This window comes from Oncorhynchus nerka, linkage group LG28 (assembly GCF_034236695.1).
Source record: "Oncorhynchus nerka isolate Pitt River linkage group LG28, Oner_Uvic_2.0, whole genome shotgun sequence".
NCBI classification, from domain to species: Eukaryota; Metazoa; Chordata; class Actinopteri; order Salmoniformes; family Salmonidae; genus Oncorhynchus; species Oncorhynchus nerka.
In genome coordinates, this window is record NC_088423.1 from 27,529,340 (window position 1) to 27,817,697 (window position 288,358).

The following is a 288,358-nucleotide window of genomic DNA, read 5'->3' on the forward strand; positions in this document are numbered from 1 at the left end:
GTCATGCCACAGCAACTCAAATCAAATCAAATGTTATTGATCACATACACATGGTTAGCAGATGTTAATGCAAGTGTAGCGAAATGCTTGTGCTTCTAGTTCCGACTATGCAGTAAAATCTAAGAAGTAGTCTAACGAATTCACAACAACTACCTTATACACACAAATACACACACATGTAAAGGGATGAATAAAAATATGTACATATACAGTTGAAGTCGGAAGTTTACATATACATTTAAACTCAGTTTTTCACAATTCCTGATATTTAATTGTAATAACAATTCCCTGTTTAGGTCAGTTAGGATCACCACTTTATTTTAAGAATGTGAAATGTCAGAAAAATTGAAGATTTCAGATTTTATTCCTTTCATCACATTCCCAGTGGTTCAGAAGTTTACATACACTCAATTAGTATTTGGTAGCAATACCTTTAAATGATTTAATTCAGTCAAACGTTTCGGGTAGCCTTCCACAAGCTTCCCACAATAAGTTGGGTGAATTTTGGGCCATTCCTCCTTACAGAGTGTCAGATATCTCCCAAAGGAGATGTGGGTGTGGAGTCAGGCGCAGGAGAATGCACGTTTTGAAAAGGGCATTTAATAAACAAGTCCAAAGAACAGGAAAAAACAGGACTACAACAGTAGCCTCAAACCACACAGACACCGTCCGGGAAAAAAAACACCTGTTCAACAGAACCCCAAAAAACGCAACCCAAAACTAAATGACAGGAAACGAAACCCCCCTCATTACCCAAATAGAACACAGGTGAAACACAAGACAGACATAACCAAATGAAAAGGAAAAAGGATCGGTGGCAGCTAGTAGACCGGCGACGACGACCGCCGAGCGCCGCCTGAACAGGGAGAGGAGCCAACTTCCGTGGAAGTCGTGACACAGAGCTGGTGTAACAGAGTGAGGTTTTTAGGTCTCCTTGCTTGCACATGCTTTTTCAGTTCTGCCCACACATTTTCCATAGGATTGAGGTCAGGGCTTTGTGATGGCCACTCCAACACCTTGACATTGTTGTCTTTAAGCCATTTTGCCACAACTTTGGAAGTATGCTTGGTGTTATTGTCCATTTGGAAGACCCATTTGCGACCAAGCTTTAACTTTCTGATTGATGTCTTGAGATGTTGCTTCAATATAACTACATAATTTTCCTACCTCATGATGCCTCCTAATTTCTGAAGTGCACCAGTCTCTCCTGCAGCAAAGCACCCCCACAACATGATGCTGCCACCCCCGTGCTTCACGGTTAGGATGGTGTTCTTCGGCTTGAAAGCATCCCCTTTTTTCCTCCAAACATAATGATGGTCATTATGGCCAAACAGTTCTATTGTTGTTTCATCAGACCAGAGGACATTTCTGAAAAAGAACAATATTTGTCCCCATGTGCAGTTGCAAACCGTAGTCTGGCTTTTTTATGGTGGTTTGGAGCAGTGGCTTCTTCCTAGCTGAGCAGCCTTTCAGGTTATGTCGATATAGGACTCGTTTTCCTGTGGATATAGATAGATTTTTTTGACCTGTGTCCTCCAGCATCTTCACAAGGTCATTTGCTGTTGTTCTGGGATTGATTTGCACTTTTCGCACCAAAGTATGTTAATCTCTAGGAGACAGAACGTGTCTCCTTCCTGAGCGGTATGGTGGCTGCGTGGTCCCATGGTGTTTATACATGCGTACACAGGCATTTGGAAATTGCTCCCAAGGATAAACCAGACTTGTGTATGTTTTCTCAGGTCTTGGCTGATTTCGTTTGATTTTCCCATGATGTCAAGCAAAGAGGCACTGAGTATGTCAGTAGGCCTTGAAAAACATCCACAGGTACACCTCCAATTGATTCAAATGATGTCAATTAGCTTATCAGAAGCTTCTAAAGCCATGACATCATTTTCTGGAATACTCCAAGCTGTTTAAAGGCATAGTCATCATAGTTTATGTAAACTTCTGACCCACTGGAATTGTGATACAGTGAATTATAAGTGAAATAATCTGTCTGTAAACAATTGTTGGAAAATTAACAAGAAATTTGTGGAGCGGTTGAAAGACCATTTTTAATGACTCCAACATAACTGTATGTAAACTTCCCGACTTCAACTGTAGTTAACCTGGAGCCAGTGGGTTTGGCGACGAATATGAAGCGAGTGCCGGCCAACGAGAGCATACAGGTCGCAGTAGTGGGTAGTATATGGGGCTTTTGTGACAAAACGGTGGCACTGTGATAGACTACATCTGATTTAATGAGTAGAGTGTTGGAGGCTATTTTGTAAATGACATCGCCAAAGTCAAGGATCAGTAGGATTGTCAGTTTTACGAGAGTATGTTTGGCAGCATGAGTGATGGATGCTTTGTTGCGAAATAGGAATTGGAGATGCTTATTGTAAGTCTGGAAAGAGAGTTTACAGTCTAACCAGGCACCTAGGTATTTGTAGTTGTCCACATATTCGAAGTCAGAACCATCCAGAGTCGTGATGCTTGAAGAGCATGCATTTAGTTTTACTTGCATTTAAGAGCAGTTGGAGGCCACGGAAGGAGTATTGTATGGCATTGACGCTCATCTGGAGGTTTGTTAACACAGTTCCAAAGAAGGGCCAGATGAATACAGAATGGTGTCGTCTGCGTAGAGGTGGATCAGAGAATCACCACCAGCCAGAGCGACATCATTGATGTATACAGAGAAACGAGTCGGCCCGAGAATTGAACCCTGTGGCACCCCCATAGAGACTGCCAGAGGTCCGGACATCAGGCCCTCTGATTTGTCACACTGAACTCTATCGAAGAAGTTGTTGGTGACCAGGCGAGGCAGTCATTTGAGAAACCAAGGCTGTTGAGTCTGCCGATAAGAATGATGTGATTGACAGAGTCGAAAGCCTTGGCCAGGTTGATGAAGATGGCTGCTCAGTATCGATGGTGGTTATGATATAATTTTGGCCAGCCATAGAAAAATGCTTATTAAAATGATTGATTATCGTAGATTTATTGGTGGTGACAGTGTTTCCTAGCCTCAGCTGGCAGGAGGTTCTTGTTCTCCATTGACTTTACAGTGTCCCAGAACTTTTTGGAGTTTGTGCTACAGGGTGCAAATTTTTGTTTGAAAAAGCTAGCCTATGCTTTCCTAACTGCCTGTGTATATTGGTTCCTAACTTCCCTGAAAAGTTGCATATCGCGGGGGCTATTTGCTTCTAATGCAGTACGCCACAGGATGTTTTTGTGCTGGTCAAAGGCAGTCAAGTCTGGAGTGAAACAAGGGCTATATCTGTTCTTAGTTCTACATTTTTTGAATGGGGCATGCTTATTTAAGATGGTGAGGAAAGCACTTTTAAAGAATTACCAGGCATCCTCTACTGACGGAATGAGGTCAATATCCTTCCAGAATACCCGGGCCAGGTCGATTAGAAAGGCCTGCTCGCTGAAGTGTTTTATGGAGCATTTGACAGTGATGAGGGGTGGTCGTTTGACAGTGGACCCATTATGGATGCAGGCAATGATGCAGTGATGGCTGAGAACCTGGTTGAAGACAGCAGAGGTGTATTTAGAGGGCAGGTTGGTCAGGATGATATCTATGAGGTTGCCCGTGTTTACAGATTTAGGGTTGTACCTGGTAGGTTCCTTGATATTTTGTGTGAGACTGCGGGCATCTAGCTTAGATTGTAAGACAGCCTGGGCATTAAGCATATCCAAGTTTAGGTCACCTAACAGTACAAACTCTGAAGATAGATGGGTGGCAATTAATTCATATATGGTGTCCAGGGCACAATTGGGGTCTGAGAGGGGTCTATAACAAGCGGCAATGTTGAGAGACATTTCAGGAAAGATGGATTTTTAAATGTAGAAGCTTGAACTGTTTGTGCATATCATAGCTCTGCAGGCTGTCTCTGCAGTAGATTGAAACCCCTTTTGGCATTTCTATCTTGGAGGAAAATGTTGTATTTGGGGGATGGAAATTTCAGAAGTTTTGGTGCCTTCTTAAGCCAGGATTCAGACATGGCTAGGACATCAGGATTGGTGGAGTGTGCTAAAGCAGTGAATAAAACAAACTTAGGGAGGAGGCTTCTGATGTTAACATGCATGAAACCAAGGCTTTTACGGTTACAGAAGTCAACAAATGATAGCGCCTAGGGAATAGGTGTGGAAGTGGGTGCTACAGGTCCTGAGTTAACATTTACATCACCAGAGGAACAGAGGAGGAGTTGGATAAGGGTACGGCTAAAGGCTATAAGAAATGGTCATCTAGTGCGTTGGGGACAGAGCATCAAAGGAGTCGATGTGGTAGAATAGATTCAGGGCATAATGTACAGACAATGGTATTGTAGGATGTGAGTACAGTGGCGGTGTAACGGTTTTCTTGTGGTGAAGGAGAGGAGGACCAAAATGCAGCATTGTTACTACTCATGGTTCTTTAATAAAGCAACTAACATGAACAAACTAACAAAATAATAAACGTGAGAAAACCTAAACAGCCTATCTGGTGAAAACAAACACAGAGACAGGAACAATCACCCACAAACACACAGTGAAACCCAGGCTACCTAAGTATGATTCTCAATCAGAGACAACTAATGACACCTTCCTCTGATTGAGAACCATACTAGGCCGAAACATAGAAATACCCAAATCATAGAAAAACAAACATAGACTGCCCACCCCAACTCACGCCCTGACCATACTAAATAATGACAAAACAAAGGAAATAAAGGTCAGAACGTGACAGTACCCCCACCAAAGGTGCGGACTCCGGCCGCAAAACCTTAACCTATAGGGGAGGGTCTGGGTGGGCGTCTGTCCACGGTGGCGACTCTGGCGCGGGACGCGGACCCCACTTCACCATCGTCTTAGTCCGCCTTATTGTCCACCTCCGTGGCTTTCTAACCATGGCAACCCTTCTCAATGACCCCACTGGACAGAGGGGTAGCTCGGGACAGAGGGGCAGCTCGGGACAGAGGGGCGGAAGCTCTGGTCAGAGGGGCGGAAGCTCTGGGCAGAGGGGCGGAAGCTCTGGGCAGAGGGGCTCTGGCGGCTCTGGGCTGAGGGGCTCTGGTGGCTCTGGGCTGACTGGCGGCCCCTGGCTGACTGGCGGCACTGGCGGCCCCTGGCTGACTGGCGGCACTGGCGGCCCCTGGCAGACTGGCGGCACTGGCGGCTCCTTGCAGACTGGCGGCACTGGCGGCACCTGGCTGACTGGCGGCCCCTGGCAGACTGGCGGCACTGGCGGCTCCTTGCAGACTGGCGGCACTGGCGGATCCTTGCAGACTGGCGGCACTGGCGGCTCCTTGCAGACTGGCGGCACTGGCGGCTCCTTGCAGACTGGCGGCACTGGCGGCTCCTTGCAGACTGGCGGCACTGGCGGCTCCTTGCAGACTGGCGGCACTAGCGGTGCTGGGCAGACTGGCGGCACTGGCGGCGCTGGGCAGACTGGCGGCACTGGCGGCGCTGGGCAGACTGGCGGCTCAGATGGTGCTGGGCAGACTGGCAGCTCAGATGGCGCTGGGAAGACGGGAAGCTCCGGCAACGCTGGAGAGGAAGGCTCTGACAGCGCTGGACTGAGTAGCTCTGGCGCCTCTGGAATGAGGGGCTCTAGCGCCTCTGGACTGAGGGGCGCTGGAGGCGCTGGAGAGGAGGAAGGCTCTAGCAGCGCCGGAGAGGCGGGAGACTCCGGCAGCGCTGGAGAGGAGGAAGGCGCCGGCAGCGCTGGACAGGTGAGGCGCACTGTAGGCCTGATGCGTTGTGCTGGCACTGGTGGTACTTGGTCCTGTTGTGGTTTCACAACAACTACCTTATACACACAAGTGTAAATGAATGAATAAGAATATGTACATATAGATATATGGATGAGCGATGGCCGAACGGCAGAGGCAAGATGCAGTAGATGGTATAGTGTACAGTGTATACATATGAGATGAATAATGTAGGGTATGTAAACATTATATAATGTGGCATTGTTTAAAGTGACTAGTGATACATTTATTACATCAAATGTTTAATTATTAAAGTGGCTAGAGATTTGAATCAGTATGTTGGCAGCAGCCACTCAATGTTAGGGACGGCTGTTTAACAGTCTGATGGCCTTGAGAAGGAAGCTGTTTTTCACTCTCTCTGTCCCAGGTTTGATTCACCTGTACTGACCTTGCCTTCTGGATGATGGTGGGGTGAACAGGCAGTGGCTCGGGTGGTTGTTGTCCTTGATGATCTTTATGGCCTTCCTGTGACATCGGGTGGTGTAGGTGTCTTGGAGGGCAGGTAGTTTGCTCCCGGTGATGCATTGTGCAGACCTCACTGCCCTCTGGAGAGCCTTGCGGTTGTGGGCGGAGCAGTTGCCGTATCAGGCAGTGATACAGCCCAACAGGATGCTCTCGATTGTGCATCTGTAAAAGTTTGTGAGTGTTTGTGGTGACAAGCCAAATTTCTTCAGCCTCCTGAAGTTGAAGAGGCGCTGTTGTGCCTTCTTCACCACGCTGTCTGTGTGGGTGGACCATTTCCGTTCGTCTGTGATGTGTACGCAGAGGAACTTAATCTTTCCACCTTCTCCACTACTGTCCCGTCGATGTGGATAGGGGGGTGCTCCCTCTGCTGTTTCCTGAAGTCCATGATCCTCTCCTTTGTTTTGTTGTTGTGTGAGAGATTGTTTTCCTGACACCACACTCAAGAGGGCCCTCACATCCTCCCTGTAGGCCACCTCTTCGTTGTTGGTAATCAAGCCTACCATTGTAGTGTTGTCTGCAAACTTGATGATTGAGTTAGAGGCGTGCATGGCCATGCAGTCATGGGTGAACCGGGAGTACAGGAGAGGGCTGAGAATGCACCCTTATGGGGCCCCAGTGTTGAGGATCAGTGGGGTGGAGATGTTGTTTCCTACCCTCACCACAGAAAGTCAGGACCTAGATGCACAGGGCGGGGTCGAGGCCCAGTCTCGAGCTTAATGACGAGATTGGAGGGTACTATGGTGTTAAATGCTGAGCTGTAGTCAATGAACAGCATTCTTACAAATGTATTCCTCTTGTCCAGATGGGTTAGGTTAGTGTGCAGTGTGATTGCGTTGTCTGTGGACCTATTCGGGCGGTAAGCAAATGGGAATGGGTCTAGGGTGTCAGGTAGGGTGGAGGTGATATGATCCTTGACTAGTCTCTCAAAGCACTTCATGATGACGGAAGGGAGTGCTACGGGGCAATAGTCATTTAGCTCAGTTACCTTAGTTTTCTTGGGAATAGGTACCATGCTGGCCATCTTGAAGCATGTGGAAACAGCAGACTGGGATAGGGATTGATTGAAAATGAAAATGTAAACACACCCGCCAGCTGGTCTGCGCATGCTCTGAGGATGCGGCTAGGGATGCCATCTGGGCCGGCAGCCTTGCGAGGGTTAACACGTTTGAATGTTTTACTCAGGTTTGCTGTGGTGAAGGAGAGTCCACAGGTTTTGGTAGCGGGCCGTGTCGGTGGCACTGTGTTGTCCTCAAAGCAAGCAAAGAAGTTATTTAGTTTGTCTGGGAGCAAGACATCGGGGTCCGCGACTGGGCTGGTTTTCTTTTTGTAGTCCGTGATTGACTGTAGACCCTGCCACATTCCTCTCGTGTCTGAGCCGTTGAATTGAGACTCTACTTTGTCTCTATACTGACGCTTAGCTTGGAATAGCTACACTGTTTGTATTTGGTCATGTTTCCGGTTGCGTTGCCCTGATTAAAAGTGGTTCGCGCATTCAGTTTTGCGCGAATGCTGCCATCAATCCATGGTTTCTGGTTGGGGAAGGTTTTAATAGTCGCTGTTGGTACAGCATCACGATGCACTTGCTAATTAACTCACTCACTGAATCAGCGTATACATCAATGTTGTTGTTCAGCGCTATCCGGAACATATCCCAGTCCATGTGATCGAAGCAATCTTGAATCGTGGAATCAGATTGGTGAGACCTGCGTTGAACAGACCTGAGCACGGGCGTTTCCTGTTTTAGTTTCTTTCTATAGGCTGGGAGCAACAAAATAGAGTCGTGGTCAGATTTACTAAAAGGAGGGCGAGGGGTGGCTTTCTATGCGTCACGGAAGTTAGAGTAACAATGAGACAGAAAATTCAGAGCCCGGGTCGCGCATTCGATATGCTATAATTAAGATATATACGAAAAAGACCGGCTATTTACACGGGATAAGACAAAGACAAAATATACATGTCCCACTGCTACGCCATCTTGGAGGAACCATGATGCTTCCTCCACCGTACTTTACAGTTGGGTTGAGGTTTTGATGTTGGTGTGCTGTGCCTTTTTCTCCACACATAGTGTTGTGTGTTCCTTACTAACAACTCCACTGTTCATCTGTCCACAGAATATTTTGCCCGTAGCACTGTGGAACATCCAGGTGCTCTTTTGCAAACTTCAGATGTGCAGCAATGTTTTTTTTTGGACAGCAGTGGCTTCTTCCGTTGTATCCTCCCATGAACACCATTCTTGTTTAGTGTTTTACATTTTGTAGACTCGTCAACAGAGATGTTAGCATGTTCCAGAGATTTCTGTAAGTCTTTAGCTGACACTAGGAATCTTCTTAACCTCATTGAGCATTCTGCACTGAGCTCTATAATCACCTTTGCAGGACGGCCACTCCTATTGAGAGTAGCAACAGTGCTGAACTTTCTCCATTTATAGACAATTTGCCTTACCGTGGACTGATGAACATCAACGCTTTTATAGATACTTTTGTAACCCTTTCCAGCTTTACGCAAGTCAACAATTCTTAATCTTAGGTCTTCTGAGATCTTTTTTGTCCGAGGCATGGATCACATCAGGCAGTGATTATTGTGAATAGCAAACTATTTTTTTATAGGGCAGGACAGCTCTAACCAACATCTCCAATCTTGTCTCATTGATTGGACTCCAGGTTAGCTGACTCCTGACTCCAATTTGGAGAAGTGATTAGCCTAGGGGTTTCTATACTTTTTGTTTAAATGCGGAATTAAATATAAACAATAAAAATACAATCATTTGTGTGTTATTAGTTTAAGCACACTGTGCTTGTCTATTGCTGTGACTTAGAAGATCAGATACAATTTTATGACCAATTTATGCAGAAATACAGGTAATTCACACATACTTTTTCTTGCCACGGTATATACAGTGGGGAGAGCAAGTATTTGATACACTGCCGATTTTGCAGATTTTCCTACTTACAAAGCATGTAGAGGTCTGTCATTTGTATCATAGGTACACTTCAACTGTGAGAGATAGAATCTAAAACAAAAATCCAGAAAGTCACGTTGTATGATTTTTAAGTAATTCATTTGCATTTTATTGCATGACATAAGTATTTGATCACCTACCAACCAGTAAGAATTCCGACTCTCACAGACCTGTTAGTTTTTTTTAAGAAGACCTCCTGTTCTCCACTCATTACATGTATTAACTGCACCTGTTTGAACTCGTTAGCTGTATAAAATGAATTTATCCTCTGGGTCTTCCTTTCCTGTGGCGGTCCTCAATGAGAGCCAGTTCCATCATAGCGCTTGATTGTTTTTGTGACTGCACTTGTAGAAACTTTCAAAGTTCTTGACATTTTCCGGATTGACAGACCTTCATATCTTAAAATAATGATGGACTGTCATTCCTCTTTACTTATTTGATCTGTTCTTGCCATAATATGGACTTGGTCTTTTACCAAATGGGGCTATCATGAAAGACAAATCTGTCTCTGTCCTTAGAGCATCACATGATTCTCTTCAAATTTTTATTTTCAATGACGGCCTAAGAACAGTGGGTTAACTGCCTGGTCAGGGGCAGAACGACAGATTTGTGCCTTGTCAGCTCAGGGATTTGAACTTGCAACCTTCCGGTTACTAGTCCAAAGCTCTAACCACTAGGCTACCCTGCCGCCCCTCTGCTAATTGCCATTACACAACCTCGGTCAGATGTTTTACAGAATGAGTAATTGCGGATGGCAGTGTTGTGTAAACGCTACCAAACAGATAGCTGTGTAGCGTGTGTATGTATGTGTGTGTGTTAAATGCTACCAACAGGACATTGCTATATCAGGAATAGCTCCTAAATGTCAAGTTCCAAGTATTCTAAAGAAGTTACGTAAACCACAGGGTTGATATTTTCTTGTTGAGCCCAACCGTAAATCAGCGTTTTAAAATAGGCCCAGCCTCCTTGTCTCTATCTCCCTTAGTGTAAGGGCGGAAGTCAGAGATGGGAGTGTTGGCGGGATGGTATAGCCCCAGTGAGGTACGGGTGATACAAGTGAGGTGGATTTGTGAGGTAACTTGCCCTCACTTCACTTTGGGACTACCTGAGTGAGTCCTTAATTAACTTCCTGATAAATCAGGAACCATCTGACCTCAGATACAGGGTTTTGATGGACTTGTTTATTTTATAGAATGTAGTAGTCCTATATCACTGTACCTAAAACTATTCATGTCTTTCCTAAAGGAGACATCTCCATGCGATTGTCTTTTAGTCAATCATCATTGTAATGATTTGTTTTTATACGTTAGGGATTCTTCTATTCTTCCCCCATGAATTATATGTTTTCTACTACTAATTTGTAAATTCACTTTCTTCCTTATACTGCATACAGTATCTATGTATGGCTTATGTAATATACATTAAAGTCCATTCTGGGTTCAGTTCAGTGCTCAGTAGATTAGGGTCATGTTCATTAGGGCATGCAACAGAAAATGTTTTAAAACATTTTGCAATGGAAACTAAAATGTTGTGTTTCTTATTGGACAAATCCAATAAGAAAACCGACAGTCCCTGGCTGTTTCAGTAAATTTCCTCAAGGTGTCCATGTTCATTTTTCTGCTTGTTGTTGGGAAGCTGTACATTTATTTGACCAACTCATTTGGGGTGGGGGGGGTGGGGTTAGGTAGCGACAGAATTAGCCACCTGGAATATTTCGCCCCCGGGTGCTTTGTTGATAAAGGATATTTCAGTATAAATGCAAACCTCAAGGTCTCTATTTTGAGAAGGACAGGGTATATTCATAGACTTAATATTCCCATGTCACGCGAGAGGAGTGGTGCAGGGGGACTGAACCATCCATGATTACCATAAATTCACAGATAAACTCAGATGCCATGGCTCTGCATATTTCTAACTTATTATGAAAACAGCTATGTTTTCATGCACGGTAAATCTATTTTTATGCAGTTTTGTTTGTGTATATGACCAAGATGAAAGCTGGCAGTGGTTAGTATATGCGTGGAGGATGGATGGATGGTGTGTGTGTCACAGATGAAAGCTCATATTGGTTAGTAAGTGTGGTTGAGGATAGATACAGTAGGGAGAATGTGTAACTACTAACCAGGGGGAGAAGGATTGATGTAGATTACTGTACTATTGGATGCATGTAAAAAAAAAAATCAACTACATGCTCTAATTATAATAACGTTTAAACTAAGGGGCAAGAACTGGATCATGCCGACTACGGTAGAGTGTGTGTGTGTGTGTGTGTCTGTGACTGTGTGAATCCAGAACCAGCAATCTAGTTGTTTGTGTGCTAGCCAGGCAGGCTGGGACAGGGTGTGTGTGACTGGGTGCTAGAATGGCGGTGTAGGCTCAGCCCTAATTTATGTGCGCTATGTCACCTCCAGCCACATGGAAAATGGATGGCAAATGGATCAAGGACAATGCCCAAAGAGCAGTCGCACTTCCCCTCTGAGTGGCCAAAATGTATCTTTCTCTTTCTACAGCAGGGCTGCCCAACCCTCTTCCTGGAGATCTACTGTCCTGTAGGTTTTTAGTCCAACCCTAATTTAGCGGTTCTGATACAGCTAGTTAAGGTCTTGTTGAGCAGCTAATTAGTAGAATCTGGTGTGTTAAATTAGGGTTGGACTGAAAAACCACAGGACAGTAGATCTCCAGGAAGAGGGTTGGGCAGCCCTGCTCTGTAGTATGTTATAAATTAAATGGTATGTTGTTCTCTCTCGCTGATCCTGTATCCTGTCCATTGGAGAACTGTTTCCTAGTAATTTCCTAGTAAGTCTAGCAAAAATAAAACATTTCATGTTCTGTAATGTACATTAACCTTTGAATCTAAATGCCTTGAACTATGCTTTGTTAATGGCAGTATTGCCTTGTAACATCAGATTCATGCCTTGTAGGTGAGTCCACTCATTTTGCAAAGTTATTAAATAATACTGCTTTGATATTCGCTTCTCCTTGATCTTAGTCAGCTAAAGACATAATACTTGATTGCACATGGTTTTACTATGGAATCACGTAAACTCAAATCACGCATATCAAATAAAATTGTATTTGTCACATGTGCCGAATACAACCGGATACAATCTTACAGTGAAATGCTTACTTAGGAGCCCCTAACCGACAGTGCAGTTTTAAAAATCTGGATAAGAATAAGAGATAAAAGTAACAAGTAATGAAAGAGGAGAGTTAAAAAATAACAATATATACAGGGGGGTGCCTGTACAGTCAATGTGCGTGGACACACTTGAAGGTAGTATGTACATGTACATACTTATTTTCCACCATAATTTGCAAATAAATTCATTAAAAACCCTACAATGTGATTTTCTGGATTTTTTTTTCTAATTTTGTCTGTCATAGTTGAAGTGTACCTATGATGAAAATTACAGGCCTCTCATCTTTTTAAGTGGGAGAACTTGCACAATTGGTGGCTGACTAAATACTTTTTTGCCCCACTGTAGGTAGGGTTAATTAAAGTGACTATGCATAGATAACAACAGAGAGTGGCAGTGGTGTGGAAAGAGGAGGGGGGGCAATGTGAAAAGTCTGGGTAGCCATTTGACTAGATGTTCAGGAGTCTTATGGATTGGGGGTAGAAGCTGTTTAGAAGCCTCTTGGACCTAGACTTGGCGCTCCGGTACCGCTTGCCGTGTGGTAGGAGAGAGAACAGTCTATGACTAGGGTGGCTGGAGTCTCTGACAATTTTTATGGCCTTCCTCTGACACCACCTGGTACTCCCTGCCTGGCTGGTAAACTAACAGAGGAAGAACAGGCCCCTATTAGAGAGAGGTTTATCAGAGAAAAAGCTGCTTCCTGTGCTTGGCCCTCCTATGTTGAATATAATAAACGGCTCCCTATCCACCGGATGTGAACCAAACTCACCAAAAGCGGCAATAATAAAGCCTCACTTGGAAAAGCCAAACGTTGACCCAGAAAATATAAAAAACTAGCAGACTATATCAAATCTTCCATTCCTCTCAATTTTTTTTGAAAAAGCTGTTGCGCAGCAACTCACTGCCTTCCTGAAGACAATGTATACTTAATGCTTCAGTCTGGTTTTAGTCCCCATCATAGCACTGAGACTGCACTCGTGAAGGTGGTAAATTACCTTTTAATGGCGTCAGACCAATACTCTGCATCTGTCCTCATGCTCCTAGACCTTAGTGCTGCTTTTGATACCATCGATCACCACAATCTTTTGGAGAGATTGGAAACCCAAATTCGTCTACACGGACAAGTTCTGGCCTCGTTTAGATCTTATCTGTCGGAAAGATAGTTTCTTTCTGTGTATGGTTTGTCTTCTGACAAATCAACTGTAAATTTCAGTGTTCCTCAAGGTTCCGTTTTAGAACCAGTATTGTTTTCACTATATATTCTACCTCTGGTGACATCATTCGGAAACATAACATGTTTACTTTCACTGCTATGAGGACGATACACAGCTGTACATTTCGATAAAACATGGCGAAGCCCCAAAATTGCCCTCCCTGGAAGCCTGTGTTTCAGACATAAAGAAGTGGATGGCTGCAAATGTTTTACTTTTAAACTCGGAAAAAACAGAGATGCAAGTTCTAGGTACCAACAAACAAAGAGATCTTCTGTTGAATCCGACAATTCATCTTAATGGTTGTACAGTCATCTTAAATAAAACTGTGAAGGACCTCTGTGTTATTCTGGACCCTGATCTCTCTTTTGACGAACATATCAAGAATATTTCAAGGACTTTCTGTCCAAAAATGACGCAGAAAAATGTATCCATGCTTTTGTCACTTCTACATTAGACTACTGAATGCTCTACTTTCCGGCTACCCAGATAAAGAACTAAATAAACGTTTGTCAGTGCTAAACACGGCTTCTAGAATCTTGACTAGAACCAAAAAATCATATTACTCCAGTTAGCCTCTCTACACTGGCTTCCTGTTAAAGCTAGGGCTGATATCAAGGTTTTACTGCGAACCTACAAAGCATTACATGGCCTTGCTCCTACCTATCTCTCTGATTTGGTCCTGCCGTACATACCTACACGTATGTTTTATGGAATGGTCTGCCTACCTATGTGAGAGACGCAGACTCAGTTTCAACCTTTTAAGTCTTTATTGAAAACTAATTTCTTCAGTAGGTCTTATGATTGTGTGTAGTCTGGCCCAGGGTTGTGAAGGTGAACGGAAAGGCACTGGAGCGACGAACCACCCTTGCTGTCTCTACCTGTCTGGTTCCCCTCTCTCCACTGGGATTCTCTGCCTCTAACCCCATTACGGGTGCTGAGTCACTTGGTTACTGGTGCTCTTCCATGCCGTCCCTAGGAGGGGTGCATCACTTGAGTGGGTTGAGTCACTGACGTGATCTTCCTGTCCGGGTTGCCCCCCCCCCCCTCGGGTTCGTGCCGTGTGGGAGGTCTTCTTGGGCTATACTCGGCTTTGTCTCAGGGTAGTAGGTTGGTGGTTGAAGATATCCCCCTAGGGGTGTGGGGGCTGTGCCTTGGCAAAGTGGTTGTGGTTATATCCTGCCCGTTTGGGGGTATCATCAGACAGGGCCACAGTGTCTCCCATCCCCTCCTGTCTCAAGCCTTCAGTATCTATGCTGCAATAATTTGGGTCTGTCAGTTGGTTATATCTGGAGTATTTCTCATGTCTTATCCGGTGTCCTGTGTGAATTTAAGTGTGTGTATTTTCTCTCACTCTTTTCTCTCACTCTCCGAGCCCTAGGACCATGCCTCGTTGTCCCCAGTCCACCTGGTCATGCGGCTGCTCCAGTTTCAACTGTTTCTGCCTGTGGCTATTGACCCTGACTGGTTCACTGTAAGTGCTACCTCGTCCCGGTCCTGCTGTTTTGGACTCTCTCTACCGCACCTGCTGTCTAACTCTGAATGATTGGCTATGAAAAGCCAACTGACATTTACTCCTGAGGTGGTGACCTGTTGCACCCTGTAAAACCACTGTGATTATCTGACCCTGCTGGTCATCTTGGCCATGTTCTGTTATAATCTCCATCCGGCACAGCCAGAAGAGGACTGGGCACCCCTTAGAGCCTGGTTCCTTTTAAGGTTCTGGCCTTTAAGGAGTTTTTCCTAGCCACCGTGCTTCTCCATTGCTTGCTGTTTGGGGTGTTAGGCTGGGTTTCTGTACACCACTTTGTGACAGCGGCTGATGTAAAAAGGGCTTTATAAATACATTTGATTGAGATCCTACTTGATGGATGACACAAAAGAGAGAGAGAAATTAGGTACAGGCAGGAATGCTGGTGTGTGAAGATGCATGTATTTGCACTGAACATCTGACCTAACGATTTGCGAGGAAGCGGAGGACAGTGTGTGTGTGTAAGAATGAGAAAAAGAGACATACACACTAACAGTATAGCTAGTTGCTGTGGCGGAGCACTCACTCTCTCCCCACTTCTCGAATGATGCTGCCCTTCAGCCACACTCTGCAAAGGCAAATCAAATAAAATGTGTCACATTTCGTAAACAAAATGTGTAGACTAACAGTGAAATTCTTACTTACGGGTCCTTTTCAAACAATGCAGAGGTTAAGATAAAAAATAAAATAAAAAAATAGTGACAAGATCAATAAATACTTGGGTGGCTGGAGGCTGAATTTTTTTGGGGCCTTACTCTGACGACGCCTGGTATAGAAGTCCTGGATGGCAGGGAGCTCGACGTGGTGTCCTGGGCCCTACTCACCCCCCTCTGTAGGGACTTACAGTCGGGTGCCTTGCAGTTGCCATAAAAAGTGGTGATGCAGCCAGTCAATGTGTTCTCAATGGTGCAGCTGTTGATCTGAGGGCCCATGCCAAATATTTTCAGCCTCCTGTTGCAGAGCATACATAGATGCTCTACACAGGCAGGGGATAAATACATACGGTCTATCCAAATGACACCACCTCCTAACTCACACCTCCTTCCCAGAGCATTCGTAAGAGTTTTGTAAACACACACTGTATGGAGGGTCAGACGGGTGCTTTAAACATCTTTAGAAATAGGGTATGCAGTTGAATTTTCCCACGCATCCAATAGTACAGTAGTCTACGTCTATCATTCTCCCCTTGGTTAGAGTGGTTCTCCCTACTTCATCGATCATCCACCAAAACAAGATTTTATCTGTGACACACCATCCATCGATCCTCCATGCAAATACTAACCACCGTCAGCTTCCATCTCGCTCACATACAAGTAAGTGACTGACACACGTCAGCGTCATTGCGTGTGATGATCAAGCCCTGCAGTTACTGCTAGTGCTAGTTAAAGGAGCAAACTAAAATATCAATACCTAGCTACAAATGCCACCCTCCTTTCTATTTGGATTGAGTTTAGTTTTAATAGATGCCATTATGCCCCCTGGTGTTAAGCAAGCTAAACTACACACCACTCAAATGTATTTATAAAGCCCTTTTCACATCACCAGATGTCACAAAGTGCTATACAGAAACTCAGCCTAAAACCCCAAACAGTAAGCAATGTAGATGAAGCACGATGACCAGGTAAAACTCCCTAGAAAGGCAGGAACCTAGGAAGAAACCTAGAGGAACCAGGATCACTGTGCCCGTATACTTCTGACCCGCTATCAGTCATCTGTGTGTGTTTAACCATGAGCTGCAGTTGAAGATATCGTCGACAGCCTCCTCCGTCTCGATTCAGCTTCAGAAGCTGTTCCAATTGTTACTCTGCATCACTGTACCTCTATATACATACACACACACACACACTTCAAAGGTCTGCCTAACCATATTTGATAAAAATGGATAAATAACCACTAAAGTGCAGAATATGTAATAGAATAGGACAGTTGTTCCATGAAAACAGTGAATAGAATAGGGTGTGTGCGTGATGACACCACTGGTTTACATACACCATAACGGCAGGACGAAAACAGAAAAATAAAGACAGGCTGAATTTATTCAAATAAATGTATGACTTACAAAGGACTCTTTGGCAGTGCAGAATAGTTTAACACAATATTTGGTAGATTTAGCATAAACAGAGATTACAGTGCCTGAGTTAAACAGTTCGGTGCGTATACAGATTTTGTGGGGTAGGTCATAAAAATAAAATTAAAATAGGGGCTCGAGAAATGGACTCCTTTACTAAAACCACACCAAATAAAAAAAGTGGGCACCACACAGAAATACTTAATTGTTCATTTCTATCAAAATTATTAAACATGCATCGGCCAAAATGAGTGAATACTGTGTACTTGGTCATGAAACGAACAAACAAATACACTTCTGCAGGTCGTTTAAAAAGGTAATATTCTCGTGGTTTCTCATGTGACTTTTCCCCCAATATGAAGTTCTGTTTGCTTTGACCAATCTCTACGAGGCTGGAACCAAGGCAACCACAGAAAAGCAGAACCTCCCCTTCTGAATAATAATGTAAATAAGGTATCGGTTTCAAAGAAAAATCTAAAAACTTGTTTTCACTTTGTCATTATGCTGTATTGTGTGTAGATTGTTTCTTTTCCCTCAATCAATCAATTTTAGAATAAGGCTGTAACGTAACAAAATATCGAAAACGTCAAGGGGTCTGAATACCCTCTGAATAGTGTACATTCAGTGATTCTGTCCCTTCATAGGACAAAGAGGGTGCTTGTTCTAGAGAATAGATGGTAGATGGAAACCGCAAGAGAAATCAATTTGGTTCATTCAAGAAACAAGAGGCTTATTTCCCAGATGTTTTAAAAACTAGCTTACTAAATAACTACAATTACTCAAACCTTGACAAACACAGAAAAGTAGGTGTCAATTCTCAGTGTCAAAAATCACCCAACAGATTCAGTGTGCATTTAAGTGGTTGGCCATCGGGTACAGTAGTAAAATGAAAAATAGAAACACACATTAATACACTGAAGAACAAGTTACCTTTATGGAATTTGGTGGTACTGCTCTCTTCCTCAACCTCTCTTTAGATGTTCATTATGGGGTTTGTGCACATTGCAATGGACCACATAGCTAAGGCCAATAGCACAGATCCATAGCCCAGTGTAGATCAAGCACTGGGTCATGTTCATTAGGGCATGCCAAGGAAAATGTTTGGAAATGGAACATTTATTTTTGGAGAAATCCAGGTAGTCCTTCCCTGTGTCTGTTTTCTCAAATTTGGTGCCTAATGAACATTATACTATTATAAGGTTACTAAGCACCAAGTCAGAGTGGAAGGGAGGCACCATCCTTTTAGGGAGGAACTGAAACGTCAGGGTGAATCTTCTGCTTCTGGGTCTCCTTTGGTGTGGAGGGCCTATTCCATTCTGATGGTATTGGCACGGTAAGAGAGATGTGGTTGGGAAATGAGAGAAGGAGGACAAGGACAGCACAGGCCACAAAACCCAGACAGTAGTGGCTGTAGATTAGCATAGCATAGCCGAGCCAGGGTTGAAGGGACCGAGACTTCAGCTTGCCCTTACTAGAGAAACAGCACCCATTTTCACTTTCCCAGGATCAAGACTCAAATCAGAAAAATGATCGAACAGAGAGGTCATAGAAAATTGTTCAGTTGGTTACCTTCACCAAAGCAGAGAAAGGAGAGCTCCTCCTAGAGAATCTTGACAATGTATGACACCTTTCTTCCTCTAAGCCTTGAACTAGACTCATTTAGAGAGGCCATGGCTGGTTAGGCTAACGAATGCTAGCTGTAAGGCTAACTGATGAAGGTTTTAAGGCTTAAAGCTTTTGAGGTTGGTTCCCATGAGCCTAAACACCGAGCTGTGGTCAAGGGGAACGGCTGTTAATTGGTCCATTATTAGTCAAAATACGCTCTTATTAATTATGGTGTCCACCATTTTATTAGTCTTAACATTGTCCTCCATAACAACAGTTCTCCTGCTGTCCTTGGGGGGAGAACATGGCCCAATTTAATAGTCCTTCGGCTCAGTCAGTCAGTGTTCGTAATGGGGTTCCAGTTTCTATAAAAGCCCAGAGGTGGGGAGGAAACTGTGCTCAGGGCTGCCAGGGCTTCCTGTCTTTGCCCCTCTGTTCGGAAATGTGTTTGTAGCGACACTTGTCCCCAAAATGGCAGCCAGTGGTCCTCCAGAAGTAACACTCATCTCCATTCACTGGGCCACGACGTCTGGGACTGGAAATGGGGCAAAAGGTTGGAATGTTATGTAGAGGTGATTTTGGGATGAAATTATACCCATTTTCAAGTAGGCTCATCCACAACTGATTTCCTTTTGGTTTATAGAGTTTAAAAAAATTATAACTATTCCACCTTTACAAAGTTTTTAGCTTATTCTTGATTTACCTACGGTGTTGAAATAGGCAAAAACTTGGAAATATGAATTATCCTTTAAAGTTGCAGTGAAACAGCCACATCTGCGGTATTACAACAATGAAAGGGAAAGGGGGGTACCTAGTCAGTTGTACAACAATGCATTCAACTGAGAATCTGTCTCCCACATTTTATTTTTATTACGTTGCTGGATGCTCATCTCCTTTTCAGAAACAAAACAATAAATGCGCCTGGGGGCAACCAGTGGTACCGTTTTACCTTTTACATATCTCAGCCTTATAAGGGTGCGGTTCCTTACCAAGTAGCAGCAGCTGCCTGTTGCGATGCGGGGGGGCTACTCTTGAGGGGGATTGGCAGAACCCTCTGGGTGTTACGGTCTGGGTAGCGAACCACCAACCTTGTATTCTCTATACTGTAGCCCTGTGAGGGAATACACATACACCCATAAAATACAAATACATTAAAGATCAATAGAAAATAATTCATTGTGCATTTTTGTAAGAATCCGAAAGATAAAATGTCAAGAAAAAGTTAACAAGAACTACAATATACAAAACAGAAGAGGCCACAGCATCTTATGTCACAGAAGGCCACTCACGTTGAGTTTCTCCATGGCCCGCGATGCCATGTTGGCGTTCTTGAAGTTGACAAATGCACAGAACCGCTCGTGGATAACTCGTATGCTGTCTATCTCCCCATAGGTTTGAAAGAGGTCCAACAGGTGTTTCTCAGCAATCTCAGTGGTCACGTTCCCCACCCAGAGAGACGCACACAAGGACCTGAAGAAAAGAAAGTGAGACCGATTAGGGAAAAGACATCATTACGTCCACACAGTGGTCATGTTACACACACAGAAATCCAAAAGGTATGCATACAAACATACACCAATCCATCCATCCATATATAGTAGCAAGAAAAAGTATGTGAACCCTTTGGAATTACCTGGATTTCTACATAAATTGGTCAAATTTGATCTGATCTTCATCCAAGTCACAACAATAGACAAACCGTGTGCTTAAACTAATAACACACAAATGGTATTTTTCTTGTATATATTGAATACATTATTTCAACATTCACAGTGTAGGTTGGAAAAAGTATCAACCTCTAGGCTAATGACTACACCAAAAGCTAATTGGAGTCAGGAGTCAGCTAAACTGGAGTCCAAACAATGAGATGAGATTGGAGATGTTGGTTAGAGCTGCCTTGCCCCATAAAAAAAACTCACAAAATTTGAGTTTGCTATTCACAGGAAGCATTGCCTGATGTGAACCATGACTCAAACAAATATCTTAGAATTGTTGACTTGCAGAGTTGGAAAGGGTTACAAAAGTATATCTAAAAGCCTCGATGTTAATCAGTCGGTAAGACAAATTGTCTATAAAAATTGAGAAAGTTCAGCACTGTTGCTACTCTCCCTAGAAGTGGTCGTCCTGCAAAGATGACTACAAGAGCACTGCGCAGAATGCTCAATGAGGATAAGAAGAAACCTAGTGTCAGAAATCTCTGGAACATCTCTGTTGACGAGTCTACGATACCCAAAACACTTAAGAATGGTGTTCATGGGAGGACACGACGGAAGAAGCACCTGCTGTCCAAATAAAAAAAACATTGCTGCACGTCTGAAGTTTGAAAAAGTGCACCTGGATGTTCCACAGTGCTACGGGCAAAATATTCTGTGGACAGATGAACCTACAGTGGAGTTGTTAGTAAGGAACACACAACACTATGTGTGGAGAAAACAGAACACCAACATCAAAACCTCATCCCAACTGTAAAGTATGGTGGAGGGAGCATCATGGTTTGGGGCTGCTTTGCTGCCTCAGTGCCTGGACAGCTTGCCATCATTGATGGAAAAATGAATTCAAGTTTATCAAGACATTTTGCAGGAGAATGTTAGTGTATCTGTCCACCAATTGAAGCTCAACAGAAGTTGGGTGATGCAACAGGACAACGACCCAAAACACAGAAGTAAATCAACAGAATGGCTTCAACAGAAGAAAATACGCCTTCTGAAGTGGCCCAGTCAGAGTCTTGACCTCAATGCGATTGAGATGCTGTGGTATGAACGAGGGCAGTTCACATACTTTTCCCACCCTGAACTGAGAATGTTTACACGGTGTGCTCAATAAAGACATGAACATGTATAATTGTTTGTTTTTTATTAGTTTAAGCAGATTGTCTATTGTTGTGACCTAGATGAAGATCAGATCAAATTTTATGACCAATTTATGCAGAACTCAAGGTATTTCCAAAGGGTTCACATACTTTCTTGCCACTGTAAGCACACACACGTTTGGACACACTAACTCATTCAAGGGTTTTTATTTGTACTATTTTCAACATTGTAGAATAATAGTGAAGGCATCAAAAATATGAAATAACACATATGGAATCATGTAGTAACCAAAAAAGTTTAACGAATCAAAATAAATGGTATATTATTCAAAGTAGCCACCCTTTCCCTTGATGACAGCTTTGCACACTCCTGGCATTCTCTCAACCAGCTTCACGAGGAATGCTTTTCCAACAGTCTTGAAGGAGTTCTCACATATGCTGAGCACTTATTGGCTGCTTTTTATTCACTCTGCGGTCCAACTCATCCCAAACCATCTCAATTGGGTTGAAGTTGGGTGATTGTGGAGGCCAGGTCATCTGATGCAGCACTCCATCACATTCCTTCTTGGTCAAATATCCCCTTACACAGCCGAGGTGTGTTGGGTCATTGTCCTGTTGAAAAACAAATGGATAGTCCTACTAAACGCAAACCAGATGGGATGGCATATCGCTGCTGTGGTAGTCATGCTTGTTATGTGTGCCTTGAATTCTAAATAAATCACTGACAGTGTCACCAGCAAAGCACCCCGCCCGACACCACTACCTTCATGCTTAACAGTGGGAACCACATATGCAGAGATCATCCGTTCACCCAATCTTTGCATCTTGCGATAGAAAAATTAAATTTACCTGAATTGTTTGATATTAATAGTTAGCAATTAATGCTTAATAAACAGAAGGATATTTCTGTCCTGTTAGTGTCTCTGTTTTTATGGTCTCCACTCTAGTTCCCTGCAGCTAATCTGGGCGTATGGTCACCAGAGATGGCTTGAGCTGACAAATGAGCTAAAGACTGAATTACAAAGACAAGATGTGGTGGGTTTATCCGAGGTAGCCAGGAGGAGTTTAGAACAATTCCTCATGGTCTCTAAATCACCCTTGCATCTGGGAAACTAAGCCAGGGTGGGGTTAAGACAACAACCCACGTGTAGATAATGACAGGATGAAGCTACTATGTGGTAGTAAACTATGTGGTAGTAAACTATGTGGTAGAGCAGGGTCACGAGGTATTATATGGTAAAGTGCAACCGCCCATACAAGAGAACATATTTGGGAGATTCAAGAACAATGCAACTCAGGAAAACCCTAGGAGTTTTAATCTCGCGAGAGACTGTTTTATTTTCAAATATATTTATTGAATTGACGAAAGGGAGGAAGAGATGAGTAATTAAAGTGGCCTCCCTGAGAAGTGTTTGTTTTGACCATAATAACATAAATTATGTTTTTACCTGGTAACATAGCGTTAGACAGAAAAACAGACGTCGTGTACAGTTGAGATTGTAGAGGGCTTTCTGAGTTTAATGGACAACAAATGTAGACTAGTGAAGGTAACAAAGGAAAGTAGATCAATTGGAAAGTAAGAATTTCACATTTTAATTGTTTGGATTGATTAAGATTTGGCGGATGTATTTTCTACATTTAGCGCATTACAGGTTCATCTTAAAATAGATATTTAATGAGTGTGAAGTAAAAAAGGAATATCCAGCAGATATTGTATTCTAAAAATTATAATCTGTTTAATCTAGATTGAAATGAGTATTGAATATCCAGGCTGCATCACATCCAGCCGTGATTGGGAGGGAGTACAATGGACTTAATATCATCATGTTTTGATTGTATTTAAAACCTTTGGGTTGCTGATTATGATTAGTATAGTGAAATACAGCAGTTTTATAAAAAGTTATCTGGAGGCAAAGAGGAGTTCATTAAATAAGGCCTGACCATTTTTGTTTGTTTTTACCATAGTTTCAAGAACCCACCAACCCACACATTTGTTGGTGTTTTTTAAAATGCTATGTTTGATTTATTGTGAGTGTTCTATTTCATTTGGTTTTAGTAGGGTTTACACGGGTTAGTGCCGAGGTAGCTTAAAAGGGGCACAAGTTTTTATTTTCAGAGTTTTACTTGAACACGCAAATTATTTTGATAAAAGAATGTACTGGAGAATCTTAGTGTAAACCTGGGATATGAAATGTTTTTAGATAATTGGTCTAATTAGAGAAAGTAACACTTATTTGATGAGTTTGAATAAACTCCGACCTCTGTCCTTTCTAGTGTGGTTTAATCGCCCTCCCTGGAATGCCGACAGATATTCGATAAAGATTTAAAGTGTAATTTATAATACTGATAATTACGGAGAAGTTATATAACTAATAGAACCACGAGAAGGATAGACCTGTCTCTAGTCTATTTTTACTATGAAGTCATGGGTAGAAAAGTTTTTGGGGAGTTATTAAGGGTAGTAATTTGAATTTGTAGTATTGTTTTTAACACAGTCACTATGTGAATCGTGTCAAAGTGGGGGAATTACCAGTCTTTTGGATTGAAGTTTACACACCAAGTGATATATAGAAATGTATTGAGTGATGTATGAAGGTGTTTGTCCTGTTTGGTTTTGATAAATCTCACCAGATTGGGATAATTTCCTGGTCGGGATAATCTGGGAAACTAAGACAGGGTGGGGTTAAGACAACAACCCACGTGCAGATAACGACAGGAGTGGCTTATGATGCTCCTTGGTCTGCATGAGGGGAGGGGGGGGTGAACCAACCATGACTGAGCATTGTTAACATCAACTATATATAGTACTCTGCATTTGTGTAAAGGTTAGGTTACTTGGTCCAACACTCAAGAGTGGGGTGGGTCGACCAGCCTCATTATTGCAATAACTCATCGATATTAAATGAAGATGATTGTTTGAAGAAATTACCAAATATCGCTCAGTACTAAATTTTCACGATAGTCTAACAAAGACACGGCAGTTGGAACCAAAAATCTCAAATTTGGACTCAGACCAAAAGGACAGATTGCCACCAGTCTACTGTCCATTGCTTGTGTTTCTTGGCCAAAGCAAGTCTTCTTATTGGTGTCCTTTAGTAGTAGTTTGCAGCAATTCAACCATGAAGGCCTGATTAAACACAATCTCCTCTAAACAGTTGATGTTGAGATGTGTCTGTTACTTGAACTCTGAAGCATTTATTTAGGTTGCAATCTGAGGTGGAGTTAACTCTAATGAACTTATCCTCTGCAGCAGAGGTAACTCTGTCTTCCTTTCTTGTGGCAGTCCTCATGAGAGCCAGTTTCATCATAGTGCTTGGTGGTTTTTGAGACTGCACTTGAAGAAACATTCAAAGTTCTTTACATTTTCCGAATTTACTTAGCTTCACGTCTTAAAGTAATGCTGGACTGTCATTTCTCTTTGCTTATTTGAGCAGTTCTTGCCTTATTATGAATTTGGTCTTTTACCAAATAGGGCTATCTTCTGTATAATACCCTACCTTGTCACAACACAACTGATTGGCTCAAACGGATTAAGGGGAAAATAAATTCCACAAATTAAGTTAAGGCACACCTGTTAATTGAAATGCATTCCAGGTGACTACCTGATGAAGCTGGTTGAGAGAATGCCAAGAGTGTGCAAAGCTGTCAAAGCAAAGGGTGACTACATTGAAGAATCTCAAACATAAAATATACACTGCTCAAAAAAATAAAGGGAACACTAATATAACACATCCTAGATCTGAATTAATGAAATATTCTTATTATTTTGTTTTTCTTTACATAGTTGAATGTACTGACAACAAAATCACACAAATTATCAATGGAAATCAAATTTATCAACCCATGGACATCTGGATTTGGAGTCACACTCAAAATTAAAGTGGAAAACCACACTACAGGCTGATCCAACTTTGATGTAATGTCCTTAAAACAAGTCAAAATGAGGCTCAGTAGTGTGTGTGGCCTCCACGTGCCTGTATGACCTCCCTACAACGCCTGGGCATGCTCCTGATGAGGTGGCGGATGGTCTCCTGAGGGATCTCCTCCCAGACCTGGACTAAAGCATCCGCCAACTCCTGGACAGTCTGTGGTGCAACGTGGCGTAACATGGCGTTGGTGGATGGAGCGAGACATGATGTCCCAGATGTGCTCAATTGGATTCAGGTCTGGGGAACGGGCGGGCCAGTCCATAGCATCAATGTCTTCCTCTTGCAGGAACTGCTAACACACTCCAGCCACATGAGGTCTAGCATTGTCTTACATTAGGAGGAACCCAGGGCCAACCGCACCAGCATATGGTCTCACAAGGGGTCTGAGGATCTCATCTCGGTACCTAATGGCAGTCAGGCTACCTCTGGCGAGCACATGGGGGGCTGTGCGGCCCCCCAAAGAAATGCCACCACCAAACCGGTCTTGCTGGTGGATGATGCAGGCAGCAGAACGTTCTCCATGGAATCTCCAGACTGTCACGTGCTCAGTGTGAACCTGCTTTCATCTGTGAAGAGCACAGGGCGCCAGTGGCGAATTTGCCAATCTTTGTGTTCTCTGGCAAATGTCAAACGTCATGCACGGTGTTGGAGTGTAAGCACAGCCCCCACCTGTGGACGTCGGGCCCTCATACCACCCTCATGGAGTCTGAGAGAGTCCGTTTCTGACCTTTTGAGCAGACACATTCACATTTGTGACCTGCTGAAGGTCATTTTGCAGGGCTCTGGCAGTGCTCCTCCTTGCACAAAGGCGGAGGTAGCGGTCCTGCTGCTGGGTTGTTGCCCACCTACGGCCTCCTCCACGTCTCCTGATGTACTGGCCTGTCTCCTGGTAGTGCCTCCATGCTCTGGACACTACGCTGACAGACACAGCAAACCTTCTTGCCACATCTCGCATTGATGTGCCATCCTGGATGAGCTGCACTACCTGAGCCACTTGTGTGGGTTGTAGACTCCGTCTCATGCTACCACTAGAGTGAAAGCACCGCCAGCATTCAAAAGTGATCAAAACATCAGCCAGGAAGCATAGGAACTGAGAAGTGGTCTGTGGTCCCCACCTGCAGAACCACTCCTTTATTGGGGGTGTCTTGCTAAATGCCTATAATTTCCACCTGTTGTCTATTCCATTTGCACAACAACATGTGAAATTTATTGTCAATCAGTGTTGCTTCCTAAGTGGACAGTTTGATTTCACAGAAGTGTGATTGACTTGGAGTTGTTGAAGTGTTCCCTTCATTTTTTTGAGCAGTGTATTTAGATTTGTTTAACAATTTTTTGGTTACAACATGATCCATGTGTTATTTCATTGTTTTGATGTCTTCACTAATATTCTACAACCCTGGGTTGAGTAGGTGTCCAAACCTTTGACTGGTGCTATATATATATATATAACCGTTCAAAAGTTTGGGGTTACTTAGAAATGTCCTTGTTTTTGAAAGAAAGCACTTTTTTTGTCCATTAAAATAACATCAAATTGAACAAAAATACAGTGTAGACAGAAATACAGACATTACTATTATAGCTGGGAACGGAAGATTTTTTAAAATGGATTATCTTCATAGGCGTAGAGGCCCATTATCAGCAACCATCACTCCTGTGTTCCAATGGCATGTGTTAGCTAATCCAAGTATTTCATTTTAAAAAGGCTAACTGATTAGAACCCTTTTGCAATTATGTTAGCACAGTTAAAAACTGTTCTGATTAAAGAAGTAATAACTAGTCTAAAGAAGGCCAGTTTTGAGTATCAGCATTTGTGGGTTTGGTTACAGGCTCAAAATGGCCAGAAAAAAAAAAAAAAATCTGAAACTCTTGTTTCTTGTTCTGAGAAATTAAGGCTATTCCATGCAGGAAATTGCCAAGAAACTGAAGATCTTGTACAACGCTGTGTACTACTCCCTTCACAGAACAGCGCAAACTGGTTCTAACCAGAATAGAAAAAGGAGTAGGAGGCCCTGGTGCACAACTGAGCAAAAGGACAAGTACATTAGTGTCACGTTTGAGAAACAGATGTCTCACAAGTCCTCAACTGGCAGCTTCATTAAATAGTACCCGCAAAACACCAGTCTCAACGTCAACAGTGAAGAGGCGACTCCGGGATGCTGGCCTTCTAGGCAGAGTTGTAAAGAAAAAGCCATCTCTCAATTTCCTCCTACAACAGGACAATGACACAAAGCACAGCTCCAACCTACGCAATAACTATTTAGGGAAGTAGCAGTCAGCTGGTATTCTGTCTCTAATGGAGTGGCCAGCACAGTCACCGGATCTCAACCCTATTGAGGTAGTGGTGGAAGCAGCTTGGTACGTAAGAAGTGCCCATCAAGCCAATCCAACTTCAGATTACCTCAACAAATTGACAACTAGAAAGCCAAAGGTCTGCAAGGCTGTGATTCATCAAATTATCCTCCATTTGCAGCAAAGCAGAGTTAGGACAATTTTTATTTAAATTAAAAATCATTCTTTATAACTTTGTCAACATCTTGACTATATTTCCTACTGATTTTGGAACTTATATGTTATCATGGAAAACAAGGTATTTTCTAAGTGACCCCAAAATTTTGAACGATAGTATACATGTAATTATATTTTAAAATCAGGGGCCATGACCCCTTTAGGGTAAACATGATTGGCTAATATCCACCTACCCTGGCAGGCTCAATGAGGAGTCCTGGCTCACCACTGAGGAGAGGGAAGACAAATTAATTATTACATTAAAAAAAAAAAACATTTATGTGCAACCTTCACATTCCAGAGCAATAACCTAGAAAATGTGTTGCTTTCTTTCCCAGTCATTGAAATTAGACTAATTCCTGACATTGCTGCCCTCTAGGTTTAGATGAGAAATTGCATGTACTGGCACAGCCTAGATGGTGGGTGGGTGGTGTTTGTGCCTGGATAAGACAAAGCAGCTAGCAAGGTACTGCTCCATGTCAGGTGACATATGCAGTGTAGCTCTGTAGAACATTCTATCTATATCCGTAAGTGTCCAGATAGCCATGTACTTTGAAATGTTTGAATCCTTCTCAAATGTAAAGTAATTTGTGGATTCAAATAAAGTATTTAAAATGTGTGTGTGTGAGCGTCGTAACTAGGGCTTTTGCGGTGACCGTATTACTGCCACACCGGCAGTCATGACCGCAGTAAAATTCCACGTGACCGTTGAGTCATGGTAACCTCCTCTTATGCACTCTGGACATGTGTTGGTCTGGGATTCAAACCAGCGACCTTTCGGTTACTGGCTCTTAACTGCTAGGCTACCTGCCGCCCCAGGCTACTGGCCTGGTACTCAGGGCTCTATTGTCCCTTTAACCGCTCTGACATCAATTCAAATGGAATCGAAAATGACAAACTCATCAAAACAGTATGTGCTTTTAAAACTCACCTCACTGTGATTGATCAATTTGAAGACAGAAGTTCAACAACCGTTTGAAACGGAGTGTAAATATGGTCATTGTGGATGTTGTTTCAAAGCCTAACAACAAAATGAACAGTGCTTTCTAAGGTGATGATTCATTCAAAACATTCATACGCATATTAGAGCTTATGCATACACATACACCTATTAGCCGAAGCCAACCACCAAAACATAAAAAATAAAAAAACTATTGTGTTATACAACACGGCCTACCGCATTTCACACAAGTCAGAAAAAAAAGACACGATTTAAGATGTCTTTGGTACATAATTGGTCTTGCCTATACTTCAAAATTAAACAAATTCTAGTAATTGCCTTTGAGCGTGGACCGTATTATTATGCATACTGGATGGACCTTATGCTACACTCCAAACTTTTTATCCATGAGTCTGGGCCTAGGCGATGCTTGTATTTTCAGAATTAATAGGCCGACATTCCTTTTAGCTACAGAATCTCACCACTCTGTTTCCATCTCCATTCCTTTCTCTTTTGTTGTAAAAACATGTTACTATCGATGGTCCAGAACAGATTTCCCTTGGTTTCCCAAATGAACTGGGTAGCTGCAGGAAAAAGGTTGGAGAGCCCATGGCATACAGGGTTTGGATGGAGTATTACCTGTGGTACAGCGAGAGGCTGCATGCTCCTCCAACGGTGTTTAAGGCGCGGAGTGAAATAACCGACATGATTGAAAAACGAACCAGCTATTCGAGTGCATATGGGATGACGTCGTTATTCCCCTGCCCATTTGATAATGGGCCATTCTAAATTTAAAAAATAATTTTAAATATTAGTAAAGATAAGAATAAATTGAGAATAGCAAAAATAAGATAATTTTGTGAGAGACCATCGTGTGCAGGCTGAGACAAGGAACAGAGCAAGCTTTTTTTTTTCTCAAACCATCAATAGCCTATAGTCGCATCATGCAGCCCATATAAGTTTTGATTTCTAAGACAGTCTAAAGTTTGTATCATTTACAACTATAGTTGACAAATCTAACATATAGGACCTGTTTCAAATTATAGGCTATTTTTTGCATTCCAATGCAAGTGCCTTTCTATTTTAGTCAGCTAAGTTCAATTATATTATTTTAACTATAAAATCCTATATCATAATGCTTCTTTAGACCTACCTAAAATAAATATTTGTGATGTGTATATTAAATTGATTTAAATGTAAATGTTCGAAAGGCACGCATCAACGGCTTGTGTGCGGAGGCCAGTAAATGCTAACCGTGTTTATCCTAATTAACGACAATTACCGTGAGACCAGCAGTCTTTTGCATGACAATAACCAGCTGACAAAATGTCATGACTGCCACAGCCCCAGTCCTCACCCCTAGAAGCCTCAGGTGAAGCCAGTACAGCCTGTACACTGGTGAATCTCTCCAGCAGCAACACACTCTGCATCTCCTCAAAACCCAGCTCCTAGAAAGAGCGAGAAAAGAAGGGACAGCGAGAGAGCGAGAGAGTTAGGAGGCAAGACTACGGATCCATCCCTTCAGTCTAGCGGCTTCCTCTCCTTGTCTGCTTTGAAAGTGATTGGAGAGTTAAATGCAAACTTATGAATGCAGCACAATGTTTTCCCCTGTCCTGTGTTTTTCAGATCAGTGCAGATGTAGGAGACCACTTTAGACTATTGAGATGCACCCTAAAACTCATAAGTGCATGAACAGTAACACCCCTAGATGTTACACAAATTTGTTGCAGCCCTGAACTAACTCACCTGATCACCTATTCAATGGCTTGATTATTAGTTAACAAGTTGAATCAAATGTGATGTAGTTAAAATACATGGAACGGCTGGGGGTCCCAGGGGAGAGTTGAAAACCTCCAGTCTTCCTGTCCTTAGCTGCTTGTCATGAAGGAAAGGATATTAGCCAATTTAGTTGATCTGGAACATAACCATACGCTGCCATTTCACATACGTACTGTGTGACCATGGACAGCACATCAGCACGTGTGTACGCAGGCTTGAATTGTCTGTGTATTAATATTTGATGTAGTACTCTGAAGTTGAAGAGGCTGTGTGTGTGTGTGTGTGTGTGTGTGTGTGTGTGTGTGTGCGCACGTGCGAGCGGCTGAATCCAAAATCATTCCCTTCTCCTTCACCTCGCCCCTCCACTTAAGCGTTCAAGTGCACCTCCGCCATATGCACAAGTGTCCAAAGCTGTGGGAGTGAAAATGATCAAGGGTGGAGGTGTGCCTAATTATATGTCCCATGCATTTGTTTAGGTCTGATTTCCAGAGTTGACACATAATAGATTAAATGCCTCAAATTTAATGTTTAACGACCCTGTGCAGTAAAAAAATTGATGTTCCTGTGTTTCACATATTTCCACACGATGAGGTTGGGATAATATGTGAAAATTATGATGTCCTTTGAGTGCAAGAGCTGTTTGAAAAGACCGCCTGAGATTTCAGTGTGTAGTGGTGGGATAGAGTTTTGCCCTGCCTGGTGTAATCATCAGGAGGTGAATCAGTTAGACCGTTCCAAACCTCTCTAACCTCGCTAATAACAGCTAGTTTTCAGTTTCCTCCTCCCCACTCAGACCACTCCCAGATAGTTTTAGCAAAATTCTTGCTTGAGAAACTGCTCTTTGCTAAGAAGCTTTTTTTTTTTACCATTTTGATAGAAAACAATCACAGTACTTAATTGTTAATTGATAAAAGTCCAATGCAGGCGTTAACTGTTACTGAGGTTAACATCTTGTAAAACAACAGGGGTGATTTGTTCATTCGAATTTCATGCTTGTTTTATTATTTAAAAGTGGAACATGAATTGTATCATTCAAGCCACGAGTGAGTCCCGAAGTTGATGGGTTAACTGATCCCCTCAACACTCTCTGGAATACACCCTCCGAGTTTCGTCAGCAACACTCCAAGAGTGTTGGTAGGGGCAAGGTGGTGGCTTGGGATTCAACAGGAGTATGTGAGTGAGCGAGCGTGTGTGTACCATAAGCTGTAAGACTTTGCAGTTGAAGAGATCGATGACGGCCTCCTCACAGTCTTCATCCAGCATCAGCACCTGTTCCATGGCTTTCTCCGCCTCACTGTACCTCTACACACACACGCGTTCAGAGGTAAAGACACAAAAAGCCGGCATAAAAATGATAGAACTGATGAAAAACCAGTAAATGCAGTATATTCGTCCTATAGAATAGATTACAATACATGACAATAGAATAGGACAGGTCAGAACATGAAAGTGATGTAGTCTGTGGCCCACCTTCATGCCAATGAGTGCGCTGCCCTTGCGGAAGTGTCCTTTAGGCCAGGCAGCTGCCAGCTGGATGGACCTCTCAGCATCAGACAGGGCCTGGGGGTACTGCTCCAAACAGCTATAACAGTACGACCGGTTCCCAAAGAACCTGGAGATATAGACAAACAGACATGCATAGAGATAGAGGAGAAATGGTTATCTATCAATGTCATATACACTTCTGCCAATGTATTGATGTCGGATATATAATAAGCGTATTGGCGTTAGAAGTCAGGTTGCAAAGGGAGAATATATTACTTCAAACTTTCAAAGTTTACCAGTAAACTACCAGAATTTGGGTAAGTTTACATTTTATCAGTTGACATCTAGTGGCCTTTTTTGGTAGTTCAGCTTCTCTGGCTGTCTGTGACCTTATCACGTAAAACATACAAAATAAAATAAGATGAGTGAACACCATTGGTGTTTAATATGAGGGTTTAAGCATGAAATACCCTTAATATTTGTATTTCAAACTTATTGGTTTTACTATGTCGAATAGGTCTGTGTTGTTAATGTTTTGGCGCATAAAGTTGTAGCAGTTGTGAAAAATTCAATAGTTTGAAGCGTTGTAGAGTTAATTGAAAACGCCACTGTTTAGACACTTTTTCCATGAATTAGACTATCACTTGGACCATATGGTCTATCCACTAAACTCCACACACACACAGGGCAAAAAAGTATTTAGTCAGCCACCAATTGTGCAAGTTCTCCCACTTAAAAAGGTGAGGCCTGTAATGTTCATCATAGGTACACTTCAACTATAACAGACAAAATTAGATTTTTTTTCCCCCAGAATATCACATTGTTGGATTTTTAATGAATTTATTTGAAAATTGTGGAAAATAAGTATTTGGTCAATAACAAGTTTCTCAATACTTTGTTATATACCCTTTGTTGGCAATGAGAGGTCAAACGTTTTCAGTAAGTCAGTAAGGTTTTCACACACGGTTGCTGGTATTTTGGCCCATTCCTCCATGCAGATCTCCTCTAGATCTCCTCTAGAGCAGTGATATTTTGGGGCTGTTGCTGGGCAACACGGACTTCCAACTCCCTCCAAAGATTTTCTATGGGGTTGAGATCTGGAGACTCAAAAATCAAAATCTCACGATACATGGCCCCATTCATTCTTTCCTTTACACGGATCAGTCGTCCCGGTTCCTTTGCAGAAAAACAGCCCCAAAGCATGTTGTTTTCACCCCCATGCTTCACATTAGGTATGGTGTTCTTTGGATGCAACTCAGAATTCTTTGTCCTCCAAACACAACGAGTTGAGTTTTTACCAAAAAGTTATATTTTGGTTTCATCTGACCATATGACATTCTCCCAATCTTCTTCTGGATCATCCAAATGCTCTCTAGCAAACTTCAGACGGGCCTGGACATGTACTGGCTTAAGCAGGGGGACACATCTGGCACTGCAGGATTTGAGTCCCTGGCGGCATAGTGTGTTACTGATGGTAGGCTTTGTTACTTTGGTCCCAGCTCTCTGCAGGTCATTCACTAGGTCCCCGCGTGTGGTTCTGGGATCTTGTGATCATTTTGACCCCACGGGGTGAGATCTTGCGTGGAGCCACAGATCGAGGGAGATTATCAGTGGTCGTGTATGTCTTCCATTTCCTAATAATTGCTCCCACAGTTGATTTCTTCAAACCAAGCTGCTTACCTATTGCAGATTTAGTCTTCCCAGCCTGGTGCAGGTCTACAATTTTGTTTCTGGTGTCCTTTGACAGCTCTTTGGTCTTGGCCATAGTGGAGTTTGGAGTGTGACTGTTTGAGGTTGTGGACAGGTGTCTTTTATACTGATAACAAGTTCAAACAGGTGCCATTAATACAGGTAACAAGTGGAGGACAGAGGAGCCTCTTAAAGAAGAAGTTACAGGTCTGTGAGAGCCAGAAATCTTGCTTGTTTGTAGGTGACCAAATACTTATTTTCCAACATAATTTGCAAATAAATTCATCAAAAATCCTACAATGTGATTTTCTGGATTTTTCCCCCCTCCTTTTGTCTATAGTTGAAGTGTACCTATGATGAACATTACAGGCCTCATCTTTTTAAGTGGGAGAACTTGCACAATTGGTGGCTGACAATACTTTTTTGCCCCACTGTATCTTTTTTTAAATGCACTATGCATTGTGGGTTGAATGCTGTAACAGTATAAAACAATTAATAAAAGTCCCATGATGGTAGTGGCTGCCCATGACTGCTTATCACTTATTAACCATGATTATTTCACATTACTTTAACCTCTTCAGTCGACCCTCTACTTTTTTGAACATTCTGTTAAAAATCGCGCAACATTTCAGCGCCCTGCTACTCATGCCAGGAATATAGTATATGCATTTGCTTAGTCTGTGTGGATAGAAACCACTCAGACGTTTAAAAAACTGGTTAAATCACTGCTGTGGCTTTACCAGAACGGCATTTACATCGAAAAGCACAGGAAAAACTGATCACTGAAAATGGGAAAATATATCCATGCGCTACTTGAACCCATTGATAAAGGTGAACCACAATTAATTGACTGAGGTTGCAGTACCTACAGCTTCCACACGGTGTCTAGAGTCTTGTCATTTCCCTTCGAGTTTTTTCTTGGTCAAACACATGCAGGGCACCGTATCTCCTCAGGTCTAGGACCGGATATTTTCGTTGAGTTTCTAGCCGGACATTTTTCCAGACGGACAGCTAATGATCTTTACATCGCCTCCTGGTGAATTTTATCGCTTATTAACGTTTACTAATACCTAAAGTTGCATTACAAACGTATTTCGAAGTGTTTTGTGAAAGTTTATCGTCGACTTTTTGAATTTTAAAAAATGACGTTACGTTTTGAAACGATGTTTTTTTCGTTTATCACACAGTCTACATATAACGATATCTAGGCTTTATATGGACCGATTTAATCGAAATAAAGACCCAAATAGTGTTTATGGGACATCTAGGAGTGCCAACAAAGAAGATGGTGAAAGGTAATGAATGTTTTCTATTTTATTGTGCGGTTTGTGTAACGCCGAAATGCTAATTATTTTGTTTACGTCCCCTGTGGGTCTTTTGGGGTGTTGCATGCTATCAGATAATAGCTTCTCATGCTTTCGCCGAAAAGCATTTTAAAAATCTGACTTGTTGCCTGGATTCACAACGAGTGTAGCTTTAATTCGATACCCTGCATGTGTATTTTAATGAACTTTTGAGTTTTAACTAATACTATTAGCATTTAGCGTAGCGCATTTGCATTTCCAGAGCTCTAGTTGGGACGCAAGCGTCCCGAGTAGAAGCAAGAGGTTAATAAAATATTTCAGTTGATATACACAACTGTTTTTTTGACTACTATTATTTAATTTAAAGTCATCAACTCAACTCTATTGAGCTGCTGTCTATGCGGTCTGCCAAAATGACTATTTTAGTAGTTCTTAAAATAAGGCATACTTTTATGACTGCTGAATACCAATAGCTTGAAGCAAGTACTCTCCAATCACGTCTCGTACACAGCAGCCGTAAAGGAAACTTGACAAGTATCCGCACAATGGATTATGGTCATTGAAGTTAATTATCACGTTTTCCGCAATAAACTATGTAGAACATTGGCCTGTTGGAAGCTACAACACCATACTATGTCGCACAGCTTGGCCACGAACGGATTTCTCTCTAGAGAAACTACAGCGCAATGTGCACATTGAGCTAACAGAAAAATAAAAGTAAATAAATTCAGTGATGTCAGTGAAAAAAAAAAACGGCATTTCAGTTAATCGCTCAGCACTAACAGTGAGTGATATAATGTACAACATGTAATGGTGTGATATTACCTGTAATCCTTTGGGTTGTATCTGATGGCTTCTGTAAACATACTGACTGCCTGAGAATACTGGCCCTCCTGGACCAGCTTGATCCCTTTTTCTACAGGACAAACACAGTCAGACTCAAGTATGCAAACCAAAACTGAGCATGTTTGCACAGCAAGTTGTGTGTGCGAGTGTAACCTGGATGGACATCTAGACACTCACCTGTCAACAAGGCACTTCTCTTAGTCACAGCATCCGTTTCATTCACCTAGACCAAAACCAGAGAAATAATTTATAAATCGATCAAATTATTGATCACTTCCGACTCAGCGACACAAGTGACCGTGCTCTAGCCCGCACACTTAGGCAGCCGTGTGTGTGTGCGTGAGAGAGACTATACGAGGTAAAACTCAAACATTCCAAAGAAGTGTTTATCATGCCTTCCATGTTCAGAATTCACCTCTCCTTAGGGAGAACATTGAACCTGCACAGCCAACAACTAGCCATCAACACTAGTGGAGGCCGATGATAAATGTAACACTTTTTGTCTTTTGCTTACTTAAGAAAATATTTTTGTATAAGTATATTAATAATCTTACATTACATGCTGTAACAACGTTTCTAGGACATACCAGTCGTTTAAAGTAAACCGAGTGGCTGAAGTGAAATTGTACAAGTCACCCATAGTCAGGGTGAAATCTAACAGGCTGCAGGGCAGTGTTAATTTCATCAACAATAACAAAAATTAAGATTAGAAATTACTAAAACGTAACGAGAAGAGAATTCCACGTGAGACTAATGGACATTCAATTTGGCATGAGGCTCCTTTCCATGATTAGCATGCATGGCTTTGCAGACTAACGCAGTCCTCTTATTGGCGGATAATGTATTTCAGTTGCTCGGGCTGATTGAGCAGACCCGTGTCTCTCTCTCTCTCTCACACACACACACAGCTCCAAGGCCGTCACTTCAATCACTCTTCTCTCTTTTGAACTGATGTGCAGCAATGACACTTAAAATTGTAACTTACCACAATTAGAAATAATAATTGTGTTTGATAATCTTTGCTTTCATATAGGCCATTTTTTCTCTGATCACATCATAAGCTCTATTTTGCTGTGTGCTTTTATTCATATTTGTTGCCACTCACGCAGTCCAAATGAGAGTTGTGGTTGCTTTTAATATTGGAAAAGCTAATGCTATTATTAGGCGTACATTAATATTTCTGGCATTGTTGGAAAGCTCAGATTATCCTCTTCTCATGCCAATTTTTATGGGAATAAATTCAGAGCTGTAATTTTTTTAACCTGTAGCCAAGGCTTATAGCCATATAGTTAATTATGGCTGGCATTGGTTACAATCTGCAACAATAGCAATATTTCTGGGGGGGATAGTAGGCCGAGTTGGACAAGGTTATCTGAATGTACACGGTGGAAGCTAGAGGTAAATATTAATAATTTAATGGGAGGGGGAGGGGAGGGGGTTCACCGGCTATTGTGACTAAAACTAGTCAACAATTTTGCAGAGTTGAAGTCATCTGATAATGACTCAAATGTGACTAAGAGAAAAGGTATTTGAGGATTACAACGAAGACTAAAATGATCTAAAATAGCTGCGGCAGGGTTAAATGTAAAAGCATAAAAACGTTTTATTTTTATTTATTTATATGTCCCTCTTTTTACACTCCAAAAACAAACATTCATATAAACAACAACTTAAACATCTCATCTGCCCAGACCCGCATGCTCACAACCCAATCCCTAGTGCCTGCATTATTGTTTGCCACTTGGCAATAAATTGTAACAATTTATTTCTTAGTCACCCATGCCATTTCAAATCAAAAATGTATTAGTCACATGCGCTGAATAAAACAGGTTTCACCTTAGTGAAATTCTTACTTACGAGAACCTAACTAACACTGCAATAAATAAAAAATATGGATAAGAATAAGAGATACAAGTAACAAGTAATAAAGAGCAGCAGTAAAAAATAAAAATATATACAGGGGGGTGCCGGTACAGAGTGAATGTAAGGGGGCACCAGGTAGTATGTACATGTAGACAGATTTAATTAAAGTGACTATGCATAGATGACAAGAGTGGCAGTGGTGTGGGTAGGGGCAATGCAAATAGTCTGGGTAGCCATTTGATTAGATGTTCAGGGGTCTTATGGCTTGGGGGTAGAAGCTGTTTAGAAGCCTCCTGGACCTAGACTTTGTGCTCAGGTACCGCTTGCCATGCGGTAGCAGAGAGAACAGTCTATGACTAGGGAGTCTGACCATTTTTAAGGCCTTCCTCTGACACCGCCTGGTATAGAGGTCCCGGATGGCAGGAAGCTTTGACCCAGAGATGTACGGGGCTGTACGCACTACCCTCTGTAATGCCTTATGGTCACAGGCCGAGCAGATGCCCTACCAGGCAGTGATGCTCTCGATGGTGCAGCTGTAGAACCTTGTGAGGATCTGAGGACCCACACCAAATCTTTTCAGTCTCCTGAGGGGGAATAGGTTTTGTTGTGCCCTCTTCACAGCTGTCTTGATGTGCTTGGACCATGATAGTTTGTTGGTGATGTGGACACCAAGGAACTTGAAGCTCTAAACCTGCTCCACTACAGCCCCGTAGATGAGAATGGGGGGAGTGCTCGGTCCTCTTTTTCCTGTAGTCCACAATCATCTCCTTAGACTTGATCACGTTGAGGGAGATGTTGTCCTGGCACCACACAGACAGGTCTCTGACCTCTTGTTGTTGTCGGTGATCAGGCTTACCACTGTTGTGTCATCGGCAAACTTAATAATGGTGTTGAATGCCGAGCTGTAGTCAATGAATAGCATTCCCACATAGGTGTTCCTTTTGTCCAGGTGGGAAAGGGAAGTGTGGAGTGCAATAGAGATTGCATCATCTGTGGATCTGTTACGCAAATTGGAGTGGGTCTAGGGTTTCTGGGATAATGGTGATGTGAGCCATGACCAGCCCTTCAAAGCACTTCATGGCTACAGACGTGAGTGCTACTGATCGGTAGTCATTTAGGCAGGTTACCTTAGTGCCTGTGCACAAGAACACTATGGTGGTCTGCTTAAAACATGCTGGCATTACAGACTCGGACAGGGAGAGGTTGAAAATGTCAGTGAAGACACTTGCCAGTTGGTCAGCGCATGCTCGCAGTAAACGTCCTGGTAATCTTTGTACTACGGGAATGTTGTTTTGTTTAAAGATCTGCCTCACATAGGCTGCGGAGAGCGTGATCACAGTCATCCGGAAGAGCTGGTGCTCTCATGCATGTTTAAGTGTTATTTGCCTCGAAGCTAGCATAGAAGTAGTTTAGCTTGTCTGGTAGGCTCGTGTCACTGGGCAGCTCTCGGCTGTGCTTCTAATTGTAGTCTGGAATGGTTTGCAAGCCCTGCCACATCCGACGAGCGTCGGAGCCGGTGTAGTACGATTCGTTCTTAGTCCTGTATTGACACTTTCTGTTTGATGGTTCAACAGGAAGGCATAGCGGAATTCTTATACGCTTCCGGGTTAGAGTCCCGCTCCTTTAAAGTGGCAGCTATAGCCTTTAGCTCAGTGCGGATGTTTGCCTGTAATCCATGGCTTCTGGTTGGGGTATGTACGTATGGTCACTGTGGGGACGATCGATGCACTAATTGATGAAGCCAATGACAAAAATACATAGTCCGCTGCCCCTCGTCTTACCAGACGCAGCTGTTCTAAACTGCCGGTACAGTGTATAACCAGCCAGCTGTATGTTCAGCCACGACTCCATGCGACTCCATGAAGCATAAGATAGAGTTTTATATGTCCCGTTAGTAGTTTAATCTTCCGCGTAAGTCATAGATTTTATTCTCCAGACTGCACATTTGCTAGCAGAATGGAAGGAAGTAGGGGTTTATTCGATCTCCTACGAATTCGCTGAAGGCAGCCCGCCCTCTGGCCCCCTTCTCTCCACGCAAGTCACAGGGATCTGGGCCTGTTCCCGAGAAAGCAGTATATCATTCGCGTCGGGCTCGTTAAAGAAAAAAAAAGGATTCTGCCTGTCCATGGTGAGTAATCGCAGTCCTGATGTCTAGAAGTTATTTTCGGTCATAAGAGACGGTAGCGGCAACATTACGTACAAAATAAGTAAACTAAGTTACAAACAATGCAAATAAACACGTAAAACGTCAGCCTTCTTCTCCGGCGCCATTGCACTATCAACACATCTACCACAGAAAGTAACTAGCCAGTCATCCTTAGCCAACAACACTCCTACCATAGCAACTTAAAGCTACCAAAGTAGCTAGCGATCCTTGGCCCCAACACTTCAGACTGACAGCTATTGACAAACCATCCACCACAGCAAATCTCTAGTTAGCTAGCTATAGTGGCTATCAGCACTCTTACGATAGCAACTAGTCAGCAATGTAGATATCTCAGAACTCAGGGTCCACTTACCTCTCTGGTTCTGCCCTCATTCTCCTTATTCTCTTTGGACTTGGCGCCAGGTTTGGTCATGCCTTTTGGCCGGATGTGGCTAGCAGCGTTAGCAAAGAATGCACTGCTCACATCCCACTCCAGTTCCTAGAGCAGAGAGGGAGAAAGAGAGAGAATGGTTTACTCAGGTGCCCCATCAGCTTGTATATGAAGACTCCTCAAATACACACAGCTCCCCTAAAAACTAGCCTGGGGAAGACGGATCATAATAATGGATGGAATGGAGTAATTGGAATGGTATCAAACGCATGGAATCCATGTGTTCGATACCATTCAAGCCATTACTATGATCCCATCCTCCCCAATTAATGTGCCACAACACAAATAGATCTAGGACCAGGCACCTACGCCATTGCTTTGCCCAAATGAACGAGTCAATCTGTCCCTACCTCTTCAGATGTTCGTGCAGCGGTATTCTGGGGTCCTTTAGTTCCAGAGGGGGCTGGCGATGGGGAACAGGGTTCCTTAGAGCAGGCAATGGCTGTTTTATCTTCTTTTTCTACATCCTCTTCTACCTCCACCTCAGACTCACTCTCATCTTTATCCTCTTCCTCCTTAGATCTACCATCATCCTCCACATCCTGGAAAACAAAGAGAGCATATCATAAATGAGCTGAAATGCAAACTGTCCATTCCTTTTTATAAAGAATTTTTCTGATCATTGTAAATGAGGCTGTTAAGCATCGCATAATTTAAATTAATTCAGAATACATGTAATATTGGTATGTCGTTAACCTGGTCAGTGCCCTCAGGCTTCTTCACCTGCTCCAGCTTCTTGCGTTCCCGTCGACGCTGAGAGGAACATTGTAACAGCATCAGGATACACAGATTGGGTGCTAAATATGTGGTTCACTATGGACAGAGCAGGTCCCTCACGGTTTTTAACCAAACACTATGGCTCAGGAAGATTTGGTGTGTGTGTATATAGGAGTAAGTGTGTGCGTATGTACAGTATGTATGAATTAATGTGAGAGTGTGTTGCTCACCTTCCTCTTGGCTCTGCGTCGCGCCGCTCTGTGTTTGGCCTTCTCCTCCTCGCTCAGACAGTCCTCTCCACTGATGTCCTGTTCCTAACACACACATTCATTATTAAGTGCATTGATAATGTTGTACCCACAGTGATCGTCAGTACATTTCCCAACCAGAAGCAATGGATTAAAGGCAACATCCTAATGGTTATAAGAAATCCCGCTACGCCTTCCGACGAACCAACAAACAGGCCAAGCATCAATACAGGGAAAAAAATTGAATCCTAATACGCCAGCTCTGACACTCATCGGATGTGGCAGGGCTTGCAATCTTTTACGGATTAGAGGGGAAACCAGCCGCAAGCTACCAGACAAACTAAATACCTCCAGTTTGCTTCCAAGCTAGAAGCACTGAACCATGCAGTAGAGCACCAGCTATTCCGGATGACTGAACACGTACTCCGTAGCTGATGGGAGTAACATTTACAAGGACGCAAGGCCAGACGAATTACCAGGATGCATACTCTGAGCATGAGTTGACCAGCTGGGAAGGGTCTTCACTGACATTCAATATCTACTTGACTAAGTCTAATACCTGCATGTTTCAAGCAGACCACCATAGTCAATGTGCCCAAGAACGCCAAAGTAACCCGTCTAAATTAATTTCAACCCGTAGCACTCACATCTGTAGCCATGAAATGACTCACATCAAAACCATCATACCAGACACCTTGAACCCACTCCTTGAACCGCCCCAACAGATCCAAAAATTACAATCTCTATTGCACTTTTCCATCTGGAAAAAAAAGGACCTATTCCCCCTCAGGAGACTGAAAAGATTTGGCGTGGGTCCTCAGATCCTCAAAAGTTTCTACAGCTGCACCATCGAGAGCATGGTTGCATCACTGCTTGGTATGGCAACTGCTCAGCCTCCAACCGCAAGGCACTACAGAGGGTAGTGCATATGGCCCAGTACACCACTGGGGCAAAGCTTCCTGCCATCCAGGACCTCTATACAAGGCGGTGTCAGAGGAAGGAACAAAAAAAATTCAGACTCCAGCCACCCTAGTCATAGACTGTTCTCTACAAGTCTACAGCCCGAGCATCCTGTCGGGATGTATCACAGTCTGGTATGGCAACTGCACCACCAATCAACCCCAAGGCTTTCCAGAGGGTAGTGCGGTCTGCACAATGCATCACCGGGGGCAAACTACCTGCCCTCCAGGACACCTACAGCACCCAATGTCACAAGAAGGCCAAAAAGATCATCAAGTACAACAACCACCCGAGCCACTGCCTGTTTACCCCGCTATCATCCAGAAGGTAAGGTCAGTACAGATGCATCAAAGCTGGGACCGAGACACTGAAAAACAGCTTCTATCTCAAGGTCATCAGACTTTTAAACAGCCATCACTAACAGAGGCTGCTGTCAACATACAGACTCAAATCTCTGGCTACTTTAATAAATGGACTTAAAAGGTATCACTAGTCACCTTAAATAACGCCACTTTAATAATGTTTACATATCCTACATTATTCATCTCATATGTATATACTGCTCTATACCGCACAGCCTCCGCTCATCCATATATTTATATGTACATATTCTTACCCAGCCCTTTAAATTTGTGTGTATAATGTGGTAGTTGTGAATTTGTTAGATATTACTGCATTGATGGAACTAGAAGCACAAGTATTTCGCTACACTCACATTAACATCTGCTAACCATGTGTATGTGACCAATCAAATTTCATTTGAGGTCCAAAAGGCTTCTCACCCCCCAAGACTGCTGAACAGCTAATCAAATGGCCGACTAGACTATTTGCATTGCCCCCCCCCCTTTACGCTGCTGCTATCCTCTGTTAATTATCTATGCAGTCACTTTAACGCTACCGACATGTACATATTACCTCGACTAACCGGTGCCCCCACACATTGACTCTGTATCTTGACCCCGGTATAGCCTCGCTTTGTTATTTTACTGCTGCGCTCTAATTATTTGTTACTTTTATTTCTTATTTTTTACTTAAAACATATTTTTCTTAACTGTGTGTTGTTGGTAAGGGCTTGTAAGTAAGCATTTTACTGTAAGGTCTACACCGGTTGTATTCAGTGCATGTGACGAATACAATTTGATTTGACTTACAGTTGACTGGGGTAACACTAGCAGGGAAGAAATTTGACGAACAGACTTGTTGGAAAGGTGGCATCCTATGACGTTGCCACGTTGAAAGTCACGGAGGTCTTCAGAAAATCCATTCTACTGCCCTTGTCTACGGAGGTTGCATAGTGGTGTGCTTGATTTTATACACCTGTCAGCAACAGTTGTAGCTGAAATAGCCGAATCCACTAATTTGAGGGTTGTCCACATACTTTTAGCCAAACTTCAAGACCACAATGCACCGACCACTGTCAAACATACAGCCCCTTGTCCTTCAGTGTAACATGTCCTTACCTTGGACAGTGTAACATCATTACCTTACCTGTGTGATGTCGGTGGGCTCAGAGGTCACTGCTCCACATTCCATCTCCTCCTGGTGCTGAGCACTGGAGGTTTCTGGGTGAAAAGCACAACATACATTAAGTAGTACGTCAGGGTTCTATTTGTACATTGCATTCTCAAAGATAACCCATTCTCTACACCAGACATCGATTAGGTTAGAAACCAGGCTAACTTCAACATCTGAACTGTGAAAGGTCAGTCAGCTAAAGGTTTGTACGAGGTCACGGCTTCACCGAGGTCTGATTCATGTCAGTCAGTCACACAGAAGTCTTATGACTGAACACTTCCTTATGCAGAAGGAGAACCGTTTTTGTTTTTACTGTCGAAGCGTGCCTTAAGCAAACCAGAGTCAATCTTTTCTATTTTTACATTTCAAACAAGCTCTGAATTCTGATGGAGAACAATAGAGGACCAAAACGAGGGCATTCAAAAGAAGTGAAATGGCAGTCAAGAGGTATGTCAAGAGGTATGTGTATGCTATATGACTGGTTTAGAAACATGTCCTTGATAAGATAACCTTACACAGGGATAAACTTTGCAGGGCTTGCAGTTAGCTTTTCAGTGATAGCCTGGCTGTGACACCACGCCCCATGTTGATCTCAGTGGACTAATGAGCCGTGTGTGAAAACGACTGATATGGACTTTTTTTTTAGGGCCGATGACGATTTTTTGGGGTCAAGGAGGCCGATGGTCGATATTTTAGGCAGATATTCAATATTAACTTAGAAAATGTTGATGACAAAATTTGCCAGAGACAGACAATTATTTTTTATATCAAACAAATTTGACTTTGTTTTTAACCAAACTAATGGTAATAATTTTATTTGAACGATAAATCTCTTGATAAACTGGTTAAATTAAGATGGCAAAGTAACAACACAGGTGAATGGATATTCAGTAGGAGAGTGTGCACACATTGAGTTATTGAGCTTCTTTTGGCTAATCTGGTGCTACAGATGACAAATCGGTTTGCCTTTCATTTGGGACATATTAACATCATTTAGGGACTGCTGTTAGTTTGAAAATATTAAATCTATTCAATGCAAATGGTTCAAGGTAACATCACAATGTGATCACGGATGCTTATGAAACAAGTAACAATGTTTTAAGCTGTCAGAACACCTCTAAAAAAAAAAAAAAACAGCTGCCAGGACAATTTATTATTATTATTTTTTAAACGACTCAATTGTCTAGTTCAGCTATTTGTCAAGAAATGGGCGGGTTGTAACTTTATCCTACTGCTATGATTGGATAGAGCGAGGCTGTAATACCGCTCCCTTTCACATATCTCTTCATCAATCATATCACTTGCTGGCTGCAGTTTACTGCTACTATGATAACTAGCTCAATGGCGATGACATTTGCTACCAAGCCATAAATGTGCACAATATCTAATATTTGTCTGAATGACTCAAATCTGCACATAGTTTGAGAAGTGAGAAGGCACAGGCACTGATCTAAAGCTTTCTTGGTCCATAAACATGCAGGCAGATTCTTAGGTAGCTAAACCTATTGCCAACCTTTATGTTAGGCATTTTAAACACTTAATTCTTTCCTATTATGACAATCTAATCCGACTATAAACTGTCAATTTACAGATACGATTGTGGTGTGTTAGATGAGCACACCAGTAAATATTGTAGCGACCCGCACAGACAGCTGTGTGTTATGTGCTAGGCTAGGAGGTGGTTGTGTTGTACTGACCAGTACCCGGTGTTCGCGGGGTCCGACATGTCAATCAACCTGCTATCTGCCAATCACGGGAATGCCTGGAATGTTCTGATGCCGGGCATCCTGGTGGTTGGCGGAGTGGCGTGGAGGGGGGTTGGGCATTGGAAGTTAAGACCAGGTTCAGCCTTTGTTCTCTCTCTCTTACGTCTGGGCTTCACAAGAGAAGGTCACGATTGGCTTGTGGGTTATCTGTCATCTATTTGGCGTGTGCTACGGCCCAAACAGTAGCCTGTGTAAAGTTGGTTCAATAAACCGTCAATTCGCAAACTCAAGCCTCTGTCTGGACAATTGTTCATTTATGATCTAGTCAGGTCATTACATTGGTGTCAGAAGTAAAAACGTTGATACAAGTTAGCCAGCTAGCTAGCTGACGTATGTGGCTAGCTACCGTAGGTGAGAACGGGGATTGAAAATGCTTCGAGGGAATCCGAAAGTGAAGGTGGAGGTAGGGGACGATTATGGCCAAGGAGGTGCGTGTGAATGGACGTCGGGGGTTCTGTCTGAGGAGATCGCCAGGGCGTCGGAGCGCAGAGGCCGCTTGAGGGAGGACGTTAGAGTGATGGCGGCTGAAGCGGGCAGGAGTGCTTCGTCGAGTGTATTTCGCGCGGATTCTGGTGGGCGGACCGAAGTGGCGACGTCGACGCGGCGTGACGAGAAATCTGGGGCTCAGGATGTAAACAAACATGGCGGCGCCCAGTTCCCGGCTGCGTCCGTATCTATTAAGACCCCGAGGTATTCCGGTAAGGCGGATTGGGAAGCTTTTCATGCTCAGTTTGAACTGTTAGCTCATTTTAGGGGGTGGTCGGATGAAGAAAGGGCACTGCAGTTGGCTTTATGCCTCACGGTTGAAGCTCTGGCCTGTTTGATATTGATTAGCCCCGAGGACAGGCATGATTATGGTGCTCTAGTGGGAGCACTGAGGAGGCGCTATGGACAGTGTGTACAGCCCGGGCTACTGCGCTCCGAACTGAGGAATAGACGCAGGCAGCCTGGAGAGCCTCTACGGGTGCTAGCTAATGACATTGAGAGCCTCTCTCGGCGGGCATATGCTCACATGCCCCCCTCCGTGCAGAGCGAGCTAGCACGGGACCAGTTCATACAGGCGCTCTCCCCTACGGAGCTGCGCATACAGACCCAGCTGGCTCATCCTGAGTCATTGCAGACAGCCTTGGAGATGGCTTTGGAGAGGGAGCTGGTGTGGGCTGGGGCTTCAGCTGGGGCTTTGGTGGGGGTGCAGGGAGACACACCCTCTGTGCGAGCTGGGGGGGCAGAGCAGCCCGGAGCCGGAAAAGCCTGCTTGGGTGGCCGAAATGACAGAACTCATTCGGGCTGTGTCGCTACAGGCGGCACGAAACACAAGCCCTGGTCCCAGGGTCTGCTGGGGTTGTGGCCAGCCAGGCCATCTGCGCCGAGATTGCCCCATGTCCCCCAGAGCTCAGGGAAACGGCTCGGGGTCCGCATAGACCGGGTAGTGCGGACCCCTGGCTTTCTATCCCAACCACCATCATCTTCAGGAGGAGCCCACCGGCACAGACGGGGAAGCAAGGCTCCACTTCCCCCAGAAGCAGACGAGGGCAAGCGGATGGAGCCTGTTGTTGTGGTGGGCCGGACCTGTGTTGGGGACTTTTGTCATGTCCCTGTCACTGTGGAGGGGTGCCCTGCTCCGCCCTGGTGGACACTGGGTCCACAGTAACCCTGGTGAGGCCAGATATTGTGCCAGGTTGGACTCAGTGTGAGCCTACAACTGTGCAGCTCCGCACAGTCACAGGTGAGCTGGCACCCATGAAAGGGAAGGGAATAATGACTCTGACAGTAGGGGGCAGGACTGTGCGTCATCCTGTGTGGGTGGCGGCTGTGCAGGACCCTTGTATCCTGGGGTTGGACTTTCTTAGGAGCACAGGCTGCCAGTTAGACCTAAATAGGGGCACACTGAGCTTCCAGGGAGGGACGGAAGTCACCATGGCCCCCCTAATGTCACATTCACTCAACCCAACAAACCCTTTACTCCAACAGTTAAAGCAGCAGAGACTCATGGCTGCGCCCTCCCCACAGCTGTGTGTGACTTTTCCCCAGTCCCCCTGTCACCTACGGCGGTGTGTTACATTCCCCAGCTACCTCCATGACACAGCCCTCTGTGAGCCCGGGCCGCACCTCCCCAGCCCAGCTACCCCAGATGGGAGAGGAGAGGACACTGTCTGCAGTGAGGGAGATATGGGGGAGGAACTGTGTTGGTCTTGACCCTGAGCAGCAGGAACGGTTGTGGCAGTTGCTGTTTGAATTCAGAGACTGCTTTGCGTTGAGTGAGGAAGAGGTGGGTCAGACTCTTCTGGTGCAGCATGAGATCGACACAGGTGATGCTCGACCCATCAAGATGCGTCCCCGCCGTATCCCGCTGGCACGCCAGGAGGCGGCAGACAAGGCTGTGTTGGAGATGCAGCGGGCAGACTTCATTGAGCCCTCAGACAGCCCCTGGGCGGCGCCAGTCGTCATGGTTCCGAAGAAGGGGGCAAGCTGAGGTTCTGTGCGGACTACAGGCGGCTGAATGAGGTAACCAGGAAGGACTCATACCCCATACCACGTATCGATGAGTCGCTGGACCTGGTTAGGGGTCCTCCTGGTTCTCCTCACTAGACCTCCGCAGTGGCTACTGGCAGGTGCCCCTCTCCCCAGAGGCCAGAGCCAAAACTGCGTTCTCCACTAACAGAGGACACTGGCAGTTCAAGGTCCTGTGCTTTGGCCTGTGCAACGCTCCAGCTACTTTTGAGCGTTTGATGGACAGGGTGCTGGATGGCATCCCCCGACAGCAGTGTCTGGTATACCTCGATGACATCCTGGCCCATGGCAGCTCCTTCCAGTCAGCCCTGGGGCGCTACGGCGTGTGCTGGAGAGGGTGGCTGCCGCAGGTCTGAAGCTCCACCCCGAGAAGTGCCACTTCATGAGGAGAGAGTGTCCTTCTTGGGCCACCGAGTGGGGAAGGAGGGGATCAGCACCATGGAGGACAAGGTAGGGGCTGTCAGAGACTGGCCCACCCCCACCGACCAGCGTCAGCTGAAGAGCTTCCTGGGCCTGGCCTCGTACTACAGGAGGTTTGTACGGGGCTTCTCAAGCGTTGCTGCTCCACTGAACCGCCTGCTGCCGAAGGACAAGGCTTTCACTTGGACAGTGGAGTGTGAGGAGGCGTTCAACACCCTCAAACGTGCACTGATCGAGGCCCCGTGCTCGCCCCCTGACCTCACCTTGCCCTTTATCCTGGACACAGACGCGAGCAATGTGGGCATGGGTGGGGTGCTGGCCCAGGTGGGGCCAGAGGGGAGAGAGTGGTGGCGTACTTCAGCAAAACATTTGACAAACATGAGCGCCGCTACTGTGTCACCCGGCGGGAGCTCTTGGCTGTTGTGGCTTCCGTCAAACACTTCCAAGTACTACCTGGGTGGTCTGCCCTTTACTGTAAGGACTGACCACTCTGCTCTCCAGTGGCTCATGTCTTTCAGAGAGCCAGAGGGGCAGGTGGCACGCTGGTTGGAGGAGCTTCAGCCGTATGACTTCACGGTGGTGCACAGGGCAGGGGCACGCCACTCCAACGCCGACGCCATGTCCCGTCGGCCCTGTACTGCAGACGGCTGCCGCCACTGTGAACGGAGAGAGGGACGGGAGAGAGAGCTGCGGGCAGAGGAGGGTGTCTGTGCCACAGTGTGTCGGGCGAGCGGGCCTGTCTGCTGTGAGCTGCAGACTGTCGACGTGGCTGAATGGCGGCAGCAGCAGGGACGGGACACAGACCTACAGCCAGTGCTACAGTGGGTAGAGGCACAGGTGAGGCCACCATGGGAAGAGGTGACAGCGCTCTCACTCGCGACCAAAGGGTTGTGGTCAAAGTTTGAGAGACTGCGGCTGGCTGATGGCGTGCTACAGCGGGCATGGAAGGAGTCAGCTACGGGAGAGGAGAGGTGGCAGGTGGTGGTCCCAAAAGCATTGCGGGAGGCTGTGCTCCAGAGTACTCATGGGGGTGGGGACTGGACACTTTGGGGTCACAAAACACTGCGCCGTCTCCGTCAGGGCTTCTACTGGGGGCAGCACAAGAGGGATGTGGAGGACTTTTGTCGCCGCTGTGACAACTGCACAGCGAGAAAGGGCCCCCAGGCCGCTCTCATGCTCAGCTCCAACAGTTCCCAGTGGGGGCTCCCATGGAGAGGGTGGGAGTGGATGTAGTTGGGCCGTTCCCACCACAGACAGTGGAAACCGCTGGGTGCTCACGGCCATGGACTATTTCACAAAATGGCCCGAGGCCTATGCTCTGCCTGACCAGGAGGCAGAGACCATCGTCGACGCCCTGACAGCGGGGATGTTCAGCAGGTTTGGAGCTGCAGAGTCCATCCACAGCGACCAAGGCAGAAACTTTGAGTCCCGTGTGTTCGCCACCATGTGTGAGAGGCTGGGTATGCACAAGACCCGCACTACTCCTCTCCATCCTCAAAGTGATGGCCTTGTGGAGCGCTTCAACAAAACGCTTGGACAGCAGCTGGCCATCGTCTCTTCCAAACACCAGCGTGACTGGGACAAGCACCTGCCTATGGTCCTCATGGCATGCCGCTCCGCTGTCCAAGACTCCACCTCCTGCACGCCTGCCCTCCTCATGCTGGGGAGAGATCCGCACCCCTGCGGAGATGGCGTTTGGTCGGCCCCTGGATAGCCCTCATGTTCCTCCGGGGCCGGAGTATGCCCGGAGACTCCAGGACCGCCTGGAGACAGCCCACACCTTCGCCAGAGAGCAGCTGGTGAATGCAGGTGTGAGGCAGAAAAGGAACTATGACGTGCACACCCGGGAAGGCACTTTGTGGCTGGGGAGCTGGTCTGGGTCTACAGCCCCCTAAGGAAAAAAGGCAGATGCCCCAAGTTGGACAGTCACTGGGTGGGACCCTGCAGTGTCCTGGAGAGGGTAGGGAGGTTGTGTACCGGGTGCAGCTTCCTCCCAGGGGAGAAAGGTGGCACTGCACCGGGACAGGTTAGCCCCATACAGAGGGCCTCTTCTCCCTAAACCCCAGGAACCCCCACAATTCCCCTCTCTGGCAATGACATTCTCCAGGCACCCACCCTCAGGTGCCGCAGACAAGGCTCCAGACAGCCCACTCCCCCTGTCTCCCCCTGTGTCACCGCGTGGTTCCCCAGAACCACGGACTGTATTACCCGTTCCCGCTTCCTTGTCCCCCATATCCCTGCCTTCATCCCCTGGTTCCCAGAGGGGCACTCTGCGACCATCACGGCCACGCAGGCAAAGGAGACCTCCGGGTCGCTTCAGAGACTTTGTTTGTTCCCTCGGGGACGAGGGACTTTGTGGTGGGGGGGCTGTGTAGCGACCCGCACAGACAGCTGTGTGTTATGTGCTAGGCTAGGAGGTGGTTGTGTTGTACTGACCAGTACCCGGTGTTCGCGGGGTCCGACATGTCAATCAACCTGCTATCTGCCAATCACGGGAATGCCTGGAATGTTCTGATGCCGGGCATCCTGGTGGTTGGCGGAGTGGCGTGGAGGGGGGTTGGGCATTGGAAGTTAAGACCAGGTTCAGCCTTTGTTCTCTCTCTCTTACGTCTGGGCTTCACAAGAGAAGGTCACGATTGGCTTGTGGGTTATCTGTCATCTATTTGGCGTGTGCTACGGCCCAAACAGTAGCCTGTGTAAAGTTGGTTCAATAAACCGTCAATTCGCAAACTCAAGCCTCTGTCTGGACAATTGTTCATTTATGATCTAGTCAGGTCATTACAATATGTTACACCAAAAATATTTAGAAACTATGGTTACACAAGTCAGATGGCTCGTTGCCAAAAATGGTGCATTTTCAAAATGATAACCAGTTAATGCTAGCTATATTTGCAATTATCTCCCATCTGATAACTTAGCACCATGTTATCCTAGCCAACTAGATAGCATACAGTAGTAGCTAATAAAGCTAGCTAGTTAATACCACAGATGAAAAAGTTAATTCTCGTAATCTTTGCTAACAGGGCACATAGCCATCTGCTTATTGCATGCATGTCGGGAACGTCGACACAAGCCTCATTATTAGTGACTTAAACTCGAACTTGCAACAGAAGTTTGATTTGGGTCACTGTAATTTCATCCGTTTCTCTACACTGCACCTTTCTGTTGGAGAATGAGCTAGCTTGCTGCTGTTAATTTTCCCAGCTAAACATTCCTCTGCATTGTGCAGTGCTCTTGGTTCAGGCGGTGAGTAGCAGCTGCCATAGCAGCAGTTTTGCTATGTAGAGTGACTATCGGCAAAGTCGACCGATAGCAGATAGACTAGAAAAAGGGCCAATGTCGGCCCACTATATCAGCTCGGCCGACCATTGGTCGTTCTCTAGTGAAAACAGCATATCTGAGGAGCTTTCAGAGACACTCCTCCGCTCCCACTAGTCGGCATAGCAGAGAAGGGGAAAAAGGGATATGTTCAGCAGGCAAATGTTGTGAAATGTTTTATATAGAATTGCAATGAATAGCGCTGACAATCCCTTATTCTAAAGGTCAAATAAGCATGTTTGTGGGCCTCACGAATGGCGCAGTGAAGAACACCCTCTGTGTTCTGTTAGACAGGTCTTTTGTAACTGGTCAAAAAATGTTTTCCGAAAGTTTACTACTAAGGGTTGGTAACAGGCTGATCGGTTGGCTATTTGAACCAGTAAAGGGGCCTTTATTATTCTTAAGTAGCGGAATGAGTTTTGCTTCCCTCCAGGCCTGAGGGTACACTTTCTAGTAGGCTTAAAATGAAAATGGCAAATATCATCTGCTATCATCCTCAGTAATTTTCCATTCAAGTTGTTAGACCCTGTGGCTTGTCATTGTTAAGACTATTTTTTCACCTCTTCCACAGTCCTTTTACGGAATTCAAAATTACAATGCTCGTCTTTCATTATTTGGTCAAATATACCTGGATGTGTAGTGTCAGCATTTGTTACTGGCATGTCATGCCAAAAGAAATCATTAAAATAGTTGGTAATATCAGTCGGTTTTGTGATGAATGAGCCATCTGATTCAATGAAATCAGTTTAGTCACATGATTTCTCAATTTGCAATATGTTCGCCAATCGGTTGTACAACCAGACTTGCCATTCCTTTTGCCTCATCCCTCAACCATACAATTTCTCATCAGTCCATGGGGATTTAACCCCTTTTAGAATAATTTTCTTAAAGGGTACATGCTTATTAGTAACTGGAAAAAGCAATTTCATAAATATGTGAAGTGTCTGTTTGCTTCTTATTACACACCACAGACCAACAAATATTATTTACATCAACATAGGATTCACTCCAAAACGTATTGTATGACCTCTTATACACAATATTAGTACCAGCCTTTGGAACTGTGGTTTTCCTTGATACGGCTACTACAGTGTTATCACTACATCCGATCTGGATACTGCGGTCAAGCAAATTTCTGCAGCATTAGTAAAGATGTGATCAATACATGTTGATTTGGTTGGTTTCTCAAATGATTGCCTCGCCTGGTTCACCAACTACTTCTCTGATAGAGTTCAGTGTGTCAAATCGGAGGGTCTGTTGTCCGCACCTCTGGCAGTCTCTATGGGGGTGCCACAGGATTCAATTCTTGGACCAACTCTTCTCTGTACACATCAATGATGTCACTCTTGCTGCTGGTGAGTCTCTGATCCACCTCTACGCAGACGACACCATTCTGTATATTTCTGGCCCTTCTTTGGACACTTAACAACCCTCCAGGCAAGCTTCAATGCCATACAACTATCCTTCCGTGGCCTCCAATTGCTCTTAAATACAAGTAAAACTAAATGCATGCTCTTCAACCGATCGCTGCCCGCCTGTTCAACATCACTACTCTGTACGGCTCTGACTTAGAATACGTGGACAACTACAAATACCTAGGTGTCTGGTTAGACTGTAAACTCTCCTTCCAGACCCACATCAAACATCTCCAATCCAAAGTTAAATCTAGAATTGCCTTCCTATTTCACTCATGCTGCCAAACATACCCTTGTAAAACTGACCATCCTACCAATCCTCGACTTCGGCGATGTCATCTACAAAATAGCCTCCAATACCCTACTCAAAAATTGGATGCAATCTATCACAGTGCCATCCGTTTTGTCACCAAAGCCCCATATACCACCCACCATTGCGACCTGTACGCTCTCGTTGGCTGGCCCTTGCTTCATACTCGTCGCCAAACCCACTGGCTCCATGTCATCTACAAAACCCTGCTAGGTAAAGTCCCCCCTTATCTCAGCTCGCTGGTCACCATAGCATCACCCACCTGTAGCACGCGCTCCAGCAGGTATATCTCTCTGGTCACCCCCAAAACCAATTCTTTCTTTGGCTGCCTCTCCTTCCAGTTCTCTGCTGCCAATGACTGGAACGAACTACAAAAATCTCTGACACTGGAAACACTTATCTCCCTCACTAGCTTTAAGCACCAGCTGTCAGAGCAGCTCACAGATTACTACACCTGTACATAGCACACCTATAATTTAGCCCAAACAACTACCTCTTTCCCTACTGTATTTATTTTGCACATTCTTCCACTGCAAATCTGCCATTCCAGTGTTGTACTTGCTATATTGTATTTACTTTGCCACCATCACCTATTTTGCCTTTACCTCCCTTATCTCACCTCGTTTGCTCACATTGTATATAGACTTGTTTCTACTGTATGTTTGTTTTACTCCATGTGTAACTCCGTCGTTGTGTGTCGAACTGCTTTGCTTTATATTGGCCAGGTCGCAATTGTAAACGACAACTTGTTCTCAACTTGCCTACCTGGTTAAATAAAGGTGAAATAAAAAAATTAAAAAACAATTTAATTCCTGTGCCGTTTGTAACTACCCGGGTAGGTTGACTGATAACCTGAACCAGGTTGCAGGCACTGATTACAGTTTGAAGCTTTTTCTTGGGTGGGGAGCTTGATTAAAGCCAGTTAATATTTAAAATTACCCAGAGGATACACCTCTCTGTTGAGATCATACATTTTCAAGCAAGTCACACATTAAATCCTGATACTGACAGTGGTCTATAGCAGCTTCCCACAAGAATGGGATTTAGGTGATGCAGGTGAACCTGTAGTCATATTACTTCAACAGTATTTAACATGATATCCTCTCGAAGCTTTACAGGAGTGGTTCTGAATATAATAGCAACACCTCCATTGGCATTTCTGTAAATGTTATAAGCTTGTATTGCTACCACTGTGTCAAAGGCAATATCTGAGTGAGTTTCAGATAGTCAGAATATGAATGCCATCTGTTACTAGCAAATTATTGATTTAATGAACCTTGTTACTTAATCTACATATGTTAACATGGGCTATTTTGAGCACTTTTCTTCTGGGATGCTTACTTGTTTCCATTGATTTACTGGGAAGCTTAGCAGAAGTAGATATGCTGATGTTATTTATTTGCTGAAGCATTATGACAACTCAGCATCACTATGGTAGGGATTAACTCAGCTGGGCTTGGGTCATTGATAAGTCATTGTCTCAATTTTAACTTATAATGCTGTGAAAGGATGCAGGAAACCAAATTATTTGAGTGGATCACATCCTTATAAAATGTGTTTTGTTTCCAAAAGGCATCGACATTGTCAATATAAAGATATGCCCACTGCAATAATCAAGTAGCCAGTTGTGAAGAGAAAGAATCCTGCTAAAGCGTTCAATGCCACGATTCAGAGAAGGCACAGGGCCAGATAGGATGGATCTTTTAAATTGACATCTTCCCTTTTTAACTAACTGGGCAACAACAGACAGTGAAGCTCTTGACACAGAACTGAAACTTTCACAGTAAGTTTAGCAGTGAAATGGTTTTTATTTTATTTAACACACAACCGTTTAAAAGTTTGGGGTCACTTAGAAACTCTTGTTTTTGAAAGAAAAGCAAAATGTTTGTCCATTAAAATAACATCAAATTGTTCAGAAACACAGTGTAGACATTGATAATGTTGCAAATGACTATTGTAATTGGAAACGGCTAATTTTTCATAGAATATCAACATAGGCAGAGGCCCATTATCAGCAACCATCACTCCTGTGTTCCAATGGCACGTTGTGTTAGCTAATCCAAGTTGATCATTTTAAAAAGGCTAATAGATCATTAGAAATTACTTTTGCAATTATGTTAACCTCTTGAAGTTAGGGGGCACTATTTTTATGTTTGGAAAAATAACATTCCCAGAGCTCATAGTATGGCAACTTGGTATGAACTTTACACTTATTCACTAAAATGATACATCCTACATGTCGAGTTGTCATCAGCAGCAGCTGTAAATGTGGGCTAGGAAAGGACAGACAATCTCTTAAGACAGGGTACTACCAGAAGACATATTCTTCAAAAGGACAAGGGAGATCTCTGCTGGGCAACCCAGCCTTCCATCTACAACCAAACTATCGAAGCGCAGTAAATATTTCTTGCATTTTCCTTCTCCAAATGGCTGGTTATTTAGAATGCATAACAGTCTATTTACAAAAGCATTGCTTCATGAGGTCCGATAGAGACCCAATCCTTTTGTTCATCAGTCTTCACATGCTTTCATTCAAACCCAACCCCCTTTCTTTGTGTAACCAGCCGTCATATCTGTTTCGTTTTCTTGTATGACAATTAGTAATCAATGTATGATCCATCTTGTGTATATGTCATTCTGTGTGATTGAGGTATTTAGTAAATAAATAATTAAACCAAATGTTGTATTGCTGATTCAACTTGTTAGCCAGTGTTCGTGAAGACAGAATGAATAAGGTGACGATTAATAATTGACTGCTATTGATATAAAAAAAATACCAAGTCTTTAAGAGTTTATTCGGAAGACAACAGCTCCATAAACATTCTTCCGTGTTGCCCTGACTTCCTAGTTAATTACATTTACATAATTAGTTTAATCAGGTAATATTAGAAAATGTATTTTATGAAATAGCATATCATGTCATTTAATCCATAGTAAAGACTTTTCTCTGTCCTGTTAAATTGTTGACAGAGCGTGCACCTGAGCACGCATAGAAGTACTTGGTCTGCTTCATGCAAAATGTAGAAAAGTGCCCACACTGCAATTTAAAAAAAAATCTTACCTTGATACCACTTACCATTAAAATGCATTGACGTCTTACCAAGACAAATTATTTTGGTGCACTGGCAGAACATTTTGCTTACTTTTAACATAAAACAGGCTTGAAACAAGTCAGAAGTATCTTAAAACAATAGAAATTATCTTGATTTAGCTTACCCAGAAAATGCATCAACTCAAAACAAGTCAACTTAATTAGGTCAATACAAAAAGGTCTGCAGTGCATTTGGGGGTGTCTGTGGATAGATTTAAGATGAGAACAGAGGGGGGTCAACTCACCACCACTAATAAGCTGGACTTGCCATTAAGTTCTCTTCACCTCACACAGTAAGTCAATGAAGTCTGTTTTTCTTAACATCCATTCAAATAATAGTTCACTGATTCTCTCTATAGGCCTATTCGTCCATTCAGAAAGTTTCCTAAAGTAGCCTGTCTGGAATCCATTTCTTAATAAGAATCACAGGACCCTGTCTTTCAAAGATAATTAGTAAAAATCAAAATAATTTCAGATCTTCATTGTAAAGGGTTTAAACACCGTTTCCCATGCTTGTTCAATGAACCATAAACAATTAATGAACATGCACCTGTGGAACGGTCGTTAAGACACTAACAGCTTACAGACGGTAGGCAATTAAGGTCACAGTTATGAAGACCTAGGACGGCAAAATTCGTGGCATAATACGGCTAATATTGTACAGTCCGTTTGGGCCCCTTGCAGACATTTAAAGGGATAGTTCTATGAAAAATGTACAACTTCATCATCTTCTTACCTTGAAAGAAGCTGTCCGACAACCCGCCCGCTCAAACCCGTCCCCTCCTCCCATTCCTCACTTCCCTCAACTAACCACTGTCTGCATCCCCTCTGACTTAAACATCCAGAGTTACTCCCCTCCTCAAAAAACCAACATTTGACCACTCCGACTTCCAAATATAAGCCAGAATACTTTCACAAAACACTTGAGCGTGCTGTCTGACCAACTCTCTCTCTATCACTCGCAGAACAATTGTCTTGACCCTAACCAGTCAAGCATCAAGAGGGGTCACTCAATCAAGACTGCTCTCCTCTGTGTCACAGAGGCTCTCCTCACTACCAAAGCTGACACTGTTCTCATCATCCTAAATCTATCCACTGCCTTCAACACAGTGAAACATCAGAGCCTCCTCTCCACCCGCTCAGGGACTGGGCGTCTCAGGCTCTGCAGTCTTGGATTGCATCCTAACCTGCAGTGCGCTCCTACCAGGTGACGTGGAAAAAAATCTGTCACTGCACCACACTCACTACTGTTGTCCCCCAGGGCTCGGTTCTAGGCCCTCACCAAATCACTCAGCTCCATCATACCCTCAAAATGGTCTCTCCTATCATTGCTATGCAAATGACACTCAAATACTTTTCTCTTTCCCACCCTTCTGACACCTACACTACAGTTTAAAAGTTTGGGGTCACTTAGAAAAGTACTTGTTTTCCATGAAAGGCTCTGCACGAGTTGCAAAATGAATAGGAAATAGTCAAGACATTGACAAGGTTATAAATAATGATTTTTAATTGAAAGTGTCCTTCAAACTTTGCTTTCATCAAAGAATCCTCCATTTGCAGCAATCACAGCCTTGCAAGACCTTTGGCTTCTAGTTGTCAATTTGTTGAGGTAATCTGAAGCGATTTCACCCCATGCTTCCTGAACCACCTCCCACAAGTTGGATTGGCACTTCTTACGTACCATATGGTCAAGCTGCTCCCACAACAGCTCAATAGGGTTGAGATCTGGTGACTGTGCTGGCCACTCCATTATAGACAGAATACCAGCTGACTGCTACTTCCCTAAATAGTTATTGCATAGTTTGGAGCTGTACTTTGGGTCATTGTCCTGTTGGAGGAAATTGGCTCCTATTAATGGCATTGCAAAATGGAGTGATGGATCTTGAAGGAGGTAGGCCCTTTAACCTTGTACAAATCTCCACCTTTACCACCACCTAAGCACCCCCAGACCATCACATTGCCTCTACCATGCTTGACAGATGGCATCAAACACGCCAACATATTTAAATTTTTTCTGCATCTCAATGTTCTTCTTTGTGATCCGAACACCGCAAACTTAGATTAGTCTGTCCATAACACTTTTTTCCCAATCTTTCTCTGCCCAGTGTGTGCTCTTTTGCCAATCTTAAATTAAAAAAAAAAAAAACATTTGATTGGCCAGTCTTAGCTTTTTCTTTGCAACTCTGCCTAGAAGGCCAGCATCTCGGAGTCGCCTCTTCACTGTTGAGGTTGAGACTGGTGTTTTGCAGGTACTATTTAATGAATCTGCCAGTTGAGAACTTGTGAGGCATCAGTTTCTCAAACTAGACACTAATGTACTTGTCCTCTTGCTCAGTTGAACACCAGGGCCTTCCACTCTTTCTATTCTGGTTAGAGACAGTTTGCGATGTTCTGTGAAGGGATTAGTACACAGCGTTGTACCAGCTCTTCAGTTTATTGGTAATTTCTCGCATGGAATAGCCTTAATTTCTCAGAACAAGAACAGACTGACGAGTTTCAGAAGAAAGTTTTGTTTCTGGCCATTTTGAGCCTGTAATCGAATCCACAAATGCTGATGCTCCAGATACTCAACTAGTCTAAAGAATGACAGTTTTATTGCGTCTTAAATCAAAACAGTTTTCAACTGTGCTAATATAATTGCATAAAGGGTTTTCTAATGATCAATTAGCCTTTTCAAATGATAAACTTGGATTAGCTAACAATGTGCCATTGGAAAACAGGAGTGATGGTTTCTGATAATGGGCCTCTGTACACCCATGTAGATATTCCATATATATTTTTTTAATGATTTGTTTTAAAAACAGCTCCCAGCTCAATAGTAATTTACAACATTAACAATGTCTTTTTATTTTCAAAAACAACAATTCATAAGAAGTGACCCAAACTTTTGAAGAGTAGTGTAGGTGGTGACACGCATCTCTGCGTGCCTGGTAGATATTTTAGCTTGGATGTCGGTCCACCACCTCAAGTCCAACAAGACGGAACTGCTCTTCCTCCCGGGTAAGACCCTGCCAAGACCTCTCCACGGTGTCAAGTTCCCAAAGAACCTTGTGACCCTGGACAACACGCTGTCGTTCTCTGAAAACATCAAAGCAGTGACCCGCTCCTGCAGGTTCATGCTCTACAACATCCATAGAGTACGACCCTGCCTCACACAGGAAGCGATGCAGGTCCAAATCCAGGCACTTGTCATCTCCCGTCTGGACTACTGCAATTCGATGTGGACCGGGCTCCCCGCTTGTACCATCAACCCCATGCAACTGATACAGAACACTGCTGCCCGCCTGGTATTCAACCTTCCCAAGTTCTCCAATGTCACTCTGCTCCTTCTGCACACTGCACTGGCTTCCAGTCAAAGCTTGCAGCAACTTCCAAGACCATGGTACATGGACCAGCAAGAGGAACAGCCCCTTCCAACATTTAGGCTATACTCAAACCCTACACCCCAACCCGAGTACTAAATTCTGCCACCTCTGGTGTCTTGGTCCTCCCAGCACTACGGGAGGCAGGTCTCAGTCTTCCCAAGTCAAAGCTCTTCTCTGTCCTGGCACCCCTATGGGGAACCAGTTTCCCCTGAAGCTAGGACAGCAGAGTTCCTACCCATCTTCCGAAAACATCTAAAACCCTACCTCTTTAAAAAAAAAAAAAAGCATTTTAGATAATCCCACAGCACCCCTTTTGTAAACTAACACGTGCATTTGCTTTCACCACCGACTTTGTTGATAGCTACTATATTTAGGAAAATGTTCCTTACTATGATTGAGATGTGGTTGTCCCACCTAGCCATCTTAAGATGAATGCACTAACTAAGTCGCTTTGGATAAGAGTGACAGCTAAATGGCAACACTTTAAAATAAACAAATGTTAAAACTGGAAACCTGACTCAGTCATCTCCCCCTCTGTCCTAACTTATACCTCAAGTCTGTAGCTGACAGCATTAGTACCCATTTCTGTCATCCTTTAATATGTGTTTGGATAAATCAGGATGTTCATTATCATCAAATAAAAGTGATTTGAATCACTAGAAAGAAGAAAGATGCATCTATTCCCGCCGGTGAAATCATAGGACACATTTATCACCACAACATTAAACTTCAGGAGTCTGTGGAGTCAGAGTAATAGAAGAGATTAACCACAATGCCTTTCATTATCAAACTACGGAAGGACTTGAAAGAGCAATAAACCACTATAAATTGGATTTATATATTAAATTCAACAAAACATTTGACAAACTGACAAATTACATAATTCCTGCAACATACTGAACGGCAAATGAGAGTGAATTATTGATGTATACTCTTAGGGGAAAAGTGCTAAGTAGAACATATTGTCTACTTCTGTTTGTGTGAACCACATTTGGTGCTAGGTAAAAACTGTGCTCTACCAAGAAAGAGAAATGTACAACATCAATCAATATGTGTAAGGAGAAACAGATGGGCTCACTTCGATTGTCCTCTAAGATTACACAGTACACCAGAGGAACAGACTGACCCTAGCCCACCGGCACATAGGCTATTGCATAATAGATACTGGGGATTGGGCAACACTGTGGCGCCGTTAAGAATGACTTCCGAAAAAGGGCCAATCAGGCAGGTTAAACACCACACCACTTCGCCAAAGCACAGCCCCCATACCACTCAAGGGAAATCAGCAGATCACTAACTTACTACCATGAGACAAGATCGAGTATAGCTCAGGAAATTCTCCCCCACGCACTAGCCTTAAGGTGCGCAAAACCAGACAGGAAGATTATGTCAGTGACTCAACCCACATAAGGAAGTATAGTATAGTGAACAAAGCCTGGCATGCAGTGATGCGCCCTTATAGGGGCGACATGGGAGTGTGTGAGCAGGCCAGTGACTCGGTCACGGTAATAGGGGCAAGGGCAGAGAATCCCAGGAGAGTGGAGAGCTGGCCAGGCAGACCGCAAGGGTGGTTCCTCTTGCCAGAGCCTTGACGTTCACCTTAGCACCCCTGAGCAACTCAATCATAGGACCTACTTAAGAGATGAGTCTTCAGTAAATACTCAAAGGTTGAGGTTCGAGTTTGCATCTCTCACATGGATCAGCAGACCATTCCATAAAAAGAGGCAGCCTACAGGAGAAAGTCCAGCCTCCAGCTGTTTCCTTTGAAATTAGGGACAATAAGAAGGCCTGCTTTTTGTGAGCGTAGTGTACGTGTAGGTACATTACGTAGGGAAAGACTAAAATCAGAGATAAGTAGGAATAAGTTAATTTAACAGTAAAACCTTGAAAATCATCTCTAGCAGGAAGCCAGTGTATAGAGGCTAGCAGAGGAGAAATATATATATGTTGGGTTCTTGCAAGGAATGGGAGACTGGGTGGAGGGTAACATACAGTGCCTTCGGAAAATATTCAGACCCCTGGACTTTTACCAAATTACAGCCTTATTCTAAAATGGATTACTTTTTCTATCCTCAGCAATCTACACACAATACCCAATAATGTCAGTGAAAACAGCTTTAAAGCATTTTTTTAATTTAAATGTATTAAAACAGAAATAACTTATTTACATAAGTATTCAGACCCTTTGCTTTGAGACTTGAAAATGAGCTCAGGTACATCCTGTTTCCATTGATCATCCTTGAGATGTTTCTACAACTTTATTTGAGTCCACCTTTGATAAATTCAATTGCTTGGAAATGCATACACCTGTTTATATAAGGTCTCACTGTTGACAGTGCATTTCAGACCAGAAACCAAGCCATGATGTCGAAGGAATTCTCCGTAGAGCTCCGAGACAGGATTGTGTGAGGAAGGGGACCCCAAAAAAATCCTGCAGCATCGAAGGTCCCCAAGAACATTGGCCTCCATCATTCTTATATGGAAGAAGTTTGAAACTACCAAGACTCTTCATAGAGCTGGCCACCTGGCCAAACTGAGCCAGGGAGGTGACCAAGAACCCAATGGTCACTCTGACAGAGTTCCTCCAGAGTTCCTATGTGGCGATGGGAGAACCTTCCAGAAAGACAACCATCTCTGCAGCGCTCCATCAATCAGGCCTTTATGGTAGAGCGGTAAGACGGAAGCCGCCACTCATTAAAAGGCACATGAGAGCCCGCATGGAGTTTGCCAAAAGGCACCTAAAACTCCCAGAACATGAAAAAACAAGATTCTCTGGTCTGATGAAACCAAGATTAAACTCCTTAGCCTAAATGCCAGGTGTCACTTCTGGAAGAAACCTGGCACCCTCCCTACGGTGAAGCATGGGTGACAGCATCATGCTGTGGGGATGTTCTTCAGCAGCAGGGACTGGGAGACTAGTCGGGATTGAGGCAAAGAAACAGAGCAACGTATAGAGAGCACGTTGATGAAAACCTGCTTCTCAGACTGGGGCGAAGGTTCACCTTCCAACAGGTCAACGACCCTAAGCACACAGCAAAGACAACACAGGAGTGTCTGCGGGACAAGTCTCTGAATGTCCTTGAGTGTGGCCCAACCAGAGCCCGGACTAAAACCCGATCTAACATCTCTGGAAATACCTGAAAATAGCTGTGCTACGACGCTCCCCATACAACCTGACAGAGCTTAAGAGGATCTGCAGAGAAGAATATGAGAAACTCCCCAAATACAAGTGTACAACCCAAGACTCAAGGCTGTAATCGCAGCCAAAGGTATTTCAACGAGGTACTCAGTAAATGGTCTGAATACTTATGTAAATGTGATATTTCAGTTTGTCATTATGGGGTACTGTGAGTAGATTGATTAAATTGAGGTAAAAATATATATTTTAGAATAAGGCTGTAACCTAACAAACTGTGGAAAAAGTAAAGGGGTCTGAATACTTTCCGACGGCACTGTTTTGTGAGTCTGGATTTAAATATGCAAATAGAGTGATTAATGGTCCAGGAGTTTCAGAGGAGTGAAGCAGAGCTCAAGGCACTGCAGGTCCCCATTGGCCAGGAGTCTGGTGTTGGGGGTGATAAGCCAGAGTCAGATGAGTAGAGTGAGTGACAGGGGATTTAGGTGTGAAGCAGGTCAGAGGTAAGAAAGAGCCAGGAAATTGAGAGATTTGTAGGTGAGCATAGGAGTTGGAGTGGATGTGATATTTTCCCAGGTTTTGGTGTGGTTGTAGGGAAGTTTCCATTGGTGTAAAATTAAGGATTCAAGGATAGAGAAACCAACAACGAGTGTGAATGCTATTAAACCTTTGAGACAATGTGCACAATAGTGAAAGGTAGCATGAAGTCCAATGGTCAACAGTCTTACTTTATACCATAACATTAGATAAGGACCCAGAGGAGGGAGAACACCATATTTTGCCCTTCCCCTGCCAACCCATATCAGAATGCCTGCAAAAAGATTGAGCCTTAACGGCAACACCAAAACGATGTACTTTTCAGGGTGAGCACTGAACACATTGAAGAGGGTTGACAGAGAGGCTATAGAGAGGAGTGTTGCAGTAGTCCAGGTAAGAGGTGACAATCTGACAAACTGTTCAACACAACACTTGAGAATGCACAAAACATGGCGGTTCAACTTTGCAGAGCACAAAGTCTTATTGGTGTGTGGAACTGAGGGAGTCAGAGTTGGGTGCTTTATGGGAAATCCATGGCCGTGCGGTGTGCCCTTATCCTGTAAACAATACGAAGTTGTTTTAAGGTGCCTATGTCATGTAATCAAGTAGCTATTGAATTTTAAGTGCTGTATTTATAATATGTATTTTTATATGTAGGAATCATTTTATGAGGAAACTAAAGGGTGTGCAACATGCCTTTCTATATAACGAATAATGGACAGTTGACATTAGGTTGCTAAGTCACATGCTTGAAGAGCTATTGAAATGTTGCATTTTCAAATATTGATATATGCACTTAAATGGGAAAGCCAAAGGGTATGCAATGTGTCCCTACCCTGTGAACATTCCAAAGTTGGTTTGGTTGTCTAGGTCACATGGTCAAAGAGCTATTGAATTTTAAGTGATTTTGTATAAATACAAATGTAGGAATATTTGAGAAAACTAAAAAGTTGTGCAACTTGCCTCTATGTAAGGAATAAGGGAATGTTTAAAATTAGGTTGCAAAGCCACATGGTGAAACAGCTATTGAAAATGTAATATTGTGATAATGCACTTTATTGACGGTCCCTAACTAGTTGCATTGACAGTGCTCGAGGCTGCCTACAACGTTGCTGTGTGAGATTATTTAACTCGGGTCAAAAATCGGGAAAATAAGTCCTATGTAATGTTGTACACCTGTATTCCTTCATAAAGAGCCAGCCCGGAGGTATGTAGCTCAGACCGTTCGCCAGCTATTGACGTTTGAAGGTCCGAATATCGAATCAAACCAACATTTACCACTGTGAGAGTTGCCCCTTCGCTCGGTCGACCTCCACATTAGACCAATGTAGCAAAAAAGGCTAGGTGGACAGGCATGTGTAAGCCCTACTTTTTTTTAATGCATTTCAACTTCTAATCATCAACAAGCAGCAAAAGAGCCGAACTTTGTTACAAAGTAGCTATTCTACCCGTGTAACTTGGCACGTTACAAACACTCCCTGACACTTTTTATATCCTAGTTCCAAGGCGAAATATTATTTTTAATTGAACCTTTATTGAACTACGCAAGTCGGTTAAGAACAAATTCTTACTTTACAATAACGTCCTACCCCGGCCAAACGCCCCCCTAACCCAAACGACGCGGGCCAATTGTACGCCGCCCTGTGACTCCCGATCACGGCCGGTTGTGATACAGGCCGGGTTCGAACCAGGGTGTGAAGTGTTTGCCGACTATGGAGGAAAGTTCGAAGAGTTGGGAAAAAGTGGAGATTTCTTACCGCTCCCAAGCCCCAGCAGCCTGCAAATGTCCCGTGTGAACCGCATGACTGCGACCACCATCCATCCAGCATTACCGTCTCAAATACCCGTTAATAAAACCAAATACATTGTTACAAACTAAACACGATTAGAACATGGGAACAATCGCTGTCTGCGGGAATCTGGGAGGTTTTGTCAGGGCTTCCTTCTTCTACAAATATGAATTGGCGGATCGCAACCAAATGTACGGTGCCTACACCGCCACCTACTGTACTGGAGTGTGAGGCCAGTATTTATCTTATCTTGCCCTGTGTTTCTGCCTACTGTTCTGGAATTCCTTACACTTTGTGACTAAAAGAGAACAGAATTGTTTTTAAATAAAAGCCCTACCAACTAAATGCGTCAGCCTGCTGGCACCTAGCTGAACTCGGGCTAACATTAGCTGAACCGAAGGAGTATGCTCCCATACTCCCTTAAAAGACCTTTGCTTAAAAAAAAGAGATGCTATAGCCAGTATACACTTCCTTAAAATTGACAGAATTAATCTAACACAAGAAATCGGTCATTAATTTTGATGTTTTTGCTTAAAAGAGCTTAGTCACACAATTTTACATATAACTAAGATGTTTGGTGCAGTATTTTTCAATAAAAAAATGAGCATGAAAACTTTGTCTCGTTGAATGACAACAAAGACTTTATTGAAGAATCCCTAGTGTTGACCAATCACTTGCTCAAGAAAAAATGTTGTCTACCTGAACAGCCGAAAAAAACCATCACCGAAGTCCAAAACTAAAAAAAAGTCAGAAAATGTCACAATATAAGCACAAACTCTCCCGAACTGTTTCAGCTGGGAAACATGCAGACGCCTTAACTCTACACCCATTAAAACCTCACCACTATTGCACTACTTGGCCCTATCTGATCCTACACCAGGCCGGCAGCCTGGGAAGACGGGACGCTATCATTCAACACACCTTGTAACTCCTCTGCAATAAAATCTTGTACACCGAAGTACTTCTCTGCAGCTGCCACCGCAACATCTATTTTCTGTTATTTATGTTCAATTTCTGAGATACAGTTGATAACCATGTCTTTGAACGCTAAGAAGCCAACCTTACTGCAACACGTTATTTCTATCACTCTCTATTGGCCTCTGCCTACTCACATGGAGCCTCTTAGGATCCCTTGCCCTGTACCTCTTTTCCGCTACTATTCTTCATTGCTCAACCTGCCTTTCTCTCACCGGACACTTCTGATTTCAAGCACCATGGGTACCCCTACAGTTAACACACATAGCTTTTTCCTCCAACAATATACATTCCTTTGTCTCATGCCCTCCTGCACACTTCTCACATCTAGGAATCTCCCTTCTACACACTGATACGACATGACCAAATGCTTGGCACCTAAAACACTGTAATTGGTTCGGAACAAAAGCTCTCATGAGATAACTGACCCATCCTAACTTGACTTTGCCGGGTAAAGACTGCATCAAAACTCAGCAGGGCTCTCCGTCACAGACACCAGGAATCCTTCATTTCTGTTGGTCCTCCTCAGAACTTCACGCCACTCCAGTTATTACTACTTCCAATGATGTTGTGCTCCAGAGAACAAGCAGGTCTTGTCCCGAAGCGCGTGGTGCGCTTTGGATGGAAAACACACAAAGAAATCAGCACGAGTCCACTTTGAGGTACTTTCACCAATTCAACAGTCTCTAACCTTTTCTCCACCCATCCGGACTAGAGTTCGACCGATTAATCGGAATCGCCGATTAATTGGGGCCGATTTCAAGTTTTCATAACAATCAGAAATCTGCATTTTTGGGAGCAGATTTTTTTAACTTATTTTTTTAACCTTTATTTAACTAGGCAAGTCAGTTCAGAACGCATTCTTATTTTCAATGACGACCTACGAACGGTGGGTTAACTGCCTCGTTCAGGGGCAGAACGACAGATTTTCACCTTGTCAGCTCGGGGGATCCAATCTTGCAACCTTACAGTTAACTAGTCCAACGCAATAATGACCTGCCTCTCTCTCGTTGCACTCCACAAGAAGACTGCCTGTTACGCGAATGCAGTAAGCCAACGTAAGTTGCTAGCTAGCATTAAACTTATCTTATAAAAAACAATCAATCATAATCACTAGTTAACTACACATGGTTGATGATATTACTAGATATTATCTAGCGTGTCTTGCGTTGCATATAATCTGACTGAGCGGTGGTAGGCAGAAGCAGGCACGTAAACATTCATTCAAACAGCACTTTTTTTGCGTTTTGCTAGCAGCTCTTCGTTGTGCGTCAAGCATTGCGCTGTTTATGACTTCAAGCCTATCAACTCCCGAGATGAGGCTGATGTAACCGAAGTGAAATGGCTAGCTAGTTAGCGCGCGCTAATAGCGTTTCAAACGTCACTCGCTCTGAGCCTTCTAGTACAAAATAATGACCAAATTGCTCGCCAAAAGACTAGACACTCTTCTTCCCAAAATAATAAAAGCGGACCAAACTGGATTTATTAGAGACGAGTACTCTTCTGATAACATTTGCCATCCTTTTGATATTATTGATCAAGTAAACGCACAGAAGACCCCTGTCCTGCTGGCTTCACTGGATGCTGAGAAGGCATTCGACAGGATGGAGTGGAGCTTACTGTTCTCAGTCTTAGACAAGTTCTATATGGGCCCGAACTTTATTAAATTAATTAAGTCCCAATACTCTCATCCAAATGCCATGGTGACTACTAACGGACTGAACTCTGACAGATTCCCTTTGGGACGGGGCACAAGACCAGGGTGCTCGCTGTCCCCCCTGCTCTACTTGTTGGGGGCGGAGCCTCTGGCAGAGTTGATAAGGAGCAATCCAAGTATTATGGGTGTTTCTGCAGGCGGCCTGCAGCACAAGAGTTCACTCTATCTTCGTAACACCAGATCTGAATAGACTTTTCAAGGAAAATTATCTTCCACTCATGGATCGAAACAAGAACAATCTCCAAACCTGGATCTCCCTCCCAATTAGCTTAGTCGGAAGAATTTATGTCATCCGTATGAACATCCTCCCTAGATTGAACTATTTATTTCAGATGCTCCCATGCTATCTCCCAGTTTCCTTTTTCAAAACAACTAACCAAAGCATCACCAAATTTATATGGGGCAATACAAAACCTAGGATCAAGTTCTCCACTCTATCGAAACCTGAATCTAAGGGTGGTCTTGCCCTTCCCTCCCTTCAAATGTATTACTGGTCTGCCCAAATCCGCAACATGCTAACATGGATCACAAACAGACAAGACTCAACGTGAATTCAGATAGAAGCCCAATCCTGTGGTTCATTGCCCCTAAGCTCAATTATATTCATGAATAACTTTAGTGAAGTGGGCAACATAGCCAAAACCTTTGTGATTTACAGCACCCTACTAGCGTGGAAGGGCTGTAAGAAATAGCTGGGCATTTCCTCCCAAATATGTTCTCACTCGCCTATAGTATGCAACCCAGACTTGCCAAAAGCCCTGAGTGATGCCAACTTTAATCTTTGGCATACTCTAGGGATCAGGACCTTTTCAGACCTATTTCATCAGAAAACCACTACACTGAAATCCTTTCAAGAGCTCTGCAGTGAATTCAATGTGCCAAGATCCATTAAAAAATATATATATCTTCATATTAGACATGTCATTTCCTCATTTACTTCTAAGAGGAGGCGGAGGTTTGCCACAGGGTATACTGCTCCTCTACTAATGTAAAAAAACAAACATTTTTGTACACATTTTATTATACTCCAATGAGACTCTATAGAGTGAAAACAGATATTTATCCTAACTGTAAAATATGTACCTCTGTAAGTGGAACCTATATGCATGTATTTTGGAGCTGTAGAGAGATTGCCAGATTCTATACATACTGCGGCACAGAAAATACTAGATGTACAGTTTGATATGACCCCATGTATCTATCTTCTTAATGCCCATCAGTACTTTGTTCTTGATCCTGACAGAGAAAATTTGTTTATGACTAACACATACTTTTCTAAGAAATGTATTCTTCTATTGTGGGCTTCTAATACTTCTCCTACATTTAAAATGTGGATTGACTGGATTGTTGACTTTCTCCCTATTGAAAAGCTCACATATGACCTCCGCAAGAGACAGCCCAAGTTTGATAGACTCTGGTCTCCACTAATCAACTATATTTCAAATAGGCCAGAGTGAATGGGGTGATTAGGGAAATGAGCAGATACGTGTTGTGTAAGGTGATGTAAAAACGAATTATTTGCTTGTCGTCTCAGCTAAGGCTGGAAATAGCTAATAAGAAACTTGATAGTGCTGCTGCAAGTTTTTTTTAAAGTTTCTGTGAATGTGGAATGTGTTTTGTTGGTTGATTGAAAAACAAGAAAACCTACTAAAACTATAAAGAGAAAAAAAAAGATGGGGAACAGAACACAGACACTGGACAGAGGATCTCTGCCTAGAAGGCCGGCATCCCGGAGTCGCCTCTTCACTGTTGACGTTGAGACTGGTGTTTTGCGGGGACTATTTAATGAAGCTGCCAGTTGAGGACTTGTGAGGCGTCTGTTTCTCAAACTCGACATTCTAATGTAGTTGTCCTCTTGCTCAGTTGTGCACCGGGACCTCCCACTCTTTCTATTCTGGTTAGGGCCAGTTTGCACTGTTCTGTGAAGGGAGTAGTACACAGCATTGTACAAGATCTTCAGTTTCTTGGCAATTTCTTGCATGGAATAGCCTTCATTTCTCAGAACAAGAATAGATTGACAAGTTTCAGAAGAAAGGTCTTTGTTTCTGGCCATTTTGAGCCTGTAATCGAACCCACAAATGCTGATGCTCCAGATACTCAACTAGTCAAAAGAAGGAAAACAGTTTTCAGCTGTTTGCAAATGGGTTTTCTAATGATCAATTAGCCTTTTAAAATTATAAACTTGGATTAGCTAACACAACATGCCATTGGAACACAGAAGTGATGGTTGCTGATAATGGGCCTCTGTACGCCTATGTACTGTAGATATTCCATTTAAAAAATCAGCCATTTCCAGGTACAAGAGTCATTTACAACATTAACAATGTCTACACTGTATTTCTGATCAATTTGATGTTATTTTAATGGACAAAAAAAAAGTGTTTTTCTTTAAAACACAATGATATTTCTATGTGACCCCAACTTTTGAAAGGTGGTGAATGTACATTTTAACTATATTTTTTCGTAATTTCCTTCTAAATTTTCTTGAAATAACAATCAGAGATTATAGATTGTAGTTTCCCAGTAGTCATTACCAGTTGGAGGGGCGTTCAAGGGGATTTTTCCCAGTCCTGTGCAGGTATTTACAAATTTACTAAATGTTATGAACGCAGCATAATTCTTCATTTACTATTTAGCCTATGCTATTCCCAACCCCTTACAGTTGCACCCTAATTTACATGGACTGTTGAGGGATTCCCAAACCTAGTTTAATGCCTGGAAAGCAGCCTTAAACTCAAGATGTTGAAGAATTGCTCTTGTAGACTCAACATAAAGCAACTATAGCCATATGTTAATGTCAATGCATTCAATTACCATAATTATTAAGTGCTTGGTGATCCATAACACGCATGGGCCTGCTGTAATAACCTATAGATGGGTGTTTAGAAACACAACATTGAGTGACAGAGATTCCTCACAGATGTCCTATGAAATGACTATGTAATTCTATGGATTCCTACTTGTTGTATGATATATCATCATTAAATAGATAGGATGGAAACAATTCTGTCAATCTGAAAACATGGTTTTAATTTGGACCAGAATATTCAATTAAGACAGAATGACACTGGCAAAGAGACAAACACATGTGCATGCCATTTCAGCTAGATTAATTTTGTGCAATGTTCATAAAATGTTTAAGCAATAGAAATAGATTTAAAGATTCCTCTGGTAAGTTTTATTCACAAAACACACATGCATTTCAATGTTTAACACAATCAAAACAGTAATTGATGTCATACTATTACTTCTGTTTTGTTTACCTCTTTGATATGTTTTGTTTGTGTTTTTTGCAGAATATTAATTGTGTGTGTGTCACGTAGAGCAGTGTATACCAATTCCAGTACCCCCAAATGTAGCCCTGGATAAAGCCCCCTTATCAATTTGTCAACTTATCAACAAGCCCTCTATGAGTTGATCAGGTGTGTTTCTTCAAGGCTACAACAAAAATGTGTGCTGTTGGGGGTACAGTTGGGAAACACTGGAGTTGGGAAACACTGATGTGGAGTGCACATTCTTTTCTTCAATTAGGCTGAGAGCTTTTGAGTTTGAGCTTTTGTTAAGTCATTCATGTTCTATTCCAGAATTCAACTCATTATAGTGTTCTATTCTACAATTCTAGTATGCTTAAGGATTGAATTAGCTTCACTTTGGGATGTCATTAGTCAGAATCAGTTGAATGTTTAATAAAAGACGTGTGTGTCATGGTGTCACAGTACCATACAAGTGGATGGAAATGGATGGAGATCTGTGCTTCTTCATTGAGAGTTGAGGATCTGAGATCGTTCCTCTAGAAACAGAGTGTTCATTTTAGCTAACCAAGGGCACCGGGTGGGAAGAGTTTTCACATTGGAAATCATTTCAGTATTCCTAAATTTAAAAACTGCCCAAACGGTGCACCGGGCTATGAAGACCCTTCAACTGGGAGGGCCGTGTTTAGGTATTGGCATGGACGTCCAAATCTCCCGCCCTGCAATCCTGTCAGAGCGGGTTAAGGTTTCAGCCACGTTTTAGGTCAGCCATGGCAGCCAGAGCAGCATTCCACCCTGGAGACCCCATCACTCCACCACCTTAGGAGAAACACACACACTAATACATTGGCATTTTAGTCATTTAGCAGACGCTCTTATCCAGAGCAACTTACAGTAGAGTGCATTTTCTTATTTTTTGTACTGGTCCACATGCAAGAGTGAATGCACACACACGCACAGAGAGATATAGGATCCCCATTTGATCACTCTTTGTTTGCTGAGAATTTATTTGCAAACTTTTACTGTATTTGAGTTTAAAAAGGCTTCCAAAGTTTGTAATTTCCATTTTGACATTTCAGCCTGGATTTGCCCAATGAAAAATGTATCAACCCCTACAAAAATATCCATTCATTATGATCCACATAATAATTCACAGTTCCTGTTGCTGCAAGATTATTTTCCCACTGTAGCAAACTGGCTTAAATGAAGATCCTACATCGGTACACACACACACACACCCCCACACACACACACACACTAGAATGACTAGGAGCTGGCATCGGATAGAATTCCAATAAACCAATTACGACCAATCACAAACCTGGATGGGAGCCACTGCCACAAAGATAAAGCCCTTTGATTGGTGAACGGTAGTCTGAAAGGGAGGGCAGAGGTCGAGCGAGGTAGAGCTGATCCAATGACATTGCTCCGTGGAAGATATTCTGTGGAGGATAAAATACCATACTACATAAATAAGTCCAATTTGCCCTCTTCTCCCTGAAGTGCACTCTCGTTCAATTCCCTGCAATGATCTAAAAGCATTGGATTGGTGATCATGAGCTAGGGGGAGTTTCCACCCTCTTAGCCATTAAAGTAGAATAGGGGGGGTCAGTAAGGGTAAGGTTTAGGGCATAACTTTGCTAACCCCACTTCTCATTTAGGCATGACTAAGAAGACAGGGGCTTTGACTCACTCCTCCATGTCTCTATGGTTGTTCCCTGATGGGGAACTGAGAGAATGGAAAGAACAGGACTGAATGAAATAAGGAGAAATGGAATTGAGTCCGTGAATGAGTAGATGAGAACATAGTCAAGCTGGTAATACTCTTGGGACTTACTAACTGCACTAGTCTTAGACTTAAGTCTTTAAACTGCACTTTCAGAGTCCATTCATCGGCTTTGTGAAAGCAGCAGTGTAAAAGTGCACAGTAGTTTAAGCATGCAAAATGAGCCATGAACCAGAAACACTTACACAAATACCGCAGACCCAAGTGGTTGAACTACTTTGAATACCAGATATGAGCTTTGATTCTGACTAGGAGCTGGCATCGGATAGAATTCCAATAAACCAATTACGACCAATCACAAACCTGGATGGGAGCCGTAACCATAAACCGTTCAATGCCGTTAGTTAGCACACATACACACTCTCTGACAAAAGGAAAGCAGGAAGAAGAGAGACGCTCCTATATAAATCACTTCCTGGTTCAGAGTCTGTGGTTTGGTGTTTGGTGGTGTGCAAATCAGAACTTTGTATAAATACATGCTACTTCCCAGTGGAATGCTATCTACTCTACTACTAGCTCGACCTGAAATATTGATATGCACGTACATTGTGGATGTGAACCGTCACACACACTGCATACACAGACATTTTCACACACACATACCCCTCCAGTTAGGCCAAATATCCTCTCCAGGTCGGGGGGAGTCAGGATGTCTTTGCCAACAATGGAGGATTTGAACCCAGGGGCATACTGCTCAATCCAGCTAAATACTACACAGATACACAGGCACACGGAGACATAGTCAGTTTCATATACGTTCAATAATGCCTGTGATGAGCAGTAAAATGTTATACAAAATCTTCTGAGGATGATGACTTTCTGTGTGGGTGATGTTTCTGTTACTAGCATCAGTGACAACTGCTCTAAGAGTGTTTCCACGTGTGTGTGTGCGCTCTAACCGGAGTCTGCAAAGGCCTCTCTGTCCTGGTCTGTCCACGCTCTCCCTCCCACCAGACTATATGGTGTAAACTGGGTGAACAGTAACACCACATGACTACCAGGTGGCGCCAGAGTTGGGTCCAACACCGATGGAATGGTCATCTCGATCATGGGCCTGTAGGGGAGAGAAAAGGAAGAATGTGAGTGAGCGAGTGAGTGAGTGTGTGTGTGGTATGTGAACCTGTATGCACTTGTGTGGGTCCCTGGATGTGTGTGAGTCCGTACGTGCGTGTCTGTGTTTACCTGAACGAAGGCCGTCCCTCCTTGCAGTCTTCGTAGGCTGTCTGTAACACCTCCACACTCTCACAGTTGAGGTGGATAGAACACTGGTGGTGTGGGCCAGGCTTGCCGTCTGGTGTGGGGGCCGCTAAAAAGTTAGGAAGCTTATCCACTGCCACTGTTAGGAAGAATGGGTCCAAGTTATTTGTAATTATGTTCCTGCCCCCCAACCATCCACTGCAGAAAAAAACGGCCCACGGCTGAATCTAGTTGATGATCCCTGGCTTAGGGATCATCAACCCCAGTGAATTATCTAGAGGAAGTTTTAAGGCGGATTGCATGAATTCTCTGATCGCACCATCTGGATTATTGGATGCGTCCTAAGGAATCCAGGAAAACATTAGATTTTCACGCATGCTACGACTTTGTATGACTAGCGGTGAATCCATCACCACGTTTTCCTTGAGTAGACAATCCATGTTGGAATCGTGGATTTTTACCTTGGCTGAGTGCCTTGTTCTCTCCTTGGAGAGTGAGAATTTCACTCTGGCTAAACCCCATACTCCCCCTTAGCCCTGCTACCTCCTCACACAACTTTTCCAGTGTTGCATGGATTCCAGCCGAAACACTAGCCTCTACTTCAACGGTAAGTAAATCGTCCGTGTCTGTAGATTAATCTGTTTTTCTTTCTTTTGTCGGGGTAGAGTTCTTTTGCGAGGTAGTCGGATCTTTCCATGATGGATTATGTTGTTCCTCCATCGTGTAAAGCTGTTGGTATTCATCGATTTCCCTCAGGATCTCCTTAGTATCCAGGTTGGTTTCTTTCTCACGACGACGACCGGTGTCTGTAGTACAGCCACCTAGCACTGTTGTTTGGTTAGCGGTGGTTCCTAGTTGTTTAAAGCTAAACTCGCCACGGAATCCATGCAAAAACAGGTTTCAAAATCTTATTTAATTAATAGCGGTTTTATTTGAATCAAAAATAACAACCGGGTGTTTTCCAGCATACAGTGATCAGATACGCACTCTGATGACGTGTGACGACAATGAGACGCATGTTGATTTTGTTCATCCACACCAGATGCGATCAGGACACGCAGGTTAAAAAATCTAAACAAACTCTGAACCAACTATTTTAATTTATGGACAGGTCGAAACACATGAAACATTCATCGCAATTTAGCTAGCTACCTTGCTGTTGCTAGATAATTTGTCCTGGGATATAAACATTGGTTTATTATTTTACCTGAAATCTACTCTGACAATTAATCCAGAAGAAGAGACTTGCTTGGATCAAGAAACAAGAGCAATGGACATTAGACAGGTGGAAATCTGTCCTTTGGTCTGATGAGTCCGAATTTGAGATTTCTGGTTCCAACCTCCGTGTCTTTGTGAGACACAGAGTAGGTGAACGGATGATCTTCACATGTGTGGTTCCCACTGTGAAGCATGGAGGAGGAGGTGTGATGGTGCTTTGCTGGTGACACTGTTTGTGATTTATTTAGAATTCAAGGCACACTTAACCAGCATGGCTACCACAGCATTCTGCAGTGATAGGCCATCACATCTGGTTTGCGCTTTGTGGGACGATCATTGTTTTTCAACTGGACAATGACCCAAAACACACCTCCAGGCTGTGTAAGGGCTATCTGACCAAGGAGAGTGATGGAGTGCTGCACCAGATTACCTGGCCTCCACAATCACCTGACCTCAACCCAATTGAGATGGTTTTGGATGAGTTGGACCGCAGAGTGAAGGAAAAGCAGCCAACAAGTGCTCAGCATATGTGAGAACTCCTTGAAGACTATTGTAAAAGCATTCCCCATGAAGCTGGTTGAGAAAATGCCAAGAGTGTGCAAAGCTGTCATCTAGGATGGCTACTTTGAAGAATCTAAAAGAGAAAATATATTTGATTTGTTTAACACTTTTTCGGTTACTACATGATTCCATATGTATGATTTCATAGTTTTGATGTCTTTACTATTATTCTAAAATGTAGAACATTTTAAAAATAAAGAAAAACCCCTGAATGAGTAGGTGTGTCCAAACTTTTGACTGGTACTGCGTGTATATATATATATATATATATATATATATATATATATATATATATATATATATATATATATATATTAGTTCCAGTTGTACCAAGGATAATTTAGCTTTAAGGCCCCTAAAGGTATAAGAAAAAATTGGGGATGAAACATTGAATTTTGCATTAATGCTATTAGCCAATAGAAATGCATTGTAAACAGATTCACTACATGGAACAACAGAAAATAAAAAGGAAGTTTGGTCTGAAGTGTCTGTCCTATATCTGAGAGATCTAAGAAAGAGCAGGAAACTATTTTTATTTATTTTTTTACATACAACAATATAAACACAACATGTAAAGTGTTGGTCCCATGTTTCATGAGCTGAAGTAAATTTTGTCCAGAAATTTGTTTACATCCCTGTTAGTGAGCATTTCTACTTTGTTAAGATAATCCCGCCACCTGACAGATGTGGCATATCATGAAGCTGATTGAACAGCATGGCCATTACACAGGGGCACTTTGTGCTGGGGACAATAAAAGGCCACTCTAAAATGTGAAGTTTTGTCACAACACAATGCCACAGATGTCTCAAGTTTTGAGGGAGCGTGCAATTGACATGCTGACTGCAGGAATGTCCACCAGAGCTGTTGCCAGATAATTTAATGTTAAGTTCTCTACCATAAGCTGCCTCCCAATGTCGTTTTAGAGAGTTTTGCAGTACGTACAAATGGCCTCACATCCGCAGATTACCTGTAACGGCGCCAGCCGTGTGTAACCTCCACATCTGTGTGTGTAAGTTCCACATCCGGCTTCTTCACCTGATGGATCTTCTGAGACCAGCCACCCATACAGCTGAAAAAACTTTGTGAGAAGACCTATTTGGTCTCATGGTCTGACAATCACCACTCTAGCTCTGCCAACTTTCACCGCAAATGCGGAAGGGCAGTGGATTGAGACACAGTCCATGCAAAAAAACAGATATCTCTAGTTTAATCAGACAAATTCTGATGGCGATTTAGTTTTATTATGTTATTTCGATTTCCTCGTGGCTACAGAAATTGTACGCTAAGGGTTTCTTAAAGTAAGTACTTTAAGTACTTAAGTTCAGTAAGTACTTGAGAAAAAAGGTAGTTCAAAAGAAAAGTATGAGGTAGATATCATACGGGTTGTACCATTAATCTTAGTGACAGGGGAGGTGTAGTCTATCTGATCTACAGCTTTGATGAACGCTGGAGAAAGAGCACTCTGTGAGAAGCAAAACAGAAGGGTTAGGGTTAAGGTAAGAGGACACAAACACGATATTACACTTCTGAGTACAATATTTTTTGAACAATTTTTGTTGTCTTCCTGAAAGTAATGTATATAGGCTATTGTCTTTTCAATAGCCTACTTTTTCAAGTATTCAGACCCCTTGACTTTTTCCACATTTTGTTATGTTACAGCCTTATTCTAAAATGGATTAATAAAAAATAATCCTCAGCAATCTACACACAATACCCCTTAATGACAAAGTGAAAACCGTTTCTTTTAATTTTGCGCAAATTTATGAAAAAAAGAAAGATATTATATATATTATTTACATAAGTATTCAGACCCTTTGTGGCTCCAAATTGAGCTCAGGTGCATCCTGTTTCCATTGATCATCCTTGAGATGTTTCTACAACTTGATTGGAGTCCACCTGTGGTGAATTCAATTGCTTCGACATGATTTGCAAAGGCACACACCAAGACATGAGGTCAAAGGAATCTGGGGAAGGGTACCAAAACATTTCTGCAGCAATAAAGGTCCCCAATAAAACAGTGGCCTCCATCATTAATAAATGGAAGTTTGGATCCACCAAGACTCTTCCTAGAGCTGGCCGCCTGGCCAAACTGAGCAATCGGGGGAGAAGGGCCTTGGTCAGGGAGGTGACCATGAACCGGATGGTCACTCTGACAGACCTCTACAGGTCCTCTGTGGAGATGGGAGAACCTTCCAGAAGGACAACCATCTCTGCAGCACTCCACCAATCAGGCCATGGCCAGACGGAAGCCACTCCTCAGTAAAAGGCACATGACAGCCCGCTTGGAGTTTGCCAAATGGCAATTAAAGAGACTCTCAGAACATGAGAAACAAGATTCTCTGGTCTGATGAAACCAAGATTGAACTCTTTGGCCTGAATGCCAAGAGTCATGTCTAGAAGAAACATGGCACCCTCCCTACATTGAAACATGGTTGTGACAGCATCAAGTCATGACATTGCCCTCTTTGGGTATAGCAAGCCCCATCCCCCTCTCCCTGCCTCCCCCTTGCCTCCTTCAACTAGGCTGCTGTGGTCAGAGAGAGGTCGTAAATTCCTGAGAAGACCCTGCCACATGGCCACATAGTATAAGAGGCAGAGTCAATTTTCATAGAGCACAAAGGAATTTCTTCCACCTCACAGAACTTGAGGTATGAACAAATTTCATGTTCTGGAGAAAGTATAAAAGATCGGTGAAGAATCCAGCTACGAACTGGTCCATTTGTTACAACTTGGGGAAGCTCATGGGAGACGGTGTGGCCACATTACCATAACGCTGTTTATATAATAGCCTCAGATATGAGGTTTACATCTAATCGTTGTATAAGATGAATGAGTGAGTATGATACTGTTTGTAAAATTGTGTAATATGATTTCTGACTGTTTAATGAAGGAAAATACAATTCCCTTTTGATTTGAACTAAATCAGAGGATTTGATTTCCCTGAGCCCAGTTAGGGTCAGGCATCCTGGGACAGCCCCTTTTCTGCAATTCCGAATAAAACCCAACTTTGGGAAATTATCACCAGACCATGTTTTTCTCCATTAGGAGAGGACAAAGGTTGTAGACCATTGCTGAATCTTTTAACCATACCACGTGGTTAAACTCTTAGACTATCGATACCGACAGAATAAGAACAAGTCTTTGATATTAATTACTAGTCTGCAGCTAGGAATTCGGTATCATTGAACACAAAGAACGACAACCGCCAAAACATCCATTCTATAACAAATGAATGAATGTCACTCTGAACTATCCCCTCTAACCAAGACCGAGAGAGAGAGAGAGAGAGAGAGAGAGAGAGAGAGAGAGCGGACGAAACTCTCCAACAGAAACTAACTTTTCAACAAAGATCCAGACGACACACTGAGTGTAAATATATATATATTGATTACAATTGTTCCCGAATGAGTGAGCGTTCATGTGCAAAGGATTAGCATTTCAATTGTTATAATTATCAATTTTGTAGTGTCTCATCTCAGTTGACCCCCACTTCCCCTTTTGTCTAACAAGCCGCAATGCCGGTTTAGCCCACTAGGGCACATTCCCCTATCATTTCTTGTAAACACATTTACCTTGTTTGTTTGTTTATGCATTTCTGTGAATTACTTAGTTAGTAATAAATAAATGATTTAAGACAATTGGGGCGGCAGGGTAGCCTAGTGGTTAGAGCAAATTACAGAGTCATCCTTGATGAACCTCAGACTGGGGTGAAGGTTCAACTTCCTCCAGGACAACAGCCCTACCCGGCACAGCCAGAAGAGGACTGGCCACCCCACATGGCCTGGTTCCTCTCTAGGTTTCTTCCTAGGTGTTGGCCTTTCTAGGGAGTTTTTCCTAGCCACCGTGCTTCTACACCTGCATTGCTTGCTGTTTGGGGTTTTAGGCTGGGTTTCTGTACAGCACTTTGAGATATCAGCTGATGTACGAAGGGCTATATAAATAAATTTGATTTGATTTGATTTGAAGCACACATCCAAGACAACGCAGGAAGTCTCTGAATATCCTTGAGTGGCCCAGCCAGAGCCCGGACTTGAAACCAATCGATCATCTCCGTAGAGACCTGAAAATAGCTGTGCAGCAACGCTCCCCATCCAACCTGACAGAACTTGAGAGGGTCTGCAGAGAAGAACGGGAGAAGCTCCCCAAATACAGGTGTACCAAGCTTGTAGCGTTATACTCAAGAAGACTCAAGGCTGCCAAAGGTGCTTCACCAAAGTACTGAGTAAAGGGTCTGAATACTTATGTAAATGTGATATTTCAGTTGTTTTTTTTATACATTTGCAAACATTTCTTAAAACCTGCTTTCATTTGTCATTGTGGGGGTTTGTGTATAGATTGATTAGGATTTATTTAGTTGAATAAGGCTGTAACCTAACCAATTTGGAAAAAATCATGGTGTCTAAATACTTTCTGAAGGCACTGTGAATGAGCTATGGAATTTTGAGCTTGTTCTCCAACAGGATAGTCTCACATTGTCAGTCTCATATTCAATCTGACTGGAGATTAAAGTTAATCACCAGTCTTGAGGTGTGTTAAGATGTGAAAGTGTGTTACCTGTAAGATGCTTTACCTGAGGGGTGAGTGTTTTAAAGGTGACGTAGGGTGTAGCGTTGGACAGTACCACTCTGCTGTAGATCTCTGTGCCATCCTTCAGGACCACCCCCTTGGCACTGCCATCTGACCCAACCAAGACCTGATGCACATCCTGTAACCCATATGCATGCACACCCACTCACAGATATCACACAAGAACACATTATATTTCCCATTAGCTGTTAAATTCAAAAGGTTGAGTTACCAACTAGGGAACCACTAGATAACCACTCCTGGGGAAATTAAATCTGCCCTATATGGCTGTGTGTATGTTTATTCACTGGATTATAATCAGCTGGACCATTACAGTTTAACATTAACTGAAAAACACTATGGAATAGAACAAATGTGAAAGCCGTGCCTATCCAGCCAGCTGACCTGTTCAGTAAAGATGTCCGCTCCGTGGGAGCGGGCAGAGCTAGCAATGGCCTTGGACACCCCTCCCATGCCCCCCTCCACATAACCCCACGCTCCCTTCTCCTTCTCCAGCTCCCCCATCACATGATGAAGGAGGACATACCTGCGGATGGGAGATACAAAGGGGAAAACATTATTTTCCAAAACATATATACAATATAACGTTCTATTTAATTCTGAGAGGGGTGTGTGTGGTGTGTATGTGTGTGTGTCTCACCCACTGCCAGGGCTGTTAGGGCTGGTCATAGCTCCTATCACAGCATCTGTAGCCAGTGTGGCTTTAAGAGGCTCAGATTCAAACCAACGGTTCAGGATCTGAAAATTAAAAATAAATGGCATAGATATTCAGCAAGGCACAGAAGACGCTGTAAAGCTTTACAACATGGACGCAAGTAGAATCAGATGAGGAAGGGTTAGATAGCAACGCCAATATTCTTATTCAATATTCTAGCAAAATATATATATATGAATATATATATATATATATATATATATATATATATATATATATACATACAGTTGAAGTCTGAAGTTTACATACACCTTAGCCACACCTTAGCCAAATACATTTAAACTCAGTTTTTCACAATTCTCCTGACATTTAATCTGAGTAAAAATTCCCTGTCTTATTTTTTTTTATTTTACCTTTATTTAACTAGGCAAGTCAGTTAAGAAAAAAGTATTATTTTCAATGACGGCCTAGGAACAGGGGCAAAATGACAGATTTGTACCTTGTCAGCTCAAGGATTTGAACTTGCAACCTTTCAGTTACTAGTCCAACACTCTAACCACTAGGCTACACTGCCATCTTAGGTCAGGATAAGGTTAAGATTATGAATGTGAAATGTCAGAGTAATAGTAGAGAGAATGATTTATTTCAGCTTTTATTTATTTCAAATGTTTCAGGTAGCCTTCCACAAGCTTCTCACAATAAGTTGGGTGAATTTTGGCCCATTCCTGCTGACAGAGCTGGTGTAACTGAGTCAGGTTTGCAGGCCTCCTAGCTCGCACACGCTTTTTCAGTTCTGCCCACAGATTTTCTATAGGATTCCAATACCTTGACTCCAATACAAACTCCAATTCCTTGACTTTGTTGTCCTTAAGCCATTTCCACAACTTTGGAAGTATGCTTGGGGTCATTGTCCTTTTGGAAGACCCATTTGCGACCAAGCTTTAACTTCCTGACTGATGTCTTGAGATGTTGCTTCAATATATCCACATAATTTTCCTACCTCATGATGCCATCTATTTTGTGAAGTGCACCAGTCCCTCCTGCAGCAAAGAACCCCCACAACATGATTCTGCCACCCCCGTGCTTCACGGTTGGGATGGTGTTTTTCGGCTTGCAAGATTCCCTCTTTTTCCTCCAAACATAACGATGGTCATTACGGCCAAACAGTTCTATTTTTGTTTCATCAGATCAGAGGACATTCCTCCTAAAAGTATGATCTTTGTCCCATTGTGCATTTGCAAACCCTAGTCTGGATTTTTTTATGGCGGTTTTGGGGCAGTGGCTTTTTCCTTGCTGAGCGGCGTTTCATGTTATGTCGATATAGGACTCATTTTACTGTGGATATAGATACTTTGGTACCTGTTTCCTCCAGCATCTTCACAAGGTCCTTTGCTGTTGTTCTGGGATTGATTTGCACGTTTCGCACCAAAGTACATTCAGCTCTAGGAGACAGAATGCGAATCTTGGCTGATTTCTTTTGATTTTCCCATGATGTCAAGCAAAGAGGCACTTAGTTTGAAGGTAGGCCTTAAAAATACATCCACAGGTACACCTCCAATTGACTCAAATGTTGTCAATCAGAAGCTTCTAAAGCCATGACATAATTGTATGTAATTTTCCAAGCTGTAAAGGCACAGTCAACTTAGTGTATGTAAACTTCTGACCCACTGAAATAATCTGTCTGTAAACAATTGTTGGAAAAATGACTTGTGTCATGCACAAAGTAGATGTCCTAACCGACTTGCCAAAACTAAGAAATTTGTGGAGTGGTTGAAAAATGAGTTTTAATGACTCAACTCTAAGTGTATGTAAACTTCAGACTTCAACTGTGTGTGTATATACATATACACACACACATATATATAGACAGCTCTGACTCAAACCATTGGTTTAGGGTCTGAGAAATAGAGTAGAACGTAGGGAACTAGGTATAACATACTATGGGTGAGTCAACGACCAATCATATTCACAGGAAGAAAACTGAAATCACACCCAACGGTCCAATGGGTACCGAGCGTGCCCTCGGAAGCCCCGCCTTCCTAGCTATGATACCGGGGCTCGCATTAATTTTCTCAATTCAGTACTGCTCTTCAGCGAGCTCAAATCATCTGAAGGTGCGGCCCAAAATATGTTATACCTTGTTCCCTCCTTTAGGGAACAGTAGTTATACTCATAAATGTATACTCCCTTTCAGTCAGTCACTCGGTATACAGTGGGGCAAAAAGTATTTAGTCAGCCACCAATTGTGCAAGTACTCCCACTTAAAAAGATGAGAGAGGCCTGTAATTTTCATCATAGGTACACTTCAACTATGACAGACAAAATGAGGAGAAAAATAATCCAGAAAATCACATTGTAGGATTTTTAATGAATTTATTTGCAAATTATGGTGGAAAATAAGTATTTGGTCACCTACAAACAAGCAAGATTTCTGGCTCCCACAGACCTGTAACTTCTTCTTTAAGAGGCTCCTCTGTCCTCCACTCGTTACCTGTATTAATGGCACCTGTTTGAACTTGTTATCAGTATGAAAGACACCTGTCCACAACCTCAAACAATCACACTCCAAACTCCACTATGGCCAAGACCAAAGAGCTGTCAGAGGACACCAGAAACAAAATTGTAGACCTGCACCAGGCTGGGAAGACTGAATCTGCAATAGGTAAGCAGCTTGGTTTGAAGAAATCAACTGTGGGAGCAATTATTTGGAAATGGAAGACATACAAGACCACTGATAATCTCCCTCGATCTGGGGCTCCACGCAAGATCTCACCCCGTGGGGTCAAAATGATCACAAGAACGGTGAGCAAAAATCCCAGAACCACACGGGGGGACCTAGTGAATGACCTGCAGAGAGCTGAAACCAAAGTAACAAAGCCTACCATCAGTAACACACTACGCCGCCAGGGACTCAAATCCTGCAGTGTCAGACGTGTCTCCCTGCTTAAGCCAGTACATGTCCAGGCCCATCTGAAAAGAGGATTTGACGGGCCTCACAGGAAGAAAAGGCCCGTCTGAATAGGTATGGTGTTCTTTGGATGCAACTCAGCATTCTTTGTCCTCCAAACATGACGAGTTTAGTTTTGACCAAAAAGTTCAATTTTGGTTTCATCTGACCATATGACATTCTCCCAATCTTCTTCTGGATCATCCAAATGCTCTCTAGCAAACTTCAGACGGGCCTGGACATGTACTGGCTTAAGCAGGGAGACACGTCTGACACTGCAGGATTTGAGTCCCTGGCGGCGTAGTGTGTTACTGATGGTAGGCTTTGTTACTTTGGACCCAGCTTTCTGCAGGTCATTCACTAGGTCCCCCCGTGTGGTTCTGGGATTTTTGCTCACCGTTCTTGTGATCATTTTGACCCCACGGGGTGAGATCTTGCGTGGAGCCCCAGATCGAGGGAGATTATCAGTGGTCTTGTATGTCTTCCATTTCCAAATAATTGCTCCCACAGTTGATTTCTTCAAACCAAGCTGCTTACCTATTGCAGATTCAGTCTTCCTAGCCTGGTGCAGGTCTACAATTTTGTTTCTGGTGTCCTTTGACAGCTCTTTGGTCTTGGCCATAGTGGAGTTTGGAGTGTGACTGTTTGAGGTTGTGGACAGGTGTCTTTTATACTGATAACAAGTTCAAACAGGTGCCATTAATACAGGTAACGAGTGGACAGAGGAGCCTCTTAAAGAAGAAGTTACAGGTCTGTGAGAGCCAGAAATCTTGCTTGTTTGTAGGTCACCAAATACTTATTTTCCACCATAATTTGCAAATAAATTCATAAAAAATCCTACAATGTGATCTTCTGCATTTTTTCCTCATTTTGTCTGTCATAGTTGAAGTGTACCTATGATGAAAATTACAGGCCTCTCATCTTTTTAAGTGGGAGAACTTGCACAATTGGTGGCTGACTAAATACTGTTTTGCCCCACTGTATATAGGTCTATGGGCTAGGCTACATGATGTGTGACTGCTTTGAAATAAAAATTGCCCCAAAAAAAGTCATGCGCTGTTTCTTGCCTTACTGCACAAGCTGGGCATCACTCACAAGTGATAATACATAATTCCCAAGTGATAATTGTTATGACTGTACAGTAGAACAGTCATGCGAGATGTTATTGTTACAGTGGTTGACCCTAGGGTTATGTTACACCCCACGTTCTGTATTGTTCAGTTGACGTTATGATTAAACAAGTACAGTTAGCTCTAACACCTGTGGTTGTTTCTAACCTTCAAACCTTTGGCTACTAGGATGGCTGAAGGTTTCCCTACCACCACTCTCTCCCTTCCTCGCTCTGCCTGGTGAGCCCCCAGTTCCATGGACTCAATGGATTCCATATTTTGAAACATACATTACTGCACTGGGCTTACAAGACGTGAGTGACGCTTGGCTAAAAGCACTGGTGCTACACTGCCAAGGCGCATAGGGACAGCATGTGTTCGGGACACTTGGTTATGCTGATGCTGTGGCTCTCTAGGTGACACACTTCTCTACACCCCAAAGTGCCCGTCTCCATCGGTTTCAGTTCCGACGGCACCATCAGCTGCCTGGTGAGTCTGTACACCAGTGTGTGGCAAATCTACGGGGCTTAGCTAGCTAGTGTAAATTTGGGGCACGGCAGGAGGAAATGGTACATGACCAACTAACCGAGCATACAAACAACAAGAAAGTACGTGAAAGACTGTTACTTGAACCTGATGATTTGTCACTGGCAAAGGCACTCCAGTTATTTAAGCGGAGTCCACTGCAGGATCTGCTGCAAAGCTAGCCTCCCCTCTCCAGCCTCTTGCTCTCACTGACACAGACCACTCTGCTCAGATCCTAAGTGGAGAGACCCCCGTCATACAACCTCTACGCTGTGTCCCACTGGCCCTGCATGCAGATATCAATGCCGAGCTCCGGTGCCAGCTAGAGGAAGACATCATCGAGGCTATTGATGCATCCCCCTGGATCGCAAACCTGGCGGTGGTAAAAAAGAGATCATTCCACCTGTGTGGACCTTAGAGCAGCAAATAGGGCCATCCTCCCAGACAAATACCCCCTGCAGAAGAGTTCACTGCCCTTTTCTACAGCTCCAGGGATACCTACAGGTGCTGCTACACCGAAGCAGCCACAATCTCATAGCGTTCATCACCCACTTCGGGGTCTTCCACTACAAGCGTATGGCATTTGGATTCAGTTCGGCACCCAGCTGCTTCCAAAAGATCTTGATGTCTTTCTTCGCAGGGATCCCGGGGTGGCCATCTACCTCGATGATATCTCTGTTCACAGGCCTACCATCAGGGTCCATGATGAGCACCTACACAGTGTGTTCACTGCACTGGCAGAAACACAACCTCACTCTCAATGGAGAAAAGGGTTTCTTCTCCACCCCTGCCATTGACTTTGTGTGATTTGACCTCTCTGCCGAGGGGATTTCCCCACTCCACTCCAACACTGTAGGAGCTCCAGAAGGCATCAGCAGACGACCCCACTCTCTCCAAGCTGGTGACCTTCATCACACAGGGCTGGCACAACAAAGCACCAGAGGAGCTGTCGTAATACTTCAGGGTCTGAGAGGAGCTGTCCTGCTGGATCGACACCTGAAAGGTTTGCCAATTGCGTTGCACATTCTTCCTTCAGGCGAGCTAAAGAGCTGAGAATCTAGGAAATTAATGCGACCCCTGGTATTATAGCCAGGATGGCTGAGCTTCCGAGGGCAAACTCTGCATCCATTGGCCCATTGGGAGTGATTTTAGTTTACTTCAGGTGAATATGATTGGTTGTTTCCTCCCCATAGTATATACTGAAAGGGAACACAGGAGTTATAGAGCAGAAATTCAGTCTGAATGGACACCATGCCTGTTAAGCAAGAGGGTGGTACTAGAGAGTGTGAGTAGGCCAACTCACATCATTCTACTAATCACAGTCTAAATGGAAGCCATGATAAGTGAAGGAAACAAAGTGATATAGGTGGTCTATCAACCTTCATTATTGGTGCAGTTATGATCTCATAGAAGTCTGGAATGTTCTTGCCCAGTTTCAAGCCTGTAAACACACAACAGAAAAGGTGAGTATTATTATGCAATATATTGAAAAATAAAAACAGATGTATTGTATTATAAATAATACAGTCATTATTTAACATTTCAGCTGTGTTTATTCACCCTACAAACATGTAGGAAAACAACTTAGTACCACATTGGACAAGGGGCAAGGCACTCCTCAGTGCTGCCATCCTCCTCCTCAGGGCCCCCCCGGTTAACCCTGCGATGTCTACTGGGGGCGAGTCCAGGAGGGGGTGGATGGCCACCGCTAACTTATCCAGGTGGGTTATAAACTCTGGGTACGCCTGGAGGGGGGGGGGGGGGGGCAAAGGGGGAGAGTGGGAGAGGGAAAGGCACAGAAAGAGTTACTGTTAATTACATAACAAGGAGAGGGGGAAACAATCACTACTCCCCTCCATTTCCTCCTTTTACTGTAGCCTACTGAGTACTAGCTAATAGAGCTAAGTGAGCTAACATCTACAATAAACAGCATCTGTACAGTAAGCTGTCTATCTTATATTGCTACCCACCTTGGCGTCTGTCTCAGAGAACTTGCCGATCTCCCTCTGGTTCATGGCCAGGTCTGAGCCCAGCAGTAGAGACCGAGGGGGGAGACCCCCTACCCCCCCCTCCAACATTGGGGTGAAGGCATGGGGGTCCCGCATGTACAACTTCAGTCCATGTTTCTGAACACACACACACATACAGTGGGTATCATAAGTATTCACCCCCCTTGGATTTACTTAACATTTTGTTGACCTACAGATTGAAATACATAGATTTAATTGTCATTTTTGGTGTTATTGATCAACACAAAATACTCCATAATGTCAAAGTGAAAAGAAAATTCTACACATTTTTACAAATTATATAACTAAAATATAGTTGTTGCATAAGTATTTTTTTAGTCAAGCCTAAATTAGTTCAGGAGTAAAATCTGGTTTAACAAAATTGCATAATAAGTTACATAATAAGTCCCCCATACATACAGTTGAAGTCGGTAATTTACATACACCTTAGCCAAATACAATTAAACTCAGTTTTTCACAATTCCTGACATTTAATCAGAGTAAAATTTCCCTGTCTTAGGTCAGAAGTCCACCAGTCCCTCCTGCAGCAAAGCACCCCCACAGCATGATGCTGCCACCCCTGTGCTTCACGGTTGGGATGGTGTTCTTTGGCTTGCAAGCCACCCCCTTTTCCTCCAAACATAATGATGGTCATTTTGACCAAACAGTTCTATTTTTGTTTCATCAGACCACAGGACATTTTCCAAAAAAGTACGATCTTTTTCCCCATGTGCAGTTGCAAACCGTGGTCTGGCTTTTTTATGGCAGTTTTGGAGCAGTGGCTTCTTCCTTGCTGAGCGGCCGATATAGGACTCATTTTACTTTAGATACTTTTGTACCTGTTTCCTCCAGCTGGGATTGATTTGCACGTTTCCCACCAAAGTACGTTCATCTCTAGGAGACAGAACGCGCCTCGTTCCTGAGAGGTAAGACGGCTGCGTGGTCCCTGTCTGTAAACAATTGTTGGAAAAATGACTTGTGTCATGCGCAAAGTAGATGTCCTAACCGACTTGCCAAAACTATAGTTTGTTAACAAGAAATGTGTGGAATGGTTGAAAAATGAGTTTTAATGACTCCAACCTAAGTGTATGTACACTTCTGACTTCAACTGTACTAAATCTGTAAGGTCCCTCAGTCAAGTATTGAATTTCAAGCACAGATTCAACTACAAAGCCAGGGAGCGTTTCGAAAGCCTGATAAAGAAGGGCAGTGATTGGTAGATGGGGTAACAATAAAAATAAGCAGACTTTGAATATCTCTTTAAGCAAGGTCAAGTTAATAAGTATGCTGTGGATGATGTATTAAACCACCCAGACACATCAAAGATACAGTTGGCCTTCTGGACTGCAGGACAGGAAGGAAACTGCTCAGGGATGGTGGTGATTTAAAAACAGCTACAGAGTTCAATGGCTGTGTTGGGAGAAAACTGGGGATGGATCAACAACATTGTAGTGACTCCACAAGAATCACCTAAATGACAGAGAAAAAATAATAAAATACACAGAATAGCATGGTGGTGGCTGCATCATGGTATGGGTATGCTTGACATCGGCAAAGACTGGGGAGTTTTTTAGGATAAAGAGAAATGGGATGGAGCTAAGCACAGGCAAAATCCTTGAGGAAATGTGCTTCGGTCTGCTTTACATCAGACCTTTCAGCAGGACAATAACCTAAAAAACAAGGCCAAATCTATACTGGAGTTGTTTACCAAGAAGACAGGGAATGTTCCCGAGTGGCCTAGTTACAGTTTTGACTTAAATCAGCTTGAACATCTATGACAAGACTTGCTGTATAGCCATGATCCCAAACACCTTGACAGAACTTTGAGAATGTTTTAAATAATAATGGCCAAATATTGCAGAATCCATGTGTTCAAAGCGCTTAGAGACTAACTTAATAAGACTCACAGATGTAATCCCTGCCAAACGTGTTTCTAACATGTACTGACTCAGGGGGGTGTATACTTATCTAATAAAGATATATTACTGTTTTATTTTTCATTCATCTTCCACTTTGACATTACAGAGTATTTTGTGTAGATCGTTGACACAAAACGACAATTAAATTAATTTAATCCCACTTTGTAACACAATACAATGTGATGAAAGGGGAGTGAATACTTGTGAGAGCCACTGTAACACACCTGATTGATTTAAATATTCAAAGACATAATGATCAGTTCATTCTTTCAAAAGCCTGCAGACGTTACATAGAAGATCACTGATATATCAAGTATGATGGCTGGTTGTTCACCTTGAGCTCCAGGTCTCTGAAGATGTGTGGTCTGAGCAGGCTGAGGAGATAGGAACACCGGGAGAAATGGAAACCTGCAGACAGACATACAGACATGAAAAGGAAACACATTAACTACATAGTAAACAACTTGAGATTCTACAATAAGAACACACATTTTTTTATGTGAGAGCAGGTTTTCTACTCTTTTAATGTCTGTGTTGACTCTACTGAACACCCTGCTGCACTACCATGACCTCCAGAGGGACCCTCTGTAGCAGGAGTCTGTCACCAGAGAGAGTGAACCTCACCTGGGATGATTTCCTCCGACACTGCCGCCCCTCCCAGAACATGTCTGCGTTCCAGAACTGCTGTCTTCAGCCCACCCTTCTGCAGATAGGCTGCCTGTGAATACACACACACAAACTATTAACATAATGCATGTAGACACACACACGTAAATTAAGTTAGATATGTCACACATTCATGGAGATGGATATATTTGGATAAGCAAATATCCACTTACCGCTACCAGTCCATTGTGTCCTACAATAAAAAATGATATGAGTGTCAAACATCCGTTTATAAAGATACTAGTGCCCTAATTGCTATAGTAAATCCAGCAACAATATATTGACAAAATCTACATTTGCAGAAACTATTAATCTAATTTGGCTCCGGTCCATTGTTTCTCATCCACTAGTGCTGAGCGATTAGTGTTTATTTGGTCAGTTTCGGTTCAATTATTTTAAAAATAATCACGGTTTTTCAATTTTTGTTTTGATAATTTAAACATTAAATGCACTTTGCATTATGAGGGTTGAAGGCTGTAACAACACAGAATAAAACAATAAAAGTCCCATGATGGTAGTGATGCCCATTACTGCTTATCATCATTTATTAACATTACTTCAATAAGATATTTCAGTTGTTGTGCATATTACATATGTTTTATTTAATTACTTTATTATTTAATTCCAAGTAATCTCACCTCTACAGAGCTGCTGCTTTTGCTGTCTGACAAAATGTTGTAGTTCTTCAAAATAAGGCATACTTTTATGACTACCAACTATCAATCACTTAGATACTGTATTTTCAGGTAGAGATACTTTTTGAAGCAACAGCTGCTCTCTATATCACCTCACAATCGCGCATTCTTCTCTCTTCCGTAATAGGTTTAAAAGAAATACAGACCGGACAGTAGATTCACAATGGATCGTGGTAATTGTACTTGTACTTAATGTTTAAATTCCTCCACCTTGCGCGACGGAAGTCCTGCCCTTTGATTTCAGCATTCTGCATCACTGGTGGTGAAGAATCGCAAGTACATCTCTTAAAAGAAGTGTTGGAAATCCAAACGTGGATCACGTTCAAATAATCCTGCAATCTCAATTGCTTGGGTCTCATTCCATTTATTTATTTAAATTGTTGGACATACCTTTCTAGGTTCTTCCAATTAAATGAGACACCTTAAAATGTGCAATAGTAACCTAGATGAACCAACTTCCCAGGTGAATTTAAAGTTTAATTCCCAGATAGCCTATTCAGGTTTGATTCTTCAATAAATTTGATCAATCAGTAAAATATGCTTCTGCAAAGCACAATCAATCAGTCCCGCCTCTAGCGGGAATCCCATATGGCTTTGGCCTGAGGGGAAAGTGTACCACAGTGGTAAATGTACCTAACATTTGTACCTAATTGCTTGGGTATTATCGTCTCATTCAATTTATTTATTTAAATTTTCGAACATACCTTTCTAAATTGAACCAACTTAATTTAAAGTTTAATTCACAGATAGCCTATCCAGGTATGCTTTAATCATTATCATTGATTAATTCAATTTGCTTTTGCAAATTCATTCACGTCCAACTTCCACAGTACTGTCCAGTACTGATGGTTCATTAACGTCTATAAATAGATTAAAATTGTCTTTGCAGCTATTCCAAAACCAAACTTTGGAAAATTAGGGAAAACATTTTTTCCTTTCAAAATGTTCTAATAATGTGCAAGCTATCAGAGGGGGTAGTCCCCACTTGCCCGATAATTAGTGAACTTCCACCCGCAAATGGATTGATCTCTGACCTCAGCAGCGATACCAACCCTAATTATGCCATTAGTGGAAAAGCAGACAACAACGCTTTCCAAAATCCACCATCGGGCGCAGGCCTCGTAAAGGTTCTCTCCAGTCTAGCCCTGATGTCTTGCCACCCGAGATTGGCATCTGTCCAATACCGCATAGCACAGCTGAAGCACGAGCAGGTAATGATAGACATAAAGGGACAGGTGGCGAGAACTGGGAAACCAAAGACAAATGCAGAAAATTGATAAATTATGCTAGCTATGGAACTGCGCTTGAAAACTGAACAATTAAATGTAATTGTAAAAACGTATGACGATGAACAAGCACAAGCTCTTCAACAAAATCGTCTTCTAGAGGAACAAAATCAAATGCTACAGGAACAACTCGATTTAGCCAAAACTAAATACGATGATGTTCACGCCAAACTAGATAAATCTGACGAGTTATCTACAAACAGGAGCGCTCAACTTGATAACATGCATGCAGTTTTGTCGAACATTACTCAAAGTAACACGGTTCTACTCAAAACGCTGCAGACCAAAGACGATCAGTTAATGAATACAATGACAAAGTTGGATGACAAATCAGCAGAACTCATTGAAGTCGCTGACCAAATGAATGAGGTGATGAAGGTGGAAATATTGATTTCTAAGCAAGCGGAGGAAATCTTGTCACTAAATCTCTCGCTCCCTACTCAAGACCTCTATCTGCAAACCATGACAGATACGTTTGAGACCGAAAGGAGCAACTGTGACACTCACGTGTCCAGAATCAGTACTCTAAGAGCTCAAGTGGACTCTGCAATGCAGCAGAATACCACCCTTAGGTACCATCTGGAGAAAGTCCAGAATGGTCGCGCTCTACAGTGTGACTACCAATCCAAGCAACCGGAGCCCTGTACACACAGGAGTAAAGACGATAGGTTTCAGACCTTGCCTCCCTCAGGTGTCCCTCAGTCTTCTCCTCTTGGCCATTCGGCACTGAGTAATATTGCTCCTCTTGGCCAACAACAACAAGGCGTGGCTTCTCCTCTTGGCCCCAATCTCTCCACAGGATGAAGCCAACCCTCTCCTCCCGCTTGGCGTGGAATACATTGACAAACTCCCCTCCTTTGACCCCGTTCCAGGTCAGCCAAACGATACTGAGACGTTCCTAGCTGACATAGAGGATGCGTTGGATGGCTACCCGAATACTACGTGTTCTGACAGGGTTTACCTGTTGAAGCGAACGTCGAATAGACACTTGACAAGGTTAATTCGTTTACAACAGCAACACGTGCTAAATGACTACGCTAAACTTGCCACAGCTTTGAAATTATAATTCAGTGGTTCTGCGAAAGCACCCCTTGGGAAAAAGATGTTTAGAAACCTCTTGGGGCAGAATCCGATCCAAGGAAATATTATTATCTCGACACATTCCATCAGCCAACCTGATTGACCATTCTTTTCATGATTTCGAGCCAGCTGTCTCTGTGAATACGCAACTTCCCTCCTCCTTGCAGTCGTGCAATACGGTAGTTGAGATGAACTCCTCTTGCCCTTCGGACACTTCCGCAAACACTGCGGCCGTCTCAGCAAGAAAAACATTGATGCGCAGAGTATACTCTGCTTCCGATGACACACCTTCCGCTTTGTTGGGGACTGTCACCCCTTACAATGATACTAATGGCGTCAGTCCAGCAACTGACCCGATGACTCCCACTGGTGAAACACTTTGCGATATCACAGACCGATATCCTCGTCTAAGTTCGCAGGTACTGAAGAGGTTGCCACAGCGGACGCGGTGGTGATTGACATGCTTCGACAGCCACTGAGTGTTTTGAAACACAAACAGCAGGAGATTTGGTTGAAAGGTTACAGCCATTCTCATAACGCGGCCACTGACAACTCGTACATAGGGTCCGAACTTTTCGTTTGCACCTCGGACACAAACACCACCCGCTGGTGGGGGGGTCCCGAGACACAAAGGGGGGGAATAGTAGCCCAGACCCATGATGAGCCTCATCGAGGCCGTGGGGGGGTCGTGCATACAGACAACACCGTATGAGGCCGCCAGAGCATAAATCAAATCCAGTTGTAAACTGAACAGTGAGGAGCAGACATGAACAGTGAACAGTAAGGAGCAGACATGCCCCTAGACAGGGATTATCTTAGAACACATCTAAGATAGTACTGAGGTGTACCACACTGGTCGTAAAGGAAGTCCAGTGGACTTGTGTCCACCTCCAAACCAAATGGCAACAATAATCATTCCTTGCCATGTGTAGGTTCAACTACAATACAACTAGTAAAATGCTCCAATCATGTGCTCCGGTAGTATTATATTTTAGAATAAATCGCTAGGATAACTGGTCCCTTTGAGAACCAGTACCAATACCAGTGACAGTCAGTCTAGCTACAATCAGTAAGAAGGTTAGAGACCTAACCAATCAAATTACTCTTGACAATAACGACATAGGAGTCACTCAGAGTGCAACACGTGGAAGGGAATCTCCAGTGCACTCTTCCAATGGTTAACACACATGTCACTAATAAATAGTATCCTCCATTCAGGAGGAAAATTATTAGAATCATTAACCACGATCACACCACGTACGACTGGTCCAATACTTAAAGAGTACTTCCGTCGTGAGGTTAGCTCCTCTGTGGATAACATAGCTATGACTTGTAGTAAAAACTACTACAGACTCCCTTGACACCAATTCTGACTAACCTCCAGGTATTGACCTGAAAATGACCTGACTACGTCAGACTCATTCTGAACCAGTCTTAATCTGCCAGGATACTTGGTTTTCTTCCCTTGACAGGCGCGCTTGTGTGAGCATAAACGCACATGCACAACGGAACATCATATTAGGATTTATGCAAGGATCACTTAAGGGTCCAAGCAAAATACCAGCCTTAGTAAAGTTGAACATTTACTTCTAGGCCTTTGACTCTACAGCACTCACCAGTTTTCTTCCCAGAAGTCCATAGGTCATCCCGGTAGACTGCCCAAAACTAGTGCCCTACAGCCGTAAACTGATCAACTTAGGATAGTGCCTAAGCAACACACCAAGTAGGAAAACCCTAGATATGGCATTAGAGACAATGCCATGATAGTCATTTTACCAGAACAGTCCAATTAGATGATTTTTGTGTGAGAACTATATTTTGTATATCTTTTGTTTATGCTTTCATTCCTTTTCAGTTCAGTTCCTTTGACACTTAGGAAGTGATAGAGCCATAAACAAAGTTCCCATTCAACCATTACTTAGTGCCACAACGCCACTCATTGGGGAATTAATGTAATTATATATATTTCATGAGTGTGTGTGCGTGCGTGCGTTGTTAACATCTGCCTAAGTTACCTCCCAGATCTTCCAGTCTGGACGACGACCAGATGACGGGTCCGGAACGGTGACCCCAAATCCGGACATCCACGGCCCATCCTTGTGGCGGCATGCCCCGCTGTCAGGGAGCCTACCAAGGTAAACCACCAGAGGGGGGGGGGGACCACAACGGCGATCACCAACCAGGACATCCCCTGGCCCTCCCTGGGGTACTTTGCAGCTCCCAGGGAACCTACCAAGGTACATCACTAGAAGGGACCGCAACGGCGATCACCAACCGGACATCAACTGCCATCCTTGTGGTGGACTGCTCCGCTTTCAGAGAAGCCTACCAAGTTCAACCACCAGAGGGGACTGCAACAATGATCTACAAACAGGACATCATGTGTTCATGATTTTATGTTGATTTGTAACTTGCAGGACAAACAAGATCCAAACCACCAGGGGGGGTGTGTCATGGCGTTGCCCTCTTTGGGTATAGCAAGCCCCATCCCCCTCTCCCTGCCTCCCCCTTGCCTCCTTCAACTAGGCTGCTGTGGTCAGAGAGAGGTCGTAAATTCCTGAGAAGACCCTGCCACATGACCACATAGTCCACTGCTCAAATAAAGGGAACACTTAAACAACACAATGTAACTCCAAGTCAATCACACTTCTGTGAAATCAAACTGTCCACTTAGGAAGCAACACTGATTGACAATAAATTTCACATGCTGTTGTGCAAATGGAATAGACAACAGGTGGAAATTATAGGCAATTAGCAAGACACCCCCAATAAAGGAGTGGTTCTGCAGGTGATAACCACAGACCACTTCTTAGTTCCTATACTTCCTGGGTGATGTTTTGGTCACTTTTGAATGCTGGCGTTGCTTTCACTCTAGTGGTAGCATGAGATGGAGTCTACAACCCACCCAAGTGGCTCAGGTAGTGCAGCTCATCCAGGATGGCACATCAATGCGAGCTTGGCAAGAAGGTTTGCTGTGTCTGTCAACGTAGTGTCCAGAGCATGGAGGCGTTACCAGGAGACAGGCCAGTACATCAGGAGACGTGGAGGAGGCCGTAGGAGGGCAACAACCCAGCAGCAGGACCACTACCTCCGCCTTTGTGCAAGGAGGAGCAGGCGGAGCACTGCCAGAGCCCTGCAAAATGACCTCCAGCAGGCCACAAATGTGCATGTGTCTGCTCAAACGGTCAGAAGCAGACTCCATGAGGGTGGTATGAGGGCCCGACGTCCACATGTGGGGGTTGTGCTTACAGCCCCACACCGTGCAGGACGTTTGGCATTTGCCAGAGAACACCAAGATTGGCAAATTCGCCACTGGCGCCCTGTGCTCTTCACAGATGAAAGCAGGTTCACACTGAGCACATGTGACAGAGTCTGGAGATGCCGTGGAGAACGTTCTGCTGCCTGCAACATCCTCCAGCATGAACGGTGTGGCGGTGGGTCAGTCATGGTGTGGGGTGGTATTTCTTTGGGGGGCTGCACAGCCCTCCATGTGCTCGCCAGAGGTAGCCTGACTGCCATTAAGTACCGTGATGAGATCCTCAGACCCCTTGTGAGACCATATGCTGGTGCGGTTCGCCCTGGGTTCCCCCTAATGCAAGACAATGCTAGACCTCATGTGGCTGGAGTGTGTCAGCAGTTCCTGCAAGAGGAAGGCATTGATCCTATGGACTGGCCCGCCCGTTCCCCAGACCTGAATCCAATTGAGCACATCTGGGACATCATGTCTCGCTCCATCCACCAACGCCATGTTACGCCACGTTGCACCACAGACTGTCCAGGAGTTGGCGGATGCTTTAGTCCAGGTCTGGGAGGAGATCCCTCAGGAGACCATCCGCCACCTCATCAGGAGCATGCCCAGGCGTTGTAGGGAGGTCATACAGGCACGTGAAGGCCACACACACTACTGAGCCTCATTTGGACTTGTTTTAAGGACATTACATCAAAGTTGGATCAGCCTGCAATTCCGAATAAAACCCGTTGGGAAATTATCACCAGACCATGTTTTTCTCCATTAGGAGAGGACGAAGGTTGTAGACCATTGCTGAATCTTTTACCATACCATGTGGTTAAACTCTCAGACTATCGATACCAACAGAAGTCTTTGATATTAATTACTAGTCTGCAGCTAGGAATTCGGTATCATTGAACGCGAAGAACGACATCCGCCGAAACATCCATTCTATAACCACTGAATGAATGTCACTCTGAACTATCCCCTCTAACCAAGACAGAGAGAGAGAGACGGACAAAATTCTCCAACAGAAACAAACTTTTCAACAAAAATCCTGACGACACACTGAGCGTAAATATATATATTGATTGCAATTGTTCCCTAATGAGTTCATGTGCAAAGGATTTCAATTTCAATTGTTATAATTATCAACTCTGTAGTGACTTCTTAGTCAACCCCCACTTCCCCTTTTGTCTAACAAGCCGCCATGCCGGTTTAGCCCACTAGGACACATTCTCCTATCATTTCTTGTAACCATATTTACTGTTTGTTAATGCATTTCTGTGAATTACTTAGTTAGTAATAAATAAATGATTTAAGACAATTGATGTATGGATGACTCATAGTGAAGACTGGGTTCGTGCAGATAACCAACAATTTACGACATTTGGAATGAGACTAACATGAGGTAAAGTAAATAATTCATTAATTCGAAGACTAATTGATCAAATAAAATATCTGAAAAGTTATTTTAGGAAATGATAACTTTGTAATCTGAATATTTTTCCTTGGTGCCCCAATTTTTCCTTGGTGCCCCGACTTCCTAGTTAATTACAGTTACATGATTAATCAGTTGATCGCGTAATACTAATTACAGAGAATCTTTGATAAAAACTAAAAGCCTTCAATTTAATGATAGTAAAGACACAACACTAGTTAATGTATGTAGATTGATAACTGCTGAACACTGTAGATTTCTATGTGTGTATCTCATGAATCTATCAATCTGACATCAATTTATGTTGTAAGGCAAAACCAAATAATATATGGATGTGTCTGTAAATACTACATCATAATTCTCTATCAGCCAGTGTGTTTCAATAGGCCAAAGTGGAAAGACTGGTTGCTGATTGGTTGGTTAAAACCGCATTCCAGCCAGTGTCTATTCCACAAGTAGTCTCTGCCGAAGCCCCAACAACCGGAAGTTACCATTTTCAGGGGAAATGGAAAGAGAGCCTGTGACTTCCACTTTTGGACGTTAACAAGGCGACACGCCATATATACTGGATTGGTTGAACAGTGCATAAGAGACCTCTGTCTCCGCCTCCAGTATTTATGCTGCAGTAGTTTATGTGTAGGGGGAGCTAGTGATAGTCTGTTATATCTGGAGTATTTCTCCTGTCTTATCCGGTGTCCTGTGTGAATTTAAATATGCTCTCTCTAATTCTCTCTTTCTCTCTCTCAGAGGACCTGACCATGGTCCTGGACCATGCCTCAGGACTGCCTGGCATGATGACTCCTTGCTGTCCCCAGTCCACCTGGCCGTGCTGACCTGTTGCACCCCCGACAACCACTGTGATTTGACCATGCTGGTCATTTATGAACATTTGAACATCTTGGCCATGTTCTGTTATAATCTCCACCCGGCACAGCCAGAAGAGAACTGGCCACCCCTCATAGCCTGGTTCCTCTCTAGGTTTCGGCCTTTTTCCTAGCCACCGTGCTTCTACACCTGCATTGCTTGCTGTTTGGGGTTTTAGGCTGGGTTTCTGTACAGCACTTTTAGATATCAGCTGATGTAAGAGGGGCTATATAAATAAATCTGATTTGAACAGATTTTTTTCTCGTCAAGGACAGTTATGTAGGGGGATCTAGTTTCAGGCGTTTATTTTAAACCTGCTACGTTAGGTTATTCCACAAGTTACCACCACCTGGGCTATGACGTTGAAATGCATATTCACTGTTCCATCTCACTGCGTAATCCACTGTCTCATCAGCAAAGCAAGGCAATTTATAAACTTGAGCTCCACTCTAAAAAGCATATAGACATTATCTCCCATTTCTTTTAGACTGGCGTTTGGTTTTCAACAGAGGAGATTTATAGAAACATTTCTGTCTCTCTGACATCTGCAACATTGTTTCAATATTGAAATTCGATCTCTAGCTGTCTCATAGTAATGAACTTGTCGGGAGTTTGGACGAGAGACAGGCAGGCAACTTTTCTCAGCCAGTCAAAATCATGAATCAGCATCATTGTTATGGATGTGTACAAAGAAATGTCAATAGAAAAACAGGTAAAATTCAATTAAATTCAGCTAGTTTGCTGTCTTTCCATCTTCAGTTTTAAGTAATTCTGTTAGCTGTGTAGTTGGCTAGCTCCTTTCAACAGTTGCGAGAGAGCAAATGTTCCATGGCAGGCAAAATTGCACATCATTAGCTCATTGTTATGGCTGTATCATTGTGAAGAAAAAAACAACAACACAAATGCAGCTACTTTGGTGGTATTTTGGCTGCACTGTTTGCATGACTCTGTTAGCCTAGCTAGAAAGCAAGGGATAAGAACATTGTCAGCATGGTAACGGAACATTTAGAATGAACCAATGGGTATTTGACTGCCTTCATGACTCATGACCGCCTGTGTGGCGGTAAAACAGTCACCGCAACAGCCCTAATTGTGGAAGGATAGAATAGTATGAATAAATGTTTGGAGAAGCCGGTGTTTGGAGAAGCCGGTGTATCAATCGAATTCAGATAATGAGTGGACTTCATCTCAGCCCTAACACCACCATGCCAATATATCCTCCAAACACTGGTTTCTCGGGTATTATTGCCTGTCTCTTATCACACAGAGACAGGCGATACTGTATCAGTTGACAAGTCAAGTAGAAAAGGGGATGTTGTACAATGTTGCATCGGGCAGAAATGGCATACAACACTGTGCTGTTTTTACTGTAGCCAACTGCTTTACAATACCCTTATCTACTATTAAATGTCCTACGTATGTACTGTATAAGGATAATGAAACTAACACTGAAATACTTCTCAACATGCTCACAACCTGCCATTGGATTTTTTTTAAATGTTGAATGTTAAGTGATATTCAATATCTACTATTAGTTTTTATCGCTTTGGTGCAATTTTCACAAGTATATGGTACATTTACACAACTCAAAACAAAAAGGCAGTTGTTTCAAAACTCTTAACCACATTTTCAATTCACTGAGTGCAACACACAAAATCATAGTCACTTTGTCACCAAACGTAATCATTGTTTCATCTAGAAATACATGTTTCACATTGTAATACATTTCTGTATAAAGTAATTGCCTTTCACAATGTAATGCTCACATTACTTTTGATAGTGGACTGCAAGAATGTGTACTCCCTAACTCAAGGCCTCTCCAGACTGATATGAACATCTGTGAAAAGTGTGGAGGAGTAAGAACACCTGCCCAGCACTAAAGACTGATTGTTCATTCTAGACATCGAAGGGGGTTCTAGCTGGGAAGGGGGGGGCCTAGTCGGAGGTTATGAATACATGTGCTTGTAACTTTGTATGTGTTCTTGCAGCTGCATAACCCAGTCAGGTGAATAATTATAGCCTGAGCTTTCTTTGGTATCCGTATAGATTATTGAACCAGAATTTAGAACCTAACAGAATTACATAATAATCATCATCATAGTAGTACATTTGACTATACAGTATATCATACTTTTTGTTTCTACTTTACAGTGCTTTCAGAAAGTATTCATACCCCTGGACTTATTCCACACTTTGTGTTACAGCCTGAATTCAAAGTTGATTAAAGAGATTTTTTTCTCTCACTTATCTACACACAATACCGTATAATGACAAAGTGAAAACATGTTTTTAGACATTTTTGCAAATTTATTGAAACTTAAATACAGAAATGTCACACCCCTGAGTCAATACATGTTAATGATATAATCACCTTTGTCATCTATGCATAGTCACTTTAATAAACTCTACCGACATGTACATAGTACTTCAGCTAACTGGTACGCCCGCACATTGACTCTGTATCCGTACCCCACTTTATATAGTCTCGCTATTGTTATTTTACTGCTGCTCTTTAATTACTTGTTACTTTTCTCTTATTCTTATCCATGTTTTTTTTAAACTGCATTGTTGGTTAGGGGCTCGTAAGTAAGCATTTCACTGTAAGGTCTACCTACACCTGTAAAATGTTATTTTGTTTAATTACAGCTGTGAGTCTTTCTGGGTAAATCACTAAGAGCTTTACACAGCTGGATTGTACAATATTTGAACTTTTTTATTTATTATTCATGCTCTGCAGTGGCGATTTTAGCATGTAAATCTTGGTGGGGCAAACTCAACCATTTGTTTAAGATGCATGCCAACAAAGCTAAAAAAAAACAACAACACTAAACAATACATTACTTGCCCTATACAAACTGTTAGGGCCTACATAAAGCTGTCTGACAGCGGAGCTTTCCTTCAGCACCATGGAGTGACTCATTACCACAGCTACACCTGTGGCTATCATCTAGCAACGAAACAGTTTATTCAACCTCATTTACTGACTTTTTAAACCATAGCTGACTTGCTTAAACAAATGTGGTTTCTACTGACACATCGTGGATTTGTGTAAGTCGATAAGAACCGATTTGTCCTTCAATAATAACGAACGCCAACATGAGTTAACATTTGAACCATACACAGACGTTACATTAATGTTCAGTAAATTCTTAATGTTTGTTTTATATCATTAACACTTACTGTAGCTCTAAGTGTAAGCAAGTGCAAGCAAACAAGCTGCAACGAATAAGGCCTATTCCGTCAGCTCTTTCAAAATGGACACCGACAGAAATTCACATAGACGTTATTTCAGATAAGGCCTCAACATCTTGATGAATTTAACTTTACTCTTCTTTAAGTCACTACAGTCACTACCTTTACTGGCCCATGGTGTTGTGAGTGAATGTTTGTCCTTTTAAGCTTGAAAAAGAGACCATTTCAGACAGATGTTTTAAATCCTTCAACCCAGACTTGGACCACACACTAGAGGTCACAACACCGATACCGATACCGATTATGATTTTTCAACACCGATACCGATACCGATTATTGGAGGATCAAAAAAGCCGATACCGAATAATCGGCCTATTTTTTTTATTTTTTGGTTGTAATAATGACAATTAAAACAATACTGAATTAACACTTATTTTAACTTAATATGATACATCAATAAAATCAATTTAGCCTCAAGTAGATAATGAAACATGTTCAATTTGGTTTAAATAATGAAAAAACAAAGTGTTGGAGAAGAAAGTAAAAGTGCAATATGTGCTATGTAAGAAAGCTAACATTTCAGTTCCTTGCTCAGAACATGACAACATATGAAAGCTGGTGGTTCCTTTTAAAATGAGTCTTCAATATTCCCAGGTAAAAAGTTTTAGGTTGTAGTTATTATAGGAATTATAGGACTATTTCCCTCTATACCATTTGTATTTCATTAACCTTTGACTATTGGATGTTCTTATAGGCACTTTAGTATTGCCAGTGTAATAGTATAGCTTCCGTCCCTCTCCTCGTTCCTCCCTGGGCTCGAACCAGCAACACAACGACAACAGCCACCATCGAAGCAGCGTTACCCATGCAGAGCAAGGGAAACAACTACTAGAAGGCTCAGAGCAAGTGACGTTTGAAACGCTATTAGCACGCGCTAACTAGCTAGCCATTTCACTTCGGTTACACCAGCCTCATCTCGGGAGTTGATAGGCTTGAAGTCATAAACAGCGCAATGCTTGACGCACAACGAAGAGCTGCTGGCAAAACGCAAAGAAAGTGCTGTTTGAATTCATGTTTACAATTTTCAGAAAACGATCTAAGTCAAAACTATGACTAGTCCACTAAGGAACATTCAATGCCGCCTTGGTAAGCAACTCCAGTGTATATTTGACCATATATTTTAGGTTATTGTCCTGCTGAAAGGTGTCATACCCTGATCTGTTTCATCATGTGTCGCCCATCTTCCCCATTATCCCCTGTGTATTTATACCTGTGTTTTCGGGTCTGTTTGTGGCAGTTCGTCTTGTTTGTTCAAGCCTACCAGCGTTTTGTCTCAGCTCCTGCTTTTCCCCAGTCTCTCTTTTTCTTGCCCATCCTGTCTCTGAGCCCGCCAGACTGACCACTCTGCCTGCACCTGACCCTGCCGTCCTGTACCTTTGCCCTACCTCTGGATTACCAACCTCTGCCTGACCTGACCCTGCCTGCCGTCCTGTACCATTACCATTTTTTATGACTACCTCATCTCTGTACCCCACACATACAATTATCTGTACGGTCTCTCAGCAGAGCAGTGAATTTCAAACACAGATTCAACCACAAAGAACAGGGAGCAATGCCTCTCAAATGACACCTATTGCTAGATGGATACCAATGTAAAAAAGCAGACATTGAATATCCCTTTGAGCATTGTGAAGTTATTACATACACTTTGGATGGTGTATCAATACATCCAGTCACTACAATGATACAGGTGTCTTTCCTAACTCAGTTGCCGGAAAGGAAGGAAACCACTCAGGGGTTTCACCATGATAATGTGTTGCGGGTGACTTTAAAATAGTTACAGAGTTGAATGGCTCTGATAGGAGAAAACTGAGGATGGATCAACAACATTGTTGTTACTCCACAATACTAACCTAACTGACAGAGTGAAAAGAAAGCCTGTAAAGTATAAAATATTCCAAAACATGCATCCAGTTAGCAGCAAGGCACTAAACTAACATTGCAACAAACAAAAAACAAATATTGGCAAAGCAATTAACTTTTTGCCCCGAATACAAAGTGCTATGTTTGGGGCAAATCCAATAGAAAACATTACTGACTACCACTATCTATATTTTAAAGCATAGTGGTGGCTGCATCATGTTATGGGTATGCTTGTAATCATTAAGGACTGGGGAGTTTTTCAGGATAAAAAAAATGGAGCTAACCACAGGCAAAGTCCTAGAGGAAAACCTTGTATTGTCTGCTGTCCACCAGACACTGGGAGATTAATTTACCTTTCAGCAGGACTATAACTTAAAACACAAAGCTAAATCTACATTGGAGTTGCTTACCAAGACGACAGTGAATGTTCCTGAGTAACCAAGTTAGTTTTGACTTAAATCTACTTGAAAATCTATGGCAAGACCTGAAAATGGTTGTTTAGAAATGATCAACAACCAATTTGACAGATCTTGAAGAATTTTGAAAAAGATCATGGGGAAATGTTGCACAATCCAGGTGTGGAAAACTCTTAGAGACTTACCCAGAAAGACTTACAGCTGTAATCACTGCAAAATGTGTTTCTACAAAGTATTGACTCAGTGTGAACACTTATGTAAATACGATATTTCTGTATTTAATTTTAAATAAGTTTGCAAAAATATGTTTTCACTTTGTCATTACAGGATGTGTAGATTGGTGTCAGAAAAAAATAATATATTTAATCCATTTTGAATTCAGGCTGCAACACAACTAAATGTGGAATATGTCAAGGGGTATGAATACTTTATGAAGGTACCTGTGTGTGTGTGTGTGTGTGTGTGTGTGTGTGTGTGTGTGTGTGTGTGTGTGTGTGTGTGTGTGTGTGTGTGTGTGTGTAATTACTTTCACGGACTTTTTTAGGTAAGATGCCCAAATAATACTTTTCTAGTTGACATATGAGAAAGTAAAAAAAAAAAAAAAAGGTTGACTGAATTTTGGCAGTGAGACAAAAACAACAACACGGAGTTACACATTAAATAAACAAACATATAGTCAATAACAACAGAAAACGTATATATGCAGCCTGTGCTAATGAGGTAAGATAAAGGAGGTAAGGCAATAAATAGGCCATAGTGGTGAAATAATTACAATTTAGCAATAAACACGGGACTGATAGATATGCAGAAGATGAATGTGCAAGTAGAGATACTGGGGTGCAAAGGAGCAAAACAAATAAATAAATAACAGTATGGGGATGAGTTAGTTGGATGGGATATTTACAGATGGGCTATGTACAGGTGCAGTGATCTGTGAGCTGCTCTGACAGCTGGTGCTTAAAGTTAGTGAAGGAGATATGTGAATATTTTGGGTTATTGACGCAACTCAACTAGCTGGGTAAAAATAATCCAGTGTGTGTTCTGTCCAATATTTACCCAACGCTGGGTAACAAAATAACCAACATTGGGTTGGTTTTAACAAAGCATTAAAATAACAATGTATAGATGGAGGCCAACGACTCCAAATTAGCCTATAACAGTGTTGTGTCACTGTAGCCTGCCTATCTTACATTTTCATAAAATAAAGTTTTGGGTACCGTTAAGAAAGCCGTTAAACAAAACGTACAAATGATCAGAAACATTGAACAAGTATAGCGCTCCTGCAACTTTGTGTCAATAAAATTGCACAAGCGGCGTGAAAAAAAGTAACCGTCGCACTAGAATCGGAAAGCCCGCGTCATGCACTATGCAGCCCGGTGCAGCTTTTGCCAGTCTCCCTTGTCACCCTACCTCCTCCGATGATCACCGCGTCGTAGTGGGACTTGACAGCTGAGTGACTGGCTCTTGTCACCATCCCTAGGGTTGTCACTGCCTGCCGAGTACGGCCTGTCCACACCGTCGCAGCCATGACAAACTTGGGTGTACTTTTCCTGGATTCCTCGTTTTTCGTTCTTGCTTCACGCAACTCTGTAGCCCGAACTGAACTCGTACAAGCTCCACCTACTTGAGCATAGTTTCCCGTAGGTACAGATCCAGGATCAGTTTATTATTGCCCAATCCAGATCCCAACCGTTTATATAAAAGCTCATAAACTGAACAGCATGTAGGGGAAACTAAAATTAATTGAACTGACTGAACTGACTGTTCTACTAATGTTGATGTTCTATTACTATACTGTATTTAAACTGGATTGTATTTATACATTCCCCTACAATAGTGTGTGACCAATCCTTTATCCACTGTTACATCAATAAAATCTTATTGAGGGTGATCAGTGCCAGTTCGAAAATGCAATGCTTAAACGCTAATGGGAATGTAATGATAAATGCATTTTTATTTTCATATCAGCATGAATGATTCATGCCACAATTACATTGCAAAGTTAAAAGGAAAATACAAAAGGGTTAATTGGTGGTACAGAACACCAGGTTCGAACCCAGGAGTAGATGGGTGTGTTTGTGTAATAAAGACCAAACATTTTCTGCATAGGCTATCATATTGATTTTCTTATAAAGACAGTATGCCTACACTTTTACCTAGCAAATTAAAATACGTGTTGTGTAGAGTACAACCACAGATAGAACAAGGAGCATAAAAACCTTTGGTACAACTTCAACTGTCCCAGAACTAGCTTGGTATTTCTATGGTCTATTTTAAGGATTTGGCTGTCTAACCACACACTGACATGCACAGTTCTCTGAGTGAGGTTCTTTTCAGGTCTCCATTGAGTGATGAAGTCCCTTTCATCTACAGTTGAAGTCGGAAGTTTACATACACTTATGTTGGAATCATTAAAACTAGGTTTTCAACCACTCCACAAATTTCTTGTTAACAAAATATAGTTTTGGCAAGTCGGTTAGGACATCTCCTTTGTGCATGACACAAGTCATTTTCACAACAATTGTTTACAGACAGATTATTCCACTTATAACTCACTGTATCACAATTCCAGTGGGTCAGAAGTTTACATACACTCAGTTGACTGTGCCTGTAAACAGCTTGGAAAACTCCAGAAAATGATGTCATGGCTTTAGAAGCTTCTGATAGGCTAATTGACATAATCTGAGTCAATTGGAGGTGTACCTGTGGATGTATTTTGAGGCCTACCTTCAAACTCAGCGCCTCTTTGCTTGACATCATGGGAAAATCCAAAGAAATCAGCCAAGACCTCAGAAAAAACATTGTAGACCTCCACATGTCTGGTTCATCCTTGGGAGCAATTTCCAAATGCCTGAAGGTACCACTTTCATCTGTACAAACAATAGTACACAAGTAGAAACACCATGGGACCATGCAGCTGTCATACCGCTCAGGAAGGAGACGCGTTCTGTCTCCTAGAGATTAACATACTTTGGTGCGAAAAGTGCAAATCAAATCCAGAACAGCAGCAAATGACCTTGTGAAGATGCTGGAGGAAACAGGTACAAAAGTATCTATATCCACAGTAAAACGTTTCCTATATCGACATAACCTGAAAGGCCGCTCAGCAAGGAAGACGCCACAGCTCCAAAACCGCCATACAAAAGCCAGACTACGGTTTGCAACTGCACATGGGGACAAAGATCATACTTTTTGGAGAAATGTCCTCTGGTCTGATGAAACAAAAATTTGGCCATCGTTATGTTTGAGTTGTTTTTATGTTATGAGGAAAAGGGGGAGGCTTGCAAGCCGAAGAACACCATCCCAACCGTGAAGCATGGGGGTGGCAGCATCATGTTGTGGGGGTGCTTTGCTGCAGGAGGGATTGGTGCACTTCACAAAATAGATGGCATCATAAGAGTGGAAAATTATGTGGATATAATGAAGCAACATCTCAAGACATCAGTCAGGAAGTTAAAGCTTAGTCACAAATGCGTCTACCAAATGGACAATGACACCAGGCATACTTCGAAAGTTGTAGCAAAATGGCTTAAGAACAAGAAAGTCAAGGTATTGGAGTGGCCATCACAAAGCCCTGACCTCAATCCCATAGAAAATTTGTGGGCAGAACTGAAAAAGCGTGAGCGAGCAAGGAGGCCTACAAACTTGACTCAGTTACCCCAGCTCTGTCAGAAGTAATGGGCCAAATTCCACCCAACTTATTGTGGGAAGCTTGTGGAAGGCTACCCAAAACATTTGGCCCAAGTTAAACAATTAAAGGCAATGCTACCAAATACTAATTGTGTGCATGTACATTTCTGACCCACTGGGAATGTGATGAAAGAAATAAAAGCTGAAATGAATAATTCTCTACAATTATTCTGACATTTCACATTCTTAAAATAAAGTGGTGATCCTAGCTGATGTTGGACAGGAATTTTTTTACCAGGATTAATTGTCAGAAATTGTGAAAAACTGAGTTTAAATGTATTTGGCTAAGGTGAATGTAAACTTCCGACTTCAAATGTATATGTTAGTATTAACGTGTTATCTACTTTCTCAAAACATAAGATTAATCTGTTAAACAAATAATGCTTCATTATTTGGATAAAACACTGAAGAAGATGTTGGTGAAGAAATCAAATTAAAAGTTGACAGGCAAGTCTTTTTTTTTTTTACTCAAAGACTAGCCAACTAGTCAACTATCTAGTAAATACTTTGGATATGAGGTTGGTGTCTCTTTTTTAAACAGAATTAAATGTATATATCATGTAATTGAACAAAAGAGTAAGGTGGCCAATAACTGGGGACTGTATGCCGATAATAATGGACATATTGTTTTGCTAAATCGCTTATCAAAAAGTAGTAGTAGTATCTCCACTTAAATGTCAAACATGCTAATTGCTAACCCATTAACTAACATTTTATATACACCTGTATTTGGGGAGTTTCTCCCATTCTTTTCTGCAGATCCTCTCATGCTCTGTCAGGTTGGATGGGGAGCGTTGCTACACAGCTATTTTCAGGTCTCTCCAGAGATGTTTGATCGGGTTCAACTCCTCGGTCTGGCTGCGCCACAAAAGGACATTCAGAGACTTGTCCTGTAGCCACTCATGCGTTGTCTTGGCTATGTGCTTAGGATCGTTGTCCTGTTGGAAGGTGAACCTTCGTCCCAGTCTGAGGAGCAGGATTTCGTCAAGGATCTCTCTGTACTTTGCTCCGTTCATCTTTGCCTCGATCCTGACTGGTCTCCCAGTCCCACCAACTGAAAAAGATCGCCACAACATGATGCCAACACCACCATGCTTCCCCGTAGGGATGGTTCCAGGTTTCCTCCAGACGTGACACTTCATTCAGGCCAAAGAGTTCAATCTTGGTTTCATCAGACCAGAGAATCTTGTTTCTCATGGTCTAAGAGTCTTTAGGTGCCTTTTGGCAAACTCCAAGTGGGCTGTCATGTGCCTTTTACTGAGGAGTGGCTTCCGTCTGGCCACTCTACCCTAAAGTCCTGATTGGTTGTAGTGCTGCAGAGATGGTTGTCCTTCTGGAAGGTTCTCCCATCTCCACAGAGGAACTGTAGAGCTCTGTTAGAGCGACGATAGGGTTCTTGGTCACCTCCCGCCCTTCTCCCCCGATTGCTCAGTTTGGCCGGGTGGCCAGCTCTAGGAAGAGTCTTGGTGGTTCTTCCATTGAAGCATGATGGAGGCCACTTTGTTATTGGGGACCTTCACTGCTGCAGAAATGTTTTGGTACCCTTCCCCAGATCTGTGCCTCGATACAATCCTGTCTCGGAGCTCTGCGGACAATTCCTTCGACATCATGGCTTGATTTTGCTCTGACATGCACTGTCAATTGTGGGACCTTATATAGACAGGTGTGTGCCTTTCCAAATCATGTCCAATCAATTGAATTTTCCACAGGTGGACTTCAGTCAAGTTGTAGAAACATCTCAAGGATGATCAATGGAAAGAGGATGCACCTGGGCTCAATTTCGAGTCTCAAAAACCTGTTTTCACTTTGTCATTATGGGGTATTGTGTGTAGATTGCCGAGGACATTTTTGTATTTAATCAACTTTAGAATAAAGCAATAACGTAACAAAATGTGGAAAAAGTCAAGGGGTCTGAATACTTTCCGAAGGCAGTGTACCTTAATATGCTATTCTGTTTGATCACAGGTTTATTTAACTTCATTGAAGACCTTCATCTTCTCCTGAAGGAGCTACAGGGCAGTCTGGAGTTACTCCTGAAATGAAACAGAACGTCACTGAGGGGACAATCTCTCCACTTTACAGGAGAGTATTGTTTGAACTCCTTTCTGCAAATCTCAGTGTCAGAAGCACCCATGTGCACTCACTGGCTTGCTACGCTATGCATTATGCAGAGACTCCTATTCATTTGAATAAAACCTTGCACTGGCCAAAAATGTTGCTTCCAGTGTAGCAGGTAAAATCCTGTTGCTTTTGCGACACAAAATAGCTATTATGCCAGGATCACAATAATTACATTTCCCATTTAAAAACAAGTAAAGGAAATGAATGTAGCAAAATCGAATTTTAAACCTATCAGACTCATTCAGACAACAAAAGTACTTCAAGGTGCGGTTTCCCAGACACTGATTAAGCCTAGGCCTGGACTAAGAAACAAGCTCAATAGAGCTCGCCAGTTTTTTGTCCTAAAAAACGGAAATGCGTTAGTATTTTCTACCTCTGGTTCATTGAGCTTTGCTATGGGGGAAGTTACTTGAGAAAAGCATGGAATTTTGGGATGTATGGCAAAAAATGCACAAAAAGTGACCTTAGCATATGAAGATTCTTGTAAACCTGTGTTTACCACAGACCTTATTTTCGTCTTTCATCCAAAACACCTCCAACATTAATTTCACCATAGGCTTTGCCCAACGAGCCAAGGCGGAGTTAGCCTCTGTTAGTGCCTACAAAAAGACACCATTACTATTTGTTCTCTATGGGGAATGTCCATTGAAAATGCTTTTTAGTCCAGGATTGGGATTATTCTGTGTTGGGAAACATCCCCCAAGTGTTTGTTTATAATGTATTGGTTGAAAACAGAGTGATATTCCCATTTATGTTTTTCTCAATGCCTATCTTACGCTCTGCCCCTGCGCAGCCTCATCTACAGACATACAGTCATGAGATGTATGTTTCTTTTACCCTCGACACACCCAACAGATGGGCTGTTTGTCCTCCAGACAGAAGAGCTTAAATTTCTCACTGCAGAGCACCTTGGACTGTGCTGAAGCTCTTGGACTCCTCTCCTGTAAGGCCTCACACAGGTTATTCAGAGCCGTGTTGGGGAGAGGTAATTCCTATAAGAAGCTAATTTTCCTGCGAACTGGAAATTCCAGATTCCTTATATTTCCAGCATTCCTGCAGACAGACTGTACAGATGCTGTGGCTACACATCAGGAGGACAGGATCCTTAAATATGTCGCCGCAGACAGGACATGATAAATATTCCTCAAGGAGAGAAGAACTGGAGCTCATTTCCTTACACAGCATCACTCCCTGCATTGCAATTTATTTGCCAACCTAACTGAAGTTACTAACCTAATTGAATTTGCTAATCTATCTGCTTTCCATCACCCCGTGTACCAGATAACATGTGGACGCATTAATGAAGTCTAGCAGAAGTCTCAAGACCATTACAATTCAACCTTCAACTGTCTCAAACTGCCGACACCCCAACTCTATGTACCCAACACCATAGTGCAGAGGTTAGGCCCTCTATGTACCAAACTCTGCTCCAAGGGGGTATCTGGACAGCTTCTGACATGGCTGCAGTTACCTCTATAACAGATCTAGCAGAGTTGTATTGTCTGGCCAAGCCTCAGAACTTTCTCCCATTAATGCCTCTGTACCACTAGGATAAATTCTCGGTCCACTTGTTTTCTCCATCTTCATTGATGACCTGGTCGATGTCTACGAGAACCTGTTGTACCTTTATGTGTGTGTGGTTTTGCTGAGCATGCAAAATAATATATCATTTACAGTTCACATGATACAGCATACAGACCAGACATATTTCACATTGTTGTCCCTGTTGAATATGATCATAGCCCATTGTTTTTTCCAATTCAGTATAAATAGTATGAAATGCGCAATCATCATATAATCAACTCATAAAACACTTGGTATTTTAAGAATATAGATTTTTATTGACATACTATAGCAGCAGCTTCAACATAGTAAAATATACATTTACACAGACTGAACAAAACAATGTGTTCTATACAACACTATCTTTTTAGTTTTGTTTCTTTTTCATGCACAGTCAGAGCTAATAAATGGTTCATAAAGGGGTTAACACACATAACAAAATGGCTTATTACATAAGAACTACTGCAAGCTCAGATGTATAGGCTAAAGCTTGAATAAGACTGGGATTAACTATCCTAGCAGATAACTGGACAATACACAGCTTTCTGAAACGACTGCCTCGGGTCTGTTAGGGCGTATGACTCCATACATGGTCATTTCCCAGACAAATCCATTCCTGATCAATATTTTCCCTTGATCACAATATACAGTACTTCTTTGAAAATCAACTTCAATAAATGTGCAAGATACTACATTTTTTGTTATGATCCTTTATATGGTTCCTGTGCTGTGACATGTTAACATACACGTCACTTCTTTTCATGTGTGTTTATGCATGCATGTTAAGACATAATACTTTTGTGGGCAGTTATGAAATGTTCCATTATTATTTGGCATTATTGTTTGAGATTAATTGAGGATATGATCAAGCGTCCATTCAATTGAGGATTATTGCCATCTGTGGCAGGGCAGTTCATGACTACTGCAGTGTTAGTAAAGCTATAGCAGGAACTTGTACTTCTCACTGTGCTCCATCTTTCAAGTAAATAGACTACTGTGCTCCTACATTCAAGTACATTAAGTATAATGACAGGACTATGAGTGCAGGAAAGCTCTAGTTCCATATCCATAAAGTATCTCGGCGTAGGAGTGTTGGTCTAGGATCAGGTCTTCCCTGTCCTAATCTTATTAAGATTACGCTTTATGAACATGGGCCCTGGGATTAAAGACTACACATCAAATGGGTACACTATGCTTTTCCTCTCAGAAATCACAGCAGGAAAGATGTACTCACTTCCATTTTTGCAAAGATAGAATAGTAAACGTTCAGGTTTGTAGAGGTTATAAAATTCATATTTTTTACCACAGATTAAGTTGTGTTTTCTATATTGTAATTATATAGAAATATTAGTAGCACAAAGAGAGGCAAAGAGAGATGTGGTTCTGTGCGTGTTAGTATTTACTCTCAAAGAGCATTCAAAGGCACAGGCTACACAAAGTACCATAGACCTAGATAGAGAGATCCAAATCTTTGAATCTAACAGTTACAGTACTGTGGGTTTAGGACAGGGATGGACAACTCTGGTACTCAGGGGTGCAGCAGCGTCCGCTGGTTGTCTTATCTTCCTGTGGCACTTAATTTATCAATTAATATCGCTCATTGCTGAGAGAACACATGCCCGGGCCCATGTCAAAAAATGTGTCTCAGAGTAGGAGAGCAGATTTAAGATCAGGTCCCCCCTGTCCATGGAATCCTATCCATTATGATCTAAAAGGAAAAAGCTAGCCTTTAATCAACTCCTACTCTGAGACTCTTTGTGAACATGGGCCCAGGTTTCCCAGGTAGAAGTCAGTCACTGATTTGCAGGAAAAAACTAAAACCAGTAAACACATTGCCTTCCTGAAGACCGGAGTTGCGCATTCCTGGTTTAAGGTTATTATTATCATCCTTTCGACACAGGTTCATCTGTAGAGCAGTACAGTACATTATGATAGCAGTTTTAAAGAGGATCTGTAGAGATAGACAAAAATAGCATTTACCTTAAAGGATAGCAGAGACATAAAACGACCATGCAAGCAGCATCTTTGAGAACCATTGTGCAACATTCACATGATGCCAAAGTCGTCCCTCGTCTGTCTGTTTATCCATGCCCTTTTGGTTTACAGTACAATTCTAAATGGACGTCAAGCTAAACAGCTTACTCATCGTGTCCACTGTTATAAGCACCATATTCACTGTCACTCCTCTCCCTGTTCTCCGAGAATACATAGTGTATAACTACAACTAGCTAGCAGCACACAGTGTCTTCCTTTAGGCACAATGGGGTATACTACAGTACATAATGCAATAAATACACTGGAATCATGCACACTCCCTTATACACAAACACACACGCCATATGTTACCGTTCTGAGACACTCATCAACTATACTGTAGCAGCTAGAGACCAAGACACAGTGCAAGCCTAACAAGACAGTTCACCCAGATCCTATCTACCTAAGAGTTTGTGTGTGTGTCCGTCTATCTGTCCTACCTTCTCTCCATGTCAGAAAGTGCGAAGTGAAGGGAGAAGCGGACAGGATAGTGACTCTGGTGGGGAGAAGAGGTTAGAGGCTAGGGTCCGATGACCCTCCTTCTCCCTGAGTCTCTCTGGTGCCCTGTCCCCCGGCATGGTTCTTCAAGATCCTCTCCACAAACACTTTGCCTCGACCTGCTACACGTGGGCCTGCACACACAGACATGGAAGCACATAAACATCCACACAATTAACATACACTAACAGGGTCCCATGAAAGTGCAAACAATCTACATACTCACCAGCTGATTCCTTCAGAATGTCCTCCAGTCGATCTCTCAGAGTACCTCGCTCGGTCTCTTCCTCTCTGCTCTCCACTCTCTGGCGGATCAGCTCCTTTATCTGCAGCACCGCCCCCAGCAGGCAATCTGAAGGAATTACACCATCAGAGACATGAAGGATTGACTGAAGGAGCTAAAATGGCAGCCTGGTCTTTAGGACCAGATGTAACACAGTAAATGTAAATACGGGACACTCAAATTAGTATGATATGTTACATTTGGTATGGTTACATAAGACAGATGGTTACTTAATGCGAACGTCTAGCAATCCAATGGTTAATTACGAACTTTTCAACTACTTGAAACATGGTCCTGGCTAGAAACACATTTTTACACCGTGGTTCACCACTAGACCCCATAACAACAGCTTTAGGTGGGTCACCGATTATGATAGGCATAAATTACTCACCATACTCCTGGTTCAGCCCCCACAGTTTGATTTTGTTGGCCTCATGCTGGGCTTTCTTTTTCAGCCGACACGCTCTTCAGAGAGAGAGAGAGAGAGGACAGTTTACCAACCTATCGCCAGGACTTATGCTCCACTACACTCACCCTCACTAGCACTTACTGTAGCTATACACACCCTGCTGTGCAAATCAAATGGACGTCTGAAAGTGCTGTGTGGAAAAGCCACCAGAAAATGAGGTCTCTATAGCTAGACAGGAAAGTCAGTGTGCGTGTGTGCGTGTGTCCCGGGGTGTATGTGTACCTGGAGGCCAGTTTGTTCCTCTCCTTTCGTGTTGGTGCCCTGGCAGTAACAGGCAGGTCACTGACAGGAGTCATGCCCTCCAGAGCAGAGCTGAGTGTGTGGAGCTGCTCCCCCAGGCTCTGTAGCTTCACAGGGCTAGGGGTCAGGTCACTGGCGTCTGTACGACGGGCTTTCCTCTGGCCTTGCTTACCTAGGGAACACACAGGGTTTTTGTCTGTAAGTCACTCTGGATAAGAGCATCTGCTAAATTACTAAATGTAATTGTATGCTTCACCAACCACTCAATACGCAACTGACAGTACATTTTACATCTGAATTTCCTAGTGTGTATATGTGACCCACTGAATGAGTGTTGATAAATTAACACTGCCAGAGTGTTGGGTCTCCAACACCGTGGTTGTTGAAATGGACATATATGTTCTCAATTTAATGTAAAATGTTTTACATCTTTCATTCCATTGTACATTTGTGGGCCTTGGGGTCTCACCATTGGTGGAGGTCCCCCCTATCAGGCACATGGTGCTGGGTAGGGTGCTAGGGCCCCAGATAATGTCCCCTCCATCTTTCTCTTCATCCTTTCCCTCATCTCTCGCTTTGGCTCTCCTGCTATCTCTTTCTCCATCTCTCCCCAGGTCTGCCTCACTGTAGAGGCTACATTCCCAGTAACACCAGCGTTTTTTTGGTCTCACATGGGACTGAAGCTCCTCCTTTTCCTTCACTTTCTCCATGGCTTCTCTCCCCTCCTCTTTCTCATCTTCTTCCTCTTTCTCCTCCTCTCCAATATCACAGTCTGTTCCTTGACTAGACTCAGTGTCTAGCTCACTCTGTAGAGAGTAGTTATGTTCTTCACTGTGGACCTCCAGATCCACAGGAAGTGATACCCTCTCCTCCTGAACCACCTGATGCAGCCCTTTCCTATCTTCACTCTCCTGCCCTCTAGCCTCTTGGCTCCAGGGCCCTGGATCTCTCCCAGTCAGGGGGTGGTGTCCAGCCTTCCTCAGCTGCCTGCCCCCTAGTCTTGGGGATAACCATGGTTCTTCTCTGCTTCCCTGTGGAGAGCAAAACAGAGTAGGTAGAGGTTAAGGGCTCAGACACAACAATAGCGTTTGCTGGCCGAGAGTACTTAGTATCTCTGAACGTAATTTTCTAAACGAGAGCGCACCGATTTTACATGTAGAATCACGTGAAAAATGTTGGCACTCAGACATCTACACCAGGTGGTCCCTAAAACACAGCACGCTTAACATTCGGCAGACAAACGCTAGAGCCACAATCGGTGCGATGTGTGCGAGCGTTAAACCAGGGTGACTTAGATTTACATTCCCCAAATGCAGAGTTCCTAAGGAGTGACTTCCAGCGATCTAATGGATAAGGTCAGTGATGATGTTAATCTGGGTAATCTACGGTTATAAGTAACCCCTACCTCAGGTGAGACGGAAGAGCGTTCGCAGCTCGGTGGAGTCCTCTCTGGGCTGCCTTTGGTATAGCGTGTAATGTCATCCAGGGCCGAGACGTCCCAGCGACGCTCGGAGGTGTGTGTGTCATCAGTGGTAGAGTCTTCTAAGAGATCACTGAGTAACTCACATCCACGCTGCTGGCCTCGACACAGGGACAGGGCTGGGGGCCCCAACATCACCACCACACACTACAGCACAGAGACAAAACATACACTACATGACCAAAAGTATGCGGACACCTGCTTGTCGAACATCTCATTCCAAAATCACGGGCGTTAACATGGAGTTGGTCCCCCTTTTCCTGCTATAACAACCTCCACCCTTCTGGGAAGGATTTCCACTAGATGTTAGAACATTGCTGCGGGGAATTGCTTCCATTCAGCCACAAGAGCATTAGTGAAGTGAGGCACTGATGTTCGGCGTTCCAATTCATCCCAAAGGTGTCCGATGGGGTTGAGTTCAGGGCTCTGTGCAGGCCAGTCAAGTTCTTCCACACCAATCTCGACAAACCATTTCTGTATGGACCTCGCTTTGTGCACAGGCATTGTCATGCTGAAACAGGAGAGGGCCTTCCCCAAAATGTTGCCATAAAGTTGGAAGCACAAAATCGTCTATAATGTCATTGTATGCTGTAACATTAAGATTTCCTTTTACTGGAACTAAGGGGCCTAGTCCGAACTAGAGGTCGACCGATTATGATTTTTCAACGCCGATACCGATTATTGGAGGACCCCAAAAAAAAACCCCGCTGCCGATTATTGGAGGACCAAAAAAGCCGATACCGATTAATCGGCCGATTTAAATAAATAAAATGTATTTGTAATAATGACAATCACAACAATACTGAATTAACACTTATTTTAACTTAATATAATACATCAATAAAATCAATTTAGCCTCAAATAGATAATGAAACATGTTCAATTTGGTTTAAATCATGCAAAAACAAAGTGTTGGAGAGTAAAAGTGCAATATGTGCTATGTAAGCTAACGTTTCAGTTCCTTGCTCAGAACATGAGAACATATGAAAGCTGGTGGTTCCTTTTAACATGAGTCTTCAATATTCCCAGGTAAGAAGTTTTAGGTTGTAGTTATTATAGGACTATTTCCCTCTATACCATTTGTATTTCATTAACCTTTGACTATTGGATGTTCTTATAGGCACTTTAGTATTGCCAGCGGAACAGTATAGCTTCCGTCCCTCTCCTCACTCCTCCCTGGGATCGAACCAGCAACACAACGACAACAGCCACCACATCGAAGGAGCGTTACCCATGCAGAGCAAGGGGAACAACCACCCCAAGGCTCAGAGCGAGTGAAGTTTGAAACGCTATTAGCGCACGCTAACTAGCCAGCCATTTCACTTCGGTTACACCAGCCTCATCTCGGGAGTTTTGAGTTTAGGGTTGAAGTCATAAACAGCGCAATGCTTGATGCACAACGAAGAGCTTCTGGCAAAACGCACGAAAGTGCTGTTTGAATGAATGTTTACGCGCCTGCTTCTGCCTACCACCGCTCAGCCAGATACTTAGATCCTTGTATGCTCAGTCAGATTATATGCAACACAGGACACGCTAGATAATATCTAGTAATATCATCAACCATGTGTAGTTAACTAGTGATTATGATTGATTGTTTTTATAAGATAAGTTTAATGCTAGCTAGCAACTTACGTTGGCTTACTGCATTTGTGTAACAGGCAGTCTCCTTGTTGAGTGCAATGAGAGAGAGGCAGGTCGTTATTGCGTTGGACTAGTTAACTGTAAGGTTGCAAGATTGGTTCCCCGAGCTGACAAGGTGAAAATCTGTCTTTCTGCCCCTGAACGAGGCAGTTAACCCACCATTCCTAGGCCATCATTGAAAATAAGAATGTGTTCTTAACTGACTTGCCTAGTTAAATAAAGATTTTTTGAAATATTTTAATTTTTTTATTTTTAAATCGGCGTCCAAAAATACCGATTTCCGATTGTTATGAAAACTTGAAATCGGCCCTAATTAATCAGCCATTCCTATTAATCGGTCGACCTCTAGTCCGAACCATGAAAAACAGCCCCAGACCATTATTTAATCAGTCCAGAGAACATGTTTCCACTGCTCCAGAATCCAATGGCGGTGAGCTTTACGCCACTACAGTCGACACTTGGCATTGCACATGGTGATCTAAGGCTTGTGTGCGGCTGTTCGGCCAAATACAAATCAATTTCATAAAGCTTCTGACAAACAGTTACTGTGCTGGTGTTGCTGCCAGAGGCAGTGTGGAACTCGTAGTGAGTGTTCCAACCGAGGACAGATGCTTTTTACACGCTAGGCGCCTTTATTCGTCACGTGCCAGTCAAGATGCTCTCAATGGTGCAGCTGTAGAACTTTGAGGATCTGAGGGCCCATGACAAATCTCTCCAACCTTCTGAGGGGGAAGAGGTGTTGGCATACCCTCTTCAAAACTGTGTTGGTGTGTTTGGACCATGATAGGTCCTTAGTGATGTGGACACAGAGGAACTTGAAGCTCTTGACCGTCTCCACTACAGCGATGTGAATGGGGGCGTTCTCAGCCCTCTGTTTCCTGTAGTCCACGATCAGCTTCTTTGTCTTGCTGACCTTGAGAAAGAGGATGTTATCCTGGCACCACGCTAACAGGTCTCTGACCTACTCCCTAAAGGCTGTTTCATCGTCACCAGTGATCAGGCCTACCACTGTCGTATCGTCAGCAAACTTGATGATGGTGTTGGAGTCGTGTGCGGTCACGCAGTCGTGGGTGAACAGGGAGTACAGGATGGGGCTAAGCACGCACCCCTGAGAGGCCCCCTTGTTGAGGGTAAGCTTGGCGGATGTGTTGTTGCCTACCCTCACCACCTGGGGGCGGCCCTTTCAAAGTGAAATATCCAACTGCAGAGGCAGTTGTTTAATCCCATGGTTCTTAGTTTAGTGATGAGCTTGGAGGGCACTATGTTGTTGAACACTGAGCTGTAGTCAATGAACAGTATTCTCACATAGCTATTCCTTTCATCTAGGTGGTAAGTCGCTCTGGATAAGAGCGTCTGCTAAATGACTTAAATGTAAATGTAAATGTAAAGGGCAGTGTGGGGTGCAATAGACATTGCATCATCTGTGGATTTGTTGGGGCGTTATGTGAATTAGAGTGGGTCCAGGGTGTCTGGGTCGATGGTGTTGATGTGAGCCATGACCAGCCTTTCAAAGCATTTCATGGCTACAGACGTGAGTTCTACGGGCGACAGTCATTTAGACAGGTTACCTTGGAGTTCTTGGGCACGGGGACTATGGTGGTCTGCTTGAAACGTGGGTATTACAGACTTGGTCAGGAAGATGTTAAAAATGTAATTGAAGACACTTGCAATTGTTTATAATTATCTGGTATTCACTTCCAAAGGTTGCTGTAATTTTGGGACTGATTCAGATGTGGGTCACACGACAAGAGGACTCGTGGCCAGAATAAAATGTTTTCCCCTGCACCTACCTGATCTGACTCTATGCTGCCCCCTGTAGGAGAGACAGTGAATGGCTCCGAAGTCGCAGATAACCCATGGGTCCCATACGCCTCACCAAAGAAAGGCTCCATCCCACTGCTACCTGGCTAGAGAGCAAGTGGGGGAAAGACAAAGAGAGAAGGGCAGGAGGCCAGAGAGAGAAAGATAAAGAGAGAGGGAAAGACAGATGACTATCAGTTCTCATATTGTACAATAGCCCCCATTACATCAGTAACCTAGCAACTCGACATGGAGTATCCATAGAAATACATTCTATTTCTATGGGAGTATCTTTATATTATGAAGTATAATGTATAATACAACAAAGTATAACAAGGCTGTGTACCTGAGGCATGGTGGTGCTTGGACCTGGTCAGAAGCAGAAGGAAGGGTTAGCAGTTTAGAACGGTTAGCTTCCTCATCATCAGTACACAAACCGCAAGAGGTCAGAGTTCACATCATCTCATAATAGACTGACAGAGAGTTAGCCTTAACATTAACAAATGTTATAGAGCAGCTGAATTATCACTGCAGTAAGACCATATAGCGTCCATAAAATGTATTTATAGCTGGTAGAGAAAAGAAGGGATGATCTGCTACATACAGTTTGGGAGTCATTCAATCAAGAACCACTACTTATTATAATGTATGTGTACTATGATTGTTCACATACTTTCTGAACAACTATCAGGACTGTTAAAACAACTATTAGGAAAAAAATAGGGTTGCTGTTTCCATTGTATGAGCACAGAGCAAGCGAGCGAGCAGATGAAAGATTCTAATATCCACAGCCAACCTCCTGTGCCCCAGATCCCTAAAATAGTAATAATCAGTCATTTCACTGTGTCTCTCTCACACACACACACACACACACACACACACACACAAGATAAATAAATATATCTAAGGAATTGTTCAGTGCATTCTAGAATGTTCCGTTGAACTCTAAAGTGGTGAAAAATAGATGAAGAAAGAGAGGGGTGCCTAGTTATTTCCAAGAAATAAGACAATAGCAACCTCTGTACTTGACAGCTGTCGGATGAATATTTTCACAATAAACTGACTGTTATTCTCATACATAGACCCAAATCTAGCTGTATGTCCTTCAAGTCCTTTAAAACCAAATTTGGCAAAAAATATCACCCTGACACTGTCCCTGAAACTCAAGATACGAAAATGCATTATTTTAAACGAACAGCTGTCTTACCTCCTGCATGGACGGTGTGTCACATTTTCCTATGTTGAAGCGCGCACCCGTCATCTGTCAACGCGCAGTCCCGCGATTCTGACAGAAAATAGGTTAAACGTTTGACCACTAAATATGATGCAACATATTAACGCTATTCCATTTTTATGAGTCCTACACATATATAACATGGGATGCCACTGTTTAGAACACAGGAAGAGTGCATCAGTCGCATTGAGTGGCATAAGAGCCGCAACAAATTAAAACCACCCTAACTAGGCTACAGGGACATTGCTCGATCCATGTCTACCTTTGCTGTAGTAGGCTAGGCTACTTACAGTCAACTGTTCCATCAGTCAAAAGTACAAAGTTTCATATATCTCTGTAGACCGATTTACTTCTCCACAAGTCCGCAGAAATGAATCGAATTGAAATAAATGAAATGTGGTCCTCTAGACGGCTATCGTCGCTAAATATTATTTGGTCATTGTTATGAACAGCTGGCTTTGGAATGGTCTAGCCATAGGGAAACAAGGAAACATTTTTCGTTATTTCTAATGAATACACACGTATGTTGTTAACATGTATTGCATTACTGTTATCAAAATAACATAGTCATGTTCAAGATTTCATTATGCTAGTCTATATTTCCTCTAAACGCGGTAATGTGTAACTTTTTGATAAATAATTCCCCTCACATCCCAAATGGTTCCATCCAGGATCAGCTGTGAAGGTGGAGTGTAGGATTTGTTCTCAGGAACGAAGAGTAAGGAAGGAAATGAAACGAGAACACCAGCCATATAATTTGTGGAAGCAGATATGTCTGAAATGTAAGGGAAATTTCGAAATATATTGTGTGTGTGTGTGTGTGTGTGTGTGTGTGTGTGTGTGTGTGTGTGACAATAGTGGTAGGTGGATCGTTTGTCCAGATCTGCAATAGGCTAACTAATAATCATACCTCACAATTATTCAAACTGCATCAATTGTCTATATGAAGCCACAAGAACAAATAGGAATAGCTGATAGGCCAGGTGCATCATTGCGCATGAAAGAACAGTGAAGACATGCAGCTTAAAAAGCTCCCTATTGATCTTGTTTAGGAACAATACAATTATTCTACCTAGACTAGTTTACAACACCACAATGCAATGAATAATTGCATTATTGTTTTCAGGTGAGTACAAAATTGGCGAGTACAAATAGAGTACAAAATGGCGCAAAAGCCATGTGATTTGAATGTTTATATGTTTATATGTGGCATAAACACAACCAGTGACAGACAATGCTTTAGTTTGATTAGGCTACTTCAAAAGTCTCCTGTAAGCATGCACACGATCGTCCAAAATATAATTTCAATTACCATCCAACCTTTTTATGTGAGTGAAGTACATGTTGGATAAAAAAATGTAATGACATCATGAAAAGCATGCAGTTTATTACATATGAAATAAGTTATGGTTAACTTCACAGGGTGGTGAAAGTACACAGTGATAAGATTGATGCTCCTTTCAATAAATATTGAGTCTTATTCTGGTGACATGATGATCGATGCTTGGCTGCCGTTTGACAAATAAAAATAATGTCACACTGTTGTACATGATAATCTCATCATCTCGGCTATACTCAAGGGCGTAACTTTGTCATATTGGGTGGGTCTGGGTCAGTGGGTTTCAGGGTCAGCACCTGTCTAGGGGGGTCCAGGGGCATTACTTTTTTAAAAGAAATAACTGTGAAAATGTTGTTTCTGGTGAATTTTTAAGGGAAATTACATCCCAAACTTTCCTGATAATTGGTCAGTATATCCCAACCGCAACTGAAATATCAATAATTTCTGTATTACTGTAAACTGTTGGTCTAACTATATCAGTTCAGAAAGTAACTGTTACGGTTTTCCTCCGGTGAAGGAGAAGCGGACCAAAATGCAGCGTGGTTATTTCGATACATGTTTAATAAAAGATAAACACGAACAAAACAATAAACGTAACGTGAAAACCTAAACAGCCTTATCTGGTGCAAACAAACACTGAGACAGGAACAATCACCCACGAAACACTCAAAGAATATGGCTGCCTAAATATGGTTCCCAATCAGAGACAACGATAAACACCTGCCTCTGATTGAGAACCACTCCAGGCAACCATAGACTTTTCTAGACAACCCCACTATACCACAATCCCAATACCTACAAAAAACCCAAGACAAAACACACCATATAATAAACCCATGTCACACCCTGGACTAACCAAAATAATAAAGAAAACACAAAATACTAAGACCAGGGCGTGACAGAACCTAACCAAGGGCCCCACTGGACTGAGGGGCAGCTCCGGACTGAGGGACAGCTAGGGACTGAGGGGTAGCTCGGGACTGAGGGGTAGCTCGGGACTGAGGGGTAGCTCGGGACTGAGGGGTAGCTCGGGCAGGTTGATGGCTCTGGCAGATCCTGGCTGGCTGGTGGTTCTGGCAGATCCTGGCTGACTGGTGGTTCCGGCAGATCCTGGCTGACTGGCGGCTCTGGCAGATCCTGGCTGACTGGCGGCTCTGGCTGCTCCATGCTGACTGGCGGCTCCATGCTGACTGGCGGCTCCATGCTGACTGGCGGCTCCATGCTGACTGGCGGCTCTGGCGGCTCCATGCTGACTGGCGGCTCCATGCTGACTGGCGGCTCTGGCTGCTCCATGCTGACTGGCGGCTCTGGCTGCTCCATGCAGACTGACAGCTCTGGCGGCTCCATGCAGATTGACAGCTCTGAACAGGCAGGAGACTCCGGCAGCGCTGGAGAGGAGGAAGGCTCTGACAGCGCTGGACAGGCGAGGCGCACTGTAGGCCTGATGCGTGCTGCTGGCACTGGTGGTACTGGGCCGAGGACACGCACAGGAAGCCTGGTGCGGGGAGCTGCCACCGGAGGGCTGGTGTGTGGAGGTGGCACTGGATGGACCGGACCGTGAAGGCGTACTGGAGATCTTGAGAGCAGGGCTGGCACCAACCGCCCTGGCTGGATCTTCACCCTAGCCCGGCAGATGTGAGGAGCTGAGATGTAGCGTACCGGGCTAAGCATGCGTACTGGGGACACCGTGCGTTCCACCGCATAACACGGTGCCTGACCAGTACCATGCCCGCCATGGTTAGCACTGCAGTGCTGAGCTGGCACAGGATGTGCAAGGCTAGGGAGGTGCACAGGAGGCCTGGTGCGTGAGGCTGGCACCATCTTCACCAGCCGACTAGCACGCACCTCAGGACGAGTATGGAGAGCTAACCCAGGTGTCATCAAATCCCGACACGCTCTGTCGGGCGAATTCCGTGCCTCATGCATCAACACAGCAACTCCCTCATAACTCTCTCCTCCAATTTCCCCATTAACTCCTTCACAGTCTCTGCTTCACTCACCTCCAACACCGGCTCTGGTTCTGGTTTCCTCATTGGCTCCTTACGATAAACAGGGGGAGTTGGCTCAGGTCTGACTCCTGACTCTGCCACACTCTCCCTGTGCTCCCCCCCAAAAATTGGGGGGCTGACTCTCAGGCTTCCATCCGCGCCGCCGTGTTCGTCTCTCCAACTCCATTCTCCTATAAACCTCTTCGCACTGCTCCAGCGAATCCCAGGCGGGCTCCGGCACTCTCCCTGGGTCAACCACCCACCTGTCTATTTCCTCCCAAGTCGTATAATCCAGACTTCGTTGCTCCTGCTGTCACTGCCTGTCACCACGCCGCTTGGTCCTTTTGTGGTGGGTGATTCTGTTACGGTTTTCTTCCGTCGAAGGAGAGGCGGACCAAAATGCAGCGTGGTTATTTCGATACATGTTTAATAAAAGATAAACACGAACAATACAAAACAATAAACGTAACGTGAAAACCTAAACAGCCTTATCTGGTGCAAACAAACACTGAGACAGGAACAATCACCCACAAAACACTCAAAGAATATGGCTGCCTAAATATGGTTCCCAATCAGAGACAACGATAAACACCTGCCTCTGATTGAGAACCACTCCAGGCAACCATAGACTTTTCTAGACAACCCCACTATACCACAATCCCAATAACTACAAAAACCCAAGACAAAACACACCACATAATAAACCCATGTCACACCCTGGCCTAACCAAAATAATAAAGAAAACACAAAATACTAAGACCAGGGCGTGACAGTAACCACGCTTGGTCATTTTTTTGTAGAATAACTATGAGAAAGTCAGTTCTGGGGTTTGTTCAATTCAATTGAACATTTGCTATGTTGCATAACGGGTTGTACTGAATGACACATTTCCCAAAAGTATCATTCAGCGTTTTTAAACAAACTTTCAGGTAGTCTACGTTACCTCTGTTTGATGGGTGTGGCGGGTTGTAGCTTGAAGCAATGAGTGGTGTATTTTCAAGAGCAGTGGTGCATTTTGAGCCCACAACCCAACCCCTCCCCATTTTTCAGCTGTAAAAAAAAAGGTCTTCTGAACCTGACTGGCCTTCAGATCTGTCACCTATCTCATTTCCTACCAATCATGGCACTTGGACGTACTCCACGGCTCCACCCAGTGGGAACTGTTCTGGCTGCTGTTTCAGAGAGGTCCTCTACTCCCTTTGAAGAGTCCCTGCTAGTTAAGGCAGATGCCCAAGGTTCAACTGTCTGCTATCCTGGAACTTTCAGCCACAAAGACGCCACCTGTTATCCCTCAGGAGCCCCTCCCTGTTCCTTGCCCAGAGCCCAAGCCCCCCAGGTTGGAGCCACAGCCTGCAGCTAAAGCAGAGGTCTAACACAGTTCCCTTCCTCCCTGGCAGGTCCAGAGTCAGTTTCCCTGGCAGGTCCAGAGTCAGTTTCCCTGTTGGGTCCAGAGTCGCTTTCTCTGTCAGGTACAAAGTTATAAGTCCAACCTTATAGTTTCGCTGTCTCCAACTCTAGTCGGCCCTCAGTTCACTGCTCCATCAAGCTATACGTTCACTGCCCAACTAGGTCAGCAGCCTCTGGCCTCAGTTGATCAGTCGGCAAGCAGTCAGCTCCTTCAGGGCTACACGCCAAACCTCCTGCCCTAGTTCTAGGCCCTGGGTTTCCTGTCCCACTAGGAACCCAGCCACCTGTCCTAGCGCTTAGCTATAAGTTCCCTGCTCAGCTAGGTTTACAGCCTCCCGCCATACCTGTCTTGCAGTCTTCAGTCTTAGTAGTAGGTTCCAAATCCGCTGCCCTGTCAGGTCCTTTCCAGGCCTGCTAGGCCCTCAGCCCCCTGTCCTGGGGGACCCACATTCCCTGCCGCTGAAAAACATCCCCACAGCATGATGTTGCCACCACCATGCTTCACCATAGGGATGGTGCCAGGTTTCCTCCAGACGTGACATTTGGCATTCATGCCAAAGAGTTCAATCTTGGTTTCATCAGACCAGAGAATCTTGTTTCTCATGGCCGAAGAGTCTTTAGGTGCCTTTTGGCAAACTCCAAGTGGGCTGTCATGTGCCTTTTACTGAGGAGTGGGATCCGTCTGGCCACTCTACCATAAAGGCCTGATTGGTGGAGTGCTGCAGAAATGGTTGTCCTTCTGAAAGGTTCTCCCATCTCTACAGAGGAACTCTGGAACTCTGTCAGAGTTACCATCAGATTCTTGGTCATCTCCGTGACCAAGGCCCTTCTCCCTCGATTGCTCAGTTTAGCCAGATGGACAGCTCTAGGAAGAGTCTTGGTGGTTCCAAACGTCTTCCATTTAAGAATGGAGGCCACTGTGTTCTTCGGGACCTTCAGTGCTGCAGACATTTTTTTTGGTACCCTTCCACAGATCTGTGCTTTGACACAATCCTGTCTCTGAGCTCTACGTACATTTCCTTTGACCTCATGGCATGGTTTTTGATCTGACATGCACTGTCAACTGTGGGACCTTATATAGACAGGTGTTTCCCTTTCCAAATCAGGTCCAATCAATTGAATTTGGTGCAGCTGTAGAACACATAGTTGTGTTCTGTGGGTGCCACTGTGTAGGCTGATACCCGATTTCATGGGTGCACAATCCATAGGTAAGGCTGTAGAGTTCAATATAAATGTTCAATAACCACAATAGACTGACTAGAAAAGTGATTTTCCACAGTCGAAGTCCTGCAATAATAGCTAAGACATTAATATTTGTGTAAACTCTACATAGTTATGTTCTGTGGGTGTCACTGAGTAGGCTGATCAAATCAAATCAAATCCAATTTTATTTGTCACATACACATGGTTAGCAGATGTTAATGCGAGTGTAGCGAAATGCTTGTGCTTCTAGTTCCGACAATGCAGTAATAACCAACAAGTAATCTAACTAACAATTCCAAAACTACTGTCTTATACACAGTGTAAGGGGATAAAGAATATGTACATAAAGATATATGAATGAGTGATGGTACAGAGCAGCATAGGCAAGATACAGTAGATGGTATCGAGTACAGTATATACATATGAGATGAGTATGTAAACAAAGTGGCATAGTTAAAGTGGCTAGTGATACATGTATTATATAAGGATGCAGTAGATGATATAGAGTACAGTATATACGTATACATATGAGATTAATAATGTAGGGTATGTAAACATTATATTAGATAGCATTGTTTAAAGTGGCTAGTGATATATTTTACATCATTTCCCATCAATTCCCATTATTAAAGTGGCTGGAGTTGAGTCAGTGTGTTGGCAGCAGCCACTCAATGTTAGTGGTGGCTGTTTAACAGTCTGATGGCCTTGAGATAGAAGCTGTTTTTCAGTCTCTCGGTCCCAGCTTTGATGCACCTGTACTGACCTCGCCTTCTGGATGATAGCGGGGTGAACAGGCAGTGGCTCGGGTGGTTGTTGTCCTTGATGATCTTTATGGCCTTCCTGTAACATCGGGTGGTGTAGATGTCCTGGAGGGCAGGTAGTTTGCCCCCGGTGATGCGTTGTGCAGACCTCACTACCCTCTGGAGAGCCTTACGGTTGTGGGCGGAGCAGTTGCCGTACCAGGCGGTGATTACAGCCCACCAGGATGCTCTCGATTGTGCATCTGTAGAAGTTTGTGAGTGCTTTTGGTGACAAGCCGAATTTCTTCAGCCTCCTGAGGTTGAAGAGGCGCTGCTGCGCCTTCTTCACGATGCTGTCTCTGTGAGTGGACCAATTCAGTTTGTCTGTGATGTGTATGCCGAGGAACTTAAAACTTACTACCCTCTCCACTACTGTTCCATCGATGTGGATAGGGGGGTGTTCCCTCTGTTGTTTCCTGAAGTCCACAATCATCTCCTTAGTTTTGTTGACGTTGAGTGTGAGGTTATTTTCCTGACACCACACTCCGAGGGCCCTCACCTCCTCCCTGTAGGCCGTCTCGTCGTTGTTGGTAATCAAGCCTACCACTGTTGTGTCGTCCGCAAACTTGATGATTGAGTTGGAGGCGTGCGTGGCCACGCAGTCGTGGGTGAACAGGGAGTACAGGAGAGGGCTCAGAACGTACCCTTGTGGGGCCCCAGTGTTGAGGATCAGCAGGGTGGAGATGTTGTTGCCTACCCTCACCACCTGGGGGCGGCCCGTCAGGAAGTCCAGTACCCAGTTGCACAGGGCGGGGTCGAGCTTGGAGGGTACTATGGTGTTGAATGCCGAGCTGTAGTCGATGAACATCATTCTCACATAGGTATTCCTCTTGTCCAGATGGGTTAGGGCAGTGTGCAGTGTGGTTGAGATTGCATCGTCTGTGGACCTATTTGGGCGGTAAGCAAATTGGAGTGGGTCTAGGGTGTCAGGTAGGTTGGAGGTGATATGGTCCTTGACTAGTCTCTCAAAGCACTTCATGATGACGGAAGTGAGTGCTACGGGGCGGTAGTCGTTTAGCTCAGTTACCTTAGCTTTCTTGGGAACAGGAACAATGGTGGCCCTCTTGACGCATGTGGGAACAGCAGACTGGTATAGGGATTGATTGAATATGTCCGTAAACACACCGGCCAGCTGGTCTGCGCATGCTCTGAGGGCGCGGCTGGGGATGCCGTCTGGGCCTGCAGCTTTGCGAGGGTTAACACGTTTAAATGTTTTACTCATCTCGGCTGCAGTGAAGGAGAGTCCACATGTTTTCGTTGCAGGCCGTGTCAGTGGCACTGTATTGTCCACAAAGCGGGTAAAAAAGTTATTTAGTCTGCCTGGGAGCAAGACATCCTGGTCCGTGACTGGGCTGGTTTTCTTCTTGTAGTCCGTGATTGACTGTAGACCCTGCCACATACCTCTTGTGTCTGAGCCGTTGAATTGAGATTCTACTTTGTCTCTATACTGACGCTTAGCTTGTTTGATAGCCTTGCGGAGGGAATAGCTGCACTGTTTGTATTCGGTCATGTTACCAGTCACCTTGCCCTGATTAAAAGCAGTGGTTCGCGCTTTCAGTTTCACGCGAATGCTGCCATCAATCCACGGTTTCTGGTTAGGGAATGTTTTAACCGTTGCTATGGGAACGACATCTTCAACGCACGTTCTAATGAACTCGCACACCGAATCAGCATATTCGTCAATGTTGTTATCTGACGCAATACGAAACATATCCCAGTCCACGTGATGGAAGCAGTCTTGGAGTGTGGAATCAGCTTGGTCGGACCAGCGTTGGACAGACCTCAGCGTGGGAGCTTCTTGTTTTAGTTTCTGTCTGTAGGCAGGGATCAGCAAAATGGAGTCGTGGTCAGCTTTTCCGAAAGGAGGGCGGGGCAGGGCCTTATATGCGTCGCGGAAGTTAGAATAACAATGATCCAAGGTTTTTCCAGCCCTGGTTGCGCAATCGATATGCTGATACAATTTAGGGAGTCTTGTTTTCAGATTAGCCTTGTTAAAATCCCCAGCTACAATGAATGCAGCCTCAGGATGTATGGATTCCAGTTTGCAAAGAGTCAAATAAAGTTCGTTCAGAGCCATCGATGTGTCTGCTTGGGGGGGAATATATACGGCTGTGATTATAATCGAAGAGAATTCTCTTGGTAGATAATGCGGTCGACATTTGATTGTGAGGAATTCTAAATCAGGTGAACAGAAGGATTTGAGTTCCTGTATGTTTCTGTGATCACACCACGTCTCGTTAGCCATAAGGCATACGCCCCCGCCCCTCTTCTTACCAGAAAGATGTTTGTTTCTGTCGGCGCGATGCGTGGAGAAACCCGTTGGCTGCACCGCCTCCGATAGCGTCTCTCCAGTGAACCATGTTTCCATGAAGCAAAGAACGTTACAGTCTCTGATGTCCCTCTGGAATGCTACCCTTGCTCGGATTTCATCCACCTTGTTGTCAAGAGACTGGACATTGGCGAGAAGAATGCTAGGGAGTGGTGCACGATGTGCCCGTCTCCGGAGTCTGACCAGAAGACCGCCTCGTTTCCCTCTTTTACGGAGTCGTTTTTTTGGGTCGCCGGCTGGGATCCATTCCGTTGTCCTGGGTGAAAGGCAGAACACAGGATCCGCTTCGCGAAAATCATATTCTTGGTCGTACTGATGGTGAGTTGACGCTGATCTTATATTCAGTAGTTCTTCTCGACTGTATGTAATGAAACCTAAGATGACCTGGGGTACTAATGTAAGAAATAACACGTAAAAAAACAAAAAACTGCATAGTTTCCTAGGAACGCGAAGCGAGGCGGCCATCTCTGTCAGCGCCCATTTTCATTGGTGCACAATACATAGGTTAGGCTGTACAGTGCAATATGAATATTTAATACGCACAAAATACAGTACTGCTATAAGAGACGTTTTTTCGGTTTATTGTCAAACTAATTCATTATTGTATTCCATTTAAAATTAGGTAACAACATCCCAACCTTGTTTAACATTATCTAGTCCAGGGCCTCCCGGGTGGCGCAGTGGTTAAGGGCGCTGTACGGGCGCTGTACAGCAGCCCTGGGTTCGCGCCCAGGCTTTGTCGTAACCGGGAGGTCCGTGGGGCGATGCACAATTGGCCTAGCGTCGTCCGGGTTAGGGAGGGCTTGGTCGGTAGGGAAGTCCTTGTCTCATCGCGCACCAGCGACTCCTGTGGCGGGCCGGGCGCAGTGCGTGCTAACCAAGGTTGGCAGGTTGGATGCGTGCTGTGTTAAGAAGCAGTACGGCTGGTTGGGTTGTGTATCGGAGGACGCATGACTTTCAACCTTCGTCTCTCCTGAGCCCGTACGGGAGTTGTAGCGATGAGACAAGATAGTAGCTACTACAACAATTGGATACCACGAAATTGGGGAGAAAAAAAGGGGTCAAATTTAAAAATAAAAAACATTATCTAGTCCAAATATGGCATGATTCCACTATTTGTATCCGTTTACATCACAATGAGGGACTTTTATTTTGAAGGCGAACCGCAAATGTCCTGGAAAGCCCCATGATTGAAAACTTTTTTTCAATCCCACCGCTGACCGGTGGGTTACCCACCGCTGATTCGTGGGTTACCTCATGTTGATAATTCACACATCTTTAAATAATGTGCATGTTTTGGTAGGCAGAGATGGTATAGAATGTATTGAATTCCTTCAAAATCTCTGTTACAAGGTAGCCTAGCATAGCCTAGTAGCCTAAATACAGTACCAGTCAAAAGTTTGGACACACCTACTCATTCCCAGGTTTTTCTTAATTTTTACTATTTTCTACATTGTAGAATAATAGTGAAGACATCAAAACTATAAAATAACACATATGGAATCATGTACTAACCAAAAAAGTGTTAAACAAATCAAAATATGTTTTATATTTTAGATTCTTGATTTTAGAGGCTTTATTACTGCCACGTTTAGTGAGTTTGGTACACATCCGGTGGATAGAGAGCCGCTTATTATGTTCAACATAGGAGCCCAAGCACAGGAAACAGCTCTTTCAGTAGTTTAGTTGGAATAGGGTCCAGTATACAGCTTGAAGGTTTAGAGGCCATTATTATTTTCATCATTGTGTCAAGAGATATAGTACTAAAATACTTGAGTGTCTCTCTTGATCCTAGGTCCTGGCAGAGTTGTGCAGACTCAGGACAACTAAGCTTTGGAGGAATAAGCAGATTTAAAGAGGAGTCTGTAATTTGCTTCAAATGATCATGATCTTTTCCTCAAAAAAAGATCATGAATTTATCACTGCTGAAGTGAAAGCCATCCTCTCTTGGGGAATGCTGCTTTTTAGTTAGCTTTGCGACAGTATCACAAATAAATTTAGGATTGTTCTTATTTTCCTCAATTAAGTTGGAAAAATAGGATGATCGAGCAGCAGTGAGGGCTCTTCGATACTGCACGGTACCGTCTTTCCAAGCTAGTTGGAAGACTTCCAGTTTGGTGTGGCCCCATTTCCGTTCCAATTTTTTTGAAGCTTGCTTCAGAACTCAGGTATTTTCTGTGTACCAGGGAGCTAGTTTCTTATGACCATTTTTGTTTTGTTTTTATGGGTGCTACTGCATCTAGGGTATTGTGCAATGTTAAATTGAGTTCTTCAGTTATGTGGTTAACTGATTTTTGTACTCTGACGTCCTTGGGTAGGCGGAGGGAGTCTGGAAGGGCATCTAGGAATCTTTGTGTTGTTCGAGAATTTATAGCATAACTTTTGATGATCCTTGGTTGGGGTCTGAGCAGATTATTTGTTGCGATTGCAAACGTAATGAAATGGTGGTCCGATAGTCCAGGATTATGAGGAAAAACATTAAGATCCACAATATTTATTCCATGGGGCAAAACTAGGTCCAGAGTATGACTGTGGCAGTGAGTTGGTCCGGAGACATGTTGGACAAAACCCACTGAGTCGATGATGGCTCTGAAAGCCTTTTGGAGTGAGTCTGTGGACTTTTCCATGTGAATATTGTCACCAAAGATTTGAATATTATCTGCCATGACTGCAAGGTCCAATAGGAATTCAGGGAACTCAGTGAGGAATGCTGTATATGGCCCAGGAGGCCCGTAAACAGTAGCTATAAAAAGTGATTGAGTAGGCTGCATAGATTTCATGACTAGAAGCTCAAAAGACAAAAATGTTTTTGTTTTTTTGGTAAATTGAAATATACTATCATAAATGTTAGCAACACCTCCGCCTTTGTGGGATGCGCAAGGGATATGGTCACTAGTTTAACCAGGAGGTGAGGCCTCATTTAACACGGTAAATTCATCAGGCTTAAGCCATGTTTCAAACAGGCCAATCACATCAAGATTATGATCAGTGATTAGTTCATCGACTATAACTGCCTTGGAAGTGAAGGATCTAACATTACATGTCCCTATTTTGAGATGTGAGGTATCACAATCTCTTTCAATAATGGCAGGAATGGAGGTGGTCTTTACTCCAGTGAGATTGCTAAGGCAAACACCGCCATGTTTAGTTTTGCCCAACCTAGGTTGAGGCACAGACACGGTCTCAATGGGGATAGCTGAGTTGACTACACTGACTGTGCTAGTGGCAGACTCCACTAAGCTGGCAGGCTGGCTAACAGCCTGCTGCCTGGCCTGCACCCTATCTCGTTGTGGAGCTAGGGGAGTTAAAGCCCTGTCTATGTTCGTGGATAAGATGAGAGCACCCCTCCAGCTAGGATGGAGTCCGTCACTCCTCAGCAGGCCAGGCATGGTCCTGTTTGTGGGTGAGTCCCAGAAAGAGGGCTAATCATCTACAAATTCTATCTTTTGGGAGGGGCAGAAAACAGTTTTCAACCAGCGATTGAGTTGTGAGACTGCTGTAGAGCTCATCACTACCCCTAACTGGGAGGGGGCCAGAGACAATTACTTGTTGCCTACACATCTTTCTAGCTGATTTACACGCTGAAGCTATTTTGCGCTTGGTGACCTCTGACTGTTTCATCCTAACATCGTTGATGCCGACATGGATAACAATATCCCTATACTCTCTACACTCGCCAGTTTTATCTTTAGCCAGCACCATCTTCAGATTAGCCTTAACGTCGGTACCCCTGCCCCCCTGGTAAACAGTGTATGATCGCTGGATGATTCGTTTGAAGTCTATTACTGCGGGTAATGGAGTTGCCAATGACTAGGGTTTTCAATTTATCAAAGCTAATGGTGGGAGGCTTCGGCGTCTCAGACCCCATAACAGGAGGAGTAGAGACCAGAGAAGGCTTGGCCTCTGACTCCAACTCGCTGCTTAATGGGGAGAACCGGTTGAAAGTTTCTGTCGGCTGAATGAGCGACACCGGTTGAGCATTCCTACAGCATTTCCCTCCAGAAGCCATGAGAAAGTTGTCCGGCTGCGGGGACTGTGCCAGGGGATTTATACTACCATCTGTACTTACTGGTGGCACAGACGCTGTTTCATCCTTTCCTACACTGAAATTACCCTTGCCTAACGATTGCGTCTGAAGCTGGGCTTGCAGCACAGCTATCCTCACCATAAGGCGATTGTTCTCCTGTATATTATGAGTACAGCGACTGCAATTAGAAGGCATCATGTTAATGTTACTACTTAGCTTCGGCTGGTGGAGGTCCTGACGAACCACGTCCAGATAAAGCGTCCGGAGTGAAAAAGTTGAATGAAAAAAAGTTGAGTAAGGGAAAAACAAAAAATATAAACGGCAATGAAAAAGTCAAAACCGTAAAGTTGTCAGGTAGCAAAGTAAGGTTATTTGTCAAATGATAGTCAAGCATCGATCATCATGTCACCAAGATCAGACCCTCAATATTTATTTCAAAAGAGCATCAAGATCACTGTGCGCTTTCACCACCCTGTGAAGTTCATCATAAGTTATTTCCACTGTAGTTAAAAAAAATATATGTTTTTAACCTTTATTTAACTAGGCAAGTCAGTTAAGAACAAACTCTTATTTTCAATGACAGCCTAGGAACAGTGGGTTAACTGCCTGTTCAGAATGACAGATTTGTACATTGTCAACTCAGGGATTTGAACTTGCAACCTTTCTAGTTACCAGTCCAACGCTCTAACCACTAGGTTACCCTGCCGCCCCAATGAAGACATATATATATTTAAGGGTGACAACACAACACTACATAAAGAGAGACCTAAGACAGCAACATAGCAAGGCAGCAACACATGACAACACAGCATGGCAGAAATGCAACATGACAACTACATGGTAGCAACACAACATGGTAGCAGCACAAAACGTGGTACAAACATTATTCGGCACAGATAACAGCACAAAGGGCAAGAAGGTAGAGACAACAATACATCATGCAAAGTAACCACAACTGTCAGTAAGAGTGTCCATGATTGAGTCTTTGAATGAGATTAAACCGAGATTAAACTAGATTGAGATTAAACTGTCCAGTTTGAATGTTTGTTGCAGCTCGTTCCAGTCACTAGCTGCAGCGAACTGAAAAGACAAGCGACCCAGGGATGTGTGTGCTTTGGGGACCTTTAAAAGAAAGTGACTGGCAGAACGGGTGTTGTATGTGGAGGATGAGGGCTGCAGTAGATATCTGCAGTAGATTTGAATGGTCAAAACCATTCATCTTGAGGTAACGGGGGAGTGGGGTTCCAAAATGCAATAATATGGCACGCAATTTGACCATTTATAAAATGGTAATATATATTTTTTCATACAGACTAGCTCAAAAATAAGTTAAATTTGACCTATTGGCCTATTTTAGGTCACAACTCTTGAAGAGGAAGAAATTTGCAGGTGTGTCTGATTAATAAACAATGCAATACTGGTGGGTGATAACATTTAAATAAAACTTAGCCCTGAAAAGAAATTTAGACTTAAAAGTATTTGCACATCATCTTGTAGTTGGGTAATATTTGATATCCACTTAGTGTACAAAACATTAGGAACGACCCGCTAATATTGAGTTGCACCCCCTTTTGCCCTCAGAACAGCCTCAATTCATCAGGGCATGGACTACAGGGTGTTGAAAGCGTACCACAGGGATGCTGACTGATGTTGACTCCAATGACTCCCACAGTTGTGTCAAGTTGGCTGGATGTGTTTGGGTGGTGGACCATTCTTGATACACATGGGAAACTGTCGAGCATGAAAAACCCAGCAGTCTTGCACTTCTTACTTCCTACCATACCCCGTTCAAAGGCACTTAAATATTTTGTCTTGCCCATTCACTCTCTGAATGGCACACATACACAATCCATGTCTCAATCGTCTTAAGGCTTAATAATCTTTCTTTAACCTGTCTCCTCCCCTTCATCTACACACAGATTGAAGTGGATGTAACAGGTGACATCAATATGGGATCATAGCTTTCACCTGGATTCACCTGGTCAGTCAAAATGTGTAGAATTGCAGGAAATTTGCTTAAAAACAGCTCAATTCTCTCTGTCTCATTCTCCCTCACCCAACCTGTTTTCTTAAAGGGGGGTGGGGTGGAGCCCCCTGGAGGTTGGTGCCCTGGGTCCCCAAATGCGTTAGTCCAGCCCTGCAGCAAATACATTCATATGTTCTGACTGACATCTTATTCTGATTAGGCCTATCTTCACCAAAGCTTTATACAGAAGATCATTCTTTTGATTTAAAGTTAGCCAAGGGCATCCATTGAACTCCTGTACACACCCCTTTCAGCTCTGGCCCTGTTTCTGTAATGATCTGCAGCCTTAGTATATAACTAAAGCCAATCGGCTTTGTTTGGCCGACTGAATGCCAATAATTTCTGTCTTCACCCAGCAGGTGTCAGTAACACTCCAGTTGTGTTTTGAATTGATCCACAAACAGTGCCTTCAGAAAGTATTCACACCCCTTGACTTTTTCCACATTTTGTTGTCTTACAGCCTGAATTTAACATTTATTAAATACATATTTTGTGTCACTGGTCTACATACAATACACCATAATGTCAAAGTAGAATTATGTTTTTAGAATTTTTTTACTAATTAATTCAAAATGAAAAGCTCAAATGTCTTGAGTCATTAAGTAGTCAACCCTTTGTTATTGCAAGCCTAAATAAGTTCAGGAGTAAAAATTTGTTAAACAGGTTATATAAGTTGCATAGACTCTGTTATATATGTTGCATGGACCCACTCTGTGTGGAATAATAGTGTTTAACATGATTTTTGAATGACTACCTCATCTCTGTACCCCAAACATACAATTATCTTTAAGGTCCCTCATTCGGACAGTGAATTTCAAACACAGATTCGACCACAAAGACTAATGAGGTTTTCAAATACCTCACAAAGAAGGGCACCTTTTGGTAGATGGAGACATGAAATATCCCTTTGAGCTTACTAAAGTAAATAATTACACTTTGGATGGTGTTTCAATACACCCAGTCACAACAAAGATACAGTCGTCCTTCCTAACTCAGTTGCTGGAGAGGAAGGAAACTGCTCATGGATTTCACCACGAGGCCAATGGTGACTTTAAAACGGCTAAACCAGAGTTTAATGGCTGTGATAGGAGAAAACATAGGATGGATCAAGAACATTGTAGTTACTCCACAATACTAACTTAAATGACAGAGTGAAAAGAAGGAAGCCTGTACAGAATACAAATATTAAAAAACATGCATACTAAAGTTAAACTGCAGAAAATGTGGCAAAGAAATTAACTTCATGTCCTGAAAACAAAATGTTATGTTTGGGGCAAATCCAACACAATACATCACTGAGTACCACTCTTCATATTTTCAAGCATAGTGGTGGCTGCACCATCATGTTATGGGTATGCTTGTCATCTGCAAGCACTAGGATGTTTTTCAGGATAAAAATAAACGGAATAGAGTTAAGCACAGGCAAAATCCTAGAGGAAAACCTGGTTCAGTCTGCTTTAAAACAGACACTGGGATACAACTGTAACTTTCGGCAGGACAATAACCTGAAGACAAGGCCAAATATACACTTATCAAGATGATATTGAATGTTCCTGAGTGGTGTATTTACAGTTTTGATTTAGAATCTATGTCAAGACTTGAAAAGGGCTGTCTAGCAATGATCAACAAGCAATCTGACATAGCTTGAAGAATTAATAAATAAATGATGTGCAAATATTGTAAAATCAAGGTGTGCAAAGCTCTTAGAGACTTACCTGTCACACCCTGATCTGTTTCACCTGTCCTGTGCTTGTCTCCACCCCCAAGCAGGTGTCTCCCATTTTCCCCTATGTACTTGCGTTTTCTAGTTTTTTCCCCCTTTTTCTCCCCAATTTCGTGGTATCCAATTGTTTTTTAGAAGCTACTATCTTGTCTCATCGCTACAACTCCTGTATGGGCTCGGGAGAGACGAAGGTTGAAAGTCATGCGTCCTCCAATACACAACCCAACCAAGCCGCACTGCTTCTTAACACAGCGAGCATCCAACCCGGAAGCCAGCCGCACCAATGTGTCAGAGGAAACACCGTGCACATGGCAACCTTGGTTAGCGCGCACTGCGCCCGGCCCACCACAGGAGTCACTGGTGCGCGATGAGACAAGGACATCCCTACCGGCCAAGCCCTCCCTAACCCGGACGACGCTAGGGCAATTGTGCATCGCCCCACGGACCTCCCGGTCGCGGCCGGATACGACAGAGCCTGGGCGCGAACCCAGAGTCTCTGATGGCACAGCTAGCGCTGCAGTACAGCGCTCTTAACCACTGCGACACCCGGGAGGCTTACCTGCATTTTCTGTTGGTCTGTTGCCAGTCTTGTCAAGTCTTACCAGGTGTTCTGCAGTTTTCCAGTTTCTCTTGTTTTTGTTTTCTAGTCCTCCCGGTTCTGACCATTCTGCCTGCCCTGACCCTGAGCCTGCCTGCTGTTCTGTCTTTGTTTGATGTTGTCGTGGATTACCGACCTCTGCCTGTGCTGAGCCTGGCTGCCGTTCAGTCCCTTATTGACGCTGTCTTGGATTACCAACCTCTGCCTGCCCTGGACCTGCTGTTTGCCTGTACCCTGTTTTGTAATAAACATCTGAGATTCGAACTGTCTGCATCTGGCTCTTATCCTGAGTCGTGTTAGTACGAACTGGGACTGACTGACCCAGCAGACTCAGACCAGTTTCACAATGCCTACTCCTCTCAAGGAGCCACCATTGGAAGACACAAGGAGTTACTTCAAAATCTTATGGAAGTTTTCCAGACCTTGGCCGAACTCCATGACCGCACTTTCAATACATTGCTGGAGCAATTCTGCGGATTGTCTATTAGGCAGCCAGCCACAACAGTAACCTCCCACCCTCTCAGTAACCCCGGTGTCAGCAGAGCGTCTCCTCATTTCATCCCGGCTTCCTGAGAACCCTGCCTACCTCCTCCGGAGTGCTATTCCAGAGATTCGGGAACCTGTGCTCCCTCATCTTCGAGTAGCAGCCCTCTTCTTTTCCCTCGGACCGCTCGAAGATAGCTGATGGCCGGGAGGGCTCTCGCCTGGGCTATGGCGGTGTGGGAGCAACAATCCACCATGTCCTTCAGTCTGGAGGAGTTCATGGCGGAAGTTTAAAAAAAAAAGGTGTTAGATTCTCTGTTGTCCGGTAGAGAGGCTGCTTGGAAGCTACTCTTACTACGTCAAGACTCGGGTAGTGTGGCACACCATGCGGTCGATTTCCGCACTTTGGCCGCCGAGAGTGCCTGGAACCCGGAATCCCTGTTCAAGACGTTCCTTCATGGATTATTGGAGGAGGTTAAATACGAGCTCACAGCCTGGGAGCTGCCCATGGATCTCGACTTTCTCATAGCCTTGACCATACAGATCGATGGGTGGCTACAAGAACGTAGGAGGGAGAGGAGATCTGTTTCAAGTCACACTTGCTTGTCCAAGAATCCCAACTCGCCTCCGAGGAATCCCGAAAGTCCCTAGCGTCTCCATTACCAAGAGAATCCGAGGTTACCCGAGTTCCCTCGGGAATCACCGAGGTCTGCTGACTCACCTCCTCCGGAGCCTATGCAACTTGGCAGAGCTAGATTGTCTCCTGCTGAACATTTAAGCAGACTGAACGCCAAGAGATGTCTGTATTGTGGTTCTACCGGTCATTTCATTTCTACCTGTCAACTAGAAGACCAGGCTCATCAGTAATACGCTGGTGGGCCATACAGAGAATTCTAATCTCCCAGTACTCGTACCCCTCTCTATGCCATCCTGCTGTGGGGTGACCGGTCAAAATCTCTCGAGGTATTCATGGACTCTGGGGCTGACCAGAGTTTTATGGACACTACCCTGGTGTCAGAGCTGAGAATCCCCACTCAACTCCTCTCCATTCCCATGGAGGTCAGAGCACTGGATGGGAGCTCTATTGGCAGAGTCACCCACAATACGGTTCCTATTGCCCTGTGAGTGTCAGGTAACCACAGTGAGTCCATGCAATTTCTCCTCATCGAATCCCCTCAGTTATCTCCAATGATTTCAAGTCTATGTATAAAGCTAGCAGCCTCTAATGTGCTAGTGATGGCTATTGAACCGTCTGATGGCTTGAGATAGAAGCTATTTCTCAGTCTCTCAGTCCCAGCTTTGATGCACCTGCACTGACCTCACCTTTTTGATGATAGTGGGGTAAACAGGCAGTGGCTCGGGTGGTTGTTGTCCTTGATGATCTTTTTGGCCTTCCTGTGGCATCGGGTGCTGCAGGTGTCCTGGAGGGCAGGTAGTTTGCCCCCAGTGATGCGTTGAGCAGACCGCACCACCCTCTGGAGAGCCCTGCAGTTGCGGGCGGTGCAGTTGCCATACCAGGTGGTGATACAGCCCGACAGGAGGCTCTCGATTGTGCATCTGTAAAAGTTTTCGAGGGTTTTAGGTGCCAAGCCATATTTCTTCAGCTTCCTTAGGATGAAGAGGCGCTGTTGTTCCTTCCTCACCACACTGTGTGGATGGACCATTTCAGTTTGTCAGTTATGTGTACGCAGAGGAACTTTAAGCTTTCCACCTTCTCCACTGCAGTCCCGTTGCTGTGGATAGGGGGTTGCTCCCTCTACTGTTTCCTGAAGTCCACGATGATCTCTTTTATTTTGTTGACATTGAGTGAGAGGTTATTTTCCTGGCACAACACTCCCAAAGCCTCACCTCCTCCCTGTAAGCTGTATAGTTATTGTTAGCAATCAATCCTACTACTGTTGTGTCGTCTGCAAACTTGATGATTGAGTTGGAGGCGTGCGTGGCCATGCAGTCATGGGTGAACAGGGAATACATCAGGGGGCTGAGTACGCACCCTTGTGAGGCCACAGTGTTGAGGATCAGTGAAATGGAGATGTTGTTTCCTACCTTCACCACCTGGGGGCGGCCCGTCAGGAAGTCCAGGACCCAATTGCATAGGGCAGGGTTCAGACCCAGGGTGTCGAGCTTAATGATGAGTTTGGAGGGTACTATGGTGTTGAATGCTGAGCTACAGGCAATGAACAGCATTCTTACATAGGTATTCCTCTAGTCCAGATTGGATAGGGCAGTGTGCAGTGCGATGGAGATTGCATCGTCTGTGGATCTATTGGGGCAGTAAGCAAATTGAAGTGGGTCTAGGGTGTCAGGTAAGGTCGACGTGATATGATCCTTAACTAGCCTCTCAAAGCACTTCATGATGACAGAAGTGAATGCTACGGGGTGTTAGTCATTTAGTTCAGTTACCTTAGCTTTCTTGGGTACAGGAACAATGATGGACATCTTGATGTGTGTGGGGACAGCAGACTGGGATAGGGAGAGATTGAATATGTCCGTAAACACTCCAGCCAGCTGGTCTGGGCATTCTCCCCGGACTCGGCTAGGGATGCAGTCTCGGGCGGCAGTATTGCGAGGGTTAACACGCTTAAATGTCTTACTCACGTCGGCTATGGAGAAGGAGAGCCCACAGTCCTTGGGAGCGGGCCGCGTCAGTGGCACTGTGTTATCCTAAATGCGGGAAAAAAAGGTGTTTAGCTTGTCCAGAAGCAAGGCGTCGGTGTTTGTGTCAGACCCTGCCACATACAACTTGTGTCAGAGCCATTGAATTGCGACTCCACTTTGTCTCTATACTTATGTTTTGCCTGTTTGATTGCCTTACGGAGGGAATAACTACACTGTTTGTATTCTGCCAAATTCCCAGTCACCTTTCCATGGTTAATGCGGTGGTTCGAGCTTTCAGTTTTGCCAGAATGCTGCCATCTATCCACAGTTTCTGGTTAGGGTAGGTTTTAATAGTCACAGTGGGTACAACATCTCCTATACACTTCCTGATAAACTTAGTCACCGTATCAGTATACTCATCAATGTTATTCTCGGATACAACCCATAACATATCACAGCCCGTGTGATCAAAGTGCATCGATGACGCCGTCATCCCCTCAGTGACTGTACGTACACCCCAACCAGAAGCAATGGATTACAGGCAACATCCGCACTGAGCTTAAGGCTAGAGCTGCCGCTTTCAAGGAGCGGGACTCTGACCCGGAAGCTTATAAGAAATCCCGCTATGCCCTCCAACGAATCATCAAACAGGTAAAGCATCAATACAGGACTAAGATTGAATAGTACTACACCGGTTCTAACGCTCGTCGGATGTGGCAGGGCTTGCAGACCATTACAGACTACAAAGGGAAGCACAGCAGAGAGATGCTCAGTGGCACAAGCCTACCAGACGAGCTAAACTATTTCTATGCTCGCTTCGAGGCAAATAAAACTGAAACATGCATGAGAGCACCAGCTGTTCCAGAAGACTATGTGATCAAGCTCTCTGGAGCCAATGTGAGTAAGACCTTTAAACAGGTCAACATTCACAAGGCCGCAGGGCCAGACGGATTACTAGGAGGTGTACTGCGAGCATGCACTGACCAACTGGCAAGTGTCTTCACTGACATTTTCAACCTCTCCCTGTCTGAGTCTGTAATACCAACATGTTTCAAGCAGACCACCATAGTGCCTGTGCCCAAGAACTCTAAGGTAACCTGCCTAAATGACTACCGACCAGTAGCACTCACGTCTGTAGCCATGGAGTGCTTTTCAAAGGCTGGTCATGGCTCACATCAACACCATTATCCCAGAAACCAAAGACCCACTCCAATTTGCATACCGCCCCAACAGATCCATAGGTGATGCCATCTCTATTGCACTCCACACTGCACTTTCCCACCTGGTAAAAAAAAACACCTATGTTAGAATGCTATTCATTGACTACAGCTCAGCGTTCAATGCCATAGTGCCCTCAAAGCTCGTCAATAAGCTAAGGACCCTGGGACTAAACATTTCCCTCTGCAACTCGATCCTGGACTTCCTGATGGGCCGCCCCCAGGTGGTAAGGGTAGGATACAACATATCCACCACACTGATCCTCAACACAGGGGCCCCTCAGGGGTGCGTGCTCAGTCCGCTCCTGTATTCCCTGTTCACCCATGACTGCACGGCCAGGCACGACTCCAAGACCATCATTAAGTTTGCTGATGACCTGAACACCAACAACGACGAGACAGCCTATAGGGAGGAGGTAAGAGACCGGGTAGTGTGGTGCCAAGGCAACAACCTCTCTCTCAACGTTACCAAGACAAAGAGATGATTGTGGACTGCAGGAAAAAGAGGACAGAGCACGCCCCCATTTTCATCGACAGGGTTGCAGTGGAGCAGGTTGAGAGCTTCAAGTTCCTTGGTGTCCACTTCCCCAACAAACTAACATGGTCCAAGCACACCAAGACAGTCGTGAAGAGGGCACGACAAAACCTATTCCTCCTCAGGAGACTGAAAAGATTTTGCATGGGTCCTCAGAACCTCAAAAGGTTCTACAGCTGCATCATCGAGAGTTTTCTGACTGGTTGCATCACTGCCTGGTATGTCGACTGCTCGGCCTCCGACCGCAAGGCACTACAAAGGGTAGTGTGAACCGCCCAGTACATCACTGGGGCCAAGCTTCTTACCATCCAGGACCTCTGTACCAGGCAGTGTCAGAGGAAGGCCCTAAAAATTGTCAAAGACACCAGCCACCCTAGTCATAGACTGTTCTCTCTGCTACCACACGGTAAGCGATACCGGAGCTCTAAGTCTTGGTCCAAGAGGCTTCTAAACAGCTTCTACCCCCAAGCCATAAGACTCCTGAACACCTAATCAAATGGCTACACAGACTATTTGCATTGTCCCCCCCCCCCCTTTTACACCGCTTCTACTCTCTGTTATTATTGTCTATAGTAATTTTAATAACTCTACCTACATGTACATATTACCTCAACTAACCGGTGCCCCCACACATTGATTCTGTACTGGTACCCCCCTTTATATAGTCTCGCTATTGTTATGTTACTGCTGCTCTTTAATTACTTGTTACATTTATTTATTGTTCTTATCTGTATTTTTTTAAACTGCATTGTTGGTTAGGGGCTTGTAAGTAAGCATTTCACTGCAAGGTCTAAAATTTGATTTAAGTAGTTAATCATGAAACACACCCACACCCTTCTTCTTCCCGGATTGATATTTATTCCTGTCTGCGCGATGAACTGAGAAGCACAGGCACAGGAGGGCCCCGGCTAACCAGATGTTTGTCCCGAACTGGGCTCATTCCTCCAGACTTGCCTGCCATCCTGGCTCCCCTTGGTCCCATATATCCCTGGACTTTGTCACTGGTCTCACTCCATGAGATGGCAACACCCCTATCCTTTACGGTGGTGGATAGGTTTTCCAAAGCCTCCCATTATATTCCCCTTCCAAAGTTACCCTCCGCCAAGGAGATGGCCCAGCTCATGGTGTAGCATGTTTTCTGGATCCATGGAATGCCGGTAGACATGGTCTCCGATCGCGGTCCTCAGTTCTCGTCCCGGTTCTGGTGGCGTTCTGCACCCTCATTGAGTTGTAGGCCAGCCTGTCCTCCAATTTTCACCCCCAGTCCAACGGCCAGTCGGAGCGAGCCAATCAGGACCTGGAGACAGCTCTTCATTGTCTTGTCTCCGCCAACCCCACCTCCTGGAGCCAGCAACTCGTGTGGGTGGAATGCGCCCGCAACACCCTTCCCTGCTCGGCCACTGGTCTCTCGCCTTTCGAGTGTTCCATGGGATATCAGCCCCTGCTCTTCCCTGAGGCAGAGATCAGCATACCCTGGGCCCAGATATTCATCCGCCACTTTCGCCGTACCTAGAAGAGAGCCCAGTACGCTCCATTCAAGACCACTTCCACAAATCGGCAACAGGCAGACCGCCACCAGACCCCTGCTCCCCGTTATCGTCTCGGGCTGAGTCCCGTACACTTTCCCCCCGTTTTATCGGCCCTTTCCCCATCTCTAAGATTCTTAGCCCCTCTGCTGTTTGTCTTCTGTTGCCCTGCACCCTCCGTATACATCTTCACTTTTCATGTGTCTAGGATCAGACCCCTGTCCCTGTTTGTTCGCTGTCTTGTATTACTGATCTCTGCCTGCCCTGATCCTGAGTGTGCCTGCCGTTCTGTCCCTTATTGAAGCTGTCTTGTATTACCGACCTCTGCCTGTCCTAGACCTGCCGTTTGCTTGCCCCCTCTTTTGTAATAAACATCTGAGATTCTAACTTTGCCTCCTGTGTCTGCATCTGGGTCTTATCCTGAGTCGTGTTATTACCCAGAGAGACTCGCAGCTGTAATCGTTGCCAAAGGTTATTCCAACATGTATTGACTCAGGGTGTGAATACCTATGTAAATCAGATATTTACATGTATTTAATTTCAGTAAATGTGCCAAAATGTATAAAAACATGTTTTCACTTTCTCATTATGGGGTATTGTGTGTAGATGGATGATTAAAAAAAATGTTTAATCCATTTTGAATTTCAGGCTGTAACACAACAAAATGTGGAATAAATCAAAGGGTATGAATAATTTCTGAAGGCACTGTAAGTACATAGTAGGTGTACAGCTAAGCTAAGGAAGGACACACTGCTGTTTTTTAAATTAATTTACACAGACACCGTTCTGAATGATTATTGATCAAATGTACCCATTGATATCTTCTTATTGCAGTTGTCAACTTCCATGAAACTCATGGAGAGAAAATGTAATGGAAGAATGGAAAAAGCCAGAAAAAAATCAAGAACTACATGCTAACATTTAGAGAAAGGTATAGAATTAATTTGCTGATATTTTCTAGCATTCTGTCAAACTTAAGTTTTGTCATACTGATAGAGTTTTAGTTTATTCCTGAACATTCACGAAGAGGCGTGGTCACTTGTGACGAAGGTTCCACACCTCTTGTTTGTCAGGCTGCCACAGTTTGCTGTGGGTGAAAGTCCACTGTAGATTACAAACACACCGCATTGGGATTCTTTTTTTTATACCGAACACCGTATCTTCAAGGAATCCCCCCATAATTTCAGGTAAAACAGAATGACTTTATCTCCGTGTACTGCGGCTCTTTGTGACTGTATGATTCATTTATCTGCGTTTTGGATAGGCTACCTGCTGCTTTACAGTAGCCTACAGCATGAGTGTACGGCAGATGCGGAAAAAGATCGAGACAATGGACAAATGACGATACTGGTGTTCAATAAAAAAGTAGTAGGCTAAATAGGCTATACCTAACTGCATAGAGGCTGACAGAAAATCAGTTGTTTATCATTGATAGGCTATGCCTATGTAGAAATATAGCCTACTTGCAGCAAACGAACTCAAATCGATTACATGCTAGTTGATTTAGTATAGGCTAATCGCTTTTTATAGGAGCTCTGTTAGATGAATTTCCTACCCTGTCACAGAAAAGCGCGTTTGGGGACTTCTGTCTAAATAACCGGTGAAAGGCTATCCACTCAAGACGGTTGATCATAATGAATTTAGTGTCTACCTGTTATTCTATTACCAAGACATGTATAGTGGAGTTTAAATGACCATTCTGAGGCAAATAGACAAGCCGCCTATGTCAACCTGGTGTCAGAGTATTTCGTATTATTCTGTACTTAAATCCGAGATACTTAATTTAGTACATGTTACGTTTCATATCATATGTATTAATTTGTGAATATCCATCAACCATTTTGTAAGATATGTTACGAATTACAATTCATGTTATATGTTATGAATTTTCAAAATGTACAATATATTACGAATTTGAAAAACGTATGATATGTTACGAATTCCTGCTAGGTGGCTAACGTAATCTAGCTGGTTAACGTTAGCTAGGCTATGAGTTAGGGTTAAATTTAGGAGTTTAGGTTAAAGGGTTAGGGGAAGGGTTAGCTAACATGCTAAGTAGTTGCAAAGTAGGTACAAGTAGTAAGTAGTTGAAAAGTTGCTAAAATGCTGAAGTTGGCCGTGATGAGATTCGAACTTGCAAATGTTGGGTTGCTAGACGTTTGTTTCATATACCCACCCACGAGACCAGATAACAGATTAGTGTTTTGTTCATTGTTGTTTATGGATTACAATGATTTGTGAGTCATAATCAGCCAGCATTGTTAGCATGGGATGCCAGGTAACCTCGCATGAGAATCACATCAGAGCACCAGGGACCACAGGTAGATCACATTGATTCAGATTAAATGGACAGGGAGAACCTGATCCCAGCTCAGGACTCCTATTCTGAGACACTTGATACATAGGCCCCAGATCTAACATTACTGGATAGGTGACAGCAAGGTACCACTTCAAATGCATTCCCACCATTACAGTCATAGAAGATCAAGGATTAGGTCTACCTCAAGGAAGGGAGGAGGAAATTGTGCATTTTAGAAATGGAACAAGGGCCATTGTATCATCTAAAAACACAGTGATGAGATTGGTAATGATCAGATCATTACTACTCTCTTCCATACTGAAGGTATCAATGACATCAAGTGCAATCAATGCTTACAATTCCCAATTTGATTGACGAATGTGAAGATAATAATATTGGCTACTGACTCCATAAATGTTTAACAAATCATTTATTCATTATAAGCAGTGCGTAACTGGTCTTAAAGTTATTCTTTATTCTAGAGGAGGAATAAATCATATCAAATCTAATACTCCGAATACAAGAGGTGTAGACTTTACAGTGAAATGCTTACTTACACGAACGAGCCCGTTCCCAACAATGCAGAGTTAAAAAGTAAAAAATATTTAGAAATATTTTCTAAATAAAAAGGAGATATTAACACAATAAAAACAAAAACAAGGCCATATACAAGGAGTACCAGTACCGAGTCAGTGTCTTGGTCTCTTCTCTGTTAGCTGAATTCAATAACTTTAATTCATACTTCCTCTTTTGTGTTATCCTCTTCTTTATTTTATACTGTAGAGACCATCAGTGTCATACACAGATTTGTTCCTACTCTTTATTCCATTGAATAAAGGGAAACTATTATTAGTGAATGGTGTTATAGATTTGCATGTTCCAGCTGGGGGAGTGTATTGTGTGAGAGAAAAACAGTTCACATTCATTAAATTGTTCCCATATATTTTTATTTGACCAAAAACACTTTCTCTCTGCCTTTATGTAAATTCAATGGCATCGACTGTCATCTTTTTCACTAAGTGTTACTACACATTTTCACTACGCATGTGACACGAGCGCACACACAAGGATTTGATTTGAACTTTTAGAGAAGGAAGGATCATAAATGAAAAAGGATTATAGATAAGAGATGTAGAACTAATCAGGAAGGCTGGCAGCCTCACACAGACACACACACACACACACACACACACACAACACACAAAGACTGTCTGTGTAATATGGCTTTATACCAAGATGTGAAAGGGGGCTGGATATATTTGTCATTATAAGTTATCTAGCCATCGTTGGTCCTTCATAAAGAGTTCATACATTCATATTAAAAGGCTTTATATTGAGATGTGAACGAGGGCATCTCGGATGGAGCTGCCTTAGTTATCCAATCTGCCATATCCTCATTAGACAGAGCTCATTGACACCTAATACTCGGTTTAGTGGATGAGTTCTAAGGAAACTCACAGTGGGTCATAGTCAGAACCTACTGTAAATGATGAGTCCCGTAAGCTAATCGCTAATACCCTATGGATAAGGACTGGGGACCCACTCTGACAACCACTGGATTAGCGCGAGGGTAAGAAGCAGCATGGGGTATGTTTTGGGCTGGCAGACTGGCAAACAGGGCAAAGGGTTGATGGGATTATCTTCTGTAGAGAAGTGTAGATTTCTCACCCCTCCCCGATTTTGCCTGTGGTTGCATCATTGAGATTTATCAATTGATGTATTTTTCTCATGAAGCAGTTTACAGGTCAGTAGCCCAATATTATCCACATATCTTGCTGTGTGTGTGCAGCTTGCAAGTTTGTGTCTGCGCACACATGTGTACTCAATAAAGATTCTTCATACACTTGACTGTCAGTAAACCTATAGTCCATGAGGAGTCAGAACTAAGACATTGTGTGCTTTATGGACACTTCTTTACACTACCCTGTTTGTCCGCCTGTCTGATGATCCTGGATCCCTCCAGACAGTGAGGAACTGATAAAGACGTTTTCTCCTCCTCTGTCACATATTTAAGAGTTTTTTTTTGACAGGCCATCTGAATTCTGGATGGAATTTCCATGTAAAAAGCCCTATGAGCACTAAAGTGAAGTTCATAGGAGCACATCAAATTTGGTGTTAAATGAAAGCTGAGTCTATATTTTTGAGAAATTAAGACATATACATTTTTAACACATTTCCATCCTAAAAATTAGGAATAAGTAAAGGCTTTGATTTATGGTCAAACAGATGGAGAAGGGGTCTTAGAAGTTTGGACAGTACAAATCAAATTGTATTGGTCACATATACATATTTGGCAGATGTTATTGCTGGTGTAGCGAAATGCTTGTGTCCCTATCTCCAACAGTGCAGTAGTATCTAACAATACACACATCTAAAATAAAAATAATGGAATATTTTAATATTAGGTTGGGCAATGTCGGAGTGGCATTGACTAAAATACAGTAGAATACAGTATAATTCAAATTAAATGAGTAAACGTTATTAAAGTGACTAGTGTTCATCATTAAAGTGACCATTGATTCTATGTCTATGTACATAGGGCAGCAGCCTCTAAGGTGCAGGGTGGAATAACCGGGTGGTTGCCGACTAGTGATGGCTATCTAACAGTCTGATGGCCTTGAGATGGAAGCTGTTTGCAGTGCAGTTGCCGTACCAGGCGGTGATACAGCCCAACAGGATGCTCTCAATTCTGCATCTGTAAATGTTTGTGAGGGTCTAACACATTTCTTCAGCCTCCTGAGTTTGAAGAGGCACTGTTGGTCCTTCTTCACCTCCACTGTCTGTGTGGGTGGACCATTTCAGATTGTCAATGATGTGTACGCCGAGGAACTTGAAGCTTTCACCTTCTCTCCCTCTGCTGTATCCGGAAGTCCACGATCAGCTCCTTCAATTTATTGACGTTGAGGGAGAGGTTATTAACCTGACACCACCCCGCCCAGTCCCTCACCTCCTCACTGTAGGCTGTCTTGTCATTGTTGGTAATCTGGCCTACTGCTGTTATGCCGTCTGCAAACTTGATGATTGAGTTGGAGGCGTGCGTGGCCACACAGTCATGGCTCAACATGGAGTACAGAAGGGGGCTGAGCATAAAACATTGTGGGACCCTGTGTTGATCAGTATAGTGGAGGTGTTTTTTCCTACCTTCACCACCTAGGAGTGGCCCGTCAGGAAGTCCAGTTGCACAGGGCGGGGTTCATACCCAGGGCCCCAAGCTTAATGATGAGCTTGGAGGGTACTATGGTGTTGAAGGCTGATCTATAGTTAATGAACATCATTCTTCCGTCTGGGCTGGCAGCCTTGCGAGGGTTAACACATTTAAATGTCTTACTCACATTTGCCACGGAGAACGAGAGCCCACAGTCCTTGTAAGCATGCCGCGTCAGTGGCACTGTGTTATCCTCAAAGTGGGCAGAGAAGGTGTTTAGCTTGTCCAGGAGCAAGATGTTGGTGTCAGCAACGTGGCTGGTTTTCCCTTTGTAATACGTGATTGTCTGTAGATCCTGCCACAAGCGTCTCATGTCTGAGCCGTTGAATTGTGACTCCACTTTGTCTCTGTGCTGACGTTTTGTCTGTTTGATTGCCTTATGGAGGGAATAACTACACTGTTGGTATTAGACCATATTCCCAGTCACCTTGCCATGATTAAATGCGGGGATTTGCGCTTTGAGTTCTGCACGAATGCTTCCATCTATCCACGGTTTTTGATTTGGGTAGGTTTTAATAGTCACAGTGGGAACAACATCACCTATATGCTTCCTGATCAACTCAGTGACCGTGTATATGTCAATGTTATTCTCAGAGGCAAGCTGAGTACAGGTCAGTACAATACAGTACTTTAAAGTTTAGTACTTTACTGAACTGTATGACACTATACTGTACTGAACTGTGCTGTACTGTGATGTCCAACCTTGTGAAACATAGACCTCCATGATTGGCACAAATGTGATGCAGTCCGGACTAGAGGTCGACTGATTAATTAAGGACGATTTTCAAGTTTTCATAACAATCGGTAATCTGCATTTCTTGATGCCGATTACATTGCAATCCACGTGGAGACTGCGTGGCAGGCTGACCACCTGTTACGGGAGGAGCCAAGGTAAGTTGCTAGCTAGCATTAAACTTATCTTATAAACAACAATCAATCTTAACATAATATTTAGACTTAAGGTTGCCACCCGTTCGATAAAATAAGGAATGGTTCCGTATTTCACTGAAAGAATAAACATTTTGTTTTCGAAGTTATAGTTTCCGGATTTGACCATATTAATGACCTAAGGCTCGTATTTCTGTGTGTTTATTATATTATAATTAAGTCTATGATTTGATAGAGCAGTCTGACTGAGCGATGGTAGGCAGCAGCAGGCTCGTAAGCATTCGTTCAAACAGCACTTTCCTGCGTTTGCCAGCAGCTCTTAACAGTGCTTGAAGCACAGTGCTGTTTATGACTTCAAGCCTATCAACTCCCGAGATTAGGCTGACAATACTATAGTGCATATAAGAACATCCAATAGTCAAAGGTATATGAAATACAAATGGTATACAGAGAGAGAGTCCTAAAATTCCTATAATAACTACAACCTAAAACTTCTTAACTGGGAATATGGAAGACTCATGTGTAAAGGAATTGCCAGCTTTCATATGTTCTCATGTTCTGAGCAAGGAGCTTAAACTTTAACTTTATGACATGGCACATATTGCATTTTCACTTTCTTCTCCAACACTTTGTTTTTGCATTATTTATACCAAATTGAACATGTTTCATTATTTATATGAGACTAAATTGATTTTATTTATTTATTATATTAAGTTTTTTTAAAATGTGTTCATTCAGTATTGTTGTAATTGTCATTAGTACAAATATATATATATATATATCAAAATTGGCCGATTTTAATTGGTATCGTCTTTTTTTGGGTCTTCCAATGATCGGTATCGGTGTTGGAAAAATCATAGTCGGTCGACCTCTAGTCCAAACCAACCAAATGTGGTCTTGTTTGAGTGCGGAGCTCATTAGAATAATAGCCACTGTGTAAAATAATACCCAAAAATGCTATGGAGGATATTACATTTTTCTACCTTTGTGTACCTATTCAGGATACATCACCATGAAGAGATTTTTTCAAACTCAAAGTGTCATGTCATAGTTGACACCCCGTTCTTTCTGCAGATATCTTTGGATCTTAGTTCGAATTAGATATTTAAAGGTCCAATACAGCCGTTTTTGTTTAAATATCAAATTATTTCTGGGTAACAATGAAGTACCTTACTGTGATTTATTTTTATTAAAAAAATATATATTTTTATTTTTTAAAAGCACCTTAGCAAAAAGCAATTTCTCAAGCAAGGACTGTCTGGGAGTGGTCTGAGTGGGGAGGGGTAAACTTAAAACTAGCTGTTATTGAAAGAGGTTTGGAGCTCTCTTTCTAGTTGGTCTATTAACTAATTTACTACTCCATCCCGCCAAATTTCAAGCTGTCTTTTCAAACAGCTCTTACACAGTTTTTAAATTAAAAACCCTTCCTGAATTGAGTGCCTTGAATTTGAATTGACCCCATCACTGGATTGTTTAACTTTGCAATCAATGGTTTTTGTTTGGCTTTCATTTGAAGTGAAAAATCGGAGTCTCAGCGTCATTCTGTTAACGTGTAATTGCCCAGCAGCACTCTGTGATTGACTCAGCCTTCCCTCTGTCAAGATAAGAGCTCCTCATCTCTGACAAGCTGACTGATTGGAAACTTTAGGAAATGATAACAATCAGACTCTCCCTGTGACATTTTATGCACATTTTTTTGCACTATTTGAAAACTATAGCATAATATAATAGCCTTCTATCAGTGGAACTATGTATATCTTCTAGTATGTTCTATTTCTATTATGTGTGCTCCTGATCTACAGGTATGTTGCTCTACTTCTATGTTCTACACCTGCGGTCTACTGCTTACCTGATCCAGAGGTAGAGAGGTAGTTAGCTACGGCAATGCAATCTGTTGTCATGACAGCATTGTGGAGTGTTGTGATGTTTTCAGATACAGAATCTACAGATGTCTAGAGTGAGATTCTGCAGGCTCCTCTTGGACGTGTGTGTGTGTGTGTGTGTGTGTGTGTGTGTGTGTGTGAGAGTAAATGGGGGTAAGAGCGAGAGTTCCGGTGGGTTTGTTTTATGGAATGAGAGAGTGTGAATGTTTACACCAAAGAGAGACAACATTAGGAAGGTGAAGACTGAGGGTGTTTATAGTAGTGTGTTTGCGTGTGCATTCGTACACCTGTTTGTGAAAAGTCTGTGCCCTTGAACAAAGCACTTCATCTTAATTGCTCCAGGGTTGCCGTTGATAATGGCAGACCCTGGCCATGACCCCACTCTCCGAGGGTGTCTCAGGGAGAGTTGGGATATGCCAAAAACATATTTCATATTCACACATGCGTATTAATACACACTTGTATGTGTGAAATAGGACAAATATAAGCACCCACCAAATTATTATTATTATTATTGTGAGAGAGTATATAGTTGTATGTGTGTGTGTGTGTGTGTGTGTGTGATGGAGAAGGGAAGATTCCACTCCAGTGTAAAAAATAGTTTTGGTATATCAGATTGTTCTGGCAATTCTCACATTGGAAGGAAGGATGTTATGACATGCTTTTTACATTTGTATTACAAACCATTTTTTGAATGATTAAATTGGACATTTTAGGCCCTTTTTAGACCTATACCTGATACAGACATCTTCATTTTTTTAACCTTTTATTTAAACAGGGAGCCATATTTACAATAAAAACAGAATAATAAAACATACACATATGTGTATAAAACAATATAATCAATAACGTAAACTTCCTGCGTGGCACCAGCACATGTAACTGCAGTGAACTCTGCAGATTGTTCCACATATTAGGGGCAAAAAACAAACTGCACATTTACCCACATATGTGGAGACTGAAGGGATCTCTAGTGTTATCCATTCCTGAGACGGGTCTGGTAACTTATGACTCTTAACTTCATTAATGAAGTTATATACGGAGGCAGTTTCTGTAAGACTGCTTTGTAATGAAATAAAAGAGAGAATGCAGCTCTCTTACAGACAGAGAGGTCCATTCCACATTTTTATACAGACTACAATGGGTCCTAAAATTGTCCCCTGTGATAAAATGTATTGCGGAATGGTAGACTGTGTCCAAGGGTTTCAAAACAGAGGTTGCTGCATGTAAACAATATCATCAAAATCCAATACAGGGAGAAGCGTTGTCTTAACAATCTTTCTCCTGTTTTCAATACTGGGGTATGATTTATTTCGATATAAAAAACAATCTTGGATCTAAGTCAGATTTTATATATGCGTTATTAAGGACAATTTGTCATCAATCAAATCACATTTTATTGGTCACATACACATGGCCAGTGATATGAATCTCTATGTACGCAGCAGCCTCTCTGAGTTAGTGATTGCTGTTTAGCGGTCTGATGGCCTTACTGTTTTTCAGTCTCTCGGTCCCAGCTTTGATGCACCTGTATGAACCTTACCTTCTGGATGGTAGTGGGGTGAACAGGCAGTGGCTCGGGTGGTTGTTGTCCTTGATTATCCTTTTGGCATTCCTGTGACATTGGGTGCAGTAGGTGTCGGGGGAGCAGGTAGTTTGCCCACGGTGATGCGTTGTGCAGACCGCACCACCCTCTGGAGAGCCTTGCGGGTTGATGGTGGTGCACTTGCCGTACCAGGCAGTGATACAGCCCGACAGGATGTTTTCGATTGTGTATCTGTAAAAGTTTGTCAGGGTTTTAGGTGACAAGCCAAATTTCTTCAGCCTCCTGAGGTTGAAGAGGCGCTTTTGCGCCCTCTTCACCACACTGTCTGTGTGAGTGGACTATTCAGTTTGTCTGTGATGTGTGTGCTGAGGAACTTAACGTTCCACCTTCTCCACCACGGTTCTTTCGATGTGGATAGGGTGGTGCTCCCTCTGTTTCCTGAAGTCCACAATCATCTCCTTTGTTTTGTTGACACCCAGTTACTTATATTGAGAAATAAGCTCAATTTGGGCTCCATTTGTAGCGCAAATATGCAGATCCTCAGGGCAACCTTTTGTGACCTAGAGAAGCGCATGAGCTTGGTTTTACTTGTTTTTAACACATATTTAAGAACTGTAAGTGATTTCTGAATTGAATCAATGTCATGCTGAAGTTCACGAATGGCCTGCTACACCGAGGTGGCACAGGAATACAAAACTGTGTCATCTGCATAGAGATGAATGTTACAAGTATTAACAGTGTTTCCTATGTCATTAATATACAAGGTGAACAATAATGGACCCAAAATTGAACCCTGAGGAACACCTTTTGTCAACATGGAGTTCTGTCGCTAAGATAATTATGAAACCATAAAAAGACTGTATATCCCAGGCCTATTTTTGATAACATCTTCAGCAAAACAGAATGATCAACAGTGTCGAATGCCTTTGACAGGTTCATAAACTAGGCAGCACAGCTCTTTTAGCATCCAAGGCATTGTCAAGATCATTAACAACTACCGTGGTTGCTGTGGTACTACTATGCCCAGGCCTAAACCCTGATTGGTTTATTTTAAAAATACAAAAATCAGATAAAAAGGAACAAAGTTGTACATTAGCCAAGGATTCAAGAATCTTAGATAAAGAAGGTAGTCTTGAAATGGTGTCATTACACTCTTTACATTGTGCTCTAACATAAGGAGCATGTCTAGATTCTGAAATACACATTTTCACAAATGTTTTCAACTTTTAACATATTATTAATATCTCGATAGTACCCTTTTTTCTCATTTTAAGACATATCGCTTGCAACAATATAGAAGTACATCACATTCCCAGTGAGCTCTCTGCTAATTCGGAAGGTACCATACATTTTATGAGCACCACCAACACAGTGAATGGGAAAATAGATTCAACGGCAACTCCCTCTGCTGGTGAATTACGCCATGTGCAATCCTAAAGGTGGACTGGGATTGGTTAATGACCTATATTGTCATATCATTAAAAGTACCAGAGAGCCCACTCTGGAAATTGTATATGTTTGAAGAGTATATTGTTCCTAACAATTTATCTAGAAACACGCTAAATCAAAAGGATACTTTTGATATATTTTTATTTTTTATGTACAGAACACTATATGGAGTATAATGACTCTATGATGTTGTCTGTGTCAGGGCTTCAATAAAAAAAATACAAGATTGGTAGCACTGGTGCTCACAACTTTAAAAAGTTAGGAACACCACATGAAATTTAGGAGCACCTATTGGTCCTACATGAATTCAATCTACTTTTGAAGCAGGTGTTGTGCTAGAATGTAAAACTGTAAATACGTTAGTTTATTATAAAAGTTCAAATGTTGCTACAAATACCTGCCATTGAAATTACAAAGTCCTTTGTGGAATATTAGGTTCCTACATTGTGTAAAATAACTATTTGTCTTATTGAAATGCATTACATAAAGATTCTACACTGTTTCTTTAAAAATGTCAAGTTTGTGATGACAACGTGCAAGAGACCTGTCATTCATTCATTGCTAGGACCATTGATCTCATGAAGAAGCTATCCCGTTTCCTTTCTTTCTCTCCCCCCAAATACGCTGGGGAAGTTACCAGGTTGTTAGCTATGCAATGAGGTAACATGACTAAACAAAGACTAAACAAATGGTTAACAACGTTGACACGCAAGTCGTTTTTAGAAGGCCCACAACATGGTTTATGAATGTAAAATGCCATCCCGGCAATCCGTTATAGGAAGAAAAATAATTGTGCCGTAATATGTGTCCGATCTTTTGATCTGGTTGGTCTAGAAGCAGGCCGTTTTCGCTGTAGTAATGGTGCAACCGTGACTCTAATGAGTCTTCACTAGATTGTTTCTCGAGGGAACTTGGAAACAACAGTACAGTACAATGAAGCCTTATCATTAGAACAATTATTATCCGGGAGGTTCTTTTCATAGGTCTCACAGTGCTCCCAAAATCAAATTCCATGTCGCACAACAAAATGTTTTGTCGCACTTTAGAGCCCTGGGCCCAGTTTCACAAAAGTGTCTTAAGGCGAAGTTCATCATTAGAACTATTGAGCTCAATGGTTATCACGATTAACTTAGCCTTAAGATGCTTTTGGGAAGCTGGGCCCTGGTCTGTATCATATACGGTTCTTGGCTCATAGGCTCTTACAGGAGGTATGTATAGGTCTAAAAAGGGCCACTTTCATCATGATTTTTTTTCTGATTAAAAAAAATAATAATGTAAATAGCATGTCAGAAATCCTTCCTCCCAATGACGTTTCTTTGAGAATTGCCAGAACGATCTGAGATACCAAAAATATTTTCAGCCTACACTGGCATAGAATCGCCCAGAGACAGCAAGAGACACAGAAATAGGGAAAGATAAGCACCCTGCTAAATCAGATGAAACAGGGTGAGCCTTGCTCCACAGGAGGGCTACGAGTGTTTTTACAGCATGTGATTCCTTATGACCTAAAGCCATAGAACTGAAGAGAGCTAAAGGGGAAGCTAGAAACTTGCTCTATGTTATACTGCACCCATCAAACTACTTTTCTATCTTTCCTCTCTTCTCTTATTCTATCAGTCTGTAAGCAATCTCCCCTTCTACTAGAGTGGGCAGCAGGATCATTCTATTACTCTTTCTTTCTGTCCTCTCTCTCTGACTCTCTACGTTCTTTCTCTCCACACAACAGAAACGTCTCTCCCTTTGTCTCTCCGCCCTTCTGTCCCTTTGCCCTTCTGTCCCTCTGCCCTTCTGTCCCCCTGCCCTTCTGTCCCTCTGCCCTTCTGTCCTTCTGCCCTTCTGCCCTTCTGTCCCCCTGCCCTTCTGTCCTTCTGCCCTTCTGTCCCCCTCTCATTCCTCTGCAGCCTGTAGAAACACTTGTAGATAGCTGTCGTTCCTCCGCCTCATCAACCAATGTGAATGTTTGATTCTCTCCTTTTCTCTATGGATTTTAGTGCTTTAACGCTCACACTAATTTCATGCTTCTGGATTTCGATTGCATTCCATCCCTATCTTATCTGTAAGTGTTTACTTGGTTTATTATACATATTACACAGTGATGGGTTGACGAATACACATGCAATTGATACAGTTATATGGAATAGTAATGATTGCTGTGGTTATGATAATGATTGCTGAATATTTAAATGTCTTAGTGGTATTCTGTCCTTTGGAGTTATAAAATAAATCTAACATAGATCAGACTTACAGTACCAGTCAAAAGTTTGGACACACCTACTCATGCAAGGGTTTTTCTGAATTTTTTACTATTTTCTACATTGTAGAATAATAGTGAAGATATCAAAACTATTAAATAACACATGTGGAATCATGTAGTAACCAAAAAGTGTTAAACAAATGAAACTATATTTTATATTTGAGATTCTTCAAAGTAGCCCGCCTTTGCCTTGATGACAGCTTTGCACAATTGCCATTTTCTCAACCAGCTTCATGAGGTAGTCACCTGGAATGCATTTCAATTAACAGATGTGCCTTGTTAAAAGTTAGTTTGTGTAATTTCTGTCCTTCTTAATGCGTTTGAGCCAATCAGTTGTGTTGTGACAAGGTAGTGGTGGTATACAGATAATAGCCCTATTTGGTAAAATACCAAGTCCATGTAAAGGCAAGAACAGCTCAAATAAGCAAAGAGAAACGACAGTCTATTATTACTTTAAGATATGATAATCAGTCAATCTGGAACATTTCAAGAACTTTGAAAACTTCAAGTGCAGTCGCAAAAACCATCAAGCGCTATGATGAAACTGGCTCTCAAGAGGACCGCCACAGGAAAGGAAAACCCAGAGTGGACTCTGCTGCAGAGGATAAGTGATTTAGAGTTAGTTGCACCTCAGTTTGCAGCCCAAATAAATGCTTCAGAGTTTAAGTAACAGACACATCTCAACATCAACTGTTCAGAGGATACTGTGTGAATCAGGCCTTCCTGGTGGAATTGCTGCAAAGAAACCACTACTAAAAGACACCGATAGAAGAAGAGACTTGCTTTGGCCTAGATACAGGAGCAGTGGACATTAGACTAGTGGAAATCTGTCCTTTGGTCTGATGAGCTTTTTGGTTCCAACTGCCATGTCTTTGTGAGACGAAGAGTAGGTGAACGGATGATCTTTGCATGTGTGGTTCCCACGGTGAAGCATGGAGGAGGAGGTGTGATGGTAGGGGGCTTATTTGCTGGTGACACTGCCTGTGATTTATTTAGAATTCAAGGCACACTTAGCCAGCATGGCTACCACAGCATTCTGCGGCGATACGACATCTCGTCTGGTTTGCGCTTATTGGGACTATTATTTGGTTTTCAACAGGACAATGACCCAACACACCTCTAGGCTGTTTAAGGGCTATTTGACCAAGAAGGAGAGTGATGGAGTGCTGCATCAGATGACCTGGCCTCCACATTCACCCAACCTCAACCCAATTGAGATGGTTTGGACCGCAGAGTGAAGGAAAAGCAGACAATATGTGCTCAGCATATGTGGGAACTTAAAAAATCTCAAATATAAAATATGTTTTGATTTATTTAACACTTTGTTTTGTTGCTACATGATCCCATATGTGTTATTTCATAGTTGTGATGTCTTCACTATTATTCAACAATGTAGAAAATAGTACAAATAAAGAAAAACTCTTGAGTAGGTGTGTCCAAACGTTTGACTGGTATTGTATGTGTAGATGATATTGGACAAGTCTAACAGTTATCTTGTTTTTGTGTGTTTTCTCTATAGATGGAACCTGCAGCAAGGAGATGAGCCAGCTGGTTCAGGCTTCAGCACAGAGCGAGAGAGACTTCCAGTGTCTGTTGGCGTGTATGTGCTAGAGAGTATATATGTGTGTGTGTGTGTGTGTCTGCCGAGAGGAGAGAAGACTGCCTTCCAGCGGTGTGTGTGGGAGCAATTGTGTTTCTTTGCTTGAGCTGGTGTGAGTGGGTGAGTTCTTTACTCTGAATAGTAGAAGAATGGCAGCTCGCTAGTGTGTGTTTATGTGAATGCATGTGCATGAGTGTGTGTTTTCCCGAGTGAGTGTGTTGTTTCCACCTCTCTGAGGAGTAGTAGGAGGGCAGCTCTCTCCCCCTGGCTGTGTGTGTGTGTGTGTGTGTGTGGAGATGGCAGTGTGTGTGTGTACTACCCTGCCCGCACTGCTCCTGCTCCTGAGCTGCGGTGTGTGTGTGACGGTGGGATACCCATTTAGACCCCCCATAGACCTGGATGTCACCCCCAGAATCACCATAACTACCAGCGGTAAGCACACACACACACCTCGGACGCATAGAAGGAAACAATATTGTTTTGGAATCCCATCCCTTCTCTCTCTCTCTCGCCCTCTCTCTCATTAATCTGGGGAGAGAGAGCGAGAGCTACAGCTTCACTCATCTGTCCAAACTAGGAGAGGTGTACTCTATCACACCATTGTGGGTTTATAGAAGAACAACTGTGACTACAACTTAGACTTATCTCGTCTCCTCCTCTCACTCTCAGGATGTATTCGATTTTTCAGCCTAATGTACTCTGGGATAATGACAATGGATTTGATCTTTCTGTATTTGTTTTTAGCTGATCTTGACTTTTTTTGACCATAATGTTTCTGCCATCATTTCCTATGACCAAAAAGAGCTTCTGGACATGAAAACAGACATCACTAACCTTGATTAAGACAGGGACACTTCTACTTCAGTGAGTCGGAGGCTAAATACATCTAGATCTTTCTGGACAAGGCCCAAATCCCCGACACTCGAAGAAGGAGATGGCGCTATAGAGTCCGGTGCGCGGGCACCCTGATGAGATATGGTGGCGAGGGAATAAATCACCTCTATTCTCTGTTATATTGGCAAATGTGCAATCACTTGAGAATAAACTAGACAAACTCCATTCGAGACTATCCTATCAATGGGACATTAAGAATTGTAATATACTATGCTTCTCAGAGTCATGACTGAACAAGGACATGGATAATATACATGTTGGCAGGACAGAATGAGAGTCTGGTAAGGTCGGGGGGGGTCTCTTTGTTAACAACAATTGGTGCGCAATCTTTAATATTAAGGACGTTTCAAGGTTCTGCTCGCCTGAGTTAGAGTACATGGGATTCACGACCGACGTGCTGAAGGCTGGTCAACATGAAAATACTTTGTCTTTATTTTGTGTGTAACCCAAGTTTTAGCGAGAGATTCCAGCATCTAAATGTGACATCTAGATTATTGTTCATGAATCGACCAAAAGCACTAACCAGAGAGGAGAAAAACAGACATCTTTTAGGGTGGCGGGAGGACAAAGCCACCGCAAACAGTATAGCAGAGCTGGCTGTAACTTCACCAAACACAGAACCTGTCAAAGCGATTACAGAAAAGTTTATCAATATAATTGACGAGAAATTAAAGACATTTTCCGCCACCCTTGTTACAATTGAAACTAAGTTGGATGTGAATGTGAAGAGAATCGAGGAAGGAGAGAAGCTCATTTCCACCGCTGAGGACTCTATGCTAACTGTAAGCATTACAACACTGGAGAAAACGGTGGAAAAACGGACGGAAACGTTGTCTAATTTTAAGAAAAGAAGTCACAGAGGCAATATTAACATTTCAAATCTGAGAGAAGGAACCGAAGTGGTCAGTCCGATCCAATTCTTTGGTACATGGCTACCAACTCTGCTTGGCTTGGAGACGAAAAAGGGCATAATGAAAATTTACTGAGGGCACCATGGTCCCGGGCAGGTGAGAAGAGACCAACCGAAGTGTGTCTGCATTAAACTTCACAACTACACCGATGAAGAGACAATCCTGTCAGTGGCAAAGACAAAGAATCCACTCTAATACAAGGCGTTGGGATTTCTTTCCAACAAGACCTCTCTGCCAGTGTACGGGCAAAATGCCGGGGCTTCAACAGAATCTGTGAGGAGCTGATAAGCAAGAGGATTCGGTTCGCCATGATATTCCCGGCAACCTTAAGCCTGACACAAAAGTGTCACCTTATGACATTTGAATCACCAGAAGATGTACTCACTCTGGCATAATATGTAAGTAGCCCACCACCTTCTATTGACTCAAATTACATTTGGTCTATGAACCATCACAATGCTATAGAATATTTACTATTCTCATTTGTTTTAAATCAACCTGCCTCTAAAGTAGACCTACATGTCGGGGGATGCTTGGGCACATATAGCCCACACCTTTTTATTTCTGAATCGGTCAGTGACGCAGAGGCAGGCATGCATGTTAGGGAGCGGACACACTACAGTCAAATGGATATAAAGCACTCACTAAAGACTGAAGGAAATGACAGTCATGACCCATGATGTAATGTTGTGAAGTATGCTGTACGACTACGCACTTCAACTGGATATGATTTATTGGTGAAATAGCCTAACGGTGACTATTGCATTCTGGTCACATGCTTCATGTCATTCAAACGGGACGATACAGACTAACTGCATGTACAGTACCAGTCAAAAGTTTGGACACACCTACTCATTCAAGGGTGTTTCTTTATTTGTACAATTTTCTACATTGTAGAATAATAGTAAGACTTCAAAACTATGAAGTAACACATACATATCTTGTAGTACACATACATATCTTGTAGTAAACAAAAATGGATTTTATATTTGAGATTCTTTAAAGTAGGAATGGGAAGTATGAGATTCAGAAAGGCTGTTTAAAACACCCAACCACCTCTTTAATCAAATCCAACTTTATTTGTCACATGCGCCGAATACAATAAGTGTAGACCTTACCGTGAAATGCTTACTTACAAGCCCTTAACCAACAGTGCAGTTCAAGAAGAGTTAAGAAAATATTTACCAAATTAACTAAAGTAAAAAATAAAAAGTAACACAATAACGAGGCTATATACAGGGGGTACCGGTACCAAGTCAGTGTGCGGGGGTACAGGTTAGTCGAGGTAATGACTATGCATAGATAATAGGTAGTACAGGTAGTAGCAGCAATGTACAAAACAAATGGGGGGGGGTCAATGTAAATAGTCCGGTGGCCATTTTATTAATTGTTCAGCAGTCTTATGGCTTGGGGGTAGAAGCTGTTAAGGAGCCTTTTGGTCCGCTTGCTTTGCGGTAGCAGGGAAAACAGCCTATGACTTGGGTGACTGGAGTCTCTGACAATTTTATGGGCTTTCCTCTGACACCGCCTATTATATAGGTTCTGGATGGCAGGAATCTTGGCCCCAGTGATGTACTGGGCCGTACACATTACCCTCTGTACCGCCTTACGGTCAGATGCTGAGCAGTTGCCAAACCAGGCGGTAATGCAACCGGTCAGGATGCTCTCAATTGTGCAGCTGTAGAACTTTTTGAAAATCTGCCAAATCTTTTCAGTCTCCTGAGGGGGAAAAGGTTTTGTCGTGCCCTCTTCACGACTGTCTTGGTGTGTTTGGACCATGGTAGTTTGTCGGAGATGTGAACACTTGAAACTCTCAACCCGCTCCTCTACAGCCCTGTCAATGGGGGCCTGTCTGGCCCGCCTTTTCCTGTAGTCCACGATCAGCTCCTTTGTCTTGCTCACATTGAGGGAGAGGTTGTTGTCCTGGCACCACACTACCACTTCTCTGACCTCCTTCCTATAGGCTGTCTCATCTTTGTTGGTGAACAGGCCTACCACTGTTGTGTCGTCAGTAAACTTAATGATGGTGTTGGAGTCGTGTTAGGCCAAGCAGTCGTGGTTGAACAGGGAGTAAAGGAGGGGACTAAGTACACACCCTTGAGGGGCCCCAGTGTTGAGGATCAGTGGGGCAGACGGGTTGTTGCCTACCCTTACCACCTGGGGGTAGCCCGTCAGGAAGTCCAGGAACCAGTTGCAGAGGGAGGTGTTTAGTCCCAGGGTCCTTAGCTTAATGGTGAGCTTCGTGGGCACTATGGTGTTGAACGCTGAGCTGTAGTCAATGAAAAGCATTCTTACATAGGTGTTCCTTTTGTCCAGATGGGAAAGGGCATTGTGTAGTGCGATTGAGATTGCGTCATCTGTGGATTTGTTGGGGCGGAATGCGAATTGGAGTGGGTCTAGGGTATCCGGGAGGATGCTGTTGATGTGAGCCATGACCAGCCTTTCAAAGCACTTCATGGCTACCGACATGAATGCTACGGGACTGTAATCATTTAGGTAGGTTACCTTCACTTCCTTGTGCACACAGACTATGGTGGTCTGCTTGAAACATCTAGGTATTATAGACTCGGTCAGGTACAGGTTGAAAATGTCAGTGAAGACACTTGCCAGTTGGTCCGCGCATGCTTTGAGTACATGTCCTGGTAATCCGTCTGGCCCCGCGGATTTGTGAATGTTGACCTGCTTAACTTCTCTAGGGTAGGGGGCAGCATTCGGAATTTTGGATGAAAAGCGTGCCCAAATTAAACTGCCTGCTACTCAGGCCCAGAAGATAGGATTTGCATATAAGTGATTTGGATAGAAAACACTCTAAAGTTTACAAAACTGTTAAAATAGTGTCTGTGGGTATAACAGAACTGATCTGGCAGGCGAAAACCTGAGAAAAATCCATCCAGGAAGTAGGATTTTTTTGGTTTTGTATTCAATGCCATTACAGTATCCATTGACTTAGGACACAAATTGCAGTTCCTATGCCTCCCACTAGATGTCAACAGAAATAGTTTCAGACTTGTATTCTGAAAAATGAGGGAGTAAGAGCAGTCTGAATGAGTGGACCCTGCAGTGTCACAGAGCTTTTTCATGCACATGACCGAGAGAGTGCCTTTCTTGCTTACCTTTTATATTGACAACGTTATTGTCCGGTTGAAATATTATCGATTATTTAGGCTAAAAACATCCGGAGGATGGAATATAAACATCGTTTGACATGTTTCTATGAACTTTTACGGATACAGTTTTGATTTTTTTGTCTGCCTGTTGTGACTGCGTTTGAGCCTGTGGATTACTGAAGAAAACGTGCGGGGAAAAAACAGAGATTTTTGGATATAAAGAGACTTTATCGAACAAAACAAACATTTATTGAGTAAATTAATATCTTCTGAGTGCAACCATATGAAGATTATCAAAGGTAAGTGATTAATTTTATCTCTATATCTGACTTGTGTAACTCTTCTACTTGGCTGGTTACTGTTTGTAATGATTTGTTTGCTGGGCGATGTTCTCAAATAATCATAAGATATGCTTTCGCCGTAAAGCCTTTTTGAAATCTGACACGGTGGTTGGATTCACAAGAAGTTAATCTTTAAACCTACGTAAAATACCTGTATGTTTTTTCTGAATTTTTAAATTAGTATTTCTGTATTTGAATATGTCGCTCTGCAATTTCACTGGCTGTTGTCGAGGTGGGACGCTAGCATGCTTCAGTGTTGCTTGCCTCGAAGTGAGCGTGAAAGGCAATTAGCCCGTCTGGTAGCTCACATCACAGGACAGCTCTCATCTGGGTTTCCCTTTTTTGTCTGTAATAGATTTCAAACCCTGACACATCTGACGAGCGTCAGAGCTGGTGTAGTAGGATTCAATCTTAATCCTGTATTGGCTCTTTGCTTGTTTCACGGTGTTGCGGGATTTCTTATAAGAGTCCTGATTAGTGTCCCACTCCTTGAAAGCGGCAGCTCTAGCCTTTAGTTTGATGCGGAGGTTGCCTGTAATACATGGCTTCTGGTAGGGATATGTACGTACGGTCACTGTGGGGACAACATCATCGATGCACTTATTGATGAAGCCGATGACCGGTGGTATACTCCTCAATGCCATTCGATGAATCCCAGATCATATTCCAGTCTGTGCTAGCTTTGCACACTCTTGCCATTTTCTCAACCAGCTTCATGAGTAGTCACTTGGAATGCATTTCAATTAACAGGTGTGCCTTGTTAATGAGTTGGACCGCAGAGTGAAAGAAAAGCAGCCAACAAGTGCTCAGCATATGTGGGAACTTCAAGACTTTTGGAAAAGCATTCCAGGTGAAGCTGGTTGAGAGAATGCCAAGAGTGTGCAAAGTTGTCAAGGTAAATGGTGGCTACTTTGAAGAATCTAAAATATTAAATATATTTTTATTTGTTTACATTTTTTTGGGTTGCTACATGATTACATATGTGTTATTTCATAGTTTTGATGTCTTCATTATTATTCTATATTGTAGAACATTTGTAATATTAAGAAAATTAGTGAATGAGTAGGTGTGTCCAAACCTTTGACTGGTACTGTTAATGTTTTGTGTGGATGAAAATTATATTTAACTATTCATAGATCTGATTTATTTTGGTTCAACGTATGATGCTACTTTTATGTGGAAGTGGGGTTTGTGGGTGCGTTCGTCTCTATGCCTGTCGAGGCGGCCGGCCGGGCGGGGTCTTTCTCATCCTTGGAAAATCCCTTTGGACCCAGGGGGCAGGGGCCTCAGCCGACCAACGGCTCGAGGCGGGTGGGGTCGAGCGCACCTATGGTCAACAGTAGTCGATTGTACGAGTCTATTCTGTTTGGATTTTTATATTGATTGGGTGTCTGTCCGCTCTCAGGATAAAGGTTCCAAAGACCCCGCTTTTTTTTTTTTTACTCCCCATGAATGGTTCAATGTTTTTTTATGTTGGAGCTAAGAGCTCAGAGGGATAAAATTACTCGAGCGGTTGGACGACAATCATAATATGGCCCGAATAATTAAGGTTGATAGATTAATGAGCCACTATAGACTCGCCCTGACTTTGACTGGGATTCAAATATTGAGAGGTTGTTCTGTTTGACTTTGCTGTCTATAATAGGAAGCAGAATGGGATTTGTTCTGACATTCGATTAAGAAGCCAGCTGTCATGAACGAATCCCTCTTCTTTCTTAAGTCTATTGTGTTCTTATTAAACTAGGAGCTTGTTTAATTAATGGAAGTTTGTAATCATGAATTGTCTTTTCTCCTTCCCAGCTCACTATTACTATTATTATGACTTTATCATTAGTATTATTAGGTTATAATAATTAATTCAATATGAATTATCTTTCAGCTAATGGCTTTTCTGGCTGAATGCAAAATTGAATGCAGTTTTAATTGCATTGATATCTACTTCCATTTGGGTCAAGGCCTCATTGGAAGGTAGACAGTACCAGGGTAGCTAATGGTAAAATCTTAACATTTATTTGGACCAATGATGAAGATGCTCATAGGAGACGATGACCTAGACCACGTTATATTTATTTTCAGAAGCGAAGTGTTTATATTTTGTTATGTAATGTTGGATGTATAAGGTTGGTTTTTCTTTATCTTAATGTTGGCCAAATATGTTAAAAATGATCAGACAGGTTTTATTGCTCTTTCATTGCTTGTTGCGGATTCTGTAACAACAGCAAACCCCCATGATTTTAAAGATACCTACTATTCTTTTGAAAGGAATTCATTCGCCTAAAAAAAGTTTTGACTCATCCTAAAAGAGAAAAGGAACAGATTGCGCTCCTACAGGACAGACATCTGACTGACTTGGAACATTAGAAATTAAAGTGAGACTGTATAGGCAAAGTGTTTTACTAATCCTATAATTCTAAAAGCAGAGGGGCTGTCATTCTTATTATGAAAAAACAACATTATATCCAGGCTGTATCACAACCGGACTTGATTGGGAGTCCCCATAGGGCGGCGCACAATTGGCCCAGTGTCGTCTGGGTTTGGCTGGGGTAGGCCGTCGTTGTAAATAAGAATTTGTTCTTAACTGACTTGCCTAGTTAAATAAAATAAAACATTTAAAATATCTCTATATGCAATGATATTTTGCTATTAATTTCTAACCCAGAAACCTTTATTCCCATTCTTATTGACTCAATTAAGAGGTTTAGCTCCTTTTTCTGACTACAGAATGTATTTTTATAAATCAGAAGCTATGCCCCTAGGGAGCTTGAGTGACAACACTTTGTCAATTTGAACGGAAACTCATTCCATTTTTCTTGTTGAATAAACTTCACAATCTGTCTAATAGCAGCTAACCTGTCTAACAGCAGCTTTGCACCTGTACTTAGGGTTAATGAAGACCTAGATAGGTGGATGGACCTGCCATCATAATGGATGGGTAGAATTCATCTGATTTAAAATGAAGGTTTTCACCAGACTTTTGTTTCTCCAGACGATGCCATTATATATAACAAAAAATAATAATTTTAATGAACTCAATAAATACCTCTCAGATTGTATATGGCACAGCACAGAAAAATACCACAAATTAGTAGTGCAGCTGCCGTATAATTTAGGAGGCCTGGCACTACCTAATTTGCTATTTTATAACTGGGCATGTCGTGCTCGCATAACTACAGAATGGCTCAGGATGAACATTGCTCTAATTGGGTCAGTAATGACTCCTGTTTCACATCTCCATACTCATTAATCAGTGTTATGACTGGTGATAGAAACTCAGTCAGCACAGAAGTGAAACATAACCCGATTCTTAACAGCACCTTTAAGATCTGGAGAGAGATTTGCAAACACCTTGGGAGAAAGGATTACTTTTCTGTTCTGACTCCCCTTATAAATAACAAGGCAATTCCTCCTGATATCTCTGATAGCATTTTCCACCTCTGGTACCAGAAAGGTAGAGATGCAGTGTAAGATTATGCAAAGGGTTCATAGGACTCCCATCATATGTAATAAATTGAAAGCAGAATTCTCTGATACCAGTTGTAAGAAGGAAAATGCGCTCATGGCCATCTTTTTGGATTTTCTCATTAATTAAGATGTTCTGAGAAAATGTCAAAACAAAGCTGGAGGGCATGTTCATATAAGAATGGACCAATGGCTATTCTTACTACAGCCACACATTTTGTGACATTCAAATTATGAATTGTATGTAACGAAAATGTTAATGAAATGAGTGAGAAAAGAATATTAAAGCAATGAAAAATGAAGAGCAGAGAACTGAAAGGGAATGTGTAAAACTTATTGTTTTTGTATGTTTTTAACATTTGTTTTGGTGTTTGCTGGTTATGATCTGTTTCATTTTGTAATTTAAATATATCTACATATGTAAAAATTTGTTTGACGTTGACCTGACACAAGTAACATTAAATAATAATAATTACAACAACAACAAAATTATATATACAGTTGAAGTCGGAAATGTACATACACCTTAGCCAAATACATTTAAGCTCAGTTTTTCACAATTTCTGACATTTAATCCTAGTAAAAATTCCCTGTCTTAGGTCAGTTAGAATCATCACTTTATTTTAAGAATGTGAAATGTCCGAATAATAGTAGAGAATGATTTATTTCAGCTTTTATTTCTTTCATCGCATTCCCAGTGAGTCAGAAGTTTACATAATGTACACTCAATTAGTATTTGGTAGCATTGCCTTTAAATTGGGTCAAATGTTTCGAGTAGCCTTCCACAAGCTTCCCACAATAAGTTGGGGGAATTTTGGCCCATTCCTCCTGACAGAGCTGGTGTAACTGAGTCAGGTTTGTAGGCCTCCTTGCTTGCACACGCTTTTTCAGTTCTGCCCACAATTTTCTGTGGGATTGAAGTCAGGGCTTTGTGATGACCACTCCAATACCTTGACTTTGTTGTCCTTAGGCCATTTTTCCACAACTTTGGAAGTATGCTTGGGGTTGTTGTCCATTTGGAAGACACATTTGCGACCAAACTTTAACTTCCTGACTGATGTCTTGAGATATTGCTTCAATATATCCACATAATTTTCCTACCTCATGATGCCATCTATTTTGTGAAGTGCACCAGTCCCTCCTGCAGCAAAGCACCCCCACAACATGATGCTGCCAACCCCATGCTTCACGGTTGGGATGGAGTTCTTCGGCTTGCAAGCCTCCCCCTTTTCCTACGAACATAACAATGGTCATTATGGCCAAACAGTTCTATTTTTGTTTCATCAGACCAGAGGACATTTCTCCAAAAAGTGGGATCATTGTCCCCATGTGCAGTTGCAAACCGTGGTCTGGCTTTTTTACGGCGGTTTTGGAGCAGTGGCTTCTTCCTTGCTGAGCGGCCTTTCAGGTTATGTCGATATAGGATTCGTTTTACTGTGGATAAAGATACTTTTGCACCTGTTTCCTCCAGCATCTTCACAAGGTCCTTTGCTGTTGTTCTGGGATTGATTTGCACTTTTCGCAAGTACGTTCATCTCTAGGAGACAGAACGCGTCTCCTTCCTGAGCGGTATGACGGCTGCGTGGTCCCGTGTTATTTACACTTGCATACTATTGTTTGTACAGATGAACGTGGTACCTTCAGGCGTTTGGAATTCTCTACAAAAAAAAAATTGAGGTCTTGGCTGATTTCTTTTGATTTTCCCATGATGTCAAGCAAAGAGGCACTGAGTTTGAAGGTAGGCCTTGAAATACATCCACAGGTATACCTCCAATTGACTCAAATTATGTCAATATGTCTATCAGAAGTTTCTAAAGCCATTACATCATTTTCTGGAATTTTTCAAGCTGTTTAAAGGCACAGGAATTGTGATACAGTGTATTATAAGTGAAATAGTCTCTGTAAACAATTGTTGGAAAAATTACTTGTGTCATTCACAAAGTAGACCAACTTGCCAAAACTATAGTCTGTTAACTAGTTGCTCCTACCCTCTACTTTTTTGAACATTTTGTTAAAAATCGCGCAACATTTCAGCGCCCTGCTACTCATGCCAGGAATATAGTACGTTCATATGGTTAGAATGTGTGTATAGGAAACCCTCGGACGTTTTAAAACTGGTTAAATCACGACTGTGGCTATTACATAACGTTTACATCGGAAAGCGCAGGAAAACCTGATCACAGAAAATGGAAATAAATATCATTTTCCAGCAATTGTTAACAGTGAGCCGAATTAGATAAGACCGAGCATTCAACTCCCACAGCATCCCCATGCAGTCGAGTATCTTGTGAATTTAATCCTCTTTGATTCTTGGTTGAACCGAAAGAGGGGCACGACGTACCTCCGGTCTCCGCCCAGATCATTCCGGAAGAGCTCTCTCCTGAAATGTTTTCCAAGACGACAGGTAATGATATGTACATCGCCTACGGATGATTTTTATCGCTTATTAACGTTTACTAATACCTAAAGTAGCATTACAAACGTATTTCGAAGTGTTTTGTGAAAGTTTATCGTCTACTTTTTGAATTTTAAAAATGACGTTACGTTCTACATATAACGATATCTTGGCTTTATATGGCCCGATTTAATCGAAATAAAGACCCAATAGTGTTTATGGGACATCTAGGAGTGCCAACAAAGAAGATGGTGAAAGGTAATGACTGTTTTCTATTTTATTGTGCGGTTTGTGTAACGCCGAAATGCTAATTATTTTGTTTACGTCCCCTGCTGTGCTTTTCTGTTGTAGTGTATTGGTGCATGCTATCAGATAATAGCTTCTCATGCTGTCGCCGAAAAGCATTTTAAAAATCTGACTTGTTGCCTGGATTCACAACGAGTGTAGCTTTAATTTGATACCCTGCATGTGTATTTTAATGAACTTTTGAGTTTTAACTAATACTATTAGCATTTAGCGTAGCGCATTTGCATTTCCAGAGCTCTAGTTGGGACGCAAGCGTCCCAGGTAGAGGTAAGAGGTTAACAAGAAATTTGTGGAGTGGTTGAAAAACTAGTTTTAATGACTCCAGCCTAAGTGTATGTAAACTTCCGACTTCAACTGTATATATTTATAAAATAATACCTCATGATACGCTATAGACCATACTATTTACCAAGAGTTTAACTGTATTATTATTTTCCTTCATACTCTCTTCTGCCTTAGTGAAGCAAAATGCTAGGATTACCCTGACTGGTCTCTGCCTGGGGCCTCCAAATCAGTCCGCCCCTAAACTCAGGCATTGTCTCTGCAACACACATTGTCCCCTCTCTTAATGACAGGCTGTGTGTGTGTGTGTGTGTGTGTGTGTGTGTGTGTGTGTGTGTGAGAGAGAGAGAATGGCATTGTCTTTCACAATTCTGCTCACAGAAGATCTCACACGATTCCAGGGGAGAGAATACAATAGGCTTGTAATACTGTCATCCAGAAGTAATGTAATAATATGGAACCTTTCCTTTGTGTCTGATGAATCTCAATGTTAGTCACTGGGAAGTAAAAAAAAAACTGAAGAAAGATAGGATTTCAAACCTAGTATAAGAAATGAAACACAGAAACTTGCCAGTTAGGCTGGGCTGAAGCTGAAAAAGAAAGTAAATTCACATGGGCATCACAGGACCTAACTTCGCACCTGCTCTACCAAGGTTTTCCAGCAACGTAGTGTAATACATATAAAACGTATAAGCACAGGAGGTTGGTGGCACCTCAATTGGGGAGCAAAGGCAGGTGATAATGGCTGGAGTGGAGTAAATGTAGAGTAAATGTAATTTCCATGTGTTTGATGCCATTCCATTCGCTCCGTTCCAACCCTTAGTATGAGCCGTCCTCCCCTCAGCAGCCTCTACTGCATATAAGGGTGGTTTTCCGTACACAGACTTAGCCCATTTCTAAACTAAAAAACAGTAGAGATTGTACCTTGGAAGTGCTTCTTAGTCCAGGGAAATTGGCCCATAGAGAGGCACTTGTTATTGATAAGTTGCTAGATAAGTAGCTACACAGTACACTCTTTGTAAAAATAAAAATTTAAGAACCTAAAAGGAAAATCCTTTTTGGTTCCTTTTCCACATATTATTATTACAGTGCCTTGCAAAAGTTTTCACCCCCTTGGTGTTTTTCCAATTTTGTTGCATTACAACCTGTAATTTAAATAGATTTTTATTTGGATTTATGTAATGGACTTACACAAAATAGTCAAAATTGGTGAAGTGAAATTTAAAAAAAGTATTGTTTCAAAACATTCTAAACAATTAAGTACGGAAAAGTGATGTCTGCATATGTATTTACCTAAATAAGATCTGGTGCAAACAATTACCTTTAGAAGTCACATAATTAGTTAGATTGCACACAGGTGGGCTTTATTTAAGTGTCACATGAGCTGTCACATGACCTCTATATATACACCTGTTCTGACAGTCTCCAACACCGCTAAGCAAGGGGCACCACCAAGCAAGCGGCATCATGAAGACCAAGGACCTCTCCAAACAGGCCAGGGACAAAGTTGTGGAGAAGTACAGATCAGGGTCGGGTTATAAAAAAAACTTATCAGAAACTTTGAACATCCCACGGAGCACCATTAAATCTATTATTAAAAAATGGAAAGAACAAACCTGCCAAGAGAGGGCTGCCTACCAAACCTCACGGACCAGGCAAGGAGGGCATTAATCAGAGAGGCAACAAAGAGACCAAAGATAATTCAATCTCCGCTGTGGAGCTCCTTCAGGGTTATCTGTCCATAGGACCGCATTAAGTCATACACTCCACAGAGCTGGGCTTTATGGAAGATTGGCCAGAAAAAAATAAGCAAACACGTACGGTGTTTGCCAAAAGGCATGTGGGAGACTCTCCAAACATATGGAAGATTGTACTCTGGTCAGATGAGACTAAAATTGAGCTTTTTGGCCATCAAGGAAAAGCTATGTCTGGCACAAACCCAACACCTCTCATCCCCCCGAGAACACCATCCCGACAGTGAAGCATGGTGATAGCTGCATCATGCTGTGGGGATGTATTTCATCGGCAGGGATGGTAAAACTGGTCAGAATTGAAGGAATGATGGATGGCGCTAAATACGCTAAATACAGGGAAATTCTTGAGGGAAACCTGTTTCAGTCTTCCAGAGATTTGAGACTGGGACAGAGGTTCACCTTCCATCAGGACATTGACCCTAAGCATACTGCTAAAGCAACACTTGAGTGGTTTAAGGAGAAACATTTAAATGTCTTGGAATGGCCTAGTCAAAGCCCAGACCTCAATCCAATTGAGAAGCTGTGGTATGTTTCAAAGATTGCTGTACACCAGCGGAACCCATCCAACTTGAAGGAGATGGAGCAGTTTTGCCTTGAAGAATGGACACAAATCCCAGTGGCTAGATGTGCCAAACTTATAGAGACATACCCCAAGAGACTTTCAGCTATAATTGCTGCAAAGGGTGGCTCTACAAACTATTGACTTTGGGGGGTGAATAGTTATACACGCTCAAGTTTTCAGTTGTTTTGTATAATTTCTTGTTTGTTTCACAATAAAAAGTATTTTGCATCTTCAAAGTGGTAGGCATGTTGTGTACCTCAAATGATACCAACCCCCAAAAAATCAATTTTAATTCCAGGTTGTAAGGCAATAAAATAGGAAAAATGCAAAGGGGGGTGAATACTTTTCCAAGCAACTGTACATGAAAACCAAAAGGATTATACCAGGTACAAATAAGGGTTCTTTTATGGGACAGCCCAGAACCTTTTTTCTATGAGTGTACAGTTATTGTTGATAATTAAGTGTGTGAGTGCTCAGCCACAGTTGCAGATAATAATCTTCTTAAACAAAATATACCAGCTGCTAGTACCTTCACGGGGTGAAGAAATCAGACATTTCTTGTCCACAAGTCTTCTCTTTCCATGAATCAGGATAGGAATGTTGATCTAGCAACAGATTCCCCCTGTCCATGTGATGTTATTAGTTGTGAACAAAAGGCTAAACTGATCCTGAAAGAATTACCACACTGGGGGAACCTTTCCAGTTCAAAAAGGTTCCTTGAGGAACCCCTCTGAAAACAGTCTTTGATGAATCCCTCTTGTAAAGGTATTATTTTTACCTTTTTAATAATATCTTGTAGAGGTGGCAGCCTATCAGAAGATTGGAGGTGTGGCTTTCATATATGTATTTTTGGCCACCCGTTAGAGTAAATGTCATTTCTGTTCATCATGTTTAAGTTTGTACACTGCAAATTAAAACTTTCCTTAAATATGTACGCATATTACATATTCCAATATAATATTAATAATACTAACATTACTGATTACATATAATAATAATAGTAATAAAGTGGTAACTATTCCAACTTAGTTTGTTTTGCACAGGCTTTTGAGGAACTCAGTGTTCAACCTTAACATGTGATGACAATACGACAGAGCAGATGAACCGGAATTACATTTACTCCACAGGTGGCCTAAAAATATACATCTGAAAGCCACTTTCGTTTTGAATTTGAATGTTCTGGCATGTCTGCCTACAGGCCATTTGTTGGGATAGTTGTCTGTCTGAAAAGGACCCTCCCCGGGAACGTTTTGTTTTTCCCTTTTAGAATTTACCAAGACAGTCTGGGTGGGATCATGACCCTGGGCACTGCGGTTACCTGTTGGTCGGATTTCCGAGACTAAGCCCTGCCTTCACACTCTTTATCATTGAGTCTGTGCCTCTGGAAAGTTTTTTTTTTTTTTTTTAGGACTATCATTTTCTCCACCAGGCTAGATGGATGTCATATGGTACAATCTGTTTGTCTCCTCTCTTTCCGTAGGCCTAGGCTATTGGTTACACTCAAGACAAGATTGTTTATAATTATCTAAGTTTGTCTGTGTCATTTTGTTAATTTTTGTGGTATTAAAAAATATTCTACATGTCTCCATGTAATGTGTTTAGAAAAGGAGAAAAAAAATTCTGGACCTAATAAAATAATTTACCCCTGGGGCTGAGCCCCGAATGTGCCTCTATTCAGAATGGTCTTTTTACATTTGTGAGTTCGATGAACTTTTAAGTCGTGAGTTAAATTAACATATTAGGCTGCAGTGACTAGGACTACTATTACCGAATGTAGGCTAGAGAGCCTGCGGGTCCCGACAGAGATCATTGCGGCGTGGCCACATGTTTCATGCTGCGGGCGGAGCAGGTCGCTCAGACAGACAACAATTTTTGTCCAGCTGATTATTTGGAAATGGTATTCTTTCTGCTTTGTATGCTGTAGCCTAGGCCAACCAATTGTATTAACCTTTCTAGGGCAGGCGGAACCCCTCGACAGCATTCCGCTGAAAAGTCAGCGCGCGAAATTCAAAAATATTCTTTCAAATTGCTGGGACCATGGCTGGCAAGCGAGCTGCTTCACATATGCCTAAAATAACATAGTGCATACCTGTAGCCTAGACCTCCTTATGACATTAGGAATGTTATTTTATTGTTCCTCTGCAAATGCGATGATAGATGCATGCAATCGTTTATTATAAAGGTGAACTTTGACTCCCACCAACCATAGAAATAGAATTCCAAACATTGTGCAGTAAAAAAATGTTAACTTTAATAATATAAATATTGCGTAACACATAATGCATTCAGGAGAAGAAGTTCATTACAAAGTGGCTTCAATATGGGTTATATAAATAAGTGCTACTTAAAGTCACTATCCATTTCTGAGACGGCAAGGCATTTTGGGACCCTGCTTGGGCTAACTGCTATAGACACTCAGACAAAGCAACAACAAAAAATCATGAAAAATGTCATGTGAAAATGTAATTGGATGCATTTGCACCATCATTACGATTTTGTTGATGTTGGTACGGCCCATTATTTGATGGTTTAAGAAAGTTACATTTTTGTTCTGGATCTCAGGCTATTCCTTTTTCTTCCTCTTCATCCTCAAACACCTCCTCCTCAGTGGTGGCGTCCTGGTACTGCTGGTACTCAGACACCAGGTCATTCATGTTGCTCTCGGCCTCGGTGAACTCCATCTCGTCCATTCCCTCTCCCGTGTACCAGTGCAGGAAGGCCTTGCGACGGAACATAGCGGTGAACTGCTCAGAGAGACGCTTGAACAGCTCCTGGATGGCTGTATTGTTACCTATGAAGGTGGCGGACAGCTTGAGTCCAGGGGGTGGGATATTACAGACCGCTGTCTTAATGTTGTTGGGGATCCAGTCCACAAAGTAGCTGCTGTTCTTGTTCTGAATGGCCAGCATCTGCTCGTCCACCTCCCTCATAGACATGTGACCCCGGAACACCATCGCCGCAGTGAGGTAGCGCCCGTTACGCGGGTCGCAGGCTGCCATCATGTTCTTGGCGTCGAACGCCTGCTGGGTGAGTTCAGGCACGGTGAGGGCACGGTACTGCAGGCCCCCCCTGTTAGTGAGTGGGGTGAAGCCCAGTATGAAGAAGTGCAGGCGGGGGAAGGGTACCATGTTGACGGCCAGCTTGCGGAGGTCTGCGTTGAGCTGGCCTGGGAAGCGAAGGCATGTGGTCACCCCGCTCATGGTGACCGACACCAAGTGGTTGAGGTCTCCGTAGGTGGGTGTGGGGAGCTTGAGCTTGCGGAAGCAGATGTCGTAGATCGCCTCATTGTCGATGCAGAAAGTTTCGTCTGTGTTCTCTAGAAGCTGGTGAACAGAGAGGGTGGCGTTGTAGGGCTCCACCACCGTGTCCGACACCTTAGGGGAGGGGACCACGCTGAAGGTGGCCATCATACGGTCGGGGTACTCCTCCTGGATCTTGTTGATGAGTAGGGTCCCCATGCCAGAGCCTGTGCCCCCGCCCAGGGAGTGGGTAAGCTGGAAGCCCTGGAGACAGTCACAGTTATCTGCCTCCTTCCTCACCACGTCCATCACTGCTTCCACTAGCTCTGCTCCCTCTGTGTAGTGGCCCTTAGCCCAGTTGTTACCAGCTCCACTCTGACCTAGAGCATGGGGGGAGATAAGGTAGTTTGTTATAAGGATAATTTAAGCTGGTTTATGGATGATTTAGGCAGCTATTAATGTACACAGTGAGCAAAATTGGTTTGGTGACATCATCACAAAGCAGAGACCCCCACTGACCGAAGATGAAATTGTCCGGTTTAAAGAGGTGTCCTATGTGTCCGCAGCGCACACTATCCATTGTTCCTGGCTCCAGGTCCACTAGGATGGCTCTGGGGACATACTTGGAGACTGGGGCGAGACAATCACACAGAGACACATGATTAAGGGAATGGACTGGATAAATGCGCACATTGCTGCATGTAGTTCCCTAATACATTTGAGTACGCAATGAGAATTACTTTGATCACTGTTACTGCACTAAAACATTTTATTAATACACTAATGTAAATACACAAGGGATGTTTACAGGGATTGACATAGAATGTTGACTCCTGTATTAAAGACACAGAGAGAGACTCACACGAGGATTCGTTGAAGTAGACACTGATCTTGTCCAGCTGAAGGTCTGAGTCGCCCACATAGTCCCCAGTGCAGTTGATTCCATGCTCCTCACTAATCACCTCCCAGAACTAGACAGAGAGCACAGTCAAATCTAACCAAACACCTCTGAAAAAGTCAATGATATTGATGATAGAAAGAAGGAGAACAAGACAGTGATAGAGAGAGAGGGGGGACTGAGTACTGAATTTTTATCTCTTTATATTATACATCACCTTTGCGCCGATCTGGTTGCCACACTGGCCAGCTTGAATGTAAACGATTTCTCGCATCCTTTCCTTTGTGCAATGTGTATTTATCCTCTTGCAGATGTCAGAGAGCCCTGATCCCAGTCTCACACCAAGGTAAAGTGTTTGGGATGTGTTGAATGGACTGTTGACCGGACAATTTATCTTGCACTTCTATTGGACGCCTGTGGGTTTGGCGTGTAGGACTGAGTGGGGTTGCATCCTGGAGCACGGCACGGACTTTCAAATCTATTGGTCTGCATTGTACTCACACAGAGCCTAGTGAGGGATTAGTAGTTAGCACCTGCAGAAGTATCGAACCAGAACCACTGCTAGCTACCCCTCAACTGAACATTGTATACATAGTTCTCGTAGTCCTCTGTGACCCCTCGCAGTGTTAGCGACAGCTGCTAAATTCTGTGTTTGATTCTCAGTGTGCGTACGCCTCCAAAGCTAATTAGCCACACAGTATGGGTTAGCCCGCTAACTTCCTGTCCTGCGAGAAATACAGCTGGATAAATGAGTGCTTTAGCAGGGGCCACCCTTTTCCCTATTTGGTGATCTACATGGGTCCTGGTCAAAAGTAGAGCACTATATAGGGAATACCTGGTCAAAAGTAGAGCACTATCAAGGGAATAGGGTGCCGTTTGGTATGCAGATGCTGTATGAAGCAGGCCCTAGGTACATAGGTTACTGCTGAAGCACTTTCAATAAATTAGAGGGAAAATGTAATATTTTGTCATGTTCTTCACTTTAGGTCATAATGTGGATCTAACAGGAATAAGGGGGTAACGATGACAAATCCTAAATGGATCCCTCATCAAATTACATTTTATTTGTCACAAATTAACAACCTTACCGTGAAATGCTTACTTACGAGCCCTTCCCAACTAAACAATTAAAATAACACAAGAAATAAAATACACAAGAATAAAGCTATTTACAGAAAGTACCAGTACTATATCAATGTGCAGGGGTACAAGGTGTTTGAGGTACATACTTTTTTACAGTACCAGTCAAAGGTTTGGACGCACTCATTCCAGGGTTTTTCTTTATTTTTACTTTTTTCTACATTGTAGAATAATCAAACCTATGAAATAACACATATGGAATCATGTAGTAACCAAAAAAGTGTTAAAACAAATCAAAATATATTTGGGATTTTAGCCACCCTTTGCCTTGATGACAGCTTTGCACACTCTTGGCATTCTCTCAACCAGCTTTACCTGGAATGCTTTTCCAACTGTCTTGAAGGAGTGGAAACGTGTACTTACTGTGAATCTTTAGATGAATGCACAAACTGTAAGTTGCTCTGGATAAGAGTGTCTGCTGAATGACTAAAATGTCAAATGTAATGACTAAAGTTTAAAATAATCCTGCTGTGTTAACACAACCTAACACATATCTTTATGAGATCCATCCCAGTGTGTTTGATCTTCTTCCTTTCCTACCACATCTGATCAACGGAGAGTTCTAAAAGATCCTGTTCTGTTAAAACGGTACCCTTGGATCCTCTATTATTATTAATGTTGTTTTCCCCTCAACTGCCAGTCATCCCAATTTTCTAAGAATGTGTTATCACTAATCACATAGCTAATCTTGGGTTCACTTGGGGATTGCAGTGGTATGATTCCAACATTTTTTGTTTTAGGAAAAAAAATTACTTTATTCTCCAGAAAAGTCATTTAAAATCATACCCAGACCATGTGCAGGCGAGCCGCCACGCGCTGAACTCAAACAAAACAAGCATTTTAAATGTTCTTGTTATGCTCTGCTAATATGGAGTTAAAACCTGTGCACAAAACCTGCCTTAAGGACCATTTTTAATTTACAGAACGGGGTAGGCCTACATGGAGGAATATTGGGGAGGGACATGGTTTAAACATTATTTCAGTCTAGGGGAGGGTTTAGTGTTTTTTATTTCAGTCTAGGGGAGCGTTTAGTGTTTTTATGCGTTTAGTGTTTTTATTTCATTCCAGGGGAGGGTTTAGTGTTTTCATTTCAGTCTAGGGGAGCGTTTAGTGTTTTTATTTCAGTCCAGGGGAGCGTTTAGTGTTTTTATTTCAGTCTAGGGGAGCGTTTAGTGTTTTTATTTCAGTCCAGGGGAGGGTTTAGTGTTTTCATTTCAGTCCAGGGGAGGGTTTAGTGTTTTCATTTCAGTCCAGGGGAGGGTTTAGTGTTTTTATTTCAGTCCAGGGGAGGGTTTAGTGTTTTTATTTCAGTCCAGGGGAGGGTTTAGTGTTTTCATTTCAGTCCAGGGGAGGGTTTAGTGTTTTTATTTCAGTCCAGGGGAGGGTTTGTAATTGATAAAAGTTAAATATTTCCAAATGTTTTAGAATGATTTGCTAATTATTATATCTCTATGTTCCTGATGCCGACCCTAATCACTATGTCTGGTCATTAGTATATCATAGTCTCTCAACTGGAGAACTAATTAGAGCAGATGCTATACTGCTGAGTCAGGTTCACACACACCCACCCACAGGCACACCCACCCACAGGCACACCCACCCACAGGCACACGCACCCACAGGCACACGCACCCACAGGCACACGCACCCACAGGCACAGGCACAGGCACACGCTCCCACAGTCACACGCGCCCACAGGCACACCCACCCACAGGCACACGCACCCACAGGCACACGCACCCACAGGCACACGCACCCACAGTCACACACGCCCACAGGCACACCCACCCACAGGCACACGCACCCACAGGCACACGCACCCACAGGCACACGCACCCACAGGCACACGCACCCACAGGCACACCCACCCACAGGCACACCCACCCACAGGCACGCACGTACTTTAATAAATTATTATTCATTCTTAACTTTCTCTCTCGCTCTCTCTCATCCCTCCTGTCCTCAATCTCCCCCCAGGTCTGTTGGGCTGCAGACGTTTCCAGTCCTCAGTAGTGAACTACAGTACTCTGCTACTAGAGGAGGACAAGGGTCTTCTCTATGTGGGGGCCCGGGGGGCCGCGTTCTCTCTCAACGCCACAGACATCTCAGACAGCACAGCTCGCACTGTAAGAGAGAGAGCGAAATTGTGCATACGTGTGATTTCAGGGAACTTACAGTAGAGGATTTAGGATCTTACCACTCCCACTATTTTATACAAAACATCTTTATTGCAAGGTAAACAACCCCACCTTGAGTCATTGGCTAGGTCCTAATTATCACTCCTTCCTCCCAAAGTGTGAACTTGTTCACTTTCCTCCAATGATTTGAAAGACATGACTGATATAAAAAATGTGGGTCATGCCTACACCAATCCAATGATTTTTAGATTTGTGGGAACTGGGAAGTAGTGAACGAGTGTACACTTCAGGAAAAGGGAGATATTATTAGGACGCAGTGACTGTCTCTCCACTGTCTAGTTATCCTTAAGGGCACAAAATGATGATCTTCTGTCACTTAATCTAGCCACACTAGGACAGAAACTCAATGCCCTGTTTCACATGACACCCTGCCATAAAACTGTTGTAAACGTAGTTAGCCAAGAACCCTTGTTAACGTTCCACTAAACACAGTATAGATGCTCCACAAAGATCAAGTAGTAGAAGTGTGTGATAGATTTGTACAGATGAAACAGATCAAACTGTCATGAACAACACTCCCTTCTTTCTCTCTCACCTGAACTGATCCTTTGTCTAACTCTCTCTGTCTCTCTCTCTCCCTTTTTCCCTTTCTCTCTCTCTCCCTTTCTCTCTCTCTCTCGCTCTCTCCCTTTCTCCCTTTCTCTCTCTCTCTCTTTCTCCTATCAGATTGAATGGGAAGCCTCGACGGAGCAAAAACAGCAGTGTCTGAGCAAAGGGAAAGACAATAAGGTAGGTATCTTTATTTCTTCATATCCCAGCTAGTGTGCGTCTTCTCCTTAGAGCACAACCTATCCCTCTCTCTCTTTCTTATTCTCTGTGATATGTTTATTATTTTGCAGTGTGCCTTCATCACAACCTCTCTCTCTCCAGCTCTCTTCCTCACCCTCTCTTTATCTCCCTCTCTCTCCCAAGGAGGTTTAAATCTACTCATCTCAACATTTCTTTCCCTCCCTCTCTCGCCCTCACTCATGTCTCATAGTCTCTCTCTCTCTCTCTCTCTCTCTCTCTCTCTCTCTCTCTCTCTCTCTTTTTAATGTATTCTCTCTCTCAACAGACAGAGTGTTATAACCACATCAGGTTTCTCCAGAGATTTAACTCAACTCATCTCTACATGTGTGGGACTTACGCCTTCAGACCTCTCTGTGCATACATAGTAAGGAATCTAAGCATACTAAGTCATAGAATGAACATGCATAAAAAAATGTAATAATTTCTCAATGGGTTATTTGGTATTCTAGCTATTTAGAAAAACTCCTTCGAGGTATTGTGTCGGTCGATTCTCTCCCCCTTCCACAGTAATTGACACAATATGAAACATATTATGCTATACGTGGATGTCGATCTAAGGCAGCCCCCCGCACCTCTCTGATTCAGAGGGGTTGGGTTAAATGCGGAACACACATTTCAGTGGAAGGCATTCAGTTGTACAGCTGACTAGGTATCCCGCTTTCCCCTTATAGCACTGTGTCACTAGCCTCCCTAACCTCCTGTTCTCATGTGTAGGATGAGGGGAGGTTTAAAGTATCATCTGAGTTTGAGGAGGGCCGAGAGAAGTGTCCATATGGACCTGCTACAGGCTACACTGGCCTCATCGTAGGTAAGACAACCATTCTTAGACCCTGTTATACATGACTACTGGAATCCTTTATTGAGATGTGTTCTGTCACCAAACATGAGAGCCAATGTTTTGGCCAAGTGTAGATGTAAAAAAATATATATTTACATATATATAAAACAATTATTATTATTTTATTTTTTTTGAGGGGGGGGGGGTTTCACAATTTGTATTTATGCTCAATGCTAATGTCATACTTGTTCTGAAATGTAAACCTACCAATAACCATTGCTGTTCCTGTATTGGTCCAGACCAGCAGATGTACACAGCGTCTCAGTATGAGTTCCGGGGCTTCCCGGATGTCCGACGTAATTCCCCCTCCCCCACAGTGAGGACAGAGGAGGCACCCACACGCTGGTTACATGGTGAGTACCCTGGGGCTATAAGAGATCCTTACAAAGAACACATGCTGGTTAGATGGTGAGTACCCTGGGGTTGGATCAAATCCTCTCAAAGGACTTATACCTATGAGCCCCATCCCTCCCGCCCTCCAGGTTCTTTGGCCATTATGGTCCTTCTCAAAGATCTATTTGAATGCTTATTTTCATGCTCAAGTCACCAGGTCTTCAAAGAAGACAAGCAGCACCTTCTGTTCTGCCTGTTATTTAAAAGGATAGGTTTTATTTGCTTGAACAGTTTTAATTCATTTCTAAGTGAAGAGTTGGCATGTTTCATTACGCTGTCTGTGTTTCTTTGTTCCCCAGAGGCTGACTTTGTGGGCAGTGCCCTGGTGAGGGAGAGTGAGGGCAGTACCACCGGAGATGACGATAAAATCTATTACTTCTTTACTGAGAAGAGCCAGGAGCAGACACCATACTACAGCCACATTAGAGTGGCACGGGTTGGACGAGTCTGTAAGGTGAGGAGAGGTGTAAGGGGGTGAGGAGGGTGTGGGTTGGAAGGGAGGTTGAGAAGAGCCAGGAGCAGACACCATGTGAAGCCAGGAGAGAGCGGTGAGGAGGGAGAAAGAGATGAAGGAAGAGCAGGGTAGGGTGGCCCTGTGGGCATTAGGCACTGACTTACTGTACCAGGGCAAGGACTTTTAGACACTGAAGAAAATGTCAAAGTGAGATATTATTTGTTGAGGACAGGTGTCAAATGATCTGATTTGATCAGCTTAGATACCACCTGGTCAACACTTCTGAGCATTGTGCTCCTGAAAACCCGCTTGCCCTCGACTTTAGTAGAAAGCGAGAGTGTGTTTTGATGTATACGTTGCCTCTGGCTTGCCCTCTGAGCTGTGTGTGTGTGTGTGTGTGCTTCTCAGCAGCAGATAACACTCTCGAATGCAGAGTGCACTTGATGTCTAGTGTGTATCACCCCTCTCAACAGGGTTGCTAATGGGCTTTCACAGGGCTGTGCTGTTGCTAAGCAGACACAGATGCAAACACACACACACACTCCCATGGCTATGCTCTCTGTCTCGTGTCTTAGCTCCGGGGGAGCTGTAGATTGAAAAAGTAAACAACGTTGCAGATACGATAACCTCCCTTGACCCTCCTTTGTGCCCAAGAAAGGCATGTTCTCTGGACTTAGTTTAGGTTGTCCATATGTTGAGTGCTAACCTTATTTCTCCTCCTGCTCCCTCTTTTTCTCTTTCATTCTCCTCTTCTCCCCTGTCCTCTTCTCACTCCCCCTCATCTTCTCCTCTCCCTTCCTCCTCTTCTACTCTCCTCCTCCTCCCCCCTCCCTCCTCCCTCTCTCGTAGGGAGACCGAGGAGGTCTTTTGACCCTCCAGAAGAGGTGGACATCGTTCCTGAAGGCCAGACTGGTGTGTTCCCTGCCGGAATATGACTTCTACTTCAACGTGTTGAGGAGTGTGTACACGCTGTCGGGGGACACACCTCACGACACGCTGTTCTACGGTGTCTTTGGTCTCGAGTGGTGAGTAGTAGTAGAACTAGATGTATATGAGATGTATATGAGATATATATGAGAGAGAGACTGTAGTTATGACCTCTATGGTCAGGTTACACTTGGCAATGTCAATGATGGGTTGGCTGTGTGTATGAGAGACCACAATGTCCTCTTACTGTCTGAGTATCAGGTGATATAGTAGCTCAGCTCTGGTCACCAATGCTCTCTCCCAGTCTTTTTTTTCCATTCCCTTAAAGGGCTCCATTCCTTCTTTTGTTTACCTCTCCTTCTCTCCTCTCCCACTCATACCTTCTCTTATCCTTCACGCCTACACTCTTCTCATTCTCCCTCTCTCTGTTCACCTCACTCCCTTTTTTACATGTCAAAGGAGACGTAGAGCTTCTCTTGATTAGCTTTGAACATTTCTCTTTGTCACCATGCCCCCTGCTCTCTCTCTATCTCTCTTTTCATCTCCGCTATGTCAATCTCTGATCTATTTTAGCTGTCGCTGTAGTAACACCTAAGGTTTACTGCTGGTGGTGTGTGTGTGTGTGTGTGTGTGTGTGTGTGTGTGTGTGTGTGTGTGTGTGTGTGTGTGTGTGTGTGTGTGTGTGACCCAGGTCAATGCACATATCCATTGGGAGAAAGAGATGTTTATACTGTATCAGTTTGTGACGTGTCCTCTCTGAGTGCTGTAGTGTTTACAGACCATGTCCCTGGAGACAGCACTGTTTGTATTAGGAACCTAGCTTTGAGCTCTCCTGGATTGGAACAGTCACTTGTACCTCTTCACCAGACCTGGTCCAAATAGTGTTAGTTTTCTCTCCAATATTTTGGGAATTCTTAATTGAATGACTTCATTTATCTTGTCCAACCTAATGAAACCAGTGGAATAGATGGAATAGTCCCAAACCCCATTTCTTTATGTGGGATATTACAAACTGTTTAGGGCAGTGTAACTGTTGATCATATCAACGTCTTCGTATGTTACGGCAACCTTCAAACATTTGTTTGTGTGTGTGTGTGTGTGTGTGTGTGTGTGTGTGTGTGTGTGTGTGTGTGTGTGTGTGTGTGTGTGTGTGTGTGTGTGTGTGCTATAGGAAGAACGTGAAGGCGTCGGCAGTGTGCCAGTTTTCTCTGTCTGAGCTCCAGCGGGTCTTTGATGGGCCCTACATAGAGAACCAGGACTCTGGAGCCAAATGGAGCGAGTACACTGGCAAGGTCCCTGACCCACGACCTGGATCAGTGAGTGTCACACACGCCTCGTCTTTTGCTGTCCAAGCAGACTTCTATATAACAGGCCCAGTCAGGTCTTCTTAGTTGCCGATCTAAAGTTTCCCCTAATCTATCTCCTCTTTCCCCAGCATCCCAACATCCAATCTACTGAGTCTAAATACTCACATGAAGAACTGGGGAGAGGGAGAGATTGAGACGGTAAAGGCTGGGGAGGGAGAAAGGTTGAGGAGTGAGGGGGAGAGAGGGGTTTATAAAAACAGAGTGATAAACAGACTGAGGAGGAGGGACTGGGAAGGAGAGAGAGGAAAGATGGAAAAAGTGATCATAGAGCTGAGTGGCAGCTTCTTGGATGAGGATCAAATGGAAGGAGCTTATGTCGTTGAAAGCCATTTTCTATGGTGATTATTGCTGGGCCGAGACTCTGCGCAGTTATGATGATGACTTATTATAGGTTCCAAAGGAATGACATCATTAATGAGACGGGTCGTGATCCACAGTAGTGCCGTTTCAATGCCGAAAAGCTTAATTTCCGCTCTCCGGGTCTAGCTGTGAAATGGGGTAGAGGAAGTAACGGTTCTGGGTCTTAACTGTAGTGGCGGTGTCAAAGCCTCTTAGCAGAGTTGGCAATGACATCTTACAGAGGACAAAGTCAGAGAAGTTGTTCGCTTAGTCAGGTGGAGAGAGATAAGCAGCTTGCACACACTGACTTTTCAACTCATAGTGGCTAATAGGTCACAGGAGGCTGCTGAGGGGAGGACGGCTCATTATAATGGCTGGAATGCAGTAAATGGAATGGTATCAAACACACGTGTTTGATGAGTTCGATTACCATTCCAGGGCTATATCTTCCACTCATCTCTCTCTATCCATCTACAGCATCTATCCCCATTAATTTATTCATCCATCCATCCAGACCATTTGAGAGCCATAGGCCTCAACTCTACCTCTTTCTCTCCTCTATCCCTCTCTCTTCTGAATGTATTTTTCTTAACCCTTCGCTCCAGTGTATAACCGACCCGTTGAGATCTAGAAGTGTCAACTCCTTCCTCTCATCCCCCTCTCTCTCCATCCTTCTCATCCCCTCTTCCCTCGTCTATAGTGTATAACAGACCAGTTGAGATCCAGAGGTATCAACTCCTCCACCTCCTTGCCAGACGACGTGTTGAACTTTGTGAGGAGACACCCTCTGATGTCCCAGCAAGTCAAGTCTACAGAGCAGCGCCCCCTGTTGTTCAGGAGGACCACAGACTACACCCAGCTAGCGGCTCACAGGGTGAAGGGGCTGGACGGGCAGAACTACCATGTACTGTTCATGGGCACAGGTTGGTGGGGGTGTAGAGAGGGGGAGGGTTATGGTGTGCATGTGTTATGCTGTGTGTTTGCATACATGTGATTCATTTGTGTGTCACTAGGCAGTCAATTATTGCGATCACCAATCATCCCAGTAATGGAATGGAACAGACTTCAGACCACATGTATAGTACATCCCATTGTATGTGTGTGTCGTGACCCTGTCTCTGTCTCCTGTTTCAGACGATGGCTGGCTGCACAGGGCTGTGGAGGTCAAGGGCCATCTACACATCATAGAGGAGCTACAGCTGTTTGACCAACCACAGCCTGTGGATAGCCTGGTCATCTCACACACACAGGTACACACTCACAAACGGACGTGCAGACACGTACACACACGTACACACACGCACAGGTGCACATTTTCACTCACACGGCTAGTATTATGTTTTGTATGTTTTGTTTATTGTCATTCTAAGTGAAGGACCGCTAACCCAGATCCACTGCTGTTGGCTTTTGCTCTAGCCCATTTTCAATAACACAGAGAGGCTCTCTCTCTCTCTCTCCCCTCTAGATGAGTGTGTATGTAGGTTCTCCCTCTGGTGTGGTCCAGCTGCCTCTCTCCACCTGTAGCAGGTACACCTCCTGTTATGACTGTGTCTTCTCCCGGGACCCTTACTGTGGCTGGGATGGACAGGACTGTGTGGACATCACAGCACAGACTGACAGGTGTGTGTGTGTCCTCACGTCACTGTCAGGTGATGGGGTTGAGTAATATCATTTTAGCTGGTGCCCTTGTGTCTGTCTGTGTGTTTGATTTGACTTATCTTATCTTCTGTATATCTCTGTCTGTGTTGCAATCTCTGCAATGCATTCACAACTGTTGCGTAATGCTGAACTGGGCATAATGTTTGTTGACTGTGCTGGTGAACGTGACATGAATAGTTCTGTGTTTGTGTGTGTGTGCGCACTTGATGACACGCTAACAGTCTCTCCTCCTCTCCTCTCCTGTCAGGTCTAACCTGAGTCAGGACGTCCTGTATGGGAACAGAGGATGTGACAGCGACACAGCAGACGGTACACAGACACACACAGCCTTACCAACCATACTTAGTTGTATTGTCGTGCAGATGTATTTTATCTGGAAAGTTGAGGGATTTAAGAGTTGTGTTAATATTTGACAGTTGGTTATGCATGCTGTCTCTGCAGCACCCTCGTTTCCATAGTACCTCTAATCATATTTCTGATAGGTCTGAAGAGAACATTCAGAAGAGAATCTGACTTATACATTGATGCACTTTACATACTAAGAAGTTAGAAAATACTATGCTATTCAGGATTTGAGATCCTCAAGCTTTTCTGATTATGATGCAATTGTTTTAAATGGGAGAATGTAACATATTGAATTCTTTATGCACCAGTGATTTTAGAGTCATATGCAGTCTGATAAGTTGTATAGAAGTTGCATATAACTCCCAAACACATAGTACAATGTCTTGGGCCTTTTAGTGTTTATTCTGAAATCCATAACAGTATATCAGTCTTATTGTGAGAGGATACTCATGTTGTATGTGTGTTGCCATTCATTCAGAGCTAGTCCAGCACCGGAGCCGGTCTGTGATGGTGGGAGATGACGTGCTGCTCCAGTGTGAACTCGGCTCCAACCTGGCAACCCCAGTATGGACTCTGGGTGGGTCAGAGCTGCAGGGCTACGGCCTGGACTCCGGCTTCAGAGTGGGAAATGATGGCCTCCTGGTCATTGAGTCCCGACCTGAGCAGAGCGGCGAGTACACCTGCCACGCCCTTGAGAATGGCATCCGGGTCGCCGTGGTTACGTACTCTGTGACAGTTCGTTTAGACATGCCCCAACCCCCTCCCCCACCCATGGACCCCACCAAGGAAGACTACTCCTACTACACCCCCCGGGACTCTGACTCATCCAGCCTTGACCCCCTCCTCCACCCAGCGCACCCCCTCCTCAGAAAGGCCCCTGCTACCCCCTTCCCGGCCCATCTCCCCCCACCTCGGAGCTGCTCTCCCCCAGGAGCATGGAGGCTATGTACCTGTCCATGATCACCATCCTAGGGGGTCTGTGTCTGGTTCTCACAGTGGTTCTCCTCTACGTGGGCTTCTGTCTTCGGGGCGGCCAGAGGGGGAAGTACTCTCTCCGCGCTGCCGCCGCTGCCTCTGCCAATCACACGAACAGGAAGAAAAACCACAGGAAGCAGCATCAGAAACGCCACAGTAGCTCCACCCACCTAGAGCTCAAGACCATCTCCAGCCACTGTAATGGGAATGGGATCTGTAATGGTAACGGTGTCTCCAAACAACCGGGGGACGGTGACGCGCATGAAGGGGGCTTCCTCCAGATTGTCCCTGGGGAGGGCCAGTCGTCCCCCAACAAGGACCCCCCACCCCCTGCCCCTCCTCTCCCCCCGCCTCCTCAGACCCCCCACACTGCCCTCAACCAATCAGAGTGTGACTTGCAAGACTTCCCCAGCCCCAACGGCCTATCGGCGACGTTACCCAGCGTCTTGCGGAGGATGCACGGTAACAGCTATGTGTTGTTAAGACAGAGTGACGCAGACAGCAGTTCTCCTCTCTGCTACTCCTTCACTGAGGAACTCAACAGGATCCTAGAGAAGAGGAAGCACACACAGCTGCTACCCAAACCGGACGAGAGCTCTGTGTAGTAGAGGGAATCTGTGTCAGGGAGGTAGCTCCCCCTGTGGTGGGAGGACTGAACTGGGACATTAATATAGGCCATTTAGCAGATCCAAAGCGACTTACATCAGTGAGTACATACATTTTGTATTGGTGGCCCCAGCGACAATTGAACCTATGACTCGGTCATTACATTCTGAAGGGCCTGTTGTAAGGCTCTGACTTTATCTCCTTCTCCAAGTCAAGAATAGTAATACTCATCGGGAGGAACTTGAGAAACTGGCCCCAAACCGAGGGGTGCAGAGATCATTTGTGGATGACCCATGCTGCTCACAGAGTACATGGGCTCTAGGCAAGTCTATATAACAGCAACTAGCCTGATCTGAATTATGAGAGGGAGATAGCCTGCCATTTGTCCTACTTAAAGGCCCAGTGCAGTCAAAATGCTTTTTTCCTGTGTTTTGTATAATATTGTACAACAGTTGATGAAACGAACACTGTAAAAGTGTGATTTTTTTTAAATCAGTGTTATTTCCTAATATTTGCTAGTTGGAAATACAGTCGTCTAATCAACCTGTTTGCATTGGCGGGAGTTTCGGGTTGCCTGGTGACATCACCAGGCGGTAAATTAGTTCATAGACCAATAACAAAGAGAGTTTCTAACCTCTCTGCCAATAACAGCTAGTTTTAAGTTTTCCCCTCCCCACACAGACCACTCCCAGACAGTCCTAACAAAAGTCTTGCTTGAAAATTTTGCTAAAAAGCTGTTTTTGTCCATTTTAAGGTAAGGTACTTAATTGTTACCTAGAAATGATTGGATATAGATATAAAAACGGCTGCAATGGGTCTTTTTTAAAGTTTTTGCACCACTGAAAATGGGCACACATCTAATGAGTCGCTTGCATGTGTGTTGGAATAACAATTATGTTTCAAAAGAGGAGATTTCTGCACAATATTCAACCTTCCTAGGAGCTATTCTTGTATCTCTATCTCCTGTTTGACACCCAAAGGCATGGGTTACAGTGAGGACTCACGTAAGATAAGCCTCTCTCCTAGAGACAGAGAGAACCTACCTCAGCTCTGCAAAACTTAGCAGGCTAGAGCTAACCCAGCTCAAGTCAATACGGCTCAGTCTGGATCAATAAAAGACTAACCCTGGATGGGGTGATTCAGGGAGCAGGCCTCAGATCTCAGCCCCAGAATAAGGTTCCTCGCTGGGCAGGACACGAGTGGCAGGGACCCTGTGAAGTCTCACCACAGACCATGGTAACAAGGAGGAAAAGGAGGAAGAAGAAGAGGCTCGTATGAAGTTGTTGTGAATTGTGACAACGGCCTTGAATTGGCTTGTGTTTTAAACTGGAGGCAGATGTCCGAAGATGGGACAAGAGGTGTTTTAACGATGGTGTGCTCTACACCTTTTTAGCAGGTTTCATATTAGAACATTGAGGGGAAAAGTGTATTTGTTTTTATTCTTAGAGGTTCTCATTGTAAATGATCTTTATTGATTACAATGGTAACACAAACTGTAATAACCACATTCAAGTATTATTATTAACATATAGCAACGTTTAACCCAAGACAGAGAGAGTATCCAATGAATTTGTAAGTCGCTCTGGATAAGAGCGTCTGCTAAATGACTTAAATGTAAATGTAAATGTAAAATACCCTTTGAACATTATATTTGTGTTAGGAAATATGACAGTATTAACAGTTTTTATGCACTTTCAATGCCATTTGCTTCAGACATTCCTTGGTTATTATGTACTCAAATTAATGGACACTACAAGCACATCAGGACTATGGGAGATTCAACATCATCACACCCTGTCAAGAGACAACACCATCAACTGAGTTGGAGCTAATGGATTAGCAGCACCCCTACACTACTGACTCTCTTTCTCCTAACCAACTCCAACGAATGTGTCTGAACTGGGGTTGGCAAAATTCCCAGTTCTGAACTCATCACAGCTCAGCCACAGAGGATCAGACATCACTTCCGGTTCATGGCCATAACAACTTATAGGCTACACACCTGAGGTAAGCAGACTGAGTTTTGCTTTCTGATATTTTGTTGGTTGTACAGACAGACACACACAGACAGAGAGAGACAGACACAGACAGACACAGACAGACACAGACAGACAGAGAGACAGACACAGACAGAGAGACAGACACAGACAGAGAGACAGACATAGACAGACAGACAGACAGCCAGCCATAGACAGACAGCCAGCCATAGACAGACAGCCAGCCATAGACAGACAGCCACAGACAGACATAGACAGACAGACATAGACAGACAGACATAGACAGACAGACAGACATAGATAGACAGACATAGATAGACAGACAGACAGACAGACAGACAGACAGACATAGACAGACAGCCAGCCATAGACAGACAGCCAGCCATAGACAGACAGACAGACAGACATAGACAGACAGACAGCCATAGACAGACAGACAGACAAACAGAGCAAGACAGGTACTCTGCCAGCTAGCTGCTTAAACCAGTGTTTCCCAACCCTGGTCCTCCAGTTCCCCAACAGTAATCATTTTGATTGTAACCCTGGACAAGCACACCTGATTCAACTTGTCAACTAATCATCAAGCCCTCAATGAGCTGAATGAGGTGTGTTTGTCCAGGGCTACAATGAGAATGTGTACTGTTGGGGGTACACGAGGACCAGGGTTGGGAAGCACTGGCATTTAAACAATTATATACAGTTACTCAAATTGCAATCTCCCATAAAAGCACTGATGTTAAATGAAAGAGCCGTATAGGCCTACTAAAAGAGAGGAACTAAGGTAAGAACAAACTAGGATTAGTTATATTGATTTTAATAGATATTTGCAGCCTGTGTTACAGCAAAACTGATATGGTGGCCAGATAATAACATCCAGGGGAGCTCTGCTCTAGTCAGTTCTCCTCTTTTCTTTTAGTGTTGGTTGTTAGAAATACAGAGGGTAGAGTAGAGAGGGTCGATATTAGTGAAGCAGAGTAAAAAGAATCAGGCAGCTCCAGGTGAAGGGAAAAAAATGTCCTCTACATGAGATGAAACTGTTCACCATTCTCTGAATCGGATGCTCTCTCTCCATTTCTCACTCTCTCTTTCTCCACTTGCCGTTTTTTCCCCTTTTCACCATATCCTTTCTCACTTTCTCTCACACATTTGTCTTTATCTTTTTTCCCTCCTCCCTCATCTTGTCCTTTCTCCTTTGCTTTCTCTTCTTCTCATCTATTTCCTCCATGTCACCACTGATCTCCAGAGTTCTGTCTCTCTGTGAGACGCACAAGTTAATTGGAGCAGGTGAACCTGGCAAGAGCACCTGACCTCTCTGTAGAGAGATTGAAGAGAGAAAGAGGGGGAGAGAGTTCCACCAGAGATTTCCTGAATAGATTTATTTCAGATGCACACTCTGTTCTCAATTATCTTCTTATACCTCTAGACCCTGAAAACGGAAAGTAGCACACACATGCAGACACACACACTCTCTCTCTCGCTCTCACTCACTCACATGCGCGCACACACACACACACACACACACCACGTATGATTGAATCTAACAAGCCAGGACAGGTCTCTAATGTGAGTCTGTGATGTGGGCTGGAGAAGCAGTGAATTGAATGCTGCAGTAAATTCAAAAAGGCTATAGCTGGTTGGAGACCAAACATCACATGACCGTGGCATTGATGGAGGAGATGAAAGAAAGAAAAAGCAACACAAGCCACTAGAGAAGCCTCCATTAGAGAAGCCTCCATTAGAGAAGTCGTGATTAAGCCCTATTCAGCTAGTCTCTCTAAATATACCCAGGAGTGATGAGACATGGTGACAGTTATTTAGTTAGGTAGGTAAACTGTATTCCCAAAGGGGTTCTTTGACGTGAGGATATGTTTGAAGAGTTACGGCCCACTTCATACACACAGGGACAGCTGTGATGCTATCTATAGCACTGTTCTAGCTTTCATCTATATATATATTTTTTTTTACCTTTTTCATCCTTTTTTTATGCAAGTTATTTTGTTTCCAGTGGCCACTGCCCACTGGGGACACCACGTCATTTCAACGTGGATAATTGGGTAATATTTGGTTTACGTTGATCAATGAGATTACAACCTATTGTATATTCACCCGTTCAATAAGACAGCCAAAAGTTAGTTGAATTTCCAATGTGTCACTATGCTTTCAACCATCTAAAAACACAACCAATTTCCAATGTGTCACTATGCTTTCAACCATCGAAAAACACAACCAATTTCCAATGTGTCACTATGCTTTCAACCATCTAAAAACACAACCAATTTCCAATGTGTCACTATGCTTTCAACCATCTAAAAACACAACCAATTTCCAATGTGTCACTATGCTTTCAACCATCTAAAAACACAACCAATTTCCAATGGAAAAACAATTTGATTTTTGGTTTCAAATGTCTATCACTGCACTTTCAACCCTTTAAGAGCACAGCAAAGTTCAAATGGGAATATAATGTCAGATCTTTTGTTTATTTATACAACAGGTGAAAGTGTTATCGCTGTGCTTCATTTTGTAGAAGAACCAAATGACCTGGATTGCAGTTGAGATTACATTCAAAGTACATCGTGCAAGTGATCAATGCTGTTTGAGATTCTGCACAGATTATTATAGCAATTGTGAAGATCTCCACAGACTTGCGATGACCTATGCATGCTGTTTTGAACATGCAATTAAGTAATTATAGAATTACATAGGAAGAGATGTTTAGTTATGGTAACCTCAAAATGTGGCCATGGATGTGTTAGGGCAATTCGATGGTAACGGAATTACAATGAGACGCAGATTTTTCACTTTAAAATGTATACAACAAAAACAAAAAACTAAATTGAAGGAATCAAATTAAACTTAAAGGGTTTGATTTTGTCCTATTCTTTAACATAGATTTGTGGTTGAGATGGAGACGTGAACCCAACACATCAATTAATAATTTGTAACTGCAAGTAAAGCCACTGGCACAGATGGAACTATCCGAGCAGAAGATAGATCACCTGTTGATGTTTTGTTGCCTTGACAACCAAACACAATTCACTATCACTTTTAAAATACAGTAAGTAGCCTGTTAACAAATACTATGTTCGATTCTCCAACTCAACCAAAAAGAATGGGATCAAACCAGTGACTTAGATGGAACTATCCAAGCAGTAGATTCATTTCATTAAATGGTGATATTTTGTTGTCAACCAAACACAATTCAATATTACTTTTGTTATTTGACGTCATTACCTTTGGAAATGGATACCTCAGTAAGTAATATAGGTCAAATGTCCAGTACAACTACTCTCTGTAACCTGTATGTCCCTGTGCTGTTCACCACAGGATACAGGAGCAAACTGGGGAAACAGGGCTTAGCTACAATATATATATATATATATATATATATATATATATATATATAGTGGGGAGAACGTGTATTTGAAACACTGCCGATTTTGCAGGTTTTCCTACTTACAAAGCATGTAGAGGTCTGTCATTTCTATCATATGTACACTTCAACTGTGAGAGACGGAATCTAAAACAAAAATCCAGAAAATCACATTGTATGATTTTTAAGTAATTATTTGCATTTTATTGCATGACATAAGTATTTGATCACCTACCAACCAGTAAGAATTCCAATCACCCTCGGTCACCCTCAATCACCCTCGGTCTGGTGCTCCATGCAAGATCTCACCTTGTGGGGCATCAATGATCATGAGGAAGGTGAGGGATCAGCCCAGAACTACACGGCAGGACCTGGTCAATGACTTGAAGAGAGCTGGGACCACAGTCTCAAAGAAAACCATTAGTAACACACTACGCCGTCATGGATTAAAATCCTGCAGCGCACGCAAGGTCCCCCTGCTCAAGCCAGCGCAAGTCCAGGCCCGTCTGAAGTTTGCCAATGACCATCTGGATGATCCAGAGGAGGAATGGGAGAAGGTCATGTGGTCTGATGAGACAAAAATAGAGCTTTTTGGTCTAAACTCCACTCGCCGTGTTTGGAGGAAGAAGAAGGATGAGTACAATCCCAAGAACACCATCCCAACCGTGAAGCATGGAGGTGGAAACATCATTCTTTGGGGATGCTTTTCTGCAAAGGGGACAGAACAACTGCACTGTATTGAGGGGAGGATGGATGGGGCCATGTATCACGAGATCTTGGCCAACAACCTCCTTCCCTCACTAAGAGTATTGAAGATGGGTCGTGGCTGGGTCTTCCAGCATGACAACGACCCGAAACAGACAGCCAGGGCAACTAAGGAATGGCTCCGTAAGAAGCATCTCAAGGTCCTGGAGTGGCCTAGCCAGTCTCCAGACCTGAACCCAATAGAAAATCTTTGGAGGGAGCTGAAAGTCTGTATTTCCCAGCGACAGCCCCGAAACCTGAAGGATCTGGAGAAGGTCTGTATGGAGGAGTGGGCCAAAATCCCTGCTGCAGTATGTGCAAACGTGGCCAAAAACTACAGGAAACGTATGATCTCTCTAATTGCAAACAAAGGTTTCTGTACCAACTATTAAGTTCTGATTTTCTGATGTATCAAAGAGTTATGTCATGCAATAAAATGCAAATTAATTACTTAAAAATCTGAGAATGTGATTTTTAGATTCCGTCTCTCACAGTTGAAGTGTACCTATGATAAAAAATTACAGACCTCTACATGCTTTGTAAGTAGGAAAACCTGCAAAATCGGCAGTTGTTCTCCCCACTGTATATATATATAAAGCACATTTTTTGTCCATTAATATAACATCAAATTGATCAGAAATACAGTGTAGACATTGTTAATGTTGTAAATGACTGTTGTATTTGGAAACTACATATTTTTTTATGGAATATCTACATAGGCGTATCTGGAGCATCAGCATTTGTGGGTTCGATTACAGGCTCAAAATAGCCAGAAACAAATAACTTTCTTCTGAAACTCGTCAGTCTACCCGCAGTCTCAACGTCAGAAGTGAAGAGGAGACCCCGGGATGCTGGCTTTCTAGGCAGAGTTCCTCTGTCCAATGTCTGTGTTCTTTTGCCCATCTTAATCTTTTCTTTTTATTGGCCAGTCTGAGATATGGCTTTTTCTTTGCAACTCTGCGTAGAAGGCCAGCATCCCGGAGTCGCCTCTTCACTGTTGACGTTGAGACTGCGGGTAGACTGACGAGTACTATTTAATGAAGCTGCCAGTTGAGGACTTGTGAGGCGTCTGTTTCTCAAACTAGACACTCTAATGTACAGTACTTGTCATCTTGCTCAGTTGTGCACTGGGGCCTCCCACTCTTTCTATTCTGGTTAGAGTTGTATGAGATCTTCAGTTTCTTGGCAGTTTCTCATATGGAAGAGACTTCGTTTCTCTGAACAAGAATAGACTGACGCGTTTCAGAAGAAAGTTCTTTGTATCTGACCATTTTGAGCCTGTAATCAAACCCATAACTGCTGATGCTCCAGATACTCAACTAGTCTAAAGAAGGCCAGTTTTACTGATTCTTTAATCAGAACAACAGTTTTCAGCTGTGCTAACATAATTAAAAAAGGGTTTTCTAATGATCAATTAGCCTTTTAAAATGATAAGCTTGGATTAGCTAACACAACGTGCCATTGGAACACAGGAGTCATGGTTGCTGATAATGGGCCTCTGTATGCCTATGAAGATATTCCATTACAATCAGCCGTTTCCAGCTACAATAGTCATTTACAACATTAACAATGTCTCCACTGTATTTCTGATCAATTTGATGTTATTTTAATGGACAAAAAAATTGCTTTTCTTTCAAAAACAAGGACATTTCTAAGTGACCCCAAACTTTTGAACAGTAATATATCATTTTTACCCTTTTTTAACTAGGCAAGTCAGTTAAGAACAAATTCTTATTTACAATGACGGCCTACCCCGGCCAAACCCTAGACCGGACGACGCTGGGCCAATTGTGCACCTCCCTTGATGGGAGACCAAAGGGTAGCTGTAGATAAACCCATTCTCCAGTTGAATGTGCTGCCCAGCCTGTAGTTATTTTTCTGATAGTGGATATAACGTTGAAGATCTAATGTTGGTTTGAAGGTACAAATTCAACATATTTTATACAAGGTTTGTCTATGTTGAAATGTTGTTGCTATTATTACATAATCCTGTAGTTGACATTTCACCCTCAAAACAACAGTTAAATACTTTTATCAAATCCAATGTATTTTCCACGTAGAGTTCACATACCAATATGTTGACAAATTACGTTGAAACAACGTTGATTCAACCAGTTTGTGTCCTGTGGGTGGTGACGCATCAAAACAACACCAGTAAATGAACCCAGAATGTATATCTCTGTTCCTGACTCACAGATGTGTCTCTTTCTTCCACAGACCTGAGAGATGCTATCTAGTTTGGGGCCTGTCTGTTTCAAACAGATCTTGCTCCAGCCATTCTCAAATATGGTGTGATGTCTGGTACCGTGACATGAAGATCTTGCCAACTGGGAATAGTGTAGCTTCAAAATGTCAGGATAATGCCACCGTTTGGAATCAAACACAGCTCCAGTGCAATTGGAAGACAGCAATTATAATCCAGAGTGAGTGAGGAAAAAGTCAAATCCTCCCTTCTACAACCAGCTCCCTGCTCTATCCCATCTTAACCTGAGAACTGGAGTTGACATGGATACCTCAGTAAGTAATATAGGTCATGGTACAGTACAACTACTCTCTGCAACCTGACCTGTGCTGTTCACCTCAAGATACAGGAGCAAACTGTGGAAAGTGGCATTTAATGGTCCTGGTCTTCACCTCAGACTACTCTGCCCTCTATAGCCCTCTCTGTAAAGATGACAAACTATCACAACATGGAAGCTTACTAATAGAATGGGGGACCATCATAAACTGTTGTCAGGTTTTAAAAGGACTGCACTATCAGTGCCACTACGTTCTTTGAAGAAAAACATTTAAAAGGGGGAAAAAAGCATTTATATTGTGATTTTGTACCAAGTTGCTCTTCTATTGCCGTTGTTGTTTTAAAGCCATTTGTAAGAGGCTCTGATGTGGGTCTCAGTCCATTAGTGTTGCACAAGTAGTCTAATAACACTGTTGAACAGGGGTCTCCAACTCTGGAGATCTATCTCCAACTCCTGGAGATCTATGAGTGGTGCAGGCTTTCGTTCCAGCCCAGCGCCAACACAGCTGATGCAAGTTATTATGGTCCAGAGTCAGACTGAAGACCATGATGAATTGATTTTGTTTAGTAGGTATGTTAGTGATGGATTGAAGCAAAACCCTGCACATCCAGATTCTCTCCAGTGCCAGGGTTTGGGGAAACCTGTTGTAGAAGCATGGTAGGTTAGCCAACAGCATGATGAACAGAATATACCACCGTAGCTATAAGGCTTAAATTTAAAAAATAATAAAATGTGACAGATGAGACTGTTCTCAGTCTTGCCCATTCATCTGGGTTTGTTTAGATAGTTTCTCATCCACAGTGTTCTGCATTTCTCTCTCTCGCTCCATATACTGTATCTACCAATGGTTTCTGTCTGTCTTTCTATCTCTCTCGCTTTGTCTCACACACTCTCTTGCTTTATACAGTATCTCTACCCCTTTCTCTGTCTGTGCCTGTCTCTCCTTATTTTTCTCCCTCCCTCTCCATATTTACCTGTCACGTTATGAGTAATATGTCCACACAACAAGATGTCCTGCTTCACTAACACTAACACATTGAGTAGCAGCTCACTGACTTCTGGTTCGTTTACATTTCATTTTGATGAGCTGAAATTCTAATAAACAATATGTTTCAACCTCTTCTGTTGTTTATCATTGCTTGTGTGTATATAACTGACACGGTGCTCTGGTCAGCCCATATTCATCTCTCTTTAGACCTGTATTGCAGTTCAGAGTGAATCAGTGAACTTCGAGGTAGTGAAGCATTGAAGGAGTGAGGAAGGAAGGAAGGGAGGGAGATAGGAAGGGAGGTATTGAAACATGGTCTGAGGATTTACATCAGCTAGGCTCAACAAGCCAGCCAGTTAACATTGCCAAACACTCAGTGTGAGGGAGGAGTACATCATGAGTAAACTATTAGAGTGAGGCACAGGTCTCTGGAGTGGTCTGCCTGGGATGAACCAACACTGACAGATGTTTACAGAGTGGTAATGAAGAGGCAGTCATCTAGGCCCGTTTCCTATTAAATGACTTGGTTAGCATCCAGCCTCGTCTCCCACAAATCTCTGGCTACATTGTGTTATACATACACATACTCAGCTAGCAGGGCTGCTGTCTCAAGGTGGTTCTGTTTGTGTTCTGGGAAGCATAAACATCACGGTTGAAAGCATAACCGTGTGTCTCATTAGTCTTGTTTAGAGGACATTTGGGGACTCAGAGAAGAGTGTGTATCTGTCGGTCTATTCGGTGTTCTAGAGACATTTCCAAAGGCAGGGGCTAAGAGAAAGCACAGCGATTGAAACTGACTACATTTGTACTAGAGGTCGACCGATTAATCGGAATGGCCGATTAATTAGGACCGATTTCAAGTTTTCATAACAATCGGAAATCAGTATTTTTGGACGCCGGATTGGCCGATTTAAAAAAATAATAATAATAATTTTAATCTTTAACTAGGCAAGTCAGTTAAGAACACATTCTTATTTTCAATGACGGCCTAGAAACAGTGGGTTAACATTTACATTTACATTTAAGTCATTTAGCAGACGCTCTTATCCAGAGCGACTTACAAATTGGTGCTTTCACCTTATGACATCCAGTGGAACAGCCACTTTACAATAGTGCATCTAGGTCTTTTAAGGGGGGTGAGAAGGATTACTTTATCCTATCCTAGGTATTCCTTAAAGAGGTGGGGTTTCAGGTGTCTCCGGAAGGTGGTGATTGACTCCGCTGTCCTGGCGTCGTGAGGGAGTTTGTTCCACCATTGGGGGGCCAGAGCAGCGAACAGTTTTGACTGGGCTGAGCGGGAACTGTACTTCCTCAGTGGTAGGGAGGCGAGCAGGCCAGAGGTGGATGAACGCAGTGCCCTTGTTTGGGTGTAGGGCCTGATCAGAGCCTGGAGGTACTGAGGTGCCGTTCCCCTCACAGCTCCGTAGGCAAGCACCATGGTCTTGTAGCGGATGCGAGCTTCAACTGGAAGCCAGTGGAGAGAGCGGAGGAGCGGGGTGACGTGAGAGAACTTGGGAAGGTTGAACACCAGACGGGCTGCGGCGTTCTGGATGAGTTGTAGGGGTTTAATGGCACAGGCAGGGAGCCCAGCCAACAGCGAGTTGCAGTAATCCAGACGGGAGATGACAAGTGCCTGGATTAGGACCTGCGCCGCTTCCTGTGTGAGGCAGGGTCGTACTCTGCGGATGTTGTAGAGCATGAACCTACAGGAACGGGCCACCGCCTTGATGTTATTTGAGAACGACAGGGTGTTGTCCAGGATCACGCCAAGGTTCTTAGCGCTCTGGGACGAGGACACAATGGAGTTGTCAACCGTGATGGCGAGATCATGGAACGGGCAGTCCTTCCCGGGAGGAAGAGCAGCTCCGTCTTGCCGAGGTTCAGCTTGAGGTGATGATCCGTCATCCACACTGATATGTCTGCCAGACATGCAGAGATGCGATTCGCCACCTGGTCGTCACAAGGGGGAAAGGAGAAGATTAATTGTGTGTCGTCTGCATAGCAATGATAGGAGAGACCATGTGAGGTTATGACAGAGCCAAGTGACTTGGTGTATAGCGAGAATAGGAGAGGGCCTAGAACAGAGCCCTGGGGACACCAGTGGTGAGAGCACGTGGTGAGGAGACGGATTCTCGCCACGCCACCTGGTAGGAGCGACCTGTCAGGTAGGACGCAATCCAAGCGTGGGCCGCGCCGGAGATGCCCAACTCGGAGAGGGTGGAGAGGAGGATCTGATGGTTCACAGTATCGAAGGCAGCCGATAGGTCTAGAAGGATGAGAGCAGAGGAGAGAGAGTTAGCTTTAGCAGTGCGGAGCGCCTCCGTGATACAGAGAAGAGCAGTCTCAGTTGAATGACTAGTCTTGAAACCTGACTGATTTGGATCAAGAAGGTCATTCTGAGAGAGATAGCGGGAGAGCTGGCCAAGGACGGCACGTTCAAGAGTTTTGGAGAGAAAAGAAAGAAGGGATACTGGTCTGTAGTTGTTGACATCGGAGGGATCGAGTGTAGGTTTTTTCAGAAGGGGTGCAACTCTCGCTCTCTTGAAGACGGGAGGGACGTAGCCAGCGGTCAGGGATGAGTTGATGAGCGAGGTGAGGTAAGGGAGAAGGTCACCGGAGATGGTCTGGAGAAGAGAGGAGGGGATAGGGTCAAGCGGGCAGGTTGTTGGGCGGCCGGCCGTCACAAGACGCGAGATGTCATCTGGAGAGAGAGGGAGAAAGAGGTCAGAGCACAGGGTAGGGCAGTGTGAGCAGAACCAGCGGTGTCGTTTGACTTAGCAAACGAGGATCGGATGTCGTCGACCTTCTTTTCAAAATGGTTGACGAAGTCATCTGCAGAGAGGGAGGAGGGGGAGGGGGAGGAGGATTCAAGAGGGAGGAGAAGGTGGCAAAGAGCTTCCTAGAGTTAGAGGCAGATGCTTGGAATTTAGAGTGGTAGAAAGTGGCTTTAGCAGCAGAGACAGAGGAGGAAAATGTAGAGAGGAGGGAGTGAAAGGATGCCAGGTCCGCAGGGAGGCGAGTTTTCCTCCATTTCCGCTCGGCTGCCCGGAGCCCTGTTCTGTGAGCTCGCAATGAGTCGTCGAGCCACGGAGCGGGAGGGGAGGACCGAGCCGGCCTGGAGGATAGGGGACATAGAGAGTCAAAGGATGCAGAAAGGGAGGAGAGGAGGGTTGAGGAGGCAGAATCAGGAGATAGGTTGGAGAAGGTTTGAGCAGAGGGAAGAGATGATAGGAGGAGAGAGTAGCGGGGGAGAGAGAGCGAAGGTTGGGACGGCGCGATACCATCCGAGTAGGGGCAGTGTGGGAAGTGTTGGATGAGAGCGAGAGGGAAAAGGATACAAGGTAGTGGTCGGAGACTTGGAGGGGAGTTGCAATGAGGTTAGTGGAGGAACAGCATCTAGTAAAGATGAGGTCGAGCGTATTGCCTGCCTTGTGAGTAGGGGGAAGGTGAGAGGGTGAGGTCAAAAGAGGAGAGGAGTGGAAAGAAGGAGGCAGAGAGGAATGAGTCAAAGGTAGACGTGGGGAGGTTAAAGTCGCCCAGAACTGTGAGAGGTGAGCCGTCCTCAGGAAAGGAGCTTATCAAGGCATCAAGCTCATTGATGAACTCTCCGAGGGAACCTGGAGGGCGATAAATGATAAGGATGTTAAGCTTGAAAGGGCTGGTAACTGTGACAGCATGGAATTCAAAGGAGGCGATAGACAGATGGGTAAGGGAGAAAGAGAGAATGACCACTTGGGAGAGATGAGGATCCCGGTGCCACCACCCCGCTGACCAGAAGCTCTCGGGGTGTGCGAGAGCACGTGGGGCGGACGAAGAGAGAGCAGTAGGAGTAGCGGTGTTGTCTGTGGTGATCCATGTTTCCGTCAGAGCCAAGAAGTCGAGGGACTGGAGGGAGGCATAGGCTGAGATGAACTCTGCCTTGTTGGCCGCAGATCGGCAGTTCCAGAGGCTACCGGAGACCTGGAACTCCACGTGGGTCGTGCGCTGGGACCACCAGATTAGGTGGCCGCGGCCATGCGGTGTGGAGCGTTTGTATGGTCTGTGCAGAGAGGAGAGAACAGGGATAGACAGACACATAGTTGACAGGCTAGAGAAGAGGCTATGCTAATGCAGAGGAGATTGGAATGACAAGTGGACTACACGTCTCGAATGTTCAGAAAGTTAAGCTTACGTAGCAAGAATCTAATTGACTAAAATGATTAAAATGACACAGTACTGCTGAGGTAGGCTAGCTGCGTTGTTGACACTACCCTAATCAAGTCGTTCCGTTGAGTGTGAAGTTTTTACAATGCTGCTTTTCGGGGGCAAGCTGGCTAGCTAGCAGTGTTGGTTACGTTACGTTGCGTTAGGAGAACGACAATAGCTGGCTAGCTAACCTAGAAAATCGCTCTAGACTACACAATTATCTTTGAAACAAAGACGGCTATGTAGCTAGCTATGTAGCTAGCTACGATCAAACAAATCACACCGTTGGGACTGTAATGAAATGAAATGAAAATATGATACTACCTGTGGAGCGAAGCGGAATGCGACCGGAATGCGAAAGTTCTATTCAGTAGAACTTTCGCATGTATAGCCTAATTATAGTAATAAAGCTCTCCTCTAAAAAGGGGGTGGAGGATGCTGCCTCGTTCAGGGGCAGAAAGACAGATTTTCACATTGTCAGCTCGGAGGATCCAATCTTGCAACCTTACAGTTAACTAGTCCAATGCAATAACGACCTGCCTCTCTCTCGTTGCACTCCACAAGGAGACTGCCTGTTACACAAATGCAGTAAGCCAAGGTAAGTTGCTAGCTAGCATTAAACTTATCTTATAAAAAACAATCAATCATAATCACTAGTTAACTACACATGGTTGATGATATTACTAAATATTATCGAGCGTGTCCTGTGTTGCATATAATCTGACTGAGCATACAAGTATCTAAGTATCTGACTGAGCGGTGCTAGGCAGAAGCAGGCCCGTAAACATTCATTCAAACAGCACTTTCGTGCGTTTTGCCAGCAGCTGTTTATGACTTCAAACCTATCAACTCCGAGATGAGGCTGGTGTGACCGAAGTGAAATGGCTGGCTAGTTAGCGCGCACTAATAGCGTATCAAACTTCACTTGCTCTGAGCCTTGGGGTGGTTGTTTCCTTTGCTCTGCATGGGTAACGCTGCTTCGATGTGGTGGCTGTTGTCGTTGTGTTGCTGGTTCGAGCCCAGGGAGGAGCGAGGAGAGGGACGGAGGCTATACTGTTACACTGGCAATACTAAAGTGCCTATAAGAACATCCAATAGTCAAAGGTTAATAAAATACAAATGGTATAGAGGGAAATAGTCCTATAATAACTACAACCTAAAACTTCTTACCTGGGAATATTGAAGACTCATGTTAAAAGGAACCACCAGCTTTCATATGTTCTCATGTTCTGAGAAAGGAACTGAAACGTTACCTTTCTTACATAGCACATATTGCACTTTTACGTTCTTCTCCAACACTTTATTTTTAGCATTATTTAAACCAAATTGAACATGTTTCATTATCTACTTGAGGCTAAATTTATTTTATTGATGTATTATATTAAGTTAAAATAAGTGTTAATTCAGTATTGTTGTAATTGTCATTATTACAAATACATAAAATTGTAATCGACCGATTATTCGGTATCGGCTTTTTTGGTCCTCCAATAATCGGTATCGGTATCGGCGTTGAAAAAGCATAATCGATGACCTCTACTTTGTACATCTAGAATAGATTCCCCAGGTCAGTGGGGTTCTAAAGTACTGTACCAATGTTCCACCCTGGTGGAGTTTAAAGGGGATAGTTAATTTGAAGTCAGCTGTAAGACAATAACTCAGTTGTGGAAATAGGTCATAGAATGTACTGTACATGTGTCAAAACTACCGGACAGTTAAGTCGGTCACCCATAGACGTGCAACCATGTGTGCCTGTCACCCAGAGACCGATATGTCTCCTAAGAGGATTTACGTTATGATACTGTCAGGTAGTCTACTGGTTAATTATAACACCACAAGCAGCAACAGAACCATACCAATTCTGATGTAATAATTAACATTTTGTTTATCTAAGCCCAACAGGATCTGCTTGTTCTGCTTGTTGCGGGATCACACTGGTAGAGGGAGTCACTGAAAGGTATGGAGAAGAACTGGATCGAACAAGGGCAGTATGACCGTATGAATTCTTGTTGAGATAATGCACACACACATACATGCACGTACAGATGCAGGCATGCACGCACAGTCACACATAATCATTAAGTGAAATGCCTTGGACCTTGAATCCATCTTGAAAACCTCAATGTTCCACTGTTACGTAGTAAAGCACACCCTATCCGGTGGCTCACCATACAGTGAGCCAGCAGTCCTCCTTGGTCAGAGAGAAGCTGTACCGACACTCGGCTCACCCTGATGTTGCCCAAAACTCTGACACATGAGGGTCGTGTTCATTAAGGCACACTGTTGAAAAATATTTTGCAACATCAGGGTGTGCCGAACAAGTTCAGATAGTACCATTTTGGACTGTTTTCTTACGTTTCGTGCCTACTGATCAAGATCCAATACCAGTCTTTAATTTGTCATGGAGTTCTCACAGGACAATCAGAGAGGGATTGTGAGAGAGAGATTCTTAGTTACCTTCTAAACAGGGTTTCTTCACCTCCAGATTTCAAGGATAACATTCTATGTTTGATAAGATTCTTACCAGTTTCCATGTTTCAGAGAAGTGGGGAAATATCATTCATACTTCTTGTAAACTTGGCTACGACACATTTATTCACTAAGACTGATAACAGAAAGTAGTTCAGAGTGATTAGACATCAGTTATATTGAGTCCTTTGTCTGAAATATTTGAAAGGTTTGATCCGACCCACCACAACTGATTCAGCTAATTCAATTATTGGTAATATTTTTTTTAGTTGAACCAGGTGTGTAAGTGCTAGTCTAACAAAAATATTCACCACCTATGGATCCCTAAGGAATGGATTGAGAGACTATTTTAGGACCCTTTCCTAGAGTCAGAGGAGATGAGAGAGAGAGGGGTTGAACAGGTGAAACATCATAAAAGTGATTCAGAATAATTAGTATAATATTCCATCTCTTTTATCCTTCACATCTCTCATGTTTCCCTGTTCTCTATGCTTTTCCTACGGCTAGGGCCTTGGGCGGTTGCATAGCTGTCTCTTGAGAGAGCTGGTTAAACAATACAGACACACATACAAAGAGATGCGCACACACCCAGGGTTGGGGAGTAACTGATTACATCTAAAATATTTGTAATCAGATTAGAAATACTTTTGGAAAACTAGATTACTTCTTGGATTGCTTTAAAATAATTTCTGTTCTCAATGACTTTCAATTTGGCTTTGAAAAAATGCGGAAGTTTAAAGGTGCACTTTGCAGAAATAGCTCTGCCATTTCCTGGTTGCTAAAATTCTAATAGTTAACCTAATCCATAGCCCCAAAAATATATTTTCAACTGTTTGAAGCTGGTGTACAAAAGCAAAAGTAAAAGACGCAAAAACTAAACTTTAGACTGGGAAGTATAGAAATAGTGCACCGAACAGATCTACCACTTCTTAAACTTGATTTCACAAAAAAACGACAGGTCACTTTCTATGTGAATTTGGTCAGGTCGCCCCAAAAAGTTACATAGTGCATCTTTAAATTTGTTCCTCCTGGGCAAGTCAGAGACCACTATGATCACACACCAAATGCTTTTGATGGGTCATTTTTGTTTTCTTCTAATGCATCTTTAAGGGAAAGTGATCCAAAAGTAATGGAAAGTAATCAGATTACATTACCGAGTTTGGGTAATCCAAAAGTTATGTTACTGATACAAATTATGTACAGGTAAGTAGTAACTATAATGGATTACATTTAGAAAGTAGCCTGCACACAAACGAATAAACATGCACACAAAAGAATAAACAAATAATTTATGCACAGACGTTCCAGCATCTTCAGGTAGTTTAGCCTGATGGCTCTGCCACAAAGACAGGGTCAAAAAACAAAGCCAGTATGTCATTGTGACTCATCTCAACCTAGGCGAGGACACACACTGGTTTCGTAATCATAATACACACGCATTATTCTGACACTACATACACTGGATATATCATTGTCTTCCAGTACTGCCACATCATTCCATTGAAAACCCAAACACTGCTTGTTAATCAGGTTCTAAGGCTGTGTGTGAGTCATATTGTCGTAAGCAAGCACAGCGCAGACATGTGATATTTCCAATCTGCAAAGAGTTACCATTAGAGATGGACAGGTAACTGCCAAAATAAAGGAAACACTTGAGTAAATGAGGAATACAAAGTATATTGAAAGCAGGTGCTTCCACACTGGTGTGGTTCCTGACTAAATTAAACAGTTAACACCCCATCATGATTAGGGTCATGTATAAAAATGCCAGTTGCTCCTTATTTTACCTACCATGGCTAGTGACTTTGAAAGAGGGGTCTCAAAGGTTTAAAGTGTGTGTGTGTGTGTGTGTGTGTGTGTGTGTGTGTGTGTGTGTGTGTGTGTGTGTGTGTGTGTGTGTGTGTGTGTGTGTGTGTGTGTGTGTGTGTGTGTGTGTGTGTGTGTGTGTGTGTGCGCGTGTGTGTGTGTCTCAGTCCAATTGAACACTTATGGGAAATTCTGGAGTGGCGCCTGAGACAGTGTTTTCCACCACCATCAACAAAACACCAAATGATGGAATAATGATTTCGCATCCCCCCCAATAGAGTTCCAGACACATTTAGAATCTATTCCAAAGCACATTGAAGCTGTTCTGGTGGCCTGACGCCCTATTAAGACACTTTATGTTGGACCCTCAGAAATTGATAGCTTGTTACAACATGCATTTGACCAAAACTGGATCACCAAGCGTGAGCACAAATCCCTAAATGTCACCTATCCAGTCACCCCAGTCCTTAATTCCCTTCTGAAAGTACATAAGAACCCTGCTCACCCTCCACCCAGACGTATTATCAACGGCATAGAATCAGTCACAGACCCCCTTTCGAAATTCATAGATTTTTTTCAGATTTTTTTATTTAAGTTGCCATCCTTTTTAAGACACAAAGTATCTACTCAACTGCTTAAATGACTGTCAAATTTATTCAGATGTACTACTCATTACTCGTGTTCACAATGAAGACAATAACCCTTTAACCCATATTATGCTTTGGAAGCGCTAAATTGACAACATCATTTTATTTAGGTGTTTATCTAAAGAGAATCTGGATTACTTTGTTATCTGAACAACACAATGACTTTCCTCTAATTCACTGTTGAAAGTGACCCCAACAGCATCAACTTCCTAGATCTCAAAATATTCAAGGATGATCAAAATCCACACTACCATCTATCGGAAACCAAGAGAGGAATACTGTCCTCCTCTTCAATAGTAATCATCCGTGACATCTCAAAACAGATATCCCGACTGCCCAGTTTCTACGCCTGAGTCGCAACTGCTCTACACTCAAAGAGCTGACACAGGTTCCAGAGGATATTGTAGTCCAATCCTCCAGTGCGCCCACCTCCAGGCTCAGGACATGCCCAGACTGTCACTTCTAGCTCAGAAGCCCCAAATGAACAGCATGGCATGACTGTGCATTGTAACATGACTTCAGTCATTGTTCAAATCAAAAATGCCAAAACAGTAGCCTATTCTACAAACTGACTGGACAAATACTGGTTCAATCAACATTGTTTCCACGTATTTCAACCCCCAAAATAAATGTGTTGAATCAACTTGAATCAACTTGTAAAACTGTTTGGATTAGAACGTGAGGGCATTTTGTCATTTTTTAACCCAACTTTTAACCTAAATCCAATTACATGGTAATTTTTTGTTGTTGGTTTTACAATGATTTCACGTTAGTTGACAACTCAACCAAAAGTCAATCAAAAATGTGCCCAGGCAGGATGCTCCAGCCTCTGGCGGAAAATCCCCCTCTGTTCGCATATAGAGGAGCACGCACAATCAGGGACACCCTCGTCCAATCTTTCCAAAAGCCTGACCGTTCAAGCTGGTTACCTCTACACGGAACTATAAGTGTGGAAGATGTGCTCAATGTAACAACACAGCAAACTGTAAGTACTTCACACACCCTTTACCTGGGCGAAAGTTCTACCAGAGACAGTTCATCAATTGTAACTCCACCAACATTATGTATATTCTTACATGCCCATGTGGTACAGCCTACAGTATGTGGGCCAAACAAAAAGATGTTTAAAAATAAGAATATCTGAACATAAAACAGCTATCTGCACTGGCAATATTAAATATGCTATGGCAAAACACTACTTAGAAGCCATATGTGTATATGTATTTGTATATACTGTATAATGTCACCGTTTGTTTTGAATACCACTATGCACCACCCTCACACAGGTCTGGGCAATTAATTATGTAATTATCACCTTGGCACTTGCATAAAAAAAACTGTGGCTTTGGCACATCTCCCAATGAGCTGATGAAGGCATCACTGCCGAAGCATGTTAGCATGCCCAGCCTAAAATAGAAAGGTGAAATGAGGTGAAGTCTTTTTTGTCTTCGAAAATACATAAATTGAGTGAAGCCTTTCCCAATTTCCTTGGGATTTCATGTGAAGTCATTGTCATGTACAGTGCCTTCAGAAAGTATTCACACCCCTTGACTTTTTCCACATTTGGTTGTGTTACAAAGTGAGATTGAAATTGATTTAAATGTAGTTTTTGTCAATGATCTACACAAAATACTTAACGTCAATGTGGAGGAAGAATTATCTTTAATAAGAAAAGGAAAATAAAACACTAATATATCTTGATTAGATAAGTATTCAACACCCTGAGTCAATACCTGTTATAATCCCCTTTGGCTGTGCTTACAGAGTCTTTGTGGGTAAGTCTATAAGAGCTTTGCACACTTGGTTTGTACAATATTTGCCCATTAGTCTTAAAGAATGTGTCAAGCTGTGTCAAGTTGGTTGTTGATCATTGCTAGACAGTCCTTTTCAAGTCTTGTCATAGATTGTCAAGCCAATATTAGTAATAACTAGGTCACTCGGGAAAATTCCATGTAATCTTGGTAAGCAACTCCAGTTTACATTTGGCCTTTTTTCAGGTTATTGTCCTCCAAGAGAGGTCCTCCAAGAGAGAGAGAAAGAGAGAATTAGAGAGAGCACACTTAAATTCACACAGGACACCGAATAGGACAGGAGGGGTACTCCAGATATAACAAACTGACCCTAGCCCCCCCGACACATAAACTACTGCTACTTTTAAAATCACCATTGGCCTCATGGTGATTGCTTCCTGGTGGCTTACTCTGCTAAAGCAGTTGACTCCCAATCAATAGTGCACAGTCTAGCGTGGGTTCGAGCCCCCTTTGCAGCAAGCTTATTTATTGGGACGCCGAGTGGTGAAGCGGTCTCTGGCACTGCATCTCAGTGCTAGAGGCGTCGCTAAAGACCCTGGTTTAATTCCAGGCTGTATCACAACCGGCCATGATTGGGAGTCCCATAGGGTGGTGCACAATTGGCCCAGCATCGTCCAGGTTAGGGTTTGGCCAGGGTAGGCTGTCATTGTAAATAAGAATTTGTTGTTAACTGACTTGCCTAGTTAAATAAAGGTTAAATAAATACATCTCTGAGCGGTTTCCTTCCTCTCTGGCAACTGATTTAGGAAGGGTGCCTGTATCTTTGTAGTGACTGGGTATATTGATACACCATACAAAGTGTCAAATTAATAACTGCAACATACTCAAAGGGATATTCAATGTCTGTTTCGTTTTTTTACCCATCTACCAATAGGTGCCCTTCTTTGCGAACCAAGGGAAAAACTCCCTGGACTTTGTGGTTGAATCTGTGTTTGAAATTCACTGCTCGACTTAGGGACCTTACACATAATTGTATGTGTGGGGTACAGAGATTGGGTAGTCATTTAAAAAGAATGTTAAACACTATTATTGCACACATAGTGAGTCCATGCGACTTATAATGTGACAATTTTACTCCTGAACTTATTTAGGCTTGCCATAACAAAAGGGTTGACTACTTATTGGCTCAAGACAATTCAGCTTTACATTTTTTATTAATTTGAAAACACTTATTAGAACATACTTTCTATTTGACATTATGGGGTATTGTGTGTAGATCAGTGAGGTTGGGCACCTGTTACACACTCCACTTTCTGTTGGTGTTTCCTTTGTAACAACTGTTTGTTGACTAATGTTTTGAATACCACTATGCGTTTCCTTGTATTTTGTTGAAAACATTTAGGAGTACTGCCATTTCCCAGTGTTCTTGGGATTTCGTTTGAAGTCATTGTCATATATGGCAGAGCAGCCAATGAAGCGAGAGAGCGCACCTGTTACCCACTCCACCTTATGTTGGTGTTTCCTTTGTATGGGAAATTACCTGTATATGGGTCAGTGTCAATAGTACAATTTACTAGCTGGGTCTGTGTGTGAATGAACCATCTACTATTGAGGTTTAAATTGACTACAATACCAAGCATTCACCATCTCTCTCTCTCATACACACACCCACACACACTGACACTCATGCAGTGCACCTCAGGTATCTGTGACTAACTTGACATTAACGTGACATGAATTCCAACAGCAGGGGACAAACTTCACAGATTCTGCTCTACTAAAGCACAACATTGCTGAAACAAGCAGAACATTTCATCTGCAAGTAGCATACAGAGCTATCACAGGAATATATGTATGCACAATGTGCACAAAGGGAAGCCTTCACCAGGTGCCTGCCGTCTCTATCTAGAAGGGGGGGGGCTGAGTATGAGAAAGTGTATGTATGAATGTTCATGTTTATGCTTTATTCTACTGATCAATATTATAATCCATATTTCATGAATTTTGAATTATATTCACACTTTCATAATTTCACCCTCTCTCCTCCCTCTATTCCTGACCACAGGTGACAAGCTGCACCTGTGACCAGTGGGGATCCTATACTGAACAAAAATATAAATGTAAAGTGAAGGTCCCAGATTTCATGAGCTGAAATAAGAAATCCCAGAAATGTTCCATAGGCACAAAAAGCTTATATTATGTGCACAAATTTGTTCACAACCCTATTGGTGAGCATTTCTCCTTTGCCAAGATAATTCATCTACCTGGAGTACTTCTGTCTGTAATAGAGCCCATTTGTGGGGGAAAAACTAATGCTGGTTTTCTGGGCCTGGCTCCCCAGGGGGTGTGCCTGGCTTCCAAGTTGGTGGGGCCATGCCCTCCCAGGCCCACCCATGGCTGCACCCCTGGTCCTGGGATTCTCTTCATAGATATAGCCCAGGAAACATGGTCCTGGGATTCTCTTCATAGATATAGCCCAGGAAACATGGTCCTGGGATTCTCTTCATAGATATAGCCCAGGCAACAACCTGCCTGTGACACACAAGTCAATGAGAAACAAGACATTCTGTATCTACATTCTGTATCTAATGTTTTCTGTGTGTGTGTCACGCCCTGATCTGTTTCACCTGTCTTTGTGATTGTCTCCACCCACCTCCAGGTGTCACCTGTTTCCTCATTAGTCCCTGGATACTTATTCCTGTGTTCCCTGGTTGTCTGTTGCCAGTTTGTCTTGTTTGTCAAGTCAACCAGTGTGGTTTTTCCAGTTTTCCCATTTCCCTGCTCCCCCCCCCCTCTTCTCTCTGTTTTGCTAGTCCTCCCAGTTGTGACCCTTGCATGTCTGGACTCTGAACCCACCTGCCTGACCATTCTGCTTGCCCTGACCCCGAGCCTGCCTGTCAATCTGTACATCTTGGACTCTGACCTGGTTTGCATCTTTTGCCTGTCCACGGCCATTCTCTTGCCTACCCCTTGAATTATAATAAATATCAGAAACTCAAACAATCTGCCTCCCGTGTCTGCATCTGGGTCTCGCCTTGTGCCCTTATAGTGTGAAGGGAACCATAGGGGGTCTGTGTAGCTATAGGGCATGTCATTGTTGTATCGATTATAGTTCCTTTATAAAAAGTGACATTTGTTATGTTGTTACTTGTTTAGAAGTGGCTTGGAAATTATGGTGTGACTGTTCTTGTGTGGGTTGGACAAAGATTATTGTGTAACGATGGACTCTTCTCTTCCAAAACAAACAGTCACTGTGGCTGTAGCACGCCATGCCAAGAGACGCCTCCCTGTTCCCTCCATGACCGGTTTAACTCCTAGACAGCCACGTGCTTCTGTTGTTAGATCAGCTGTCACCCACACGCAGGCATGTATGCACGCATACACACACACATACGCACACAAGTACATATGCGCACACACGCTTATGCAAGCGTGTGTACGCACAGTCGCACTCATGCACGCACAGTCGCACACACATACACGCTTCAGTTGTCACACACGCACACACATTCCTGTCAATCAAGCCTTTATCTTATTTTTGGGAAAATTAGACCATTCCGAAACTTTTCCAGAATTTTTTTTAATAACAAAAATCCCCCGGATTATAACACTGATGGTGATGTCCTTAAAACTGAAAATGTTACAACACGTATCTGCCTGTCAAAATATACAGTTGGAGGCTTACCACCAGTCTGAGTGACACAAATTCTCTAGACAAACAGGTCACAGTCTCTCAGCCAGACAACTAATCACTCTTGAATCTAGACAAACCGGAAATACTGGGTTGCATCTTAAGTCTAAAGTGACTTGCTCTCCTCGTCTCTCCTCTTCTTGTTTACTCTTCTATTTTTTTTACTGATCTGAAAACACAGGCTAGGTGAATTCATAGACTAGATTGGAACGTGAGGGAGTCCAATCCGGCCCGTGGGTGGTTTGAGTAAAAAACAAAAGGGGAACTCGAAACTTTGTAGAAATGATAATGGACCTACATTCATATAGTTTGTTAACTGTGTCCAGCTTGCTGATAATCACCGAAATTTAAGCTAGACAGAGAGCATAAAAAATTCCCAAAACGATAGAAGACTACTTTTTGTCAATTTTGACTGGGAGGAAATATAACCAATTTTCAGTGCGATCTTCCAGTCCTCGTTGAAGACCCGAAATCAGCCCCCAGGGCAAAAATAGTTTGACACCCCTGATTTAGACTATTAGGTCACACCCCTGGCCAGGTCTCTTAGCGACACGTCACCGTACACATCCACACCTGTCGACTGAAGTGTCATGACATCACACCCATTCACACTTTTTACTGCCATCTTCTTTTGAGATAACCACACATCAATCTAGATGGGAATTTGATAATAGTCTAGGCCTACCACATAGTTTCCACTGAGATTTGGCTAGAGGCGACACTGTGTCAAGAGAATGGCGTTTGTTATGCTGATTAGCTGCACTGAGACATGGATGTGTAGTGTGTAGACTTCTATGTCATACAGCCAGTTCACCCGTGATACAAGTCAGTATTCAATGTCCATCCACGTCTGAGGATGTCGGGAGATGACATAACAACCAACCACTAGGGGCAACCAGGAGCACTCTTCATTTCAAATATGTTTCCTTTTTGCTAGGGAATTGTAGACGGCGATGGTGGATGGCATCTGCCTGTGGTGCCTGTTTGAATCCAGCGATATAAAAATGTTTTTGAGATTTTTGTTTTAATTAAGCCTATCCCAAACCTTAAACCTTAACCATTCGGAGTTAATACCTAACCTTAAGATTTCTGACTTACTGGCTAAACGTAACCTTAAACACCTCGAAATGTGATGTTTGCAACAACTTAGAAATTTGATGTTTGAGAAATATGGATGAACATCTAATTCTGACATGAGACTGTGAGAGCTAGCTGGATCATAAATAGTAATAATTTGGAGGTTTTCTCCCCACAATGGTCATTCATTGAATATGGAGAAATGTATCTCAAGTATGGGCCTTGGTCAAAAGTAGTGCACTGAATAGGGTGCCATTTTGGATGCAGACAGGGTGTTAGAGACAGATAGAGGGGTGAATCAGGGACCTTTGTACTTCAAATATTGACTGTGAGTCAATAACCCAGCCTCCAGCCCACCTACTGAGTCTATCTTTGATGCCTGCCTCCTCTGACCCTATAGCCTGTTACTCTGGCTGTGTGTGTATGTGGGTGCAGTCCAGCCCTACTCAATATATTTGTTTGATAATTCCGCCATCTATTGAATTTCCATTAGAATCACACTTGGCTGCAGTTCTACAATTTCTCCACTAGAGTTCATATGTGGCTTGGCTATTCTAGAGAGTAGTCAAAAACCAGATGGGGGAGAAAAATGGAGAGAAGCCACTTCAGAATACTATTGAGACACCAGGTCAACAATCTTGCTGTGGTTTATTAGAGGAGTCCCCAGCACAACGTGCACCTGAGTAAAGATCATGCTGTTTAATCAGCTTCTTGATATGCCACACCTGTCAGATGGATGGATTATTTTAGCAAAGAAGAAAGGGTTAGGGATGTAAACAAATTTGTGCACAAAATTTGAGAGAAATAAGCTTTTTGTGTGTATGAAAAATGTATGGGATCTTCAATTTCAGCTTCTGAAACCTGGGACCAACACTTTACATGTTGTGTTTATTTTTTCAAATCACTTGTCCATAGTCTGCCTATAGTTTTAATACCATATCCAACCTACTCCCAAATCCCAATGACGGGATGCTTTCTCTGTTGTCAGTCCCTAGAACATAGTATATATATTTTTTTGTATTCAGTATGGTATGACTCCCTCACTGCCTGTAGAACAGTCGATTATATAGTTTCTCTTCTTTCAGTATTGTATTCACCCGGTGTCACAGGAAGGCCAAGAAGATCATCAATGACCTCAGCCACCCGAGCAACGGCCTGTTCACCTTGCTACCTACCATCTAGAAGGTGGAGACAGTATACTGTAGGTGCATCAAAGCTGGGACCGAGAGCCTGAAAAACAGCTTGTATCTCCAGACCAACAGACTGTTAAATAGTCACCACTAGCCGGCCTCCTCCCAATACCCTGCCCTGAACTAGCCGGCTACCGCATGGTATTCTACCCTGTACCTTAGAGACTGCTGCCCTATGTACAGCAAATTTGTAAAGTATTCAGACTCCTTGACTTATTCCACATTTTGTTATGTTACAGACTTAGTCCAAAATGGATGGAGAGAAAAAAATCCTCACCAATCTACACACACTTCCCCATAATGACAAAGTTAAACAAGTTTTTAGGAATTTTATAAATGTATAAAAAAAAACACACACAAAAAAAACAACTTATTAACATAAGTATTCAGACCCTTTGCTATGAGACTTGAAATTGAGCTCAGGTGCATCCTGTTTCCATTGGTCATCCTTGAGATGTTTCTACAAATTGATTGGAGTCCACCTGTGGTAAATTCAATTGATTGGACATGATTTGGAAAGGCACACACCCATCTATATAAGGTCCCACAGTTGACAGTGCATATCAAAGCAAAAGCTAAGCTATTAGCTATGAGCTCTATGAGGAATTGTCTGTAGAGCTCCGAGACAGGATTGTGTCGAGACACAGATCTGGGGAAGGGTACCAAAAATGTCTGCAGCATTGAAGGTCTCCAAGAATCTCCAAGAACTGAGCAATCAGGGGAGAAGGGCTTTGGTCAGGGAGGTGACCAATTACCCGACGGTGACTCTGACAAAGCGTACCTCTGTGGAGATGGGAGAACCTTCTAGAAGGACAACCATCTCTGCAACACTCCACCAATCAGGCCTTTATGGTAGAGTTGCCAGACAGAAGCCACTCCTCAATAAAAGGCACATGACAGCCCGCTTGGAGTTTGCCAAAAGGCACATAAAGGACTCTCAGACCATGAAAAACAAGAATAACTGGTATGATGAAACCAAGATTGAACTCTTTGGCTTGAATGCCACACGTCAAGTCTGGAGGAAACCTGGCGGTGACGCAGGGTGGTGGCAGCATCATGCTCTGGGGATGTTTTTTAGCGGCAGGGACTGGGAGACTAGTCAGGATCGAGGAAAAGATGAACGGAGCAAAGTACAGAGAGTCATTGATAAAAATCTGCTCCAGAGTGCTCAGGACCTCAGACTGATTCGAAGGTTCACCTTCCAACAGTACAACAACCCTAAGCACACAGCCAAGACAAAGCAGGAGTGACTTCGGGACAAGTCTTTTAATGTCCTTGAGTGGCCCAGCCAGAGCTAGAAGGTGGAGACAGTGGAGAGACCTGAAAATAGCTGTGCAGCGACACTCCCCATCCAACCTGACAGAGCTTGAGAGGATCTGCAGAGAAGAATGTGAGAAACTCCCCCCCAAAAATAAAATACAATTTAATTAGACACATACACATGGTTAGCAGATGTTAATGCTAGTGTAGCGAAATGGTTGTGCTTCTAGTTCCGACAGTGCAGTAATATCTAACAAGTAATCTAACAATTTCACAACAACTACCTTATACACACATGTGTAAAGAGATGAATAAGAGTATGGACATATACATATATGGATGAGCGATGGCCGTGCGGCATAAGCAAGATGCAGTAGATGATATAGAGTACAGTATATACATATGAGATGAGTAATGTAGGTTATGTAAACATTATATCAAGTGGCATTTTTTAAAGTGACTTGTGATTCATTTATTACATCCAGGTGTGCCACATTTACATTTATTACATACAGGTGTGCCAAGCTTGTAGCTTCATACATAAGAAGACTCTAAGCTTTAATCGCTGCCAAAGACGCTTCAACAAAGTACTGAGTAATGGGGCTGAATACTTATGTAAATGTGATATTTCAACAACAAAAAAATTATATAAAAAACAGTTTTTTCTTTGTCATTATGGGGTATTATATTAGTCACCACTAGCCGGCCTCCTCCCAATACCCTGCCCTGAACTAGCCGGCTACCGCCTGGTATTCTACCCTGTACCTTAGAGACTGCTGCCCTATGTACAGCAAATATTCATATACTGTCCATACTATCTATACACACCATAATATACATATAGATTTATATTCCAGTGCTGATATTTCTTGATGTCTTTCTTTACATTTTTAGGGATTAGTTGTTTTGTATGGTTCGGTAATACTGAACTGATGGAGCTGGAAACATAAGCATTTTGATGTACCTGCGATAACATCTGCAAAATATGTGTACGTGACCAACAAACTTTGATTTGGTTTGATTTGACCCTAGTAAAAGTTTAGGAAAGCTCTCTTAGCCTGGCTGGCTGACTGGATGACATCTGTGTGGGCGAGCTGCTCCAGGATTACATTTCTATAATTTTGATGGGAGGGATTTCACATACAGCCAGCCAGGACTAATGGACCAGCCATACTACTCACTGTGGTTAATTTAGTAATGAGAAATGGGAGGGATGGGGGAAATGATGAAGTTTTGCATTTTTCAAACCTGATTTGCTAGTTTTTCTTTAGTCTAAGTTTGATACAAATATTTGTATATATGATTTAACTATTACCATATGTAACACTTTTTTTGTTTCTGTGTTGAGGATAGAAAGCATGTGTGGGAGGCTAAGAGCCACTTGGGTTTATAGTTTGTGTTTGTTTTTTGGGATGTCACTTCCTGCACATGGAGGAGGGTAATATATAAAGTGATGGTTAGATTATGTTTAAATTATGAAGTCAATCTGCATGTGACCTGGATTTAAAAGGAATATCGCAGGGTAGCCTAGTGGTTAGAGCGTTGGACTAGTAACCAGAAGTTTGCAAGTTCAAACCCCTGAGCTGACAAGGTACAAATCTGTCGTTCTGCCCCTGAGCAGGCAGTTAACCCACTGTTCCTAGGCTGTTATTGAAAATAAGAATGTCTTCTTAACTGACTTGCATAGTTAAATAAAATAAACATTAATAAAGAGACTGGTGTAAAAAGATGGTGAAATGAAACTCTCTGTTGCTCATGTTTACACCAATCCAATGCCTTTTAACTTTAGTAATACATCAAGTTAGAACCAAGTTAGCTACCTAGCTTCTTTCCCTGTTGGCTAGTGATAGCTAGTGATAGTGACACACAGAGCTAGGCCTATTTGAAACATCGCTTGGCCACATTTACCTGCCAGGATCCTATGGTTCTAATGTTGAATTTAGCCTTAAAATGCTTTTGGGAAACCGGGCCCAGATTAAGTAGCTTGTAAACCACCCAAAGTCTTGAAAACCCAAATAGATTTTTGTCCAAAGTGTAGAAAAAAAACTAAAACGTAAGATATTTCATGATGGTTTTTATTTTATTTTAATTTGTTTTGGAGCTAAAGATAATAGTTTCAGTATAGTTTTAGTTTTTCAAACAGGTTTGTTAATTATTTTATTTCAGTTTACTAAACGTTTTTTTTCATTATTAGTTTTCATTTTAGTTTCAGTTTACTATAATAATCTTGGGATGCACACGCACGCACGCACGCACACACACACACACACACACACACACACACACACACACACACACACACACACACACACACAAGGACCACATATTAAACCTGGCTCATTGTTTCTCTGGGTGTGCAGCAGGACGGAAGGTAAATATCAGGCCCCAGTGGACACAATACTTTTAACTGTTGCTCTTAGTTAAACACACGGTGTGCATGCGTGCGTGCGTGTGTTTGTGTATTTGTGTTATGTTGACATTTTGAATGTGTAACTTGCTGTCATTGTTCCTGAGTGGAAAACAGTTTTTTGAGTGTTTGCAGTGGAATGAAATAATGTTAAAGAATTAAACACAGACTGGAAACAGACTTAACATTGTGTAGCATCTAGTAATATCTAACAAGGAATCTAACAATTTCACAACAACTACCTTATACACACAAGTGTAAAGAGATGAATAAGAGTATGGACATGTACATATATGGATGAGCGATGGCCGTGCGGCATAGGCAAGATGCAGTAGATGGTATAGAGTGCAGTATATACATATGAGATGAGTAATGTAGGTTATGTAAACATTATATCAAGTGGCATTGTTTAAAGTGACTTGTGATTCATTTATTACATCCAGGTGTGCCACATTTGCATTTATTACATACAGGTGTGCCAAGCTTGTAGCTTCATACATAAGAAGACTCTTAAGATTTAATCGCTGCCAAAGACGCTTCAACAAAGTACTGAGTAATGGGGCTGAATACTTATGTAAATGTGATATTTCAATTTTTTTAGTTTTTATATAAAAAACAGTTTTTGCTTTGTCATTATGTAATATTGTGTGTAGATTGATAACGGAAATAAACAATTTAATCAACTTTAGAATAAGGTTGTAACAAAGCAAAATGTGGAAAAAGTCAAGGGGCCTGACTACTTTCCGAGTGAATTGCATGAACACTGGTCACATGAATAATGTTTACACACTGTTTTACCTACTTCATATGAATATAATGTAATACTGAACTGATGGAGCTGGAAACATAAGCATTTTGATGTACCTGCGATAACATCTGTCCCTGCGATAACATCTTAGAGAAATGTCATCATCAAATATTGTAAGAGTTTTCATTGTCTGCTTATATGCCACCTGTATTTATCCTACAGTTCTGACTTGGTGTTCTGAATTTTGTCGCTGTACAGCTCAGAAGTGCTGAATAAATTGTTATATTGACTACGTCCAACCTAGCTCGCTCAATAAAGTATTTTTTTAAAGGGGCTCATTAATTTAATGTCTTAATCAAAATTACGGATTGCCTCTTATCTTCCCGCCGTCCCCTTATACCATAGTTTGTACATCTCAATTGTCAGTAGAAACCACATTTGTTTAAGCAAGTCAGCCATATCAGCTATGTTTTTTTTAAAGCTAGTAAAGCCTGAATGAACTGTTTCACTGCTAGACAAGGCTCCACTGATAGCCAGGTGTAGCAGTGGTAAGGCGTTGGGACTGCTGTTGGGACTCTGCTGTTGGGACAGCTTTATGTAGGCCCTAACAGTTTTTGGGCCCCGTTTGTCACCGTTATAGTCCAATTAATATGTTGTTTAGTGTTGTGTCGTGTAGTGGCTTTGCTGGCATGCATTGATTTTTTTGTTGTTGTTGAGTTTGTCCCACCAAGATTTACATGCTAAAATCGCCACTGCGTAGCACATTGCATTTGATTGAAAGATGCGCACAGGCACCATTGATTAGAATGATCATTACCAGGTTTCTGCTCAATACAGGCCCATTAGTAACTCTGTCTGTCTGTCTGTCTGTCTGTCTGTCTGTCTGTCTGTCTGTCTGTCTGTCTGTCTGTCTGTCTGTCTGTCTGTCTGTCTGTCTGTCTGTCTGTCTGTCTGTCTGTCTGTCTGTCTGTCTGTCTGTCTGTCTGTCTGTCTGTCTGTCTGTCTGTCTGTCTGTCTGTCTGTCTGTCTGTCTGTCTGTCTGTCTGTCTGTCTGTCTGTCTGTCTGTCTGTCTGCCTGCGTGCGTGTGTGTGTGTGTACACATGAGGGACAGTGTGTTTGTGTCCATTTATTACCATTGCTGTAGACTCAACGATGCGTGGCCCAGTGTGATATAGCTGCATTGCAGCAGAGGCATCTTCTCAAACGTTCTCCTCTTTCACAATCAATACCCGGTCAAATAACTAATGATTCACTTATCATGGAGCAAACCATGACCCTTTTTTAGCTTGGTAACAAGCATGATCCTTTATAAGCTATATTAAAAGTGTATTTTATAAGGCAGCAAAAATGAGCAAAGTAAAGAAATTGGGCTCATCATTTGCACAATGTGATGTGAAGGGCAGTAACTCTGTTGGTAGACTTGGTACTAGCACACAGGGTAGTCGTTCTGCTACACAAACAAACTACAGAACTCCATATAGTGAAGCATTAAAACAGTGTGAACCAGTGTGTCCAACATGACACAACATTTAATATGAAATATTATGAAGTAATATCAGTTTAAACAAATCTATGCCCATTTCTCACCTCTACCTCCCTCTAATGTTGCTTTGACTAAATATGTCAGCCTACTTTTACAGGAAGAATGTGTCATTTGTCATGAGGCTGTACTGAAGCCTTTGTTATGTAAAGATCAGTCAGTTTTTGCCCCTGGACGAACCCCCCCCCCCCCCCCATAGTGGCGGTTCTGGCTTGTATGGCTCCCTGACGAACCCCCCAAAGTGGTGGTTCTGGCTTGTATGGCTCCCTGGACGACCCCCCCCCCAAAGTGGCGGTTCTGGCTTGTATGGCTCCCTGGACGAAACCTCCCAAAGTGGCGGTTCTGGTTTGTATGGCTCCCTGGATGAACCCCCCCAAAGTGGCGGTTCTGGCTTGTATGGCTCCCTGGACGAAACCTCCCAAAGTGGCGGTTCTGGCTTGTATGGCTCCCTGGACGAAACCTCCCAAAGTGGCGGGTCTGGCTTGTATGGCTCCCTGGACGAAACCTCCCAAAGTGGCGGTTCTGGCTTGTATGGCTCCCTGGACGAAACCTCCCAAAGTGGCGGTTCTGGCTTGTATGGCTCCCTGGACGAAACCTCCCAAAGTGGCGGTTCTGGCTTGTACGTCTCCCTGGACGAAACCTCCCAAAGTGGCGGTTCTGGCTTGTACGGCTCCCTGGACGAAACCTCCCAAAGTGGCGGTTCTGGCTTGTACGTCTCCCTGGACGAAACCTCCCAAAGCGGCGGTTCTGGCTTGTACGTCTCCCTGGACGAAACCTCCCAAAGCGGCGGTTCTGGCTTGTACGTCTCCCTGGACGAAACCTCCCAAAGCGGCGGTTCTGGCTTGTACGTCTCCCTGGACGAAACCTCCCAAAGCGGCGGTTCTGGCTTGTACGTCTCCCTGGACGAAACCTCCCAAAGCGGCGGTTCTGGCTTGTACGTCTCCCTGGACGAAACCTCCCAAAGTGGCGGTTCTGGCTTGTACGTCTCCCTGGACGAACCCCCCCCCAGACATTTGGAACAACACAAATAATCATAATATTTAAAACTATATAAGTATGAAATTATATACAAAAATAACTCATAAATATCAAAAAGTAAGAAAGACAAATATAAACAAATTGTAGTATATAAATACAAATAAAAAAGAGAATCAAATTATTACACTATTGCCCTATTGCTAACAAAAAACACACTAATAAATATAAATTGCACAAATCCTATATTACACAAATAGAATAGCACCCTTATAAAGAAGAGAACCTGATTATTGCACTAATGCAACTTCAAACGAGAAACACACAATCTAGGGCCGCAAGAGCCGCGGCTTTTGTGGAGTGATGGGTAACAATGCTTTGTGGGTGACTGTTGTTGATGTGTGCAGAGGGTCCCTGGTTTGCGCCCAGGTCCCTGGTCTATGAGTTTTGGTGGATGGCCCTCTTTTGGCAGGTTTGTTGTGGTGCCATATTCTTTCCATTTTGTAATAATGGATTTAATGGTGCTCCGTGGGATGTTTAAAGTTTTTTTTTTTTTTACCCAAACCTGATTTGTACGTCTCCGTTTGTCCCTGACCTGTTTGGAGAGGTCCTTGGTCTTCATGGTGCCGCTTGCTTTGTGGTGCCCCTTGCTTAGTGATGTTTCAGAACAGGTGTATATATACACTGAGATCATGTGACAGATTATGTGACACTTAGATTGCACACAGGTGGACTTTATTGAACTAATTATGTGAGTTCTGAAGGTAATTGGTTGCACCAGATCTTATTTTGTGTATGTCCGTTACATTAAATCCAAATAACAATCCATTTAAATTACAGGTTGTAATGTAACAGAATAGGAAAAATGCCAAGGGGGGTGAATACTTTCGCAAGCCACTGTAGATGGGCTACACTTCCTGAGACAGAGGGGCACTGTTTTGTTTGCTCAGATGCTTTCTCCGGTGAGATACATTCAGCCCCTAGCAAATTGAGGTTAATTTATGAAACAGAGAGACGAAGATAAATTATTTCTTGGTAAACTTTTTGGGGAAGCCTGGATTCCCTTGGTATCCATGAATACATGCCGCTGACCAATGCTACAAATGATTTCTCCCTCGCCCAACAAAATAATCATCACTTTCTTTTTACACTTTTAACTAGCGCCATGCTACTGTTGTTGCCAGCTAGCCAGCATAAACTAATCCCTTCGTCTCCACACTTGACTCTCAGCTGCACGACATATGTCCTCAATTTGAGCGCCATGCGTGTCCGTATAGCCTTTCCCCCTCAAGGCCCACATTCCCCCTCTCCCTTCTTCCTCCTTCCCTTCACTACCCTTCACTGAGTTTCTTATGGAGCAGGATCTCTGTGTGCCACAGGGAGAACAGGAGATTTGACCTTTCACCTTCTCTCTAGTCCACTGGCTTTACCTCCGTGGAGCTGCCTGGGGCTCATACGGCCAATAGATGTGTGTTTATGTGGAACTAGGGGCGGGGAAACTACAGCTATTATGTTGTGAGAGAGAAATACTGTGTAGAATATGCTAACTTGAATGTGGTGTGTATGTGTGAATGAGGGTGTATGAGCATGGGTGAGTGAGTGCATGTGTGCATATGCGTGCATGCTTGTCCGTGCATGACCTCGTCCTTGTGTACGTGCGTGTCAGAGAGAGACACAGCTGCCGGTCGAAGGCAGTGAAGCTTGTGTTTACATACATCACCCCCCACCCCACCCCCTGAATTCTAACCCAAACCTAAACCTAGCCTCTAAAATTAAAATATCCTTTTTCCTCGTCGGGAGGAGGGAGACTTTTCTCTGTTTTACTATCCTTGTGGGGACTTTTGGGGATTTTAGGTCCCCATGAGGGTAGAAGAACAAGACCACACACACACACACACACTTCCTTTTACATCAGCTCCATACTTTCTAATCAAGGAAGCTGATTTTTAATTCATGGCCTATGTGTAAATTAAGCCACACACACACATGGCTGAGTAGACTTGCCTGTGTATGTGTGATTGTCATCATCATCACCACCATTATTATCATCATCATCATCATCATTATCGTCATCATCACCTGTGTAACCGTGGCAACGGGCGTGTTGCTCAACATTGTGGCACAAGTTGTCTGTTTGACCCGCACTGACCTAAAGCTACCCCCAAGCCTCTTCTAGGAGGAGGAAAGAGGGAGGAGAAGGTAAGACAGAGGAAAAGTTCTAAAAACAGATGCTCCCCTGACTGGCCCTGTCTCTTCACGTTAGTGCAGCACACCCTCTCTTTGACTCCTCCTCGCACCCCTCTCTTCTTATCTCTCTCTCCTCTTCCCCTGTCCTCTTAGCTCTGTCCTCTCCCCTGACCTCTCCTGCTCCCTCTCTCACTTCACTTATTTTTCTTCACTGCTCTCTTGTCTCTCAACTCCCAAACTATCTTGTTTGTTAGATACTCGCTTTAGTGGTTCTGTGTACGTAAGCACACATAGGTAGGCATGCGCATGTGTACTTTCACATTATCTTCATTTGTATGTGTATTCACACGTCTGTTCAGTGTCTGGAGAGTTTTTCAGTGGTACCATCATCTCAGCCAACCATAACATTTCCACAGCTGCTGTTTCAACACATATTCAAAGGTTCAGATTTCCTTACAATGGAAACTGTGTATGCGCGTTTGTACGTAACACATGTACAGGCTGCAGTTCAAGCGCAAAGTAGACAGCCCTCGACCCTCAACCCTCAGCCGTTGAATGGCGTTTTACATTGCAAGATGGCGCCGACAGAGAGGGTCGCCTCGCTTCTAGTCCTTAGGAACCTTTGCAGTATTTTTTTTTTTTTAGGTATTATTTTTTACATTGTTAGCCCAGAAAATCTTAAGTGTTATTACATACAGCTGGGAAGAACTATTGGATATCAGAGAGATGTCAACTTACCAGCACTACAACCAGGAATATGACTTTCCCGAAGCGGATCCTTTGTCCGAACCACCCAAAGCATTTCAACTGATTCCAGAGGCTGACCCAAAACAACTTCGCCTCAGAAGTGGTAGACGGAGCAGCCTTCTGGTCAGACTTCTGAGGCGCACACACCACGCATTTCTTCCGAGTATATTACTCGCCAATGTCCAGTCTCTAAATAACAAGGGCAAGGGTTGCTTTCCAGAGAGACATCAGGGATTGTAACATACTCTGTTTCATGGAAACATGGCTCTCTGGGGATAAGCTGTCGGAGTCGGTACAGCCACCGGGATTCTTTGTGCATCGCACCGACAGAAATAAACATTTCTACGGGTAGAAGAAGGGCGGGGGGTGTGTGTTTCAATGACTTATTGTTTTACTCCAATGTTTGCAAACAAACTAAATGTAAACAAACACTATATAACATGGGTGAAACTTGTCATTTTGATATCACAGATGGTCAGTCCTTGCATCCATAGCTCTGTCTATGAATTTGAGAGTGGTTACATTTCTCCAGCCCCATCCCTCAGCTTTTTACCGGAACAAGGGTGGGGAGACAGCTTTGTTATTGTTTCAACTGCTGCTTTAAAGGCAATATCCCAGACGTTTATGGTAAACGCTGCTGCATATGTGAACTTGAGCATTACCTTCAAAAGTAAATGCAATGCTTTTGTTGACAACACACCTTGGATTGACCAGTGACTCGGACTGGAACCTGAATCACCATGACATGAGTGCATTTAGAGCTACAGTATATGAACACAATTTTATTGAGGTTGTTGTTGATATCTTAGAAGAATGTGTGCTAAAATGTGATTAAGGAGAGTTGGCTGTACTGTACCCGATGGTGTCTTTGATCTGTTCTGAAGATAGACACATAGCTATAATAATACTACAAGGATTTACGACACACTGTTCACATGCCTTTGATCTTTAACCTCTCTATCCCTCTAATACACACACGCGTGACTGAAGACACACGCACATGCATGCACGCACACACACACACACACACACACACACACACACACACACACACACACACACACACACACACACACACACACACACACACACATTCTGCTCATGTAGAACCAATCTTGACCCAAGGCGTAAAAATAAAAGAGAGTGGAGTAAACAAGTGCACACATTGGGGAGAAGAGTAGAGGAACGCAAATTCACCACTGTCTTTTTCTCACTATGAGAATGTGTTGCCCTTTGTTTTGCCTGACTGTAATAGCCATCTGGAGCACACTCTCTCTGGGAAATGTACAGTATAATTCACTGCTACATTTGATGCTTATTATAGCATACACACACACAGAGAGAGAGACTTAGTGCTTGGCTAATCTGGTCATTGCCCTCCCATCTGAGTGTGTGGATTAATCTAATGTAACATGGAGCGTTCTCCTTACACACAAAAGCAAATATTGCTTACATCCCAGTCCCCCGCTGTGTGTGAGTGTGTGTGTGAATGTGATGTGTGTGTCTGTGTTTGTGTGTGTGTGTGTGTGTGTGTGTGTGTGTGTGTGTGTGTGTGTGTGTGTGTGTGTGTGTGTGAATGTGATGTGTGTGTCTGTGTGTGTGTGTGTGTGTGTGTGTGTGTGTGTGTGTGTGTGTGTGTGTGTGTGTGTGTGTGTGTGTGTGTGCGCGCATGCTACCATGTGTGTGTGTGTCTGCATATGTGCGCATGTGTGTGCATGCCTATGTGTGTGTGTGTGTGTGTGCGTGTGCATTCACCACTAACACTGCATGACATTTGGGACCCCTCATAGGGCCCCATAGGGGAAGGTCAGGGCATCTGTTATGTTGTTTGCAGTATTTATTTACAGTCAAAACACACCAACTGTGGACAGCCCCTTTAAGGAACATACCTACTGTCAACACACACTTACTGTGTACAGCCCCTGTAAGGAACATACACACTGTCAACACACACTTACTGTGTACAGCCCCTGTAAGGAACATACACACTGTCAACACACACTTACTGTGGACAGCCCCTGTAAGGAACATACACACTGTCAACACACACTTACTGTGTACAACCCCTGTAGGGAACATACACACTGTCAACACACACTGACTGTGTACAACCCCTGTAGGGAACATACACACTGTCAACACACACTTACTGTGTACAGCTCCTGTAAGGAACATACACACTGTCAACACACACTTACTGTGTACAACCCCTGTAAGGAACATACACACTGTCAACACACACTTACTGTGGACAGCCCCTGTAAGGAACATACACACTGTCAACACACACTTACTGTGTACAACCCCTGTAGGGAACATACACACTGTCAACACACACTTACTGTGGACAGCCCCTGTAAGGAACATACAGGTATGCGTCCCAAATACCACACTATTCCGTATATGGTCCACCACAGAGCCCTGTGGTCACTGGGCAAAAGTAGTGCACTATAGGGAATAGGGTGCCATTTGGGACACACAACAAGTTACCTGTCTGTAGCGTGACCATGGGGTGTTTGTTTGTGTGGGAGGAGAGGCTACAGTGGATTATTAGTGTCACACTGACTACTTTGCGTGGGATGTTGTTCTTGACCTTTAAATGTGAGTAAATGAATAGACTTGACATCATCGTCAATGTTGAGATTTTCTGTTACATCATGTACTGTTATGAGATTAAAGTTAGTTGAAATACCAGCAAGGTCATATACTGTACTTTTCCATTTTGTTTTAATAAAAAAAAATGGTCCTCTCATCTGAACCCATGTTGTGTACGTGTGTGTGTGTGTCTGTGTCTGTGTGTGTGTTCAATACTGAGAAACTATCAGTCCAAGCCTATTTAGCACACACCACAATGTCATTAGAGGAGAGTTATTCAATACACAGAAGAGAAAACCCCAGAGAGAGGCGGGAACCATAGGATCCTAATAGCCTAATGTTTTTCAAATGTTTCTTAACTAACAATGAAACCTTTTAAAATCATACAGTATTTACTGTTCGTCTTAGTTTTGAATAGCAAGTATGTTAAATCTTTTGTGACGTTGCCGTAGCCCCTTATTATGCTGAATGTTTAATGGGACTCTAATGGTACATTTTACTCCCTATTTCCCTACCTTCCCATATCAATAATAATGGATTAGAAAGATGAGCTTTTGAAGTTGGTTTCAGTAATCCTGAGAGTGTAAGGGTTTTCCTCCTCTTCGTCTGAAGAGGAGGTGTAGCAAGGATCGGACCAAGATGCGGCGTGGTAAGTGTCCATGGTTGTTTATTTAAAAACATGAACTGAACACTCAATGAATACAAAACAATAAACGTGAACAAAACAGTACCGTGTGGCGAACAAACACAGACACGGAAACAATCACCCACAAACACACAGTGAAACCCAGGCTACCTAAGTATGATTCTCAATCAGAGACAACTAATGACACCTGCCTCTGATTGAGAACCATACTAGGCTGAAACATAGAAATTCCCAAAACCTAGAAAAACAAACATAGACAACCCACCCAACTCACGCCCTGACCATACTAAATAAATACAAAACAAAGGAAATTAAGGTCAGAACGTGACAGAGAGGATGGCTCTAAACGCTTAATTTTAAGCTCTGGGAGTGAATTCTTTTATCCTGTATTAATCTTCATTTTACAGGTTGAGGCAGTTATTTAGTGCACTTGTGACAGCTTAGTAAGAGCATATTGGTTAGAGTGATTCAATTTCAGAGAAAACTTCAATTAGTAGTAAGTTTTAAGTTCCTCGGCGTACACATCACGGACAAACTGAATTGGTCCACCCACACAGACAGCGTCATGAAGAAGGCGCAGCAGCGCCTCTTCAACCTCAGGAGGCTGAAGAAATTTGGCTTGTCACCAAAAGCACTCACAAACTTCTACAGATGCACAATCGAGAGCATCCTGTCGGGCTGTATCACCGACTGGTACGGCAACTGCTCTGCCCACAACTGATTTTGTTTCGTGTTTTTCTCACAAACCCTGCTCATAAGACACTATATTGTTTACACATCAAATGCTGTTTCGGTTTTCATAAGAACATTTATTTCAAAAAAGAGAAAATATTGTCCACATCATTTACTGTTTCCCAGCCAGGTGCATAGGAGCCGGAGGAACCCCCAATGTTAGAAACTCCTTCTGATGTGCATATTTCCATTTCAAGACGATTCGATACGCATCTACACTGAACAAAAATATAAACACAACATGTAGCAATTTCAAAGATTTTACTGAGTTAGTTCATAAAGGAAATAAGTCCATTTGAATAAATGAATTAGGCCCTAATCTATGGATTTCAGATGACTGTGAATACAGATATGCATCTGTTGGTCACAGATACCTTAAAAAAGGTAGGGTGATGGATCCGAAAACCAGTCAGTATCTGGTGTGACCACCATTTGCCTTATGCAACATGACACATCTCCTTCTCATAGAGTTGATCAGGCTTTTGATTGTGGCCTGTAGAATGTTGTCCCACTGCTCTTCAATGGCTGTGTGAATTTCCTGGATATTGGAGGGAACTGGAACACACTGTTGTGCACTTCGATCCAGAGCATTCCAAACAGGCTCAATGGGTGGAATGTTTAGTGAGTATGCAGGCCATGGAAAAACTGATACATTTCCAACTGCCAGGAATTGTGTACAGATTCTTGTGTATAGATAATAAACAGCGAGTAGCAGCAGTGTAAAAAACAAAGGGGTGGGGGTCAATGTAAATAGTCCGGGTGGCCATTTGATTAATTGTTCAGCAGTCTTATGGATTGGGGGTAGAATCTGTTAAGGAGCCTTTTGGACCTAGAATTTGCACTCAGGTCCCACTTGCCATGCGATAGCAGAGAAAACAGTCTATGACTTGGGTGACTGGAGTCTTGGACAATTGTTTGTCTTGGCCATCCTCTGACACCGCCTGGTATAGAGGTCCTGGATGTCAGGAAGCTTGTCCCCGGTGATGTACTGGGTCTTACGCACTACCATCTGTAGTGCCTTACGATCAGATGCAGAGCAGTTGCCATACCAGGCAGTGATGCAACTGGTCAGGATGCTCTCGATGGTGCAGCTGTAGAACTTTTTGAGGATCTGGGAACCCATCACAAATAATTTCAGTCTCCTGAGAGGGAAAAGGCATTGTCGTGCCCTCTTCACGACTGTCTTGGTGTGTTTGGACCATGATAGTTTGTTGGTGATGCGGACACCAAGTATCTTGAAACTCTCAACCTGCTCCACTACAGCCCCGTCAATGTGAATGGGGGTGTGTTCGGCCCTCCTTTTCATGTAGTCCACGATCAGCTCCTATGTCTTGCTCACATTGAGGTTAGAGGTTGTGTTCCTGGCACCATGTTCGTGAACCAGCGATTTGCAACATTTGAATAGATTTTCTGACCGATGCATGCTACATTTGGATCAGTTTGGGGTCCCCTGGGCTGATGCACTCATTTCTTACATTTTAACTGGGACCAATGTCTATTAGTGAGTCATTACATCACTTGGGGTTTCCCCAACAAAATGTCACCAAAAGTAGGGCTGGCTCTGACTGCATGTGTGGGTATGGATGTGGGTAAGCAGACCCGAGAGCCACTACAGCCCCTTATGATGAGTTCATCTTTTTTTGTGGCCCCCACCCCCATCAAAGTTTCCCATCTCTACAAGGTGTAATGCATGTGTTAACTTCATGCAGTAAAGAGGCAGCCATGATTATACCCACGGACAGACAGGCAGAGAGGGGGAGAGAGAGAGGCCACAAACAAACAGGTAAGATAGTAAGTGCCTCCAAGCTCATAGAGTTCATAGACTGATGAGCTTTCATAGTGTGAATCAATCTGAATTAGTGTGCAATAATAGTGTTTAACATAATTTCTTTATGACTACCTCATCTCTTTATCCCACACATACAATTATCTGTAAGGTCCCTCAGTCGAGCAAGGAATTTCAAACACAGATTCAACCACAAAGACCAGGGAGGTTTTCCAATGCCTTGTAAACTATTTTGAATATCCCTTTGAGCATGGTGTAATTATTAATTACACTTTGGATGGTGTATCATACACCCAGCCACTACAAAGATACAGACATCCTTCCTAACTCAGTTGCCAGAGAGGAAGGAAACCGCTCAGGGATTTCACCATGAGGCCAATGGTGACGTGAAAACAGTTACAGAGTTGAATGGCTGTGAAAGGAGAAAACTGACCTAAATGACAGAGTGAAAAGAAGGAAGCCTGTACAGAATAAATAAAAAAAATATCCCAAAACATGTATTCTGTTTGCAATAAGGCACTAAAAGTAAAACTGCAAAAAATGTGGCATAGAAATTGACTTCATGTCCTGAATACAAAGCGTTATTGTCAGGACCCGGTTACGACCCCGGGTCTCCGGTGTGAGGAACAGTCACTTAGCAAACTGAGCCACGAATAGTCGGCAGAACCCAGAAGATGAGGCAGAGACAGCAGTACTTGAGACGGTGTTTTAATAAAGAAAAAGGAAAGTTCTTCAGGCAAAAATATAAGTCCACAAGGTCAAAAGTAATTGAACCCATAGCCCAATCCCAAATGAACCCATAGCCCAATCCCAAATGAGCCCATAGCCCAATCCCAAATGAACCCATAGCCCAATCCAAAATGAACCCATAGCCCAATCCCAAATGAACCCATAGCCCAATCCCAAATGAACCCATAGCCCAATCCCAAATGAACCCATAGCCCAATCCTAAATGAACCCATAGCCCAATCCTAAATGAACCCATAGCCCAATCCCAAATGAACCCATAGCCCAATCCTAAATGAACCCATAGCCAAATCCTAAATGAACCCATAGCCCAATCCTAAATGAACCCATAGCCCAATCCCAAATGAACCCATAGCCCAATCCCAAATGAACCCATAGCCCAATCCCAAATGAACCCATAGCCCAATCCCAAATGAACCCATAGCCCAATCCCAAAAGAACCCATAGCCCAATCCTAAATGAACCCATAGCCCATCCCAAATGAACCCATAGCCCAATCCTAAATGAATCCATAGCCCAATCCCAAATGAACCCATAGCCCAATCCCAAATGAACCCATAGCCCAATCCCAAATGAACCCATAGCCCAATCCCAAATGAACCCATAGCCCAATCCCAAATGAACCCATAGCCCAATCCTAAATGAACCCATAGCCCAATCCCAAATGAACCCAATCCTAGCCCAATCCCAAAATGAACCCATAGCCCAATCCCAAATGAACCCATAGCCCAATCCCAAATGAACCCATAGCCCAATCCTAAATGAACCCATAGCCCAATCCTAAATGAACCCATAGCCCAATCCCAAATGAACCCATAGCCCAATCCCAAATGAACCCATAGCCCAATCCTAAATGAACCCATAGCCCAATCCCAAATGAACCCATAGCCCAATCCCAAATGAACCCATAGCCCAATCCCAAATGAACCCATAGCCCAATCCTAAATGAACCCATAGCCCAATCCCAAATGAACCCATAGCCCAATCCTAAATTAACCCATAGCCCAATCCCAAATGAACCCATAGCACAATCCTAAATGAACCCATAGCCCAATCCCAAATTAACCCATAGCCCAATCCCAAATTAACCCATAGCCCAATCCCAAATGAACCCATAGCCCAATCCCAAATGAACCCATAGCCCAATCCCAAATGAACCCATAGCCCAATCCCAAATGAACCCTGGCCCAATCCTAAATGAACCCATAGCCAAATCCCAAATGAACCCATAGCCCAATCCTAAATGAACCCATAGCCCAATCCCAAATGAACCCATAGCCCAATCCCAAATGAACCCATAGCCCAATCCCAAATGAACCCATAGCCCAATCCTAAATGAACCCATAGCCCAATCCCAAATGAACCCATAGCCCAATCCCAAATGAACCCATAGCCCAATCCCAAATGAACCCATAGCCCAATCCCAAATGAACCCATAGCCCAATCCCAAATGAACCCATAGCCCAATCCTAAATGAACCCATAGCCCAATCCCAAATGAACCCATAGCCCAATCCTAAATGAATCCATAGCCCAATCCCAAATGAAACCCATAGTCCAATCCCAAATGAACCCATAGCCCAATCCCAAATGAACCCATAGCCCAATCCCAAATGAACCCATAGCCCAATCCCAAATGAACCCAGTAGCCCAATCCTAAATGAACCCATAGCCCATCCCAAATGAACCCATGTTTTTGAATCCATGGCCCAATCCCAAATGAACCCATAGCCCAATCCCAAATGAACCCAGGCCCAATCCCAAATGAACCCATAGCCCAATCCCAAATGAACCCATAGCCCAATCCCAAATGAACCCATAGCCCAATTTCTAAATGAACCCATGCCCAATCCCAAATGAACCCATAGCCCAATCCTAAATTAACCCATAGCCCAATCCCAAATGAACCCATAGCCCAATCCTAAATGAACCCATAGCCCAATCCTAAATGAACCCATAGCCCAATCAAATGAACCCATTGCCCAATTAAATTAACCCATAAATCCCAAATGAACCCATAGTAATCAAATGAACCCAACCCATCCCAAATGAACCCATAGCCCAATCCCAAATGAACCCATGCTTGAATCCCAAATGAACCCATAGCCCAATCCCAAATGAACCCATAGCCCAATCCTAAATGAACCCATAGCCCAATCCCAAATGATGCCCATAGCCAATCCTAAATGAATCCAGCCCAATCCCAAATGAACCCATGCCCAATGTTTGAACCCATAGCCCAATCCCAAATGAACCCATAGCCCAATCCCAAATTAACCCATAGCCCAATCCCAAATGAACCCATAGCCCAATCCTAAATGAACCCATAGCCCAATCCCAAATGAACCCATAGCCCAATCCTAAATGAACCCATAGCCCAATCCCACATGAACCCATAGCACAATCCTAAATGAACCCATAGCCCAATCCCAAATTAACCCATTGTCTTCCCAAATTAACCCATGAATCCCAAATTAACCCATAGCCCAATCCCAAATTAACCCAAGCCCATTTGAACCCATATCCCAAATGAGCCCAGATAAAATGAACCCTGTAGACTTCCCAAATGAACCCATAGCCCAATCCTAAATGAACCCATAGCCCAATCCCAAATGAACCCATGAATCCTAAATGAACCCATAGCCAAATCTAAATGAACCCATAGCCCAATCCTAAATGAACCCATAGCCCAATCCCAAATGAACCCATAGCCCAATCCCAAATGAACCCATCCCAATCAAATGAACCCATAGCCCAATCCTAAATGAACCATAGCCCAATCCCAAATGAACCCATAGCCCAATCCCAAATGAACCCATAGCCCAATCCCAAATGAACCCATAGCCCAATCCCAAATGAACCCATTTTCCAATCCCAAATGAACCCATAGCCCAATCCTAAATGAACCCATAGCCCAATCCCAAATGAACCCATAGCCCAATCCTAAATGAATCCAGGCCCAATCCCAAATGAACCCATAGTCCAATCCCAAATGAACCCATAGCCCAATCCCAAATGAACCCATAGCCCAATCCCAAATGAACCCATAGCCCAATCCCAAATGAACCCATAGCCCAATCCTAAATGAACCCACCCATCCCAAATGAACCCACCCAATCCTAAATGAATCCATTTAATCCCAAATGAACCCATGGGCCAATCCCAAATGAACCCAGCCCAATCCTTGAACCCATAGCCCAATAAATGAACCCATAGCCCAATCCCAAATGAACCCAGTGGTCTTCAATCAGTAAATGAACCCATAGCCCAATCCCAAATGAACCCAGCCCAATCCTAAATTAACCCATAGCCCAATCCCAAATGAACCCATGAATCCTAAATGAACCCATAGCCCAATCCCAAATGAACCCATAGCCCAATCCCAAATGAACCCATAGCCCAATCCTAAATGAACCCATCCCAATCCCAAATGATTGATTTTCCCAATTCCATGAGCCTTATCCCAAATGAACCCATAGCTTCATTTGCATCGAAATGCCCATGTCTTCCCATGTTGTCACACCCAAATTAACAACCTCTAAATTAACCCATAGCCCAATCCTAAATGAAAGCCCAATCCCAAATGAATCCCAAGACTATTCACCCATAGCACAATCTAAATGAACCCATTCAAAAATGAACCCAAAGCCCAACCTGCCCAAATTAACCCAACCCAATCCCAAATTAACCCATAGCCCAATCCCAAATGAACCCATAGCCCAATCCTAAATGAACCCATAGCCCAATCCCAAATGAACCCATCCCAATCCCAAATGAACCCATAGCCCAATCCCAAATGAACCCATAGCCCAATCCTAAATGAACCCAATAGCCCAATCCCAAATGAACCCATGGCCCAATCTAAATGAACCCACCCAAATCCTAAATGAACCCATAGCCCAATCCTAAATGAACCTTTCCCAAATGAACCCATAGCCCAATCCCAAATGAACCCATAGCCCAATCCCAAATGAACCCATTGCCCAATCCCAAATGAACCCATAGCCCAATCCGAAATGAACCCATGCCCAATCCCAAATGAACCCATAGCCCAATCCTAAATGAATCCAGCCCAATCCCAAATGAACCCATAGTCCAATCCCAAATGAACCCATAGCCCATCCCAAATGAACCCATAGCCCAATCCCAAATGAACCCATAGCCCAATCCCAAATGAACCCATAGCCATCCTAAATGAACCCATAGCCCAATCCCAAATTAACCCATTCAGCCCAATCCTAAATGAACCCATAGCCCAATCCCAAATGAACCCATAGCCCAATCCCAAATGAACCCATAGCCCAATCCTAAATGAACCCAGCTTTGCCCAATCCCAAATGAACCCATAGCCCAATCCCAAATGAACCCATAGCCCAATCCCAAATTAACCCAGTCAGCCAATCCCAAATGAACCCATGCCCAATCCCAAATGAACCCATAGCCCAATCCTAAATGAACCCATAGCCCAATCCCAAATGAACCCATTCCCAAATGAACCCATAGCCCAATCCCAAATGAACCCATAGCCCAATCCCAAATGAACCCATAGCCCAATCCTACAGTGAGCAGCATAATCCATTGGACAGTGACCATGTTTTTGTTATTTTGGTTCTGTACTCTAGCACTTTGAGTTTGAAAGGATACAATGACAAGGGTGAAGTGCAGACTGTCAGCTTTAATTCTAGGGTATTTTCATACATATCGGATGAACCGTTTAGAAATTATAGAAGCTTTTGTACATAGTCCCCCCCATTTTCGGGCATCAAAAAACATTGGACAGTTTAACATAATGTAGAATAAAGTAATCATTGTTAACATTTGGTCGCATATCCTTTGCATGCAATGTCTGCTTGAAGTCTGCGATGCATCGATATCACCAGACACTGCGTATCTTCCCTGGTGATGCTCTGCCAGGCCTGTACTGCAGCTATCTTCAGTTCATGCTTGTTTCGGGGACTTATTGCCTTCAGTCTCCTCTTGTAAAATGCATGTTCAATTGGATTCAGATCCGGTGATTGACTCGGCCAGTCAAGGATTTTCCACGTTTTGGCCATCAAAAACCCCTTCGTTGCTCTAGCAGTACGTTTAGGGTCATTGTCTTGTTGCATGATGAAGTGCCGTCCAATGAGTTTGGAAGCATTTGGTTTTATCTGAGCAGATAAAATATTTCTGTAGACTTCAAAATTCATTGTTCTACTTCTGTCTTCAGTCACATCATTGATGAAGACAAGTGAGCCTGTTCTACTGGCAGCCATACAGGCCCAAGCCATAACACCCCCTCCACCATGTTTCACAGATGAGGTGGTATGCTTTGGATCATGGGCATGTCTTTTTTTTCTCCACACTTTCTCTTTCCATCACTCTGGTACAGTGTTTTTTTCCCCAGAACTCTTGGGGCTCTTTTAGGTGCTTTTAGCAAACTATAACCTCACCTTTCTTTTCTTCAGGCTTATCAGTGGTTTGCATCTTGTAGTGTACCCTCTGTAGTCCTGCTGGTGTAGTCTTCTAAAGATGGTTGACTTTGACACATCTACACCTGCATCCAGGAGAGTGTTTTTATCTGTTGGGCTGTTGTCAGGGGGTTTCTTCACCATAGAGGCATTCTCCGGTCATCCAGTACAGTGGTCTTCCTCAGTCTACCGGGTCTTTTTACATAATTGAGTTCACCAGTTGTTGTTTTCTTGTTAATAATGAACCAAACTGTTGACTTGGGCATGCCCAGGGTTTTTGCAATGTTCCTGATTGATTGATTTTCATTTCTGAGCCTTATGACGGCCAGCTTCATTTGCATCGACACTGCTGTCTTCCTCATGTTGTCACACCCCAACAACAACCTCTAAAGGCAATAGCAAAGTCTAGAATCAAGACTATTCATCATCAGCTCTTCTGCATTCACTAATGACACAAATTAATACACCTGCCTAACAACACACATCTGTGAAGCCAACTCAACAAATACTTGTAGTACCTTAAAATGGGGGGACCATGTACAAAAGGTGCTGTCATCTCTAAACGGTTCATCCGATATGTATGAAAATACCCTCAAATTAAAGCTGACAGTCTGCAGTTCACCCTCATTGTCATTGTATCCTTTCAAACTCAAGGTGCTAGAGTACAGAACCAAAATAACAAAATAATTGTCACTGTCCAATGAATTATGGTGCTCACTGTAGAGGTGAAGGCAGGTGATTGCTTAAATTTAAATCAGTGTACTGCAGGTGTGTGGAGCCAGAACAGGGATGCTGTCTACACACTGCAAAAAAAACATATTTGGACTCAAAACTCCATCAAAATAATAATGCAGTAGTGCGTATAGTGCCCAATCCATCCAAAACAACCTCATAGCTTTCCCTATAGCTTTCTGGATCCTTGATTATTCTCTTTCAGAGATCTGAAAGGATTGTAGTTGCATTGTAAACAGACTGGGCAGCTCATCTATTCAGCTTTGTCTCGCCATGGGGTGTGGGGGGGAGGGGGGTTATATCCCATTGTATTCAGTCAGCACAAGCAGTGACCAGAATTTCAACGTTCATATCCCACTGATCAAGGCTCTTACAATAACAGCGTATTTCAACGTATTAGGACATACTGTACACTACAGTATGATGCACACACACTGGCTTTCACAGACTTGATTTACAAAACAAACGTTGCTATCCAACTCAAAGCACTCAGATGGCAGAAGTGCACATCTGTGAACAAACAGAAAAACAGTGTTCAGGAACAGATCTTTGGAGTTAAGAGTTTTCTGCCCCAATTCTCTCCCTTCTATTCACAGCCATGCAGATAGAGTCTGCAGTGGACAAAAGATTCAATATTGTATGAGCCCAGTGCTGCATGGGGCTAAGAATGCTTGTTTCACACTGTGATGCTCCCCACTGATTTAACTTTGGAATATGAAAATAACCCCCTGACACACACACATACACTGTAACCAGTTTTTGGAATGTTATCCTTACTGCATTAGTCAACAGTATGATACTGTATAAACTGAATACAGTAGATTACCATAGAATGCACACTAAAATACTGCACATTTGTTTTAAAGCATACTGTAAGACCTGTCTATAATTTCAACAGTAATACATTGTAGAATGAACAGTAAAATACCATAAATGTGTTTTACAGTATTCATTTTGGTGCATTGTGGAAATATATATATTTTTTTGAAAACTCTGTTTATTCAGTTTTACACACAAGACAACACAAACAATATAAACAATATACTCAAATAGAAAAAATACAACAACAAAAAAACTAGCTTTAAAGATACCCTACTTTAAACAAGTTAAACACACCAGGCAGAAGGTTAAAGGGCAATCTGTAGTACAGGGACAGAGGAAACACCTCACCATTGTTCCTGTAAGCAGTCAAGGGATACGGGTGGAGAAATGCAACCACTAACAGACAGTCATGGCCACAGACCGACCATCCACTGGACCAAAAACAAAGTTTACAATGCTATAAAAAGAAGAAAAATAATCATCATTTTATGTGAGCATGAACAAATTGTAAAAAAAAACAACAACATTTAAACGGCAAAACAAGCTCACATTTTAGCGTCTGGCTCTGAACAAGGCATCCGCAGGGCACAATCAATAAGCACATCATCAACTTTAATGCCCCCCTACCAAAAAAAAAAGAAATGCTCATCCAACCCTTAAGTCACAGGGAGTCAAATACAGACTTATTTGTGTTTTAATATGAGAGGATGGACTGTTTGAAGTAAGACCCAATGGAGCCCAAGCCTCATAAAACAGTTTGGGGTTCCCCGTGTATTGAATTTAAGTTTCAGAGAGCACAACACCTCTCACCCAATATTTATAAGATGGGGAACTGCCATCTTTCAGTTCTGTAATATTAGCCGGCTAGCTAAAAGAGTTGTATAATGTCAACTGGATTCTTGACAGGGGGTAGTTACTGGGCAGTACACCAAAAAGGGCTGTAAGGGGAGACGGATCTATAACAGTGTCATATGGATCAGAGAAACATTTAAATATGAATTCCCAGAAACCTGACAGTTTATGACCGCCCCAAAACATGTGCAAATGTGTGGCTGGTTCCGTTTTACATCTGACACAGGTAGGATTAAAATCAGAGAATATTCTTCCAATACGGTGGACCACCTTGAATTGAATGAGGCTGTGTCTAGTACTAAAAGAGGACGAATGCACCCGGTGCAGCACAGCTTCCCAGGTGTCTTCCCCAAGTTCCTCCCCAAAATCCCTTTCCCATCGAGTCTTTAAAGGCACCAAAGAAGGGTTTTGTAAGTCATTAATGATTGCATATACATCTGAAATTACGCCCCTAGGAAGCTTGTTCAGCTCAAAGATGCTCTCTATAGCTGTATTCGCAGGCTTATGGGGAAATTCAGGTGTGTTAGCTCTGACAAACTTCCTAGTCTGGAGATAGCGGAAAAAGTGGGATTGGGGAGGTTGAACTTTTCCTGTAGTTGAGCAAAAGAGGCAAGAATAGTTGGGCTAGTGAGGAGAGGCCTAGTGAGTGCCAGATAGCAAAAGCCCATCATTCAAAGATGGAGGAAATAAAATGTTCTGATTGATTGGGCCTGACAGAGAAAAGCCTCGGAGGCTAAAGGCTAAACTGAACTGATTCCAACATTTAAGAGACTGCTTTACAATTGGGTTGACACACCTTTTGCCTAGGGACACTGGGAGAGATGACCACAACACAGAAGAAAGTGCAGCAGGTTTACATGATTCAGACTCCATCTGGACCCAGAGTGGTCTAGGGCCAGTAGGATCAGTCTGCAGCCAGTACAAAAGGGCTCTGAAATTTGCAGCCCAATAGTATGTCTGAACATTTGGTAGAGCTAAACCACCCAGTGTCTTAGGCTTCTGTAAATGTTTTCTACCAATCCATGATACCGTGCCATCCCAAATAAAATACATGAATGTTTGATCCAGTGAATTAAAAAAAGATTTTGGAATAAAAATGGGTAAACATTGAAATAAATATAAAAATTCTGGCAACACATTCATTTTAATGACATTAATCCTTCCAATAAGAGAAAGAGGTAGCGAATTACAAAGGTAAAAGTTTGTTTCAAACTGTCTGCTAGAGCAACAAAGTTTTCCTGAAACAAATTTTAATATTTCCTTGTCACTTTAACTCCCAAGTAGGTGAATTGAACCCGGATAATCCTAAACTGAAAATTTGCAAAAGAGCACTTTAAAGCAGCCTTATTTACAGGAAAATGCTCACTCTTGCCTAGATTCAGCTTGTACCCTGAGATTGATCAACATTTTTTAAGAACAGATAGGGCACATGGCAATGAGGTATCAGGGTTGGAGATAAACAAAAGGAGGTCGTCAGTATATAGCGAGACTTTCTGCTCTAAGCCCGTCCTGATTATACCTTGAATCGCTTCATAGGGTGTAGTGCAATGGCGAGAGGCTCGATTGCCAGAGCAAACAACAAGGGGGAGAGTTGACAACCCTGTCTGGATCCGCGGTGCGAGGGAAAATAGTCAGAGGACAAGTTGTTAGTCCGTGCCATGGGAGAAAAAGAAATAATTCAGAATACAGTACCATACCGCATTTTTGGAGCACCAAAAACCTTTTGAACTCTAGTGGGTGCAGGCTATTGTTGTTTCTCACTCACCCATTACTGAAAGTGCTGTACCAATTTAAGTGATATGTGGTAGTGTTTCCCTAACAATTCAATTTATCCAGAGGACAGATCTGAGTGGCAGCAAGTCTAGTGGAAAGCCTTACCAAAAGAGTGGAGGCTGTTTTAGCAGCAAAGGGGGGACCAACTCCATTTTATTGCCCTTGATTTTGAAATGAGATGTTCGACGAGCATGTAGTGTAGTGTATTTCTGGAATATGGTTTATAATATGATGATAGCTAGCCTTCCAGTAGGTTGTGAACATAGATGGCATAAATCCTATAGAGGAAGGAACAAGAGACCAAGCTATATGAAATGGGCCTCTCATATTATATGATTCACAGACGTTCTCTGCCTTAAGGGTCTTCATCCTATGACCAGGGCCTAGTCCTGCTAGTCACCTGACCTAACTTTGACCCTGTTACTGTAGTTCTTCACTCTACACTGTAGTTCTTCTCTCTACAATGATAAATAAGTACCTGCACCACAGACAGATTCTGAAATACCCAAAGGCATAGAAGAGTTCTAAATTCTGTTCTTTCAGTCGAACATTCACAAGTGTTCTATTATTCTAGTATTAGTAACTAGCTACAATGTACTTAATGGGTTCAATGTATATGTTTAATTCACCATGAGGAAATTTCATTATTATATAACATAAACAATGAAGACTGGAATGTGGTCACCACACATCAAAATAACCCCAGAAACAGAACAATAAATATAAACATAACAAGGGGGGAAAAATATAAGGAAGTTTACCTGTAGGCATTTGCACATTACAGCAAATTAATGTATACTAGGAATGTTATATTACTTGCACTTATAGATGCCTAAACAAAGGCTTCCAAACTGGATGTGACTACAGGGAAAAACAGATCAAATGGACATGGGTAAATATACTGAACAAAAATATAAACGCAATATGTAAAGTGTTAAAAGATCCCAGAAATGTTCCATATGCACAAAAAGCTTATTTTTCTCAAATTTTGTGCACAAATTTGCTTACATCCCTGTTTGTAAGCATTTCTCCTTGCCAAAATAATCCATCCACCTGACAAGTGTGGCATATCAAGAAGCTGATTAAACAGCACGATCATTACACAAGTGCACCTTGTGCTGGGGACAATAAAAGGCCACTCTAAAATGTGCAGTTTTGTCACACAACACAATGCCTCAGATGTCTCAAGTTCTAAGGGAACGTGACTGCAGGGAGGTCCACCAGAGCTGTTGCCAGAGAATCTAATCTTTATTTCTCTGCCATAAGCCGCGTCTGATGTAATTTTAGAGAATTCAACAGGCCTCACAACTGCAGACTACCTGTAACAATGCCAGCCCAGGACCTCCACATCCGGCTTCTTACATTTACATTTACATTTAAGTCATTTAGCAGACGCTCTTATCCAGAGCGACTTGCGGGATCATCTGCGACCAGCCAACCGGACAGCTGATGAAACCGAGGAGTATTTCAGTCTGTAATTAACCTTTTGTGGGGAAAAACTCATTCTGATTGTCTGGGCCTGGCTCCGAAGTGGGTGGGCCTATACCTGCTACCACTCTGATCTGTTCCCTTTATAAATTACATTTCTTGGGAATTAATACCACATATAACTTAAATTGGTACAAGACTCTCACTAACGGGTGCAACAAACATATTTTTAATGATAATAAATCAACATAGCCACTTACCACACCTTAAAATATGTTAATGAGCTATTCTTTCTCCTCCCACAATATTAATCCACAATGCACCATAATTAACAGTATGCTGCAGTAAATCTATAGCAAAACAACAATACATTACCTTTTTGTTAAAATCAGCAATTGCTAATAGTGAATATTAAAAAATCATATACACTATAAGGATGTGGACACCCCTTCAAATGAGTGGATTCGCTATTTTAGCCATACCCATTGGAGACATGTGTATAACATCGAGCACACACCCATACAATCTCCATAGACAAACATTGCCAGTAGAATGACCTTACTGAAGAGCCCGGTGACTTTCAACGTGTTACCATCAAAGGATGCCACCTTTCCAACAAGTCAGTTTGTCACATTTCTGCCCTGCTAGAGCTGCCCTGGTCAACGGTAAGTGCTGTCATTGTGAAGTGGAAACGTCTATGAGCAACAACGGCTCGGTGGAAGGCCACACAAGCTCACAGAACAGGACAGCCAAGTGCTGAAGCACGTAGCATGTAAAAACTGTCTGTCCTCAATTGCAACACTCACTACCGAGTTCCAAACTGCCTCTGGAAGTAACGTCAGCAAAATAACTGTTCGTCGAGAGCTTTATGAAATGGAAACCCCATTCTCCGGAGTGATGGATCATGCTTCACATCTGGCAGTCTGACGGACTAATCTGGGTTTTGGCAGGATGCCAGGAGTACACTATCTGCCCCAATGCACTGTAAAGTTTGGTGGAGGAGGAATAATGGTCTGGGGCTGTTTTTCGTGGTTGGGATTAGGCCCCTTAGTTCCAGTGAAGGGAAATCTTAACGCTACAGCATATAATGACTTTCTAGACGATTCTGTGCCTTGAAATTTGTGGCAACAGTTTAGGGAAAGCCCTTTCCTGTTTCAGCATGACAATGCCCCAGTGCACAAAGCGAGGTCCATTTAGAAATGGTTTGTTGAAATCGATGTAGAAGAACTTGACTGGCCTGCAAAGAGCCATGACCTCAACTCCATCGAACACCTTTGAGATTAATTGGAATGCCGACTGCGAGCCAGGCCTAATCGCCCAACAGCAGTGCCCAACCTCACTAATGCTCTTGTGATGAATTGAAGTCCCCGCAGCAATGTTCCAACATCTAGTGGAAAGCCTTCCCAGAAGAGTGGAGGCTGTTATAGCAGCAAAAGGAGGACACATTTTGGAATGAGATGTTTGACAAGCAGGTGTCCACATTTTTGTCAATGTAGTGTATATGTACATATCTACCTCAATTACCTCACAACCCTGCACATGAACTTGGTACTGGTACCCTGTGTATATAACCAAGTTATGTGTTATTATTCTCTCTGCTTTGTTGGGAAGGGCCTGTAAGTAAGCATTTCACTGTACGTCTACAGCTGTCTACAGCTGAAGCATGTGACAAATAACAGTTTAGTTTATTTGAGTAGGTCTCCCGTCATTGGATACAAATTTGCATTTCATTCAACAGCATCAGTGTATTGCAACAGTCACTTCACAACCACATACAACCAACCGCAAAAGAAAGAAATGCAGATATAGTATCGGTCAAATGAGACGCTACCCCCACTCAGTGTGCTGTATGGAAGAAGCATTGGATGGACTGAGATCCAAGCTATATGATCAAATATACGCACTCTATCACAAGCCCAACTGACTGCCCAAGGCAATTACTTTCATTAGTTGGTGCACACACACACCCACGTGCCTGCGCATGCACACACACACACATCTACACTAACTGTAAATGCAGCAGGAAATGTATGCTATACATGTTGGCAGAGTCACAGATGAATAAATTAAGAGTTAAAAAAACACAACTGCTGCGGTTCAAAACTGAACGAGAGTCCTGCCCACAACCCTCATCATCAGTCAGTCCTGTGAATACGCTCTGAGGGTGCTTCTCAAATGACACCCTAGTCCCTATTTAGCACACTACTTTTGACCAAAGCTATATGGATTCTGGTAAAAATGTGTGCGCTATATAGGGATTAAAGTGTCATAGGGCCTCACCTAATGTAGTAGAATGCACAGAGAGGCTGTTGGGGAGAATGCAGCGGCTGCACTCCATCAGTGCATCTAATTTCAGCTGTGAATTATATTAGCACAGGAGCAGTACACTGGCTGGAGGAGGAGAGGAAAGAGGGAGGTGGAAGAGGAGAGGTGGGATTATAGCCTTGGAGAATGGGGAAGGAGAGGGAGGTGGAAGAGGAGAGGTGGGATTATAGCCTTGGAGAATGGGGAAGGAGAGGGAGGTTGAAGAGGAGAGGTGGGGATTATAGCCTTGGAGAATGGGGAAGGAGAGGGGGGTGGAAGAGGAGAGGTGGGATTATAGCCTTGGAGAATGGGGAAGGAGAGGGAGGTGGAAGAGGAGAGGTGGGATTATAGCCTTGGAGAATGGGGAAGGAGAGGGAGGTGGAAGAGGAGAGGTGGGATTATAGCCTTGGAGAATGGGGAAGGAGAGGGAGGTGGAAGAGGAGAGGTGGGGATTATAGCCTTGGAGAATGGGGAAGGAGAGGGAGGTGGAAGAGGAGAGGTGGGATTATAGCCTTGGAGAATGGGGAAGGAGAGGGAGGGAGGTGGAAGAGGGGGAATGAGAGGAGGTGGGGATGGGATTATAGCCTTGGAGAATGGGGAAGGAGAGGGAGGTGGAAGAGGAGAGGTGGGATTATAGCCTTGGAGAATGGGGAAGGAGAGGGAGGTGGAAGAGGAGAGGTGGGGATTATAGCCTTGGAGAATGGGGAAGGAGAGGGAGGTGGAAGAGGAGAGGTGGGGATTATAGCCTTGGAGAATGGGGAAGGAAAGGGAGGTGGAAGAGGAGAGGTGGGGGTTATAGCCTTGGAGAATGGGGAAGGAGAGGGAGGTGGTGGGTGAGAAAGGGGGAATAGATGGGTTGAGGGTGATCAGAGAAGTGGGGGTAATGTTCTTGGCAGCAATTCAGTTTATAAATGCGTACAGTTTACAAAAACAGAGAAAGAGAGGGAGAGAGAGAGAGAGAGCAAGAGAGAGTGAGAGGGAGGTAGAGGGTCATTCAGAGTTCAACAGTGATTGGGGTCTCAGGTACCAGTCAGGTTATAGACTGGTACTGGACCTCATGTGTAGACGTATGAACCGGACACTATCAATTGAGCAATGACTTAAGAATCATTACATTATAAAAAATTATGGATAGCATTTATCTAGCGATTTTCACTTAGTCTATAAGTGTTATCTATATAAAGGCATAGTATGGCCTCTGCCTTGGGGTCTGAACCTTTATGGCACAGTAACAAGGTTACTGGTTCAAGCAACGTTCCAAATGTTCTCCATTAATTGATACAATAGACACCACTCACCATGAATCATCAAACAGTGGATCATGTCAATTAAATTAAATTAACGGGGCTTTATTGGCATGGGAAACATATGTTAGCATTGCCAAAGCAAGTGAAGTAGATAACATACAAAAGTGAAAATAAAAATGTAAATGAACAGTAAACACTACACTCACAGAGGTTCCAAAAGATTAAAGACATTACAAATGTCATGTTATGTATATATACAGTGTTGTAACAATGTACAAAAGGGAACATAAATAAAGAAATGTCTCTGTGTAATGTTGACTGGCATTTAACAACCCTTTCCCACCAACCTCTGGGCGATAAGGCCCTAAGGGCAAGGAGCAGTACATACTGTACAGCCTCACCATCTCTGACACTGAACCCATTCAGACACAACGACAGCTCTGTTTCAAAGCTCAGTCAGAGAGTTATTGTAGTGCTAAGAGGAATTAGCTACCAATTGAGTTTCTATAGGCTAGTTCGTGAGGGGACAGGAATCGGGATTTCCCCTGGAATAGGCTGTGTCCCAAAGTGTTTCTATGGCCAATGACTAAAGGATCTGACTCAATAGATCTCACAGACTGTGACAGACCATAGCCCAGTGGGCCATTTTACACACCACAATTTGATCTACATTGCATTGTATGTTAACACATACGCTAGCTAATAGACTATTTATATGACAAAGGACACATGATCTTTGAAGCAAAGCGATCGAGAGTAAAATGATTTAAGGGATTGTTTCTGTCAAGCAACCGAACACCGGCAGTCTGAATAACTCCTCTCCCCTTGCCTCCACTGTCCTAAAACTTGTCACTCCAAATCAGCGTTCGAGACGCGACGAGAGCAGCAAGTTCGCCCGCGCTGCTCCATTCTGCTCCGTTCGTTTCCCTCTGTCTGCCGGTGGCGCTGAACCGCTGCAGCACGCAGCCCGGACGTTGGGGGCTGGCATACTGCGCGCGCGAGAGAGAACAGAATGAGAGAAAAGGACCAGACCAGTCGAGCTTGTTGCAAATCTGTTTCTCTTCGAAGCGGACGTGTTCGGGACAGAGAGAAGAGAGGACGAGAGTGAGCAAGATGAGGAAGGGAAGACTGAGTTTCAACTCGTGAAAGAAAGGGGAACACATGGGGGAAATACCTGTTATATCAAGGAAAGAATTTACTTTAATATTACACCCAAGCCACATCTGGAAATAGTCGTTCCTCGGACGTTCTCTGCAAGGAGCAGCTCGAGGTAAGTTTCTTGGATGTTAGGCTACTAAACTATCAGCAATGTATCCGAGTTGTGCATACGGAATGGATGCTGTTCTGCATAAAATGTTGGTTATTTCTGAAGTAGCCTAGGCCTGGAGCACATCATGGTGAGGATTGTTTCGCTGTCATGTAGCAAACTTATTTTTTAAAGCGTGCTCGTAGTCGGGTTCTTTATAATTTTCACCTTTTTAAAGCAGTAGCCTATATTTTAAGTTTTGATTGTTTGTGGGCCTGTTTCGTGTCATTCTAGTGACACGGTTGTGTTGTAAACAGCAGTGTTTTATGTTATTGACATTACATACAGTGGAACGGACAGGCTCCAGCTACAGTCACACATCAGGAGCTGAGCTCACATGATGCAGCCATATCTGAACAGCTGTTGTAGCCAAATCATCCATACTAAAAACATTCATGACCTGAAGCTATTTTACTCTGTTTCAAGTGTTACTGTCACTTACAGTAGGTAATAATATCCATCACAATGGCTATGTTTACTTAGGCAGCCCAATTCAGATCTTTTCTCACTAATAATTGGTATTTTACCCAAGATCAGAGCTGGGCAGCCTGTGTAAACACAGCCATAGCCTACTCAGTTAAGACTGTTCTGTTTCGATCAGTGGAAAGAGTGTGTCTCTAAAATGATTAAAGACTTGACTGATCTATTGATCTAGTCATTGATTGGTTGATTTGACATTTCTGCCTCTTGAGATTTGATACAGTGTATATTCAATGTCTTTATTAATTGACAAAAGTTAAAATCAAATTGTATTGGTCACATACACATGGTTAGCAGATGTTAATGTGTGTGTAGCGAAATGCTTGTGCTTCTAGTTTTGACGGTGCAGTAATATCTAACAAGTAATCTAACAATTCCCCAACAACGACCTAACACACAAATCTAAAAGGAGGAATAAGGATATGTATATATAAATATATGGATGAGCGGCATAGGCATGGTGCAATAGATGGTATAAGGTACAGTATATACATGTTAGATGAGTAATGTAAGCTATGTTAACTTTATTAAAGTGGCATTGTTTAAAGTGACTAGTAATCAATTTATTAAAGTGGCCAGTGATGAGTCTCTATGTAGGCAGCAGCCTCTCTGAGTTAGTGATTGCTGTTTAGCAGTCCGATGGCCTTGAGATAGAAGCTGTTTTTCAGTCTCTCGGTCTCAGCTTTGATGCACCTGTACTGATCTCGCCTTCTGGATGGTAGCGGAGTCAACAGGCAGTGGCTCGGGTGGTTGTTATCCTTGATGATCTTTTTGGCCTTCCTGTGACATCGGGTGCTGTAGGTGTCCTGGAGGCCAGGTCATTTGCCCCTGGTGTTGTGCAGACCGCACCACCCTCTGGAGTGCCTTGTGGTTGAGGGCGGTGCAGTTGCTGTACAAGGCAGTGATACAGCCCGACAGGATGATCTTGATTGTGCATCTGTAAAATTTTGTCCGGGTTTTAGATGACAAGCCAAATTTCTTCAGCCTCCTGAGGTTGAAGAGGAGCGGTTGCGCCTTCTTCACCACACTGTCTGTGTGGGTGGACCATTTCAGTTTGTCTGTGATGTGTACGCCGAGGAACTTTAAACTTTCCACCTTCTCCACTACTGTCCCTGCTGTTTCCTGAAGTCCACGATCATCTCCTTTGTTTTGTTGACGTTGAATGAGAGGTTGTTTTCCTGACACCACCCTCCTATTGCCCTCACCTCCTCCATCTAGGCTGTCTTGTCGTTGTTGGTAATCAAGCCCACTATTGTTGTGTCGTCTGCAAACTTTATGATTGAGTTGGAGGCGTGCATGGCCATGCAGTCATGGGTGAACAGGGAGTACAGGAGGGGGCTGAGCATGCACTCTTGTTGGGCCCCAGTGTTGAGGATCAGCAAAGTGGAGATCTTGTTTCCTACCTTCACCACCTGGGGGCGGCCCGTCAGAAAGTCCAGGACCCAATTGCACTGGGCGTGCTTGAGACCCAGGGCCTGCAGCTTGATGATGAGCTTGGAGGGTACTATGGTGTTGAATGCTGAGCTGTAGTCAATGAACAGAAATCTTATATAGGTATTTATTTTGTCCAGTTATGTACATTTTTCAGTATATTTCCAGGATTCTGTTGCCATTTCATCTGTGTGTCTCTGTGGAGCAGAAATGTTGGGTAATAATAGGGCTGTCCCTGTCAATTTTTTTTAAATTGTCAACCGAAAGTCGTCTGTTTTGTTGACCAATCGATTGGTCGAAATTCTTTAACGTGTATTTTTCCATATATAGACACACCTATGTGTTTTAATAAAATGAACTATATGCTTGTCTGATGCTTTAAGCAAACTGTTTGATGATATAAGACACAAATGACTCAAGAGGGAGCCAGATATCAGGATAGCTAGAGGTAAAACAACAACAACATATTAGCCTGACCCGACCATCCTCCTCCTGCTCCTGCTGGCTTTCTACTCTCCTGATTTTGCCGGTAATAGGCTACATGAGGTAATAGGCTACATGAGGAGTCGACAACCTTTCTCATGTGGAATGGCAATTTATCTTCTAATTTCTACCGATCTGCGTGCCAGTTATGGTTTTCATATACACATCTTCGCATGACATTTCCTTCCTTCACGCTGAGTGGTTATCGAAAGGGGGAGAGATGGAAAGATTTTTCAAATACATTGAGGAACCATTGTGTTCTCAATGGATGTAAAACAGACTTTGTTTGCTTGCTGTTTGAGGTGAAGAAAACATTACTTTGAGAAGCTCCACAGCTCATTAGTGGTGGTGCGCTAAGCCAATCAGAAATACTATCAGATCCAACATTTGCGCGCAGGCCAGGTAGTCTATAGGCCTACCTTACTCAACATTGACAGTAGCACTCCAAACAAAATACAATGACTAAATTGACAAAACTCGTAAATGGAATGAAATAAACCAAAACGTGTTTCTCACAAGTGTAGCGCTCTGTAAACAAAGTGTCCACTCTGACAATGAGAATGGCAAAAGACTGGAATAATAATATTTAGAAAGCATTAACAGAAATTACCATAACCAAGCAAACATTGTAGATCAGAAATGATAGGAATTAACGGTAAATGTACTACTGGTCATATATGTAGTGGGGAATAGATAGACATCAACAATCAAGGCAAACATTTCACACAATGAAGTCAGAAAATAATTAATGTGCACAAATTGGTGAGAGAGAGCACATTCTGGAGAGAGTTATGCATTTTAGCCACACTCCCCTTCTTCATGGACTGTGCCATCCACGCGGCCTCCGCAATGAATTCGTCTCAGCCTCCACAATGGGTTAGTTCTCTGAGATCGGCGCAAATCAGACAGGTGTCTCGTGTGCCAAAATATAGTTGCTACTGCTTGACTAAAAAAGTATTGGTTGACCAACAGCCTATTGACCAAACAATCGAACAGTCCACTAATTGCGGTCAGCCCTAGGTAATAGCATGCTGAGCTGTGCTGTCTGGCTTTGGCTCTACACAGCTGTTTCAGTGTGGGGTTTGTCTTCCCTACCCACCCCAATGGCATCCCCTGTCTGGGAAAACACGCACGAATGCAAGCGCGCGCACACACACACACACACACACACACACACACACACACACACACACACACACACACACACACACACACACTCATTCCCGCTAATACCCATATCGTCAGAGTCTTGGCAGGACATTCTCTGTCTGACTCTCATGCCATCCCCAGTTGTTTAAGGGTGTCTGACTGTCTGCTGAAGGAACAATCATGTCTACCACACAATTTGGAGGGAGGGAGAGAGAGAGAGAAAGAAAGAGAGAACGAAGGGGGAGATAGAAAGAGAGAGGTCTGAGAAGGGAGAGTGGGCAGAGAGAAAGAAAGAGAGAGAAGGGGGCAGAGAGAAAGAAAGAGAGAGAGAATGGGGTAGAGAGAAGGAAAGAGAGGGAGAATGGGGTAGAGAGAAAGAAAGCGAGGGAGAATGGGGTAGAGAGAAAGAAAGCGAGGGAGAATGGGGTAGAGAGAAAGAAAGAGAGGGAGAATGGGGTAGAGAGAAAGAAAGCGAGGGAGAATGGGGTAGAGAGAAAGAAAGAGAGGGAGAATGGGGTAGAGAGAAAAGACAGCATGGAAAGTGATAGAGGATATATCGATGAAAGCTGCTGGCAGAGAGAGCAAGTGAGAGAGAAGATTGAGAGTGAGAGAAAGAAAGAGAGAATGGGGGCGTGAGAGAGGGCAGAGATAGGGTTAAGTTGTGACACCGTAAAGAGACATCTTTGTTTTATGCTCTCAATGCCTGTTTTAAAACAGTGTATGGATCAGGATCAGCTGTGAGCAGAATTGCAAATGCTGCTGGTCTGATTGGACCATAAACAATAGGGATGTAACGATTCAACGATATGCATCGGTTCCCAATTTAAATGTTTAAGATGCAAGTCCATCGGTCGCGGACCCAATACCGATCCAAATGTAGCGTGCATCCGTCAGAAAATCAATCCAAACGTTACGAATCACCTGTTCACATTTTTTGTTGTTGTTCATTTGACATTATTTCTACCTTCTAAAAATACCTCTAATCTTTTGTGGCAACTGGTGTGTCATATCTGCTTCAGTGTCGATCTGCATGTAACTGTGTTGACATTCATTGATGTACAAGTAATTTTGCAATATCAATAGCCTTGTCAAACTCCGCACTGTGCCCAGCTACACGCACTGACCAACGCGAGGTATGCAGCCTGTTCCTGATCTTCCCATCTGCACAGCACATTCAAATGCTAAAATGGCTGGCGTGATATTAGGCTTTATTAGTTTAGTGACAACCTATGTAATTTGCTAGGTTACTGTTATTAATTTTCTGTTGAAAATGTTGTTTCACCGGAATAAAATTAAGCTACCAGAGCCATAACTCAACTCCACGATTTACGATGGAGTTGAGCAGCGACTTGGTGTTGTCGGATTGGAGCTCGTCACATAAAATTACGTTTTTATCCAAATCTACTGATGTCAGCAGCCAAATAATAGCCCGCAATTACACAGAACAATGTTGTGTATACTTGTGGGCTATTCTTTGGGTCTGAAAACTAGTTTTAAGGAAATCCTGGAGTTGAGTTTAATCGGCTACCTGCTGAACTGAGAATGTAATAGTTTTTATTTTGATTGTTCAGGTTCAACAATAGTTTGGGTAATTTTGCTTTAAACAATCAGTGTATAATGGTCATTTTTAGATATACAGTTGAAGTCGGAAGTTTACATACACCTTAGCCAAATACATTTAAACTCAGTTTTTCACAATTTCTGATATTTAATCCTAGTAAAAATTCCATGTCTTAGGTCAGTTAGGATCACCACTTTATTTTAAGAATGTCAAATGTCAGAATAATAGTAGAGAGAATGATTTATTTAAGCTTTTATTTCTTTCATCACATTCTCAGTGGGTCAGAAGTTTACATACACTCAATTAGTATTTGGTAGCATTGCCTTTAAGTTGTTTAACGTGGGTCAAACGTTTTGGGTAGCCTTCCACAAGCTTCCCACAATAAGTTGAGTACATTTTCAGAACTGAGTCAGGTGTGTAGGCCTCTTTGCTCGCACACACTTTTTCAGTTCTGCCCACAAATATTCTATGGGATTGAGGCCAGGGCTTTGTGATGGCCACTCCAATACCTTGACTTTGTTGTCCTTAAGCCATTTTGCCACAATTTTGGAAGTATGCTTGGGGTCATTGTCCATTTGGAACACCCATTTACGACCAAGCTTTAACTTCCTGACTGATGTCTTGAGATGTCAATATATCCACATACATTTTCTACCTCATGATGCCATCTATTTTGTGAAGTGCACCAGTCCCTCCATCAGCAAAGCACCCCCACAACATGATGCTGCCACTCCCAAGCATCCCCCTTTTTCCTCCTAACATAACAATGGTCATTATGGCCAAACAGTTCTATATTTGTTTCATCAGACCAGAGGATATTTCTCCAAAAAGTGCTATCTTTGTCCCCATGTGCAGTTGCAAACCATAGTCTGGATTTTTTATGGCGGTGTTGGAGCAGTGGCTTCTTCCTTGCCGAGCGGCCTTTCAGGTTATGTCGATATAGGACTCGTTTTACTTTGAATATAGATAATTTTGTACCTGTTTCCTCCAGCATCTTCACAAGGTCATTTGCTGTTGTTTTGGGATTGATTTGTACTTTTCGCACCAAAGTATGTTCAGCTCTAGAAGACAGAACGTGCCTCCTTCCTGAGTGATATGACGGCTACATGGTCCTATGGTGTTTCTACTTGTGTACTATTGTTTGTACAGGTGAACGTGGTACCTTCAGGTGTTTGGAAATTGCTCCCAAGGATGAACTAGACTTGTGGAGGTCTACAATTTTTTTCTGAGGTCTTGGCTGATTTCGTTTGATTTTCCCATGATTTCAAGCAAAGAGTCACTGAGTTTGAAGGTAGGCCTTGTAATACATCCACAGGTACACCTCCAATTGACTCAAATGATGTCAATTAGCATATCAGAAGTTTCTAAAGCCACAACATTTTCTAGAATATTCCAAGTTGTTTTAAGGCACAGTCAACTTAGTGTATGTTAACTTCTGACCCACTGGAATTGTGATACAGTGAATTATAAGTGAAATAATCTGTCTGTAAATAATTGTTGGAAAAATGACTTGTGTCATTCACAAAGTAGATGTCCTAACCGAATTGCCAAAACTATAGTTTGTTAACAAGACATTTTTGATGTGGTTGAAAAATGAGTTTTAATGACTCCAGCGTAAGTGTATGTAAACTGCCAACTTCATTTGTACATGGTAAAGTTGAGAATTTCAAAACGAGGACAGAAATCACTTTGCAAGGTGAACTGAGTGGCCAAAGGGAGAGGAGAAGAAAATATCATTCCGTAAACACTTCCAAATATTTTTCAGATGATGGTGAAGTCCAATGTGCTATATAGCTGTGCTATATATTCATTTGCTATGTCATAGCTTATTTGTAAATTATAAATATTGATACATTACTAGCTCAAACACTTAATTTGCAAAACTGACAAGTTCATTAGTGGGTGATGATGATTTCAGAACAAAATTTGGGGGGGGGTGAATACATAGGCTACATTGCCCCCCACCTAATCTGATAGTGGTAGTGGGGTGGTAGATGCCTAGTCTCCCTTATGGCTCAGCTCAGGTGCCTACATAGTAGAGGTCCACCGATTAATCGGAATGGCCAATTAATTAGGGCCGATTTTCAAGTTTTCATAACAATCGGTGATCGTTTTTTGGACACCGATTTGACGATTTTTTTACATTTGATTTTTTTACACCTTTATTTAACTAGGCAATCAGTTAAGAACACATTCTTATTTTCAATGACGGCCTAGGAACGGTGGGATAACTGTCTTGTTCAGGGGCAGAACGACATATTTTTACCTTGTCAGCTCGGGGATTCGTTTTTGCAACATTTTGGTTACTAGTCCAACGCTCTAACCACTTACATTGCACTCCACGAGGAGCCTGCGTGGCAGGCTGACTACCTGTTACGCGAGGGCAGCAAGAAGCCAAGGTAAGTTGCTAGCTAGCATTAAACTTATCTTATAAAAAAACAATCAATCTTAACATAATCACTAGTTAACTACACATGCTTGATGATATTATTAGTTTATCTAGCGTGTCCTGCGTTGCATATAATCGATGCAGTGCCTTTTAATTTCTCATTGAATCACAGCCTACTTCGACAAACGGGTGATGATTTAACCTCTCTAGGGTAGGTGAGACGTTCACCAACATCCGGTGAAACCGCAGAGCGCTAACATTCTAAATGTACCATTTGTTATAGTAAACATTCTTGTAAATACATGAATCATACATAATTTAAAAGATGAACGTCTTATTAATACAGCCGCTCTGTCAGATTTCAAAAAGTCTTTATTGCGAAAGCAAACCATGCGATTTTCTGAGGACAGCTCCCCACACACACAAGTATTATTAGCATTTTCCAACCAAGCATTAGCGTCACGAAAGTCAGAAATAAGAATAAAATAAATAGCTTACTTTTGAAGATCTTCCTCTGGTGGCAATGCTAAGTGTCCTAACTACACAGTGAATGTTCGTTTTGTTTGATAACATCCATTTTTATAGCCTAACACGAAACATTTGTAAACCGCTTGCGTCGTGATTTCCGTCTCATTCAACTTTGGACGAAGCGTTTGTGGTAATTACACACACTAAACAAATGTTTATCCAGTCATGGTTGGTTTCATTACAATCCTCTGGTTGTTACTAACACAACCATACTTGATGGTTCTTTTCCCGGGACGTATTGAACGAAACAAACCGATTTGAAGACACCAATCAATGACCTCATTGCGCACCAATGGAGGGACCGGTCTATCGTTGATTGACTGTATTTTGGCCCAATGACCACTGATCATCTTGAAATCTAGTTTGGAAGATAGGCAATGAGCTGAGGTAAACGGCAATATGTAATGGTTATACGTTCGAAGACCAGCCTTTGTCGTAAACTCTGGAGTAAAAGAGGTTCATTCGCCATTGCAAATCCTACTTGACGGAGCCACGAGTGTTATGCATAGCAGTACATAGTCCATAGCATTTTCAGCAAGTTTATATATTTAAATTATGGAGAATAAATCAGGAAAAGCTAAAACAAAGTCTAGGTATACAGATTTAACCCAAATTATAGACCATTTTCATGTCAGACCTTTTCTGCTACCTTTCAATGGTCATTTACATGGGGCTGGTGAAGTTGAAAACTCTAAAACGTCAGCTTTCTATCAACTGCCTTTAACCATGACTGTCATGTCTTGTAAAAGGTTTCTGACTATCTCACGGGTGCTGCACATCAGTGACCCAGAAGTTGATGAGGAGAATGACAAGAAGAGAGGCACAAAGGTTTGTTAGGCCTGCCCAGAACCTGTCCATCAATGAGAGGATGGTAGCCTCAAAGGCCAGAATCAGCCTCAAACAATATGTGCGTAACAAACCAACCAAATGGGGTTACAAACGGTTTGTTTTGGTGATTCTGTGTGTGCCTACACTTGCAATTTTTTTGTTTATGAGGGGAAAAACAGTTTTGCTACCGGTAATGGACTGAGTTATGAGCTGAGGATGCGGGATGTGTGGGCTTGTGGCACCATTCGGACCAACAGAGTGGGCTTTCCAAAAACAAAGGTGAACGACATGCCTAAGTGGGCTGAGCGGGGTACCATGCGATGGATTCGTGAAGATGGCCTGCTCTTTGTAAAGTGGATGGATACCAGAGAGGTGGTCATGTGTACAACTATCCACAAGTCCTTCATTGGAGATCACGTTGTCAGACGTGTGAAGGTTGGTGCCGGGGCATGGACCACAAAAAATGTCCCCATTCCAGCTGCTGTGAAGGACTACAACAAGGGCATGGGAGGTGTGGACCTGTCAGATGCACTGATAGGATACTACAATGTTGTCCACAAGTCCATTAAATGGTACAAGACATTTTTCTATAATTTCATCGACATTGCTGTGGTGAATGCCTTCATCCTCCAGAAGGAAATGGCCAAGAACTGTGGACAGCCCCCCATCTCACAACTAGCCTTCACAGAGCTGCTCATCCAGGAGCTTGCTAGCTACAGCAAGTCCACTGCAGCACCTTCTGTCCCCTCTACCTCTGTCCCCTCTGCTCCAACCAGTGGTGTTCACCTGTCCAGATTAATCTCTGCAGGCATGAATGTGCCTCAGGGCAAAAAGGTCACAGTAGGGAGACGTCGTTGTGCCCTCTGTCACAGGAAATTCCCCATCACCTGCACCACCTGTTCAATAACCCTCTGCTTTACACCAGAAAGAGACTGATATGGGCCATGGCACCAGCAGCACAATATAGTGTAGAGGACTGAGGGTCTTCACAATATTGTAAATAGAAAATGTGTAAATAGTTACCCTTGTTATTTGTTTATGTTTAATTATTATTATTATTTTTTAAATAATTTTTATATATACATTTTTGGGGTGTGTTAGAATAGCATTTATGTATTTTGTATATAGTTATTTCCTTCAAAATGTATCACTGTACCTATTCGGCCACTTGGGTACATTTTGGTACATTTGTGTGGGACACCTGGGTGACTTCATGCTCATTTTTGAAGTTATCTGTCTAAAACTTTGCTCAACTATTGTTGCCATCTTATGTTCTTCATTCAAATCATCCCCAGCATCCTATCTGTATGTTTGTCTGTTCTTGGTCATTTTTTAAATGTATTTTATTAGGCAAGTCAGTTAAGAACAAATTCTTATTTTCAATGACAGCCTAGGAACAGTGGGTTAACTGCCTGTTCAGGGGCAGAACAACAGATTTGTACCTTGTCAGCTCGGGGGTTTGAACTTGCAACCTTCCAGTTACTAGTCCAACGCTCTAACCACTAGGCTACCCTGCTGCCCCTTTTTGAACGATAATGCAGAAACAATACAAAACAGAAAACGTATGTTTATTTCCTTGTATTTTCTTCTACTAGATATATTGTGTTATATTCTCCTACATTCAATTCACATTTCCACAAAATGCAGAGTGATTCCTTTCAAATGATACCAAGAATATGCATATCCTTGCTTCTGGGCCTGAGCTACAGGCAGTTAGATTAGGGTATGTCTTTAGGCGGAAATTGAAGAGGGGGTACCCCAAATAAGTTAAGAACATCCAATAGTCAAAGGTATATGAAATACAAATCGTATAGAGAGAAATAGTCCTATAATTCCTATCATAACTACAACCTAAAACTTCTTACCTGGAAATATTGAAGACTCATGTTAAAAGGAATCACCAGCTTTCATATGTTCTCATGTTCTGAGCAAGGAACTTAAACATTAGCTTTCTTACATGGCACATATTGCACTTTTACTTTCTTCTCCAACACTTAGTTTTTACATTATTTAAACCAAATTGAACATGTTTAATTATTTATTTGATTCTAAATAGATTCTATTGATGTATTATATTAAGTTAAAATAAGTGTTCATTCAGTATTGTTGTGATTGTCATTATTACAACAAAATAAAAAATAATCTGCCGATTAATCAGTATCGGCTCTTTTTTGGTACTCCAATAATTGGTATCGGTATCGACGTTGAAAAATCATAATTGGTCGACCTCTACTAAAAAGTACATACACCATAGAAATACATAATTTACACACACATGCACGCACACGCACACACAGAAGTCAGCTCAGACAGATTCAGCTCACAGAGGCCCAGCACATGAGCTCCATCAGCAACACATTTTTTTACTGAGAATGGAAAATGAATGTGTTTATGCAACAAATGTCGCATTGATTCGTTCTATAATTACACCGAATCATTTCAAACTAAAACATATCATTCCTGTATCGTATCGGAACCCATGTATCAAATCATCTTGAAAGGGAAAGATGCCGATCCTTAATAAATAATCCTTACACCAAGAGATATGAGATAAAAAAAATGGGATATCTCTCTCTCTCTCTCTCTCTCTCTCTCTCTCTCTCTCTCTCTCTCTCTCTCTTTTCCTTAATCCCCCTCTCTCAGGTAATCTTCACGTGTTTGTGTGTTTGTGTGAGTGAGTGTGTGTGTGTGTGTCATAGGGTGTGTGGGTGCATGTATGTTTGTGAGCCCTAATTACATTATGTCACCGAACCATAACATTACAGCTCAGCCATAACCTTACTGAGAGAGACCCTAAAGCACATAGCCCTGTCTGCAAAGCAGAGGGAGGGACAAGAGGAGGGTTGGATGAAGAGGGTGGACGGTAGAGAAGGGGAGTGGGGAGAGCGACGAGGGAGGGAGGGAGGGAGGGAGAGGAGAGGAGAGAGGAGAGGGATGAGGAGAAAGAGGGAGAAGTGGAGAAACAAGAGTAGGGGAGGAAAGAAGGTAGCGCTGTAAGGGCTGCGGGAGAAGTGGCCTGTGCATGTGGTGTTAGACAAGCTAGCGGAGTGGCTAAAGAGGAGAGGATGAGGGGAGGGGGAGATAGGTAGGTGATGGACCCAAGAGGTTTACAATGTACTACAGGTAGTAGGTGAAGTAGGTGAACATAAGCCAAACGCTAACTTCTGTCATCATTCCCATAACGTTTTGCTTTCCCAATCATTTGCTTTTGTAATGATGTAAAATCTGATAACATTTTGCTGGGTTCTGACATAAAAACCTAGGGGCCTGCGGAGGTACTGCAGGGGATCCATGTTTTTTTTTGTAGAAAAATATGTGTTTTCTGTTTTCTGACTCTGGGAAAGTAATTAAATGGCTTCATTGCCAAAATCTCAGATTATCCTTTTAATGTCAGGCTCCCGAGGGGTGCAGCAGTATTAGGCCCTGCATTTCAATGCAAGAGGTGTCACTGCATTTCAATGCAAGAGGTGTCACTGCAGTCCCTGGTTCAAATCCAGGCTGCATCACATCTGGCTGTGATTCAGAGTCCCATAGGGATTGTATTCGGTATCTCTTGATTTCCATGTGCTGTATCTGTGCTATGATCTCTTACATAGATTCTAAACCTTTAATAATGGCAAATTATCAACATATTGTGATAATGGTGTTATTATGTTATTGATTGAGTGACTATGGCTTTCCAGATCTCCAAACAGTGCTATTTGTGGGTTAATTTTAGAACAATGTTATGACTTTTAGCTCCTCTTGAACCAAATGGTGTTTCTTAGCAGATTCGTCTGAGGAGAGTCTAAAACATCTCAACTCGTTTACAAATGCTTTGTTCTACGACTGTGAAAAACTGGTGTGTGTGTGTGTGTGTGTGTGTGTGTGTGTGTGTGTGTGTGTGTGTGTGTGTAAATCTGACAGACAGTTTGTCTCCTCTCCCGCTCTGTGCTGAGGTTGTGCCCTTTGAGAACATTCTGACAGCACCCTTCAGACTGACAGGGACGCACACACAAACATACACACAAACATACACACACACACTCTCTACCCCCTGTTAGGAGCAGTAATCGTTGGGTACCTGACTAGAGACATGACCTCTGTTTTTCTCTGTTATTCGGAAGGTAAACACTACTGTAGCTCTGGAGAATAATGAAGGGAGTCAAAGACGGCTGTATCCCGGTACTCTTAAGTGGCTTCCTTTTCTTGTGTCCTTCCCTTCATCTATACTGAGATACAGTAGTTTAAGATGAAGAAGATTGCCTTGCAGAATATAGTAGAAGAGTGTCTTAATGTCAGTGGGTTGAAACTCAATCAATAATACGGTGCTGTAAATGCATTTGTAAGAGGACCTAGAATCAATGCTGTGTGTAATGGCCAGAAGAATAGTCTTGTATACAGAATCATGGAATTAAGTAGAACACATTAGGCTCCTGAGTGCTGACATTTGCCAACAACTCCATATAGCTATCAATCAATATAATTTAATTTATATAACATTAGAGGAATATTACAAATATATATTTTTTCATAAAGTGCTGAAGTGTAACCCAGGATTACACACCAAAGACCAAGCCTAAAGCAACAGTGGAAAGGACCAGCTCCTTGACTGGGTAGGAAGAAACCTTGAGAGGAACCAGACTACATGGGTAGGAAGAAACCTTGAGAGGAACCAGACTGCATGGGTAGGAAGAGACCTTGAGAGGAATCAGACTGCATGGGTAGGAGGAAACCTTGAGAGGAATCAGACTGCATGGGTAGGAGGAAACCTTGAGAGGAATCAGACTGCATGGGTAGGAGGAAACCTTGAGAGGAATCAGACTGCATGGGTAGGAGGAAACCTTGAGAGGAATCAGACTGCATGGGTAGGAGGAAACCTTGAGAGGAATCAGACTGCATGGGTAGGAGGAAACCTTGAGAGGAATCAGACTGCATGGGTAGGAGGAAACCTTGAGAGGAACCAGACTGCATGGGTAGGAGGAAACCTTGAGAGGAACCAGACTGCATGGGTAGGAGGACACCTTGAGAGGAACCAGACTACATGGGTAGGAGGAAACCTTGAGAGGAACCAGACTACATGGGTAGGAGGAAACCTTGAGAGGAACCAGACTGCATGCATAGGAGGAAACCTTGAGAGGAACCAGACTGCATGGGTAGGTATACATCTTGAGAGGAACCAGACTACATGGGTAGGAAGAAACCTTGAGAGAAGCAGACTGCATGGGTAGGAAGAAACCTTGAGAGGAACCAGAGTACATGGGTAGGAAGAAACCTTGAGAGGAACCAGACTGCATGGGTAGGAATACATATTGAGAGGAACCAGACTACATGGGTAGGAGGAAACCTTGAGAGGAACCAGACTACATGGGTAGGAGGAAACCTTGAGAGGAACCAGACTGCATGGGTAGGTAGAGATCTTGAGAGGAACCAGACTACATGGGTAGATGGAAAACTTGAGAGGGACAAGACTACATAGGTAGGAGGAAACCTTGAGAGGAACCAGACTGCATTGGTAGGTATACATCTTGAGAGGAACCAGACTACATCGGTAGGAATACATCTTGAGAGTAACCAGAATGCATGAGTAGGATTACATTTTGAAAGGAACCAGACTACATGGGTAGGAGGAAACCTTGAGAGGAACCAGACTGCATGTGTAGGAATACATCTTGAGAGGAACCGGACTACATGGGTAGGATGAAACCTTGATAGGAACCAGAGTACATGGGTAGGATGAAACCTTGAGAGGAACCAGACTACATGGGTAGGAGGAAACCTTGAGAGGAATCAGACTGCATGGGTAGGAAGAAACCTTGAGAGGAATCAGACTGCATGGGTAGGAGGAAACCTTGAGAGGAATCAGACTGCATGGGTAGGAGGAAACCTTGAGAGGAATCAGACTGCATGGGTAGGAGGAAACCTTGAGAGGAACCAGACTGCATGGGTAGGAGGAAACCTTGAGAGGAACCAGACTGCATGGGTAGGAGGAAACCTTGAGAGGAACCGGACTACATGGGTAGGATGAAACCTTGATAGGAACCAGAATACATGGGTAGGAATACATCTTGAGAGGAACCAGACTACATGGGTAGGAGGAAACCTTGAGAGGAACCAGAGTACATGGGTAGGATGAAACCTTGAGAGGAACCAGACTACATGGGTAGGAGGAAACCTTGAGAGGAATCAGACTGCATGGGTAGGAAGAAACCTTGAGAGGAATCAGACTGCATGGGTAGGAGGAAACCTTGAGAGGAATCAGACTGCATGGGTAGGAGGAAACCTTGAGAGGAATCAGACTGCATGGGTAGGAGGAAACCTTGAGAGGAACCAGACTGCATGGGTAGGAGGAAACCTTGAGAGGAACCAGACTGCATGGGTAGGAGGAAACCTTGAGAGGAACCAGACTACATGGGTAGGAGGAAACCTTGAGAGGAACCAGACTACATGGGTAGGAGGAAACCTTGAGAGGAACCAGACTACATGGGTAGGAGGAAACCTTGGAAGGAACCAGACAACATGGGTAGGAATACATCTTGAGAGGAACCAGACTACATGGGTAGGAGGCAACCTTGAGAGGAACCAGACTGCATGGGTAGGAGGAAACCTTGAGAGGAACCAGACTGCATGGGTAGGAATACATATTGAGAGGAACCAGACTACATGGGTAGGAGGAAACCTTGAGAGGAACCAGACTTCATGGGTAGGAGGAAACCTTGAGATGAACCAGACTACATGGGTAGGAATACATCTTGACAGGAACCATACTACATGGGTAGGAGGAAACCTTGAGAGGAACCAGACTGCATGGGTAGGTATACATCTTGAGAGGAACCAGACTACATGGGTAGATGGAAAACTTGAGAGGAACCAGACTACATGGGTAGGAGGAAACCTTGAGAGGGACAAGACTGCATGGGTAGGAAGAAACCTTGAGAGGAACCAGACTACATGGGTAGGAAGAAACCTTGAGAGGAACCAGACTACATGGGTAGGATGAAACCTTGAGAGGAACCAGACTGCATGGGTAGGAGGAAACTTTGAGAGGAACCAGACAACATGGGTAGGAAGAAACTTTAAGAGGAACCAGACTGCATGGGAATGAGGAAACCTTTAGAGGAACCAGACTGCATGCATAGGAGGAAACCTTGAGAGGAACCAGACTGCATGGGTAGGAAGAAACCTTGAGAGGAACCAGACTACATGGGTAGGATGAAACCTTGAGAGGAACCAGACTGCATGGGTAGGATCAAACTTTGAGAGGAACCAGACAACATGGGTAGGAAGAAACTTTAAGAGGAACCAGACTGCATGGGAATGAGGAAACCTTGAGAGGAACCAGACTGCATGCATAGGAGGAAACCTTGAGAGGAACCAGACTGAATGGGTAGGTATACATCTTGAGAGGAACCAGACTACATGGGTAGGAAGAAACCTTGAGAGGAGCAGACTGCATGGGTAGGAAGAAACCTTGAGAGGAACCAGACTACATGGGTAGGAAGAAACCTTGAGAGGAACCAGACTACATGGGTAGGATGAAACCTTGAGAGGAACCAGACTGCATGGGTAGGAGGAAACTTTGAGAGGAACCAGACAACATGGGTAGGAAGAAACTTTAAGAGGAACCAGACTGCATGGGAATGAGGAAACCTTGAGAGGAACCAGACTGCATGCATAGGAGGAAACCTTGAGAGGAACCAGACTGCATGGGTAGGTATACATCTTGAGAGGAACCAGACTACATGGGTAGGAGGAAACCTTGAGAGGAACCAGACTGCATGTGTAGGAATACATCTTGAGAGGATCCGGACTACATGGGTAGGAGGAAACCTTGATAGGAACCAGAATACATGGGTAGGAATACATCTTGAGAGGAACCAGACTACATGGGTAGGAGGAAACCTTGAGAGGAATCAGACTGCATGGGTAGGAAGAAACCTTGAGAGGAATCAGACTGCATGGGTAGGAGGAAACCTTGAGAGGAATCAGACTGCATGGGTAGGAGGAAACCTTGAGAGGAATCAGACTGCATGAGTAGGAGGAAACCTTGAGAGGAACCAGACTGCATGGGTAGGAGGAAACCTTGAGAGGAACCAGACTGCATGGGTAGGAGGAAACCTTGAGAGGAACCAGACTACATGGGTAGGAGGAAACCTTGAGAGGAACCAGACTACATGGGTAGGAGGAAACCTTGAGAGGAACCAGACTGCATGGGTAGGAGGAAACCTTGAAAGGAACCAGACTGCATGCATAGGAGGAAACCTTGAGAGGAACCAGACTGCATGGGTAGGTATACATCTTGAGAGGAACCAGACTACATGGGTAGGAAGAAACCTTGAGAGGAGCAGACTGCATGGGTAGGAAGAAATCTTGAGAGGAACCAGACTGCATGGGTAGGAGGAAACCTTGAGAGGAACCAGACTACATGGGTAGGAGGAAACCTTGAGAGGAACCAGACTACATGGGTAGGAGGAAACCTTGAGAGGAACCAGACTGCATGGGTAGGAGGAAACCTTCAAAGGAACCAGACTACATGCATAGGAGGAAACCTTGAGAGGAACCAGACTGCATGGGTAGGTATACATCTTGAGAGGAACCAGACTACATGGGTAGGAAGAAACCTTGAGAGGCGCAGACTGCATGGGTAGGAAGAAACCTTGAGAGGAACCAGACTACATGGGTAGGAAGAAACCTTGAGAGGAACCAGACTACATGGGTAGGAAGAAACCTTGAGAGGAACCAGACTGCATGGGTAGGAGGAAACTTTGAGAGGAACCAGACAACATGGGTAGGAAGAAACTTTAAGAGGAACCAGACTGCATGGGAATGAGGAAACCTTGAGAGGAACCAGACTGCATGCATAGGAGGAAACCTTGAGAGGAACCAGACTGCATGGGTAGGTATACATCTTGAGAGGAACCAGACTACATGGGTAGGAAGAAACCTTGAGAGGAGCAGACTGCATGGGTAGGAAGAAACCTTGAGAGGAACCAGACTACATGGGTAGGAGGAAACCTTGAGAGGAACCAGAGTACATGGGTAGGAAGAAACCTTGAGAGGAACCAGACTACATGCAGTAGGAGTAGGAGGAACCAGACTGCATGGGTAGGAATACATATTGAGAAGAACCAGACTACATGGGTAGGAGGAAACCTACCAGACTTGGGTAGGAGGAACCAGATGAACTACATGGGTAGGAGGAAACCTTGAGAGGAACCAGACTGCATGGGTAGGAGAGACCTTGAAGGAACCAGACTACATGGGTAGATGGAAAACTTGAGAGGGACAAGACTACATAGGTAGGAGGAAACCTTGAGAGGAACCAGACTGCATTGGTAGGTATACATCTTGAGAGGAACCAGACTACATCGGTAGGAATACATCTTGAGAGTAACCAGACTGCATGAGTAGGATTACATTTTGAAAGGAACCAGACTACATGGGTAGGAGGAAACCTTGAGGGTAACCAGACTGCATGTGTAGGAATACATCTTGAGAGGAACCGGACTACATGGGTAGGAGGAAACCTTGATAGGAACCAGACTGCATGGGTAGGAGGACACCTTGAGAGGAACCAGACTACATGGGTAGGAGGAAACATTGAGAGGAACCAGACTGCATGGGTAGGAGGAAACCTTGGAAGGAACCAGACTACATGGGTAGGAATACATCTTGAGAGGAATCAGACTACATGGGTAGGAGGAAACCTTGAGAGGAACCAGACTACATGGGTAGGAGGAAACCTTGGAAGGAACCAGACAACATGGGTAGGAATACATCTTGAGAGGAACCAGACTACATGGGTAGATGGAAAACTTGAGAGGGACAAGACTACATAGGTAGGAGGAAACCTTGAGAGGAACCAGACTGCATTGGTAGGTATACATCTTGAGAGGAACCAGACTACATGGGTAGGAATACATCTTGAGAGTAACCAGACTGCATGAGTAGGATTACATTTTGAAAGGAACCAGACTACATGGGTAGGAGGAAACCTTGAGAGGAACCAGACTGCATGGGTAGGTATACATCTTGAGAGGAACCAGACTACATGGGTAGGAAGAAACCTTGAGAGGAGCAGACTGCATGGGTAGGCAGAAACCTTGAGAGGAACCAGACTACATGGGTAGGAAGAAACCTTGAGAGGAACCAGACTACATGGGTAGGATGAAACCTTGAGAGGAATCAGACTACATGGGTAGGAGGAAACCTTGAGAGGAGCAGACTGCATGGGTAGGCAGAAACCTTGAGAGGAACCAGACTACATGGGTAGGAAGAAACCTTGAGAGGAACCAGACTACATGGGTAGGATGAAACCTTGAGAGGAATCAGACTACATGGGTAGGAGGAAACCTTGGAAGGAACCAGACTACATGGGTAGGAATACATCTTGAGAGGAATCAGACTACATGGGTAGGAGGAAACCTTGAGAGGAACCAGACTGCATGTGTAGGAATACATCTTGAGAGGAACCAGACTACATGGGTAGGAATACATTTTGAGAGGAACCAGACTACATGGGTAGGAGGAAACCTTGAGAGGAACCAGACTGCATGGGTAGGAGGAAACCTTGAGAGGAACCAGACTACATGGGTAGGAGGAAACATTGAGAGGAACCAGACTACATGGGTAGGAGGAAACCTTGAGAGGAACCAGACTGCATGGGTAGGAGGAAACCTTGAGAGGAACCAGACTGCATGGGTAGGAAGAAACCTTGAGAGGAACCAGACTACATGGGTAGGAAGAAACCTTGAGAGGAACCAGACTGCATGGGTAGGAGGAAACTTTGAGAGGAACCAGACAACATGGGTAGGAAGAAACTTTAAGAGGAACCAGACTGCATGGGAATGAGGAAACCTTGAGAGGAACCAGACTGCATGCATAGGAGGAAACCTTGAGAGGAACCAGACTGCATGGGTAGGTATACATCTTGAGAGGAACCAGACTACATGGGTAGGAAGAAAACTTGAGAGGAGCAGACTGCATGGGTAGGAGGAAACCTTGAGAGGAACCAGACTGCATGGGTAGGTAGAGATCTTGAGAGGAACCAGACTACATGGGTAGATGGAAAACTTGAGAGGGACAAGACTACATAGGTAGGAGGAAACCTTGAGAGGAACCAGACTGCATTGGTAGGTATACATCTTGAGAGGAACCAGACTACATCGGTAGGAATACATCTTGAGAGTAACCAGGCTGCATGAGTAGGATTACATTTTGAAAGGAACCAGACTACATGGGTAGGAGGAAACCTTGAGGGTAACCAGACTGCATGTGTAGGAATACATCTTGAGAGGAACCGGACTACATGGGTAGGAGGAAACCTTGATAGGAACCAGACAACATGGGTAGGAAGAAACTTTAAGAGGAACCAGACTGCATGGGAATGAGGAAACCTTGAGAGGAACCAGACTGCATGCATAGGAGGAAACCTTGAGAGGAACCAGACTGCATGGGTAGGTATACATCTTGAGAGGAACCAGACTACATGGGTAGGAAGAAACCTTGAGAGGAGCAGACTGCATGGGTAGGAAGAAACCTTGAGAGGAACCAGACTACATGGGTAGGAGGAAACCTTGAGAGGAACCAGAGTACATGGGTAGGAAGAAACCTTGAGAGGAACCAGACTACATGGGTAGGAAGAAACCTTGAGAGGAGCAGACTGCATGGGTAGGCAGAAACCTTGAGAGGAACCAGACTACATGGGTAGGAAGAAACCTTGAGAGGAACCAGACTACATGGGTAGGATGAAACCTTGAGAGGAATCAGACTACATGGGTAGGAGGAAACCTTGGAAGGAACCAGACTACATGGGTAGGAATACATCTTGAGAGGAATCAGACTACATGGGTAGGAGGAAACCTTGAGAGGAACCAGACTGCATGTGTAGGAATACATCTTGAGAGGAACCAGACTACATGGGTAGGAATACATTTTGAGAGGAACCAGACTACATGGGTAGGAGGAAACCTTGAGAGGAACCAGACTGCATGGGTAGGAGGAAACCTTGAGAGGAACCAGACTACATGGGTAGGAGGAAACATTGAGAGGAACCAGACTACATGGGTAGGAGGAAACCTTGGAAGGAACCATACAACATGGGTAGGAATACATTTTGAGAGGAACCAGACTACATGGGTAGGAGGAAACCTTGAGAGGAACCAGACTGCATGGGTAGGAGGAAACCTTGAGAGGAACCAGACTGCATGGGTAGGAAGAAACCTTGAGAGGAACCAGACTACATGGGTAGGATGAAACCTTGAGAGGAACCAGACTGCATGGGTAGGAGGAAACTTTGAGAGGAACCAGACAACATGGGTAGGAAGAAACTTTAAGAGGAACCAGACTGCATGGGAATGAGGAAACCTTGAGAGGAACCAGACTGCATGCATAGGAGGAAACCTTGAGAGGAACCAGACTGCATGGGTAGGTATACATCTTGAGAGGAACCAGACTACATGGGTAGGAAGAAACCTTGAGAGGAGCAGACTGCATGGGTAGGAAGAAACCTTGAGAGGAACCAGACTACATGGGTAGGAGGAAACCTTGAGAGGAACCAGAGTACATGGGTAGGAAGAAACCTTGAGAGGAACCAGACTACATGGGTAGGAGGAAACCTTGAGAGGAACCAGACTGCATGGGTAGGAATACATATTGAGAGGAACCAGACTACATGGGTAGGAGGAAACCTTGAGAGGAACCAGACTTCATGGGTAGGAGGAAACCTTGAGATGAACCAGACTACATGGGTAGGAGGAAACCTTGAGAGGAACCAGACTGCATGGGTAGGTAGAGATCTTGAGAGGAACCAGACTACATGGGTAGGATTACATATTGAGAGGAACCAGACTACATGGGTAGGAGGAAACCTTGAGAGGAACCAGACTACATGGGTAGGAAGAAACCTTGAGAGGAACCAGACTACATGGGTAGGAGGAAACCTTGAGAGAAACCAGACTGCATGGGTAGGAATACATATTGAGAGGAACCAGACTACATGGGTAGGAGGAAACCTTGAGAGGAACCAGACTGCATGGGTAGGAGGTAACCTTGAGAGGAACCAGACTACATGGGTAGGAATACATCTTGAGAGGAACTATACTACATGGGTAGGAGGAAACCTTGAGGGGAACCAGACTGCATGGGTAGAAATACATCTTGAGAGGAACCAGACTACATGGGTAGGAGGAAACCTTGAGAGGAACCAGACTGCATGGGTAGGAGGAAACCTTGAGAGGAACCAGACTACATGGATAGGAGGAAACATTGAGAGGAACCAGACTGCATGGGTAGGAATACATTTTGAGAGGAACCAGAGTACATGGGTAGGAAGAAACCTTGAGAGGAACCAGACTACATGGGTAGAAGGAAACCTCGAGAGGAATCAGACTACATGGGTAGGAGGAAACCTTGGAAGGAACCAGACTACATGGGTAGGAATACATCTTGAGAGGAACCAGACTACATGGGTAGGAATACATTTTGAGAGGAACCAGACTACATGGGTAGGAGGAAACCTTGAGAGGAACCAGACTGCATGGGTAGGAGGAAACCTTGAGAGGAACCAGACTACATGGGTAGGAGGAAACCTTGAGAGGAACCAGACTGCATGTGTAGGAATACATCTTGAGAGGAACCAGACTACATGGGTAGGAATACATTTTGAGAGGAACCAGACTACATGGGTAGGAGGAAACCTTGAGAGGAACCAGACTGCATGGGTAGGAGGAAACCTTGAGAGGAACCAGACTACATGGGTAGGAGGAAACATTGAGAGGAACCAGACTGCATGGGTAGGAGGAAACCTTGGAAGGAACCAGACTACATGGGTAGGAATACATCTTGAGAGGAATCAGACTACATGGGTAGGAGGAAACCTTGAGAGGAACCAGACTACATGGGTAGGAGGAAACCTTGGAAGGAACCAGACAACATGGGTAGGAATACATCTTGAGAGGAACCAGACTACATGGGTAGTAGGCAACCTTGAGAGGAACCAGACTGCATGGGCAGGAGGAAACCTTGAGAGGAACCAGACTACATGGGTAGGAATACATCTTGAGAGGAACCAGACGACATGGGTAGGAGGAAACCTTGAGAGGAACCAGACTGCATGGGTAGGAGGAAACCTTGAGAGGAACCAGCCTGCATGGGTATGAATACATCTTGAGAGGAACCAGACTACATGGGTAGGAGGAAACCTTGAGAGGGACAAGACTGCATGGGTAGGAGAAACCTTGAGAGGAGCAGACTGCATGGGTAGGAAGAAACCTTGAGAGGAACCAGACTGCATGGGAATGAGGAAACCTTGAGAGGAACCAGACTGCATGCATAGGAGGAAACCTTGAGAGGAACCAGACTGCATGGGTAGGTATACATCTTGAGAGGAACCAGACTACATGGGTAGGAAGAAACCTTGAGAGGAACCAGACTACATGGGTAGGATGAAACCTTGAGAGGAACCAGACTGCATGGGTAGGAGGAAACTTTGCGAGGAACCAGACAACATGGGTAGGAAGAAACTTTAAGGGGAACCAGACTGCATGGGAATGTGGAAACCTTGAGAGGAACCAGACTGCATGCATAGGAGGAAACCTTGAGAGGAACCAGACTGCATGGGTAGGTATACATCTTGAGAGGAACCATTCTACATGGGTAGGAAGAAACCTTGAGAGGAGCAGACTGCATGGGTAGGAAGAAACCTTGAGAGGAACCAGACTACATGGGTAGGATGAAACCTTGAGAGGAACCAGACTGCATGGGTAGGAGGAAACTTTGAGAGGAACCAGACTACATGGGTAGGAAGAAACCTTGAGAGGAACCAGACTACATGGGTAGGATGAAACCTTGAGAGGAACCAGACTGCATGGGTAGGAAGAAACCTTGAGAGGAACCAGACTACATGGGTAGGAAGAAACCTTGAGAGGAACCAGACTACATGGGTAGGAGGAAACCTTGAGAGGGACAAGACTGCATGGGTAGGAATACATCTTGAGAGGGACAAGACTACATGGGTAGGAATACATATTGAGAGGGACAAGACTGTATGGGTAGGAATACATCTTGAGAGGGACAAGACTGTATGGGTAGGAATACATCTTGAGAGGGACAAGACTACATGGGAAGGAATACATCTTGAGAGGGACCTGACTACATGGCTAGGAATACATCTTGAGAGGAACCAGACTACACGGGTAGGATGAAACCTTAAGAGGGACAAGACTGCATGGGTAGGAATACATCTTGGAGGAACCAGACTACACGGGTAGGAGGAAAACTTGAGAGGGACCCGACTGCATGGGTAGGAATACATATTGAGAGGAACCAGACTGCATGGGTAGGAGGAATCCTTGAGAGGGACAAGACTGCATAGGTAGGAGGACACCTTGAGAGGGACAAGACTGCATAGGTAGGAGGACACCTTGAGAGGGACAAGACTGCATAGGTAGGAGGAAACCTTGAGAGGGACAAGACTGCATAGGTAGGAGGAAACCTTGTGAGGAACCAGACTACATGGGTAGGAGGAATCCTTGAGAGGGACAAGACTGCATGGGTAAGAGGAAACCTTGTGAGGAACCAGACTACATGGGTAGGAGGAATCCTTGAGAGGGACAAGACTGTATGGGTAGGAGGAAACCTTGAGAGGAACCAGACTACATGGGTAGGGATACATCTTGAGAGGAACCAGACTACACGGGTAGGAGGAAAACTTGAGAGGGACCCGACTGCATGGGTAGGAATACATCTTGAGAGGAACCAGACTGCATGGGTAGGAGGAATCCTTGAGAGGGACAAGACTGCATGGGTAGGAGGAAACCTTGAGAGGGACAAGACTGCATGGGTAGGAGGAAACCTTGAGAGGGACAAGACTGCATGGGTAAGAGGAAACCTTGTGAGGAACCAGACTACATGGGTAGGAGGAAACCTTGAGAGGAACCAGACTACATGGGTTGGAGGAAACCTTGAGAGGGACAAGACTGCATGGGTAGGAGGAAAGCTTGAGAGGAACCAGACTACATGGGTAGGGATACATCTTGAGAGGAACCAGACTACATGGTTAAGAGGAAACCTTGAGAGGAACCAGACTACATGGGTAGGAGGAAACCTTGAGAGGGACAAGACTGCATGGGTAGGAATACATCTTGAGAGGAACCAGACTGCATGGGTTGGAGGAAACTTTGAGAGGAACCAGACTACATGGGTACGAGGAAACCTTGAGAGGAACCAGACTACATGGGTAGGAGGAAACCTTGAGAGGGACAAGACTGCATGGGTAGGAGGAAGCCTTGAGAGGAACCAGACTGCATGGGTAGGAGGAAACCTTGAGAGGAACCAGACTACATGGGTAGGAGGAAACCTTGAGAGGGACAAGATTGCATGGGTAGGAATACATCTTGAGAGGGACAAGACTGTATGGGTAGGAATACATCTTGAGAGGGACAAGACTGCATGGGTAGGATTACATCTTGAGAGGGACAAGACTACACGGGTAGGAATACATCTTGAGAGGGACAAGACTACACGGGTAGGAATACATCTTGAGAGGGACAAGACTGCATGGGTAGGAGGAAACCTTGAGAGGGACAAGACTGCATAGGTAGGAGGACACCTTGAGAGGGACAAGACTGCATAGGTAGGAGGACACCTTGAGAGGGACAAGACTGCATAGGTAGGAGGACACAAGACTGCATGGTAGGGTTGGACACCTTGACAAGACTGCATAGGTAGGAGGAGGAGGACAAGACTGCATTAGGAGGAGGAGGGACAAGACTGCATAGGTAGGAGGAAACCTTGAGAGGGACAAGACTGCATAGGTAGGAGGACACTTTGAGAGGAACAAGACTGCATAGGTAGGAGGAAGCCTTGAGAGGGACAAGACTGCATAGGTAGGAGGAAACCTTGAGAGGGACAAGACTGCATAGGTAGGAGGACACCTTGAGAGGAACAAGACTGCACTGCTAGGAGGAAACCTTGAGTTGGACAAGACTGCATAGGTAGGAGGAAGCCTTGAGAGGGACAAGACTGCATAGGTAGGAGGAAACCTTGAGAGGGACAAGACTGCATAGGTAGGAGGACACCTTGAGAGGGACAAGACTGCATAGGTAGGAGGACACCTTGAGAGGGACAAGACTGCATAGGTAGGAGGACACCTTGAGAGGGACAAGACTGCATAGGTAGGAGGAAACCTTGAGAGGGACAAGACTGCATAGGTAGGAGGAAGCCTTGAGAGGGACAAGACTGCATAGGTAGGAGGAAGCCTTGAGAGGGACAAGACTGCATAGGTAGGAGGAAGCCTTGAGAGGGACAAGACTGCATAGGTAGGAGGAAACCTTGAGAGGGACAAGACTGCATAGGTAGGAGGAAACCTTGAGAGGGACAAGACTGCATACGTAGGAGGACACCTTGAGAGGAACAAGACTGCATAGGTAGGAGGAAGCCTTGAGAGGGACAATACTGCATAGGTAGGAGGAAACCTTGAGAGGGACAAGACTGCATAGGTAGGAGGACACCTTGAGAGGAACAAGACTGCATAGGTAGGAGGAAGCCTTGAGAGGGACAAGACTGCATAGGTAGGAGGAAACCTTGAGTTGGACAAGACTGCATAGGTAGGAGGACACCTTGAGAGGAACAAGACTGCACTGCTAGGAGGAAACCTTGAGTTGGACAAGACTGCATAGGTAGGAGGAAGCCTTGAGAGGGACAAGACTGCATAGGTAGGAGGAAACCTTGAGTTGGACAAGACTGCATAGGTAGGAGGAAGCCTTGAGAGGGACAAGACTGCACTGGTAGGAGGAAACCTTGAGAGGGACAAGACTGCACTGGTAGGAGGAAGCCTTGAGAGGGACAAGACTGCATAGGTAGGAGGAAACCTTGAGTTGGACAAGACTGCATAGGTAGGAGGAAGCCTTGAGAGAGACAATACTGCACTGGTAGGAGGAGGCCTTGAGAGGGACAAGACTGCACTGGTAGGAGGAAGCCTTGAGAGGGACAAGACTGCATGGGTAGGAGGAAGCCTTGAGAGGGACAAGACTGCATGGGTAGGAGGAAGCCTTGAGAGGAACCAGACTGCATAGAGGAACAAGCCAATCTGGGCCCCATTCCAGCCATTTTCCCAGAGGGACTAAAGTGGCCTAATATGTCACTGAGTGTCACTTGACTTGTGTCAGGGGCCTGAAGTATGAGGATCAGGATTAAGTTAGCGCTGAAACACACACACACACACACACACACACACAGAGACACATTTTAAAATCTTGATTTGAATCCCCAAATCACATTACAGTCGAGAAGGATTCAAACATTTCAAAGGACACTGATATCTGGACACTTATGGAAACAGATAGCACCGTCTTCTCCACACAGCAAGGCTGCCTATGACCGCTGACACATGCTTTGCCTTTGTCTTATGCATGCCTACAATCTGAAGGCAATGTACTGTCAGCCTACTGTATAGTGAGCATTTCTCATTTGCCAAGATAATCCATCCACCTGACAGGTGTGGCATATCAAGAAGCTTATTAAATGGCATGATCATTACACAGGTGCACCTTGTGCTTGGGACAATTATAAGGCCACTCTAAAATGTGCGGTTTTGTAACACACCCCAATGCCACAGACTTCTCATGTTTTGAAGGAGTGTGCAATTGGCATTCTGACTGCAGGAATGTCTACCAGAGCTGTTGCCAGGTAATTAAATGTTCATTTCTCTACCATAAGCTGCCTCCAATGTCATTTTAGAGAATTTGTCATACGTCCAACCGCCCTCAGAATCGCAGACCTGTAACGGTTTTCTTCCTCTTCTGAGGAGGAGTAGGAAGGATCGGACCAATATGCAGCGAGGTACGTGTCCATGTTAATATTTGTTTAAACTGAACACAAAACAAAATAACATGAGAACGAACAAAAACGAAACAGTTCTGTCTGGTGCAGACACAGAGACAGAAAACAACTACCCACAAATCATAGTGGGAAAACAGGCTGCCTAAGTATGGTTCTCAATCAGAGACAACGATAAACAGCTGCCTCTGATTGGGAACCATACCAGGCCACAGAAATACAAAAACATAGAACAACACATAGAATGCCCACCCCAACTCATGCCCTGACCAAACTAAAATAGAGACATAAAAAAGGAACTAAGGCCAGGACGTGACAAGACCATGTTTAACCACGCCAGCCCAGGACCTCCACATCCTGCTTCTTCATCTGCAGGGGTTGCTGCAGAGTATTTCTGTTTGTAATGAAGCCCTATTGGTATTTCAGGAACTTGTCAGTGAAGGTCTGCTCCATGTAAGAGTCAAAAGAGCAACCCACTTCCGCACACACACACACACACACACACACACACACAATAACACACCATGCTTTGTTTGAGTCTAGAAACATTGTAGCAAACAAACATAAAAAGTGTAACTGCAGTAACAACAGCAACTGGGTGTCAATACAAGTGCCAAAGGTATTGATGAAGCAGTTTGTTGATTGGCCCTATTGATGAAATGATTAGGTTGGCTGAGTGAAGCAGAACAGCAGCTATTGATCTAACCAAGCCTGTCATCATTGTCCTTAGGTCTGATAGATACCACAACTACACCAGTGGAGGCTGCTGAGGAGAGGACGGCTCATAATAATGCCTCAAACGCATGGAAACCATGTTGTTGATGTATTTGATACCATTCCACTAATTCCGTTCCAGCCATTACCGTGAGCCAGTTCCTCCGAATGAAGGTGCCACCGACCTTCTGTGAACTACAGGTCGGGGATTCAATCTTGCCACCTTCCGGTTACAAGTCCAACGCTCTAACCACTAGGCCACCTGCCACCCCATGAGTGATACCTGCCAGACCCTATGATAACCCCAACCAAGGCATGCCTTTGTGTGTGTGTGTGTGTGTGTGTGTGTGTGTGTGTGTGTGTGTGTGTGTGTGTGATCGTGGGTCTGTGGAATTGAGCCCACTTTGATGTAATTGTTGACAGATGTTATTCCTCACTAGGCCTCTCTTGTCATTCCTCCTTCGGTCCTCTTTCTCTGTTTCTCTCTCTCTCACACTCACACACACAAACACACAATAAATGCACACGCACACACACATGGTTTGGCTGTCTGTATATGTTGCCATCACCACGGTAACATGTTTTCCCAATTTCTGGGAAATGTCCGACATCATTCAGAATCCTGTCCTTCTCATCGCTTGGTCCAGAAGCCATCCTAACATTGATAGCAGATTTATAACATGGACCTTTCTTTGAAAAACAAATGGTATGTGTGGTGTGTGTGTATGCATGCATACATGGTTTATGACCATCTTCGGTCTGTCTGAAACTAAGAGTTTACAACTTAATTCGTCTGTCAGTGTAATCTGAAGCTTGTATTAACCTGGTACAGAACAGAACAGAACAGAACAGAACATAAAAGAACACAGAGGAATGAAAAGACTCCATCAGCATTGTGGCCTCCAGTGTTGGCCCAGTCAGACGGTGAACTGTACCAGTGAATAGTTGTTTCCTTTGTGTTCCAGTCCTCCTGGCTGTCTGCTGTGTGTTCTCTCTCTGAAGGGATTGGTTCTGGGAGATTTAGCTCCTCTGCTGAGAGAGAGAATCACATCTGCCAGGAGAGGAGGAGAAGGGAAGGGGGAGGTGGGGGGAATGAGAGAGAGAGAGAGAGTGAGGCTTCTAGCTAGTAGCCACCACCAGAACCGAGAGAGGAGATGGAGGGATGAGGGAGAGCTAATGTGGAGAAAACAGAGAGAGAGAGAGAGAGAGAGAGAGCGAGAGATTTGAGTAGGAGAGAGCAATATATAGATTTGAGGAGAGAGAGAGAGAGATATTTGAGAAGGACATATTTGAGGAGAGTGAGAAGAGAATGAGACAGAGAGAAAAATTTGCGAAGGAGAGAGGGACTCCAGAGGAATGAAAGAGACAGTCAGAGGACTCATCTTGTGACCCATCAGCAGAAACATGAAATCAAGGCCTGTGCGAGGTCATTGTGTGTGTGCGTGTCTGTGTGTGTATTTGCACGCTATGAGGTCATTGAGTACTATATATTGAACACTGGGTTTAGTATCACAGAACCTTTGTGCCTTGTGGTTTGTAATGTTACACAGATATACTATCATCCATTTAGATTTAATCAGATAGACAGACTTATTCCTTATGTTCCAAATAATAAGCAACTCAAACTCTTCTCTCTTTTTGTTCTGAGAGTTCAGGTTCATAAGCTGTATTATATTTAGGATTTACAGTCAAACATACATCTTTCCTTGGCTTCATTTACTGTGGCTCAACTCCATGCACAAAGCATGTAAGATCATGTAAAAGTATCACAAAGTGCTCACGGATCTTAAAAATGTTGTCCTCTGACCCAAAACAACTATGATTGAGGATTGGGGATCCTCACACATTCACCATCCTACCCCCGGCCCTTCCTGTTGTTGGGTTCTGGTTGAGTACCCCTGGCTGTGGCGTCACCCCCAGACAGGGACCACAGTAAATTAGGTTAAAGGGCACTGGAGCATCCTGTCTGTGTCGGGCTGGGGGGCTGGTAGACTGGATAGGGGTTAGAGGGTGTTTGGGGGAGAAGAATTAGCCTCTCTGTCTGGGAGTTTTGACCAGGGGCAGGTGGCCCTGTTTTGGGGATACAACACAAACTAATGTTATCTTTTTAGCAAAATATTTACTTGACTGGAGCTTGTTAAAGTAACATTTTGATGTCCAGCTTCATCATTACATTTTTGGCCTAGTTTGTTCCTCTTATATAAAGAGGCTCACAACTAGTCCTGGTAGATGTTGACTTTTCAGTGGGTTGACATAAGAAAAGAGAGAGAGACAGAGAGAATCACTGGAGATACCTGCCGTCCAGTCCTTTACCTTTATACCAAGAGGGAGAACAGCAGAAAGGGAGCAAAGGAAAGTAATAACAGAGAGGGAGAGAACGAGAGGGAGAAAGAGAGAGAGAGAGAGAGAGAGAATGAGAGGGAGAGAACGAGAGAGAGAGGGGGGGGGATGATGGATATAGCATGTCCTCTATCTTTCTCGCTGCTGCAGCGCTGCAAAGAGATTAGTTTGATTTACATAACCACTACCCCCTTCTCTCCTTCCTATTTCCCCTCTATTCTATCATCTCCTTTCCTCCTCTGGGAGAAGACAGGTTGGAGATGCTCTAATTGCTATTAAGACATGTTTGCTTGTTCATCCTCTCTTTGGGGTGTCTGAGAGAGAGGGGGAGAGAGAGCGATAAAGAGACAGAGAGAGAGACCAAGTGGACAGAGGGATGTAGTCTGACTTCTCACACTAAATTCCTCCGCTGCTCTGTCGTTCCTAAATCCAGTGGCTTGTGAAAGTATTCACCCCCCTTGGCATTTTTCCTATTTTGTTGCCATACAACATGGAATTAAAACAGATTTTTTTGGGGGTTTGTATCATTTGATTTACACAACATGCCTACCACTTTGAAGATGCTAAATATTTTTTATTGGGAAACAAACAAGAAATAAGACAAAAAAAACTGCAAACTTGAGCGTGCATAACTATTCACCCCCCAAAATCAATACTTTGTAGAGCTACATTTTGCAGCAATTACAGCTGCAAGTCTCTTGGGGTATGTCTCTATAAGCTTGGCACATCTAGCCACTGGGATTTGTGTCCATTCTTCAAGGCAAAACTGCTCCATCCTCCTTCAAGTTGGATGGGGTCCGCTGGTGTACAGCAATCTTTAAGTCATACCACAGATTCTCAATTGGATTGAGGTCTGGGATTTTTGACTAGGCCATTCCAAGACATTTAAATGTTTCCCCTTAAACCACTTGAGTGTTGCTTTAGCAGTATGCTTGGGGTCATTGTCCTGCTGGAAGGTGAACCTCCATCCCAGTCTCAAATCTCTGGAAGACTGAAACAGGTTTCCCTTAAGAATTTCCCTGTATTTAGCGCCATCCATCATTCCTTCAATTCTGACCAGTTTCCCAGTCCCTGCTGATGAAAAACATCCCCACAGCATGATGCTGCCACCACCATGGTGTTCTCGGGGTGATGAGAGGTGTTGGGTTTGCGCCAGACGTACTATTTTCCTTGATGGCCAAAAAGCTCAATTTTAGTCTCATCTGACCAGAGTACTTTCTTCCATATGCTTGAGGAGTCTCCCACATGCCTTTTGGTGAACACCAAACATGCATGCTTATTTTTTTCTTTAAGCAATGGCTTTTTTTCTGGCCACGTAAAGCCCAGCTCTGTGGAGTGTACAGCTTAAAGTGGTCCTATGGACAGATAATCCAATCTCCACTGTGGAGCTTTGCAGCTACTTCAGGGTTATCTTTGGTCTCTTTGTTGCCTCTCTGATTCATGCCCTCCTTGCCTGGTCCGTGAGTTTTGGTGGGCGGCCCTCTCTTGGCAGGTTGGTTGTGGTGCCATATTATTTCAATTTTTTAATAATGAATTTATTGGTGCTTTTTTTAACCCAACCCTGATCTGTATGTTGTCCATGACCTGTTTGGAGAGGTCCTTGGTCTTCATGGTGCCACTTGCTTAGTGGTGCCCCTTGCTTAGTGGTGTTGGAGACTCTGGGGCCTTTCAGAACAGGTGTATATATACTGAGATCATGTGACAGATTATGTGACACTTTTTATTATTTTATTTCACCTTTATTTAACCAGGTAGGCTAGTTGAGAACAAGTTCTCATTTGCAACTGCGATTGCACACAGGTGGACTTTATTTAACTAATTATGTGAGTTCTGAAGGTAATTGGTTGCACCAGATCTTATTTAGGGGCTTCATAGCAAAGGGGGTGAATACATATGCACGTACCACTTTTTCGTAAAAAAGTACATTTTTTCATTTCACTTCACCAATTTGGACTATTTTGTGTATGTCCATTACATGAAATCCAAATAAAAATCTATTTAAATTACAGGTTGTAATGAAACAAAATAGGAAAAATGCCAAGGGGGTGAATACTTTCGCAAGTCACTGTACATTAGTCTGAGACGGCCATCATTGAAGTCATTTGTGGTGACGAGGGGCTTTGTACAAAACAAAGTAATCAGCGATTGGATCGTCTCTAACCAATCAAAGTATCAAAGCCAAAGACGACTTTTCCAACTGCCGCACGTGTGTTCTGGCTCTGGCCCAACCCAACCGTTTCTAGACCAATCAGACGATCCTGAATGTCGGGGAGGTACTCAGATACAGACTCATTGTGGAGAAGAAACTAACGTCTGTGGGCGTGGTTTAGCGTTTCGCCTGAGCAAGGAGTCTGGGTAGCCAGGTAAAGAGAGATGTTAGGTTGAAGAGCGACTCAGAGTGAAGGGAGAGGAAGATAGAGAGCAGAAGATGAATGAGAGAGAAAGAGGGGATGGGATTGAGAGAATGATGGATGGAGAGAAAAAGAGAGATGGATGGAGATGGAGGAGAGAAGAGGAGGAGGGGGGAGTTATTTATAGTCAGCTTGCTGTTGGTCTGGAGCGCATAGCATCCATGTCAGTTCTCATCAGCTCCACACACACTCACATACACACACACAGACGGGGAGTAACGGATTAGATGTAACTGATTTTTTTTTTAAACTGTCCCTTATGTAACCAGCAAAATAATTGGAATCGGATTGCAGATCATTTAGAAAAAGTTGATAATTACGTTTATATTCAGAAAGGACATTTGCGGAAAGAAATGAATGACACCTTTCTGTTTTCTAAATATAATTCAAATCAGGATTGAAAAATGGCACAAATTTAAGTTTGGTCCTCTGAGCAAGTCTGACCACAAATCAGAGACCACTATGATGACACACAATGCCTTTGATGAAAAAGAAGGAATAGGCTTTTGTAGGCTACTGTCGAAGCTATTTCTTCCAATGGTGCGACTGTTGTTGGCATCTAAAGATTCTACTGTACATCCAACTTGAATAAACGCCTGGAGGTAAGGAAGACAGTAGTGGTGTAGCCGACACGGCTATCACTTATTATTAGTACAGTATATACATAGCGCAATGATGTGAATCACACTTCTGCTCTCTCATTTAGCTATTTGCGCCTTACGGATTGTGGTTGTTGTGGATGGATTTTACCCAATAATGTTTGAATTTAAGAAGTTTAAGCTGCCTATCAATCATTGTTTTTGCGACCAGTGGACAGAAAGTGAAAAATGTGCTCTTGCAACAGCTGCATAGTGCAGATTCCAGCCTATGGAAGAGTTCCTCCCTTCTAAAATCCTCCCTGGTATTGTGCTCCATACTGTAAACAACAAATGTAATTTAAGAAGTGTGGCTTTTATTGCTCTATCTAATTCTTGCTGATAAAAAAAAGAAACGATAGGCCTAATGGACAAACTCACGCACAATTGATGGACTTAAACAGCTGCAACATGTTAAAATATCAATGTGTCAGCAAACATTTTTTACTTGTAAATAGCACTTTTCGGTAGTGCTCAAAGCATGCATTCCATGAGAGCAGCATTTATTTTTCAACTCGGAGCAATGAGCACAATCAGTCCTCCATGACAACAACATCATAAACAACAGAGTTGGCTATTAAGTCCTTAGTTTTTGGGTTATGCTCAGGTAAAACAATTTGGCTGATCTATATTTTCAGATACAGTAGCAGCAGGTAGCCAAGCGGTAATAGCGTTTGGCCATTAACTGGAAGGTCACTAGTTCGAATCCCTGAACCGACGAGGTGGAACATCTGTGCCTTTGAGCAATGGACTGAACCTTAATTGCTCCAGAGTTGCCTTTGATAATGAAAGACCCTTGCTGTGACCCCACTCTCCGAGGGTGTCTCAGGTAGACTGGGATATACAAAAATCACATTTCCAATTCACACGTGTGTTCATATTTGATTTATTATTATATTTCCATGTCTTATTTTTGAAGATCAAGGGGTATTAAATTCATTGGAATGAATGGAATTCTGCCAGACTTTGTTTTTTTATTTTAAGATATAGTCTAATCCAGTGCTGCCCAACCCTCTTCCTGGAGATCTACTGTCCTGTAGGTTTTCAGTCCAACCCTCTTCCTGGAGATCTGTAGGTTTTCAGTCCAACCCTCTTCCTGGAGATCTACTGTCCTGTAGGTTTTCAGTCCAACCCTCTTCCTGGAGATCTACTGTCCTGTAGGTTTTCAGTCCAACCCTCTTCCTGGAGATCTACTGTCCTGTAGGTTTTCAGTCCAACCCTCTTCCTGGAGATCTACTGTCCTGTAGGTTTTCAGTCCAACCCTCTTCCTGGAGATCTACTGTCCTGTAGGTTTTCAGTCCAACCCTCTTCCTGGAGATCTACTGTCCTGTAGGTTTTCAGTCCAACCCTCTTCCTGGAGATCTACTGTCCTGTAGGTTTTCAGTCCAACCCTCTTCCTGGAGATCTACTGTCCTGTAGGTTTTCAGTCCAACCCTCTTCCTGGAGATCTACTGTCCTGTAGGTTTTCAGTCCAACCCTCTTCCTGGAGGTCTACTGTCCTGTAGGTTTTCAGTCCAACCCTCTTCCTGGAGATCTACTGTCCTGTAGGTTTTCAGTCCCAACCCTCTTCCTGGAGGTCTACTGTCCTGTAGGTTTTCTGTCCAACCCTCTTCCTGGAGATCTACTGTTCTGTAGGTTTTCAGTCCAACCCTCTTCCTGGAGATCTACTGTCCTGTAGGTTTTCAGTCCAACCCTCTTCCTGAAGATCTGTTTATTTATATCCTTGTTTAGAAGCTCCACGAATTTTACGGAATTATGACATACATTGAAGGTTGTGCAATGTAACGAGAATATTTAGACTTAGGGATGCCACCCGTTAGATAAAATACCGAACGGTTCCGTATTTCACTGAAATAATACGTTTTGTTTTCGAAATGATAGTTTCCGGATTCGATCATATTAATGACCAAAGGCTCGTATTTCTGTGTGTTATTATGTTATAATTAAGTCTGATTTGATAGAGCAGTCTGACTGAGCAGCAGCAGGCCCGTAATCATTCATTCAAACAGCACTTTCGTGCGTTTTGCCAGCAGCTCTTCGCAAGCACAGCGCTGTTTATGATTTCAAGCCTATCAGCCTAATGGCTGGTGTAACCAATGTGAAATGGCTAGCTAGTTAGCTGGGTGTGCGCAAATACTGTTTCAAACGTCACTTGCTTTTAGATTTGGAGTAATTATTCCCCTTGCGCTGCAAAGGCCGCAGCTTTTATGGAGCGATGGGTAACGATGCTTCGAGTGTGGCTGTTGTCTATGTGTTCCTGGAAGCTATACCGTTACACTGGCAATACTAAAGTGCCTATAAGAACATCCAATAGTCAAAGTTATATGAAATACAAATGGTATAGAGAGAAATAGTCCTATAAATACTATATTAACTACAACCTAAAACCTCTTACCTTGGAATATTGAAGTCTCATGTTAAAAGGAACCACCAACTTTCATATGTTCTCATGTTCTGAGCAAGGAACTTAAACGTTGGCTTTTTTACATGGCACATATTCCTTTCTTCTCCAACACTTTGTTTTTGCATTATTTAAACCAAATGTAACATGTTTCATTATTTATTTGAGGCTAAATTGATTTTATTGATGTTTTATATTAAGTTAAAATGAGTGTTAATTCAGTATTGTTGTAATTGTCATTATTACAAATTTAAAAATTGGCCGATTAATCGGTATCGGGTTTTTGGTCCTCCAATAATCCGGTATCGGCATTGAAAAATCATAATCGGTCGACCTCTAATAAGAACACCCAATAGTCAAAGGTATATGAAATACAAATGGTACAGAGAGAAATAGTCCTATAATTCCTATAATAACTACAACCTAAAACTTCTTACCTGGGAATATTGAAGACTCATGTTAAAAGGAACCACCAGCTTTCATGTTCTCATGTTCTGAGCAAGGAACTTAAACGTTAGCTTTCTTACATGGCACATATTGCACTTTTACTTTCTTCTCCAACACTTTGTTTTTGCATTATTTAAACCAAATTTAACTTGTTTCATTATTTATTTGAGGCTACATTTATTTTATTGATGTATTATATTAAGTTAAAATAAGTGTACATTCAATAAGTGTAATTGTCATTATTTTTGGTCCTCCGATAATCTGTATCAGTATCAGCGTTGAAAAATCATAATCGGTCGACCTCTAATCACTACTCTTGTTCATTATTCCTGCTTTAGGCGGAGTGACTGTAACCAACCACAACACACAACACACATACTCACATACTGACCACAGCTCATCCCCAGGCACAAACAGAGGAAATGGCCGATGCTCCTCCAGAAATGACAGTTTAGAAACAATTTCACTTTATGTGCATTCCTGTGGTGTCTGGCATTCATGTCTCTCTTTGTCTGACTTACTCTCTTTCCCCTTGAGTCTTCTTGTTCCTTGCTATCCCTTTCTCTTTCCATCTCTCTCTATCCCTCTATCCCGGTTTCCACTAGTCACTAATTTGCTTTTTGGTCTTAATTTAAGGTTAGGGTTAGGCATAAGGTTAGCAGTCTGATTAAGGTTAAGGTTAAGGTAAGGGGTAGGTTTAAAATCTGATATTAAGAAGATAAATTGTAGAAATATGAGGGATTTAGCCATAATTACGACTTGGTGGCTGTGGTAACTAGTGACAAACCTCTATCCCTTTCTCTGTCCCTAGCTTCTTCCTACTCCAGTAGGACTCACATTATGTACTGACCTGTCTGTCAGGCAGTGTCCTGGCCAGCTATGTGCTGAGGCGAGTCATTGAACAAGACCTGAGGTTTTACAGCTCCTGACTCATTGTGATGAAGTAACAAACTGTACTGTAGCCACAGCAGACACATGCACGCTCACACACACACATGCAAGCACACACAGACACACCCACACACACACACAGGTTTGATGGAGAGGACTTTTAAACCAGCAGAGAGATGGAACACAACTTGGACATGGTCCCTTGTTTTCTTCTCTCTCTCCAAGGACATTTTTCTCTCACTTCTTTCTCTCTCCCTCCTCTGCTCGCTTCTCTGGTTGTTTAGATAATGATATGGTTTGGTGTAAACAGTCAGGTTTTGTTTTTCTCTTTTGTTGTCTCTTCCTCGTGCCCTCTAGTCTCGACTCAGTCTCGTCTTAGATGAATTCTGATCTGAGGTCAGGGCCTGTATTCATAAAACGTCTCATCATAGAAGTGCTGATCTTGGATTCATTTAGTATTTTAGATCATAATGATTCATATTTTATGGACAGATCCCAAATCAGCAATCCTATTCTGAGGCGTTATGAATATGGGTTCTGATCTCATACAAGGACATCATCCTACTGTATCACAGATGTCTTCCATGGTTCTAATAGACACCTGACCTGGAACACTACTGTAGAATAACTTTCCCTCCAAGACTGACTGCAACAATGCTGAGAGATTATTTATTCATTTCAATGATAAGCATTATGTAGAAGAGTTTATTCCTCCCTGGACTGGGCTTGAACCAGGGACCCTCTGCACAACAATTATTCAAGGTCTTTGTAACGGCCGTTGGTGGAAGAAGGTGAGGACCAAAGCGCAGCGTGGTACGTGTTTGTCATTTATTAAATAGAACTGAACACTAAACACAAAGTAACTAAAAGAACAACCGAAACAGCTCCGTCAGGTGAAAAACACAAAACAGAAAGCAACTACCCACAAACTACCCACCCATATGGGCAGGGGGTACCTAAGTATGGTTCTCAATCAGAGACAACGATAGACAGCTGTCCCTGATTGAGGACCATGAAACAAAAACAAAGAAATACAAAAACATAGAAAAAGGAACATAGAATGCCCACCCTAGTCACACCCTGGCCTAACCAAAATAGAGAATAAAAGCCTCTCTATGGCCAGGGCGTGACAGTCTTAGTACTGCAGTTGCTTATCTTGACAAGCCGTATAATCTCT

The 288,358-nt window shown here is 43.3% G+C and overlaps 5 protein-coding genes across 7 annotated transcripts; 1 reads left to right on the forward strand and 4 right to left on the reverse strand.

Annotated features, from left to right (window-relative positions):
• Window positions 1–17,056: 17,056 nt before the first annotated feature.
• LOC115113070 (uncharacterized) lies at window positions 17,057–65,709 on the reverse strand. Of its 2 annotated transcripts, none has more exons than XM_065012736.1 (15): window positions 65,524–65,709; window positions 43,871–43,944; window positions 41,405–41,482; window positions 41,154–41,210; window positions 40,808–40,999; window positions 40,380–40,505; window positions 36,175–36,220; window positions 35,977–36,067; window positions 32,144–32,285; window positions 31,871–31,975; window positions 30,252–30,342; window positions 28,149–28,182; window positions 20,001–20,181; window positions 19,701–19,822; window positions 17,057–19,246 (listed from the first exon to the last, which is right to left on the reverse strand). In XM_065012736.1, exons 1-15 carry the CDS (start codon window positions 65,582–65,584, stop codon window positions 19,111–19,113), a joined length of 1,536 nt encoding a protein of 511 aa, XP_064868808.1. In that variant the 5' UTR covers window positions 65,585–65,709; the 3' UTR covers window positions 17,057–19,110. The 2 variants fall into 2 exon arrangements, with proteins under 2 accessions (XP_064868808.1, XP_029496152.2); XM_029640292.2 differs by having other exon boundaries at window positions 41,405–41,488.
• A 5,690-nt stretch (window positions 65,710–71,399) lies between these two features.
• On the reverse strand, window positions 71,400–106,410 carry pyroxd2 (pyridine nucleotide-disulphide oxidoreductase domain 2). The gene is made up of 16 exons (XM_029640293.2): window positions 106,216–106,410; window positions 90,853–90,872; window positions 90,638–90,731; window positions 90,348–90,421; window positions 88,056–88,211; window positions 87,677–87,830; window positions 87,465–87,526; window positions 81,490–81,587; window positions 81,234–81,375; window positions 80,833–80,967; window positions 77,652–77,724; window positions 74,468–74,621; window positions 74,185–74,339; window positions 73,889–73,995; window positions 72,821–72,941; window positions 71,400–72,318 (listed from the first exon to the last, which is right to left on the reverse strand). The coding sequence occupies exons 1-16, from the start codon at window positions 106,331–106,333 to the stop codon at window positions 72,248–72,250; spliced, it is 1,734 nt and encodes a 577-aa protein (XP_029496153.1). The 5' UTR covers window positions 106,334–106,410; the 3' UTR covers window positions 71,400–72,247.
• A 6,024-nt stretch (window positions 106,411–112,434) lies between these two features.
• LOC115113072 (CREB3 regulatory factor-like) lies at window positions 112,435–122,302 on the reverse strand. 2 transcript variants are annotated; one of them, XM_029640295.2, is made up of 10 exons: window positions 122,149–122,302; window positions 121,832–121,909; window positions 120,971–120,993; window positions 120,615–120,727; window positions 117,109–117,330; window positions 116,173–116,734; window positions 115,686–115,875; window positions 115,386–115,459; window positions 114,938–115,063; window positions 112,435–114,845 (listed from the first exon to the last, which is right to left on the reverse strand). In XM_029640295.2, the coding sequence occupies exons 4-10, from the start codon at window positions 120,714–120,716 to the stop codon at window positions 114,727–114,729; spliced, it is 1,395 nt and encodes a 464-aa protein (XP_029496155.1). In that variant the 5' UTR covers window positions 120,717–120,727; window positions 120,971–120,993; window positions 121,832–121,909; window positions 122,149–122,302; the 3' UTR covers window positions 112,435–114,726. The 2 variants fall into 2 exon arrangements, with proteins under 2 accessions (XP_029496155.1, XP_029496154.1); XM_029640294.2 differs by having other exon boundaries at window positions 120,615–120,731.
• Window positions 122,303–146,737: 24,435 nt separating this feature from the next.
• LOC115113074 (semaphorin-4G-like) lies at window positions 146,738–200,712 on the forward strand. Its single transcript, XM_029640296.2, is given in 17 exon segments — window positions 146,738–146,844; window positions 160,701–161,213; window positions 182,047–182,195; window positions 182,934–182,996; window positions 183,322–183,420; window positions 183,771–183,864; window positions 184,134–184,247; window positions 184,587–184,741; window positions 185,591–185,766; window positions 186,840–186,984; window positions 188,075–188,297; window positions 188,509–188,624; window positions 188,840–188,994; window positions 189,281–189,342; window positions 189,857–190,215; window positions 190,218–192,966; window positions 199,291–200,712. Coding segments are annotated over 15 exon segments (2,787 nt in total). The 5' UTR covers window positions 146,738–146,844; window positions 160,701–161,077; the 3' UTR covers window positions 190,959–192,966; window positions 199,291–200,712.
• On the reverse strand, window positions 177,068–179,615 carry LOC115113075 (tubulin beta chain-like). Its single transcript, XM_029640297.1, has 4 exons — window positions 179,147–179,615; window positions 178,894–179,002; window positions 178,551–178,661; window positions 177,068–178,411 (listed from the first exon to the last, which is right to left on the reverse strand). Exons 1-4 carry the CDS (start codon window positions 179,201–179,203, stop codon window positions 177,351–177,353), a joined length of 1,338 nt encoding a protein of 445 aa, XP_029496157.1. The 5' UTR covers window positions 179,204–179,615; the 3' UTR covers window positions 177,068–177,350.
• Window positions 200,713–288,358: the final 87,646 nt, after the last annotated feature.

Coding starts and splice junctions, on each gene's coding strand:
- LOC115113070 (XM_029640292.2), bottom strand. CDS start 65,584: ATGGTGGTCGCAGTCATGCGGTTCACACGGGACATTTGCAGGCTGCTG. Junction 41,000..41,153: donor AGCCTGAGGGCACTGACCAG/GTTAACGACATA, acceptor TTTGTTTTCCAG/GATGTGGAGGATGATGGTAG. Junction 19,247..19,700: donor CAGGCAGCTGCTGCTACTTG/GTAAGGAACCGC, acceptor CCCCATTTCCAG/TCCCAGACGTCGTGGCCCAG.
- pyroxd2 (XM_029640293.2), bottom strand. CDS start 106,333: ATGGCTGCGACGGTGTGGACAGGCCGTACTCGGCAGGCAGTGACAACC. Junction 81,588..87,464: donor TAACTGCACCAATAATGAAG/GTTGATAGACCA, acceptor TTTAATTTTCAG/ATCCTGAACCGTTGGTTTGA. Junction 74,622..77,651: donor CCCTGTCACTAAGATTAATG/GTACAACCCGTA, acceptor TCTTCCTAACAG/TGGCAGTGGATAAGCTTCCT.
- LOC115113072 (XM_029640294.2), bottom strand. Junction 115,876..116,172: donor AGGGGGGACCTCCACCAATG/GTGAGACCCCAA, acceptor TGTGTTCCCTAG/GTAAGCAAGGCCAGAGGAAA. Junction 115,460..115,685: donor AGGAACAAACTGGCCTCCAG/GTACACATACAC, acceptor CTCTCTCTGAAG/AGCGTGTCGGCTGAAAAAGA.
- LOC115113075 (XM_029640297.1), bottom strand. CDS start 179,203: ATGCGAGAAATCGTTTACATTCAAGCTGGCCAGTGTGGCAACCAGATC. Junction 178,662..178,893: donor CTACTTCAACGAATCCTCGT/GTGAGTCTCTCT, acceptor GTCTCGCCCCAG/TCTCCAAGTATGTCCCCAGA. Junction 178,412..178,550: donor ACCGGACAATTTCATCTTCG/GTCAGTGGGGGT, acceptor CCCATGCTCTAG/GTCAGAGTGGAGCTGGTAAC.